This window comes from Hemitrygon akajei, chromosome 7 (assembly GCF_048418815.1).
Source record: "Hemitrygon akajei chromosome 7, sHemAka1.3, whole genome shotgun sequence".
Taxonomy (NCBI): Eukaryota; Metazoa; Chordata; class Chondrichthyes; order Myliobatiformes; family Dasyatidae; genus Hemitrygon; species Hemitrygon akajei.
The window spans coordinates 101,639,358-101,927,715 of NC_133130.1; the positions used below are offsets into that span (position 1 = coordinate 101,639,358).

General features: G+C 41.6%; 1 protein-coding gene across 3 annotated transcripts; it reads right to left on the reverse strand.

Moving 5' to 3' along the window:
- Window positions 1–8,452: 8,452 nt before the first annotated feature.
- map3k4 (mitogen-activated protein kinase kinase kinase 4) lies at window positions 8,453–220,794 on the reverse strand. 3 transcript variants are annotated; one of them, XM_073051584.1, is made up of 27 exons: window positions 220,544–220,794; window positions 186,057–186,235; window positions 140,062–141,434; window positions 111,564–111,809; window positions 105,371–105,526; window positions 93,286–93,443; window positions 87,037–87,153; window positions 73,031–73,130; window positions 72,818–72,901; window positions 61,565–61,831; window positions 60,533–60,682; window positions 51,695–51,856; window positions 51,309–51,442; window positions 51,134–51,212; window positions 50,092–50,158; window positions 48,540–48,636; window positions 47,067–47,186; window positions 35,574–35,674; window positions 32,033–32,113; window positions 28,831–29,022; window positions 27,246–27,316; window positions 21,979–22,095; window positions 19,983–20,142; window positions 15,278–15,400; window positions 13,539–13,645; window positions 9,401–9,580; window positions 8,453–9,010 (listed from the first exon to the last, which is right to left on the reverse strand). In XM_073051584.1, the coding sequence occupies exons 1-27, from the start codon at window positions 220,564–220,566 to the stop codon at window positions 8,990–8,992; spliced, it is 4,665 nt and encodes a 1,554-aa protein (XP_072907685.1). In that variant the 5' UTR covers window positions 220,567–220,794; the 3' UTR covers window positions 8,453–8,989. The 3 variants fall into 3 exon arrangements, with proteins under 3 accessions (XP_072907685.1, XP_072907686.1, XP_072907687.1); XM_073051585.1 differs by lacking the exon at window positions 220,544–220,794 and adding an exon at window positions 219,554–219,709; XM_073051586.1 differs by lacking the exon at window positions 186,057–186,235.
- Window positions 220,795–288,358: the final 67,564 nt, after the last annotated feature.

Here is a 288,358-nt window from a genome sequence, read left to right on the forward strand (position 1 = left end):
TCTTTGGAGTTTAGAAGAATGGGTGGGGTGGGGGGGGGGGAAATCTCATTGAAACCTATATCAAGTTTTGAAAGGCCTAGATAGACTAGGTGTGGAGAGGATGTTTCCAATACTTGGGGAGTCTAGAATCAGAGGGCATAGTCTCAAAATAGAAAGACGTCCCTTTAAAACAGAGACGTTGATGAATTTCTTTAGCCAGAGGGGGGTGAATCTGTGGAACTCATTGCCACAGGTGGCTGTGGAGGCCAAGTCATTGGGTATATTAAAAGCGGAGGTTGATAGGGTGTCGAAGGTTATGGGGAAAAAAGGGGGTTGAGAGGGATAGTAAATCACCCATGATAGAATGGTGGAATGACTCATTGAGCTGAATGGCCTAATTCTGCTCCTATGTCTTATGGTCTTATAACTGTGCAGGTCAAGAAAGAGCTAGGTAATCTAAACCCACTTCCAGCGCTGTGTCTGTAACTCCAGAGCTGTGTAGATAACAGCTCTTCATGCACACAGAGGGTCTCTGTGGTGAGTTCCAGGCTCCTACAACCTTATATCTCCACTATATTCTTCCTCCAATACTTCAATTCTCCTTGGTAGGGTGCAGGCCAATGTAACACATACTTTTGCACAATGGCACTTGGAGATAAAAGAAAACTGAAGGTACAGGTACAGCAATGTCTGTGGAGGTGAGTGAGTTACCTGAGTTATTTAAATCCAGAAGGCTATAACATAGGTGGAAGATGAGCTGCCATAGGAGGCTGACAGAAGTATGGTTAGACTGGGAGTGCCACAGACAACTTAAATGATAAGATCCTGTGGAGCTTTTTATCCAGAGGAATATATTTGGCTGCCTTGTCCTTTTTCTTTATAATTTATATTGTTGACCTGTATCTCATTATTCTCTCCATTTACCTTCAAGTCACTGTTTTCACTCCACTTTTGCTGTATTTTTGTTGAGTGTAATTTACCTTCCTTCTTCAAACCGCACCCCCCCCCCCAGTCCCAGTTTAGAACCTATTAATCTTGTTTTTCCCTATCTACGTCCAGATCACCATGACGTGTTTTCTTATTGTTGAGCTTCATTTCCTAGGACTCAGTCCAGAATTGCAACCTCCCTTTTTGTTTCTTTAATTCAAGACATGATGTGGATTCTAACATGTTATGCCTTGTGACAATTTTGTTAAACAGTATTGATACCCGCCCTCTCAACCCATTTATTCTCATCCCCTTATCTTTAGCCAGGAACTTTAGGAGTCCTGCCCCTCTTAATGCCATAGGTTTTAGTTCTAATTAATACATCTCCCAATGTCTTAAGTTCATATGCATTATTGAGTAAACTCCTTGAATTTAGGTACACTAGACTTTTTTTTTGCTTTGTTTGAGTCATAGAGCACTACAGCACAGAAATGGGCTCTTTGGCCCATCTAGTCTATGCTGATGTTATTCTGCCTAGTCCCATCAACCTACACCTGCACCACAGCCCTGCATATCCCTCCCATCCATGTACTTAGTTAAATTTCTCTTGAATGTCGCAATCAACCCCACATCTACCACTTGCACTGCAGTTCATTCCACACCCTAAGTGTGAACAAGTTCCTGTTAAATATCTCTCCTTTCATCCTTAACATATGACCGCTAGTTCTAGTCTCACCTAACCTCAGTGGGAAAAGCCTGCTTGCATTTACCCTATCTATACCCCTATTCATTTGATATACCATTATCAAATCTCCTCTCATTCACCTCTGTTCCAGGAAATAAAATCCAAACCTGTTCAACCTTTCCCTATAATTCAGGTCCTCAATTCCCAGCAACATCTGCATTCTTTCCTGTAGGCGGTTGACCAGAATTGTACATAATATTCAAAACTAGGCCTCGTATTAGTCTTGTACAACTTCAACATTACTCCCCAACTCCTGTATTCAGTACTTTGATTTATAAAGGGTAATGTGCCAAAAGCTTTCTTGATAACTGTCTTCCTGTGATGCCCCTTTAAGGAATGATGGATTTGTATTCCCAGAACCCTCTGTTTTATCTCACTCCTCAGTGCCCTACCGCTCACTGTTTAAGCCCTACCTGGAATTTTCAGCTAATTTTTCCGGCTGGTCCGGATCCCACTGCAAGCTATGATGCCCCCCACTCTTGGAGTCATCCACAAATTTGCTGATCCAGTTTCTAATCTTTTTTTTTAGATGTTTTGCCTTCTGTAGTCGCATCAAATTTCAATTTTTCTCCATTCCTATACCACCCACCTATCTAGAATCAATTGGCAGGAGCAAAAAAGCCCTGCATTTATGGAGTTTAGCCATTCAGCTGCACAGCTCTCCCATTTCTATACTTATTGGTGCATCTGAATTCTTGCCCCACAGAATCCTGCCTCGACTGTTGTCAGAGCTGAGGTGAGGCACTGCACCATGACATAGCAAGGCAACAAACTGTTGTGCCTCAGGTCTGTAATCCAGTACAGGACATGGTTGTAGCACCAGTCAAATTGAAGCAAGCTGCTGATCTGTCATCAAAGCCAGAGTACAAACTTCCCGTGCATTTTCAATTTCTATTACATTAATTTGAAATAAGCTATTTATTTTCACCTCGCAGCAATAAAACTTGTGTAGAATCCTGCACTTAACTGTCTGAGCATGAATTGCATCCCATTATTTATTGAGTGAAAGAAGTGCTATGGCCAATATAAGAACCAGTTAAGGAAAAATGAATGAAATTGCTGTGATTTCTTTAGTGAGGTGATTTTCTCCATTGTGCTGAATCTTTCAAGACCCAATTTCTGATAGTTTGAACAGTGAAAGCCATATCAATCTATATGCAGTGGTCACTTTATTAGGTAGACCTGCTTGTTAATTAAAATATCTAATCAACCAATCATGTGGCAGCAACTTAATGCATAAAAAACACACACAGACATGGTCAAGAGGTTCAGTTGTTGTTCAGACCAAACATCAGACTGGGGAAAAAATGTGATCTAAATGACTTTGACTGTGAAATGTTTGTTGGTGCCAGGCAGATGGTTTGAGTATCTCAGAAGCTGCTGATCTCCTGGGATTATCATGCACAACAGTCTCCAGTGTTTACAGAGAATGGTGTGAAAAACAAAAAAACATACAGTGAGTGGCAGTTCTGTGGGCAAAGAGAGCCTTGTTAACAAGAGAGGTCCGAGGAGAATGGTCAGACTGTTTCAAGCTGACAGTAACCCAAATACCCATGTGTTACAACAGTGGTGTGCAGAAGAGCATCTCTGAATGCACAATTTGCCAAACCTTGAAGAGGATGGGCTATAGCAGCAAATGACCACAAACCTACGCTCAGTGACCACTTTATTAAGAACAGGAGGTACATAATAAAATATTTATTGTTGAGAGCTAATTATTATTCTGCTGCCCGCTTTCTTTTATTTCAAGTTGATTTATCTAATGACTTGGGCAAGAATTAAATGCCTTACAATTCATTGTTTAAGATTTGGGATAGCTATAATATCATGCAGCAATTAGCCGATTAAATTGCTATTGTGCAGTAATTTCTGCCTTCTAAAAATATACTCATCCGCTCTGTTATTACACTGGTGGGAGCTGAATAACACCAGATTTCATTTAAAAGCTTACTACAACTGATTTACATTTAGTGAGCTTGCTGTCACAGTATACGTATACGTAGAGCTGATTCTACTGAAAAAAAAATCATGATTGATCAGACCAGTTTATATTGATGGTGATGAAACATTTCATATCACAATTCTAGGCAAGTCCAGTTATTTGCTGACTATTTCTGGAATTTTACATTTAAAAAGCAGTAACTACCAGCAGCTTTTCTGTTCATTACCTCAGCCTGATTATGGTAAATAAGCTATTGGTCTGAATATTGTAGTTGCATTGATGACAAATCTGATTATTTCACCATCTGGGAAAGGGATGTGAGGATTTCTACCGCAGCATGGATTAAAATGGAACTCGAAAATTTTGTGTTTTTCATAAGCCTTGTTTAGTTATTTTATCAAAGTGAATTCCTGAACTGTTTTCGTAAATCTACACAGTCTTTGGTGCTTGAGGCATAATTGGGTTATTGTACAAGCCATCATTATGGCTTACTGGTCTGCCTGTCCAGTACTGGCCTTGTCAGCCACCAGCGAGCCTGCAGCAGACATGGGCAGCCCCCTTCCTAAATCTCTATTCGCAAAGCCAAGCCACAACAACATTATGGTCAGAAACTATTCTGGTCCGAAATAGTGGAGCAGTTTTGGGCTTCTTATCTCAGAAAGAATGTATTGGCATTGGAGCGTGTCCGGAGGAGGTTCATGAGAATGATCCTGGAAATGAAGTGTTAATGTATCAGGAGCGTTTGGTGGCACTGGGCTTGTATCTGCTGGAGTCTAGACAAGTGGGGATGGGGCAGGGATTTCATTGAAACTTTCTGAATATTGAAAGGACTAGGTAGTGTGGATGTGGAGAGGATGTCTCCTATAGTGGGAGAGTCTAGGACCAGAGGGTAAAGTCTCACAATAGAGGAATGTCGCTTTAGAACAGATGAGGAGGAATCTCTTCAGCCCGAAGTTGATGAATCTGTAGAATTCTTTTCCACAAATAGTTGTGGAGGCCAAGACGGTGGGTATACTGAAAGTGAAGATTTATAGCTTCTTGATTAATAAGGGAGTCAAAGATTATGGGAGAATGAAGTTGAGAGGGATAATATATTAGAATAATAATGTGAATAATAAACAATGGATTGGCAAAGCAGACTCAATGGGCTGAATGGCCTAATTTTGCTCCTCTGCCTTCTAGTTTTGTCAAGTATTTCAAGGTACTGTGTAATCTATTTTAAAATTTAAAGTTTATGCTGAATAAGCTGCTGTCATACCTTCAATAAGTAGATAAATAAAAACTGTGCCTTTTTCCTTCCTGCTTTGCTGAAAACAATTTGGCTGTTGAACATTCTTAATGACATCACAGCCCCTGGACTTCAGCAACCTCTCTGAATTGACAGCAGATGTCACTGGGTTTTTGTGGCCAACTTTCTTTGAAATTTACAATTCTCCTTAATCCAAATTTTCAAGCAATCTTTAAGCAAGAATCAAATTGCACTTGCTGGACTTACTGTGGCTATTTAGCAGCATCCCTATTAATATTCTTGGTCCATTCAGAATGAATTTTGGGAATGCTGTTCAAATATAGAAACATAGAAAATAGGTGCAGGAGTAGGCCATTTGACCCTTAGAGCCATTCAGTATGATCATGGCTGATTATCCAACTCAGAATCCTGTACCTGCTTTCTGTCCATACCCCCGATCTCTTTAGCCACAAGGGCCATATCTAACTTCCTCTTAAATATAGCCAATGAACTGGCCTCAACTGTTTCCTGTGGCAGAGAATTCCACAGATTCATCACTCTCTGTGTGAAGTTTTTCCTCATCTCAGTCCTAAAAGGCTTCCCTTTTATCTTTAAACTGTGACCCCTCGTTCTGGACTTCCCCAACATCAGAAACAATCTTCCTGCATCTAGTCTGTCCAAACCCTTTAGAATTTTATACGTTTCAATAAGATCCCCCCTCAATCTTCTAAATTCTAGTGAGTATAAGCCTAGTCAATCCAGTCTTTCTTCATATCCTCGGCTTCCAATTAACAGTTTCAGGTCACTGCAAATTTTCTGTTGAAAAGCTTATGCTATAAGGGAATTCTGTAAATGGAATCATAAATTGAGCGTTATCTCTGATTTTGTTGCATTTTGAAGCTAGGTTAAGCAATATATTGATATTTGGAACTTAGTGAATTGAAATGTCAAACATCAAATTGAGCTCAAGTAGGAGGTGACTGCAGTAACTGGCAGTGAGTGATGGCTCCAAGTTCATGGGTGGCAGTGGTTTTAATGTACGATGACGCCCTCTAGTGCCAATTGGCAAACAATTAACAGCTAAGATCTATAGTTGTAGGGTTGTGCAGGAGCATTCATGGTTCTATCAGAAAGGTAGCAGTAATGGGATTGCTTGAATCAAATATTATGTTCTCCCAAGGGGTTTTCTATTGGTGTGTCCTCAGGTTGTGGATCGGGATCCACATATTCTGGTGCAGTGTGCGCAAGTTGTGCCTGTGGTTAGTTCAAACATAAAAATAGGGATTCAAATTGAGCTGAAGTAGCAGGCTTACAAAAAAAAAGTCACAGCTCTTTGTAATGTTGCCTATGCACTCCTGAGTAAGTTCTATTCATAGCCCAACAACATCCATGACTAGTTCCCCTTTAGGAATGTCAATGTGGGCAATTACTTCATCTGTCCTATTTCCTGTGTTTGTGGTAGCAAAAATCATTTATTATATCTAGGACTTGGTCGCATTTGGACTTGACTACTTCAGTGGCAGTCTTCATCATTCTTTCATAAATTAATCCAAAACTCTGCAATTTGAACCACATCCTGTTTTTGTTTATTGGCTTCCAGTTCACAACTGTAATTGTTATTCTTATCCTACAGTTTTGACAGGATCCTTGTGGTCATATTACTAAATTTTAGTGGAGTTCATGAACAAAAATGTAGCTACCAACCTTTGAAGTCAGTCATACCTGCATTTAATCCCGAGAGAGGAATCAAAGGCAAATAATAAAGGGACACAAGTAATTAAAGCTGTGGCTCCATTCAAGGTATTACAGGGGAAGAATTTAAAATGTTTCATACTGGGCTGTGCTCTTGGCAAAGAAGTAAACCTTGGAGTATGTGAACAGAGTCTAAGAGGCTAAGTTTTAAAGCAATAAGACCAGGTAATAAATAGGTAGCACTTCCAGACTGCTATGAAATTTAGCAACGTACTAGAACAGATCCTTTAGTTTAACAGAGAACTCATACTCTGAATGCTATTGTTGAGATCTCTTAAATTGACTGATTTCAGGTCCTAAGTTGAATGCTCTTTGTACTTATCAGCAGTCTTAACACTTACATGGGCAAGTAACTTTTGCTTCAAAAATAACTTATCTATACTGGACCTGTAATGAATCACTATCAGGGTACATGTGGCAAGTACTTTACAAAATTAAAAAAAGTGTAAGAGCTCAGCAAGTAGCATGAGGCAAAGGGTTCATTGCAAAATAATTACTGCACTTGCATTTTTGCTTAAAAAATTGAATGCAATGGAGTGTACATTTACTAAGGAATTTGGCAGGAAATGATTTAATAAACAGCACAGTATGTGTGTTGTGGATCAGTAGGTTCCTCTTGCTTTGGTCACTTAAGACAATAAAACTAAGGCTGGTCAATTGCTGACAGGGCTGCAGGAAAAATGTACAGCTTAACACATTTAGAGCACAGTACAGGTCATTTTGCCCATAATGTACCTTTAAGATAAAATACTTTTAAACCTACTTTAAGATCAATCTAACGCTTCTAATCTGACCATCTGTGCTCAAGTTTTATGCAACTTAAATGTTAATCAAAACCAGGCCAAAGAACTAGTGTGTACATTCTGTAATTTGTTATTAACATAAGTAGACTAATTTGACTTAGAGTTGTTTGCAAATGCTAGTCTGACAAAACATTTAAAGCCCCAGGAACTTACATTATTTATGCCACTTCATCGTTTCTTGGGACTTCTGTGATGTTTTATTTCTCTGAACTGAAATTTAAGTAGCCAAGCAGTACAGAAGAAACAGAAATAACTCATTCAGTTCCACCTTTGGCAAGGTGTAAAGCAGGAGTACGATAGGAGATTTGACACCATAGGACATTCCCACAGCTGCACTTTTGATTTAGTGCTCTGTACTTGAAGATTCCCTTCCAAACCTGCAAATGCAACAAACATATTGGATCCTCGCCACTTACGACCTCACCCAGCTGTACACCTGACATTTCAGTTACTGGTTCACTGCCTACTTCCAGCTGCACTGACTCAAGGTGTTCTAAAAAATAATTAGGAATGAGCACCAGAGCTTCCTTGGTCTTTTGAAAGATGGTGTATTTCTTGCAGGACTGTAGCTGCATTCCAGAAGAATTATCCTAAAACTAAGAATTTGAATATAAAACTGAAAATTTTTGTTGCTGTTGCCCTGCTGTTGTAGTGGAACTACAGTCTCATCCATGAGTCATCTTTGGCTTCTGAAGTTATTTAGCCTTTGAACAAATGTTAACAAGTAATTAAAACAAATGCTTTTCTTGTGGATTTACCAGCAATAGCTGAACACGTGCCAGCTGGAATAAACTTGTTCAAAACCCAGAAGCCTTAATTTTACACGTCTTCAAAGAATGCAGTCAACTGTATGAGGATGACTGTTCGAATATGGATTTAGTTGATTACATAACAGATTGATTTTTAACCTATAATGAAGTGTGATAATCACAGTACTTGTAAAAAATATCCAAGCAGTTACTCCAAACTGTTAAATTCCTTCAATGGTAAACCAATGGCATTTTTCTCCCACGAAACAAAACACCAAAATGTTATGCAAGGAAGGTCCATGTAGATTCATTCTCACTTCACCAGTATTCCTAAAATAAAGAATTTATTGGAAAACAATTGTATTTCATTAATCAGTCTACAGTTGCTGCAGAATAAACTCGAGTATGCAAACGTTCATGGGAGTCAGTGCATTCTTCTTCCACGATATAATAGGTTTGTAGTACAACAAACAGAATAAAAACATTTTACAAATTAGAATATTTGACAACACAAAACTTTGGAACCTATAGAAATTTGAAATACTATAGCTGGGTATTATGTTTTCCAAAAGCAAGGTATAGTAAGGGGATGGGTTATTGGGGGGCGGGGGGGGGGGGGAGAGAGAAACCACAACAGTCTGTACAGTAGTAATGGCACTTCCAATAGAGCATGCAGCTTATTTTAATTTGTTAGACAGTCAAATGCCCAACGTGTGCAGTTTGACTGTCAGCTTCACAGAAGCAGTGGTACAGTGACCCTGGTCAACTGTCCGTGCAGTCCACGGTGAAAGAGTGTTCTTGGCACTTGCAGTAGTGATTGCTTCTTGTGTGTCGGAGACCACTCGAGCTTTTGTTCAGGCAGCCTCATTCTTCATCACAGCAAACCTGGACAGACAAAGTATTTTAAGTTATAATCAAAATGGTAGCAGTTCAGACCAAATCACGGGAAAGTAACTGAGGGTCAATTCATCATTATAATAACTTGAAAGCAACTGAGTATGCTGCCCTAATTAAAGGAGTCAGGATGGGACAACATCTTCAGGTCTACACCAATGAAAAGAGAGTATCAAAAACACTGGCAGGCTATTTCAGAATGCCACAAACACACCCACCATGTCTAAGATATCTATGAGCAGTAGTAGTGTATGAAAGTACTCGGGAAGATAGATGAACACTGTTAAGCAGCTTATAATCTTACTATCTGCAAAAGCTGCGATCCAACTGAATCCTGAATTGAGAGAAATAATTGAGCTTTCATGATGTGTTACACAGTACCTTGACAAAAGGGTGATCCAGAAGTTGGCTAGCTGTCCACCGGTGCTTTGGATCGTTTTCCAGGCAATAGGACAGAAAGTGCTTGCCTTCTGGGCTTAACCGTTCTGGGATGGGAGGCTTGTGACCCATTCCCACCTTGTACATGATCTGGAAGTTGTGCTCATACTCGTGCCAAGGCCTCTGCAAAACAATTGAAAGAAGAACTTGAGTTTTCAGACAGTATCAAATAATGAAAACAAATTTCACACAGCAAAACAAATCATACACAAGGCTTTCTGGACTACAATCCTATCCATTGTAAAGGGTAATCAAAGGTCAAACAATGGGGAGAAGGTAGCTGAATGACATTTGCATTACAACACATGAAAGGTTCCTAGAAGCTGAAGTAAAGTGTCATCTGTGTCTTTAGAGTGAAAATGAAACTGGACTGAAAAAAGTATGTTCCAGGTAGTTGCACCAGATACTGTAATGTACCCACAAATGTTCCTGTAATAGGATTACTAAACAACTTAATCAACACAGGTTTGTGTATAGCTTATTAGATATTTAAAAATTATTGTATATTAAAAAATAGTGTAAAGTCAAATTTTGACATTCATCTGAAGTGTGAATGTTTTATTGCCATTAAAATATTTGCACCATTTCCTCCAATTTTCTCTACAGGCTGGTTTGCTCCCCTCCTGACTAGCTAATATCTGGATCTGTGCAAGAGCAGGATGGATCTATCTAGTCTACTAATACCACTTTGCTGTTGTATGTTAACTTCAAAGCTTAAAGTAAATTTAACGTACATATATGTCACTCTGAATAATTTTCTTGCAGGCTTTCACAGACCAAAGAAACAATAGATTCACTGAGACTGACTAACAACCTATATGCAAAAGACAGTGTAAATACAAAAAAAAAGTAAGTTCCTGAAAGTGAGTCCATGGGTTGTGTTGAGGTAAGTAAAGCTATCCATACTGGTCAAGAGCCTAATGGTTGAAGGGTAATAACGATTCCTGAACCTGGTGGCATAGAACTCTTAGCTGTTGGCAGCAGCGAGAAGAGAGCACAGCCATTGAAATGTGCAATGTTGACCGGAAGAGGCTCTCCTTTATGGTTAGTAAAATAATTTTTAAATGATACACAGAAACAAAATAGTTTTGCAAAACAAGCATGGTCTCCCTGTAGCAGACACTGCACTTCTGACCACACAGACCATTCGAGCATTCAGAGATTCTCAAGAAACAGATTAACAAATTTTCACAACACAGCAAAGGCCTCTGCAGTGACAGTGGACGCACCAGATATTTCAAGGTGATTAAAGCCTTGTCTTAAATGCTACTTTGGCCTCCTCAACACAATGATTTTCTCTGAGTCCAAAATACACTATTTTGGAATATCATATGGTAAAAGTGAAAGTGCAAGTAATTACTGAATTGAATGTACTTGGGTAAAAGATCATTTTAACCATCTAGGAAACAAGTTTGTTTTATGCCACTGTCACAAATGTCATTCAACCAACTACTTACGGTCTAGTACAGGAAAATGATGCTGAGGTGCCTTGATCTTATTGAACAGCACAGCAGGCACAAGGGGCCGAATGGCCTGCTCCTGGTTCTGTTGATGTATGTTGTGGTGAGATGATTTAATTCACATCAAAAGTAGTTCTTTAGAGAAACTTGTAGTAATTAAGTCACTATTCCAAAAATTCCTCTAAAGATGAAATTCATAAGATGTGGACATTTAAATGCACTTCATATTTATTTCAAATTACCATTTAAGACTTGGTCACCAGAAAATACATGGGCTATGAAAGTCAAACACTTTTGCTTGAGGGACTCATTTACAACTTTATGTTTCAGCAAAGAAAACAATTATGTGATTCACATAGAAAACAAACTCTTTTGTCCTGCTGTCAATAAGGCATTAGACTGGGCATGACTCACCATTTGACTAAACTGGACAACTGCCCAATGATGAGCTGTAGTCCAGCTGACTCATCTATTGGTCAATTTGAATCTGGAGGAAATGTTACAAAGCAAACCCAGTCCCTTGCAAGGATCAGAGGATTCTGATTCATATCCCAAGGCATTTGATTAAAGCTTTTGGTACTTAAATGAATCATACAAAGACACAAAGTAGTTTGGAGTCTTGTTGCTGAAAACTGAGTCTTCATTTTCTCTAAGCAGAGAGAAAATTTACAAAATCAGAAGTGCAAAGGGACTAGGGAGTCCTCATGCAGGAGTCCCTAAAGATTAACGCAGGTTGAGCCAGTGGTAAGGAAGGCAAATGCAATGTTAGCATTTATTTCAAGAGGTCCCTAGAATATAAAAAGCAAGGATATGATATTAAGGCTTTCTAAAGCATTGATCAGACCACATGAAATACTGTGAGCAGTTTTGGACCCCTTATCTTAAAAAAAAGATGTACTAGCATTTGAGAGAGTCCAGGAGGTTCACAAGAAGATTCTAGGAATGAAAGGGTTATGTATGAGGAGTGTTTGATGGTTCTGGGCCAAAACTCACTGGACTTTACAAGAATGGGGTGGGGAGGGGGTAGAATCTCATTGAAACCTATCGAATATTGAAAGATAGATAGATAGATACTTTATTCATCCCCATGGGGAAATTCAACATTTTTTCCAATGTCCCATACACTTGTTGTAGCAAAACTAATTACATACAATACTTAACTCAGTAAAAATATGATATGCATCTAAATCACTCTCTCCAGGCCTAGATAGTCTAGATGTAGAGATGCTTCCTAAGGTGGGGAAGTCTGGGACCAGAGGGTAAAGCCTCAGAATGGAGGGACATCCACTTAGAACAGAAATGAGGAGGAATTTCTTTAGCCAGACGGTGATGAATCCATGAAATTCATTGCCACAGATGGCGATAGAGGCCAAATCATTGGGTATATTTAAAGCAGAGGTTGATAGGTTCTTGATTAGTCAGGGCATCAAAGGTTACAAGGAGAAGGCAGTAGAAGTGGACCTGAGAGGGTTAATAAATCAGCCATGATGGAATGGCAGAACAGACTTGACAGACTGAATGGCCTAATTCTGCTCCTATGTCTTATGGTGTTGTTCAATTTTAAACTTGTGGGGGGAGGAGTGGGGAGAAGCAGCTGAAGGACATGAGTGTCAGATCTAGCAAGGACTCAGCAGCCTCTGTCTGACGCAACGTGGTACCAGTGCTCCAGTCCAGTATGCAAACGCCACTGTAGATGACACTGCTCCAACATATCAGTCGAAACTGCCACCAACCTCTACCCAGAGACCACAGACTTCACCCTAAGTTTGTGGAACACACCTTTAAAGCAAAGCTCCAGGTAAATGTTTCACAAACATCTTAGATGTACACACACGTACGTAGTGGCAACTTTATTAGGCACAACTGTCATTAATGCAAATATCTAATCAGCAAATTGTGGCAGCAACTCAATACATAAAAGCACACAGATATGGTCAAGAGGTTCAGTTGTTCAGACCAAACATTAGAATAGAGAAGAAATGTGATCTAAGTGACTTTGACATGGAATGATTGTTGGTGCCTGAAGATGTAGCCTGAGCATCAGAAACTTTTGATCTCCTGGGATTTTCACACATAAGTCTCTAGAGATTACAGAGAATGTTATGAATAACAAAAATCATCCAGTGAGTGGAAGTTCTGTGGCTGAAAATGCTTTCTTAATAAGAGGTCAGAGGAGAATGGCCAGACTCATTCAAGTTGACAGGAAGGCAACAGCAACTCAAATAATAGTGGTATGCAGAGCATATCTGAACGCACAACACTAAACTTTGAAGTGGATGGGTTACAGCCGCAGACCATGAACGTGCTCATAGTGACCACTTTATTAGGTATAGGAGGCACCTAATAAAGTGGCCACTAAGTGTATATACTAAAACAGGAGCTGTGGCCCCTTGGAGTTTATTCTGCCACTTGCTGACCTGATCTTGGCTTCCTGCCTGATTCCTATGTCCTTCAAATCTCTTTTAGTCCAAAATAAAACTGAAGGTTACAAAATCAACACAGAAACGCTGTTACCCCGAGTTGTGCTTGAGCACAAGTTACCATGCAGAGTCTCTGACAGTCATTACAGAATGCCACATACACCAAAATGAATATCCATGCACCATCATTCTACACCTCACCTTGCCCGTGACCATTTCCACAAGGACACACCCAAGGCTCCACACATCTGCAGCACGTCCATGTCCTTCTCCCTTTGCTCTGGTGATAACTTCAGGGGCCATGTAAGCTTTAACAGAACAAAAGAGACATCAAGTTAATTAAGTCCATATCTATCACTCAATCATCCTGCTGAACTACATTTTTGTTTGCTGCTGTCAATGCTGTCACAAGTGGCTGCTGCACTTCAAATTTAAAAGCTCACTGCACAGTGCGTTAAATCCTCAGGCAATGTTATATTCTGAAACCACCTTATCTCTGAAAAGGGACTGGTACCAGCCCAAACATATTGAGCAATCTAATATCCATTCCAAATCCCTTCAACCAAAGTTAATAAGAATTAACACTGTCGGTGGATATCTGCAGATTCCAACAGGAAGTACAACCCAAAGATTAAACATTCCCTGGTTTGATATCCACTGAACTATTCAACATCAGCCAGGTCAATGGCAGGGATTACTAGTTCCAGCACTCAGAGGCTGGAGAGAGAGGGGATGTAGTGGGGTAAGAAGTAGGAGAGAGAGAGAGCAGATGAAAAGGTTACGGGGATGAGAGAAATAATCAGCCAAGATGGAATGGTGATGTAGACTCAATGGGTTGAATGGCCTAATTCTGCTCCTATGTCTCATGGAAACCGCTTGTGAACAATAGCTCGGCACAAACACCTGAGCAATCCATTAACTTCACACAGAAATGGGACTTGATAACAGGACATATCCTGCGTACACAAACCCTACCCCAATGGGAATCAGTACGTGCAAGGAATGATCATAAAGGACTTCCATTTTTAAACAAAATATCCAAGTCCAAAAATCTATATTGTTTTATACACACACAACAGAAAAGGGCAATATCCATTTTAATCTTTCCAGAGGTTCTGTTAATAATGGTTTGAAATCAACCTGTGTCATGGAGATGGATGGAGAATAAAGAACCACTTGTTTAGCACACAAACAACAGGGCCTGGGCCACATATTCATTATATGCAGAAGCATTTCATGAAGAACAGGAGGTCAAGAAAACAAAGGCTTGTGGCACCATTCAACAAGATCACATCTGAACTACCTTAAATCCACTTCCTTGCACAAAGCGTATGCCCCTTGCTTTCCCCAGATTCCAAAATATTATCCATCCTTCTCAGATTTGAATATATCCAACAACCTGGCATCCACAACTGATAGGGAAGAGAACTCCACAACCAGTGTGAAGTCATCAATCCAATATGCCCATACCACAAAACTCTACAACCAGTGTGAAGTCATCAGACCAATACTTAATCAGAGCTTATTTTACCTGATCTTTCCTCAGTCAGTCCTACCATCTTACAAATCAACCTAATAAACCATTGATACATTGTGTCCGTGACATGTTCATTCATATGGCAGACCGGGGTGATTTCCCCTGAAGCCCTTTACTGTTGTAGTGAGACTGCACTCTTGATCAGAACACTTCTTTGACACTTGCTACACTGCTTCAACTCATTGAAAAACAGGTGCTGCCGTGTTACCTACAGGCAGAGAGATTCACTCTCCATCGTCCAAATGTTTCATCAAAACCTAGTGCTACTGGGGCATCAGTCTGGAGAAGGTAAGCATCATATTAAAATTGGAAAAGTCCAGCCTTTTGCATCACATACACACCATGTCCACAGACACAAATGAATGCCTAGTGGGAAAAGGAAAACTTCAAACAAGTATCTTACCAGCAGTCCCAAGGGTACTGTTCACTTCACCAGGCATGGTCTGTGCAATATTCTTCAGTTTAACCGAACAACCAAAGTCTCCCAGTTTGATCAGACCCGATGAGGTGAGGAAAATATTGGCACCTAAGAGTAATGAAAATTAAAGGTTTACTAAATTACAAAAAAGATCATTGCTATTAGACTCAGTGTGATGTCACAGCACAACACTGTTTCATCATCCAGCACCCCACCATTCCCTCTTCTCACTGCTGCTCACCACCAGGTTCAGGAACAGTCATCCATCAGGCTCCTGAACCTTCATTCACCTCAACTCTGAAATGATTCCTCAACCTATGGGCTCAGAAGGGCTCTACAAGTCATGTTCTCAATTTATTTTGATTTTATTTTGTTTGTTTCTTTGCACAGTTTGTCTTCTTTTGTACATTGATTGTCAATGTGTGTCTGTAGTTTTTCATTGACTCTTGCATTTCTTTAAATGTGAATGTCTGCAAGAAAATGAATCTCAGGTAGTATATGGTGACTTGTTAATAAATTTATTTTGAACCTTGAGCCAGGATAGCACAAGGACTAATGGAAATGCAGTGAGAATGCAGCTCTAAATGAGAGAAACACTTTTGCAGAAGCAAAACACTGCTGGAAATTTGAAACAAAAATGCTTGTAATACTCAAGCAGTACTTGGAAAGAGACATATGGTTAACAATCTTGGGTTGTTTCCATCATAGTTATCACGATCTGAAGTGTTAGCTTTCTTGCTCCATAAATAATACCTTACCAGTTGAATGTTGGCAGGATTCACTGTTACTGGGTGAAGGACCCAATCAGTTCTTCAATGCAACCAAAGACAAGTATGCCAGAAAAACTTTTAACTCAGTCACTGGAGCCACCAACATCTTCAGCAGATGTCCAGAAAGACCCAGTTATTGTACAAGTCAATGAAGGCCAAAGTGCAGGCACAACGTGGGAGGGCAAAGATTATGCTTTTATTACAACAGTATTCAAATAAAGGAGTACAGACATCTTACTGCAAATTATATCAAACCTCTTGAGACTGTGCCCAGGGTAGTGTATACGGTTTTCCTTTCACTACCTCCTCACCTCAGAGGGCATGGATTGAAGATTCATTGGGTGGCAGCAAGGGGAGATCAAGTAAACAGCCGAAATCCTTCAGAGCTCAGAAGAATGGGAGGAGATCTCAGTGAATCTAACAAAATTCTTTCAGGGGCAACAACCTGCTGAAGGATCTCAGCAAGTCGTGCAGCATCTATGTGAAGAAAGGAATTGTTGACATTTAGGGGTGTTGTAGCTCAAATTGTTGACAATTCTTCTCACAGCCAGTGCTTGGCCCAGAGTTCCTTCAGCAAATTCCTTGATGCTCCTGATTCCACCATTTGTATCTTGTGTGTAAACAGGGCTCAACAGGGACTAATGCTCTGTAAACAGGAGTCATGGTCTCAGGATACGAGGAAACACAACGAGGACTAAGGTGAGGAGAAACCTCTTCACTCAAAGTGTGACGGATCTTCAGAATTACGCACCCCAGAAGGAAGTTCGATCAGGAGATTAGGGATAGGGTGGAAAATGGAGCTGAGACGGATCAGCCATGATCTTGGTGAATGGCAAGGGGAGGGATAAATGATCCATCCCTATTCTTAGTTCTCGAGCTGCAGCTGTCACCCTGATAAGGGATAAACCCACTGCTCTGATGGAAACCTCTAAAGCCACCACAAATGTACTTGCTCTCTACCAATGACTCTGACGTGGATGTAAGGAGCAAACATGCCAAGTAAGTCACCACTTATTTTACTAAAGGATATTCAGCAAGGAGCATGTTGGTGATTGCTGGAAAGTTCCAGTCCTGAACTGCCTTCTAGAAAGTGATGGTGAGATTTCTTTTTTGAACAACTGGTGTTCCTTCTGGGGGAAGGCTTGGATGCTGCAGGATTTAAATGCAATCCACTTAAAAGCGCAAAATACTTTATGAATGGCTGTCTTGTACTCTTTCTGATGGCTGATTAACACTTGACCACAACACTTCTCCATTGTTCAAATCCCCAGTTTAAATTAGCATGCTTTGACCATTTAAAAGAATGAAAGCTTTGTATCTAGAACTCAGCAGGTCAGGCAGCATATCTGGAAGGGAATAAAGAGCTGATGTTTTGGGTTGGGCCGAGGACTGATGAAGGGCCTTGGACTGAAACTTCGGCTCTTTATTCCAATCCATAGATGCTGCCTGACCTGCTGAATTCCTCCAACATTTTGAATGTGTTACATCTGTTGAATCTCATGTTTATCAACCTTTATCTGATGTTACAAAAAATGACATCAGTGTCAGAGCAAACTGACCTGGCCTTCGACAGTCAGGTTTCAGTGAAATCTGCCCATTGCAGAAGTATTGGTTGGGTAAAGAGTGACAACATTGCCAACAATACATTACTACTAGTTCCATAGCTGAGTGAAGGGCACAAGTGTATTGGTTGGATGGATTATAGTTAATGACTTAGCACAGCAGTCAGAAACAATTGGTACTGCCTGCAGATATTTAACAACCACTATCAACACCTTTAATAATATTCTTCAAGATTGTGCTGGAACTGCACTCACAAATTACATGCTCAACAGTACTTGTGTTATACAAGGTTTCAACCAGCAGTTACAACTGCATTACAGTCATAATGATTATTATATAACTCAGAGTACAACTGAGTAATTGTTTGCCTTCCCTCAAAAGGAACACCAGTTGTTCAAAGAACCATCTTACCATCACTTTCTGGAGGGCAGTTCAGGACTGGAAACCAAATGAAGACAAGGAACGAATTCTGATCCATAAGACATTGGAGCAGAATTACACCATTTGGCCCATCGAGTCTGCTCTGCTTTTTCATCATGGCTGGTCCACTTTCCTCTCAACTCCATTCTCCTGCCTTATCCCCATAAGCTTTCACGCCCTGACTAATCAAGAACCTATCAACCTCCACCTTAAACACTTGGCCTCCAAAGCCACCTGTGACAATGAATTCCACAGTTTCATCATCCTCTGGTTAAAGGAATTAATTCTAATCTCTGTTTTAAATGGACATCCCTCTATTCGGAGGTCAGCCCTCCAGTCCGAGACTCCCTCATCATAGGAAACATCCTCTCCACATCCACTCTATCAAGGCCTTTCAACATTTAATAGGTTTCAATGAGATCCTTACCCCCCCCCCAACCATTCTTCTATATTCCACCAAGTATAGGCCATCGACCCTCATATGACAAGCCTTTCAATCCCAGAATCATTTTCATGAACCTCCTTTGAACCCTCTCCAATGTCAGCACATCCTTTCTTAGATAAGGGTCCAAAACTGCTCACAATACTCTAAGTGAGGCCTCACCAGTGCCTTAAAGTCTCAGCATTACATCCTTGTTTTTATATTGCAGTCCTCTCAAAATGAATTTGCCTTCCTCACCACTAACTGAACCTGCAAGTTAACCTTCAGGGAATCCCTTGCTCCTTTGTAAATTTGTGCTGACTGCAATACACCAAGTGAATTACTTGGCCAGGGCCAGACATGAACTTGGCAGATTTATAATTGTTTGGCAAAAAGAATCCAGTTGGTGGCTAGCCTGCTTTCAGCAATCTGACCATTACAGCTGGTAAACTCAGTGTTGCTGAAGGCTGCTATTTCATGAATTTTATGGCGTCTATCAATGAAAATACATGCACAGAACCTGAGAAATAGTGTCACTTCTAATTCTTGCAGGATGATCAGCCACAATCCCACAATGAGGCACAGATTTAGCATGTTTTTAAACCGAACAGGTGATGTAGAATTCCAGTGTTAGGTAAAATTCTTGACACTGTCTTTTCTCCACAGAATATAAATAACTCCTGACTGCTCCACTATCCATCACTCTGATACAAGATCTTTCTTGCCCGTGCCATGAACTTCAACTTCTTCTATATCCACTTCAGTTTAGATAACTAATCTTGGCATCTTACTTTGGCTATTGAAGTATTGAGTAGTCTTATTGACTGGTCTTATTCACCTGTCAATTTCTGTCTCTTAAGGTGAAGTATAAGCCCTATCCCTTTTACAGGATAGTTATTTGTTCTTTAACAAAAATATCTTAATCATATATTAAGACCCCATTTTAATTTAGTGCTTTCAAATTTACAAGGATGTATACAGGACATGAGGACCAGTGTTCTAAATAAAGGTTGAATAGATTGGGATTGTCTTCCATGGATTGTAGAGAACAAGGAGAAGTTTGATAATATACAAAATTATGAGGGGCATAGATAGGGGAAATGCATGCAGACTTTTTTCTACCAAGGTTGGGTGAGACTAGAATTAGATATCACTAGTTAAGGGTGAGAGGTGAAATGTTTAAGGGGTACACGAGGGGAGGGGAACTTCTTCACTCTGAGGGTGGTGAGAGTGTAGAACGAGCTGCCAGCAGAAGTGGTGGACCCTGGTTCACTATTTGAGAGATAATTGGATAGGTACATGGATGGGAGGGGTATTAATGGCTATGGTACAGGTACAGGTCAATGAGACCAGGCAGAATAAATGTTTAGAATGGCCTTGATGGGCCAAAGGGCCTGTTTCTAATAAATACGCTAATTATCACATTTGGAAGTGTGTTTAAACAATAAACAAAGAGCTTGTGGAAAAGCAGCAGTAGAGATGAACTTGTAATATTAGAAAGAAAAGTGTGCATTACCCTTGATATCTCGGTGCACAATTCCATGTTCATGTAGCACATTGATAGCTGTGGTGATCTGCTTGGTATACAATCGAATTACATGCTCCTGAAGACCAAGCCTAGCTACCTCTTCCAAGGTGCCTTCATCGCAGTACTCCATGAAGATGTACATTTCTTCCTGAGCGAAAGATAAACACCAAGTTTAATATGCAAAACAGCTACATGGCCCACAGAGAAACAACAAAATAAGCATGATATTTAATCACAAGAATTGCATCAAACAAAAGATTCACCTACGTGTCTTGGGATGAAGAACACTTTCTCCCTCTAAATTATATATTCCCATATATATGAAGGACAAATAAACGGGGAACAGTTTGAGTTATGTTGCACAACTGAAACTCCAATAATGCTTTGCCAAAGCTCACTGAGGCTCACAAACATGGCACAAATCCTTAGTTGTAAAGAATAATTGTGGAAGTTTGGAAGAATCAAAGTGGGAGGGAGAGGGAAATCTCACTGAAACCGATCGAGTATTGAAAGGCCTAGATAGAGGGGATACAGAGTGGTTGTTTTCTATAGTGGGGGAGTCTAGGACCAGAGGGCATGCCCTCAAAATAGCATGACATCCCTTTAGAACAGAGATGAGGAGCAACTTCTTTTGCCAGAAGATGGTGAATCTGTGGAATTCATTGCCACAGATGGCTGTGGAGGCTAAATTATGGGGTATATTTAAAGTGGACGTTGATAGGTTTTTGATTAGTCAGGGCATCAAAGGTTATGGGGAGAAGGCCAGAGAATGGGGTTGTGAGGGATAATAAATCAGCCATGATGGAATGGCAAAGCAGGCTTGATGGGCTGAGTGGCCTAATTCTGCTCCTGTCTTATAGTCTTACTTCCCAAAGGGGACAGCCCTATATGGGGCACTAAGGACACAACTCCTTGCTTGTCCAAGACTGTGAGAGAACAAAACAGTCATGAAGGGTGTAAACAGCAAGATCGTTAAGTGGGACCGGATTCTCTTTAATTATGTTCAAGTGGGAACCACACAGGTCCAAAAGGCCAGTTGGTATTAAAAGCCAAAGCAGCAAAGCTGTATGACTTGGGAATAAAAATTTTTTTTATTGAAGTGGCAAGAGAAAGGCACACATTATGTAGTTTGCACAATGTGATTCTAACATTATCACAAGAAACAAAGCTGTTGTTATTATTATGCCCAACTTGCCAACAACTCTGCTTTCTATGTCTAGGGGTGGGTCACTTTAACCTGGACACAACTCATCTGGCTCAGATGAGTCAATACAGAGGACACGACATGTAGGTGAGGCAGAATCAGAATAAAGCTAATATTCCAGTCCTTTCATTCGGATTGCCTGATTACTTAGTTTTTAGGCAGATGGGACAGAAGTCCTTTTAAGACAGTTTGCAATGTGGAAGGACTTTCAGTCTTTGGCTGGTCAAGGTCAACATTCAAATGGCATAGACTTCTAACTGCAGAGAAAATAAGACAATTCAGTGGAGAATCACAGTTTTCTGCTGATCTCTGCTCCCGACTGAGCTCTCGTTTGTACTCTAGAATCTCATCTTGTTTACACCTCCAGAAATAACATTCATGAAAGGACCCTCGGCCAGGACATATATCCCTCCCTCAGATTTCCTCTGACAAAAGTCTCAGATGATGTAAAGTTTTGGCACACTGTACTTTGCCCAGAGGTCAACCTACATTAAAGGATCTAGGGGGAAAAAAAATCAAGGGCTTGTTCATTTCTCTAGCTGAATTTCAATGCCATTAGCTAGTCTGGGACATTAATTTAAGCATCATATGACAAAATTTTCCATGCAGATTTTCTTCTTTCGAAACACTAGCTCAGTGACTTATAAAGGCCGACCTTCTACCATGCATATCTGGTTCAATACAGGTCAACAGGACAGGAAATCAAGGCAAAATACTCTTTTCTGTAAAACGGATAGGGTATTTGAATCAGTACATCTGATGGGTACTTGAATTACTTACTCTGTGAAGTTCTACACCAAAATATCTAACCAGGTTTGGGTGTTTGATACCTTCAAAAATTTTCAATTCATCTGCAGTCTCCTTGATTGTTTTGTGATCATTTGGCTGGAATCTGATCTATAGATAAAGGACATCAAACCATAAAGTCAGTACACAAGAAAGAAAAGGAGTTGCATATACAGTTGCAAGAAAAGGTTTGTCAACCCTTTGCAATTACGTGGTTTCCTGCATTAATTAGTTACTCATAAAATGTGGCCTGATCTTCATATAAGTCACAATAATAGACAAACACAATTTGCCTAAACTAGTAACACACAAACAATTGTACTTCTTGTCAAAAAAAGTATGTGAACTGCTGGGGCAATGCCTTCAACAAAACCTATTTGGAGGCAGGTGTTCCATCAATCAGTTGAGATTGGAGGTGTAGGTTGTAGAGGTGACCTGCCTTATGAAAAAAAGACACAATAAGCTAGGTTACTGTCAGAGCCTGTGCTTCTCAAGAAAAATGTTTATGTACACCATGTCTCGATCAAAACAATTTTCAGAGGACCCTAGAAGAATTGTCTTGCAAAGATCACACCAAGAATACAAAGTGCAATGCTGAAGGAGGTGAAAAAGAACCTAAGAAATCTCTAAAACTTGCTAAAGTCTCTGTACATATGTCCACAAGAATGGTGTTTGTTGAAGGACACCATGGAGGAAACCACTGCTCTCCAAAAAAACCATTGCTGCATGTCTGAGGTTTGCAAGACCACCTGGATTTTCCACAATGTTCTGTGGACAGATGAGACAAAAGTTGATCTTTTTGGCAGAAATGCACACCGCTATGTTTGGAGGAAACAGGGTACTGCACACCAACACCAAAACATCATCCCAACTGTGAAGCATGGTGGAAGGAACATCATGATTTGGGGCTGCTTTGCTGCCTCACGGCCTGGACAGCTTGCAACTGTTGAGGGAACACTGAATTCAAAATTGTACCAAACCATTTTACAGAAGAACGTCAGGGTAGAGGTCTGTCACCTGAAACTTAACAGAAGTTAAAAGATGCAACAAGACAATGATCTGAAACACAAGAGTAAGTCAACAACAGAATGGTTTAAAATGAAGAAAATTTGTGTTTTGGAATGGCTAAGTCCAGGTCCTAACCCAATAAAGATGCTGTGGCATGACCTGAAGAAGGCTGTTCATGCAAGGTATCCCAGAAATATTGATGGATCGAAACTGTTTTGTATGGTGGAATGGTCTAAAATTCCTTCTCGCTGTTGTGCAAGTCTGATCAGCAACTACAGGAAATGTTTAGTGAAGATTATTGCTGCTAAAAGAGGTTCTATCTGTTAATAAATACAAGGGTTCACATACTTTTTCCAGCCTGGATTGTGAATAATTTAAGAATGTGTTCAATAAAGACATGAAAATTACAATTGTTTGTGTTATTAGTTTAGGTAGATTGTGTTTTAGATGAAGATCAGACCACATTTTATGAGTAATTAATGCAGAAAACCAAGTAATTGCAAAAGGTTCACAAACTTTTTCTTGCAACTGAATGTAGTATCTTTCACAACCACAGGACACATTATAGCATTTCACAGACAATTAAATAATCTGCTTCAAAGCAACTTACATTTTCCAGTGTGTGGTGAGCAAGATCTTTAAAAAAACAAGAAATAATAACCACACCAGCTGGCTGTGGAAAAAATGTCAGCTAGGACATAAAGGAAACAACTTCCTTTTTGAAATACAAACACGAGGAAATTCAAACAACACACACAAAATGCTGGTGGAACACAGTAGGCCAGGCAGCATCTATAAGGAGAAGCACTGTCGACGTTTCCGGCCGAGACCCTTCGTCAGGACTAACTGAAAGGAAAGATAGTAAGAGATTTGAAAGTAGTGGGGGGAGGGGGAAATACGAAATGATAGGAGAAGACCAGAGGGGGTGGGATGAAGCTAAGAGCTGGAAAGGTGATTGGCGAAAGTGATACAGAGCTGGAGAAGGGAAAGGATCATGGGACAGGGAGGCCTCGGGAGAAAGTAAGTGGGGGGGAAGCACCAGAAGGAGATGGAGAACAGGCAAACAACTAAATATGTCAGGGATGGGGGCAAGAAGGGGAGGAGGGGCATTAACGGATGTTAGAGAAGTCAATGTTCATGCCATCAGGTTGGAGGCTACCCAGTCGGTATATAAGGTGTTGTTCCTCCAACCTGAGTTTGGATTCATTTTGATAGTAGAGGAGGCCATGGATAGACATATCAGAATGGGAATGGACGTGGAATGAAAATGTGTGGCCACTGGGAGATACTGCTTTCTCTGGCGGACCGAGCGTAGGTGTTCAGCGAAACGGTCTCCCAGTTTGCGTCGGGTCTCACCAATATATAAAAGGCCACACCGGGAGCACCGGATGCAGTATACCACACCAGCCGACTCACAGGTGAAGTGACGCCTCACCTGTAAGAACTGTCTGAGGCCCTGAATGGTGGTGAGGGAGGAGGTGTAAGGGCAGGTGTAGCATTTGTTCCGCTTACAAGGATAAGTGCCAGGAGGGAGATCGGTGGGAAGGGATGGGGGGACATTTCCTTTTGAAATGGTGACTGGGATCTTCCAATTAGGAACTGAAATTCCTAAAAATCTACCCTTTGAGTGGAAATATCGTTTCCCACCGAACTATATGATCTAAGAAGGAAAACAATAAATTTTCTGCAAGTGATTAAACAGCTGCAAACAAGAATAACATCCACAAATTCACAGCCAGACTCACAACAATAAGGATTAGGATCAAGAGAAAGTTGCATGGCCCCTATACCTGCCTCACCATTTCGTAACATCTGACTAATCTGAACGTAGAGAAAACCCTACATTCCCATTAATCCCTTCACTTATCAAGAAGCCATCTATCTCTGCCTAAGAACATCCAAAAACTACTCCCACCTCATTTTGTGCAACAGAATTCCAAAAACTCACAACTCTTCAGTAAGATACAAATTGCACCTTATGCCTGTTTTACATGAGTGACTCCACATTCTAGATTCTGCCAAAGAGGAACTCTCTCCCCACATCCATTCTGTCCCCCACAGGATTTTGCATGTTTTGAACAGGTCCTCTATATTCCAGTGGCTAAAAGCCTATCCTGCTTAGTTGTCTGCCATTAGACAATCTATCTAGTCCAGGCATTAGTCACATTAAGTACCCATTCCATCTTCTGTTATTGCATATAATTTGATCAACAAGATGTCCTTCGGTGTACCGTTGATTCCCAATTCCCCGGCGCCCTGTAATTAGTTTTTGAATCTCCATCAATAGACCACAAGACATGGGAGCAGAACAGGTAATTCAGTCCAATGAATCTGCTCCACTATTTGATCACGGCTGATCTATTTTCCCTCTCAATCCCATTCTCCTGCCTTCTCCCTATAACCTTTGGCACCCTTACTAATCAAGAACCTATCAATCTCTGCTTTAAATATACCCAATAACTCAGCCTCCACAGCCGTCAGCGGCAATGAATTCCACAGATTCACCACCCTCTGGCGAAAGAAATTCCTCATCTCTGTTCTAAAGAAATGTCCTTGTATTCTGAGACTCTGCCCTCTGGTGCTAGACTCTCCCACTATTGGACTCTCTATATGTCCACACTATCTAAGCCTTTTAATATTCAATAGGTTTCAATGAAATTCCACCACCTCCTCCCTCCTCCAACCCCCCATTCATGTTCTTCACAATTTAACCCCGTCATTCCTGGGATCATTCTTGTAAACCTCTTCTGGACCCTATGGAAAATGACATAGCACAAAACTTTTAAGAAGCAATGATATAAAATCTATTCGCTTGGACGGAGTATTGGAAATTTTGATTTTATTTCATTCCATGATTTTCTAATGCTTTAGGATGGAAAATGAAGAGCTTTCATAATTGAAAGAAGGGCAGGCAAGGATATACACAGCAGAATCTCTTAGCTACATAGACAACCACCGTGCGCCAACAAGGTCACTGATACACAGATCCAATAGGTTCCTGATAAATAATGAATTCATTACTGCCTGCATGCCTTAATGCTTTACAAGCAGAGACTGGACTGAGCATTATATCAAATCCTATTTTAGTTAACACATAGGGTGTTGTTGCTTTGATCATCTGAATGCTTCAGCTTGGATGTGCTGGCAAAAAACTGCAGTGCCAGGATCAGAGAAAAACTGAAGGGGCACAGAACACAGAACTGTACGGCATAGCACAGACCCTCCAACCCAGCATTAGCACTCAGGCATTTAAAAAAAGTAAAAGGCACAAAATGTTAGCTCAGGGTTTCAGACCAGAACTTGAAGTCCAGCATGAAAGAGGGCCAGTGCTGAGAAGTTCCAGGCCATACCTCTGGGCGAGCCAGGCTAAACAGACTGTGCCATGTTGAAACAACTATACATTGGAATATAACAACTAACACCAAAATGGTGCCTTTAACACTGCAAATCGTCACACCGTGTTCAACAGGTGATCAACAATAAAAAAAACAATCACCTCAAGGCAAATAAAATGCTAAGACAAGAACAAAGTAAGTGACAGGAGAAGTAAAGATATGAAATTCTGGAAGGTGACATAGGTTAGAGATGATGGTTGATGAGACTAGGCAGAATAATAGTTTAGCATGGAATAGATGGGCTAAAGTGTTATATGAGCATTTATGACTGCATGGTAGGACAATTCAGGGACATGCAAGAAGCCTGAATAAATATGATTATACAAGCAGCGGAGTTTAGGATAACTCAAGTTTAAAGAGAAACCAACTCGGGAGTCCAGCCAGGGTAGCAAACACAGGTGCAAGAGAACAGATGTGGACTAGAAACTGAGAACAACAGGACCACCCCCAAGGATTTGGAAAGATGACATAATTGCAAAAGCACATTTTATTCCCCAGCTGGAAACAAGATTATTCCTGCAATATTTCCAATTTTCATCTATCAAAATTTATTTAAGAAAATACTAATTTTAATGCAGTTACAGCAATGACTCATCAATGGATAAGAGAACCCATTTCTTCAAGGGCCAAGTGGGAGTAAATATTAGATTACCTGTGTCTGAATGCTGTTATTTTAATCTGTGAACAACTTGTTGAAACTGTACAGGTAGGTAGGGTTGTAGCATTTGGCGTTTGCTGATGGTCTATGTGTTGCATCCCACCCTACTCCAGGATACATGGCAGCTCTGTGTGTGACGTGCTATATTTACAGCCAACAAGTATTATGAAATGACTTACACAAATACAAAAGGCACTTACTTCCTTCATTGCCATTAGTTCTCCAGTATCTACATTTATACATGTGTACACTTTCCCATACTGTCCTTCACCTAGAGTAACAAAGAACATTGGATGAGCTTCTGGATGGGACTGAGTAGAGAGATCCTTCATTACAAGAGACTCAGATTCCACCAAGCAGGGAAAAATAATACTTCAGATATTCACTGATTCTGTTGGCATAAATGAAGTCACCAGTTTTATTCAAACCTAAACCAGAATAATATATTTTGTTTCCATGAACATTAAATTAAAACATTCATCAGAGAGTGTGCTCCAACTGTCAACCATCCATTTGCACTGATTTGACACTTACTCAAATCTAGTCAAAATTTATGGAAACTCAAAATTACCTGCCAAAATGTTGAAAATATGCGTTAATAAATGTGAACTATTGGCCAAAATAGTCTCCCAGAGCAAAGGAGTTAGAGCAAGAACAATGAATCATGTTAACATTGGTTCAGTGTGTTCCAACTCAGATGCTTCAAGTCATGACCGGAAAGCAATCATTCTCTTGTTACATAATATAAGCATAAAGAAATCTTGCCAGCAAAACCAAAAAATGTTTCATATAATACTCAAATTATACTGCAATTACAATCAAGACTCTTGTGTTTCTTGGCTCAGACAGCAGTTTGATGCATGCTAAATTCAGAGGGATAATACAGATTAAAGACCATCTTCACCCTGGTTGTCCTGCCTAAATTGTGACAGGTTTGGAGATCCAGACACACATCTGGAGCCCCATGTCCACCTGGCAAGTGCATTATAAATGCAGTAATGAACCTTTATCAAGCAGCACCATGGAACTTAGATTTTCTCATCGTTAAAATACAAAGAACATCAGGGAACAGTGTAAATCTTGTATTTGACAACCACCGTGCTGAAGATATTAACTGAGTTCCAGGAATTCAACAGAGAAAAGCAAAAACAACTGGATGGCCTTGTTAAATAGAAATAAAATGCTAAAAATGCACACTGAGTGAAAACATCAACAATTTGGCCAATTCTGATCATGGATTCCAGAAACTATCCAGATACAGCTCTTGCTCTTCCCAAAGATCATCTTTAATCTGTCAGAACAAGTCGTCTCATTTACTTGTATGCATTCTGGGGGCATTTGAGCCACAGTAATAAGGTTATATTTTATTATAATTGCAGATGCAATAAGGTTTACATTAAATATGTAATTACTACATTTGAGCCATGAATGTGTGTGAGAAGTTACTGCTTGTCAGTTGGTGTTGCCACAATACCCTTAAGCTGCATTTACACCGGAGACCATTCAGTGGCCCTTGTTTAAAATGGGAGTGCACAGTAAAATCTAAAGCCCAGGCAATGTACAACTGCCTTCTGCTATGAAACATCTTGGACTGTCTCCATTTCAAAATCTCTTGAGTTTTTGTCTACAGCAAAACCACAAAGACCTAGAAGCATCTGAGAGTTTGCATTATAACCACAGCATGCATCCAAAGCCCCAAGATAAACAATCTCTGTAACACAAGTTCTGCATGTGAAAGCTATGCAGATGTAAGCATATATTTTATGTCTTTAGCTCCAATATTACCTATTTTATTTCCTCTTTGCCATTTAAACGTCACTTTTCTTAAACCAACTTGCATGACATTGTCGTAAGATTTAGGAATGTCACAGATCTGACCGATGATATTTTTTTGCTTCATCTGACTGTCTTGTTGCTCTTCAAAGGACTTAATTGACTTGCGTACAATGTCAATTCGACTCTGCTTGGCAGTAATGTCTAGGGAAGTCAAACAAACAAACAAACCTTCAGTGGGAATGTAGAACAAATGACAAAATGCACTTACGAGCAAGATCTTCCCAGTCTCTGAAATGTGTAATGTACATTCAGTGGTCATTTTAACAGTAACACTCACTTAATAAAGCATCTATCTAATCAGCCAATCATGTGGCAGTAATTCAATGCATAAAATCACTCAAACACAGTCAAGAGTTCCAGTTGTTGTTCAAAGCAAACATCAGAATGGGGGAGAAATGTGATCCAAGTGACTTTGACCATGGAATGAAACAGCTGATCTACTGCGATTTTTGCGCACAGCAGTTTCTAGAGTTTATAAAGAATGATGTGATAACAAAAAAAAACATTGAGCAGCTTTCTGTGGGAGAAAATGCCTTGTTAATGAGAGGTCAGAAGAGGAGGATGGCCAGACTAGTTCAAGCTGACAGTAACTCAATAACCACGTTACAAGTGGTGTGCAGAAGAGCATCTCTGAATGCATGACATGTCGAACATTGAAGTGGACAGGCTAAAGCAGCTTAAGACTGCAAACATACACTCAGTGGCCACTTTATTAGATATAAGAGGCACTGTACCTAATGCATGGCCACTGGGTGGATTAGACAGAAATAGATTAAGCACCATCTTTGAAGTGAAATTTCAAATCTACTGTTTTTGTTTTGAAGGTTCAATAGAGGAATTTTATAGGAAGCATGTTTCCTCTCGGCTTGGAACTGCTTTTGGGTAAACTCTATGGAAAGGAGAAGAGAAAATGAACACTGCAAAACTAGAGGAATCAAAGCTCATTGAAAATACTGCAACACGCCACTGATAAACTGTTATTCAATCACACATGAACCTTGGTGATTCAGCATATTGATCACTGGTACCCTATTCCTGCACTCTGTTAGGCTCGTGAGTCTAAAAAAGGACTGTACAAACTAGACCCTAGCAAGTTTTGTTTCTAGCACTCCTCTTAAACGTGGACTTTGGGTTTGTGGACTTCTGGAAGGGTAAGATGAGGGAACATGTACCAATCCGCATAGAGGGATCAGAAGTGGAGAGAGCGAGCAACTTCAAGTTCAGGTGTCCTCCGCTTTACAAGTGTTTGCTTTACGCTACTTCAAAAGACCCACATGAGTAACCTATTTTCGTATTACAAAGAGGATTTTCGCTTTTACGAAAATTTTTCCCATATAAATTAATGGTTCTTTGCTTTACTCCATTTCGGCTTAAGAAAGGTTTCATAGGAACACTCTACCTTTGTAATGGGGGGGGGGGGGGGAAGAACACCTGTTCCTGGGTGTCAAGATCTCTGAGGATCTAACCTGATCCATACCGATGCAGCAAGGAGTAGCTCACATAAACAACTGCATTCTCCAGCCACTGAATGCCTTTTACTTAATACAGTTCACAACTATATCATTAAGTATCCCTCAAGTTCTGCACTGCCCTCCCACGTTGCAGCATTTCAGTTCAGTGAGATGTAATGTTTTTCTGTGAAGCCTACAAGCATGATTACAATTACATTTCTGCAAACTATGAGTGTAAATTCTACCAGCAGTGCACCTCACATGGATGAAAGATGTATCACCTTACATGGATGAAAGAAAAATGGAGGGTTATGAGGTAGTGTGGGTTTAGTACTTTTTTTTAAGGATTATATGGGTCGGCACAACATGGAGGGCTGAAGGGCCTGTACTGTGCTGTAGTGTTCTACGGTTCTATGGTTCTCACCAACATAATATTTTGTTATAGCAACTCATAAAATGCCCATACTTAGAAATTTAATCTGGTCTCTTTTATGCACTGAGACAATTAAATAGCATATAACTTTATTCATTATTATTCAAGCAACCACACATTGGTAACAAACGGTGGACAGAAAGGAAGTTCCAATGTGTAGGGCCTCACCAAACTATGGGCAACATGAGTCGATACGTATCAGTGGCAGAACTGAAATGTGTAAAGCACAATAGGGAACTAAACTTGGAGAGATCACTTACTGCTGCAGAGAAAGGTATTTCCCTCTATACAAATATTTTGACTTAAATCAACAAGCAGTCACGGAGCAAAGTAAAACAAACTCAAAACCATCTTTCCCACTGTGTGGGGTGTTTCATGATTAATTACTGTATCAAGGAGTCCCAGAACACAGGGCCCAGATTAATGCACTAAATGTGAAAGAGCAGCATGCTGTAATAGTCATTCAGCATTTTGCATGATATACATTCAGTGGCCATTTTATTAGGTACACCTACTCATTAAAGCAAACATCTCATCAGCCTATCATGTGCCAGCAACTCAATTCATAAAAGCATGCAGATGTGGGCAAAAGTCAAGAGTCTTGTTATTCAGACCAAGCATCAGAGTGGGGGGGGGGGGGGGGGGGAAATAATGTGATCTAAGTGACTTCGAGTGTGGAATGATTGTTGGTGCCAGACAGGTTCACTTGGGCATCCCAGAATCCACTGATCCCTGGGATATTCACGCACAACAGTCTCTAGAGTTTACAAAGAATGGTGCGAAAAATAAATCCATTGAGTGGCAGTTCTGTGGGTGAAAACACCTTGATAATGAGAGGTTAGAAGAAAATGTCTGAACTGGTTCAGCTGACTCCTGTCAACCATGCGTTACAACAGGGGAGTGTAGAAGAGCATCACTGAACGCACAACACGTTTAACTTTGAAGCGGATGGGCAACAGCAGCAGAAGACCACAAACATACACTTAGTGACCACCAATAAAGAGGTCATTGAGAGTAAATTATGGATCTTAGGGAAACAGACAGGCTTTAATTAAGCTTTATGATATTTTAAAAGGATATTTGTTGAGAGCATACAAGACCACAAGACACAGGAGCAGTATTAGGCCATTCAGTCCACTGCAACAGCACTATCATTCCATTTATGTTCCTTTCAAGAAAATATAGAAACAAAACTATAAAGTTTTTAAATAATAAAAATGTCTGAAAACTTCATGAAGAGTAATGATTAAGAGAATCGCACTAATACCTTTTGACTGACTTAACAGAGATCGAAGCTCCCAGCTTCTTCGCACACTCACACCTGGATCTCCTTTGGGGTATGTTGGCTCTGTGGACAAGAATGATTTTAAAACAGTCAGTTCTATAAATACAAAGTGAATGAAAATGAAGCATTGGTAATTTCAACCAGAATTATGTCCTATTACAGCTTTTAAGAGGTGACACCGTGCTTGAAGGCATACAAAAACAACTTGTGTGATATGGCACTTTTGCATCATACAGGTAACACACTCCTCCCCCCTCACTGGTCAACAAATTCATGAATCATTGCCAAATAATCTGTGATGCAGAATGAAAATGAACTCTCACAGAGTGAGTGAGTGAGTTAGTGAGTGAGTGTGTGTGTGTGTGTGTGTGTGTGTGTGAGAATCTGTTATTATAAATTCAGCTCACAGTTCTTGACACGTGTGCAGATGTACACAGTACAGCTCTAGACCTGTACTCACTGGAATTTAGGAGAATGGGGGGGGGGGGGGGATCTCACTGCAACCTATTGAATATAGATAGCGTGGACATGGAGAGGATACTTCCTATAGTGGGGGAGTCTAGGACCAGAGGGCACTGCCTCAAAATAGAAGGATTTCCCTTTAGAACAGAGATGAGAAAGAATTTCTTTCACCTGAAAGTGATGAATGTGTGGAATTCCTTGTCATCGACAGCAGTGAAGTCCAAGCCATGCAGTATATTTAAAGAGGAGGTTGATAGGGTCTTGATTAGCAATAATGTCACAGTTACAAGAGTTACAAGAAGGCAAGAGAATCGGGTTGAGGGGGAAAATAAATCAGCTGCTATGAAATAGTACAGCAGACAAAATAGGTTGAATTGCCTAATTCTGTCCCTGTCTTACAATGAGGGAAAATCATGATATAGACCATTCCCTCAGGAATGATGAAACCCCACCCAAACTACCGCCCAACCCTCCTCTCCATAACGCGGAGGTTGCCTGTAGTTCGGGACACCAGAAAGTTGAGAGAATGAGACACATTCTTGGGAATGTTATCAGCAGCATCATTATTTTCGGATGAGACTGCAAAGATGTCGCTGGCAGAGGACTAATGGGAGGGAATGCCCAATTGTGACAATGTGGGAAAGGTAGTCACTGCAGGTGATTCTTTGGTTGGTAGAAACTGGAGAGAGGGGAATGCATATAGAACCAGGAATGGGCCGTGCAGCCTGATAATGGAAGAGACTAATGCAGGTAATGATGTCACAGGCTGCAAGGATGACGATGGGCGTGCCTATCACAGACACGTCAGACTGTATGTGTCCTGCAGCAAAATAGAACCCCTTGGTGAAGTATAAACATGAGGTTGCTGGAAAGATGGCCACACCTTCAGACAAAAAGGTACAGCCATGGATTGGACAGCAATGCAAGGTTATGGGTGAGTAGCAGTTTTGAAGAATCAAGGCCAAGTGTGGACCATAAGCAAGAGGAGGATAATGGCAGATTTGCAGGTGAGATGGAGTAGGAAATGGTACTTGAGAGGAGAGATCCACCATTTGGAGGTAAAAACAAAGTGTTGGAAACATTCAGTGGATAAAGCAACGACTGTGAAGGGAGAAACAAGCCTAATGTTTAAGGCTACATACACACAATGCTCGAGGGACTCGGGCAGTAACTGTGGAAAAGAACAGAGTTGACATTTTGCATCAAGACCCTTCATCAGGATTGGAGAAAAAAGATGAGGAGTAAAAGAAGGTGGGGGAGAGGAGAGGAAGAAACACAAGGTGATTGGTGAAACTGGGAGGGGGAAGGGGTGAAGTAAAGAGTTGGAAAGTTGATTGGTAAAAGAGATTCAGGGCTAGAGAAGGGGGAAATCTAATAGGAGAGGGCAGAGGGCCATGGAAGAAAGAAAAGGGGAAGGAACATCAGAGGGTGGGCAAGGAGGTAAGGTGAGAGGGAAATGGGAATAGGAACCGGTGAAGGAGAAAGTGGGGGTGGGAGTGGGAGAAGGTACATTACTGTAAGTTTGAGAAACTGATGTTCATGCCATCAGGTTGGAGGCTACCCAGATGGAATACAAGGTGCTGCTCCTCCAACCTGAGTGTGGCCTCATCACGACAGTAGAGGAGACCATGGACTGACATGTCGGAATAGGAACAGGAAGTGGAGACCCTGCTTTTTCTGGTGGATGGAGCAGAGATGCTCAGCAAAGTGGTCTCCCAATCTACGTCAGGTCTCATCGACATACTGAAGGCAACACCAAGAGCACCAGATACAGTAGATAACTCCAGTCATCTCACCTGGAAGGACTGAGTCCCTGAATGGTAGTGAGGGAGGTGATGTAGGGTCAGGTATAGCACTTGTTCTGCTTGCAAAGCTAAGTGCCGGAAGGAAGACCAGTGGGGAAGGATGAGCGGACAAGGGAGTTGCCTACGGAGTGATCCCTACGGAAAGCAGAAATGGGGTGGAGGGGGTGGAGAGGGAAAGAAGTGGTTGGTGGTGGGATCCCGTTGGAGATGGCAGAAGTTACAGAGAATTATGTGCTGGACACGCAGGCTGGTGGGGTGGTACTTGAGGACAAGAGAAACACTATCCCTGGTGGGGGGGCTCCCAGTGTAACATATTGTATAACTGCGTGACCCAACGTAGACTGGGAGACCGCTTCATTGAGCACCTACAACCGTGTGCCAGAAAAAGAAGGATCTCCCAGTGGCCTATTTTAATTCCACTTCCCATTCCTTATTTCAACATGCCATTCCATTGCCTCCTTTACTGTTGTAATGAGGCCACACTCAGGTTAGAGAAGCAACACCTTATATTCCGTCTGGGTAGCCCCCAACCTGATGGCATGAACTTCAATTTCTCGAACTTCCGGTAAACCACCATCTCCCATTCTCCTTCACCATCCCCCATTCCCATCTCTCACCTTATCTGCCCATCACCTCCCTCTGGTGCTCCTCCCCCTTCCCTTTCTTCCATGGCTTTCTACACTCTCCTATCAGAGTCCCCCTTCTCTAGCCATGTACCTCTTTCACCAGTCAACTTCCCAGCTCTTTACTTCAGCCCACCCCACTGTCTGGTTTCAACCATCACCATGTGATTCTTCCTCCCCTCTCCCCACCTTCTTACTCTGACTCCTCATCTTGTTTTTCTCCAGTCCTGATGAAGGGTCCCGGCCTGAAACATCAACTGTACTCTTTTCCATAAATGCTGTCTGGATTTCCTGCATCTGCAGATTTTCTCTTGTTTGTAATGATTCAGGCTGAGCACTGTGCCCGACATTCTGAGTATCTCCAGATTTTCTCTTTTAATTCTGACCAAGCATTCATGGTTTTTGTTTCCCAGCTAAATTGAGAGTCAGGAAGAGATGCTAGGTAGTGTGACAATTGGTAAATTCAAGGTTAGAAAAAAGGATACAGTCTCACAGTTTAGCTAAAGAGAGCAGGGTGCAGGGCATTTTGTTCAGATGAGGACAGAAGAAAAGGAAAAGCCTGAGAAAGGTTCTGCAAGTCTGAGGTGAGGTTTATTATGGCCATTATGTAAGTGATCACTGCAACAGCCACACCTTCACGATCTTCTGTGGGACTGGAATGTCGGCTCAGTGACTTGAACTGAAGCTCAGCTGCAATGGACGCTAAACGGTCATTTTCAGGGACACTCGAGCACCTATTTTTGAAGAAACAAAATTTTGTAAGTAATCTTCCAACGTATTTCATAGCGTCTGCCTTATAATACATTGAAATCTTCAGTGGTGACATTGTTTGACTTAATCTTACACATCAAGACCATAAAAAATAGGAGCAAATTAGGCCATTGGGCTATCTAGTCTGCTCTGCCATTCCATCATGGCTGATTTATTGCCCCTCTCAAACCCATTCTCCTGCCTTTCCCTGTAATCTTTGACACTCTGACTAAGCAAGAACCGATCAATCTCTGCTTTAAATATACCCAAACACCTAGTCTCCACAGCCATCTGTGGTAATGAATTCATCACCCTCTGGCTCTACACATACCGCTATAGGAAACATCCCCTCGATCCAGGCTTTTCAATATCCAATAGGTTACAATGATACTTCTAAACTCATACTTCTCATACTCATACCACTCATACTTCTAAACTCTAGCAAGTACAGGCCCAGAGCCATCAAACATTAACCCTTTCATTGTGGAATTATTCTTGTGAACCCTCTCTAATTCCAGTATCTTGTGCATTTAAAGCAGGTTATCATCAGGTGGGCATTATTTTAGACATTCTGTGGCCAACAATAATAGAACAGCTCACTAAAAGGTACTGCCTATTGGTTGAGATGCAAACCAAGCACGGGGACATCTTTAGAAGCCACTCAACTTAGAGTGATTGCAAGGCACTTAAGAGCACAGCAGCACAAATTTTTCATACTCTGAACAACTGACACAATCTCTGATGAAGATCACTGACTTATTGGTGCTGCATTCTTGACTCAATCAATCATTTTGCAATGCTGGTAACTTTTTCTAAAATGTAGCCTCATTATATTATCTGCATCCTGACCACACAATTAAAAACAATCATCAGACTGCCCCAGGCCAGAATCAGGTTTATTAACACTGGCATTTGTCATGAAATTTGCTGTTTGTGACAGCAGTACTGTGAAATACATTTTAAAAAATTACTGCAAGTTACAATAAGAAATATATAAAAATATATCAATTATGCTAAATAGTGATATAGTGATGATGGTTCATGGATCATTTAGAAATCTAAAGGCAGAGGGGAAGAAGTTGTTGTAAAATGTTGAGTGTGCATTTTCAGGCTCCTGTACCTCCTCCCTGATGGTAGAATGGTGAGTGTACAGGCAGTCCCTGGATTACGTACGAGTTCCGTTCATGAGTCCGTCTTTAAGTCGGATTTGTACGTAAGTCAGAACAAGTACATTTGGTATTATTTAGCATCAGTTAGTCAAATGTTTGTCTTAGTATATAGTATATATTTTACCTTTCTATGCATATAAAACACTTAAGAAATGTATGTATTCCAATAATTAAACCACTGCATTGCTTAGTAGTAATTGTAGCTTTCATCGAGGCAGGGCCTTTCACATGCTCCATTATTCTCACTTTATCCGTTATCCTTTAAAATTGTTCTGATCGTTGACTGACTGTAGCCTAACGTTTTTCCAATGACTGATGGTGTTTCACCTCTTTCCAAATGCTTTATTATTTCCACTTTATTTTCAATCGCGATCGCTTCCTGTCAATGGAACAGAAACACTGCGGGTTGCGGGTCCCAACCTGCTCCCGAGGTCCGCTGGGTCCTAAGGACAACCGCACTGAATTCCCCAGGTCCTAAACTGCACCGCACTAAGACAGGTTAAATGGGACAAGTGGGGGCGGTGCTGGGTTTGGGTATTTGATCCTCCACGATATTCCGCGTGGGAATTTAAACTGGAGGTGGCAGTGTTTTTTTTACGAGGTCGAATTGCAAGCTTGACATCAACGGATGGTACAGGAGTCATTGGATCGACATCAACCCGGCACAGGAGCGGTCTGACACTAAATTGAACTCGGGAACTTCTGTTCTCTGACTGCGCCACCAGCCAACCAGAACCGGGGGGGGGGGGGGGCGGGGTCAAGGTGAATCTTACTAAGAAAATTTTAAGCCAAATACAAAGTTAAACACTCAACACAGTGTCAACGGCAACGACTTAAAATGGCGGACGGCGTTCTCCTTCCTTGGTATGTAAGTACGAGTTGTCCGTAGACGTTCGTAACTCAGGGACTACCTGTATTTAATGATGATGCACCCTTCTTGAGGCACCACCTTTTGAAGATTTCCTCGATGGGCAGGCTGTGTCAATGATGGAGCTGGCAGAGTCTATAACTCTCAGCAGGGGGTTTTCAATCTTGTGCAATGAAGCCTGCACAGCAGGCAGTGAAACAACCAGTCAGAATGCTCTCCATGGCACATCTGTAGAATTTTGCTAGTCTTTGGTGACATACCAAATCTCCTTAAAGTCCAAATGAAATATATCCCTGGCATGCCTTCTTTATGAATGCATTGGTATGTTGGACCCAGTAAAAATTCCATGTACAGATGTTGACACCCAGGAACTTGAAGTTGCTCATCCTTTCCACTGCTGACCCCTTGATGAAGACTAGTGCGTGATTTCCCATTCTCGGTAACTAATGGGTTTTACTGATGTCTATAAATTGATTTTACCCATTGAAAATACATAAAACTACTTTGTACTTCAACAGTATTGTAATAAGTGGCATCAAAAACATACAAGACTGATGTGAAAGAACAATTACTAAAAATGGAGAGGAGGAGGAAACTAGATCTGCCAGTTGTAGGAATGGACACATTGGACTTTCAAATTTAATAATATTATTGCTGTTGTACTTAGGTAGGGGTGCCTGCAAGTTGAGTGTCTGTAACCCAACAACACAATGCACTAATGGTATCAAATGCAACACCACACTAATGTGCAATTAATTTCAGCCTATTAAAAAAGACAAGCTTCACTAATGCTTTCATTTGCAGTCTACTCATAAAATGATAAAAAATAGATGACCCAATAAGCAATGCCATTAATGATTGGCACAAAACAGCCAATGCTGGAATTTCACCATACAGTGGTGACTTTCTGTGTGAAGCTCCCAAGAAACTCATCAAATATTCACATTGAAAACTACTACTGAAATCTGCTGCAGCAGACACTGCAGAAAGCAACAGTTTTTGTAAATGACCTGAACAATCTTCAAAATTGTCAGATTCTAGACTGCAGAGCACAGCAGAGAACATCTCCATTGTCTCAGGAAATGTGGCAGCCGGCCAGGGCTGCAGGTAAAGCTGAAACTCAGAGCTCTAAGGCTCCCACTCTACCAATGTACTGCCTAATATACAGTCTCTGAAAATAAAATTGAAGACCTCAAAGCAAGGTTGCAGAAACCGAGAGACATCAAATACTGCTGTGTACCCTGCTTACTGGAGACATGGCTCACCCCAGCATACCAGACACAGCACAACTGCCTGAGGGATTCACCTTCCACCACATGGACCAAATAGCAGCATCAAGGTAGAGTCAGCAGCATTTGGTTTATGATTAATTCATCGTGGTGCACAGACATGGTGGTTTTGTCTCAGTCCTGTTTCCCTGACCTGGAATATTTGGTGGTCAAGTGTCATTCATTCTATCTTCTGAGAGCATTCTCCGCCGTCATCCTGGTTACAGTGTACATTCCACACCTGGCCAATGTCAGGCTGGCAGTGGAGGTGCTGAGCACCATGATCAGCAGTCACGAGACAGCACACCCAAGATGCTTTACTGAACATTGTGGATGATTTCAACCAGGCTACTTTGAAAAAGTCTCTGTCAAACTACCAATGATGTATCACCTGCAGAAACAGAGGAGTCAACACAGATGATCACTGTAACAGCTAAATCAAGGATGCTTAGCATGCCAACCCATGGCCACTGTTTGCCAAGTCTGATCCAGTCAAAAACTGAGGACACACATCAGTGGTATGAAGGAATGGTCAAGGGAGGTAGAAGATCGTTTCTGTAACTGCTTTAAACTGCTGGACTGGACCATATTCAGAGAATCATCTTCAATGAATAAATATGCCACAGTTGACACCAACTTTATCAGGACCTGTGTGGATGATTCTGTACCATTGAGAACATACCAAACACACCTGAATTAGAAGCCATGGATGAACCAGATTTGCAGTCTGCTGAGGACAAGATCTCTGGCATTCAAGACTGGCAATTCAGAACCCTACAAGAGGTCCAGGAATGACTTATGGAAGGCCATTGTGAGAACAAAAAGGCAATTTGGTGTGAAGTTAGAGACACAAACAGATGCACGAGAGCTGTACAGAATTTGATGGCCATTACTTCCCATGAGGCAAAATTTAATAGCATACTAAATGCCTTTCACTCATGCTTTAAAAGGTAGAATAAAACTATATCCATGACCCTGTGATCTCTGTCTTACCAACGTCAGAACGTCAGAACATCCTTCAAAGGAGTGAGCCCTCACAAGACATCAGGCCCCAATGGTGTGCCTGGTAAGGTACTGAAAACTGGGCTGATCAACTGGCTGGAGTATTCTTTCATACCGCAGTCAGAGGTTCCGACCCGCTTCAAAAGGGCATCAATCATACCAGTGCCCAGGAAGAGCAGGGAGAGCTGTCTCATTAACTATCATGCAATACTACTCAAATCTACTGTAATGAAATTCTCTGCGAGGTTGCTCACTGGGAGAACAAACTCATTCCTGAGAAAGGACCTGGATCAGGTACAATTTGCCTACCACTATAACAGGTCTACAGCAGATGCAATCTCACTGGTTCTCCACTCAGCCTTGGACACAACAGCAATACTTACGTCAGGTCGCAGTTTATCAATTACAACTTGGCATTCAGCACCATCACCCCATGAGAAATATTCAACAAGTCTCAAAACGGGGGCTTCTGTATCTCCCTGTGCAAATGGAGTTTGGATATCCTAATCGGGAGACCACAGTCAGTGCGAATTAGAAATAACTTCTCATTGACATTCAACACCAGCACAGCTCAAAGTTATGTGCTTGGCCCACTGTTCTACTCACTCTACACTCGTAACTGTGTGGCTGAATTCAACTCTAACACCATTTGTAAGTTCGCCAATGACACCACTATTGCAGGCAGGCAGAATCTCAAATAGTGAAGAGAAGGCATACAGGAGTGAAACAGATCAGCTGGTTGAGTGCCAGCAAGACCAATGAAATGATTGTTGACTTCAGGAAGGGGAAGTCAGGAGTACACTCACCACTCTCAGTAAGGGATCAGAAATGGTGCAGTTTCAATTTCCCGAGCTACAACATCTCAGGATCTATTCTAGACCCAACATATTGATGCAATCACAAAGGCGGAATGCCAGAGGCTATACTTCACGAGGAGTTTGAGGAGATTTGCCACGTCACCAAAGGTTCTAGCAAATTTCTAGAGATGTGTCGTACAAAGCATTGACTGGTTGCATCACCACTTGATTTAACTCCAATGTACAGGATTGCAAGAAGCTGCAGAGATGGTAAACTCAGCTATTTCCATGACAGGCACGAGCTTCCTCATGTGGAACAAGCCTTCTTCTTACTAACACTGGAGAGACGGTACAGAAGCCTAAAGACACACATTTAACTTTTTAGGAATAGCATTGTCATGCACCTGGCCCTGACTCACTTAGAAAATAAGGACACATGTCAGAATGCTGCTTCTGGATTTCAGTTTAGCATTCAACATCATTGTCCCACAGACCATGGTGAACAAACTATTTTTCCTTGTTCTAAATACACCACTGTACAGATGGGTATTAGACTTCCTAACCAACAAGACCTCAGGTAGTCAAGGTGCACAGCCTTGATGGGGAGGAAGGAATCTTCCTCCCCATCATTCTCAACACAGGTGACCCCCCCCCCAGGGATGTGTGTTGAACCCAATGCTGTACACTCTGCTCATACATGACTTTATAGCCAGTCACCCGAGTAATCACATTGTCAAGCTCGCCAATGACATGACAGTGGTGGGGCTCATCACCAACAACGATGAGACGGCCTAACAGAGGAAGCGGAAGAGCTCGAGGCCTAGTGCCAGGCAAATAACCTCCTAATGGCAACACGGCTAAACAGATGGTTATCAACTTCAGGAGAACTCGCACCACTTACATCGGAAACTGTGAGCAGTTTCAAACTCCTGTGAGTGCACATCTCGCACACCCTTTCCTGGTCCCAGAACACATTCCACAAAGTCAAGAAAGCTCACCAATGCCTCTGCTTTCTGAGGAAGCTGAAGAGAGCTGGACTATGCACATCTATACTCACGCCATCCCACAGATGTGCAGTAGAGAGCATCCTAACAGGCTGCATCACTGCTTGGTACAGAAACTGCACTGCAGTGACAGGAGGGCTTTACAACAGATACTCAAAACTTCCCAATGCATAACCAGCACCACCCTACCTGCCATCAACAACATATACACAGAAAGGGCCTGAAAAAGGTCCAGTAATCATGAAGGATCCCACCTACTCTTCTTATAGACTGTTTGTCTCACTCCCATCAGGGAGGAGGTTACGTTACATCCACACCAGGATTACCAGACTCAAAAACAGTGACTTTTGCCAAGCAATAAGGCTGATCAATAACCCCATCCAGTAACTCAGCCTCCACAGCCACTACTTCATCATTTCCTGGTAGCCAGTTTACATACAGTGCCTAGCATTACTTTATGGACATACAATCAATATATATACAAGCTATCTTCTGTATTTATATTTATCTTATGTTTTTTTTCTGCACTGCATTAGATCTGGAGAAACAATTATTTTGTCAACCTTTAAATAGTGTACTGGAAATTACACTGAACAAGCTTGAATCTTCCACTCCACCATCAGATCTCTGAAAAGAACCACGAACACTACCACACTATTTTGCTTCTATCTGCACAATTTTTAACATATTTTTTATTGTAACTTTACAGTATTTTTTAATGTATTACACTGTTCTGCTGCCACAAAACATCAAATTTCATGATATTTCATGATCATAAGATACAGGAGCAGAATCAGGCCATTTGTCCCATCGAGTCTGCTTTGCCATTTCATCATGGCTGATCCAATTTTCCTCCCAGTACCAATCTCCTGCTTTTTCCCCATATCCCTTCACACCCTAATCAATCAAGAATCTATCAACCTCTGCCTTAAATATACATAAAGTCTTGGCCTCCACAGCAGTCTGTGGCAAAGAATTCCACAGTCTCACCAGTTTCTGGCTAAGGACACCCCTCTATTCTGAGGGTGTGTCCTCTGGGTTTAGACTCTCTAACCATAGGAAACATCCTTTCCATATCCACTCTATTAAGGCCGTTCAATATCCGACAGGTTTCAATGAGGTCACCCCTCATTCTTCTTAATTCTAGGGAATACAGGCCCAGAGCCATCAAACACTCTTCATATGATAAGCCCCATTCAATCCTGAAATCATTTTAATGAACTCCTTTGAAACCTCTCAGTAGAACCTTTCTAAGATATTGGGCCCATAACTACTCACAATACTCTAAGTGAGGCCTCACCAGTGCTTTATAAAGCCTCAGCATTACATCCTTGCTTCTCTATTCCATTCCTCTTGAAATGAATGCTAACATCGCATTTGCCTTCCTCACCAGAGACTCAACCAGCAAATTAACCTTTAAGGAATCCCGCACAAGGACCCAAGTCCCTTTGCACATCAGATTTTTGAATTTTCTCTCCATTTAGAATATAGCCTATACTTTTATTTCTTCTACAAAGTGTATGACCATACACTTCCCGACACTGCACTCCATCTGCCATTTGTTTGCCCATTCTCCTAATCTAAGACCTTCTGTAGCCTCTCTACTTCCTCAAAACTACCTGCCCCCTCCACCTATCTTCATACCATCCGCATAATTTGCAACAAAGCCATCAATTCCATCATCCATATCATTGACATATAACGTAAAAAGAATCGGTCCCAATACAGACCCCTGTGGAAAACCACTAGTAACCGGTAGCCAACCAGAAAAGGCTCCTTTTATTCCCATTCTGTGCCTCCTGCCAATCAGCCACTGCTTTAACCATGAACGATAATGCCATGGGCTCGCAGATTGTTAAGCAGCCTCGTGTGGCACCTTGTCAAAAGTATCCTAAAAATCCAACTACACATCAATTGATTCTCATTTGTCTATCCTGCTGTTATTTTTTTTCAAAGGATTCCAACAGATTTGTCAAACAAGATTTTCCCTTGAGGAAACCACACTGACTACAGCCCATTTTATCTTTCGCCTCCAAGTACTATGAGACCTCATTCTTAATAATCAACTCCAACATCTTTCTAACCACTGAGGTCAGGCTAACTGGCCTTTGGTTTCCTTTCTTCTGCATCTCTCCTATCTTGAAGAGTGGAGTGGCATTTGCAATTTTCCAGTCTCCCAGAACCATTCCAGAATCTAATCATTCTTGAAAGATTATTAATAATGCCTCCACAATCTCTTCAGCCATCTCTTTCAGAACCCTGGGGTGTACACCAGGAGACTTAACTACCTTCAGACCTTTCAGTTTCCCAAGAACCTTCTCTCTAGTTATCTAACTTCACACACATCATGCCACCTGACACGTGGAACTTCCATAATACATCTTCCACAGTGAAGAGTAATGCAAAATACTTCCAAGCAGCTTGCTCGCCATTTCCTTGTCCCCCAATACTACCTCTCCAACGTGGTTTTTCAGCAGTCCAATATCCACTCTTGCATCTCTCTTACACTTTATGCATCTGAAGAAACTTTTGGTATCCTCTTTAATATCACTGGCTATCTTACTTTCATATTCCATCTTTACCTTCTTAATGACTTTTTTAGTTTCCTTCCGTAGGTTTTTAAAAGCTTCCCACTGCTCTAACTTTCCACTAATTTTTGCTCTATTATATGTCCTCTCATTGGATTTTATGTTGGCTTTGACTTTTCTGGTTAGCCACAGTTGTGTCATCTTTCCTTTAGAATACTTCTTCCTCTTTGGGATATATATATCCTGCAGCTCACCTTCTAGATTGTTTCCAGAAAGTTCAGCCAATCCTGCCCTGCCATCATCCCTGCCAGTGTTCTTTTCCGATCAATTCTGGCTAGCTCCCCTCTCAGGCCTCTGTAATTCTCTTTACTGCATGGTAATACTGATACATCTGACTTTAGCATTTCCTTTACGAATTTCAGGGTGAATTCAATCACATTATGATCACTTATAGAGTTCTTTTACCTTGTTCTCTAATCAATTCTGGTTCATTGCACAACACCCAATCCAGAACAACTGATTCCCCAGTGGACTCAATCACGAGCTGCTCTAAAAAGCCATCTCGTAGGCACTCTAGAAATTTCCCCTCCTGGTACCCAACAGCAATCTGATTTTCCCAGTCTACCCGCATATTGAAATCCCCCATCACTATTGCAACTTTGCCCTTCTGGCATGCATTTACTATCTCCCATTGTAATTTGTAGATCACATCCTTACTACTGTTTGGGGTCTCTATACAACTCCCATCAGGGTCTTTTTACCCTAGCAGTTCTTTAGCTCTGTCCACAATGATTCAATGTCTTCTGACCCTACATCACCTCTTTCTAATGATTTGATTTCATTTTTTACCAATAGAGCAACGCTACCCCCTCTGTCTTCCTGCCTGCCCTTTCAATACAAAGTACATCCTTGGACATTAAGCTCCCAGCTATAATCTTCTTTCAGCCATGATTCAGTAATGCCTACAACATCATACCTGCCAACATGCAACTGTGCTACAAGTTCATCTACTTTATGCTGTATACTGCACAACACCTTCAGTCCTGTATTCATCTTTTTTGATTTTGTCCGCTTTTTACGCTGCATCTCATCCTGCTGACTGAAACTTTACCCAATCCCCTCAATACACATCGCCTGTTTGTAAACCAGCATGATTCATCTTCAGCATGATTATCCGCCTTTCCTATGATACTTCTTGCATTGAAATATTGCAGCTCACGACACTAGTCATGCCATGCTGAGCCTTTTTGATTCCTAACTTTGCCTGAGGTCTTACCAACATCTGTCTCCACAACCTCTCCACTAAGTGTTCTGGCACTCTGGTTCTCATCCCACTGCAACTCCAGTTTAAATCCCATTGTGCAGCATAGGCAAACCTTCCTGCTAGGATATTAGTCCCCCAGTTCAGGTGCAAACCGTCCCTACCTTCACTGGAAGAAATATCAATGATCCAAAAATCTTATGTTCCCCCACCTCCTAAGCTAGATATTAATCTGTATAATCTTCCTAGTTCTGGCCTTGCTAGCATGTGACAGAGATAGCAATCCTGAGATCATAATCCTGGAGTCTTGCCTGTTAACTTAGCACCTAACTCCCTGAACTCCTGATGCACAACCTCATCTCTCGTCCTACCCACGTCATTGATACTTACATGTACCACGACTTCTGGCTTTTCACCCTTCCACTTAAGAATGTCGAGGACTTGTTCCAAGCTATCCTGAGCCCTGGCACCCGGGAGGCGCTCCACTAAGTAACGAATCCCCTATCATCACAGCACACTTCTTCTCCCCCCTTCCCTTCTGAGTCACAAAGACAGACTCAGTGCCAGAGACCCAACCACTGATTTTCTCTGTCAGGTCAACCCCCTATCAACAGTACCCAAAGTAATAGACATTTTGTTGAGGGGGATGGCCACAGGGGTACTCTGCACTGACTCCTTAACTCTTTCCCCCTTCCTGGTTGTCGTCCTGTTTCCTGTGTCCTGCACCTTGGGTGTAACTACCTCTCTATATGTCCTGTCTATCACCCCTTCAGTCTCACAAATAATCCGGAGTTCATCCAGTTCCAGCTCCAACTCCTTAATGCAGTGTGTTAGAAGCTGCAGCTGCATGCACTTCTCACAGTTGTAGTCATCAGATACTGGAACTCTCACTGCCTTCCCACATGCCACAAGGGAAGCATTCAGGTATTTTGCCTGGTATCTCTACTATCCTAGCTGAACAGATATAAAGAAGGGAAGGAAAAAGAAAGCTTAACCTTTAGCTTTTCTATCCTTTGCCTTCTTTGACTGAAGCCTTGAAGAGCTAAAGCCTCAAGATCACCACTCTGACTATGCCCACTCAGACGACAGCCGCTGCACTTGCCCCTGCCTTCCTTTAATTTGCTCTTGCTAATCAATCCCAAACACTGATTGGTCGCTGGTGAATACTCTTTTTCACAGTAGCAACCTGCTGCTGCCTCTTCTACTCAGGCAATAGACCTGATAAAAATCCCCTGCTCTCCAGGTTGATCGCTGGTCAGTGATAATAAACCTTATTCTAATTCAAAACTGCTTTTGTAGGGTTCTAGTTTCTGTGGTAAACAAGTGAAGTAACATTGGTTTCAAGCAAACCTGAACTATATTTGACTATAATGTCCCTTTAACTGGCACAGTGCTAGATTCAACATTTCTCCTAACTAATACAGAAAGACACAGTTAATGTACGACTCATGACATTGTTCAGTCCACTGGTGAAGTTACCTTATTTCATTTGCTGGGCCTGCACATTTGGTGTGATTTAAATCACTCCCAGCTACTGGAGGAGAGCGTACCATACTGGCAACACCAAGGTTCCGCACTTCAGACCCAAGGCTCTTTGGACTGAGGCAAGAGAGAGAGAGAAAAAAGGTAAAAATAAAATACAAATGCACAAATAATGAATGTGTTTTTTAAAATATATTATTCACATCTGTAGCTGATGCTAATTTGAGATACTTTAGTAATCTGAACATATGCTTTAAGATGTGCACTAAATCTTTCATAACTACAATATTTACTAAAAACAGCCTGAAGTTGCCTTACACTGCAACTAACGGATACAACAGATAAAGTAACTGTCTCACAACTTCAGCGATCCAGGGATATTCCCAATGTCAGGTCTTGTTTGCGTGGAATGTTATGTTCTCTCTGTGAACGTGTGTGTTTACTCCAGGATGCTCCACTTCCCACCACATCCCATGGATGGGCTGGCTGTTCGGTTAACTGGCTACTGTAAATTATCCCATCTGCTGGTGAATGGGAGGAAAATGTGGGTAAGCTAAGAAATTTAGATCAACACCCATTAAAATGGTTCTCTTGTGTGTTTCAATTAGTCTTCACTCACACTTTTTTGTGATTCCGAAAACTAGGCACTCCAAAAAACATTTAAGGAAAGCACAAGGTTTTACAGAAGGTTGTAAAATTAACAGAAATATTCTTTCAGAGTGAAACCCTAGTAGCAACACTTCAAGAACTTTGTAGTACAGGATGGGATTGCTCTGACACCCAGCAGAGTGTTGATGGGCCTTCTATACCATGAGGGATATTCAATGTACAAAATGTGATAAGAGTTCAATTACAATAGTGATGTCAAACATAGTGCTATCCCACAGAGCACCAATTCACTAAGCAGTCACAGCCCTAGAGTCCTACATGCAGAGACAGGTGCATGCCTATTATATTATAAGACACCAGTTAAGGCTGCACTGTGTCAGGTACCTAGCATTCTGCCAATGCTCTAGTATTTATATTTATTTATATCTCTCTCTCTCTCTCTCTCTCTCTCTCTAGACATAAGGTACCTAAGACATTTGCACAGTACTGTGTGTTGACAGACCATCCAAATCTTACAGCTTCTCTCATCATCGCCATTAGATATAATGCAAGCAGTGGTCTCCCTCTCTTGTTGTGAGATAACAGTTGGGATAGAGAGTCTGAGTAAATAACCATTGTCAGAAAGTCTGAATGAGGAAACTGAAATTTTGGCTGTTGTTTGTATATTCTATATACAAATAGAGCACACTCAGAATCTTAGCTCAGACCTACTTTTAATAACACCAGGAACACAGATGTTACTGACTGCAGAAATCAGTCATCACCATTAGGCTTTCTTAACTGTGTGTAACAAAGTGTTTCAGTAAAGATTCAAAGAATGATAACACAAGTAAAGCTTTGAGACATTGTGGAGAACTTTACCTGAACCCTTCGGGTGTAGGGATGATGAGGTGTGGATTGGGTGGGTCACTGTGACATCGGGGTACTTTAATAGGACGAGGGCTATTTCGATGAATTCCTGCAAGGTACATGATAACTTAATGCAATTTCACAAACTTGTTGAATCTAAAATCCATCAGATCACAATACTAATTCCACAGAAATGTAATTACTACAATCACGAAGGTTAAATAATAAACTGAACAGGTAGCAATGGGGCAACAAACATTTTGTTGGTTTTCGTCAAATGCTACATAATACAGATTAGAATATGGGCAATAAATGAATATTCCATAAAACATGTCAACAACAGGTTTTGATGACTGCAAATTTACTGTCCAATAAGATGGTGGAAGGAAATTAAACAGTAATTTCTGAACAGGATATATACTTCAGCAAGAACCTATTTAATTATTTACTACATGGAGCAAACTGAACTTTAATCAGATATGTTTAAAACTAATATTATAAATATTCAACTCAAAGAACTTGCCAAATACTAAATTACAATGGTTCAAGTCCAACACTAATTTTATAATAACTGGACATTAAAAAAAACTGGTGCTGCAGCAAATCTGAAATAAACACAGAATGCTGGAAGCATGCTGCAGATCAAGCAGCACCTGTAGAGACAGAATGTCATTCATCTGCGCTGCAAACTTAGCCAGCTCCATCATGGGTACTAGTCTCCACAGCATCAAGGACACCTTTACAAGGTGATGCCCCAAAAAGGCAGCATTCTTCATCAAGGACCCCCATCATCCAGGACATGCCCTTCCTGTCACTGCTACAATCAAGGAGGTGGTACAGAAACCACTACAGGAGTCTAAAGACACACTTTTTAGGAGCAGGTTCTTCCCCACTGCTATGAGATTTCTGAACGGACAATGAACCAACCCATGAAATCTACCCCACTCTTTCTGCTCTCTATATACATTACTTATATATGTAATTTTGATTTTTTTTTTTTTGCATTCCTAGTTTGATGGATGGACCCAGAACTGAAACAAGAACTCTGTTCCTCTCTGCTCCAATGCTGTCTGAACTCCTGGGTGTTTCAGCATTTTCTGTTTTTATAATTAATTTTATGCCTTTTTAAAAAGATGTTTTAGTAAAAAGGTACGCACTGCCAAATTTTGCAGATTAAGTGAGATGGGGACCTCCATCAGTCTGCAAGAGTGGTTAGATGTGCTAAACTATCTTACTGGTATCGCTCATTATTATAGCTACAAGCAGGACAAGGAACTTCTACAATGAATGACTGAGTTTGAAGGGACAGCCAGAAAAGGAGTTTGTGCAATCAGGAGATCTTTGGACGAAGTCTCAGTAGGGTGGTTTGATCTCATTGCACAAACTTCAATGAAAATCAAAGCACAAACACAATCCCTGATAGATGGTCACATTGGGGAGATAAAGTTGTGCATTGCTGGTATACAGTGTCATTACTCATTGGTATTAACCAAAAGCATCAGTGTAGTACACTCAATATAATTGTTATCAATGCATTAACTGTACAATATTTAAGAGCACGAACCTGTCACAGGGCTGTGAGGCTTTCCTATAACATGACCGATGCACTCGTTCATTAGAGACTGAAGACTCTGCAAAATGTGAAACAGGACATTTTATTTTAATAAGTACACATGCTAAAACAATAATTCTGTGCACTTGTTTAAAATCTAATCTGGAAACAGAAATGCAATTAACATGCTGTTAAAAGAAAGATATTTGGGATTATTGATTGGTTGGAGGACTAGAGGAGTTTTCCTTCATCTGGTCCCTGGGGAAATTATTGTGTTTAAACTGACTCCACATTTCCTACAGCACAGCTATGACTGCTTCAGTATACTTCACAGGCTTGAAAGTACTGAGCTGTTCTGAGTGCAGCACTGTATAATACACACTGACCAGCAGGTGATCTTGTTCCACTTACACAAGGTGTAAGGTGAAAAAGGAAGGAGGACTAGAAGTCACTTTGATAACCAGTCCAAATCCAGGCCAAGAACAGCAGCAATCCAAGAATGATCACAAATGTAGTGACATCTGATAAACCAAAAAAACCTCAAATAGACAGTATTTATTGGGAAGACAGCAAAACACAAGGCCTGTGTTCCCAGCCTCTAAGAATGACCAGTTAGTTAATTCACTGACAAAACATTCAGCATAACCACCAGTTTCTGTGACATTCACACAGATCTTCATAGAGCCACAGAACAATACAGCACAGAAATAGGCTTTTTAGCCCACTTAGTCCACGCTGAACTATTATTCTGCCTAGTCCCGTCGACCTGCACCCGCACCATACCCCTCCCATGCACGTACCAATCCAACTGCCTTTAAAATGTTGAAATCTAACCCACATCCACAACTTCCGCTGGCATCTTGTTACACACTCTCACCACCTTGAGTGAAGTAGTTCCCTTAAACATTTCACCTTTCACCATTAACCTATGACCTCTCATTCTAGTCTCACCCAACCTGTTTGGAAAAGGCCTGCTTACATTTACCCTATCTGTAGCCATGATTTTATATATGAAAGCAGAGTGGTTTGCTTCCAAATAAAAACAACTACTTACCAAAAAGTCATCTTCTGGAAGAGCTGAGATAAATCCTGGTTCAATTGCTTGAAGGAAGTCAAATCCCTGGGTTGCCCATCTGCAAAAAGAACATAACATTACAACAGTGATAATCACTTGCCTGGTAGCAAGAGACTGCCAAAATCAGGATTGTATGAAAGGGAACATTTCTAACCTGGGTCTTGTTCCCCTCCCACTTTCACATTTTGTGAGCACAAAGGTCATCCATTTTCTAGCAAAACTGATAAATCTGTCTCCAATCTTTTGCCTGAATTCTCCAGACATCAGCCGCACAACCTCCTTGTGATACTGGAGACATGAAGGTAAAAATTATATCAGATTGATTAAATGCTCTGAGTATTAGAAACAAAGAACATCTAAGACAACAAACCTTATCTGTCAGTATGTAAAGATGCTACAGGATCTGAAAACAGTGATGAATACATTGCCAAAATTATCTATCCTCTGTATGCCTACAGATGAAATCTCTTAAGTATTTTGGAAAATAAATCTTCTGCAATTAACATTTTCTTTTTAAAAAAACAATTTCAGAAACCTTACCTCAAACCCAAAGTTATAGCTTTGAATCATAGCTTCTCTGTAGTATTGCTGTAAAGTTGCACATTCAGATTCGTCCATTTCAGCCTCAAACTCAGAATTAAACATCTTGTCAATTCTGTCAATAGCATTGCTAATCCGATTGCATAGCTGTAATGCTGCATGCTAAAATTCAAATGCAAATCGTTAGGTTTAAGATATTTTGTTCAAATAAATACTTCAAGGACAATGAAATATACAAACACTATGAAAGGATGTGCCCTTACACAGTTCAAACTTTGAGCACTTGAGGTTGTTAACCACTTGGAATACAAGGATTGAATGACTATTGAGAATTGAATTGATTATTATGTAACATTGGTGTTGAATAAACTATGAACTTTAGATCAACACTCATTAAAATGGTTCTCTCACATGTTTCAATCACAAACAACAGAAAATTTGCAAATGCTGGAAATCCAAGCAATGCACACAAAATGCTGGAGGAACTCTGCAGGCTGGGCAGCATCTATGGAACAGAGTACTGTCAATATTTCGGGCCAAGACCCTTCATCAGGACTGGAAAGAAAAAGATGCGGAGTCAGAGTTTGAAGGCAGAGGGAGCGGAGGAAGAAACACAAGGTGATAGGTGGAACTGGAAGGGAGTGGAGTGAAGTTGATAGGTGAAAGAGATACAAGGCTGGAGAAATGGGAGTCTGATAAGAGAGGTCAGAAAGTCATGGAAGAAAGAAAAGGGAAGAGCACCAGAGGGAGGTGAGAGCCAGGTAAGATGATAAGGAGAGTGAGGGGAAAGGGAATGGGGAATGGTGAAGGGGGGGCATTACCAGAAGTTCGAAAAGCGACGTTTATGCTGTTATGACCCCAGCCCCCTCCTTTGTGAGATTCGCAAGAGCCCTAGTCAAGGGGGGGTCAAATGACCCAAGAGAGAGAGGGAGACATGCTGAAGACCACGTTCCCCAGGGAAGCAGAATAAAGCAACTCTTTGACTATTGTCTCATGAAAACCACGTGTAAAGCCCTCGGGCAAAGTGGGCTGGTCGCTCAACAAGACAAAAGCCTCGGACATAGCCATTGTCTTGGGAGACACCTTTGTTGGGATAAGGAACTGGCCTACGTGCAAAATCTCAGGGCAATGTGAGATGGGTGATGGGGGAAGGATTGCCTCGCCCCCCTACCCTGATGGACATCTACAACCCTGCCAGTCCAGATAAAAGGTGGGCTGCCGAGGCGGGGCGCCAGACGCACCAGAAGATACGCGAGAATTCCTGCGACTGCGTTTTGAGAGCGACAGCCGGTGGTGGGGTTCGTGTGCGTCCTTTCCTTGCCTGGGATTGGCGACCTCACCACGGAAGAACGGCCTAGCTACAGGGGAAGCCACAGATGAGAGTCCATTCCCCAACGAGACTTCCGACTACCTCCTACAGGTTGGAAAACCTGTCGGGTAAATGTTTCATTCTCTCTCTCTCTTTCTAACATAAGTGCACCAACGCGACACCACGACAACGGCAGCGGGTGGAACTGCAGTGACCGCGAAAAGACTTTTAAATATCCAGTAAACAATATATATCTACATTACCCCTAGACAACGATAGAGCTTATTTCTGATTGATTATTACTATACCTATGCTTTAGATTGAGTTGTGATGACATATATGATCTGAATGTTTTGTATTAACCATACGTTTGTGCCCCTTTATAAATAAAAACATTTGAAAATAGTAGCATCAGGCTTCGGTGGATCCATCTATCTTTGCTGGAAAATTACCCGGTTACTGGGGAACGTAACAATGCCAACAGGCTGGAGGCCACCCAGGCAGAATATAGGTATTGCTCCTCCAACCTAAGTGTAGCCTCATCACGACAGTAAAGAAGGCCATGGACTGATATGTCAGAATGGGAGTGGAAAGTGGAATTAAAATGAGTGGCCACTGGGAGATCCCGCTTTTTCTGGTGGACAGAGTGTAGGTGCTCGGCGAAGCGGTCTCCCAATCTACGTCAGGTCTGACCAACATACAGGAGGCAACACCAGAAGTACAGGATACAGTAGATGACCTTAACAAACTCACAGGTGAAGTGTCACCTCACCCAGAAGGACAGATTGGGGCCGGGATTGGTAATGAGGGAGAAGATGTAGGCATAAGTGAAAGCACTTGTTCTCTTGCAAGGATAAGTGCCAGGAGGGAGACCTCACCTACCACTCCGCCAGCTTCCACATCCAGTACTTAATTCTCCATAACTTCCATCATCTTCAACGGGATCCCACCACCAAGCACACCTTTCCCTCCCATGCCCCAACTTTCTGCTTTCTGCAGGGATTTCTCCCTATGCAACTCCCTTGTCCATTCATCCCTCCCTACTGATCGCCCTCCTGGCACTTGTCTTTGCAAGCAGAATAAGTGCTACACCTGCCTCTATACCTCCTCCCTCACCATTCCGGGTCCCAAACAGACCTCCCAGGTGAGGCGACACCTCAACTGTGAGTCTGTTGGGGTCATCTACTGTATCTGGTGCAGCCGCCTGTACATTGATAAGACCCGACACAGATTGTGAGATCACTTTGCTAAGCACCTACACTCCGTCTGCCTGAAAAAGCAGGATCCACCAGTGGCCACTCATTTTAATTCCACTTCCCACTCCAACACACCAGTCCATGGTCTCTAATGTCTCTACTAAGCAACACCTTATATTCCGTATGGGTAGCCTCCAACCTGATGGCATGAACATCAATTTCTCAAACTTGCAGTAATGACCCCCTCCACTCCAACATTCCCCATCCCGTTTTCCCTCTCTCACCTTACTTCCTTACCTGCCTATCACTTCCCTCTGGTGCTCCTCTCTCTTTTCTTTCTTCCATGGGCTTGTCCTTTCCTATTAGTTTCCCCTTCTCCAGCCCTGTACCTTTCATCAACTTCCCAGCTCTTTACTGCACCCCTCCCGCTTCCTGGTTTCACCCATCACCTTGTGCTTCTTCCTCACCTGCCACCTCCCCCTCCAGTTACACTGACTCATCTGTTTTTCTCCAGTCCTGATGAAGGGTTTCAGCCGGAAACATTGACTGTACTCTTTTCCATAGTTGCTGCCTGGCCTGCTGAGTTCCTCCAACATTTTGTGTGTTGTTCTCATGTGACTTAATTATTTTCTAATCACATATTTTCTGGATTCTCGAAATGAGGCACTCCAAAAACATTTAAGGAAAACACATAGTTTTATAGAAAGTAGTAAAATTAACATAAATAAGTTTTCAGAGTGAAACCCTAGTGGCAACATTTCATTAACTTTGTAGTACCTTCTTGGAATGCAAGTACTCATAAAAATGATCACATGAAGGGCATGTAACAAAATAAAAGGATTGGGTCCATTTATAAACACACTCAAAATTATAACATGGCAAAGCTGCTAAAAATAGGAAATTGGTATTTAAAGTACTGTTTACTGAAGTATTTAATTTTGGAAACTAGGAAGCATGTTTCTTTGTTCCTTCAAAGTTCGTAATAAACACATCAAAGCAGCAACAGAACATTGGCAATGAAAATGATAGTGAAGAGGAAGATTTGGTTAGTTTTCTTTAGTGACAGGAACTGGCCTCATTCCATCAGCTTTTTGTTGATAATGAAGTGACATTCTCAATGATAGTTTCTGCTCTTTACTCTTTTCACAGTATGAGAAGAAAGTCACCTCTTAGGGCATTATTGTAAGGAGTTGACATTTACAGGATGAAGAACAGACAGCAATGTCAGGGAAAGTAAAATTATTACCGTAGATTCCGGATTTTAAGCCGCTACTTTTTTCCCACATTTTGAACAGCTTTGAACTCTGCGGCCTTTAAAATGGAGCAGCTAATGTATTATTTTTTTTCATGCCGCCGAAAACATTTTGCCTTGTAACAGTAGACCAATAAAATTGATGAGTAGTTCACAGAGGTCCAATGAAATTGTACGATAAATCAAGCGCACTTTCACAATTAAATTATTGTAAATCAGTCATTTGTACTCACCCTCATCAACATGGAAAACACTCGAAGAAAAGCATTGTGCTGCCTTTATGGCAGTTATTTAGTTTATAATATTTTCGCTTAGTAATTCATTTTCTAGTTAAAGTTAGAAGAGTTTTAACTATATTTGTTTTCTGTACTACATCGCGGGATGCTATGACGTCACACCCGGTTTCGCCGCGTCTTGTGGGATACCGGTTTGCGATAAACGGGACGGCGGGGGGGGGGGGGCGGCGGAGCGAAAACGCTGCTTTTAAGTTAAAGGCGATCAATAACTTTTCCTGGTAGGCTGCAGTATATATATTTTTTACCAGTCGTTAGGAGATATTAGAATGTTGTTCAGTAAAGAAGTATACGCAACGTATATTTAAAAGTAGCCGCGTTACGGGCACGGTTCGAAAAAAAGCATTTGCAATATGTATTTGTTTTTGTTACCATATGGATTTAATTAAAAGTTAAAAAATCCTCACGTGTAATATCTTTCTGTGTAAATATCTCATATTACAACGTGGGACACCTGCGGCCGACAATCCGGTGCGGCCTATACAAGTAAAAAATTGATTTTATTTCTAAAATTAGAGCCAGCGGCTTTTAATCAGGTGCGCTCTGTAGTCCGGAATCTACGGTAGTCAGAAATTAGATGTAAAACACTAGAAGATTAGTCAATTGGACGGTCACTACAATGGATGAGTAGGTTGGAATCAGCTGTTTCCTTGCATCATATCATGGGAATGACCCTAAGCCCTAAAGGGATGAAGGGGTGGGTGGAACACTAATTATGAATAATCAAAGTAGAGGAAGCTCCAAAAAGCAAGTAATTTACAGTGACCATAGAGGATTTGAACTTCACCGATTTAATTCTAAACCAGTCCACAAATAAATTCAACAGAAAGACTAGACTTGTCAGGGCCGGCCAAGCATCAATACGTACTCTATGGGAGTCACTGAAGCACAGATTATCAAGGCTTCTCTCATCCTTGCCTTTTCCATTCAAGCTCAAATTTACTGAGCAAAATCACAAGTTATACACAAACGAGTGAACCTGGATTGTGTCACACAATCGCAAAGGACAGGAAAGATAAAACGACAGATTCAAGGAAAGGCATTACTGTTAGACCCATGTGGCAGAGAAGGAGGAAAGACCAAGGAAGTCCCATTCAAAAGGCAAGATGCTCTCACTAACAGTATAGAAAATAATAGAACACTCAGCAGATCATGCAGCTCTTTGGGGAGAGAAACACTTAATTAATTCTGCTGCTTGACTTGCCAAGCTTTTCAACATTCCATTTTATTTCAGATTTCTACCATCTGCGGTATCTGTGAAGATGTGGCAAAAGTGGAGGATGGTCTCGTTACAGACAAAAGCAATGGTTCATGAGCTATGGATGGAGAAATTAAGAAAAGAGTAGAGAAACAATAGTAAGAAATCATGAATATTAAAGAAGGAAGCAGCATTGTTTACAGAGTGAGAGTCTCCCTCAAACCAGAACAAGGGACATGGGATAAGGCAATTTGAAAAGAGGTAAACAGTCCTGATGAAGGGTCTCAGCTCAAAAAGTCACCTCTTTATTCCCCTCTATAGATAACTGCCAGACCTGTTGAGTTCCTTCAGCATTTTGTGTGTTACTCTAGATTTCCAGCATCTGCAGAATCTCGTGTTTTTGGTGAGGGAATACCTGATGACATTGCCCATCATAACTCCTGGATACCTCCTGTACCAACGGCAGAGCAGCTGCACCCGAGGTAGAGGGACATTACTGTACATGGGAGATTGTCCAGTACAAAGATCACCACCAAAAAGCTTCAGCTTCTCACTGACTTGTCATCTCTTCTGCTGGTATCACCAATTAAAATTGAGAACGCCACTCTATGTAAGCAGTGCAAATTTGCAAAAGCTGCTGCTTGGGAAGGTGAAGGGAATTTTCAATTCCCACAAACAATAAAGGCTACTTTGCTCTTGTTATTCACCTTGTTCACAGAAATGAGGTGCATTTATTACTATCTAGTTTTTCTGCCAACAAGGTTGAAAGTGAACACTATTGAACAACCTCCACTGTTTGCTCACAGTAGGATGAAGTGTAAACAAATTGTTCAACTCTTGTTTGCAATCACCCAGCAAAAGTACCATTCAATAGGACCTGCATGACATTCAGGCATGGACTGATGAATAATAGGTAACATTACCGTCACACAAAAACATACCGACAATAACCACACTAACAGGAGAACTTGTCTGCCTACACTTGACATTCAATGCTCACTACCATCAATATCCTGGTCAACACTGATCAAAGACTCAGCTGGGTCCTCCATATACATACAGCAGTTATGAAGGAAAGTTAAGAAGTTGTGTATCCTGCAGTGACTGTCCCATCCACCGATCTACAAGTTAGGAGTATAACACCTCTCCTGCCTGGATGAAAGCACTCAAGAAGCTCAACACCATCCAGGACAAAGCAGCCTGCTTGATTGGCCCCCATCCACTACCTTAAACTTTCACTCTCCCTATCACTGGTCCTCAGTATATGCCATCTACAAAATATACAGAATACTGCACAGCCCCATAATGCCAATCCAGCCCAACTGCCAATCCAAACTAATCCCATCTACCTGCACCTGGTCTTTGTCTATCAATTCCCCGCCTGTTAGTGTGCCTCTCAAGAGGACTCAAAACACTGTCAGTGTAACAGCCACCACCATCCTCCCAGCAGCCTGTTCCAAGCATCTATCATTCTCCACGTTAAAAAAATAACTTGCCTTGTAAATCTCCTCTCATCTTAAAGCTCTGCCATACAGTTAAATAACAAGGGCCATTTTAACAACACCTCCCATTGCTGCAACCTCTCCCATGAAGGAGGACGAGGGTAACAAGTTCATGCGAGCTTCAGCATTGACTGATCCCCTCCAAGCAACACACACCATCTGCACTTGGAAACGTGCCACTTCATTTTTGTTGGGTCCAGTCCTAGACACCCTGCCCTATAGCACTGTGGGAAGGGCTACAGCTATTCAAGGTGATTTACCATCATGATGTCCTTTCCACCAACATACAAATGACCTAAAATTAAAATCTAATGCTTGAACATCTTACTTACTCAATACTAATTACCAATTTATGTACAGTGCCTATAGAAAGTATTCAGCCCCCCCCCAAAAGTTTTCATGTTTTATTGTTTTACAACATTGAATCAGTGGATTTAATTTGTTCTTTTCTGACAATGATCAACAGAAAGAGCTTCTTTTGTGTCAAAATGAAAACAGATCTCTACAAAGTGATCTAAAATAATTACAAATATAAAGCACAAAATTATTGATTGCAGAAGCATTCGCCTCCTTCAAGCCAGCATTTAGTAGATGCACCTTGGGCGGCAATTGTAGCCTTGAGTCTGTGAGGATAGGTCTCTATCAGCTTTCCACATTTGGGCACTGCAATTTTTCCCCATTCTTCTTTACAAAACTGCTCAAGCTCTGACAGATTGCATGGGGATCGTGAGGGAACAACCCTTCTCGAATCCAGCCACAAATTCTTAATTGGATTGAGGTCTGGACTATGACTTGTGGGTACTCAGTTCTAAGGTTTTATTTACAATAATATGATTAGTAAAGATTGTGTGCATGAGAATAATTCCCGTAAGGATACTGAGCTTTTCAAATTGCTGCGTCAAGGCCAGGTCTAAACATGGAAAACTAAAATGACTGTATTTTACCAAAATATCCACTGCTTAAGGACTTGATAAACAAGCTTGGGTGTCACATTGAAATGGTTTTACATCTGTAGTCCAATGTTAGATCATCTGTGCATCACAAGTAAATAACATCCTACTGAGGAAGACATCCTGAGTTATGAATTTGTGCAGAAAGAAACAGCTTTATCAAACATACACTCAGTGTCCACTTTATTAGATACAGGAGTATACATACCCAATAAAGTGGTTACAGGAGTGAAACAAGTATGGCCTCCTGCTGCTGCAGCCCACCCACTTTAAGATTTGACATGTTGTGTGTTCAGAAACACTCATCTGCACAGTGCATTTTTGGCCACAGTACTGCCACTCACAGGACTTTTTTTTTTGTTTTTTCAGACCATTCTTTGTAAACTCTAGACACTGGTGTGTGTGAAAATTTCAGATCAGCAATTTCTGAGATTCTCAAACCACTCTGTCTGGCACCAATAATCATTGCATGGTGAAAGTTACTTCGTTCACATTTTTTTCTTCATTCTGATGTTTGGTCCGAACAACAACTGAACCACTTGACCATATCTGTATGCTTTTACACATGGAGTTGCTGCCACATGATTAGCTAATTAGAAATTTGCATTAATGAGGTGTAGGGGTGTAGATTATAATCTGGCCTTTGAGTGTATATATTTAAAAAATCAGCAAAATTATGCACCAGAATTCAGGGACACAAGTGACAGTTTAACTTCACTACCTTAAAGAATTATTAAAATGTCAATGCATTTGGAAGGTCCAAGTGTTTCAGCTGCAAGGCACCTAAATTTTGTTCAGCTGGGATTTCAATACAACAGCACCACCCCTATTTCTGGCCCTGTAATCAATTTCTTACAGACTTGCTTCTAATGGGGACTATATTTGCTGCTGATCTCAAGAACAGAGTAAGGAGTAAAAAAAAACAACTTCACAAGACTTTGAACAAACTTGATAACCTGAAATAACAAGATGACTGATGTTCACTTCAGCCTTGTAAAAGTGGACAAGATTAAAAACCATGCTCCACTAAGCAGCACTGAATCATCTCAAATTATTGAACTCGCATTGTGAGATGTGTTCCTAATTACATAGTTTTAAAGCACAGCTATAAAAATAAACTGAACAAAACAGAATATACCTTCAGCTGCTCCAGAGCTTTGGCTATGACTGGTTGGCTGGACGTCTGCTCACGGTGCAGTGAGATTAGATTTTCTATGGACTGTTGAAAGGTCTTGCGTTGACTTACAAGATGAGAAGATTGCATCACAACCAGCAATAAATTCCGAATCTGAGGAAAAGCAAACTCATTTTTCAAAAGATAATTCTGTAGATTAGGTAGTGACAGTTTATTAAAATCCAAGATATGGCCACTAATGTGGCAAGCTATATTATACGATTGATAAAACGTTACCTAACCAACATATTAGGGTTATGTTAGCAGATTGTAAAGGCTAGTTATTCACCATCAGCTAAGAAGCCATTAGAAGACTACAACAGCAGTGTAAACATTTCACGGAGAATACTACACATAGTTTTGACCCCTTATCTAAAAAAGGATATAGTTACACTGAAGGCAGTTCAAAGGAAATTCACCAGGCTAATTCCTGAGAGGAGAGGGTTGTCCTATCAGGACAGATTGAACAACTTGGGTCTGCATTGCAGTGCAGAAGAATAAAGGATGCCCTTATTCAAACAAATAAAATCCTGTGGGGATTATCGAGATAAATGTAGAGGTGTTCTTCTTTTGGGAGGGTCACAGATAAGAAGTTACAAAATGTGAATCGAGTCATTTAATAAACTGAAGTACACAGAAATTTCTTCTCCAAGGGAATCGCTTGAATTCTCTGTTTCTGATAGCTCGATCACTAAGGTGGAAATCAACAAATATTTGCAAGATCATTGACTGAATTGAGGGTTATGAGGAACTTGTAGGGAAGAAGTCTCGAGGCCAACAAAAATTAGCCCAGAGGACATATTGAATGGCAGGGCAGTCCAGACAGTCCTGATGACCCACTCCTGTCCTACATTGCTTTCTCCATTTTTTCCCCCACTGATTAATGCCACTATACCCATGCAAAAGTTGCTATATAAATGTAAGCTGTTACTGCCTACTGTTATCAATTGCTTCTTGAGGTTAACTATTTATGAATGGTGCCCTATTGTTGCTTACCTGCATGCTTCTCAATGTATCCACAGTTTCTACCTGGGGCAGCACTTTGATGGACTGGCCCGTCCACGATTTCCAGGCACCTTCCTGCTCTCTGGTGTCCAGATCATCTTTGATGAGGAGCAGGTACGCTTCATCCACGGATTCATCGGATTCGTTTGAACATTCCTTGCCAGCTGTTGCGCTGAGCAGTTGGAGTATCTGAGACTTTCGCTCTGCAAGATCATAAGCAACAAAAATATGCAGGTCCTCCAGTCCTGGAATGAGAACCTGAGAGGGAAAGGTATGCCAAGTCAGTTGCTTAACCCAAGTCTTATCAGCACCTCATTGTTCAAATAAATATCAGACTCAGAGAGAGGTATTGGCTTAGTGCAAAAATAAAACGTCTTCATGCACAGAGGGGTGAATCTTTAGAATTCTCTACCCCAGAGTGAAGTTCAGCCACTGAGTTCACTACAGCATGGTAGTGTAGTGGTTAGTGGAATGCTTTACAGTGCCAGCGACTCAGGTTCAATTCCTGCTGATGTCTGTAAGGAGTTTGGACATTCCCTCCATGACCGCGTAGATTTAATCCGGGTGCTACAGTTTTCTCCTAAAAACAACAGACATAAGGGTTAATAAGTTATTGGCCACATGGCTCTAACAGGGTGGTATGGTTCATTAGGCTGGAAGGGCCTGTTACCATGCTGTATCTCTAAATAATAAAAAATAAAACAGGCTTTAATGGGTTTCTGGATTTTAAGGGAAACAATGGGGATAGTGGTTAAAAACAGCACAAATAGAATAGTGGCTTGGATCTTAATGAAGGGTGGAAAAAGCTCAATAGACTACTTCAAATTCAATTTCTTCTTAAACAGTTTCTATCTAATCTTCAATTTATTTCTTCAAGGTCTAGAGTTTATTATTTCGCATATTACTGTCACATATAACCATAACTTGTTAATCAAAAGACTCAAAAACACCAGTGGTATGGTAACTAATCCCAAAGGAGAATTTTTTTTGCCTAAAAATAAAATGACTTTCCCTGAATTATGCATGAGTTTATAGACTGAGGCTACTTCTATCCACTTTACCCTTAAAATCATGTTAATTAAAGCTTAAAAACTTTCCTATCAGAGCACATTTAAATACTTTATAACTGAGCATTTATGACCTTTGTTCTTTTTCTTATAAGAGAGCAATTTTCCGTAATTTACAGCCCACAATCTCTTTTCACGCTGTAGAGCTGTCACTGTAGATCAAGTTTTCAAATGGTGGAATTCCTTTGTTGGACTCGTTTCTTATTCTATCTTTTGTGTATGTGCCTTTGATTCTGCCTTCTCTCTACCAGATCACCCCTAGCAAATGAAGGCTTTCTTGCTGTCTTTGAACAATGCACAGATTAATCCCACTTTCCAAACAATCACTGTATGATTCTATAACTTGACAGTTCAAAAAATTCTGCTGATATTTACAAGTAAAACTTTCTAACTGTAAATTGACTCCACAATACCGAACACTGAGATGATGGCTCCCCCAATGAGGGGCAGAATCAGATTGTGAATTCTCAAAATGACCAAGAAGAAACACTTCTCCCAGAGAATGCAAATCTTCAGCACTCTTTAGACCCCACTAAAATAAAACTGGTTCAAGGCTGAGAAAGATGTATTTTTGGACTACAGAGAAATCAAGAATTAGTAGGTCCAGGATTGGTTGTGACTCTAAGGGAAGTGTTGGAAAGCAAGGGAATAAGGATATCAGCAAGTGGCCGGAGGGAATCTACAATAATGAATCCATGAATCATTTTTGGGGAGGAAATGGAGAAAAGGAAAAGATATACAAGACAGTGTCAGGATATTACCAGGACTAAAACTATTCACTATGGATTCATCACTAGCATTTCAAATCCAAAAAATAAAGGAGAAAATTGGCATGGAGTGGTGGGACCCAAGGTCACACATGTAAAGTTCCAAAAAAGTATTAATTCTGACTGACCCGTTTAAGCAATTAGTTCTGGTATTCGAGCATAATCCAGAACCATAAGAGGTCAGGCTCAAAGCAGTGCAACTATCATATCAGTGGGAACAAATATTTTCGGAAAAGATTATATATATCTTTCATATCTTTCTTATTATCAAAATTCTGGAATAACTGTGACACATAGAGCAAGTATTCATAAAATTTGATCAAACAAGATGATGCAAAAAGTGTGATTTACTTTGGTCATCTTGACTATTTTTAACTTTTTAGGGGCATGTGAATGTTTTTAATATTTTAATTTTCTTTTAATTGTCTGTAGGCATTCTTGATAAGTAATGGTCAGGAGGTTGGCTCTCACCAGCTGGGCAAATCTTGTTTCAGTGCAGCTAGCCAAGTGCATGGTGAGAAGCAATGTGCCAAACTACTATGTGCAGACAATGCCTGGCTATTAGAAGCCAGGCTCCTGCTGGCCGACAGCAGGTGGGACCATGCTGGAAGCACCTGCACTGGTTGAATCTGCTGCTTCAGTAATCTGGGTTCAATCCTGACCTCTGTTACTCTATGCTGAGTTTGCATTTCCTCCCGATCTAGAGATGCGACAATCTCAAAGTTAACTGTCCTCTGCAATTTGCCCCCATCAAAAACCTGGCAGTAGGTGAAGGGAAAGTGGAAAGAATAAAATGAAAACAGTTCAGGATTAGCACAAATGAGTATTTGATTGTCAGTGCAGGCTAGGTTGACAGAAAGGACGATTTCTGTGACATGGTGGAATTCAAACCATGGTGGAATTGCACTACCAATTCGAGCTTGATCAGTGATTTTGAAAGTGTAGCAAATTTCAGATGTGAGAAAGAATGTTTTGATAATTCATTATTGCAGGTACGTTGTCCAACTGAACTGTATTTAACCTTGCATTGGCTCAGTGAGCAGACTTCCTTGTGGGCTGCAACATCTGCAAAAGTTATACCACTTTGTTGGTCTCCTGGAGTTCACCAGTGACACACTGCTGACTCCCACTGGACTTCAGGACCATTAAACAGCAAAGATCTGCCACAATATTGTACATTTAGAGTTCAATGCACTAATGATGCTGCAAAACTTTTATTCAAAGTTATTTTTTCCAAACATAGCTGCTTAATTATGATGACAACTAAAGTACTTATCAAAATATGCTGTCAAACACCTGAAATGTGTTATACTGTGGCGACCCACTTCCTAGCGCACTCGAACCGGCTCACAAATAGCCAGCGCACAGGCACAAAGGCCAGGTCTGCAACAAAGAGAAAAAGCCTGCGGGGGTTTGTGAGTACGTGTCCCTTAGAGCATCCACACCCGGGGAGGGCGGGATGAGGGAGGCTTTAAAGCAAGGCTGTGAAGTTCCAATAAAATCATCTTTAATTGCAGTTTACTGACTCCGTGTCGTCATTTTAGCGCTGCGTGTAGCACACCGCTACAATTGGTGACCCCGACGGTCCAAACGATTTTTGGACCGGAGATGACCGACGCCGCATCTGTTCATGCGGTTTCGTTGAAACTGCCAAGCTTCTGGACGCTGCGACCTCACCTATGGTTCCAGCAAGCAGAAGCCCAATTCCACGTTCGGCAGATAACCTCAGAGGACACACGTTACTACTACGTGGTGAGCTCCCTCGACCAGGACACAGCGGCCCAGGTTGCAGAGTTCGTGCAGTCTCCCCCGGCGGACAGCAAGTACACGGAATTCAAAGCCCTGCTCCTAAGGACTCTCACGGCGCGAGCGGGCTGCCCGCTTACTGCACCTGGATGGCTTGGGAGACAGACCTCCATCGGCTTTAATGAATGAGATGTTGTCTTTGGCCGGCGGACACACACCCTGCCTCATGTTTGAGCAGGCATTCCTGGAGCAGCTGCCCGAGGACATACGCCTGCTGCTGTCTGACACGGATTTCAGTGACCCCCGGAAGGTGGCAACCCTGGCGGACTTGCTGTGGAACGCCAAGAAGGTGAGTGGGGCGTCCATCGCACAGATCAACAGGTCACGCTCCCAGCAGCAAACCAGTCCAGGCCCGGCCGCAGAGCCCGCTAGCCCCAGAGGCAGGGGTGGGGAGCCCAACGAACACTGGTGTTTCTACCACCAGCGGTGGGGCGCAGAAGCCTGCCGTTGTCGCCCGCCCTGCCAGCTCCCGGGAAACGCCAGGGCCAGCCGCCGCTGATGGCTACGGCGGCTGGCCGTCGGGATAGCCTCCTGTATGTGTGAGACAAGAGGTCGTGATGCCAATTTTTGGTCGACACTGGTGCCGAGATCAGCGTCTTACCTCCGACGAGTTACGACACCCGCAACAGGGCACCGGGTCCCACCCTGAGGGCCGCGAACGGCAGCACGGTAAGGACCTACGGCACCCATACGGTGCAGCTACAGTTCGGCTCCAGCCGGTTCACGTGGGACTTCACACTGGCCACCGTAGCCCAACTGCTTCTGGGCGCGGATTTTTTGCGGGCTCACAGCCTGCTGGTTGACCTGCCGAGGCAGAGGCTGGTCCACGCCGAGACCTTTCAGACGTTCTCCCTTGGAGAAGCCCAGTTGCCAGCCCCACACCTCGGCTCCATCACGCTGTCCGACAACGACTTCACCAGAGTCCTGGCGGATTTCCCATCGGTTCTGGCACCGCAGTTCACGGCAGCCATGCCCCGACACGGCGTACAGCACCACATCCCGGCCCAGGGACCACCCCTCCATGCCCGTGCTCGGCGGCTTCCCCCGGACAAGCTCCGACTGGCGAAGGAGGAGTTCAAGAGGATGGAGGAATTGGGGATCATCCGGCAGTCCGACAGCCCATGGGCCTCCCCCCTGCACATGGTGCCCAAAGTGACAGGGGGCTGGAGACCATGCGGCGACTACCGCAGGCTGAACGAGGCTACCACACCGGACCGCTACCCTGTGCCGCACATTCAGGACTTTGCAGCAAACCTGCACGGCACACGGATCTTCTCCAAGGTAGACCTCGTCCGAGGATACCATCAAATCCCGATGCATCCGGACAACGTCCCCAAAATGGCTCTCATCACCCCGTTCGGCCTTTTCGAGTTCCTCCGCATGCCGTTTGGCCTGAAGAATGCCGCACAGACGTTCCAGCGGTTAATGGACGCGGTGGGACGCGACCTGAACTTCGCATTCATCTATTTGGACGACATCCTCATAGCCAGCAGCAGTCGTCAGGAGCATCTGTCCCACCTCCGTCAACTCTACGCCCGACTGAGTGAATACAGTCTAACAATCAACCCGGCCAAATGCCAGTTCGGGCTCGACACCATTGACTTCCTGGACCACAGGATTACTAAAGACGGGGCAACCCCTCTGCCCGCTAAGGTAGATGCGGTCCGCCATTTCCCCCGACCCACCATGATCAAAGGCCTTCAGGAGTTCGTAGGTATGGTCAATTTCTACCACCGCTTCCTCCCTTCAGCTGCCCGAATCATGCGCCCCCTGTTCGCCCTGCTGTCGGGTCCGGGCAAGGACATTGCCTGGGACGAGGAGTCCGCCGCCGCTTTCATTCAAACGAAGGAAGCCTTGGCGAACGCCGCGATGCTAGTGCACCCCAGAATGGACGTCCCTACCGCCCTCACAGTGGACGCATCTAACACGGCAGTCGGTGGGGTGCTGGAACAACTCATCGAGGGGCGCTGGCAACCCCTGGCGTTTTTCAGCAAACACCTGCGGCCACCCGAGCTCAAATACAGTGCTTTCGACCGGGAACTGTTGGCGCTATACCTGGCAATCCGGCATTTCAGGTACTTCTTAGAAGGTAGGCGTTCACGGACCACAAGCCACTTACCTTTACGTTCACGAAGGTGTCCGATCCCTGGTCGTCCCGCCAGCAGCGCCATCTGTCCTACATCTCTGAATACACGACGGATGTCCGGCACGTCTCGGGTAAGGACAATGTCGTGGAAGACGCGCTCTCTCTCCCTAACATTCATGCCCTTTCCCAAGGGGTAGACTTTGAGGTGCTGGCAGAGGCGCAGCGTGCAGACGAGGAGATCCCGAGTTACAGAACCGCAGTCTCCGGCTTGCAGCTCCAGGACCTCCCCGTAGGCCCAGGTGAGAGGACCCTACTCTGTGACGTCGCCACCGGCCAGCCCCGTCCTGTCGTCGCGGCGAACTGGCGGCGCCGTGTTTTCGACTCCATTCATAACTTAGCGTACCCCTCCATCAGGACAACTGTCCGGCTGGTAGCCAACCGGTTCGTTTGGCACGGACTCCGCAAGCAGGTCAGTGAATGGGCCAGAACGTGCACGCACTGCCAGACAGCCAAGGTGCAGCGGCACACCAAAGCTCTGCCGCAGCAGTTCCACCCCACCCACCGGCGTTTCGACCACATTCACGTGGATATCGTGGGCCCCCTGCCAGTGTCGTGCAGAGTGCAGCACCTCCTGACTATTCTGGACCGGTTCACAAGATGGCCAGAGGCAATCCCGCTCACGGACACCACCTCCGAATCTTGCGCCCGGGCACTGATCGCCACCTGGGTGTCCCGCTTTGATGTACCAGCCCACATTACCTCCGACAGAGGCGCCCAGTTCACCTCCAGCCTGTGGTCAGCTATGGCCAGCCTTTTGAGGACACAGCTGCACCACACCACTGCCTACCACCCACAGTCGAACGGACTAGTGGAGCGTTTCCACCGTCACCTAAAGTCGGCTCTCATGGTCCGCCTGCGAGGAGCTAACTGGGCGGATGAGCTTCCCTGGGTCCTACTCGGCATCCGCACGGCGCCCAAAGACGATCTGCACGCCTCATCGGCCGAGTTAGTGTACGGCGCACCCCTGGTCGTCCCCGGGGAGTTCATACCAGCCCCCAGGGGGCAAGAGGAAGAACCCGCAGCAGTCCTGGGCAGACTATGCGAGAGGCTCGGTGACCTGGCCCTCATACCCACTTCGCAGCATGGGCAGAACCCGACCTGCGTACCCAAAGACCAGCAGAACTGTAAGTTTGTGTTTGTACGACGGGGCGGGCATCGGCCACCACTGCAACAGCCCTACGAGGGGCCATTCACGGTGCTCAGGAACAACGGGTCCACGTTCATGCTGGACGTTGAGGGGAGAGAGGAGGTTTTCACGGTGGACTGACTCAAACCGGCCCATGTGGACCTGGTGCAACCGGTCGAGTTTCCAGCACCGCGGCGCAGAGGCTGACCTCCCAAACAGGGTCCGGCCCAGACTGTGGACATTGGGGGGTGTATCGCTGGTTCTGGGGTGGGGGGGGGGGGTTATGTGGCGACCTACTTCCTAGCACACTCGAAACCGGCTCACAAATAGCCAGCGCGCAGGCACAAAGGCCAGGTCCGCAACAAAGGGAAAAAGCCTGCGGGGGTTTGTGAGTACGTGTCCCTTAGAGCATCCGCGCCCGGGGAGGGCGGGATGAAGGAGGCTTTAAAGCAAGGCCGTGAAGTTCGAAGAAAATCATCTTTAATTGCAGTTTACCGACTCCGTGTCGTTATTTTAGCGCTGCGTGTAGCACACCGCTACAATACTTTCAAAATTGCAAAGCAACAATATAGGACTTGGGAGTAGAATTAGGCCACTCAGCTCATTGAATTTGTTCTGCCATTCAATCGTGGCTGATTTATTATCCCTAACAACCCTATTCTCCTGCTTTCTCCCTCTAACCTTTGACACCCTTACTAATTAAGAACCTAACAACCTCTGCTTGGCTTGACCTCCACAGCTGTCCCATCCAATAAATTCCACAGATTCACCACACTCTGGCTGAAAATGCTTTTCCTCATCTCTGTTCTAAAGGGATGTTCTTCTATTCTCAGGCTGTGCCCTCTGGTCCTAGACCTCCCCCAGTATTCAAAATATCCTCTCAACACCTACATTATCGAGGCTTTTCAATATTTGACAGGTTTCACTGAGATATACGCCCCCCCCCCCACTATTCTTCTAAACTTCAACATGTTCACGCTCAGAGGCATCAAACACTCCTCATATATTAACCCTTTTGTTCCCAGGATCATTCTCATGAACTTTATTTGGACCCTCTTCAAAGCCAGCACATTAAAATTACTTTTTTCTGTGGTAAGAGGCTCAAAATGTCTCACAATACCCCAATGTGGTCGAACAATGCCTTATAAATCCTCGACATTACATGCTAGCTCTTACATTCTAGTCCTCTCAAAATGATTGCTAGCATTTCAGTTGCTTTCCTTATTACTGGCTCAAACTGCAAGTTAACCTTTAGGGAATCCTGCATTAGGACTCTATCCATAGCCTCCTCTACTGTCAAAATGAATCCAAACTCAGGTTGGAGGAACAACACCTTATATACCGGCTGGGTAGCCTCCAACCTGATGGCATGAACATTGACTTCTCTAACTTCCATTAATGCCCCTCCTCCCCTTCTTACCCCATCCCTGACATATTTAGTTGTCTGCCTGTTCTCCATCTCCCTCTGGTACTTCCCCCCACTTTCTTTCTCCCGAGGCCTCCCATCCCATGATCCTTTCCCTTCTCCAGCTCTGTATCACTTTTGCCAATCACCTTTCCAGCTCTTAGCTTCATCCCACCCCCTCTGGTCTTCTCCTATCATTTCGTATTTCCCCCTCCCCCCACTACTTTCAAATCTCTTACTATCTTTCCTTTCAGTTAGTCCTGACGAAGGGTCTCGGCCTGAAACGTCGATAGTGCTTCTCCTTATAGATGCTGCCTGGCCTGCTGTGTTCCACCAGCATTTTGTGTGTGTTGTTGGGACTCCTACGTCTCTTTGCACCTCCAATTTCTGAAATCACTCCCTGTTTAGAAAGGTCTCTACCTTTATTCCTTCAACCAAAGTGCATGACCATACTCTTCCCAATACTGTATTCCATCTGCTCATTCTCCCAAATCTGTCTGGGTCCTTCTGCAGACTCCCTGCTTCTTCAACACTACCTGCCCTTCCAACTATTTTTGTATCATTCACAAACCTGTTCAGAAAGTCATCAATTCTGTCATTGAAATCATTGACCTACTGTATAACACAAAAAGAAGCAGTCTCAAAACAGACCACTGCGGAACAACACTGGACATTGGCAGCCAGCCAGAGAAAGCCCCCTTTATTCCCATTCCTTGCCTCTGCCAGTCAGCCAATCTCCTGTCCATGTTACTATCTTTCCTGTAATACCATACGCTTTAACTTGTTCAGCAGTCACATGTGTACCACCTTGTCAAAGACCTTCTGAAAAGCCAAGTACACAACATCCACCGATTCTCCTTTGTCAATCCTGTTTATTTCCTCAAAGAATTCCAACAGATTTGTCGGGGAAGACTTTTCCTTAAGGAAACAAAGCTGACTTTTGCTTATTTTATCATATGCCTCCAAGTACCCCAAAACTTTATCCACAATAATTGGCTCCAACATTTTGCCAACCACTGAAATCAGGTTAACTATAATTTTCTGACCTTTGCCTCCCTTCCTTCTTAAAGAGTGGAGAGACATTTGCAGTTTTCCAGTCCTGCAGAACCATTCTGGAATCTAGTGATTCTTGAAAGGTCACTACTAATGCCTCCACTATCTCTTATAGTCCATTTGGTTCAGGACACTTAACTACCATTAGACCTTCCCAGCTTCCCAAGTACCTTCTTAGTAATAGTGACTGTACTCACATCTGCTTCGATGCTCTCCAATTAATGTTAGATAGCATAGTGGCATAGTGGTTAAGTTACTGCACTAGGATCACGTAGCTAAGATCCAGAGACACATGCTTGAAACCTGATTCAAATAATTAATCTGGAATAAAAATCTAGCTTCAGTAATACTGGTCTTGAGACAAACAGTTTTTTTTTGGAAACTTTTGTACACTTATGAGTTTTTTAAAATATCCTTCATAAGAACATAAGTAGAAGCTGGAGAAGTCCATTCCCCTAACTGTACCGTCTTTACATAAGATCATTGTTGCTCCTTCACCTCAATGGCATTTACATGCACTTCCACCAAATCCCTTAGGTCCCCATGATATCTAAAAATCTATTTCTGCCCTGAACAGAGTCAGTGTTTAAGCCTCCACAATTCCAAAGATCCACTTCCATCTGGACAAAGAAATTCCTTTTCATTGTAGTCAAATGCCAGTCTCTCATTTCAACATCTCAAGCTCTTGACAATTTAGCCAAAGAAAACATTACAAATAAAAATTTCTGGAATGCATGGCCAGCAGATTAGGGTGCATCCGTGGGAAGAAAAACAGTGTTAATGCTTCAGGTCAAAGACTTTTCGTCAGCTTGATGATCTGACGTCCATTCTGACGAAGAGCTTTGACCTGAAGCATTATTCTCTTTCTCTTCTCACAGAAGGAACCTGATCAACTCGGTATGTGCTGAATTTTCTGTTGTTATTTTAGGTTTCGGCACACGAGATGTGTATATATATGTACCCTGTCAAGCACTTTAAAATTGTGATGTGCAAAAGAGAGGAATCTGGTCTGCTTGTAATTCCTCATCTCAAGAATTAATTCAGTCAACCTCTGAGTATCCTTTCCTCAAACAGAGAAATTTGACAAGTACAAATTCCAGGACCCTGTATAAATGCTGATTTATACTCATTCTCAAATCCTCTTGCAGTCATCAATTTACACATACTTCTTCCTAATTATCTGCTGTACCTGCATGTCAACTTGTGTACAGTCATACGCTTCCCTCTGAATACCACCATCTGCATCACTCACTGTTCACAAAATACTTCACAGTTCGTTTTGTTTCTGCCTAGTAAGAGTGCTAGATGGAATAGAAGGAAAATTTTTATCTACGAGGTTGGCTGCAATCTGATGCACACTGCCCAAGGTGGTGTGGGAGGCACAATATCGGAAAAGTATCTGGACGAGCACATGAATTGCCAAAGTTTTAAGTGGGTACTTGATGTCCATGTGGATTGAAAGGCCTGTTCCTGAGCTGTTCTATGCAGGCATCCTACACCAAAGGGCCTGTTCTGTGTTATTGACTCAATGACTTTATATTGAATCAATCATTTTGAATTCATATTAAAGAACAATTACTGCATAAAACTAAGTATGTACATCTAAAATCTTGAAGTTGTAATGAATAATTTATCACCTTTGCATAAATGAATTCAATATTTAATGCAAATTAAACAAAGATTATTGAACAGATAATACCCAAATCAGACATTTTCCATGATTATGATTTTAAAGGTCTCAATTAAAATTAGGAAATAACCTTTCCCTTGCTTTCTGACTTCTTAGCAACACATCAAATGAATGCTCTAAGAAATAAATTCACATCAGGAGTTTCAGTATGGTAAATGATAAGACAATAAAATGGATTATCTACCTTAACATATTTTTTCACTTTAAGAGCTTCTAAAAAGTCCAGAACAGGAGCCGTCAAAGTAAATTCTGCTGCAATTTCTAGGTCCTAGATCAAAAGAAAAACTATTTTATTTTTGAAACAATATTTTCTTGCTGCCTGAAAGTAACACAGCATTTTACTACACAGCTTTATGTACAGTTACGTGATGCATGACATAGCCCTTGTATACATTACCTTTCTCAGCATCTTAGCAAAACCCAGAGCCTTGGACGCTCTCTCCCGAGCTTCATGAAAGAGCTCCTTAAGTGCACGACTGGTCTCTATAATGGACCTCCTGTGAAGACAGTTACACCACAAATTCAGCATTTTAGAAAGGTTCCCACACAAAACGTTAGTCAGGAAAAATGGGGAAACATCAATTAATTCCTTTCCTGTGGTTTATTGATAGGAATAAAGTGAAGGACAGGAAAGAACTTCCCAAAGGAATAAGTAATATAGATTAGAAAAACTTGGCTTAACTTTCCTTCAAACATTTTTTAAAAGAGGAACTTGCACACCCCAAATTAATAGTTCACTTTAACAATCCCATCAACAATTCTTCCCCTCCTCTCTTCCTAATGTACATTTTCGGAAGTTGTTCCTTTGGTTATCGCCAACATTGTTCATAATGAAGCAAGAGGAAGAGAGAGGTTCAGAGTAATAATTAACTAGCTGACAGAAGATCCCTGGTCTTCCAAAATACTCAAGAAAGAATAACAATGAATCAGTGTTTATCCATCAAGACTGCAAATCTGAAATGGTATTGTAGATTATCTGCCTGTACAAATAAATATACATGTAATAACAGGAAATGATTATAAAACAGTACTTACCGTAAGTATGGTTAAATTAGGAAATATTTAGCCTCCAAAATTGCAAACCAACACCCAAGCATAAATGGCTCAAAGCAGCTCAATGTTGTGTTGCACCAAAAAGTTCCGGCAACATTAGAAATGACAAGCTGATTAAGAAATTTAGATAACAGAAACAGAGGTCTGCTCTACCATTCAATATACCAGGGCCAATCCTCCACCTTAACAGCATACTCCTACAGTCATGCCAAAACTCTGATGCTTTTTGTACCTGGAATACGAATAACTCATGTTCATTGACTTTCCCTCTGCAGTAGAGAATTCTACATACAGACTTACAACCCTGTGACTGAAGGAATTTTTTATCTCACCTAAACACCTTACTCCACCAGACTCCATTCAAGTCTGTTCTGCAGTTCCCTTCTCAACCCCGTACTCCTGTGTCTCTCTGTATCTTTGACGCCTTTAATGATCATGAGCATCAATGTCCAGATACTGTGAAATGCTAGTTACAAAAAGATGTTTGTGTTGCCCTTAAGGCATTCGCTTAGTTTATTACATTTTTGCTTTAGTAATTCGTTTGTAATTATTTTCTAGTTAAAGTTAAGGTTGTTGAAAGTAAATTCGTTGTCTGTGATGTATCGCGGCATGCGATGACGTCACACCCGGTTTTGCCGCATCTTGAAAGAGAATACTGGTTTGGAGAAACGGGAAGGACAGGGCTTGCGTGTGCAGGATTAGCGCGAGAAAAGTTTTCATTCTACGCACTAAGAAACATCATAGAAGCAATGCCGTAAGTTCATAAGATAATCGATGTGTTGAAGTAAAAATGTTAACATTGATTGTTAAAAGTAATGACGGTTGATAAAGTTTATTTTCTTGTGCTATTGAAAGACTTGCTGGATAGCTTGTGTTGAAGTGTATTTAAAGTGCAGGTAGATTCTGACTGTATGTTGTACTTTAATCTGGAGCAGCAGCTGGATGACCTTCGACTCATAAAGGAGAATGAGGCAGTCATAGATGAGAGCTACAGGGAGGTAGTTACACCTAGGCTGCAGGAAGCAGGTCATTGGGTGACAGTCCGAGGGGGGAAAGCGAAGGAAAGTAGACAGGTAGTGCAGAGCACCCCTGTAGCCATTCCCCTGAATAATAAGTTTATCGTCCTGGATGCTGTTGGCGAGGATGACCAACCAAGTGTGAGCCATGGTGGCAGGGCCTCTGGCACTGAGTCTGACATTGGTGGTGCAGAAGAATGAGACGGTGAAGAGGAGAGCTGTCGTCATTGTAGACTCTATAGTCAGGGGAGCAGACAGGAGATTTTGTGGACGTGAGAAGGACACCTGCATGGTTTGTTGCCTCCCCGGTGCCAGGGTCCGGGATGTCTCTGACCGGGTGCATGACATACTGTTACGAGAAGGAAAGCAACCAGAAGTCGTGATACATGTTGGTACCAATGACATAGGCAGAAAGAGGAATGAGATCCTGAAGTGTGAGTTTCGGGAACTAGGCAGAAGGCTGAAGAACAGAACCTCAAGGGTGGCGTTCTCAGGATTGCTGCCAGTGCTATGTGATAGTGATGGTAAGAATTGGAGGAGATGGCAGATGAATGCATGGCTGAGGAGTTGGTGCAGGGCGCAGGGTTTTAGATTTTTGGATCATTGGGATCTCTTCTGGGGAAGGTGGGTGGGACCTGTACAGATTGGATGGGTTGCACCTGAACTCGAGGGGGAGCAATATCCTTGCAGGTAGGTATGCTAGCATGGTTCAGGAGGGCTTAAACTAATTTGCAAGGGGGATCAGACCCAGAGCGATAGAGCAGTGAAAGAAGTGCATGGAGTAAAGCCAGATCTAACATATAGAGAGGCTTTGATGAAAAAGAAGCAGAATAAAGGGTGTAAAGGTAGTAAGGTAGAAGGGCTAAAGTGTGTGTACTTCAATGCAAGAAGCATCAGGAACAAAGGTGATGAACTGAGAACTTGGATACATACATGGAATTATGATGTAGTGGCCATTACTGAGACTTGGCTGGCACCAAGGCAGGAATGGATTCTCAATATTCCTGGATTTCAGTGCTTTAAAAGGGATAGAGAGGGGGAAAAAGGGGAGGAGGGGTAGCATTACTAGTCAGGGATACTATTACAGCTGCAGAAAGAGTGGATAATGTAGCAGGATCCTCTTTTGAGTCAGTATGGGTAGAAGTCAGGAACAGGAATGGAGCAGTTACTCTACTGGGGGTATTCTATAGGCCCCCCCGGTAGCAACAGAGATACATGGCAAGAAAAGTTTTCATTCTGTGCACTAAGAAACATCATAGAAGCAACGTCATAAGTTCATAAGATAATTGATGTGTTGAAGTAAAAATGTTAATGCTGATTCTGTTAAAAGTAATGACGGTTGATAAAGTTTATTTTCTTGTGCTATTGAAAGAGTTGCTGGATAGTTTGTGTTGATGTGTATTTAAAGCGCAGGTAGATTCTGACTGTATGTTGTACTTTAATGTAATATAGTTTGTTGTAGTTTTACTTTTGCAAGTATTTATGATGTAAATGTGATGTCAAGAAGGAAACAAATACTGTATATATTTTATATTGTTTTATCAACAGTTTTCATCATACGTTAATGTGGAAGAGTGAACAGTAAACGGTTAATCTTACTGCGATCCTGTTTTCATTGACGACGGTTTACCTCGGTGTTTAGTTCAGAGTTCTTACACCTGAATGAGAACACTACAATGTTGGTAATTTTCTTTGTTGCAGCAATTTTATTCTTCTTGGTCTTTACAAATTTACTAAACTATACAAATTCATGCTTGGAGACAAAATGTGATTTCCCAGTCATTGGTCAATGTTTTGTTACCTGGTTTACCAGTTACCCAGTTTATAATAGTGTTAATGCCAAACAATTAACCAAAATCTTGTGAAAATAACATGAAATGATACTACTTAGATTTAAACTGATATACTTGGACAGCTACAAACGATACATCTGCTCAAGAAAATCTGATATCAAATTGACTTGGAAAATTGAGGCATGTACGAGGTAGTGCTAATCTATTATGTACTAATTACTCCTTGAACAAAAATGAAAACATACAAAGCACTCTTGCATTTCTACAACTTTCATTGCCTTATGTACCAATGCAATTCATGGTCATTTAAATACTTCTGAAATGTAGCCATTTCACAGAACTGACCTGAGAAAAGACTATTAACCAAAATAACAAGGGAACTCCCAGCTTTTCTTCTTGCAGTGCTGCTTGATATTTTACATCCTGTGGCCCGATATAAAGTGCCACACCCCTTGAGCGTTGCACTTCGAAGTGAGTGAAACAGCAAACATTTCATTCAAGAGAGCCACTTGACCTTGCCCTATTCTATCATCAATGACCCTCACTATCCACACCATGTTCTCCTCTCACTACTAACATCAAGGAGCTTGTACAGGCGCCTTAGGTTCCACACCACCAGGTTCAGGAACAGTTACAAGTGACACCCGTTTTCCAAACGTTCACTTTACGACACATCACTGTTACGAAAGACCTATACTAGTTACCTGTTTTTGCTAACCAAAGCGTTTTCGCTTTTACAAAAAAAGGGAAGCCGCCATTGCTTAAACACCTGCCTGTGAGCATCTGTGCTTTACCTCGATTTATTCTGTGCATCTGTTAGCAAGATGTGTCCTAAGGTATCAGAAAAGCCTAAGAGAGCTCATAAAGGTGTTACGCTTAGCGTAAAACTGGACGTAATTAAGCGTTTCAATCATGGTCAACGAAGTAAGGACATTGTCCGTGCATTGAACTTTCCTGCGTCCACCATTCGCACTACTGTACTTACACGCAGAGAAAGAATCTTGAAAGCTGCCGATGTTACTATTGGTTCTGCTCGTAGCAAAGTGGCCTCTTTTAGTCTGCTGGGATCTTTTTGGCAGCTTCTTAGTTTAACATTTACTGGAGAGAGTGCTTCGGCTGATACTGAAGCTGCCAAAAGGTGCCCAGCAGAACTGAAGAAAATAATTACAGAAGGTGATTATTATACAGAAGTATAAGTGTTTAACTGCAATTTATTGGAAAAAATTGCCGAACACCTCAATCTCCAACGACTCAGCCTAACACACCATTATCAGTGTGCTCGCTGTCTTCCTGATTCTGGTAAGTGAAACTACACTGTACATACATTATTTCTACTGTTACGAACCCTGTAACTGGGTCACTTACCAGCAAAGATGGAGACGTCCGTTGAAGTCTGATGATACTATTTTTAACAGTATTTATTAGTAAAAATACACAAAAATAATATCAATGCAAATATACAGATAATATACGTCGTCAATACTAAATCTAAAAGTGCGGGTATAATAATAATCAATAAGAAATAAGCTCTATCGTTGTCTAGGGGATAATGTATTGTCCGATGGAAATATAAAGTTCACTCAGTTCATGCACGCTGCAGCCTTTGGGGACCGCTGTGTTGCAATGGTTGGAGAGAGAGAGAGAGATTTGGAGAAAAACTTGCTGGCTTTCCATTTATGATTTCGATCCGTCAGGAGTCTCGTTGTCGTGGCCTTTCACTTGTGGCCTCTCCTTTAGCTAAACCGTTCTTCCATGAGGAGCCCGCCACCCTGGCAAGGGAGGACGCACATGAGCCCCCACCAGCTGTCGCTATTAAACGCTGTCACGGGATCTCTAGCATTTCTCCTGGTGCGTCTAAAGGGGTTGTTCCCCAGACCCTCTTTTATCCTTACTCACGGGGTCTCAGATCTCAATCAGGTTGGGATGATGCAATCCCTCAACCAGACCACTCTGGTTGTCCCCTGAGGATTTTCAATGAATAGTACAGTACTCAATACACAATTCCGTCTCCAAGAGACAATAGCTGTTATCAGTGGTTCCGTTTCGCTGAGGCCAGGACACATTCCAAACCTTGTGGATTCTGCGTGTCTCTCTCTCATTTCCTGGGTCCCAGACCCGAATTAACAGTGATCTTGCGATTCTCAAAAAGGAGGGGGCGACTTTGTACCCTTCGGCCCCTCAGAGTTGCTTCACATTCATAACACCCCCTTCCTTTTAAGATTTTTGCCACAGGTAAAAATTAATTAATACAGCGTCTTACAGGATTTCAGAATCTAACACAATACAAGTTTTTTTTTCACTACAGAGTAATACAGTGATGCATTTAATTCAGCATCTAAACAGTTAGCGATTACATTGTCACTTCCTTTAATATCTTAATATCTTGTACCTTAATAAATTCTTGTAGCATCAGACTCCAATTTAATAACCACCTATTTTTATTCCTTTTCTTCAGTAAACAAAAACTAAAGAGTTGTGATCTTAGCTTACGTGTATATTACAAAAGTTCATGCAAATACTAATCTTTATTTTACTTTCAAACTTAACAGTCAATCTTCCATGGGGTTGTCTTTATTATTCACAAGCTTTGTCGAAATCCCTTAAAACCGGATCCTGTTATTTAAAATGGCATCCCGTCAACCCTCGCCCCTTTTCCAGTTAACTCTCACGTGGTTAACTTGTATACTAGTGTGGAAGAGGCCTTTGCATGCTCCTTTCATAGGAGTTATTTTATCAACAATGTGTTCCAAACTTAGACCATCTTCCGAATTTCCACACAATTCTTTAATTTTAAGCAAGTTGCTAGTTTTCTCTTCAGGACCCTTCATTCTATTAGTTTTCAATTTAAGATCTGCAAGCGATCCCTCTTTGTCCAAACAGCATTTCAAATTCTGCCTCTTCACAGTACACTCTTGAATAACAATAGTGTGTGGGACACCTTTACATTCCAAATCAACCTGTAATTGATTCGCAGGCACCATGTTAACAAGCCATTGTCCTTTCAGCCTGGTTGCTGCTTCTGACATCAATCCAGACTTTAAATTTTCTTCATTCAATTTAGGAACTACACTTTTCCCTTCTCCTTCAATAATAAGATTCACATCACCACCTTTTATCTCCTCACTAACTTTTAACACACCTTCGAACACAAACAACTGGGAATTCTCACTTCCCACTAGTACCACGGTTAACCCTTTCTTCACTGAACCAAGTCCATCTGACCCACAAAGACTGCATTCCTTTTCAACTGAATCAAATACCTCAGACTTTTTCTGAGTTCCATTACTAGGTTCAGTACCACATGCATCCACATCTTGAACACACTCAAATGGGACATCTGCCTCTTCCAGGCTTTCAATACCAATCAAATTCTAAGTTCCCCTGATCCTCCCAGTTACTCTCTGGGCAACTCCCTTCCGGAGTAAACTCAACCCTGCGGGCTGAAACAACCTCATCTGCCAACCCAGCAGACTTCTTCAAGGTAATGGCATCCTTTTCATCTAGGACTGCCCTCATTTCATTATTGGGAACACCTTTAAAATTTTCAACTTCTTCAAACAGTTCTGTCAAACCAGACAGATCATCCATGTCCAACCCTGGACCTTCTAACAGCCTTATCTGTTTCTCATTTTTACTCCGTGCCTCTATAAATTTCCTCCTGGCTAAGGGTAGGTCTACCTCCTCTCCCTTACTCTCTTTCACCTCCCTATTCTCCGTTTTACCACCCACTAACCCCTCTTGGTACAGGGTCGGTAAAAACGTCTCGGCCAAATCGATACTGGCCTCTTTCTCAGCTGCCTTTCTCGACATGCTGCGAGTGGTTGCGCATGCGGGATAGATCTTGGAATCTAGGGGCGGGTCCTCAACACTTACAGGCTGGCTCGTCAGCTCCATGGCCGACCAAACGTCACCACCAGCTAAATCGTTACCCAGAAGGATGTCTACGTCAGTTCTCGGAAATTCTGATCGCACCCCTATTTCAACTGGTCCAGATACTAGCTCACAATTTATAACGATCCTATGCAAAGGCACCGCTTCTGTCCCTTTTCCTATGCCTCTCAAAGCTACCTCTCCAGTCTCGGGACCAAAATCTAGTACCATACTGTGAATCAATGACAGCTCAGCTCCCGTGTCTCTCCAGATCCGCACTGGAACTGGTGTGTCTCCCTCTTTCACAGACACGGTTCCTTCTGAAATAAACTTCTCAGGCCCCTCTCGTATTCTGTCTACCTGGGGCTTTCTCGTCAATTTACTGATCACCACAATACATCCTGTAAGGACTGCTGCTTTCCCTTTTCCTGTCTCCTTCCTTCACTTAGATACAATATGACCCACCTTTCCACAATTAAAACAGGTCAAGCCAGGACCTCTGCTGCCGTCTTGCCTTTCCTCCTCCTTAATTTTACCACTAGCTCCCGGCTGGATCTCTGCCTCAGCCGGCGGTCTTTCTCTACCGTTCCCACGGTCTTTCTGGTAACTTTTATTCGAGGAAAACTTTGTCTTGTGGGTTAGGGCATATTCATCTGCGAACCTAGCAAATTCGGATATGGACTTATTCGGCTTCTCGTTCAAATACATCCGGATATCATTCGAAACACAACCTTTAAATTCCTCAATCAGAATTAACTCCCTGAGACGCCAAAAATCCTCTTCCACCATTTCTGCTGCACACCAGCGATCCAAGAGCACACCCTTCTCATAGGCAAACTCTGCATACGTCTGATTCCACCCTTTCTTTAAATTTCTGAACTTTTGTCTATAGGCCTCAGGTACCAGTTCATAGGTCCGAAGAATGGCCTCCTTTACTTTCTCATAATTCTCAGACTCCTCCTCCATGGACAACGCCGCATATGCCCGTTGTGCCTTCCCTTTTAACACACTTTGCAACAACGCCACCCACTGATCTCTGGGCCACTTCTGACTCACTGCCACCTTTTCAAAATGCAAGAAATAACTATCAACATCCGTCTCCTCGAACGGAGGTACTAACCTAAACTCCCTACTAACATTAAATCTCTCCTCTCGGTCTGACCCTTGAGCTCTTCGCTCTTGCCTTAACTTCTTGTCCATCTCATGTTGCCTCTGTTTCTCCTTCTCCTCATACTCCCTCTCCTTTTCGGCCCTCTCCTTCTCCTTTTCGGCCCTTTCCTTCTCTTTTTCAGCTGCTTCCAGCTGTTTTAACTTAATTTCATGCTCCCTCTGCTTCTCAGCTCTTTCTTGCTCTTTTTCCTTTTCAGCTCTTTCTTTTTCCTTTTCGGCTGCTTCCAGCTGCTTTAACTTAATTTCATGTTCCAACCTTAATTTCTCCAACTCTAACTGAGCCGTCCCACCAGCTGGTACCTTTTCAAGGATATTTTCCAATACCTCAGCTGAAAACGCATTCTTCACAATATAATACTGAGTTATGGCCCTCTGCACCTCCCGCTTTTTCATCGACAACCTCACCTCTGCAAGATTTAGTCCTTCCGCAATATTTATCAAGTCCGACTTTGTGGCAGCCTCTAGCGCCTCCAGAGTCGGGTTTTCTATGAATTCGTCTACGTCCATCTTTGCTGGTTCCCCGTCTGGTTACTCGCGCAACCAGATCCAAGTTTGGACCGATTCACTGGCCCTCCAATTTGGTATCAAATCTCGAGACGAGGCCCCACATTGTTACGAACCCTGTAACTGGGTCACTTACCAGCAAAGATGGAGACGTCCGTTGAAGTCTGATGATACTATTTTTAACAGTATTTATTAGTAAAAATACACAAAAATAATATCAATGCAAATATACAGATAATATACGTCGTCAATACTAAATCTAAAAGTGCGGGTATAATAATAATCAATAAGAAATAAGCTCTATCGTTGTCTAGGGGATAATGTATTGTCCGATGGAAATATAAAGTTCACTCAGTTCATGCAGGCTGCAGCCTTTGGGGTTGTGTTGCAATGGTTGGAGAGAGAGAGAGATTTGGAGAAAAACTTGCCGGCTTTCCTTTTATGATTTCGATCCGTCAGGAGTCTCGTTGTCGTGGCCTTTCACTTGTGGCCTCTCCTTTAGCTAAACTGTTCTTCCGTGAGGAGCCCGCCACCCTGGCAAGGGAGGACGCACACGAGCCCCCACCGGCTGTCGCTATTAAACGCTGTCACGGGATCTCTAGCATTTCTCCTGGTGCGTCTAAAGGGGTTGTTCCCCAGACCCTCTTTTATCTTTACTCATGGGGTCTCAGATGTCAATCAGGTTGGGATGATGCAATCCCTCAACCAGACCACTCTGGTTGTCCTGAGGGTTTTCAATGAATAGTACATTACTCAATACACAATTCCGTCTCCAAGAGACAATAGCCGTTATCAGTGGTTCTGTTTCGCTGAGGCCAGGACACATTCCAAACCGTGTGGATTCTGCATGTCTCTCTCTCATTTCCTGGGTCCCAGACCCGAATTAATAGCGATCTTGCGATTCTCAAAAAGGAGGGGGCGACTTTGTACCCTTCGGCCCCTCAGAGTTGCTTCACATTCATAACACTACTTTATATAGGCTGTGTATTTTTATGTGTTATTTAGTATGATTTGGCAGCTTCATAGCTTAAAGGTTACTGGAGAGAGTGCTTCCGCTACACTAGTAGCACTACGTAGTGAGATTATACAGAGATGCCAGAGAATAGTAGTGGGTAACTGTTTGTCAGGTTGGAGGCCGGTGACTAGTGGTGTGCCTCAGGGATCTGTACTGGGTCCAATGTTGATGGTCAATTACATTAATGATCTGGATGACGGGGTGGTAAATTGGATTAGTAAGTATGCAGATGATACTAAGATAGGTGGCGTTGTGGATAATGAAGTAGGTTTTCAAAGCTTGCAGAGAGATTTAAGCCAGTTAGAAGAGTGGGCTGAAAGATGGCAGATGGAGTTTAATGCTGATAAGTGTGAGGTGCTACATTTTGGTAGGAATAATCCAAAAAGGACATACACGGTAAATGGTAGGGCACTGAGGAATGCAGTAGAACAGAGTGATCTAGGAATAATGGTGCATAGTTCCCTGAAGGTGGAATCTCATGTGGATAAGGTGGTGAAGAAAACTTTTGGTATGCTGGCCTTTATAAATCAGAGCATTGAGTATAAGAGTTGGGATGTAATGTTAAAATTGTACAAGGCATTGGTGAGGCCAAATTTGGAGTATTGTGTACAGTTCTGGTCACCGAATTATAGGAAAGATGTCAACAAAATAGAGAGAGTACAAAGGAGATTTACTAGAATGTTTCCTGGGTTACCTGCACCTAAGTTACAGGGAAAGGTTGAACAAGTTAGGTCTTTATTCTTTGGAGCGTAGAATGTTGAGGGGGGACTTGATAGAGGTATTTAAAATTATGATGGGGATAGATAGAGTTGACGCGGATAGGTTTTTTCCATTGAGAGTAGGGGAGATTCAAACAAGAGGACATAAGTTGAGAGTTAAGTGGCAAAAGTTTAGGGGTAACACGAGGGGGAACTTCTTTACTCAGAGAGTTGTAGCTGTGTGGAACGAGCTTCCGGTAGAAGTGGTACTGGCAGGTTCGATTTGGACATTTAAAAAATTTGGATAGGTATATGGACAGGAAAGGAATGGAGGGTTATGGGCTGAGTGCAGGTAGATGGGACTAGGTGGGAGTAAGTGTTTGGCACGGACTAGAAAGGCCGAGATGACCTGTTTCCATGCTGTAATTGTTATATGGTTATATGGTAGTGAGATATTCGCTACGTTAGAGTGCTGCAATGATTGCAGTAAAGTATTTCTACCTTACATAATGAGTTCAAGGATTCATTACTTTATATAGGCTGTGTATTTATCATAACATTCCTGCTTTTACTGTATGTTACTGTTATTTTAGGTTTTATGTGTTATTTGGCATGATTTTGTAAATTTTTTTTGGGTCTGGGAAAGCTCTCAAATTTTTCCTATATTAATAAATGGTAATTGCTTATTCACCTTACGACATTCCCGCTTACAAACTGTTTCATAGGAACGCTGTAACTTTCAGACAGCGGGGGAAAACTGTAATACCCTACAGCCATCAGGGTACTGAACCAACATGGATAACTTCACTCACCTCAACTCTGAACTGATTCCACAATCTATTGGCTCACTTTCAAGGATTCTGCAATTCATATTATCAGTATATATTTATTTTTGCAAAATTTGTCTTCTTTTGACCATTAGTTGTCAGTCTTCATGTATAATTTTTCATAAATTCTATTGTATTTCTCTATTTTCCAGTAAATGCTTGCAAGAAAATGCATCTCAGGGTAGTATATGGTGACATATAGGTACTTTGGTAATAAGTTTACTTTGACAACCTCCAAAGTATACTTCTAAATGATTACTGTACCGATTAATTTAACAAAGGTCTTAAGTCTTAGGTACTTGAATACAGCTAGGGTGCCCAAGACTTTTACACAATAAATAGCATACTCGTCAACGTAGAGCAGAAAGTGAGCTTGTATATCTGGCGGGAACAAAGGATGTTGGGAGTGGTGAGGGTGGAGCGCCACAGGAAGGGTGTGGGACAGGTGGCAGCAAAGCAGAGCCAGCATGGGTGCAGACACACCCAGCCCTGAGGCACCAGACAAGGTCATCTGATTCCCAACAACTGGTTTATTAAGACAATACAAGGGCTTAAAACACACACAGTGCCAGTATCAAGAACAGCTCCTATCCCACTGATCAACTCTTGACCTCAAAAGCTACCTGACCATGGCCAATGCACCCTATTGTCTACCTGGACTGCATTTTGTCCGAAACACTATATTCTGCATTATGTTATTGCTTTTGACTTGTCCTACCTTAATATATCTCTTGTTGTTGTGAAATGATCCGTATAGATGCAAAACATATATTTTCACTGTACCTCAGCACATATGACAATAATAAACCAATTTAATTAACCAATCAATGAGTACCTTGATAGAAAAGGAAAAATAAACTGCTACTGTAAGGATAAATAAATCACCTGGCCACTGAAGACTGAAAAGAGGAAATTCATTGCAAAATTATGAAGTGAGTAAGCAGAGTCAGTAACGCAGTGCACCTGTGTATTTGTACTCTATTTAAAATGGGAAACTGCCAGCCAATCTATTGTTTTCATGCAGCCTACATTCTGTAGTTTTAATTGAAATTCATCTTGTATCCTTCTCTTGTATTCCCCTCTCTCCTTCCCTCTCATCCCATCCCCACAAGTGATTGCTATTCTTAAAAGGGATCAACATCTTTTATACTTTTCTCAATGGTGTTCCGCCTTCAATATTAAAATTCCATGTAACCTCATCCCACATCTCCTAAACCTGGGGCTCAACATCTTCTGCAACTGACTAACAGGCCACAATCAGTAAGAATAAGCAGCAAAAGCTCTCCCACCATGTTTCTAAACACTGGTGCCCCACAAAGTTGCAACCTCAGCCCCCTACTCTATTTACTCATGCTGTATGGCCAGATTCTGCTCTGACTCCACAAGTTTATAGATGACACCACCATAGTATTGCACATCTCAGATAACGATGAAACGGAGTACAGGGAAGAGACAGAAAGCCCAGTGACTTGAGGTCATGACAACAACCTTTCCCTCAATGTCAGCAAACAAAAAAGTTGGTCACTGACTTCAGGAAGTGAGATAGTGCACATGCTTTTGTTTACATCAATAGTGCTGAGGTTGAGAGGGTTTAGAGCTTCAAGTTCCTATGAGTGAACATCACCATGTCTTGATCCAAACGCACAGACGCTGCAGCCAGGACAGCTCATCGGTACCTCTACTTCCTCAGGAGGCTAAAGAAATTTGGCATCACCCCTTTGACCTGCACCAATTTTTATCAATGCACCATACAAAGCATCCTATTCATCACAGCTTGGTATGTCAATTAATCTGTCTGTGACCGCAAGGAGCTAAGAGAGTTGTAGACACAGCTCAGCTCACCTCAGAAAACAGCCTCCCCCACCATGAACTTCCATCTACATTTGCTACCTCAAGTAAAGCAGCCAGCATGATCAAAGACCCCACATACTCTACTCTTATTCCCCATCCCCATCCTCAAGTGGACAATACAAAAGCTTAACAGCATGAATCACCAGATTCAAAGTAACTTCAATCCCACCACTATATGACTAGTCAACAGTTTCCTAGTACGATATGACAGACTCTTGGCTTTAATATCCCTCGTTATGAACTACACTTTGTCTACCTATATTGCACATTCTCTGTAACTGTAACACTTTATTCTGCATTCTGTTATTGATTTACCTTCTACTACCTCAATGCACAGTTGTAATGAATTGAACTGTATGAATGGTATGTGAGACAAATGTTTTAAACTTACCCTGATACATGTGAGGAAAGAAATCACCAACATAACAGCCAGCTTCTGCTGAAAGTAGCCATGAGTGAACACAGTATAAATACTTATCATTTGTACAGCAATGGAAGTTATGTTTGACGTCAATCCATATACACTCAAATATTTTTTGATCGACATAATAGAACATTAATAGGATATGATACTACTTTCAATGCTTCTGACAGCATTTACAGTACCTGATTTCATCTGATGCTGTACTATCATCAGCACTGGCCCAGAATTCATCACAACTTTGCTGGAGACCAGAATCTAAGAACTCTCCCGTTGACTTCAGCAGCATTCCAGCAATATCACTAAAGACAGAAATGCAAATTTATCATTTGTTTGTTAAAAGATGCAGTAATGTTAATTAGTCCTTGGTATACAGAGTAATTCTTGTACACAGCTGCAGGCCAACACTATCAGCAACATCTTAATAAGCATTAAGTAATAATGATTGCTTTTTTAAACATCCCTTTACTACATAATCAAATAATTCAAAATTTAGTAATGATAGATAGATAGATAGATAGATAGATAGATACTTTATTCATCCCCATGGGGAAATTCAACTTTTTTTTTCCAATGTCCCATACACTTGTTGTAGCAAAACTAATTACATACAATACTTAACTCAGTAAGAAAATATGATATGCATCTAAATCACTATCTCAAAAAGCATTAATAATAGCTTTTAAAAAGTTCTTAAGTCCTGGCGGTTGAATTGTAAAGCCTAATGGCATTGGGGAGTATTGACCTCTTCATCCTGTCTGAGGAGCATTGCATCGATAGTAACCTGTCGCTGAAACTGCTTCTCTGTCTCTGGATGGTGCTATGTAGAGGATGTTCAGAGTTTTCCATAATTGACCGTAGCCTACTCAGCGCCCTTCGCTCAGCTACCGATGTTAAACTCTCCAGTACTTTGCCCACGACAGAGCCCGCCTTCCTTACCAGCTTATTAAGACGTGAGGCGTCCCTCTTCTTAATGCTTCCTCCCCAACACGCCACCACAAAGAAGAGGGCGCTCTCCACAACTGACCTATAGAACATCTTCAGCATCTCACTACAGACATTGAATGACGCCAACCTTCTAAGGAAGTACAGTCGACTCTGTGCCTTCCTGCACAAGGCATCTGTGTTGGCAGTCCAGTCTAGCTTCTCGTCTAACTGTACTCCCAGATACTTGTAGGTCTTAACCTGCTCCACACATTCTCCATTAATGATCACTGGCTCCATATGAGGCCTAGATCTCCTAAAGTCCACCACCATCTCCTTGGTCTTGGTGATATTGAGACGCAGGTAGTTTGAGTTGCACCATATCACAAAGTCCTGTATCAGTTTCCTATACTCCTCCTCCTGTCCATTCCTGACACACCCCACTATGGCCGTGTCATCAGCGAACTTCTGCACATGGCAGGACTCCGATGGCATAAGTCAACAATATTGTTGAACGATAGATTTTTGTATGCCTGACTACATTAGTCAAAAATAATAAATATTCATAAGGAAATATCTTTAATACAAACATTAATGACAAGTACATTTCTAAAACAGAGGATTTTCCAACTATAAGGTTATTTTGGACTTGTCAAGCACTAAACTCAAATTTTAATGGCTGCATTGTAATAGTTAGGAAGAAATAATTAGAGCTTCATTTCTATACAGACCACAATGATGCCTTTCACATTAATCCTCTTCCCCATCTCTAAGTGCTTATCCAGATAATTCTTAAATACTGTGGGAGTTCTGCCTTTCACCATTCTTTCAGAAAGTGAAGCCCATAAATCAGCTTAATTACATGCTCCTTCATTATCAATCTCTCTACAAGTGAATCAGAATTAGGTTTATTAATACCAGCATGTGTTGTGAAATTTGTTAACTTAGCAGCAGCAGTTCAATGCAATACATAATAAAGAAGAAAATAATAATAATAAATAAGTAAATCAATTACAGTATACGTATATTGAATAGATTAAAATTTGTGCAAAAAGAAATAATATGTATTAAAAAAGTGAGGTAGTGTTCACGGGTTCAATGTTCATTTAGGAATCGGATGGCAGAGGGGAAGAAGCTGTTCCTGAATCGTTGAGTGTGTGCCTTCAGACTTCTGTACCTCCTACCTGATGGTCACAGTAAGAAAAGGACACGCTCTGGGTACTGAAGGTCTTGAATAATGGACACTGCCTTTCAGAAGATATACTGGGTACTTTGTAGGCTAGTACCCAAGTTGAAGTTGACTAAATTTACAACCCTCTGCAACTTCTTTCAGTCCTGTGCAGTAGCCCTCCCCATACCAGACAGTGATGCAGCCTGTCAGAATGCTCTCCATGGTTCATCCATAGAAGTTTTTGAGTGTATTTGTTGACATACCAAATCTCTTCAAACTCCTAGTGAAGTACAGTCACTGTCTCGCCTTTTTTATGACTGCATCGATATGTTGAGACCAGGTTAGATCCTCAGAGACCTTGACACCCAGGAACTTGAAACTGCTCACTCTCTCTACAAGGATTGGTATGTGCTCCTTCGTCTTACCCTTCATGAAATCCACAATCAGCTCTTTCGTCTTACTGATGCTGAGTGCAAGGTTACTGCTGTGATACCACTCCATTAGTTGGCATATTTTGCTCCTGTACACCCTCTCATCTCCATCTGAGATTCTACCAACAATGGTTGTATCATCAGCAAATTTATAGATGGTATTTGAGCTATGCCTAGCCACACGGTCACAGGTATATAGAGAGTAGAGCAGTGGGCTAAGCACACACCCCTGAGGTGCACCAGCGTTGATAGTCAGCGAGGAGGCGATATTATCACCAATCCACACAGATTGTGGTCTTCCGGCTAGGAAATCAAGGATCCAATTGCAGAGGGAGGTACAGAGGCCCAGGTTCTGTAACTTCTCAATCAGGATTGTGGGAATGATGATGTTAAATGCTGAGCTATAGTCGATGAACAGCATCCTGACATAGGTGTTTGCATTGTCCAGGTGGTTTAAGGCAGTGTGAAGAGCCATTGAGACTGCATCTGCTGTTGACCTATTGTAGCGATAGGCAAATTGCAATGGGTTCAGGTTCTTGCCGAGGCAGTTCAATCTAGTCATGAACAACCTCTCGAAGTATTTCATCATTGTAGATGTGAGTGTTACCAGGCGATAATCATTAAGGCAAACAAGGATCCTTACCTAGGCCTCTGCATTTTACAGAAAGTATGTCACTACATTGTTCCCATTGGTACTCCAGCCAAAATAATCCCATTCTGTTACTAAAATTCCCCAGACGCATTTACTCTACAACCCCTTTCACTCATACCGAATTCACGAGCTCCCACATACAAAGTGATGCATATATGGATTGAGCACACACACAAGACAGTAGTTGAGGCAGGTACTTCAAGACCACTTTGCAATCCATTATGATTGAATAAAGGTTGGGGGAGAAGGGTGTCATAGTATCAATCCCATACCTCGCAGGTCAGCCTCCAAACCCAAAACTTTATTCACTTTTCAGCCCATTAACCAATCCTGTATATTATCCCCAATCCTACCTGCTCTAATGTTGTTTAATAACTTCTAGCACGGTAGGATATTAAAGGCCTTTTTAAAGTCCAGATCCCATGATCACTGCCTCTTTTATTCCAGCGATTACAATTTCAACAAAAGCAAACTTCTCACACAATTTAACTTTTGTAAATTACACTGCTCTGCCCAACCCTATCAATGTTTTCCAAATGACCCTTATTACATCCTTAAAAATAGGTCCTACCAGTTTTCCCAACACTGATGCTAAGCCACTGGATTAATAATACCCCATTTTTCTCTTTCCTTCTTTTCTCAAATAATGGAGTTACACTTCCCATCTTCTGGAATTGTAAGTTTGGAAGGTGACAGTGAATGAATATACTATCTCTATTGCCACCTCTTCAGGTCATCAGTTCCTGGTGATTTATTGCTTTCAGTCCTTTAGTTACACCAATACTATTGTTCATTTCATCTGCCACAGTCTTCCAGCTACATGCTGCTCTCCTTCCCTATCCGGCACCCGCTGCTTGTTATCTTACACCCCTCCCCACTTCACTAATCACCTTGAAATCCTTTCTCACTGTTCCCCTTCTCCTCTCTCTGCTGGCCATCTCACCTCTCCAATCTCAGTCCTGAAGCAGTGTTTCAACCCAAAACATTAACAATATCTTCCCTCCCACAAATACTGCTCAGCCTTGTTGAGTTCCTCCAGCAGACTGTTGCTTTAAATTTGTTCATTTCCTCATTCACTCGACACCAACTGTGCTTCACTATTTCTGGAAGGTTTGTTGTGCCTTCTTTCATGAAGGTAGATGTAAAATATTTAACTTCTCCCTTGTTTCATAAAATCATTTTCTTGGCCTTCCTCAATCTGTGAGCCATTTTAATTTATGTTAATAATTTCCTTTGAACTATTATTTTAAAAAGTCTGTTTTCATGCACCTGTTTACACTCTTATAATTTCCTTTTCTTTATTGGCCTCTTGCAGCCTAAAAACTCTTTCAGTATCAATCACAATGCCATGATTGGTATCAATGTCCAACTACCTGAAGGGACCTGATTAAGGGCTGGCTATTTACATACATCATGAAAAGGGACTGAATACCAAGCTCTGAACAAACTCACTGCACACAGCCATGCAGTCATTAAAACTATCCGCTCTATTAGTGCTAGCAACCCAGGTTCAATTCCATCGCTGTCTGTAAGGAGGTTGGATGTTCACCTTGTTCACTGTGCGTTTCTGTGTGCACCAGTTTCCTCCCACATTCCAAGGAAGCTGGTTAATTGGTCACAAGTGTAACTGGGCAGCACGGGCTCACTGGGCTGGAAGGGCTTGTTATAGTACTGTATCTCTAAATGAAAAACCTGCAGTCATGGGTTAAACTTGCAGTCTTTCATTTACTAATGGGTGGGAAGTATAATGAAAGGATCATCCAATCCAGACGATTTTAATGCTAAACTGCTGCATTCCATCCATACAAAGGAACTTAGACTGTAGTATTTTCTGTCATAGACTGTTGTCAATTCAGGGGACCATAATTCTTTTCACAAACTTGAGCGAGATGGTGACACCATGAGAAATAATTTCCGTATTAGAAGTGATCAAGAGAGTATCACAGACCAAAAAGAAAACTTGATGGATCAAATAACTTGTAGGAGAAGTAAAAACAGAATGCTGGAAATATTCAGCAGTTCAAACAGTGACTCCGGAGAGAAAGAAACATACTTAAGGTTTCAGGTAGATGATCTCTCATCAGACCGCTAACATAAGCTAGCCTAAAACAGACCAGTAAAACACATGCAGCATCTTTAAGACTACAGTAAGTTCTAATTCCACCTTCAGAGAAATGAGAGACTAAGATTCGAAAGATCCTAAGCATGATAACCGGCATTGCAACCCTCTGTTGGTCCAGGTCAACCACACATGTTGTGTACTAGCTATCTCAGCCTGTTGCTGATGAAATCAATACAAGAGTGTCAGTGGCAATCTCGGTTGCAAAGGTCACACCTTTAAGTGTTCTGGGCTCTGCTGATGCTGCAGCATTCCTTTCTATGGACCTGTTTGTCCTCTGCCATTTTCAGGAAATTTTCTTCACCCGACTTAAAGTGTTGCTTCAGGATGCTTCTCCACTTGGTACAGTTGGCTGCAAGTTCCTCCCAGGACTCAACGTTAACTGGCTGACACAGGTTTTAATTACCTATGCTCCTTTGAGTTTGGATGACCACAAGATTAGTGTACGTATCCTTAACAGATGGTACGATAGGTGAAACAAGAAAGTGAGAGGTCCTGCTATCCAAAGACTCATCAAGCACACACACACACACTCTCATACACATGCATACTTGCGTACGCACGCACACACACGCGCGATTCGGGCATGGTTCTGTTTCCTCACATGGAACAATAAAATGACAATTCCCAGTGTAGAGCTTCACACGTGTGGGTAGCTAGTTGAAGATGACTGGAACCAAGAGCACAAATTATTCTTAACAGCATAACAAGGCCACAAAATTAGAATCAGAAGCAATAAACACAGCCTACTAGTACTAACTATAAGAATGCTGTTTGAGCTGGAATACAGATGTACTGCCTTCCTTGAACAGGGTCATCCTAGTCACTGGGTGTTAACAAGTTACAATGCTGTATGGGCTTTCTAAATCCCTTAGCACAAAACAGTGTGTTTATTCCTTCATCATAGTCTTAGGCTAGCAAAGGGTTTCTAGGGGATATAAGATTACATTTCATGAATATTGTGTGTTCTGAGCAGGGGAGAAATAATCCTTAATTTTGACAAAAATACTGACAATGTAACCTTTTCCACTAAACACAATCAAACATCAGGAATATTTCTGATTAAAAAAATGGAACTTGGTACATTACATTCCAAATATGGTTAACAACATTTACTTTTGATCACACAGATCCTACCAAAAGAGCTTTCCTGCTTGAGCTTCTCCTCCTCGTATACAAGGGGTTATTTCTTTGGTAAAATTCCATTCTATTTCTAGAAGATTCTTCAGACTGTGGGAGGCTTGAGGTAAATGCTGCAGCATCTGAATCCAGCTCCGCATGTAATCAAAATAAACCTGGAATTCACAAAAACCATTGATATAGCGTTGAAAAACAGCAATATTTTGCAAATCTCTTTCAACTTATGTATTGGCGATATATACAAGTGCTATTTGTATCTCAGACTCCTTCCCATAGAACTATGATAGCAACATCTTTGTTGTAATGAGCTGGCTAAAATTACACTTCAGTATTGCTTTGGTTACACAACCGATAGCAAAGTCATTGTACTCCTGGAGCTTTGTGTGATAATTATCAAGATACCAACACAGAAGAAAAAATTAGAAGGAAAATTGACTCAAGTCTTACAGAGATTGGCTCAAACCCAAGTTGTCAGGTTACGGGCAAATCACACAAAACAACAGTTGCCATTCATACAGTGACATAAGAGTATTTGAATAAGCTTAAAAAACACCTTGTTAACAAGTTTTAAAGCAGCAGAGGTTTGGGAAGAGAATTCTAAACCCTGAGATCCATATAAAAACGGGATAACAGCTTCTAGTGAGTGGATTAAAATTGGAATAAACACAGGGCCAGAGTTTCAGACAACCAAACATCTGAAGGCTTTGAGCACAGAACAGAAGCCTTGCAGTTACTATCAAGGACACAGAAAACTTTGAACTTAGAGAGTCCTGGATTAAGTCAAGTTAACGCAGAGTGAAAGGAGGATGGCGAACAGATTAGCTTTGTATTAGTCAAGAGGTTCAAAGGCACTCCTCCAAGAGGACCACAACCTCGTCATATAAATTGGAGGCTCGTGTGTCTCAATGACCCAGAGAGCTGCATTGACTGGAGTCAGACCTTTTATGTTTTGGCTCTTGGTAGGAACCCCCATGCCAAATAGGTCAAAGAGTAGATGGCAGACTAAGAGTGGTCCATCGGTCCTCCAGGTTCAGGGGTTCAACTCAAGGCTAACAACCCTGACTGGTCAAAAAAAAACATGGAAACAGCAATGAAGAATCTTATATCTATGTGATGGTATTCCTGAGTCTCCACCCAAAATTTGCATGAATGACAGAAGTGAAAACCAAGAGGAAGCTACTGGCATGATGAAGGAAGTCCTGAACACTCCTAAGATCAAGACCAAAATTGGTTTTTGGAATGTACTCTCTGAAGGACGGAGGAAATGCAGGAGACCAAAGACAACTTAGCACCATACCATAGAGGCAGAAATGAGGACTCTGAACCACACATGGGTCACAACAGAGAAGACTACCAAGGACCAATAGAGATGGAGGACCTTAATTGCTGCTCTAAATGCCAGCAGCGTAACAGTCAGTAACTAACTAACAAGGCATTGATGAGAAATATTAAGGCCAAGGTACAACTTGAGACAGAGATGGGTGATGTTATGTGGTGGGAAGCAAGCAGTTCTGGTCTTGGAGAATATGCAGGAATGGAACACCTTATCATTTGTAAGTTAAGTTAAGCCTATGACTGACTATTTGTCTTCCTAGCCACAGAAAGGAAAAACTATACTTATAGAATCAATGGGTCAAGGAGTATAATGCCATTTTTATTTCACAGATCATGAAAATTCTAGTTACCTATGCTACTAGATAATAGCAATAACAGAAGTGAATGTCCTGACTGCTGATGAATAACTATTCCTAAAGATAATGCATGTGGCTTAAAAGTGTGTGCAATGGAATCCACTGACTGGACTTACCCCTGTTTTGATGAAGTACAGAACCATTTTCTGTGCAAATGAAATGATACTTTAGCCACTGCCTTCAAATCAGGTAGATGATGAGACTAGAAGATTGGTTTTCAGCTTATCTGACTCAGATTTTGTTTTACAAACAGTGAATTTACATAATACATACTGTGTACATATCTTAATAGGAGTGGATCATTTGGAGTATGCTAGGAAAATGGAAGCAATGTGTACCTAACAGTAACATTATAGCCTGGAGTTCTCAATACAGAAAATGTTCAGAACACAGTATTTTGTTTACAGATAAACTGAATTTCACATTCCTTTTAGTTGTGACTGTGTTTTATTTTGTACAACTATATTTCACTGATCTTCTTCGGAAGGGTGCTAAGAGGTTCACCAGGATGCTGCCTGGATTAGAAAGTACGTGCTAAAGCAAGTGGTTGGACAAACTGGGGTTGTTTTCTCTAGAATGGTGGAGTCTGAGGGGAGATCTGATAGAGGTTTATAAGATTGTGAGAGACATAGATAGAGTTGACAGACAGCATCCTTTTCCCAACATTGAAATGTCTAATACCATGCACACACACAGTTCTGGGTGCCTGAAATGAGTTGCCTGGGGTGGTGGCAGAGGCAGATATATTCGGGACTTGTAGGAAACGTTTTGATTTACATGAATAAGAGAGAAATGGAACGATGTGGACATTGTGTAGGCAGGAGTAATGAGTCTAGATGGCCATCTGATTACTAATTTAATTGGTTTGGCACAACACTGTAGGCCGAAGAAGCTGTTCCTATGCTGTGCTGTTCTGTGTTCTATGCTCTAACATATTCTTCACACAAAAGTAATAACGATGAAACACTTTTATACTATTTATAACAATTTAGGCACTCTAAGTTCAAACTAGAAACTATAAGTGTATACATCTCCACTGTAAGATCAATCTTATTCAGTCACACTAGATAGCTAATTACATAAACCATTCAACAATGTGGCTTAAAATAAACAGAAAGCCATTAACAATTTCTTTATCAACTGACAGGAAGCAGCAATATGAAACCTTTGAGAAACAGCTCTATAAACTACACATTACTTATTTGCACTATTAACTCAAATTATGTAAAAGAATGAATCAAATCAGATTTCTCAATACTGCCATGAAATGCTCTTCCATGCGCAAGTGATGCGTTAAAAATATATATAGCATGTCAGCTTCAGATTCAGGAAGAAAAACTATAAATTGCAAATTTTAACCAATCATGGGTGAAATAAAAATATTAACAGAAATAGGAGTAGGCCATCCTGCCCTGCAGGTCTGCTGTACCAGTCAATGAGATCATGATCTTGGCCTGAACTCTGCTTCCTGACCCAGTCCTAAAAATGTACACCAGATGCAGTAGATATTTCACTGGTGAAATCCAAAGATCACAATCCACTAAGACAGGGAATTTCTTACTGTGCTTTTAAATAGGCTTATGCATGGTTTTCGAGGTTCTCACAGACTTCTTCCCACCTCCCCACAAATTCACACATAACAAAGGAGCATTCTTGCAGCATCTAACCAGTTCAAGGACTCATTTGAGGATCTGAACAAATACCATGGTTGTCACCGACCTTATAAAAACAGCTGTAGGCAAGTGTGCCCCCACAAAATACGTTGGCATCTTCCCTACCAGAAGCCCGGGATGAACCAGGAGATCTGCAATCTGCTGAGGGCCAGATCAGTGGCATTCAGGTCTGGCAATCAAGTTAAAAACAAAAGGTTCAGGTACAAAGGTTGGAAAGCTATCTCACAGGCAAAGTGGCAATTTCGGACCAAACTTGAATCACTGAAGAAATATAGCAAGAATGCTATCTCCCTCTACAAAGAGAAACCAGACAACACAGGTGACAAGGCTTTGCTCCAAGATAAACTCAATGCCTGTTTATGCTTGCTTTGACCATCAAAACATGGAGGCACCTTCACAAACTCCCACAAACCCTAATGACTGTGTTTTCAGTCTCTGAGGCTGACGTGAGAGCATCCTTTAAGAGGGTGAACCCATGGAAAGCACCTGAGCCAGCAGGGGTACCTGGCAGAGTACTAAACACGCATGCTGATCAACTGACTGGAGTGCTCACTGATATCTTTAACCTTTTGCTTTGATAGTCTGAGATACCCACATGCTTCAAAGCAGGCTTCTATTAATCCAGTGCTTAAGAAACATATGGTAACCTGCTTCAATGACCATCATCCAATAGCACTTAAATCCACTATAATGAAATACTTTGAGAGTTTAGTGATGAAACATATCAACTCCTGCTCAAGAAGCTACTTGGAGCCACTCTAATTTTGCTATTGTAACAACAGGTCCACAGTAGATGCCATTTCATTGACTCTTCACTCAATCCTGGAACATCTGGACAGCAAAGATGCATTTATCAGGATGCTCTTCATTGAATGAATACAGCTTGCCATTCAATACTATCACCCTTCAAAACTAATCAATAAGCTTCAAGTCCTTGGCCTCAATACCCACTTGTGCAACTGGACTGGATCCTTGATTTTCTCACTTGCAGACGTCAGTCAGTTCGGATTGGCAACAACATCTCCTCCACAATCTCCCTCAAGCACAGGTGCACCACAAGACAATGTGCTTAGACTCCCGCTCTATTCACTTTATATTTATGACCACGGAGCTAAGCACAGGTCCAATGCCATATTTAAGTTTCCCGACGACAGTACCGTCATTGGCTGAAACAAGGGTCTTGACAAATCAGCATTCAAGGAGGAGACTGAAAATTTGGCTGAATGGTGCCACAACAACCACCTCACATTAAGACTATGGAGATGATTACTGACTTCAGGAAGAGGAAACCAGAGATCCATGAGCCAGTCCTCATCAGGGGATGAGGTGAAGACAGACAGCAACTTTAAATCTTCAGTGTCATCTGTCCTGGATCTGTCCTGGGTCCAGCATGCAAGTGCCATAACAAAGAAAGCACGGCAGAAAACATGTCATCTAAGACTTTGACAAACTTCTACCGACATGTGGTGGAGAGTATACTCTCTTTTAATCTTTTTATTAGTATTAAAAATATTATGAACAAAATACAATTAAAATATTAATAATGGATTACAAACATATAAACTCCCATTACACATGAAGGAATACATAAACAATGAATACAGTATAAGTAAGCTTTCCCAAAACATAAACCATATAGTATATATATGAACAAGGTAAGTCTAGATATTCCATAATATATAATATAAAAAGAGAAAAAAAATATAAATCTATATATGAAAGTTAACTAATCTACTAATCTAATATCTAAGAAAAAAAACAAAAAAGGAAGAAAAAACTAAAAAAAAAACTAAAAAAAAGAGAAGAAAAAAAAAGGGCTGTTCATAATATCTCACAAGCATACATAAACATCAATGTCGTCAACTCCGATCCTCTCAACATACATACGATTAAAGCTGAAAAAACCAATAAGCCTGGCACAGGGCCATTACATCATATGAAAATATTGAATAAATGGTCTCCATATCTTTTCAAATTTAATAGAAGTATCAAATACAGCACTTCTAATTTTTTCTAAATTTAGACATAACATAGTTTGAGAAAGCCAATGAAATACCGTGGGAGGATTAATTTCCTTCCAATTCAACAAAATAGATCTTCTAGCCATCAAAGTGAGAAAAGCAATCATTCGACAGGCGGAAGGAGATAAGTGAAGTGAGCCCATCATCGGTAAACCAAAAATTGCGGTAATAGGATGGGGTTGTAAATCAATGTTCAGTACCGCCGAAATAATATCAAAAATATCTTTCCAATATTTTTCCAAAATCGGACATGACCAAAACATATGAGTTAAAGACGCGATTTCTGATTGACATCTATCACAAATAGGGTTTATATGAGAATAAAAATGAGCTAATTTATCCTTGGACATATGGGCCCTATGCACAACCTTAAATTGTATTAATGAATGTTTGGCACATATAGATGATGTATTAACTAATTGAAGAATTCTATCCCAATTCTCAATAGGAATAATAAGATTAAGCTCTCTTTCCCAATCATTTTTGGTCTTATCAAAGAGCACTGAACGTATCTTCATAATTATATTATAAAGTTTTGATATAAGCCCTTTTTGAAAAGGGTTTAATTCAAACAAACTCTCCAAAATATCTGAAGACACAAAATTTGGGAATGAAGGAAGTACCGTACTTAAAAAATGCCTAACCTGTAAGTATCTAAAAAAATGAAATCTAGGCAAATTATATTTATTTGCTAATTGCTCAAAAGACATAAAACAGTTGTCCAAAAATAAGTCAGAAAATCTTAATAATCCCTTAGTTTTCCAAGCCAAAAAAGCTTGATCTATAATTGAGGGGTGGAAAAAACAATTAGATACAATAGGACTATTTAACACGAATTGAGTCAACCCGAAAAATTTCCGAAATTGAAACCATATACGTAAGGTATATTTAACTATCCGGTTTTCGATTCGATTCGGCAATTTAGAAAGAGCAAAAGGGAGAGATGTCCCTAAAATAGAACCCAGAGCATAAGCAGATACCGATTTAGTTTCCAAACTCACCCAATGAGGGCCAAAAGGACCATCCCATTCTTTCAACCAACATATCAAATATCTAATATTAACTGCCCAATAGTAAAATCTGAAATTGGGTAATGCCAACCCACCATCCTTCCTTGTCTTCTGTAAGTATATTTTACCTAACCTGGGATTTTTATTCTGCCATATATATGAGGAAATTTTTGAATCAACATTAGTAAAAAAGGATTTCGGAATAAAAATTGGTACCGCTTGAAAAATATATAAAAATTTAGGTAAAATAACCATCTTAATAGCATTAATCCTACCTATCAGAGACAAAGATAATGGTGACCACTTAGTAAACAAGCCTTTAATCTGATCAATTAAGGGTAGAAAATTAAACCTAAATAATTCTTTATGGTTTTTTGTAATTTTAATCCCTAAGTAAGTAAAAGAGTCTTTAACTAATTTAAACGGTAAAATACCATAGTTTGGGACCTGTCTATTCAAAGGAAACAATTCACTCTTATTAAGATTTAACTTATACCCAGAAAACTCACTAAATTGAGCCAACAATGATAAGACTGCTGGAATAGATTTCTCAGGGTTAGAGATGAATAATAATAAATCATCTGCGTATAAAGATACCTTATGAATATCTGTTCCACGATTAATATCCAAAATATCCTGTGATTCTCTGATGGCAATTGCCAAAGGTTCTAAAGCGATGTTAAATAGTAATGGACTAAGAGGACAACCTTGTCTAGTGCCCCGAAATAAACGAAAAAATGGAGATCTTTGATTATTAGTAAACACCGAGGCTACTGGAGTTTGATATATCAGTTTAATCCAAGAAATAAAGGTCGGACTGAAATTAAACTTCTCCAGCACATAAAATAAGTAAGGCCATTCAACTCTATCAAATGCTTTCTCCGCATCTAATGAAATAACACATTCTGAAGTATTGTGTGAAGGAGTATAAACAATATTCAATAATCTCCTAACATTGAAAAAAGAATAGCGATTTTTAATAAAACCGGTTTGGTCTTCCGAAATAATTTGGGGTAGTACCTTCTCCAGCCTGGAAGCCAGTAACTTGGAAAAAATCTTAGAATCCACATTCAATAAAGATATTGGTCTATAAGATGCACAATCAGTAGGGTCTTTATCTTTCTTCAGTATTAAGGAAATGGAAGCTCTATAAAAAGATTGAGGCAAATTCCCCAATCTAATTGCTTCTTCAAAAACCTTGCATAGCCAAGGAGATAGAGTAGCAGAAAAACATTAAAAAAATTCTACTGTGTACCCGTCTGGACCTGGTGCTTTCCCAGAATTCATTGAGGAAATGACCCCTTTAATTTCCGCATCCGTAAACGGAGTATCTATTACTGAAAGATCATCAGATGATAGTTTTGGAAAATTCAATTTCCCGAGAAAATCACACATGGTATTATGATCCTGAGGGAATTCAGATTGATACAGGGAGGTATAAAAGTCTTGAAAAGACTTATTTATCTCATCATGGTTAACTGTCAAATCCCCGTTCTGCTGACGAACCATAGTGATTTGACGTTTAACTGAAACATTCTTCAGCTGACTAGCTAACAGTTTTCCCGATTTATCACTATGTATATAAAAATCAGATCTGGTTTTCATTAATTGATTTTCAATCGGAGATGTGAGTAATAAACTATGTTCCATTTGAAGTTCAACCCTTTGTTTGTAAAGCTCCTTGCTAGGAGTAGTCGAATATTTCTTGTCAATCTCTTTAATTTTATCAACCAATAAAAGAGTTTCCTTCTTAATGCGTTTTCTCAGACCAGCAGAATAAGAGATAATCTGTCCACGTATATACGCTTTAAAAGTGTCCCAAAGTATTCCGCAAGAGATATCCTCCGTGGAATTAGTTGAAAAGAAGAAATCGATCTGTTCCTTCATAAATTTAATAAAGTCCGGCTCTTGCAATAAGGTAGAGTCAAATCGCCATTGTCTAGCACTTAAAGCTGTATCCGTAAAATTAATAGAAAGTTTTAATGGAGCATGGTCGGAAATAGCTATAATATCATAATTACAACCAATTACCAATGGAATAAAACAAGAGTCAATAAAAAAATAATCAATTCTCGAATAGGAGTGATAAACATGTGAGAAAAAAGAAAACTCTTTGTCATTAGGATGACGAAATCTCCAAATATCAAAAACTCCATTATCAGTCAAAAAGGAGTTAATACAAGTGGCCGACTTATTGGGTAGAGTCTGAATAGGTGTAGATTTGTCCATCAAAGGAATTAGACAACAATTAAAGTCACCACCCATTATTAACTTATATTCATTTAAATTAGGTAAAGAAGTAAATAAGGACTTAAAGAAATCAGGACAATCCACATTTGGGGCATAAACATTAACCATAGCAACCTTTTTATTACCGAGTAAACCCGTAATTAACAAAAATCTACCATTCGGATCCGAAAGGATATCATGTTGAACAAATGCAATAGAGGAGTCAATAAAAATTGAAACTCCCTTAACTTTGGCATTCGAATTCGAATGATACTGTTGACCCCGCCAAGACCTAAAAAAGTGATATTTGTCCTCCTTCCTCACATGAGTTTCTTGTACAAAAATGATATGAGCATTAAGTCTTTGGAATACTTTGAAAATCTTCTTTCGTTTAATCAGATGGTTTAATCCATTAGTATTCCAAGACACAAAGTTAATGGTTTGAGCCATGTTTCTAAAGTCATCCCTTTGGTATATAAAGGGTTAACCATGTTATAAACTCATGCACCCGGAAGAGGAACAAAAATAAAGAGCGGACCCGGAAGTGACGACATCGTAGACATATTTGTAGTTCAAGAACAGCCCAAGTAAAAAAACTAAAACAAATTGATAAGAGAAAAATTAAAAAGGAAAACAGACCAACCCCCACCCCCACATGAAAAAGGAAAAAAGCCAAAATATGGCTAGAAAAAAGAAAAAATGAGACTAACTCTACCCCCATATCAGCGGCAGACCACTCCGTGTTTAAAGGATATATATAAAAAAAAACACCCGAACTTTAAGAATTATGATCGCAGTACTAAAAACTACGCTTCTTAATATGCTGAGTTGTAAAGAAAAAGGGAGTATAATCACTAAAAGTTTATAAATCGGGTTATAACCCAAACAAATCAAGAAGTATTTAAACTATGATAAGCGATGCATTATAGGAAGAAGACGAAAAAAAGAAACAATAACGCCATCTTAAACAAAACCAATACTTTGCAAAAAACCATTATCTTGATATTAAACAAAAAATTCACTTCGAAAGGTTAAAAATATACCTTCAAGGGAACAAAAATAATAGACAAAAATATAGTATAGTAGTTAAAGTGTATAAGACAAAGCGATTAATATAATGAAAACACACTTTAACTTAAATATGAAGTATAGGATAAACCTACACCAATAACCAGAGACTAACCCTGGTTTAAGGAATCGAAAACCATCTTTCACGATCAGAATCACTCATTTAATGGAGAGTAGTAACTGTATCAGTAGGGAAGTTCTCCTCCAAATACTTTTTCGCTTCAAAGGTAGACAGAAATACTTTACGCGGAGCATTCGGGGGGGAAATCCTGAGCTTCGCCGGGTATAAGAGCGCAGGTTTTAGATTTTTCTCATAACATTCAGACATCAGAGGTTTAAAAAGCAGCCTTTTCTTCATAACTTCTGGGCTAAAATCATCCACCAAACAAAAGCAATAATCACGAAATTTAATCATCCCAGCCCTTCGAGCTTCACGAATGAGTTGTTCTTTGTCGTGTACGTAATGAAATCGGACGATTACCACCGGGGGCTTATCTGAAACCGTCGGTGAACGACTCCAAATTCTATGTGCTCGGTCAAGTACCGGGGGGTTTTCTGGAAAAACCGACGGAAACGCATCGTTTAGAAATTGAGCAAAGTATTTCGAAGGATCGCCTTTTTCTATGCCGTCTGGGAGACCAAGTATGCATAGGTTCTGTCTTCTGAACCGATTCTCCAAATCGACACTCTTGGCTTTAAGTGTCTCCACCAGTTTAATGGTCGAAATTAAATCCTGTTGCAATTTTTCAATTGTCAAATCTCGTTTCCGCGCTTCATGTTGCAGAGACACGATAAGCGCTTGCTGCTGGTTAATTACTGAATCCGTCTTAAACATATAATCTTGAAAAGCCTTTATATCTCGTTGAAAAGCCTGATGTTGTTCCTCAAATTTTTTATCCAAAACCTCCATAAGCAGTTCATAAGTTAACTCAGTGCGTTGCGGTTGAGCTAGCTTCTTTCCATGACCGTTCGGGTTTCACCCCGGTTCTCGTCCTTTGGATCTAAGAGCCATTTCTGTTTGCATATCTTCCAAAATTCACAATAAAATCTTAACGATAAGCCCGAGAAAGTAGCAAAAATCTTTTGGTGTAGGTAACAATAAGTTGAATAAGGGTGATCAAAGGTTAAAAAAAGTAAAGGTTATGGAGCGGATCTGAAACAGTACTCACTCCATGAGCGTCTCCCGCTGACCCGGTGGAGAGTATACTGATCAGTTGCATCATGGCCTAGTATGGAAACACCAATGCCCTTGAATGGAAAAGCTGACAAAAAGTAGTAGACACGGCCCAATCCATCACATGTAAAGCCCTCCCCACCACTAAGCATATCTGCACAGAACACTATTGCAGAAAGGCAGCATCCATCACCAAGGGCCCCCACCACCCAGGCCATGCTCTCTCCTCTCTACTGCCATCAGGCAGGTGGTACAGGAGCCTCAGAATCCACACCACCAGGTTTAATAACAGTTATTACCCTTCAGCCATCAGGCTCTTAATCATAGAGGACAACTTCACTTGCCCCATAACTGAACTGTTCCTTCTGAACTGGACTCACGTTCTCATTATTATTTCTTTCTTTTCCCCATCTTTCTTGTTGCACTTGCATAGTTTTGGGTTTTTTTGCATATTGGTTGTTGTCCGCCCTGCTGGGTGTGATCTTTCATTGACCTGATTGTGTTTCTTGTACGTACTGCGATTGCCCACAAGAAAAGGGAGCTAGGGCTTTACTCTCTGGAGAGGAGGAGGATGAGAGGAGACATGATAGAGGTATACAAGATATTAAGAGGAATAGATAGAGTGGACAGCCAGCACCTCTTCCCCAGGACACCACAGCTCAATAGGACGTGGCTTTAAGGTAAGGGGTGGAAAGTTCAAGGGGGATATTAGAGGAAGGTTTTTTATTCAGAGAGTGGTTGGTGCATGGAATGCACTGCCTTAGTCAGTGGTGGAGGTAGACACACTAGTGAAATTTAAGAGACTACTAGACAGGTCTATGGAGGAATTTAAGGTGAGGGGTTATATGGGAGGCAGGGTTTAAGGGTCGGCACAACATTGTGGGCTGAAGGGCCTGTACTGTGCTGTATTGTTCTACGTTCTAAAAGGAATCTCAGGTTTGGATATGATGATTGATACACACACATACATATATATATATACACACACACACACACACACACACACAAACACATATACTTTGATAATAAATTTACTTTGAATTTGTCAAACTTATATATCTTAAATATTTCAGTAAGATCACCTTTAGTTCCTCCAAGTCCAGGGAATCTGCTTAATTTTTCCTCATAAAACAGCCCATGGATATCTAGAACCAATCTAGTGAACCTTCTCCAAGTATAACCTTCAAGGAAAACTTTATATCATTAAAATACTCACCATCAACATTTTATGCAAATCTTCCTCAAATCCATCAATATTACTGTCAACCTTCTGTTGTCTCTGGAATTCATCCATTATCCCATGCAACATGAACTGATAATACTGCTTCATGAGTAGGCCACCCTTCAGCACTTCTTTGCATTCTCTGACCAGCTGCAATATGAATAACCATTATATGAAGTATTTATAAGTTTGCAGTTCAGGCCAAACATTACATATTTTACTGGTAGAACTGGCAGCGGATATATCATTACTGGAACAGAATTTCCAAAGCAGCCAAGAAAACTAGTAGAAACAGTGCACTAAATTTAAAAAAAATTAACATTGGCACTAAATTAACATTCCCAACAGTCCAGCTATTCCGAATGAGTTAAATTCAGCCACGCTGGTAGTAAGACACAAGTCGTTGTGTCTAAACACAAAACATAAGAATACCAACATACCGACCTTTGATTAAAATGCGATTCGTAACAGCTGTCTTGAATGTCAAGTGAAGAGAGGGTCAAGGCTACATCATTAAGCTTGTTTCATAATTTAATATACTACTGGTATTAACACACAAATACTGACCTGAGCTAGTAATCAATGCACAAGAGGTGCCATATCGAAAACTGGATCAAAGATGCATAATATTCACAGCTTAAATGAATAATTAACATGATTTGGAATCCAACTGATGTGAGCAAAACCACAATCAGTCAACACCTTCAAGAAAGGATCAGAATTTGTAGAGATAAAAATTGAAGCTGAAATGAACATACACACAGTGGTCACTTTATTATATACACCTGTAGACCTGCTCATTAATGAGAACATCTAAATCAGTCAATCATGTGGCAGCAATTCAATGCATAAAAGCATGCAAACATGGTCAAGAGATTAATTGTTGTTCAGACCAAACATCAGAATGGGGAAGAAATGTGATCTAAGTGACTTTGACTGTGGAATGATTGTTGGTGCCAGATAGGGTGGTTTGAGTATCTCAGAAACCGCTGACCTCCTGGGATTTTCACACAGAGTCTCTAAAGTTTACAGAGAATCATGCGGAAAACCAAAAAATATTCCTGTGAGCAGCAGTTCTGTGGGAGAAAGCATCTTGTTAATGAGAGACATCAGAGGAGAATGATCAGACTGGTTCAGGCTGACAGGAAGGCAATGGCAACTATGTGTTACAACAGTACTATGCAAAATCGCATGCCCAAATGCACACATAGAACCTTGAGTGGAAGGGTACAGCGGCAGATCTCACTGGGTTCCATTCCTGTTTAGATGTACTTCTAGTAAAGTGGCCACTGAGTGTATGTGGGCTGTAGAGTACAGAAACACGACCTTCAGCCACTATGTCCATGCCGCATCTATAGAATCTCTTGTATTTAGGTTTACTTTCTAATGCCTCAAAAATTTTAATAGTTTAAACTTTTAAAATTTTGTATTTTGTTGTAAATTTGTAAAGCCCAAAAAATCTCAAATTGATGTGGTTAAATGACCGTTTATACTAACAGATAGGATTTCCTAATTGCTAGATGACAATAAATTTGAGAATTTGAGCCTCCTAAAGACTTGAACAAATTGAAGGGAAAAATACACAAGCTACATTAATTGCAGGGCGATGGGAACCAGAATGCTAGGGCAGCTAGTGGCATCTATTTCAAAGCAAGGAGTATTGCAGAAAAGGCAATAAGCTTATAGCATGGATCCGCATGTGGAATTATGACACTGTAGCCATTAGTCAGACTTGATTGCAGGAGCAGCAGAACAGGCAGCTTAATGCTCCAGGGTTCCATTGTTTTAGACATGATAGAGGGGAAGGTATTAAAGAGGGAAGAATACATTACTTGTTGGGGAAAACATCACAGCAGTGCTCAAATAGAACAGACTTGTGGTTTAGTCTACAGAGGCTACTTGAGTGGAACTGAGGATAAGAAAGGGATGATTACATTAATAGGATATTGTGGCGACCCACTTTCTGCGCAGGCGAACCGGCTCACAAATAGCCAGTGCACGGGGGGAGACTTTGGTAATGCACCTCCGATGTCATTTCCGCCCGGAGAGGGCGGGCACTAGGGATTTAAATGCCAGCACCGCGAAGTTTGAATAAACTAGTCTCGAAACGACTTACCGACTGCGTGTCGTTATTTCAGCGCTGTTTGTAGCACATCGCTACATTGGTGACCCCAAAGGTCCAAACAGGATTTGGACCAAAGATGACCGATTCTTCATCTGTTCACGCAGTTTCGCTAAAACTGCCGACTTTCTGGACGCTGCGACCACGCGTGTGGTTTAGCCAAGCAGAAGCCCAGTTCCAGATTCGGCAGATCTCTTCTGATTCCACGCATTACTACCACGTGGTGAGTGCCCTTGACCAGGAGACGGCCACCCAGGTTGCGGATTTCATACAGTCGCTCCCGGAAGAAGGCAAATATGAAGCATTCAAAGCGCTGCTCATTGGGACCCTTGGCCTCTCACGTCGTGAGCGGGATGCCCGCCTGCTTCACCTGGATGGTTTGGGAGACAGGCTGCCGTCAGCATTGATGAACGAGATGCTGTCCCTGGCCGACGGACACAAGCCCTGCCTCATGTTCGAGCAAGCGTTCCTGGAGCAACTGCCCGAGGACATACATCTGCTGCTGGCCGACGCAGATTTCAGCGACCCCCGGAAGGTGGCAGCCCGGGCAGACATGTCTCGGGGAAGGATAACGTCGTGGCGGACGCACTCTCCAGACCAGCTGTCCAGGCCCTACCCCTGGGGGTGGACTATGCAGCACTGGCGGAGGCGCAGCAGGCAGACGACAAGATGCCCAGCTACAGGACCTCAGTCTCAGGTTTGCAGCTGCAGGACTTCCTCGTAGGCCCAGGTGATAGGACCCTCCTGTGCGACATGGCTACTGGCCAACCTCGCCCCATCGTCCCGGCAGCCTGGAGGCGGCGGGTTTTCGACTCCATACACGGTTTGGCGCACCCATCTATCAGGACAACCGTCTGGCTGGTCTCCAGCAAGTTCGCGTGGCACAGACTTCGCAAGCAAGTCAGTGAATGGGCCAGAATGTGCACGCAGTGCCAAACAGCCAAGGTGCAGCGGCACACTAAAGCCCCGCCACAGCTGTTCAAACCCACCCACCAAAGGTTCGACCACATTCATGTGGATGTCGTGGGCCCCCTACCAGTGTCCCTAGGAGCGCGGTACCTCCTAATGATGGTAGAATGGTTCACGAGGTGGCCAGAGGCGGTCCCGCTCACCGACACATCTGCCGATTCCTGCGCCCAAGCACTGATCGCAATCTGGGTAGCACGCTTCGGGGTACCGGCCCACATTACCTCCGCCAGAGGCGCCCAGTTCACCTCCAGCCTGTGGTCGGCTGTGGCCAGCCTGCTGGGAACGCAGCTGCACCACATAACTACCTACCACCCACAGTTGAACGGACTGGTGGAACGCTTCCACCGTCACTTGAAGTCGGCTCTCATGGCCCGCCTGAGAGGACCTAACTGGGTGAACGAGCTTCCCTGGGTCTTGTTTGGAATTCGTACAGCGCCCAAAGAGGATCTGCATGCCTTGTCGGCTGAGCTGGTGTACGGTGCGCCCCTGGCCGTCCCGAGAGAGTTCATACCAGCCCCAAGGGGGCAAGAGGAAGAACCCACAGCAGTCCTGGACAGGCTACGCGAAAAGCTCGGCAACCTGGTCCCCGTACCAACTTCACAGCACAGACGGACCCCAACCCATGTACCCAAAGACCTGCAAAACTGTAAGTTTGTGTTTGTATGAAGGGGCGGATACCGGGCGCCGCTACAGCAGCCGTACGAGGGGCCGTTCAAGGTGATCAACAACAACGGGTCCACATACGTTCTGGACATTGGGGGGAAAGAGGAGATTTTCACGGAGGACCAACTCAAACCAGCCCATGTGGACTTGGCGCAGCCGGTCGAGGTTCAGGCACCGTGGCGCAGAGGCAGACCTCCCAAACAGAGGCTGATCCAGACTGTGGACATTGGGGGGTGTATCGCCGGTTCTGGGGGGGGGGGGTTATGTGATGACCCACTTTCTGCACAGGCAAACCAGCTCACAAATAGCCAGTGCACGGGGGGAGACTTTGGTAATGCACCTCCGACGTTATTTCCGCCCGGAGAAGGCGGGCACTAGGCGCAATGCCAGCACCACGAAGTTTGAATAAACTGTCTCGAAACGACTTACCGACTGTGTGTCGTTATTTCAGCGCTGTGTGTAGCACATCGCTACAATATTATAGATCTCCCAATAGACAGCAAGATTTTCAGGAGCAGATTTGTAGAGAGTCAGCTGATAGTTGCAAGAAAATACATGTGATAGTAGGAGAATTTAATTTTCCACATATTGACTGGGAGTTCCATACTGTAAAATGACTCGATGCGATAGTTTGTCAAATGTTTCCTTAATCAATATATAGGTCCCAATGAGGGAGAGGGAGAGAGAGGGGAAGAGGGAGTGGGGGAGAGAGAGAATGATACTAGATATCCTATTAGGAAACAAGATAAAGGAGGTGACAGAAGTGAGTTCAGGGAAATACTTTGAATCTAGTGATCATAATTACATTAGTTTCAACATAATTATAGGGGAAGATAGGACTGCTGTTTGAGTTGAGATTCTAAATTAGAGAAAGGCCAACTTTGATAGCATCTGAAAGGATATGACAGGTCTGGACCAAGAGAGGTTGATTCCTGACAAAGGGATGTTTGTTAAGTGGAGGCTTTCAAAAGTGACATATTTAAAGAACATTCCTGTAAGAATAAAGGCAAGGCTAACCAGTTTAGGAACCTTGGCTTTTGAGAGTAAAAGGTTAGCAAGGAGCAAAATTAGTCTTCGATGCATGGACCCAAAAGAGATGGGAGAGTTCTAATCATAAGAGAAAATCCGCAAATGCTGGCAATCCAAAGCAACACACACAAAATGCTGGAGGAACTCAGCAGGTCAGGCAGCATCTATGGAAAGAGCAGTCGTCATTTCAGGCCCAGACTCTTCTTCAGGACTGAAAAGGAAAGGGAAGACACCAGAATAAAAAAGGAGGGGGAGGAGGACAGCTAAAAGGTGATAGGTGAAGCCAAGTGGGCTAGAAAAATAAAGGGCTGAAGAGGAAGGAATCCGATAGGAGACGAGAGTGGACCGTAGAAGAAAAAGGAAGGAGGAGGGGACACAGGGTAACGTGATAGCACATAATACATAAAACTGAGTAAAGAGAAGTGCAAGGTAGTGTACTTTGCAAGAAGAAATAAGAAATAAGAGGCAATAAGAAATTAAATGATAAATGTTTTAAAAGGGTACAGAAGCAGGAAACTTGAGGTTTCCCAAGTATATAAGAGGGAATTTGTCTGGAATTTAATGCAGACAAGTATTAAGTGCCGCATTTTGGGAGGACAAATGAGGGTAGAAATTGCAGTGACAGTAGGTTACTAAGGAGTGTGGAAGAACAAAGGGATCTGGGAATGTAGATCCATAATTCTCTGAAAGTGGTGTCACAGGTAGATAGGGTTATAAAGAGAGCTTCTGGCATGTTGGCTTTCATAAATCAGAATATTGAGTACAGGAGTTGGAAAGTTGTACAAGACATTGGTGAGGCCAAATTTGGAGTATTGTGTGCAGTTCTGGTCACCAACCTACAGGAAAAATAACAATAAGATTGAAAGAGTGCAGAGAAAGTTTACAAATATACTACTAGAACTCAAGGACCTGAGTTACAGGGAAATATTAAACAGATTAGGACTTTATTTGCTGGAGCATATGAGAGGAGATTTGTTAGAGTATATAAAATTATGAAGGGTATAGATAGGGTTAATGCAAGAAGACTTAATCTACTTTATCTACTGAAGTTGGGGGAAGAACGGATCGAGAGGTTAAGGGAGAAAGATGAAATATTTAAGGAGAACCTGAAGGGGAACTTCTCCAATCAGAGGGTGTGGAACGAGCTGCCAGCAAAAGTGGTGGATAGAGGTTCAAATGCCACGTTAGACAGAAGTTTGGACAGGTATGTGGATGGGAGGGGTACAGAAGGCTGCGGTCCTGGTGCGGGTCAATGAAACTAGGCAGAATAACAGTTGGGCATGGACTAGATAGACCAAAAAGCCTGTTACTGCGCTGCAGTGCTCTATGACTAACTAATGTTTCAAGAAAAGTGAAAAATCAATGATTTCATCGTTTTCTGATTCAACAACAGTGGCAGCCTACCTGTTTAATACTCAGCAGTGATGGCTCCCCTGCAGGTCTCTGCTCCAGCCTTAGTTTCAAGCATTCATGAATTACATTGAGGAGCACTCGGCACAAGACCAAGTAGGCAGGCTGAAACGATGGGAGTTCCATGGCCTCCAACTGGTCCCATGACACCCTGCTATTCTTTTGTTCTGTGCAGGACGACGTGTGAGATAATTCAGGCAGGTAATCATGACAGCTTAAGGGCTCTGGAACAGCAAAGAACTGAAATACAAACAGAAAAAAAATGTTAACTCGTAAGTATAATTATGAATCACACCCAGAGAAATCTTTGGCTATTTTGATACAGCAATTAAAAATAAACAATTGACCAGTAATAAATGGCCATCACTGGTAATATCTAACAGTGACTGATCTTTAAGTACCCTCCCAGATGTAACCACTCTTGATTTTGAGAGAGGAATATGTAAATAAGAACCGCCTTTATAAAAATTCAAAAGTTGACCAACTACTTCAGGTAAAGACTAATGCAGGTGCCAAGATGCTAATTGAAGAACATTCTGCATGGAAATTTAAATAATTACTTCCATCAGAAGCCAAGCTGGAAACATGCCACATACCTTTTCACATCTATGGTTCAAAAATATATTAAAGTCCAAAAAAAGGAAATAATTGTAATACGAGTGAATCTGCATATGCTGGAAATACTGGGAGACCATTTTGCCGAACACCAGCGCTCAGTCCTCCAGCAGTGGCGGGATCTCCCTGTGGGCACACACTTCAATTCCATAGACCACTCCCACTCCGACATGTCTGTCCATGGCCTCCTCTACCGTCAAGATGAGGCCACACACAGGTCAATGGAGCAATACCTTATCTCCAGCCTAGGTAGCCTCCTGCCTGCCGGCATGAACATCCAACTCACAGACTTCCGTTGATACCCCTGCCCCCCCTTACCCCCCAACCCGATCTATTATTTTAGTCTGGTTCTCCTTCTCTCTCTTTTTTCCCCCTCACTATAATCTCCCCCCAGCCCTACCTTTCTTTCTCTTTATTTCCCATAATTCTCCACCTTCCCCCTAGCCCATTTCCCTCCAGCCTATCATTTCCCAGCTCTCTACTTCATCCCTCCCCCCCACTTCTTATCCCCTCTCCACCATCCCATGTTACTCCACTCCTGATGAAGGGTTTCGGCCCGAAACGTCGTCACTACCTCCTCCTCTGCAGTCTGGCCTGCAGAGTTCTGCCAGCATTTTGTGTTTTTAAATAGTTGTAATATTTTGATAGGGATCCTTAGCAAGTTTATGATCATTACATTGAAAATCATTACATTGAAAATGATGATTGATTAGTATATGCACTTTTACACTTCACACTTGATGGATTTTTGATTTAGATAATACAAAACACATCAACTACACTTTCATTGCCCAAATGGTTACTTCAATTGTCATTCCTCCACTTAATGTTCCAGTTTCATCTAATTTATCAGAGCCAAGCAAACCATCTCAGGAATCAGTATCTTGCTAACCACCCGCAACCCGCCCCCCCCCCCCCAACCTAAGTCCAGTTTTCTGCTTTCATACCCTTCTGCTATGTCTCTTACCAGTTTTCCAAACAGGGGGCACCAAAGTAGCATTGAGGTTAGTGTGACATTATTACAGCTGAGGTAATTCCAGAGTTCAATTCCAGCGCCTTCTGCAAGGAGCTTGTGTGTTCTCCCCATCATTGCCTGGGTTTCCTCCCACAGTCCAAAGGCGTTGCAGTTAGTAAGTTAATTGGTCATTGTAAATTGTCCAGTGACAAGGCAGGTGTTAAATAAGCAGGTAGCTGGGCGTGCGACTCATTGGACTGGATGAGCCTGTTCCCCACTCTATCTCTAAATAAATAAATTTGCCTCTCCATCCAACCCCCTTAATGCTAGTACACAGCTTGCTCATATCCTAGCTTCTTTCACCTCTCCTTGACCCTCCAAAGTGGCGGTCAGAGATTATATCCTTTGTCTACTTCCGTTCACTGCCTTTCTATTACCTTTTGCCGCCTGTCCAGCTCTTTGCCAGATATCCTCCAAAAGACAAAATTTCTCTTCTCTAGCTAACTTTCATAAACTTATATCTTATCTGAATTAAAGCACTTACTATTTTAGAAAGGCATATATCCCATTCAGTTACAGAATGTTCTAGTTTGGTACAAAAACAAGCTATGACGATGCACAAAATTATAAGTTTTTTCCGGACATATAATAAAAATGGCCAAAACAAAACTACCAAGAAAACAAAATAACCAGAAAATCAAGCACTTGGGCTGCTCAAAGTAGCAATGTATAGGCATCCTGAAAATTAAACTTCAGGATTTACTTTGCACCATCTTGTCAAATGACTGTTGTTTAATTTTTTAATTAAATCTGTTCAAGATTACTGCCCTCTGCTGCAATATGCATTAAGAAACACCACATTCAAATTGTACAACACAAACTCAATTTGGTTCAGTCGGTCCATCCTTTAAGAACCAAACAATAAAATAGCTAAATTCAAAGTTCAAAGTAAAATTTATTCTCAGAGTACATATATGTCACCACACACAACCCTGAGATTTTTTTCTTTTTCTGCGGGCATACTTAGCAAATCTATAGAACAGTAAACATCAGGAACTGCAAACTGTAAACAAACTGTGCAAATTCAGGTAACAAATAGCAATAAATAATGGGCATAAAATAAGAAGATAAAAGAGCCCTTAAGTGAGCCTTTTGTTCAAGACCCTGTTGGTTGAGGGGTAGTAGCTGTTCTTGATTGTGTGAAGAGCCAATGAGATAACATCTGCAGTAGACCTGTTGCTTCGGTAGGTGAAGGCAGTTTCAAGAGAGAAAAAATACCGATTTGCAACTCTGCTCTTTATAAATGCTTTCTGAATTGACTGTTACATTGAAGCAGAGTAAGGATAAAACCAGATAAGTCATCCGGCTTCAACAGTGGCACCAAGCTTAAGACATGGCAAATTCCAGACCAGCCCAGCCAACCTTATAAGCCTCTTCACAATGGTTGCATCACATTTCAAGTCGTCACTTTTTATTGTCATTTCGTCCATAACTGCTGGTACAGTATACAGTAAAAACAAGACAACTTTTTCAGGACCATGGTGTTACATGAAACAGTACAAAAACTACACTGAACTACATAAAAACAACACGGAAAAAAAAACTACACTAGACTACAGAGCTACCCAAGACTGCATAAAGTGCACAAAACAGTGCAGGCATTACAATAAATAATAAACAAGACAATAGGCACAGTAGAGGGCAGTAGGTTGGTGTCAGTCCAGGCCCTGGGTATTGAGGAGTCTGAGAGCTTGGGGGAAGAAACTTACACAGTCTGGTCGTGAGAGCCCGAATGCTCCTGTGCCTTTTCCCAGATGGCAGGAGGGAGAAGAGATTGTATGAGGAGTGCATGGGGTCCTTCATAATGCTGTTTGCTTGGCGGATGCAGCATGTAGTGTAAATGTCTGTAATGGCGGGAAGAGATGATCTTCTCAGCTGACCTCACTATCCGCTGCAGGGTCTTGCGATCCGAGATGGTGCAATTTCCAAACCAGGCAGTGATGCAGCTGCTCAGGATGCTCTCAATACAACCCCTGTAGAATGTGATGAGGATGGGGGGGTAGGAGATGGACTTTCCTCAGCCTTCGCAGAAAGTAGAGATGCTGTTGGGCTTTCTTTGCTATGGAGCTGGTGTTTAGGGACCAGGTGAGATTCTCAGCCAAGTGAAAACCAAGAAATTTGGTGCTCTTAACGATCTCAACAGAGGAGCCATTGATGTTCAGCGGAGAGTGGTCGCTCCGTGCCCTCCTGAAGTCAACAACCATCTCTTTTGTTTTGTTCACATTCAGAGACAGGTTGTTGGCTCTACACCAGTCTGTTAGCCGCTGCGCCTGTTTTGACTGAATGTTTTGATGAGATACATGGCATGGGGCAGGGGAGAGAGGTAGATATTCAATCTTTAAGTATCTGTATCAGGCACTGTAAGAAGGATGCAAAGATCCTCAACATTCCGGCCATGTCATTTTCTTGCAGATGGTACAGAAGCCTTGGACCGACTAACCTCCACAACCCTAATCACTGCCTCAGTATGGCAGCACTATGACCACTCTGCACCACAATGAATTTTTTTCTTATTCTAATTGTGTTCTTTCCTGTAAAAATTGTGCACAACTTAGTTTAATTTATGTTTTCCTTGTGAATGCTGTTTGTCTGTTGCTCTGTGCTTGTGATGCTGCTACAAATAAGTTTTTCCTTACACAAGTACTTCTGCAGATGACAAACTTTAACTTTGTTTAGAGACACAGGACCAATCCAGTCTGCAGGCACCCTGTGGGGCAGTACCACAAACTCAACAATCAGTTGCTGGTTCATCATAGCCTTCCTTCCCAGAAAGTCAATTTAAAGAGTTTGACCATTGTACAAAGTGCAATGAAACACACCGCACCTATACGCTATAAGACATAGATGAAGTTTATTAATAGCTTAATACACTCAACATCCACTTCATTAGGTACCTTCTATATCTAATAAAGAGGCCATTGAGTGTGTTCATGGTCTTCTGCTGCTGTAGCGTACCCACTTTGTTTCCATGTGTTGTGCGTTCAGAGATGCTCTTCTGCGCACCACGGTGTAACATGTGGTTTTTTTGAGTTACTGTCAGCTTGAACCAGTCTGGCCTCTCATTAACAATGCATTTTCACCCACAGAATTGCACCTCACCAGATGTCTTCTGTTTTCCCCCACCAGTCTCTGTAAACTCTAGAGACTGTTATGCATGAAAATCCCAGGAGATCGGCAGCTTCTGAGATACTCAAACAAGTCCTCCTGGCAACAACAATCATTCTATGGTCAAAGAAATGGTCACATTCTGATGTTCAGTTTGAGCAACAACTGAAACTCTTGGCCATGTCTGCATGCTTTTAAGCACTGAGTCGCAAGACGTGACTGGCAGAATAGATATAGCGGATTCCAGTTAATTAGGACAAGTACATTTTGGTCCAATTAAGTGGCTGCTGTAATTAGCTGCAATTTCATGGAAATAGTTAAAAGGTATAAAAAAAGACAAACTACCGTATAACTGAGCAACAAATTATGTATTTAAATTAAATGCAGAACAAATTAGAACACTATCAATGCTACCACAGTACTAGAAAATTGTGTATTAGTTCCTCGTAGCAATTGTTAAAGGAAATCATCTGGTGTACGCTGCCATGTATGGAGTGTCCAGGGAGGGCAGCACCTCTGGTGAAGAGGCTCGTTGTGTCCGTTCTGGGGCAGCTCACCCAACTTTGGTCCCCACTGGACACTCAGCTCTTACCTGTGCCTCCAAGTAGCTGCTGTGCACACGTGACAGTGGCCACACCCCAGTGCACAGCTTCGACAAGTGGGCTAAATTAGATAAAGGTACCTACAGAACTCATACCCCAGTGAGAAAGGGACATGCTGTCCTAGAATGTGAAGTCAGCCCTAGCAGACAGGGCAGATGAGGTCAACAGTGAGATCCAGTGGCCAAGAAAGGGGTTCTACAAAGCTTTGTAGAGAGCAAAAGGCACGATAATGCACAGAAGTAGTCATGGATATCCACTGCAACCAAGGAAGACCCCAGTTTGTGATGACTACTCATACCACTGGACCATGACTTCCAAGATCGACAGTAGCACGTTCCCAGTGCAATAGCTTTTCTACTTAAAAAACTCTCCTGCACAGATATGAAGGATAGCCAACATGCTGCCATGTTCTTTTGATTGACTGTAAATGAACAAAATTAGCCCAGACACCTAGTGCAGATAACGGACAGTCATCATACAATAGTTTTGATGATAACATATCCCAAACCTTCACCTTCATTGTAACATACATAGAAACATAGAAAATAGGTGCAGAAGTAGGCCATTCAGTATGATCATGGCTAATCATCCAACTCAGAACCCTGTACCTGCTTTCTCTCCATAAAAAGATCCTTTTAGCCACAAGAGCCATATCTAACTTCCTCTTAAATATAGCCAATCAACTGGCCTCAACTGTTCCTGTGGCAGAGAATTCCACAGATTCACCACTCTCTGTGTGAAGTTTCTCCTCAACTCGGTCCTAAAAGGCTTCCCCTTTATCCTTAAACTGTGACCCCTCATTCTGGACTTCCCCAACATTGGGAACAATCTTCCTGCATCTAGCCTGTCCAATCCCTTTAGAATTTTATATGTTTCAATAAGATCCCCCCTCCATCTTCTAAATTCCAGCGAGTATAAGCCTAGTTGATCCAGTCTTTCTTCATCTGAAAGTCCTGCCATCCCAGGAATCAATCTGGTGAACCTTCTTTGTACTCCCTCTATGGCAAGACTGTCTTTCGTCAGATTAGGGGACCAAACCTGCACACAATACTCCAACTGTGGTCTCACCAAAGCCTTGTACAACTGCAATAGAACCTCCCTGCTCCTGTTCTCGAAATCTCTTGCTATGAATGCCAAAATACCATTCGCCTTTTTCACCGCCTGCTGTACCTGCATGCTCACTTTCAATGACTGGTGTACAATGACACCCAGGTCTTGTTGCACCTCCCCTTTTCCTAATCGGCCACCATTCAGATAATAATCTGTTTTCCTGTTCTTGCCACCAAAGTGGATAACCTCACATTTATCCACATTAAATTGCATCTGCCATGAATTTGCCCACTCACCTAACCTATCCAAGTCAACCTGCATCCTCTTAGTATTCTCCTCACAGCTAACACTGCCACCCAGCTTCGTGTCATCCGCAAACTTGGAGATGCTGCATTTAATTCCCTCGTCTAAATCATTAATATATATTGTAAACAACTGGGGTCCCAGCACTGAGCCTTGTGGTACCCCACTAGTCATTGCCTGCCATTCTGAAAAGGTCCCGTTTATTCCCACTCTTTGCTTCCTGTTTGTCAACCAATTCTCTATCCACATCAATACCACACCCCCAATACTGTGTGCTTTAAGTTTGCACACTAATCTCCTGTGTGGGACCTTGGCAAAAGACTTTTGAAAATCCAAATATACCACATCCACTGGTTCTCCCCTATCCACTCTACTAGTTACATCCTCAAAACATTCTGTAAGATTCATCAGACATGATTTTCCTTTCACAAATCCATGCTGACTTTGTCCGATGATTTCACTGCTTTCCAAATGTGCTGTTATCACAACTTTGATAACTGACTCTTGCATTTTCCCCACCACCGATGTCAGGCTATCCGGTCTATAATTCCCTGGTTTCTCTCTCCCTCCTTTTTTTAAAAGTGGGGTTACATTAGCCACCCTCCACTCCTCAGGAACTAATCCAGAATCTAAAGAATTTTGAAAAATTATCACTAATGCATCCACTATTTCTTGGGCTACTTCCTTAAGCGCTCTGGGCTGCAGACCATCTGGCCCTGGGGATTTATCTGCCTTTAATCCCTTCAATTTACCCAACACCACTTCCCTACTAACATGTACTTCCCTCAGTTCCTCCATCTCACTAGACCCTCGGTCCCCTACTATTTCCGGAAGATTATTTATGTCCTCCTTAGTGAAGACAGAACCAAAGTAGTTATTCAGTTGGTCTGCCATGTCCTTGTTCCCCATGATCAATTCACCTGTTTCTGACTGTAAGGGACCTACATTTGTCTTAACCAATCTTTTTCTTTTCACATATCTATAAAAGCTTTTACAGTCAGTTTTTATGTTCTCTACCAGCTTTCTCTCATAATCTTTTTTCCTTTTCCTAATTAAGCCCTTTGTCCTCCTCTGCTGGACTCTGAATTTCTCCCAGTCCTCAGGTGTGCTGCTTTTTCTGGCTAATTTGTATGTTTCTTCTTTGGACTTGATACTATCCCTAATTTCCCTTGTCAGCCACGGGTGCACTACCTTCCCTAGTTTATTCTTTTGCCAAACTGGGATGAACACTTGTTGTAGTTCATCCATGCGATCTTTAAATGCTTGCCATTGCATATCCACCGTCAACCCTTTAAGTATCATTTGCCAGTCTATCTTAGCTGATTCACGTCTCATACCTTCAAAGTTACCATTCTTTAAGTTCAGAATCTTTGTTTCTGAATTAACTATGTCACTCTCCATCTTAATGAAGAATTCCACCATATTATGGTCACTATTACCCAAGGGGCCTCACACGACAAGATTGCTAACTAACCCTTCCTCATTGCTCAATACGCAGTCTAGAATGGCCTGCTCTCTAGTTGGTTCCTCTACATGTTGGTTCAGAAAACCATCCTGCATACATTCCAAGAAATCCTCTTCCTCAGCACCCTTACCAATTTAGTTCACCCAATCTATATGTAGATTGAAGTCACCCATTATAACTGCTGTTCCTTTATTGCACGCATTTCTAATTTCCTGTTTAATAGCATCCCCAACCTCACTACTACTGTTAGGTGGCCTGTACACAACTCCCACCAGCGTTTTCTGCCCCTTAGTGTTATGCAGCTCTACCTATATCGATTCCACATCCTCCAGGCTAATGTCCTTCCTTTCTATTGTGTTATTGTGCAGATGATACGAGGCGTTGGAGGCGTTGTGGATAATGAAGTAGGTTTTTAAAGTTTGCAGAGAGATTTAGGTCAGTTAGAAAAGTGGGCTGAATGATAGCAGATGGAGTTTTATGCTGATAAGTGTGAGGTGCTACATTTTAGTAGGAATAATCTAAATAGGACATACATGGTAAATGGTAGGGCATTGAAGAATGCAGTAAAACAGAGTGATCTAGGAATAATGGTGCATAGTTTCCTGAAGGTGGAATCTCATGTGGATAGGGTGGTGAAGAAAGCTTTTGGTATGCTGGCCTTTATAAATCAGAGCATTGAGTATAGGAGTTGGGATGTAATGTTAAAATTGTACAAGGCATTGGTAAGGCCGAATTTGGAGTATTGTGTACAGTTCTGGTCACCGAATTATAGGAAAGGTATCAACAAAATAGAGAGAGTACAGAGAAGATTTACTAGAATGTTACCTGGGTTTCAGCACCTAAGTTACAGGGAAAGGTTGAACAAGTTAGGTCTTTATTCTTTGGAGCGTAGAAGGTTGAGGGGGGACTTGATAGAGGTATTTAAAATAATGAGGGGGATAGATCGAGTTGACAGGGATAGGCTTTTTCCATTGAGAGTAGGGGAGATTCAAACAAGAGGACATGATTTGAGAGTTAGGGGGCAAAAGTTTAAGGGTAACACAAGGGGAATTTCTTTACTCAGAGAGTGGTAGCTGTGTGGAATGAGCTTCCAGTAGAAGTGGTAGAGACAGGTTCGGTACTGTCATTTAAAGTAAAATTGGATAGGTATATGGATAGGAAAGGAATGAAGGGTTTTGGACTGAGTGCAGGCCAGTGGGACTAGGTGAGTGTAAGCAGTGGCACGGACTAGAAGGGCCGAGGTGGCCTGTTTCCGTGCTGTAATCGTTATATGGTTCATCTCCTCTCTAACCAGCAATGCTACCCCACCTCCTTTTCATTCCTGTCTATCTCTCCTGAATATTGAATATCCCTGGATGTTGAACTCCCATCCTTGGTCACCCTGGAGCCATGTCTCTGTGATCCCAACTATATCATATTCATTAATAACTATCTGCACATTCAATTCATCCACCTTGTTACAAATGCTCCTTGCATTGACACACAAAGCCTTCAGGCTTGTTTTTACAACACTCTTAGCCCTTATACAATTATGTTGAAAAGTGGCCCTTTTTGATTTTTGCCCTGGATTTGCCTGCCTGCCACTTTTACTTTTCACCTTACTACTTTTTGCTTCTACCCTCATTTTACACCCCTGTCTCTCTGCATTTATTCCCATCCCCTGCCACATTAGTTTAAATCCTCCTGAACAGCAGTAGCAAACGCTCCCCCTAGGACATTGGTTCCAGTCCAGCCCAGGTGCAGACCATCCTGTTTGTACTGGTCCCACCTCCCCCAGAACTGGTTCCAATGCCCCAGAAATTTGAATCCCTCCCCCTTGCACCATTTTTCCAGCCATGCATTCATCTGAAATATCCTCCTATTTCTACTCTGACTAGCACGTGGCACTGGTAGTAATCCAGAGATTACTTTTGTGGTCCTACTTTTTAGTTTATCTCCTAACTCCCTAAGTTCACCTTGTAGGACCTCATCCTGTTTTTTTACCTATATCGTTGGTACCTATGTGCACCATGACCACTGGCTGTTCACCCTCCCATTCCAGAATGTCCTGCAGCCGCTCAGAGACATCGTTGACCCTTGCACCAGGGAGGCAACATACCCACCTGAAGTCTTGTTTGTGGCCACAGAAACACCTATCTATTCCCCTTACAATCAAATCCCCTATCACTATAGCTTTCCCACTCCTTTTCCTTCCTTCCTGTGCCGCAGAGTCACCCATGGTGTCATGAACTTGGCTGCTGCTGCCTTCCCCTGATGAGACATCTCCCCCAACAGTATCCAAAACAGTATATCTGTTTAGGAGGGAGATGACCTCAGGGGACTCCTGCACTACCTGCCTACTGCTCCGCTGTCTAGTGGCCACCCATTCCCTTTCTGCCTGTGTAGCATTTACCTGCGGTGTGGCCAACTCACTGAACGTGCAATTCACGACTTTCTCAGCATCGCGGATGCTCCAGTATGAATCCAATCGCAGCTCCAGACGCTCAATGCGGTCTGCCAGAAGCTGCAGCTGGACACATTTCCTGCACACATAGTCGTCAGGGACACTGGAAGTATCCCTGATTTCCCACATGCTGCAGGATGAACAAACCACAGGGTCGATCTCAGCTATCATGACCTACTCAATACGTTGCCTCAACTTTTGAAACGTTTTCCTTTTAAAGGAACTTACCCGGCCTTACCTCACTTGGAGTGAAGCTCGTCCTCAGCCTCTGCTCGCTGAAGCCTCTGGAGACAAAGCCTTCCTACTCTGTCTCTCTCTACTCCGTTGCTCGCTACAACGTCGCCCGCTCCGTCAAACTGCTCTCTTTTAAATACTCCCGCTGCTTCACGGTCCGACTAAAACGCACTTGCGCAGTCATGCCCCGTTAAACTGCCTAAGATGGTTGGTGATACCTTCAGGTTCTTCATAGTTCCTAACTAGTGCTGAAATAGTGAAATCATTTCATTTTCACTCCTGTCCATCTCTGGCATCTCCAAGCCTGAATGCTTGAAACCACAAAGAGCAAAACTGTTCTGAAATGTATTACTGCTTATTTCCCCACAACTATCAGTGTCAAAAATCACTACTTTTTGAACATAAACACATACAAATAACACCATTTAAAAACTGGTCGCTCTTAGCACAGTATAGCATGCCTAACGGCCACACAACTTCATGTGAGTGACGATAGAACCTGTTCGGCAACAGTCGCCTGTCCCAATTAAGCAGTACAGTGTCCAAATAGACAAAAGGAATCTGGCTATTTTCTCAATTAGTATTTGCTCTTTCAGAGCTGTCCCAAATAAGCAACTATTCGAATTAACTGATGGACCAATTAACCAGAATCCACTGTATTTGCATTAATGAGCAGGTACACTGAATAAAGTGGCCACTGAGAGTAAGTAACGTGTGCTACAGCAAGTGCCAGGCAATGACCAACTCCAACAAGACAGTCTAGCCATATGCCTTTGATAGTTCACAAACATCATCCCAGGGAAGAGGACAAAGGTTAAACCAGTTACATCAATACCGAGGGGAAGCTTAAACCAGGTAAATCAAGAGTTAACAGTGTTATGCATATATAGGTGTAAATACATAAATCCCCAAACTTCTTCAACTTAGGTGGTAAGTGATACAGTCTTACGATGGTATGTTAAAAAAAAAGTTCAGTTCACTTGCACCGGTTAATTAATGCAAGATGTTTGTAATCCAAAGGCTAATGTTGTGAGAAGACAATTACGTCGATAGTCCACAGATTCCACAACAGCAATACAAAATAACAATAGCAGTAGGTTTTATCTCTAAAGTTGTTCCACTCCACACACAAAGTATCACCAACAGTGATCTTCAACGAATATCCTTTCAACACAAGTGGTACAACATCCGAATTCAGCTACAAGACATCTCAAAGTGGTGGCCACAGGATACTCAAACAGAATCCACGTATGGTTTATCACCACCAGTAGCTTATCACAAAGGGGACCATCTTCAAGGGAACCACCACCCAGGCAAGGGTCGACACATCAGTAGATTCCACAAGGTTACCCCAATCACACACAACGTGATAGTCACTAATTCAGTTCCACAACATACAAAATAACTCCAACAGTGATTTGTAACAAGGGTGCCTTTCTTCAGTGAATTACCACACCCAGACAAAGAGTAAACGTGGTATTCATAAAGGTTTTCCCCTCACCAGAGAACCCACTCCTGTGGATTAACTATGTGACAATCACACTTTTGTAATCGAATGGAAACAAACTCACCCTCATGGGCTATTTAGAGACAGTCATTTATCAATACTCTAGATCGATCTCAACTTATTCCCTTGGTCTACTGAAAGTTTAAACCAGTGTCTTCCATTGACCGAATCCATCTTGACTCTGAGCCTGTGGCTTTCTGCGTGTGTCTCTGTGTCCTTGTATACTCAAAGCAAGCCGCAAGAAACCATGAACATTCATTGTCCATCAAATAACTCCACCTTACTCTCTCTCTCTCTGGAGCAGCTCAAACAATGTCCAAAAGTCAGTCTCATTCTTCCGGTGTTTTAAAGTGACAGTCCACAGAAAAAATGAACCCTAGGGGTATGTAACAGTGGTGCCTGACTTTATAGAAAGATAAAGTACAGATGCCGAAAATCTAAAAGGAAATCAGAGAAAGCTGGAAATATTCAGCAAAGCAGGCCATTGAGAGTGTTTGCTGTGGCACCTCACACCTGCACTTCAGCAAGTACAATTACCTGGCTATACTTCTATGCCCGGCATACAAACAGAGACCAGTGGTAAAAACCGTGAATAGAGGTGGAGGAATGTATACAGGACTGGGATGAATCGATAGACTGGACTTTATTCAGGGATTCATCTTTGGATCTGAATGTATTTGCCACAGTTGTCACTGACTGCAGCAAGACCTGTGAGGATGAGTGCCTGCTTTTGAGAACATACCACTCATACCCGAACCAGAATCCATGGATGAATCAGGAGATTTGCAATCAGCTGAGGGCTATATCTGTGACATTCAAGACTGGTGATCCAGAATTCTACAAGAAGTCCAGGTAGACCTGTGTTACGTACTCGTGACACGTGACAGTGGTACCCTTGTCACGTGACTGGGGTTGAAGTTATACTGGACTAGAGGTAATGGTCTTGTGATGGTGGAGTGACGTCATTTTCCCGCCAGTAGAGGTCATGTGACAGTTTTTTTTTTACAGGGTATAAAAGGAAGACCCCACCCTGTGAGGTGGGGCAGTTCGTGGCTGGATTTGCCATGTTGACTTCATGCCACTGCGTGATTTAATGTTATGATGCAGTTTAGTTGAAAGATGAAGTTTTATCTAATGCCTAAAGTTTAAAAGGTCATTGCCAGCAGTTTCTTTACAATACTGCTGGTGGAGAGTGAAGATTGGAGTTCGGAAGTTAAAGATCGAGGAGAATCGAATTTCGACGGTGGAATGGGTTCGACCTTGTGTGATCCTCATTCGGAAGGATTCGTTGACTGTTCTCGTGTTAATCTCTGCGGGATAGCAGAAGATTGAGGACAGTGTGATAAAGGAAAGGTCAGTGCCTTTAAGCCGTTACGTTTCATAAAATTCTTCGTGGGAAGAGTTTGACTTTGGAAACTGAAGGAAAACGACGTGAAAGAGAATTTAAATCGCCTTAAAAAGTCTCTCCTTTTAAATGGACTGAGCATTTTGAACTTTTGGCAATATCGCTTTAAACAACTGTTTTTGCAACATCGCTTTAAGAACTGTTAAGCTGCTGCACAGCAGCTGTTTTCCGGTTACGTTCGTGTTTGTTTACTTTTGGGGGGTTTGTTTTCAGTGTTTAATAAACGTGTTATTTGTTATTAAAACCCTTGCCTAACTCACATATATTTATTGTTGCCTGAATACGTAACACCTGCAGAAGGCTATATTAAGAAGTGCAAAAGCAATTCTGAGTGAAGTTAGAGATGGAATTGGATGCACATCTGCTATGGCAGGGTTTTCGCACTATTACTTCCTATAAGACAAAACCTAACATCGTAAATGGATGTGATGCTTCAATCTCCAATGAGCGGAACACTTTTTAAGTATATTTCAAAAGGGTGAATAAAACTATACCTGTGCAAATCCCTGATGCATCTGGTGAACTCTCGCAAGCAACAGCCCCAATAATGCATCTGGCAGGGCATGGATAATTTGTGCAAACCAACTGGTGAGAGTGTTTAAAGACATTTCCAATCTCTCACTGTTGCAGAGATTCCTACCTGCTTCAAAAGAGCATCAATGATGTTGGTGCCCAAGAGTAGGGTGAGTTGCCATGAAGATTATAGCCCGATAGCACTCACAAGTGCTTTGACAGGTTAGCCATGGCTAGTATTAGCTCCTGCCTGCCCTCTGAATTTGCCTACTGCCACAACATTTCTATGAAGGGCACAATCTTACTGGCTCTCTTCAACCATCTAGACAACAGCAATACCTATGTCAAGCTGCTGACTACTGATTACAATTCAGCATTCAACACCATCAGTACAAATGAACAAATTTAATAACTTGGGTCTCTGTATCTCCCAATGCAACTGGATCTTTGACTGGGAGACCACAGTCAGTGTGGATCAGAAACATTTCCTCATCCCGACAATCAACACAGACACATATCAAGGATGCACGTTTAACTACTGCTCTACTCTTTAAACTCATGACTGTTTGGCTAAGCACAGCACAAGTATGACAACTGCTGTTGGCAGAATCTCAGATGGTACAAGGTGTAAAAGAGTGAGACAGACTGGTTGGTTAAGTGGTGTCACAACAAACTTGAACTCAAAAGCAGTAAGACCAAGGAATTGATTGAGAGGGGAAGTCGGGAGAATACACACCAGTCCTCATCAAGGGGTCCACACTGGAAAGGGTGAGCAGCTTCAAGATCCTGGTTATCAACATCACTAATGATCTATACTGAACCAAAAATATTGATGCAATTATGAAGAATACATCCCAGTAGCTATATTTCATTAGATATTTGAGGAGACTTGATATGTCACCAAAGACTAGCAAATTTCTACAGGCATGTCATAATATTAAGAAGTTAGCATCTCATAGGCCGCTTGTGACCCTGGCTATTTTTTAAAGGTCATAGCAGCTATGAGCTTGAGAAAAAGAGTATAAATGCACAAATACTTGCTCATGAGACAAGCTGAGCTTGTGAAAAAAGTATAAATGCACAAATGCTTTCCCATAAGATAAGCTGAGCGGGTGACAGTAGCCTTGGTGTGAGAAATATATTGTGCCTTATGTTTCTTATGGCACTTGCAAAATAAGCAATTAGAGGGAGTGACTACTTACAAGGGCAGCAGACTTTGGGTGGTGGGCTTGTGCATGTCTGTATCCAGACATAGTAGCAATTAAAACTGTTATATGAACAATTTATGACTGATAATGTTAACAATACTCATCTGTAGAGAAACATGTGGGGGTGAACCCACACGTATCTGTGTATGTGACTGCATGATATAAAAAGAACTGTATTTGCTTCAGGAGGCGGAGACCCTCGAAGCAGCCTCCGAGAGAGAGTGCTTAAAGAGGGTTCTCTTGAGTAACTTGCTAATAAAAAGTTAAAGTTACTTTCACCGTAGTACGTGGTGTCTTTGCATCGGGTAGATCAAAAGAAGTTTATAACAATACCTTGGAGAAAATTCTGACAGGTTGCATCACCATCTGGTATGGAAGCGCTAACCTACAGAATTGGAAAAAAAAAACTGCAGAGTTGTAAACTCCACTAGCCTCCACACCATTGAGGACATCTTTAAAAGGCGATGCCTCAAGGCAGTGGCACCCATCATTAAGGAGCCTAACCGTCCAGGTCATATGCTCTTCTCATTACTATCATCAGGCAGAAGGTACACGAACCTGAAGGTACACATTCAGTGTGTTAGAAGTAAGTTCCTTTTCTCTGCCATATTCCTGAACCCATGAACACAACCTCATTATTTTGCTTTCTTTTCACACTGTTTATTTATTCACTCTTAGTGTAATCTATTATATTTTTTATGTACTGACTATACTGCTGCCTCAAAACAACAAGTTCCACAGTATATTCCAGTGATAATAAACCTGATCCTGATACATGAGGGAAGCAAAGGTGTAAACATTTCAGATGGGAGACCCCTCATCAAAGCAAACTATAGATGATTAGATGTTACTTCAATGAATATCCCCAAACACATTCTGAATTCACAACTTTTTAAAGAGATTTTATAGAGTAATATGATAACTTCTTCAGTGAACCCAATGAGTTCAAAGGGAGGGTGGTAAACAAAAGCCTGTGATTTTATACAGAGCATGGAAAATGGAGTTCTGGTGAACAGTACACTGAACCATTGGGATGTGTGAATGTTCAGATAGTGGATTATTGGAGATTTTCAACAAATAGCAAACAAAATCTCATTGCTCCCATTAAGTGTTCACTGGTGCTGAGGTTAGTAAAAGGTAACAATTTGCAAGAGGCCAGTGATAATTTTACTTTCAGGAAAGCGTTATTGCCAGACTGGAAGAGGAAACATTAACTGATGTCTTCCATTGAAAACACCGGCCAACAAAAGTGCTGTGGTAAGCAGTTCGGCGGGGGGGGGGGGGTGCAAGGCAGGAAAATTGAGAAGGGTGCACAGGATGACAAATTAAATAGTTGCCATTTTAGAGCTAAAGCAGGTAGATTCTTAAAAGGTATTTCAGTCCAAAGCTATACAGGGTTCAAATTCAGGCTAACAATGTCACTAGTTTTGAAATGGAAACACCATGAACTACGAAAAGTAAGTTGCATGGAGTTGCTCCATCCTGTTCATCATCAAAATGCAAAAACTGAACTGCTGGAGAAACTCAGTGGTTGAAGCAGCATCAATGGGCAGCATTGAAGGAATTGCTGACATTTCTGGCTGAGTTCCTGCATCAGTCCCGAGTCCAATTCCTTTGTGGCTTGACTGAGTTTTTAGCTCTAGATTTCAGCATCTACAGATTTATGTCAATATCATCAATATATTGCCTTTGGATTTTCATCATCAGCATGGTCGGCTGAAACCAAATTCAATCAAGTTATATTGGGCAATGCACATTAGTGCACTCTTCAGCAAGACAATTCCTTTGGATTCTTCAAGAAAAGCAAACAGACACTGACATTTCTTCCCAGAAATCTAAAGATGAAGACGTCAGTTTTGGAGACTGAAGCAATTTTAACAGCTGCTGCTACACATCAGGTACTCACATACAAAATGCAATACAGTTCTGAAACAAATAAGCAAGAGTTGTGCTTGCTTCTGTCATTTTTGACATCTATTTCTGAAGTGCAATCACAAGAGAAACAAATAAACCATGAAACAAATGTTAAAAAATGGGAAATAGTGGATCAGATTAAATTTAGAAAAACATACACCAGAGAAAACTGCCCTTCAGCCCATTCTCACTCTGACCATCAGGAACTGACTTACGCCAACCTCACACTAATCCAATTTATTCTCCCCATATAACCATCAACTCCAGCCCCCAGACTCTATCACTCACACTTTCACTGGGTCAAAGTACAATGGGCAATTAGCCAACCAAGTACGTGCAAACTGCACAGAAAGAACAAAGGTTGGGATTGAATCCGAGGTACTGAAGCTGATGGGCAGCACTCACCCTCTACAAATGCCAAAATCCTAACCTCAGAAAAGCACTGGTTAAGCAATCTTGCTTAAATGGAAGGAGTCTACCCCTCCTACACATCTTCAATGGCTATGTGATAGTATGTCTTATTTAAATTTAGAAAAGATCCGCTGCTCAGTCTTAAATTCGAAACAATCTTTTTATGATATTTGGGGACCTTTCCTAAATTACTTTTGCAATTTATAAAGTTTAACAGTGCACAGACTTTTATGTATATTTTTATCTTCTCTTCTTAAGTGAATATGTTTTTTTTCTAATTATCCATTGTCATCCATCAGCTTTTTTCTTTGGTAGTTGGTAGGGGGTTGACTTTTTTTTATATAAAAAATTTATTTTATGATGTATGACATCTTTAAATTTTTGATTACAGAGTGGTATACCTTTATGTGTTATGCTGTAACATTTTGATCAATTTTATTACAATATATGAATGTACACAAGTTATGTTGAGATGTATCTATGTGTTGCACTCTGTAAATCTTGTTTTTTTTCCTGAAATAAGAATATTGTAAAAAGAAAAGCACTGGTTGGCAAAAATTGTTTCAGTACTATGATAGAAAAAGAAAACACATCAATCAGAGTTTTTCAGTACTCTGTAACATCTTCCCAATGACAACTCACTGTGAATGCCTATTTACTACATTTGTACAAAGTGCAAAATGGCATCAATGAACAATGACCAGAGACAATTGTCACCTTCACTGATCTAGGCAAAAGATAGAAGATTATCACAATAAACTTTGAATATTAATTCAAAATCATTTGTCACTAATAGATTTTTCATCCATTCGTAATTAGTCGACTCCGCCTTTGGCCTGTCTGCTGCTAAAGCCTTAATTATCTCCAGACTTTTCCATTGACCACATGCTAGCCTCCCCTCTTCTTCAACAAAAATCTTTCCACATCTGCCTTCAGTCCGTATATCCATGTGTCATCCATGACTGTACACTGCCTTCTGGTCCAGCATAATTTAAAAACTCTCAAATTCCTGCAGTCTCCTCATTGCCTATCTCCAAATTCCACAAACCATCCTGGATCTCCGAGCTTCTCAAGCTTCCCAACTTCATCTTGAGCCACATAATACTCTAACCTAAACCTTCTCCTTCTTTAAGAAAATTCTTCAAACCAACTTTTCACCAAACTTTTGTTCATCTTCCTTATTACTTCCATTCCTGGTTTGGTCAAATTCCGTGAAAACACTCATCTGAAGGGCCTTCAAAAAGGGCAAAAACACTCTCCTAGAATTGGACTAAAAGCACAAATGAAGGTGAAGGAAGGAAAGGAGCTGGGTGGGAAAAAAAGTTAAGGTGTTTGTAGAGAATTCACATCAGGTTTTGTTGTGGCTGGTTTATATGCTGTAAATATCACACAGCAACAATGATGATACAACAAAATTGTAAGACACCCATCAGTCGACCCAAAATCACTTACTATAAACTCAAGATAATTGTTACTTGTACAACCTGGCCTCATATGATGCTGAAGTTTATGAAGTTACAGCATTTCATAGGCTTTTGCAGTTCTTTATACAGTGCCTATAAAAAGTATTCACCCTAAATTACAAATATAAAGCACAAAATAATTGATTGCCTCAGTATTCACCCCCTTTAATATGACACACCAAATCATCACTGGTGCAGCCAATCGATTTCAGTAGGTACATTAATTAGTTAAATAGAGATCACTTGTGGGCAGTCAAGATCTTTCAACTCATCATAGTAAAAATTGACCTGTATCTGGTAGGTCCAACTACAGGTGAGTCAGTATCCTGCAAAAACTACACCATGAAGGCAAAATAACACTGCAAGCAACTCTGCAAGAAGGTTATTGAGAAAGCACCAGTCAGGAGATGTTTACAAGAAAATTTCCAAGTCACTGAATATCCCTTGGAATACAGTTAAGTCAATTATCAAGAAATGGAAATAATGTGACACAGCTGTAAATCTGCCTAGAGTAGGCCATCCTCAAAAGCTGAGTGACCGTCCAAGAAGGGGACTAGTAAGGGAGGCCACCAAGAGACTTATGACAACTCTGGAGGGGTTACAAGCTTCAGTGGCTGAGATGGGAGAGACTGTGCATATAACACCTGTTGCCCAGATACTTCACCAGTCACAGCTTTTTGGGAAAGTGGCAAAGAGAAAGCCACTGCTGAAAAAAGCATTCATGTGAAATCTCACCTAGAGTTTGCCAGAAGGCATGTGGGAGACTCTGAAGTCAGCTGGAAGAAGGTTCTATGGTCTGATGAAACCAAAGTTAAGTTTTTTGGCCATCAGACTAAACACTATGTTTGTCATAAGCCAAACATCATGTATCATCAAAAACACACCATCTCTAAAATGAAGCATGCTGTGAGGATGCTTCACTGCAGCAGGCCCTGGAAGGCTTGAGAAGGTAGAGGGTAAAATTAATGCAGCAAAATACAGGGAAATCCTGGAGGAAAACCTGATGCAGTCACATGAGAACTGTGACTTGGAAGAAGATTGGTTTTCCAAGAAGACAATCACCCCAAGTGTAAAACCAAAGCTATACAGGAATGGCTTAAAAACAAAGTTAATATCCTTCAGTGGCCAAGTCAGAATCCAGACCTCAATCCAATTGAGAGTTTGTGGCTGAACTTGAAAAGGGCTGTTCACTCACAATCCCCATGTAATCTGACAAAGCTTGAGCAATTTTGTAAAGAAGAAAGGTGAAAAATTGCAGTGTCCAGATATGCAAAACTGATAGAGCCTTATCCACACAGACTCAAGGCTGTAATTGCTGCCCAAGGTGCATCTACTAAATACCAACTAAAGGGGGTGAATACTTATGCAATCAATTATTTTGTGTTTTATGTTTGTAATTATATCACTTGGTAAAGATCTGTTTTCACTTTGCCACAAGAGTCTTTTTCTGTTGATCAGTGTCAAAAAAACCCAAATTAAATCCACTGTGATTCAATATTGTAAAGCAATGAAACAGGAAAACTTCTGGGGGCAGGGGTGGTGAAGACTTTTTACAGGCATTGCATTTCTGAATGCACAAAATAAGAATGAACACCTCAAAGGATAAACAACACAAAAGGTGTGTGAAATTTTTAAAAATCATTGATGTACAGGCAGTCCCCAGGTTACAAACGAGTTCTGTTCCTGAGTCCGTCTTTAAGTCAGATTTGTACGTAAGTCGCAACAAGTACATCCGGTATAATTTAGCATCAGTTAGTCAAACGTTTGTCTTAGTATATAGTATATATTTTACCTTTCTATGCATATAAAACACTTAAGAAACATATGTATTCAAATAATTAAACCACTGCATTGCTTAATAATAATTGTAGCTTTCATTGGGGCAGGGCCTTTCACATGCTCCATTATTCTCACTTTAAAATTGTTCTGATCATTGACCGACTGTAGCCTAACGTTCTTCCAATGACCGATGACGTTTCACCTCTTTCCAAATGCTTTATTTCCACTTTATTTTCAATCGTGATCGCTTCCTGTCAACGGAACAGAAATACCACTGGGTCCTAAAGTCCACTGCACTGAGACAGGTTAAATGGGACAAGTGGGGGCTGTGCTGGGTTTGGGTATTTGATCCTCCACAATATTCCGCATGGGAATTTAAACTGGAGGTGGCAGTGTTTTTTTTTTACAAGGTCGAGTTGCAAGCCCAACATCAACCCAGCACGAATGGAGAGTGCGCTCATGAGTGGTCTGTCACTGGATCGAACTCGGGAACTTCTATTCTCGAGCCCAGCGCTGATCTCACTGCAGCACCAGCCGACCAGAAAATCTTGCTAAGAAAAATTTAAGCCAAATACAAAGTTACACACTCAACACAATGTCAACGGCAATGACCTAAAATGGTGGACAGCGTCGCAATCCGACTTAAAAAGGCGGACGGAGTTCTCCTTCCTCAGTTCATAAGTACGAGTTGTCCGTAAATTGGACATTCGTAACTTGGGGACTACCTGTATTGACACAGAATTTGAACATATCTGTAATTCTTTAAATTATTTTAAAATTACGAACTTCAAGAGCTAGTTTTTGGACATGGGCATTCACCTGCAACAGAAACATTTTGAGAAATGATGTAACATTTGTAAATATATATATTAGTTTCACATTCCAGTATAGCTTTCCTTAACAGCAACAGTACTGTTTAAAGTTACTTTCTTTTCTATACTGACTTGCAAATTAATTACTCAGTTCTTTTTCCTGCAGTGTTTGAAAAGAAGGGGACTGCAAAGATACCCATTCAACCTGAAGTGAACTTCACTTAAGAGATATATTATTTAGACTGTTCCCAAACAGTGAGTAAATATATAAAATAACCACTATTAAAATTTTTAACTGCATCAAAATGATGCTTCTATTCTGCAACTTTAGAATAAATCTTCCAGCTATAATTTATGACGTGTGAAAATCTGGGAGTGGAATGCAGCAATAATGGCTCACTGCCTCCAATCAGCAATTTTCTCATTTCAAAGTAAAAAATCTTGTGCGTTTGAGGACAAGGAAGAAAGATTCACTCTTTCAAGACAGCACATTTAGATATGTTCACATTGGGTACTGAACTCAACTACTTACTGTACCTACTATAAGAAACTGTTCTGAATGTGTACCTCCTAAATAAAACAACTTTGACTTTTATTCCAGGTCCAAAGCACAGAAGCCCCCCCCCCCCTTTAAACTGTTGTAATTAGTTTGCCAACATGTTTGAGTGACCAGACTTGAACAATGCCAAGTAGGTTCAGTGAAAGTTTGTTTCCAAAGGCATCAAAGAAATGCAGATGTCACCCTTGCACCAAGGTTTCCAATCATAAGTAATGCCACTCCCTGCCAAGATACACAAACATTTTATACACATTTTATCCCAGGCCCCCTGGTATGACCCAGCTGAAAAAAGACCAAATCCGAAATTTACAGGCATGCTTCTGACTTTCAAAAACTTCCAAAACTTAAAAAACTCTTTTAGCCCAGTTAATTTCAAAATTAACTCTTAAAATCTTCAAAAATTATTAAAAAGACTGAAGAAAACAAAAAACATAATTAAAATGTGTATGGAGGGATACGGTCCAGGTGCAGGTCAGTGGGACTAGACAGAAAAATGGTTTGGCACAGCCAAGAAGGGCCAAAAGGCCTGTTTCTGTGCTGTAATGTTCTATGATTCTAAAAGAGGACTACCTTTATTCCCACCATTATTCCTTGCAACTCCATTCAAATATTCTCTTATTGTTCAAATATAGAACAACATTCATATTCCACCTGGGTAGTCTACTATCTAATTGTATTTTCCTATTTCAGTAACCCTCCCTGTGCTTTTTCCTCTCCCCTTCTCAAGTCCCAACCCCGGTTTCAATTCCCTCTACCACTCACTGTACCTGCCCTCTTTGTTATTAGGTGGGGGGAGGGCAAGAGAAGATTCCACAGTTTCACCACCTTCTGGCTAAAGAAGTTCCTCCTCATTTCTGTTCTCTATGGCCGTCCCTCTATTCTGAGGGTGTGCTCTTTGGTCCTAGACTCTCCCACTTTAGGAAACATCCTCTCCATGCCCACTCTATCTATGCCTTTCAAATTTCGATAGGTTTTAATGAGATCATACCTCATTCTTCTGAATTCCAGTGAGTACAGGCCTTCAAAGTTTCATTTCCATAATCATTCTTGTGAAACTGCTCTGGACCATGTCCAATGCCAGTACATCCTTTCTTAGATAAAGGGCCAAAAACTGCTCACAATACTCAACTGCGCTCTAACCAGTGCCTTATAAAGCCTCAGCATTACATCCCTGCTTTTATATTCCAGTCTACTCAAAATGAATGCTAACATTACATTTGCTTTCCTTACCACCAACTCATCCTGACAGTTAGCTTTCAGCGAATCCTGCATGAGGCCTCTTAAGTACCTTTGCACCTCTGATCTTCAAATTTTCTCCCCATTTTAAAAAAAAGTCTGCATCTTTCTTCCTTCTACCAAAGTGCATGACCATACACTTCCTAAACTGTATTCCATCTGCCAATTCTTTGCCCGTTCTGCTAATCTGTGCAAATGCTTCTGAAGACTCCTTGCTTCAACACTATCTGTACCTTCTACCCATCTTGGATTGTCTGTAAATGTGGCTACAAAGCCATCAATTTGCATCATTTAAATCACTGACATATAATGTAAAAATCTTTCTGGTAATACCACGTGCTCTCATCCTGTTAAGCAGCTTCATGTGCGGCACATGAAGACCTTGTCAAAGGCCTACTGAAAATCCAAATCAACAACATCCACTGACTCTCCTTTGTCTGTCCTGTTTGTTATTTCCTCAAAGCACTCCAAAAAATAGTCAAACAAGATTTTCCCTTTGAGAAAACCATGCTGACTTTGGCTTATTTTATCATGTGCCTCCAAGAACCCTGAAATTTCATCCTTAATAATGGAATCTAGCACTGAAATCAGGCTAACTGGCCTATAATTTCCTGGCTTCTGCTTCCCAAATGACATTTGCAATAGTGCAAGATGAGGGAAAGAGGATGACGTCAGGGGTGCAGTTGGAGAGTGTGGGATTGGGTGGGTAGCATTTGTTTAGGATATCTGGGATGGTGTATGGGTGCGTGGGGCAACGCTTCTGATGGAGTAAAATCAGGGTGATTATGAGGATAAAGGTGTAAACAATAATATCTGGTCAATGTATGAATGCAAGCAGTTGGAGATCAAAAACATGAGACAAAAAACAGATTTGCAAAATGCAGTAAACACACAGGAAAGAATAAAAGCAACAGCTGGGGGACAAGATAGGTCTGTTTGCATGATACTAATGAACTTGTACACAACAGTCAATTCAAAAGCATCATCTGATATCTGAGTCAGAGAAAATGGAAGTCCCTTCTTTCAAATAAGCAGTAGCATTAGGTAAAGAAAAAAAAAATCAGGAAAATGGGGTTGTGTAAAGTTTAGGCTTAAGATACAACAAACTATATGATCCATGTAAATTCTCAGGATCCACCGTGGGAGGCTCGAATATCTTGCGCACACCATCTGCGGCCTCATTCATACTCTTATGATGAATGTTGCGTATATATGTAGCATTTTAATAGTATACACAAACACTACAGCCCAATCTCTTCATTTTAATGCTCCGAAGCTCAGGGAAATTTTAAATACAAGAGCAGAGGCTCTTTTGAATTACTGGGAATTTGAAAGTTAATGCTACGGAACACCCAACCACTCAATATCAAATGTCATTTCTACACACCTGCAACTATAATGCAGCTCACACACACACAAATGTTGCTGGCAGTTTGACACAAAACCTCTACTGATATCACATTAACAATTTCTCAGAAAACTGCACTCTTGTCTTTGGTAATTACTTCGATAGCTTCCCCCCCCCCCCCCCCCCCATGCACTATAACCCAATTTCTATTTCAGTTCCAATGTTCCAATGCAAGCAACAAACTGGCAAAGGAATTCAATGAGTCAGGCAGCATTCAGCTAAAGGGCCTCAAACTAAAATGTCAACAATCTACTTCCTTCCACAGATGCTGCTTGACCTGCTGAGTTCTTCCAGCAGTTTATATTTTCGCTCCAGATTCCAGTATCTGCATTCTCTTGTGTGTCCAGCAACAGTTGCTGTTGTTTTCATGATTGCTACAAAATACTTAAACCTTCTTGGACATCACTTCACTTAAATCTGCAATACTCTAAAATGAATCACATTCTGAACAGTTTTTAAGGAGATGAATGTTTCTAGTTCGAGAAACATTACACAGATTAAAATACTTACCGTAGATTCCGGACTACAGAGCGCACCTGATTAAAAGCCGCTGGCTCTAATTTTAGAAATAAAATCAATTTTTTACTTGTAAAGGCCGCACCAGATTTTAGGCCGCACCAGATTTTCGGCCGCAGGTGTCCCACGTTGTAATATGAGATATTTACACAGAAAGATATTACACGTGAGGATTTTTTAACTTTTAATTAAATCCATATGGTAACAAAAACAAATACATATTGCAAATGCTTTTTTTCGAACCGTGCCCGTAACGCGGCTACTTTTAAATATACGTTGCGTATACTTCTTTACTGAACAACATTCCAATATCTCCTAACGACTGGTAAAAAATATATATACTGCAGCCTACCAGGAAAAGTTATTGATCGCCTTTAACTTAAAAGCAGCGTTTTCACTCCGCCGCTCGACCCCCGCCGTCCCGTTTATCGCAAACTGGTATCCCACAAGACGCGGCGAAACCGGGTGTGACGTCATAGCATCCCGCGATGTAGTACAGAAAACAAATATAGTTAAAACTCTTCTAACTTTAACTAGAAAATGAATTACTAAGCGAAAATATTATAAACTAAATAACTGCCATAAAGGCAGCACAATGCTTTTCTTCGAGTGTTTTCCATGTTGATGAGGGTGAGTACAAATGACTGATTTACAATAATTTAATTGTGAAAGTGCGCTTGATTTATCGTACAATTTCATTGGACCTCTGTGAACTACTCATCAATTTTATTGGTCTACTGTTACGAGGCAAAATGTTTACGAGGCGGCATGAAAAAAAAACATGTATTAGCCGCTCTGTATTAAAGGCCGCAGAGTTCAAAGCTGTTCAAAATATGGGAAAAAAGTAGCGGCTTAAAATCCGGAATCTACGGTAATAGTTACTATAACATTAAATTTTCAGCTATTTTCAATCAAAACATTTGATTAACTTTCTTAATCCATAAAATGAAGAAAATGATGCTGTCTAAAAAAAAAGTCAATGTGCTTGCTTGCCCTTTTGACCTGATATGACTATGTTCAGAGCTTTACCAGATGCATCCTCACTTGCATCATTTTTGGGTAATATGTGCAAGCTACTGAGGTAGGAATGGCATCCTATGGCTATGTCCTCAGCAAGGGCCTCAAGAGCTACACTTGGTAGCAAGATGACCCCTCTCTCTACTCTGCTCTCTCAAAAAATAGAGGCTATTCTGATGACCATCTATTGGGAACTTGAAAGTCAAAACATTCTAAAGGAGCTTGAGGAGATCTCCAAAGACTCGTGCAAATTTCTATAGATGTACAATGGAGAGCTTTCTGGCTGGTTGTGTCACAGCCTGGTATGAAGGCTCCAAAGCACAGGATCACAAGAGGCTGTACAGCAGGGGTTTCCAATTTGGGGTCCACAAACCCCTCAGTTAATGGTAGCAGTCCAATGTATTTTAAAAAAAAGGTTGTGAACTCCTGCTATAGAAGGTTGTAGACTCAGCCTGCACCATTCACAGGCACAATTCTCCCTACCATTGAGCTCATCTTCAAAAGGCAGTGCCTCAAAAGGGCAGCATTTGTTACTAAGGGTCCTCACAATTCAGGACATGCCTCTTTTTGTTATTAGCATCAGGAAGGAGGTGCAGGAGACTGAGGAACCACACTCAATGATTTAGAAACAACTTTTTTCCCTCCGCCATCAGGTTTCTGAATTAAACACTATATTGTTTTTCCTTTTTTGCACTAGTTTATAATTTATAGTAATTTTATGTCTTTGCACTGTATTGTTGCCGCAATACAACAAACCTCACATTATAAGTCAGTGATAATAAACTTGATTCTGATGCTGAATGTGTTGCAGAGCTCCTTTTGGCCGAGAATTGGTAACCAGCAGTAGGTCACACAAAATCACCAACTCAAGCAAAGAACTAACTTCCTTTGTGTGAATCTCCCATTCCAAAGTTACCAGATCGTAGCCAGAACTGTTAAAATATGATGGTTCTAAAATGTTCTGACATTTAGAAACATTCAAAATCTTTTTAAAAAACTTTGAAAAGGCAACTGAGAAAAAAAATAACAATTGAACCATTCAAGAGTACATTGAATTTGGCAACTTTATTTACTACCATTGCTGCAGTTCCCTCCAAACTATCCCTCAAAGGGAATGCTGTTCTGCTGCCAGAACTTATTGCAGCTTGTTAGGAATTATCACAACACTGAACACACTTGCTCAGCTCCATAAGCAGCCCTGAATCAGAGAAGAGTCTGGAAAGTGACCAGGAACAGGTCTTGTGTATTTGAACGTGCATACAAAAAGGATAAAGATAGTTTTGGCATACAAGTAATGGCAGCTTCCATGAAACTTTCATATTGCCAGTAAAGAAAATCATTCACCCTCTACAGATCCAAGTCAGTGGTTACAAGTATTGAAAACTGGCTTATGCCTTTAAATCACACTGACAGAAGCACTGTGGGACAAGATTGTTGCACTATATGGAGGAAAGCTGCTGGTTCCATTATCCCAGATTTAAACAACATTGCCAGTAGCACTTAAAAGCAAAGTAAATTATACTTGCAATTAAATTACACTTGCTCAAAATACATTCTGTAGTTCAGAGACAGCTGATTCCTGAGAGTGAGGCCCTACATACATGTTTCAGTTTAACTTCTGAGAAAGGTGCTACCTCCAATCTTTCCTTTTGGTCTTCCCTCATCTCTCATTCTTTGCTGCTTTTCTTTCTTTCTTGGCCTCCACACTTGCACAAAACTCTTAAACTTAACTTTTTCTAGTTTTGTCAAAAACTACCTCAAATGTTAGCTCCATTTCCTCTTTTCCCTATTGCAATGCCAAGCGAAAGAACTTCATGGAAAGGTGAACACTTAAGGGCAAAACTCAATCAACAATGACCAAACAATGCCTTGTAAAGCTATGAGAAGACATAACAGCATTCAGAGTTCTTACCTCCAGTGTACTAACATCTTTTTCCAGTGCTACTCGTGCCCTTTGCAGAGATCCATCCATTAACTTATGAAGCCTCATTATTAGCTTCCGTAGTCCCATTTGTTTCAGTGCTTTATCAACAAAAGGTCTATAAATAGACATCTGACAATTCCTGTTGAAACCAGCATCAGGCAGGCAATCAGAAGACAGATTTCCCATTAAGGAGGTCTCGTCTTCAGATACAGACCTCTCAAACCTCTTTGGGAAAATATCCAAAGAATGAAAGTGAACGTGTACCCCTTCTTTATGCCTATGAGAACTCAGCTCCCTGTCATTTTCTGACCCAGTAACTTCATCTTCATGACCTCTCTGCTCTTCATTATCCAACGGGCAAAGCTGTAAGCAATTCTTGCCATCACCTCCTTCCTCATCTGCTCCAGAAGGACGAGGAGATGGGATTTCAAACACTGGCCAGCCAATGTTTGGCAATTTCTCAATGCCCAATACAGTTCTCATCAAGTTCAATTTCTGGTTCAGGTCCTTAGTTATATTTAACCATAAGCACAGTGCCTGCACTCTGCTCTGAAAGTCTTTTGCAGCATACCTCTCATAGTCCTTTTGGAGGGCCTGCAATGATGGGTAAAGTGCTTCCACAGACTCTAGCAGCTCCATAATACTTTTCACCTGCTCACATGCTATCCTCTGACACTGAAGATGTTCCTGATAATCACTATGACCAAAGATGTGCATTCCTGAAGTCCTAATACAGTCAGTCTTCTGTTCAAAAATGTCATCCACTCCAGCAGCATTAGCATAACCACCACCTTTACTTTGACCAAGGCTTCCATAATTTACTTTGAAGTTCAATATATCATTAATAATGTCAGGGACCGCCTGGCGTGCGGTATACAGGTAAACATCTTGGTCACTTATGCTACGACTTGCATGCCAAGCTTGCAGTTCCAGCCAGATGAGTTCATTTGTTCTGTTCCCCCACTCATATGAGGTATTTTCCTGTCCTCTCTGTTCTTTCTCCTTTCGCTTAGAAACTGAGGTAAGCTTAAGTAGTAATCGCAATGTTTCAAAGAATTTCAGACGGTCAGCCGGACAATCCGTTCTGGAGGTCTGCCGTGTGGGTCTACTAAGGGGCACTGAGACAGGAGGGTTGGGGTTGCTGCAGCCAAGGCAGAGGTAAGGCTTGTTGGGAATTGAAGTCTTTGTGGAGGACCCAGTAATAGGATCCAGCATGAATGCACATTGCACTGTTTTCTTGTGGTCTCTTTCTGTCGTTCGCATATTGGACCGCAGCTTCTTTTCTTGCTTGTCAGTGAATACTGCCACATTTTCAATCGTCTTGTCTTTCGGTGTTGGATGCTTTGGTATGGTTACCTTTTCTGAAATTTAAAAAAAAAAAGAAAAGTTACTGAGGAATCTCTTCAATCCCAAATTAAAACAGACATACTGTACATCCCATTGAAAAAAGTAAAGCTCCTTTCTCCTCAGGCTCAGGACAAACACTCCATTTTCCATGACAGGTCTATGAATAACAACAATAGACATGCTCAGACATGCACAATTCACACAATTATATGGAACAGCATTATTCAATCAAAAATTATGAATGGTATTAACAATCTTGCTGAAAAGCAATATATTCTCAAAATCTACACTATCAACTCATGTCCTCTTAATAATATGCTAAGAATTTTGATGTTAAAGCCAAAATCCTTCAAAGAATATATAAAACAAAAACATGCATTCCATAAATAGTGGAAATAAAAAGTTGAAAAGAAATCCAGCTCATGACTGAAAAATGAAGATCACTAAATTCTTGGCAGGTAATTGTTGACATCATTAACGAGATACAGCCTTTCAATTTTGAAATTTTCTCTTAAATTTCAACAGTTTTAAATCTGACTCAAATTTGAAATCTTCACTTGAAGCTAAATATTCCAACTGACAATCACTTTAAAAATAACAGATGGCTCCGCAGAGTTCTTAGACCCAGGGAGTTAACACAGCAAACTGGAATGATCTGCTATTCTTTATTTGAAACATTTATTGAAAAGTGTAATTATCAACCTGTTGCTCTCCTCCCCAAACCCCAGTTTGTGTAGATGCTGTGTAATTTGCAATCCTGTTACAACTTTGTGCCAAGAAACGACAGACAACACACTGTGTACGATTAAAGGAATTCAATTTATGAATCTTAAGTAAAGGGTTAGTAAAGCAAAGAAAAAACATTATAATTAAACAATCAAATGTACACCAGCTGGAGCTCAATTCACCGATCCTCAGTCAATCTCGCTCCCCAGCTCCACTGAATCATGATCTCCCCACCAGGTTGTATCCTACAACTGGTTCTCTCCAGCATCATCTCTCGCCGATAAAAACACCCAGCTCACATTCCAAAGCATCCATTATCTCTAACCATAACCCAAACACTGCTTCTACAGAAAGACCATTATGTTAGCAGTGAAACCTTTCCCAGGATGTTACATACACATAGAACGCTGCATAACTGCAACCTCAGAGTATGCAAAAATCATATGAAGAACAAGTAAACTTGAATCCATATAGCATAGATGCCATTGCAAAGCCCTCCTGATAGGATATTAGAAGGCATTTCGAACTACCATATCTTGCCTTCAGATGTGCTTTGAACTGATCTACAATCATCACAGAACTGTAATAAAATTCATAAGGATTTTGACCTTGAAAATGTTAAGTTTAAAAGCTGATGACATTTTTTGTGCATTCTACCAAGAAACAAAACAAAAAAAGCAGTGGTGGTTAGTCAAAATAATGAAACTCAGATGACAACACACAGCTTTTGTCAAATCAGACCTGTGAATGAATGCATGGATGCACACACACACATACAACACACTTTTAGGCCAGTGGGATTTTGTAACATGGTAACACCTTAACAGTTCTAGAATCCAATGTCATGCTGAGTACCAGGATTTATTGAAAATCTAATTACCCCTCTTTGGATTTAAATACAATCTACTGTATTCACATAGACTGTACTTAAATTGAGAGTAAGGTGATTCATAGTTCGATTCTCAGTGAGAGAGCACAAGCCCTTAAAAGATACACCTGCAAATTAATTATTTCACATTAACTGCTTAGTGCTCCAGTCTTAAAGCTTTTCTTTAGAAATTAAGCACTGCTTTTAGCTTAAAACTAAAAGCCTTTCAATATTTCAAGGGGCAAAAAAAATTGAGAATTTTCTGGCCGAAAGCACCTAGGAAGTTAAGGCACTTAAAATAAACTTTGTAGCAGCAGCAGTACTTATCTTAAGAAGGTTCCACCCTAATAAGGTGCAAAGCTTCATGCTAACCCTGTCAACATGAAATTTGTGCAGTGAGAAAATGGAGAGAGATCAAAACCTTGGAGGAAAAAGATTATAACAGAATTTAGTTATTAGGGCAAATTCCTGTCAGTGTCAAGATGTGCATTTATGGATAGGTCTATAAAATTCATGCCGAGCATAGCTTACAAGGGTTTCAATTACAAGTGGTGAGGTGACACTTGGCGGACATTGATTGCTTTTTGCAATTTCTTAGAAGGCGATTTATAAATGCTAGCCTTTCTCTGGTTACTCAAGAACTATAGATAAAACACTACTTAAACATGATCATTATTGGCAGCTATCTTACTTCAGCCATTTATATGGCCTGAAATCTAGTATAATGACATCATCAGCTTTAAACAGTATATATTTGACCACAGGACTCCACAGTCCCCTGAAGTTCAGCAAGGATACATTCAAAAATGGGGATTCTTGCTGATCACTGCACAGCGTTCACTACCATAGTGAACTCAAGCAGGAAACTAGGAAGGCCAAAAGGGGTATTGAAATGTTCTTGCAAGTAGGATTGAAGAAACTCTTAAGGCATTTTATAATTGCATTAAAAGCAAAAGAGTACCTCAAAGATTAAGGAGGGAATTTATGCTTGCAGTCAGAGGATTTGGGAAGGTACTAATGAGCACCAAGGGGAAAGAAGATAATGATCTTAATATGGAGGTCATGCTAATGGGCATTGTGAGATCAAAGAAGTGGTGGTACTAGGTCTTCTGAAGAGCATCAAAGAGGATAGTCCCCAGTAGCTGATTGGATATATCCCAGGTTATTAAACAAGGCGAGTGAGGAGACTGTTGGGGCCTCGACAAAGATCGTTGTATTCTCGGTGGCAATAGGCAAGGCCCTGAAGGATTGGAATTCAGCCAGTGTTTTTCCTTTGTTTATAAAAGGAAATAGGAATAATCTAAGAAATTAGATTGGTTAGCCTCACATTAGTGGTAGGGATGCTATTGGAGGTTATTCTTAGGCATAGGATTCATGAACGTTTGGAATAATATGGCCTGATTAGGGATAGTCGGCATGGGTTTGTGCAGGGAGGTTAGGTCTTACAAACATGATTCAGCTTTATTTGAGGTAATGACAAAAGTGCTTGATGAGAGTAGGGAAAAGGATGTTGTCTACATGGATTTTAGTACGGCATTTTCCAAGGTTTCTCATGGCAGGCAGATCCAGAAATTAGCTTCAATTATAAACTATAATTGGGTTGCCCAGAGAAGATAGAGGGCAATGGTGAAAGGGTGGAATGGCAATGGTGGAAGGGTGGAAGTCCAATGCCAGTGGCATTCACAGGCTGTGGAGCTAGTGTGGAGCTAGCTCTCCGTTGTTTGTAAGGGATACAAACGAATTGGATGAAAATGTAAACAGTGGGTTAGTCATAGTGATCGGAGTTGTTCACAATGTAGAGAGCTGCCAAAAGATACAGCAAAGTATAGAATAGTTACAAATATGGGAAAAGAAATGGCAAGGGGTTTAATCTGAACAAGTATTGAGATGGTGCACTTTGGGAGGTCAAGTGCGAGAGGAAATTATAATATATAGTTACTATAAAAAGTATTCACCACCATTGGTAGTTTTCATGTTTTATTGTTTTGCTATATTGAATCAGAGTGAATTTAATTTGACTTTTTTTTTTAAACACCGATCAACAGAAAAAGACTATTTTGTGTCAAAGTGAAAACAGATCTCTACAAAGTGATCAAAATTAATTATGAATATAAAACACAAAATAAATGATTCCATAAATATTCATCCCCTTCAATATGACACACCAAATCATCACTGGTACAGCCAACAAACATTAAATGCTGCCTGGCCTGCTGAGTTCCTCCAGCATTCCAGCATCTGCTGATTTTCTCTTATTTGTGACTGGTTTTAGAAGTCACAATTAGTTAAACTGAAATCACCATGTGCAGTCAAGGTGTTTCAATTAATTACAGTAAAAATACACCTGTATCTGGAAGGTCTAACAGCTGAGGTGTCAGTATCTCAGCAAAAACTACACCATGAAGACAAAAGAGCACTTCAAGCAACTCCACAAAAAGGTTATCGAAAAGTACAAGTCAGGAGATGGATACACAGGTCGTCCTCAAAAACTGAGTGACCATGCAAGAAGGAGACTAGTGAGGGAGGAATTATAAGCTTCAGTGGCTGAGATGGGAGAGACTGTGTCTACAACTGTTGCCCAGGTGCTTCACCAGTCACAGCTTTCTGGAAGAGTGGCAAAGAGAAAGCTACTGTTGAAAAAAAAACACACATGAAATTCTGGCTAGAGTTTGCCAGAAGGCATGTGAGAGACTCTCAACTCAGCTGGAAGAAGATTCTTTAATCTGATGAAACCAAAACTGAGCTTTTTGGCCATCAGACTGTTAGGGTTAATGTTAGGGTTAATTCGAGACTGCCATTACAGGTCAGGAGTGGCTCACGTAATGCGAGGGAGGGGGGAAGCGAAACTGGGGATTCCGCTACACCGAAACTACCAGTGTCACGCGATTCAGTAAACAAAAGAAACAGGTAACTCGTGAGTGTATGGCGTCGGGCCAATAAGATGGACACAAGTGCCCGATATTACCTAATATGTAGCGGGGGGTTGTGCTGGGGGGAAAAGGGATATAAATAAGAGCAGATTGTAAGGGGAGGTCGGAACGCGCCTTCTCCAGCGACTCCGTCGATTCGCTGTGCCAGTTACAAATTCTGCAATAAACCCAAGTTTTGTAATATTCCGGTGTTGGTTGTCTCTCTTCCTAAACGAACACAGGGCAGAATTTCAAGCCCAACAAGACTAAATGCTATGTCTGGCATAAGCCAAACACTGCACATCATCAGAAACATACCATCCCTACTGTGAAGCATGGTGGCAGCTGCATCATGCTGTGGGGATGCTTCACTGCAACAGGCTCTGGAAGGCTTGAGAAGGTAGGGGGTAAAATTAATGCAGCAAAATACAGGGAAATCCTGGAGGAAAATCTGATGCAGTCTGCAAAAGAACTGCAACTCAGGAGAAGATCTGTTTTCCAGCAGGATAATGACCTCAAACATTAAGTTAAAGCTACACAGGAATAGCTTAAAAACAACAAAGTTATTGTCCTGGAGTGGCCAAGTCAGAGTCCAGACCTCAATCCAATTGAGAATTTGTGGCTGGACTTGAGAAGGACGGTTCCCTCACAATCCCCATGCAATCTGTGAGAGCTTGAGCACTTTTGTAAAGAAGAATGGGGGAAAAAATTGCAGTGTCCAGATGTGCAAAGCTGATAGAGAATTATCCTCACAGACTCAAAGCTGTAATTGCTGCCAAAGGTACATCTACTAAATACTGACTTGAAGGGGGTGAATACTTATGCAATCAATTATTTTGTTCTTTATATTTGTAATTAATTTAGATCACTTTGTAGAGATTAGTTTTCACTTTAACACGAAAGAGTCTTTTTCTATTGACTACAGCCCTGGGTAGGTCTGTAGTCTAGTGTAGTTTTTTGTGTTGTTTTACATAGTTCAGTGTCATTTTTGTATTGTTTCATGTAGCACCATGGTCCTGAAAAACGTTGGCTCGTTTTTAGTGTGTGTTGTACCAGCAATTATGGTCGAAATGACAATAAAAAGTGACTTGACTTGACTTGATCAGTGTAATAAAAGAACTAATTAAGTCCACTGTGATTCAATGTTGTAAAACAATAAAACATGAAAACTTCTGGGGGGGGGGGGGGGGGAGAATACATTTTATATGCACTCTATGTAATGGCAGGACCCTTGATAGCATTGATGTACAGAGGGATTTTGGGGTCCAAGTGCATAGCTCAAGGAAAGTTTGTTTAGGCGTTAGGCAGCATATGTCATGTTTAACTTCAATAATTGGGGGTTATGAGCGTAAGAGAAAGGAAGTTATGTTGCAGCATTATGAACTTTAGTTAAGCTGTATTTGGAGTATTGTGTGTAATTTTGATCACTACATTACTGGAAAGATGTGGAAACTTTGCAAATGGTGTAGAAATAATATAGCAGTCTATGTATATTGAACTTGTTTTCATCTCTGTGCTCAATGATTGACTCTTTATTGAGACTATGATCCCTAGTTCTGGACACTTCTTCTCTGATATTAACAAGCCCCACAAGAATTTCTGTATATTTTAATGAGATAACCTCTCATTCTTCTAAGTACTGGGCAGGTTGCATAAATGTCCCCCATACAACATGCCCACTACACCAGGATCAATGTGGTGAACCTTAGCAGCAACGATATGCAGTATACGATATGCAGCCTCATCCAGGCTCCATATAATATTGTTGGTAGCACTCCTATGGAAAGATGAGTTAAGCAATTAAATTTTTTATCCATTTGGAAGTACTGCATTAGCCTGGGTTTAAGTAAAAGCAAATGGGGCCAAGATGCTGCAGTTGTTTAAGAGGTGTGGACTCAATCTTCATCATCACCAGCTTAAATACCATTTCCTCAATAAACTACCTATATGCTGTAAACAGATTTCTGGAGTGCTATCATGGCTGATTAAAACAAAAAATGGAAAAGGGAAATGCTTTTCAATTAGAGGGTTATGAATTTAAACAACTGATCAGATCATTTCATTACTCTTGAGTTGAGGACTAGGCCATTAAACACAGATAGTTCTGCCTACTTGAGTTCTTTTTTGAATTTTGGCTTTTATAAACTGCTTAAAATACCAGGAACTGATTTTATTCATGCCAGACCTACTGGGCTGGACAATAACTTACAAATCAAGTGTGAATTTGTCATTTGAAACAACTAATTCCATTATAGTGTTACCTGGTATATTTATAACTATCACCTCTACATGCAACTGTACCTAACAAAATAGTGCAATCTAACAACAAATGCATGACTAGTCTGTCTGTGAAAGCACTAGAGGCTGGAGTTTGTCGAAGCTGAGTATCTTCCCACACCCTCCCTTCACCAGCATCAGCTCACTAATTTCACCTGTACAAGTTATGAGCATAGGAAAGCGATTTAACAATCTAAAGAATAGCTTATTTGTCACATGTACATCAAAACAATTTTTACATATAGTAAAATGTGTCAATGACCAACACAGTCCGAGGATGTGCCAGGAGGAGCCTACAAGTGCTGTCACGTTTCCAGCAACAACATAGCATGCCCACAACTTACTAAGCCTATATACGTCCTTGGAATGTGGAACCAGGAGCACCCAGAGGAAACCCATGCAGTTATGGGGAAAATGTACAAACTTCTTACAGACAGCAAAAGAACTAAACACAGGTTGCTGGCACTGTAAAGTGTTATGCTGTCAGCTACACTGCACAGTAAAGGCAACAGTACATCTGAGATCCTGATGAACAGAAACTATGGTGTATTTTTAAAGTACAAAATAAATTTATTATCAAAGTACATGCATGTACTTCCTGTTAAGATAGCGCTACTGAACATATGCAACAGCTTTCTGGCAGTCAAAAAGCTAAGAAATTTGACTACAAGCATACTAAAAAAATACCTTTACTGAGGTAATTTGTGTTAAATTATCACCGCAAACAGTGAAGGGGTGAGCAATGGCGAGGTAAGTTCGGGGGATGAACTGAGATGGTGCATTGCAGAATCATTCCAGGTGGAGTTCCGATGGCCATACAACTGGCCCGGGTGCAAGGTTGGATCATTCTGGGTGCCAAAAGGAGATGCTTGAGAGCGGCTTCAGGCTAGGTGAGTCACTGGGTGGCTTGGTCTAGGCCCCGAGCCCTTCGCAGTAGCCGGGCCCCAGTGCAAGGTAAGATCCACTGTTTAGACAATTTAAACGCCAGCCCAGATCGAAGGTGAGAACCGACTTTGCTCGCTCTCTGCGATGGTCACTCTCTCTCTCGTGTGTGTGTGTGTGTGTGTGTGCGTGTGCATGTGTCTATATATATATGTGTATATATATATATATATATATACACACACACACACATATATGTATACATATATATACATATATACACACATACATATATACATACATATACACACACACATATATATATACGGTATATATCACTAAGGCCATGAAGTCTGCCCTGGCTGTTATGTTCCATGCCCACTAATATTATGAACTGACAAGCGAGGCTTTGGGCCTACACTGGGCTACAGACCTGAGGACTAGGCTAGGACTGTTGTTGTTTGCTTCAATTATTTACATGATTTGCATTGATTTTCCTCTTGCATATTGAGTATTAGTCTTTTATTTTTATTCTTTTCTTTCCAGTTCTTCATGGCTACCTGTGAACACACAAAACTCAAGGATGTATAATTTACACATTCTTTGAAAATAAATCCTTGGATTCTTTTGAATCCTTGAATGTCACCATATACAACCTTGAGATTAATTTTCTTGCAGGCATACTCCATAAATTCCATAATGTAATAATAACCATAACAGTATCAATGACAGACCATACCAACTTGGGCATTCAACCAGTGGGCAAAACATGACAAACTGTGCAAAGACAAAAAGAAATACTAATAATAAATAAATAAGCAGTAAATATTGAGAACATGAGATGAACAGTCCTTGAAAGTGAATCCATAGATTGTGGGAATATTTGGTTTCACAGCCTGATGGTTGAGGAGCAATAACCATTCCTGAACCTGGTAGTGGAAGTCCTGAAGCTCCTGTACCTTATTCCTGATGGCAGCAGCCAGAAGAGGGCATGCCCTAAGCGATGGGGGTCCCTGATGATGGATGTTATTTTCCTGTGACAATGGTGCGGAGGCCTTTACCCATGATGAACTGGGCTGTATCCACTATTTTTTGTAGGATTTTCTGTTCAAGGACATTGGTGTTTCCATATCAGACTGTGATGCGGCCAGTATTTACACACTACACTAACATTGATAGAAGTTTGTCAAAGTTCTTGTTAATAGGGTTCAAGGATTGAAAAACAAACATACGAAGGAGAGAGAAGGGTCTATGAATAAGGGAAGATAAATTCAACATAATAAAAGACAGAAAAAGGAATGGGAATGAATGAAATGGGGAAGATGTCGCGCTGACAGACTGGTGAGAGAGGTTATAAAGAAATGTTTAAAAACTGGTATCGCCTTTACTATATTACTTAAAGGGCTTGCCAATTTAAATCAGTTCAAAGGTGGTTTTATGGTCAATGGCAGTGAATATTCACTGCTAGTGAATAGCAGTCACAAATACCAAGGTACCAAACTGCTCCTAGGAAATTCTAGGTCACTAAGTTTTTTGTATAATTGCTTTGCTGGTGTCACAGCAAAACAAAAGTTCCAAAAATCCTGGGCATTTGCAGCATAATATACAGATGGAAAGTACTGCTATAACTTAAGACAATCTTTCAAGGTCAAGCATAACTTGATTCTATTCTGGTTCTATGGATTTGGGAAACATAGAAACATAGAAAATAGGTGCAGGAGTAGGCCACACAGCCCATCGAGCCTGCACCACCATTCAGTATGATCATGGCTGATCATCCAACTCAGAACCCTGTACCTGCTTTCTCTCCATACCCCCGATCCCTTTAGCCACAAGGGCCATATCTAACTCGCTCTTAAATATAGCCAATGAACTGGCCTCAACTGCTGTTTGGGAGGATATGTGTTGTGTCCGTGACTTTGCTGGGTTCCCTTCTACTTCCAATAAGACCAAAGCATGCTTTGTGCCTTTCTGTTCAATTTCAGCATTGACATAGACAGAAATTCCTAAGTAAATGGCATTTATTTTTTCCAAATGATGTTTTAAAAATATCCTTTGTGCTTTGTTTGTTCTGGAAACATCCGACGGTGATGAAACACTGTCTGGTATTAAAAGCACGCTTGTTAATCCAGAATCTTCTGCAAACATAATTTGACAGGTCTTGTTGGTAAAGAAATGCTATTTGTCAGTTGTCAAACTAAATGGTTCACGAACAAGGCATGAAACTTCTAACTCAGAAGATATAAAGGTTGAACTGAAATGAAAATAGTACTGTTTATAATTTATAATTCCAAGGTGACCAACCTTCTGCTCACAATACTTTAGGAAGGATGAGAGAGGAGATTAACATCTCATCTCCTACTCACTGATAATCAACACTGGTGCACCTCAAGGATGTGTGCTTAACCCTATGCTCTACTCTCTCTATACCTACGGCAGTTCAAAAGCCATTTATAAATTTGCCTAGAACACAATTATAGTTGGCAAAATTTCAGATGGTGATGAGGAGGCAAGATAGATCAGCTGGCTGAGTATAAACACCTTGTACTCAACATCAGTAAGACAAAGGAACTGATTGTGGACTTTAGGAAAGGGAAACAACGAAACACACACAAGTCCTCATCAAGGGATCTGCAGTGGAAAAGGTGAGCAGTTTCAAGTTCCTGGGTGTCAACTTCTCTAAAGATCTATCTGGGCTCAACATATTAATGCAATTACAAAGAAAGCACAACAGTGGCTATATTTCATTATAAGTTTGAGAACACCTGGTATGTCACCAAAGACACTCGCAAATTTCTACAAATGTACCATGGACAGCATTCTAACTGGTTGCCTCACTGTCTCGTATGGTAAAGCCATTGCACAGGATGGGAAAAAGCTACAGTAAGTTGTAAACACAGCCAGCTCCCTCATGAGCACTGGCCTCCCCAGCAGAGGACACCTTCAAAAGGCAATGCCTCAAAAAAGGCAGCATTCATCACTGGGGAACCTCGTCATGCACACTTATCATTGCTACCATCAAGGAGGTGGCACAGGAGCTTAAGACACATACTCAATGTTTCAGCAACACCCTCCTCCTATAGATTTCTGAATGGACAATGAATCCATAAACACTACTCCACTTTTTTTCCTCTCTTTCTGCACAACATCTGTAATTTATAGTTTATTATGTGTTGCTATGTACAGCTGCTGCAAAACAACAAATTTCTCAACATATGCCTGTGATATTAAACCTGATTTTGATTTGGATTCAGAACAATTCTGCAAATGAAAGATTATTGTTATAAAGATGTTTGGTGAAGGAGAGCTTGTTCTTCAAAGAGCAAAGATGACTAAGAGGAAACTTAATCAGATTAAAGATCATAAAAGGTGTTTTCATGGAACAAATAGATACATGCCTAAAGGATGAATAGCTAGAAGGCATAAATTTAATTGCTTTAATAAAAGAGCCAAAAATAATTTGAGAAAATTCGTAACGTGACAAGTGATTAACATTTGGAATGCAGGCTACCTATAGATAATGAGCTGGTTCCATTTTCACAGCCATCCTGAAAGGCAATTTTGTGCCCAAGTCAGAAAATACAATAAAATCAATCAATAGGGTTACTCCATAGTATTGTAATGGATAAATCAAAGTACACAAGACTGACAGGAGAGAATAACTACAAAAACAGGAGAGAGCAAACTAGTTCCTCTTCATAGCATCACACACACCAGACTTTTATATTTTGTGGGTGCTTGATTGTTAGAAGTTGAGCATTGGCAAGCTGGAGATGGCCTGTACTGTACTCTGAATGGTGAATGGAAAAACAGGTGGAACCAAGTCTTTTAATTTGTTGGGACAGACTCATTGAAGCAAAGGTCTCCACTTCTGTTCCTATAAACATTCAAATCTAGTTTAAAAAGCTGAAGGAAACATTGACTGGCTTGCTTCATTGTCACATCTGGAGTGAATTTAAGAGAAATGCCGAGAATTTGAAACTCGAATAATCAAGACTTGCAAAACATTTTTTTTTTTTAAAATCAACATTTATTTCCCATCCCCAACTGCCCTTAGAAAGGTGATAATGAGCCATCTCCAAGAATCACTGCAATCCTTTTACAGAAGATGCTCACACAGTACTGTAGAGAAGGGCCTTCCAGTGACAGAGAAGGACCAATGGTAAAGTTTCCATGCCGTGCGGTCAACAACTTGGAAATTACCTCCTGTGTTATACTCCATGTACTTGAACTCCTTGTTACTGATGCTAGAAAAGCTTGGCTTAGGAGATGCTGTTTTAAAAACCTAGGAGAATAACTACAATGCATTTTCAAGATGTTGCAGATTGAAACCAAGTCAGTCTAGTATTAGTACTTGATAGGACAAGATATTTAAGATGGTGCAAGCCAACTTAGGAACTGGATTATAAATATCTTGTATTTATAATACCTAGCTGCAAAATTTTGGTGAAATTTCTATTAAAATGTCAAGGTAAATTTAGTTCAGAACCACATACTTGGAAAAGTAGAATTCAGCCATTTTATCTACTCTGACTGCCTAATACACAGTTTCAATGAAGCACAGCCATAACTGTTTGCACCCATTCTATAGACTAGACCCATTTAACTGGAGCCAGGGAGAAATGAGAAGCAGTCTCCACACTGATTTCTGTCACATCCTTGACAGAGCAGTAACTATAGTTCAAGCATGAGCAATCACAATCAAGTTTGCAGAGAGCTGGATGACCACAATCTTCCAACATTAGGCAGTGTTATGCAAACTGAAGATTTTCTAGGTCACCAGAACTGGACTACACTTGGTTGCGTAACCTTTGTGTGGGGTGCGAGTGGAATTGCTATAAGGGCATACGTATCAGAGGGGCAGAGAGCATGTGCAAGTGCTAGGCGGAGGGAGAGTGCTTCATTAAGTGAAGCATGCCAAGGGAGATAGAAAGAGTAAGGAAACAGGAGACAGTGAGCACCTAATCCACTCTGACAATGTATATGTGCTAAACCTGTGCAGTAATCGAAGACTACCAAAACCTCACACTGCCAAGACTGTATGGTAATTGATGTGCAACAGCTACATCATGGTTTTTAAAAACAATCACACTCAAGCACATTTGCAGTGGAAGCAAGTCACCCTCGACCACACAGCTGCCTGAAATAGAGGTGGCTGAAGACAAGCTGGAGAGTCAGATGCCATATTCCCAGTCCCATACAGTTAAGAGGCAAAATTGCACACTTTGACAGCTTGGTTTTGACTTGGTGAGAATGGAAGGACAATGTAGTGAGGGTATGTGCAAATTTTGGGCAGCTTGGGTAACAGTCAATGTTATTTCCTGTACTATAAAAAGCTGTGAAAATAGAGTAAAATAAATGAATATGAATGAATGTGGGGGGTATATAAAGCATATAATAGTACAGCACATTACAGGCCCTTCGGCCCACAATGTAGTGCTGACCCTCAAACCCTGCCTCACATATAACCTCCCACCTTAAATTCCTCCATATACTTGTCCAGTAGTCTCTTAAACTTCACTAGTGTGTCTGCCTCCACCACTGATTCAGGCAGTGCATTCCACGCACCAACCATTCTCTGAGTGAAAAACCTTCCTCTAATATCCCCCTTGAACTTCTCTCCTCTTAACTTAAAGCCATGTCCTCTTGTACTGAGCAGTGGTGCCCTGTGGAAGAGGCGCTGGTTGTCCACTCTGTCTATTCCTCTTAATATCTTGTACACCTCTATCATGTCTCCTCTCATCCTCCTTCTCTCCAAAGAGTAAAGCCCTAGCTCCCTTAATCTCTGATCATAATCCATACTCTCTAAACCAGGCAGCATCCTGGTAAATCTCCTCTGTACCCTTTCCAATGCTTCCACATTCTTCCTATAGTGAGGTGACCAGAACTGGACACAGTACTCCAAGTGTGGCCTAACTAGAGTTTTATAGAGCTGCATCATTACATCGCGTCTCTTAAACTCTATCCCTCGACTTATGAAAGCTAAGCTTTCTTAACTACCCTATCTACCTGTGAGGCAACTTTCAGGGATCCGTGGACATGTACCCCCAGATCCCTCTGCTCCTCCACACTACCAAGTATCCTGCCATTTACCTTGTACTCTGCCTTGGAGTTTGTCCTTCCAAAGTGTACCACCTCACACTTCTCCGGGTTGAACTCCATCTGCCACTGCTCAGCCCGCTTCTGCATCCTATCAATGTCTCTCTGCAATCTTAAGCAATCCTCTACACTATCTACACCACCACCAATCTTTGTGTCGTCTGCAAACTTGCCAACCCACCCTGCTACCCCCACATCCAGGTCGTTAATAAAAATCACGAAAAGTAGAGGTCCCAGAATAGATCCTTGTGGGACACCACTAGTCACAACCCTCCAATCTGAATGTACTCCCTCCACCACAACCCTCTGCCTTCTGCAGGCAAGCCAATTCTGAATCCACCTGGCCAAACTTCCCTGGATCCCATGCCTTCTGACTTTCTGAATGCCTTGGAACCTTGTCAAATGCCTTACTAAAATCCATGTAGATCACATCCACTACCCTCATCTATATGCCTGGTCGCCTCCTCAAAGAACTCTATCAGGGTTGTTAGGCACATTCTGCCCTTCACAAAGCCATGCTGACTGTCCCTGATCAGACCATAATTCTCTAAATGCCCATAGATCCTATCTCTAAGAATCTTTTCCAACAGCTTTCCCACCACAGATGTAAGGCTCACTGGTCTATAATTACCCGGGCTATCCCTACTACCTTTTTTGAACAAGGGGACAACATTCGCCTCCCTCCAATCCTCCAGTACCATTCCTGTGGACAACGAGGACATAAAGATCCTAGCCAGAGGCTCAGCAATCTCTTCCCTCGCCTCGTGGAGCAGCCTGGGGAATATTCAGTCAAGCCCCGGGGACTTATCCGTCCTAATGTATTTTAACAACTCCAACACCTCCTCTCCCTTAACATCAACATGCTCCAGAACATCAACCTCACTCATATTGTCCTCACCATCATCAAGTTCCCTCTCATTGGTGAATACTGAAGAGAAGTATTCATTGAGGACCTCGCTCACTTCCACAGCCTCCAGGCACATCTTCCCACTTTTATCTCTAATCGGTCCTACCTTTACTCCTGTCATCCTTTTGTTCTTCACATAATTGAAGAATGCCTTGGGGTTTTCCTTTACCCTACTTGCCAAGGCCTTCTCATGACCCCTTCTTGCTCTTCTCAGCCCCTTCTTAAGCTCCTTTCTTGCTACCCTATATTCCTCAATAGATCCATCTGATCCTTGCTTTCTAAACCTCATGTATGCTGCCTTCTTCCACCTGACTAGATTTTCCACTTCACTTGTCACCCATGGTTCCTAAACCCTACCATTCTTTATCTTCTTCACCGGGACAAATTTATCCCTAACATCCTGCAAGATATCCCTAAACATCGACCACATGTCCATAGTACATTTTCCTGCAAAAACATCATCCCAATTCACACCCGCAAGTTCTAGCCTTATAGCCTCATAATTTGCCCTTACCCAATTATAAATTTTCCTGTCCTCTCTGGTTCTATCCTTTTCCATGATAATGCTAAAGGTCAGGGAGCGGTGATCACTGTCCCCCAGATGCTCACCCACTGACAGATCTGTGACCTGACCCGGTTCGTTACCTAATACTAGATCTAGTAAGGCATTCCCCCTAGTCAACATACTGTGACAGGAATCCATCCTGGACACACTTAACAAATTCTGCCCCATCTAAACCCTTGAAACTAATCAAGTGCCAATCAATATTAGGGAAGTTAAAGTCACCCATGATAACAACCCTGTTATTTTTGCACCTTTCCAAAATCTGCCTCCCAATCTGCTCCTCACCATCTCTGCTCCTACCAGGGGGCCTATAGAATACCCCCAGTAGAGTAACTGCTCCATTCCTGTTCCTGACTTCCACCCATACTGACTCAAAAGAAGATCCTGCTACATTACCCACTCTTTCTGCAGCTGTAATAGTATCCCTGACCAGTAATGCCACCCCTCCTCCCCTCCCCCCCCCCCCCATCCCTTTTAAAGCACTGAAATCCAGGAATATTGAGAATCCATTCCTGCCCTGGTGCCAGCCAAGTCTCCGTAATGGTCACTACATCATAATTCCATGTATGTATCCAAGCTCTCAGTTCATCACCTTTGTTCCTGATGCTTCTTGCATTGAAGTACACACACTTTAGCCCTTCTACCTTACTACCTTTACACCCTTTATTCTGCTTCTTTTTCATCAAAGCCTCTCTATATGTTAGATATGGCTTTACTCCATGCACTTCTTTCACTGCTCTATCACTCCGGGTCCCATCCCCCTTGCAAATTAGTTTAAACCCTCCCGAACCATGCTAGCAAACCTACCAGCAAGGATATTGCTCCCCCTTGAGTTCAGGTACAACCCATACAATCTGTACAGGTCCCACCTTCCCCAAAAGAGATCCCAATGGTCCAAAAATCTAAAACCCTGCCCCCTGCACCAACTCCTCAGCCACGCATTCAACTGCCATCTCCTCCAATTCTTACCATCACTATCACATAGTACTGGCAGCAATCCTGAGAACGCCACCCTTGAGGTCCTGTTCTTCAGCCTTCTGCCTAGTTCCCGAAACTCACACTTCAGGACCTCATCCCTCTTCCTGCCTATGTCATTGGTCCCAACACATATCACAACTTCTGGTTGCTTTCCCTCTCGCACCAGGATGTCATGCACTTGGTCAGAGACATCCTGGATCCTGGCACCCAGGAGGCAACAAACCATGCGGGTTTCCTACTCACGTCCACAAAATCTCCTGTCTGCTGCCCTGACTATAGAGTCTCCAATGACGACAGCTCTCCTCTTCTCCGTCCCATCCTTCTGCACCACAGAGTCAGACTCAGTGCCAGAGTATGAAGTACCCAGAAAGGGATACATTCTCTGAAGGGGTTTGTCGTGTCCATTCTGGCGCAGCTCACTCACCTATAGGTTCCACCAGACACTCAGCTCTCACTTGTGGCTCCAAATAGCTGTGTGCACGTGACAGCAGCCGCACCCCAGTACATCGCGTCGACAGATGGTTAAACCAGGTGAGGGTACCAGTGGGCCTCGTACACCGGAGACACAGGAAAATGCCTGTCCTAGCATGTAAACTCAGCTCCAATGGACTAGGTGCATGAGATCAACAGTGAGATCCAAAGGCCAGGAAGGTGGTTCTGCAGCGCTTTGTGGAGAGCGAAGAGCATGACAAGGCACAGGAAAAGTAATGGTCATCCATTGCAACCAAGGAAAGTCCCAGTTTGAGACAATGACTCATACCACTGAACCTGGACTTCCATGGTCAAGAGAGTGGAACTGCCCCAATGCAATGGCTCTTCCACTTTAAAAACTCTCCTCCACAGGTCTCCTGTCATTGTTGGATACGGCAGCCAACATATGAATGTGGGATTGTACAAATTATACAGAAAGACATGTTATTGTAACCGCCCAATTTGCCTGTTCCTCTGTGCACAATACCATACTGTAAAAGTCAACTCCAACTGTAAAAGGTACCAGAGGCTTTGTGGATGGGGAGAAAAAACACAATTTACAGAAGTGTTCCACCCAAATTTAGCAGATGGGTCAAAAGGCTACAACTTCACTGAAACTCCATTTGTATGTATGTTTAACTCAAACAACACAAAGAGCATGCTAATTTTGTTAACTCTCACCCAAAAGTAATGTGATTGACTTAGAAAACTGAACAGTAGTTCAGCAAAGAATGAAATGCATTTCTTTCATAAACCAGTCTCCTCACAAATCCAATTTCACTAAGGCTTCAAAAGCTAACAAATAGCTTATGGGTGTGTTCTATAACACCAATTTGCATGCTGTGCACTTTCCTGTAAAACTGGACCTCATTAGCCTTTGTAACAAGATTTTTTTAAAAATACGTTTCTGTGGCACCATTCAGAACTTCAGGATGCATTAGTGGAAAGTACGAGGGTTTGCCAACTGACCTAAGACATGAACACAAATAAATACCATGTCTTAATTGGCACTCAAGAATGGAATTACTATCACAGTGGTACAATAATCAACAGATCAACTCAACAGAGATCGCTTGGAAGAACCAGAGGACAAACCCCACTGCTCATTTTAAATGTTAAAGAGCCAAGTTTTGCAACTGAGCCCTTCTCCATTTACAGCCAATCCAAGTTTCCCAGACAACTAGCAGCAGGACAAAAACAGATTATGTTGAAACTTGATTTTTTAGTTATAATAGTTTTAAGTCAACAAAAAAATGCATGGAGTGCTCCTTTACAAAATTTTACAGAAACACCCTGACTGCAAGGATTGTGTGTTTATGCTTCTCTACACAAATGAATTAACATATAGGCCACCTTTGATCAGGAGAGAAAAATACAAATACAGCGACCAGTTCAAGCCCAATTCAGACAGCTTCTAGACCTACTGCCTCACAGTGCCAGAGAGCTAGTTCAATTTAAACCTCTGATTCCATCTGTATGGAGTTTGCATGTCCTCCTTGTGGCTGTGTAGGTTTCATTGAACATTACACCACAGTACAGGCCATTTGGCCCACAACATTGTGCCGACCTTTTAACCTACTCTAAGAATCTAAGCCAACATAGTCCTCCATTTTTCTATCATCCATATGCCGAAGTTTCTTAAATGTCCCTAAGCTTTCTGCCTGACAGGGCTTTCCACCACTCTCTTTAACTTACATCGGACACCCTCCCCCAATATTTTCTTCCGATCACCTTTAAAATTAGGCCCGCTCATATTAGCCATTTCCACCCTGTGAAAAGTTCTCTGGGTATCCACTCTATGTCTCTGATCACTCTGTACACTTCTATCAAGTCTCCTCTCATCCTCCTTTGCCCCAAAGAGAAAGGCCCTAACTCACTCAAGGTATGCTCATAAGACATGCTCTCTACTCCAGGAGGAATCCTGGTAAATCTCTGCACCGTTCTAAAGCATCCACATTCTTCTCACAATGAGGCAACCAGAAATGAACACTATATTCCAAGTGTGGTCTAACTAAGGTTTTATATAGCCTAACAGGGCATTCCACCCTGTCATTACCTTGTGGCTCTTGAACTCAACCCCCAACTAATGAAGGCCAACACAACATATGCCTAACAACCCTCTCGCACTCACCACTCTTTGCATAAAAAAACTCACCCCCTGACATCTCCTCTGTACCTACTTCCAAGCACCTTAAAACTGTTCACTCTTATGCTAGCCATTTCATCCCTGGGAAAACACCTCTGACTATCCACACGATCAATGCCTCTCATCATCTTATACATCTCTATCAGGTCACCTCTCATCCTCCACCTCTCCAAGGAGAAAAGACTGAATTCACTCAACCTATTCTCATAAGGCATGCTCCCCAATCCAGGCAACATCCTTGTAAATCTCCTCTGCACCCTTTCTATAGTTTCCACATCATTCCTGTAGTGAGGTGACCAGAACTGAGCACAGTACTCCAAGTGGGGTCTGACCAGGGTCCTATATAGCTGTAACATTACCTCTTGGCTCTTGAACTCAATCCCACAATTGATGAAGGTCAATACACTGTACGCATTCTTAACCACAGAGTCAAACTGCACAGCAGGTTTGAGTGTGCTATGGACTCAGACCCCAAGATCCCTCTGATCCTTCACACTGCCAAGAGTCTTACCATTAATGCTATATGAGGAAGATCTGTACTAGCAAGGCGGCTGGACCGGATGGAGTTTCCCCACGATTACTGAGGGCCTGTGCGACTGAGCTGGGAGAACCACTACAGCGCACCTTCAACATGAGCCTGGAGCAGAGAAGAGTACCCAGACAGTGGAAAACATCCTGTATTGTCCCGGTACCAAAGAAACCACAACCAAAGGAGTTGAATGACTTCAGACCTGTTGCCTTGACGTCGCACGTGATGAAGACCATGGAGCGGCTGATAATACAGAATCTGAGGCCACAAACCAGGCACGCCCAGGATCCTCTTCAGTTTGCATATAAGGAGAAGGTGGGAGTGGAGGATGCTATCACGTATTTGCTGCACAAATCACTCTCTCACCTAGAGGGGGTCAGTTGTGCTGTGAGGATTACATTCCTTGACTTCTCTAGTGCCTTTAACACCATCCAGCCCAAGATCTTAAGGCACAAACTAACGGAGATGGGAGTAGACTCTCACATGGTGGATTGGACAGTGGACTACTTGACAGATAGACCTCAGTATGTGCGGTTGGGAGACTGTAGGTCTGACACGGTGGTCAGCAGCACAGGGGCGCCGCAGGGAACCGTACTCTCTCCGGTCCTGTTCACCCTGTACACATCAGACTTCCAATATAACTCGGAGTCCTGCCATGTGCAGAAGTTCGCTGATGACACGGCCATAGTGGGGTGTGTCAGGAATGGACAGGAGGAGGAGTATAGGAAACTGATACAGGACTTTGTGATATGGTGCAACTCAAACTACCTGCGTCTCAATATCACCAAGACCAAGGAGATGGTGGTGGACTTTAGGAGATCTAGGCCTCATATGGAGCCAGTGATCATTAGTGGAGAATGTGTGGAGCAGGTTAAGACCTACAAGTATCTGGGAGTACAGTTAGATGAGAAGCTAGACTGGACTGCCAACACAGATGCCTTGTGCAGGAAGGCACAGAGTCGACTGTACTTCCTAAGAAGGTTGGCGTCATTCAATGTCTGTAGTGAGATGCTGAAGATGTTCTATAGGTCAGTTGTGGAGAGCGCCCTCTTCTTTGTGGTGGCGTGTTGGGGAGGAAGCATTAAGAAGAGGGACGCCTCACGTCTTAATAAGCTGGTAAGGAAGGCGGGCTCTGTCGTGGGCAAAGTACTGGAGAGTTTAACATCGGTAGCTGAGCGAAGGGCGCTGAGTAGGCTACGGTCAATTATGGATAACTCTGAACATCCTCTACATAGCACCATCCAGAGACAGAGAAGCAGTTTCAGCGACAGGTTACTATCGATGCAATGCTCCTCAGACAGGATGAAGAGGTCAATACTCCCCAATGCCATTAGGCTTTACAATTCTACCGCCAGGACTTAAGAACTTTTTAAAAGCTATTATTAATGCTTTTTGAGATAGTGATTTAGATGTATATCATATTTTTTACTGAGTTAAGTATTGTATGTAATTAGTTTTGCTACAACAAGTGCATGGGACATTGGAAAAAAGTTGAATTTCCCCATGGGGATGAATAAAGTATCTATCTATCTATCTATCTATTTGACCTACCAGAATGAACCACCTCACACTTATCTGGGTTGAGCTCCATCTGCCACTTCTCAGCCCAGTTTTGCATCCTATCAATGCCCTGCTATAACCTCTGACAGCCCTCCACACTATCCACAACACCCCCAACCTTTGTGTCATCAGCAAATTTACTAGCTCATTCATCCACTTCCTCATCCAGGTCATTTATAAAAATGACGAAGAGCAGTGGTCCCAGAACAGATCCCTGAGGCACACCACTGGTCACCGACCTCCATGCAGAATAAGACTCGTCTACAACCACTCTTTGTTTTCTGTGGGCAAGCCAATTCTGGATCCACAAAGCAATGTCCCCTTGGATCCCATGCCTCTTTACTTTCTCAATAAGCCTTGCATGGGGTATCTTATCAAATGCCTTTCTAAAATCCATATGCACTGCATCTACTGCTCTTCCTTCATCAATGTGTTTAGTCAGATCGTCAAAAAATTCAATCAGGCTCGTAAGGCACAACCTGCCTTTGACAAAGCCATGCTGACTATTCCTAATCATATTATGCCTCCAAATGTTCATAAATCCTGCCTCTCAGGATTTGCCAATTTCTAGGAACACATCCCCTCACTCCCCAAAATACCAATACAAATTTCTAGGAACACATTTAAGGGACATATAAGCCATACAAATGTATGCCTTATATTTTAATAAAATGAAAATCACCTTCCAAAGATAACATGTAAGCCTTACTTGTATAAAGGAACCCATGTCAAGCTGTGTGTACTTCATTAGTTTTGCTTGCCTCACCAATATGTGCCTGTATACTATTAAGTCACCTGAGGCTGTGCTTTGAAAATATGCAAGGCAGCTACAAGAACACTTCACAGAATCGTGCATCACTAAGGCCATTGTGTCTACTGCATGTGCAGCTTCTTGGCAAGGTCCTGTTTATATCAAAGGTGCTGAGATCAAGAGAGTTGAAAGCTTCAAGTTCCTGGAATATCTCTGATAGTGTCTCTGGACCCAATCATGGAGACGTAATGACCAAGTGCACTAGTAACTCTCTCCTCAGGAGGTTAAAGAAATATGTCCCTTTGGCCCTCACCAATTTTTATTCACATACCATAGAAAACATCCTATTCAGATGCATCAGAGCTTAGCATGGAAACTACTCTGCACGAACCCACAAGAGACAGCTACCAATTGTGAACACAGCTCAGCATATCATAGAAAACCAGCATGAGAAAATCTGCAGGTGCTGGAAATCCAAAGCAACACACACACACACACACAAAATACTGGAGGAACTCAGCAGGTCAGGCAGCATCTATGGAAAAGAGTAAACAGTTGACATTTTGAGCTGAGACCCTTCTTCAAGACTGTTTACTCTTTTCCATAGGTGCTGTCTGACCTAAGGATTTTCTCTGGCATCTTGTGCACTGCTACAGAAACCAGCCTCCTCTCCATGGACTCTGTTTACACTTCTCACTGCTTCTATAAACCAGCTAGCATAATCAATGACCACACTCACCCCGGACATTCTCTCTTCTCACCACCTGTTCCATTGGGCAGAAGATGCGACAGCCTGAAAGCACACACCACCAGGTTCAAGACAATTTCTATCCTGCTGTTTTAAGCCTATAGAACAGTCCTTTAGTACAATAAAATGAACTTAACCGCATTCTACCTTGTACTGACCTTATTGCCTGCCTGCATTTTCTTTCTAAGTCTAACTGTGAATTCTGAATTGTCCATTTTTCCTTTATACTACCTTGATGTACTGATTTGATGATCTGTAAGACTGGCAGGCAAAGCCAAGTTTTTCCACTGTACCTCATTACATGTGACAATAATAAATCAATCCATCAATTAATGCCATTTCCCTACTTGCTGTAGCCCTACTGCCATCAGATTCAGAGAAAAAAAATTAAATTATTTTTGAAAGATGTTATTTCATGACAAAGGCCATCAAGTTCCCAGAGAATTCCCATTCCCCCAAATATTGTCTGTACACAATAGTATCTCACAAGCCTATCAACTACTCCCCCACCCACATTCACCCTTTTAAACCACTACCCTTTCACATGATACATTTTAAAATCATAACTTGCTGACACTCCACTGGTTCAGGGGTGAAACACTTTTGTAATTTTGTTTATTATTGTCACATTTAGGGAAGAACAGTTTTACATACCATCATAGAACAGTACAGCACAGAAACAGGCCCTTCAGTCCACCTAGTCTGCGCCGAACTATTTAAACTGCCTATCAACCTGCATCTGGACCACAGCCCTCCATACCCATCTCATCCATGTAATTATTCAAACTTCTCTTAAACTTTGAAATTGAGCTCACATGCACCACATGCTGGCAGTTTGTTCCACACTCACAACCCTCTGATGAAGAAGCTTTCCCTCATATTCCACTTAAACTTTTCACTTTCACCCTTAACCCATGACATCTAGTTGTAGTCCCACCCAACCTCAGTGGAAATAGCCTGCTTGCATTTAACCTATCTATACCCTTCATAATTTTGAACATCTCTATCAAATTTTCTCTCAATTTTTCACATTCCAAGTAATAAATATTTAATCTTTCCATATAACTCAGCTTCTCCAGACACAGTAACATCCTTATAATTTTCTCTGTACTCTTTCAACCTTATTTACATCTTTCCTGTAGGTAGGTGACCAAAACTGCACACAATACTCCAAATTAGGCCTCATTAACGTCTTAACATCCCAGCTTATTTCATCAGTGTACGTGAGGTAATACAGTGAAAAAGCAGTAACACGTGTAGAATATAAAGTGTTACAGTTAGAGAGCAAGTGCAATGCTGGTAGACAATAAGTTTAATACAGTTACAAATGCAAGTCAGAGGCTAGGTGGCTGCAGTGAGTGATTCATCTACCTGACATCTGAAAGCCATTTCATCATCTATGAAGTAAGTGTCTGGGTGGCATGGCATATCCTATACAATATGCCTGGATGAGTGCAACTTCAGCAACATCTCAAGCTCAGATTTCAGATTGGATTGATTGGCAGGGCATCTACCATGCTAAACATTCATTTTTTAAGACAGTGTACAGTGGCTGATTGTGTGCCACCTACAGAATGGACTGCAGTTACACACCCACACTATCCTGACAGCATCTCATGCACCAATAACAACTAGAGGAGCAGGAACATAGGAATACAATCTCCCACAGGCTCCCCTCAAAATCACATATCATCCTAGTGTGGGAATATTACTTCTCCTGCAGCACTACAGAATCCAAATCCTAGAATTCTCATCTCCATAGCAATGGGCACAGATTCATCGGAGATTCACTGTCATCTTCTAAAAGGGAATTATAGATAGGCAATTGATACTAGCCTTGCCAACAACACACTCTTCTTGAAAGAGAAATTATAAAGACCTATTTTCTCACTGGCATAGCAGCCAATCTAGATACCACATCTGATGATCCTTACAACAGACTGCCAAGTCATTACCTTTCAATAAAGACAAGGAATCTGATGATAACAATTTATATAACAAGTTTTACACTATATGACAGAATGCCAGAAATCGTTCTAAATAATCAAAATATTAAAGAGTGGGAACAGATCTATCTCAAGGACACAGAAAGCATAATGGAGACAGAATCAATGCTGACATTTGTATCAAATGCAATTTACTCAAACATCTCTAAGGCAAAGTATGTTGGCAGATGAATGCAAGAGTGGCGGTACACAATTTTTTTAAAAGTTCATTCTCCAAGCACAGAGGATCTAAAATACTATGCAGATCTTTCCAGCTGGCACACAACTGACAAATTTCAGCTCCATCAATCTTGTGTTAGGTTTATTAGCAGCCACTGCCATAAGTATTTTGAATTTTTAGAAAATTAAACGTATCTCAAATTTAGTAGTTTTCCTAACTTATTTTCTTCGGCACTCTTAAGATCAAGACCAGTGCAGGTTTCCTGCTAACTAATGGCATAAATTCAACAATCACACCTTAAAAAGTTCTCAAGCTTACAAAGATATCATCTTATTTTTTAATATCTTTTTCTTTCAAATGAGTCTTGCTTCTTTTGTTGTCATACTGGATATAATCTACCAGGGTGGACTTCCATTGTCCTCTCTTGAGAAGAGGGTAGTAATGGTATAGAGTGTTTGGTACATGTGGCTATAGTGAGCATAGATACACATCTGTGGTTATGCAACTATTCAGCTTAAATTTGAGTTACAAAAATAATTTTTGAAAAACACTGGAAACATCAACCACTGTGGAAAGAGAAATGGGTATCTTTTTAGGTCAAATCCCCAGCACCGGGAGAAAAGAAGACTACTTAGTTCCTTGGTTCTCAAATTCAGTTTCCTCTGTGAGTACATATGTAAGAATTACAGTAGAGTATAATAATAGAAGTTTGACTTCCATAGCATTCCACATTGCAGAAATAATTAAGTATTGATAGAAAATAGCATTTTTTTTTACTGTTTACCTTTGCTTTTGGTCTCCATTGGTCCTCTCAGTTGGTGTGGTGCTGCTGAGCTCAAAGGTTGTGGGTGACACTTTGGTGGCTTAATCCCTCTCTGTAATCAAATGTTGCCTTCCTTTTCTCTTATATTGGTCCAATCTCTTTACTTTCCACCTACCATCCATTAACTTTCATTGTAGCTTCTAAAATGGCATTCTTTTCTCAGTTCAATTGAATTTTCTAACAGTCATTCATTCATTTTACCCTAGTACCTAACCAAATACACATGGCAGCTCCATCTTCCACAGCGGAAATACACAACCACAGGCTCTCCAAAATTAGCTTTCCCAAAGCCTCCACACCATTCTCAACAAGAAGCAGCTGATTCTGAAGTCAAGACCGTTTCTCCTACTGATTCAAGATTTTAAAAAACCTGCATGATCGTTATCCTGGTTTCACAGTGACTGAAAACAGTAACTTTTTTTTTGCAATCTGTAGTAACATCCCATTAAGATTCATTTTCTTTTACTATTTTTTTTTATAAACACATCCTCTCCCCAATACCATGATCATGTTACACATGCCCATGTCACATTTCAAAAGAAAAACATTTTGCATTTTCTAAAATGCAAAGCAGAATAATACATGAAGGAAAGCCACAGAAAGGGAAAAAGAGTGTAATAATTGAACTGTACTGGGAAAGCTGTACAATTTATCTACCCTGCCCTTTCTGATAACAGAACGAACATAATTTTTAAGTCATGGTGGATATATTTGAGAATACCCAGAATGTAAAAGTCAGGACTTAAGTAATTTTAAAGTGAGTTAACATGGACTCATTGGAGAATGACATACCAGTACTCAGAAACACAAGAAATCCTACAGATGCTGGTAGGTAATTTTGAGCAACACACAAAATGCTGGTGGAACTCAGGTCAGGAAACATTTATGGAAAAGAGTAAACAGTCGGTGTTTTGAGTTGAGACCTCCATCAGGAATGGAACGGAACGGGGCAGAAGCCAGGATCAGGTAGAGGGTGAGGAGTGGGGTGAAGTACGAACTGGCAGGTGATAGGTAAGACCAGGTGATTGGGGGGGGGGGGGGGGAAGAAGGTGGATGGGTGGGTAAAGGAGAATGAATTAAAAGGCTGGAGGTGATAGATGGAAGAGATAAAGGGCTGAAGAAGGATTCTAATTGGAGAGGGTAGTAAACCATGGAAGAAAGACAAGGAGGGAAACCAGATGGGCAGGTGAGAAAAGGTGAGAGGATAACCAGAAAGGGTAACAAAAAAAAGTGGATGTGGGGGGGGGGGGGGGAAGGAGACATTACCTAAGTTGGAGAAACCAACTTTTATGCCATCAGGCTAGAGGCTATACAGATGGAATTTAAGGTTTTGCTTCTCGAATCCAAGTGTGGCCTCACTGTAGCAGCAGAGGAGGCCATGCACAGGTACATCAGAATGGGAATGGGAAGTTGTATTGAAATGGGTAGCCACCAGAAAATCTTGCCATCTGCGGCAGACAGAGCAAAGGTGCATGCCAAAGCAGTCCCCAAATCTACATTGGGTCTCACTAATGTACAGAAGGCCATACTTGGAGCACCGAACACAGTAGATGACCCTGGCACACTCATAGCTAAAGTGTCACCTCACTGGGAAGTACAGTTTGTGGCCCTGAACAGTTGTGAGGGAGGTGTAGGGTCAGGTCCTAATTGCAGGGATAATTGGGATAAGTACCAGGAGGGAGATCAGTGAGGAGGGACAAGTAGATAAGGGAGTTACATAGAGACTGTGGCGGGGGCGAGGGCAAGATGTGTTCAATGGTAGGATCCCTTTATAGATAACGGAAGTTATGGAGAATGATGTGCTGGATAGCCTATCTCTGTTACCACGGTGGGAGGATGGGGTGAGGGTAGATATGCAGGGAATGGAAGAGATGCAGGTGAGGGCAGCCTCAATGGCAAAAAAACCTTTTAAGAAAAAAAGAGGTGGACATCTATGTTCTAAAACTGAAAGCCTCATCCTTAGAACACATGCAGCACAGGCAGAAGAACTGAGAAAAGGAAATTGCATTTTTTTTAAGTGACAAGGATGAAAGAGGTATAGTCAAGATAACTGTAAGTCAGCAAACTTGTAAAAGATGTCATGGATAGTCTCCAGAGATGGACACAAACAGATTGAAAAAGGGGAAATAAGAGTCAGAGATGGAAGTACTCAGATCTTACTTGAATGAACAAGCAAAAAGAATCCAAGTATTGACATACAGTATTCAGGTCCCAACCCTTTATTCACATAAATGAGTATTACAACTGGGTTTTTGATCAATTTAACTGAGAACTTTCATTTGTGAAGCACATGCTTCTTTTTTCACAGTAGAGTCCAAAAAAATAGGGAAAATTGTAAAGCATGAAAAATTATAAAAATCAAACACTGAAATGTCACAGTTCAAAAGTATTCATCCCTTTTGCTCAGTACTTAATTGAACCACCTCTTGCAGCTTTCACAGCCAGTAGTCTTTCTGGATAAATCTCTATTAGCTTCGCACAATGTGAAGGAGCAAGATTTGCGCATTCCACATTGTGAAGTTGCTCAAGCGGTGCCAGGTTAGTTGGGGCACAACAGTGGACACCAACCTTGAGGTCATGTCAGAGATGTTCAAGGTTAAGGTCTGGACTCCAACTGGGCCACTCAAGGACATCAGTTTTCTTCATCTGAAGCCACTCCATGGTTGCTCTGACAATGCACTTTCAGTCATTGGCCTGTTGAAAGATGAAACCTCCTCCTCCCCAGTTTAAGCTTTCTGGCAGAGGCTAGCAGGTTTTTTTAAAAAAAATCCAGGATATCCCTGTATTTAGCAGCATTCATCTTCCCATCAATTTTGACCAGATTTCCAGTATCTGTTGCTGAAAAGCATCCCTATAGCATGATGCTACTTCCACTCAACAGTAGAGATGATGTTACCTGGCTGTTGCGAAGTATTAGATTTACGCCACAAGTACTGCTTAGACTTGGGGTCAATAAGTTCCACTTTAGTCTCATCTGACCACAAGACCTTCTTCCACATCTTCAGAGTATCTTCTAAGTAACACTTTACAAGGACTTCTTTACAAGGACCTGCTTTTTATTTCATACTTTTAAAATTTCCCCTATTATTTTGGGCACTACTGTGGGGGGAAAAGGAGCATGTGATTCATAAATAAAAATTCTCAGTTAAATTGAACAAAATTACTGGTTGAACAAAATACTCATTAATGTGAGCAAAGGGTTGGGGGCTAGATACAAGCCAATGTAACTGACCGAAATTTGCCACAGTGGCAGGAACAAGGTCTTTGTTTAATATCAACCATCAGCATGGATGCAAAATAAATGCAAAGGCACTACATTTCAAGGAACATAGAACTTAAATAAAGTTCCATTTCCAGTTGATGAATAATATGAACAAAGACTCTATTTACTTCTTTTAGAAAATAGCCTGTTTAAATTAAAAATTTCCTCATGTCCTTAGAACATTGAAGTTTATTTCACTAAGCTATTTACTGGGGGCATCAACTTTATAATGCCAACTTAAACATTTTGAAACAACTCTCGAAAATAGCTCCGCTGCATCAATCCACACTAAGCTGGTTAACTTAGTGCTTAGTGGTTTCAAAGATACTTGCTCAAAATAACAGTTGATTCTTATCCATGTAGTGGTGATTTTTGTTGCTACAATCAATTTTTAATGCTGTTTAAATAGAAAGTCATAGAAACAAAGACGTCTTCACAAAAACGACAGTTAATGGAATGCAAATATCCTAACAATTTTCATTTCATAGGTTAAAAGCTTGCCAGGGTAACAAGTGGCGGCCAGTGGAAGTTTATTACTGCCTGAAGTACAGTAATCAACACAAGGAGTCAGTAAATTCTGGTTCAAAATTTGAAGAGAAAGAATTCAAACATATCCATTGAAGCAGTGCAGAAAGTGAGTTAGTGAAGAACTCTACTATAATGTGACAACAGAATGCCAATACCAAATTAAGAGAAAACTCTAATACTAAATGCAATAATTTGATATAGTTAACTAGCACTTACTGATGCAATTTGAATTTACAAAAGCCCAATGCAAGATTTAAAAACACTAATGATACATCCCAAGTTCATCCCACTTCACTCTCCTTTTTGATCTTTCCTCCTTGGATCCCAATGGTTCAGCCCTCAGTTTCATCCTCCTTTAAGGCCAAATTAATGAATTCCAGTCCCAACATAATGTTGAATTCTTCATCCATTCTCTACTCCTCCAGTCAGGAGTCTTCACTCTAACTGCAGAGCTATCTCTGAAATTCCTGATTTGCCTATTTTCTCACTAATAGGTTAGGGACTAAATTCCTTAGAGAGATCTTCCCTTCACAACTTCCAACCCCGCACTACCTTCTTCCGAAGATCCACAAGCAGTATTGAGTCAATAGACCAAATCTGCAGCCCGTTCTTGCTCCATCCAACATTTTCTTCCAATATTGGCTCCATCTATTCTTTCCTGGCCAAGTCCCTTCCCATCTACGTCTAATACTCTTCACAACTTTGACTGATCCCAAATGGCTTCTCTTCAAACAAGGATGTAAAATCCCTCCAAGCCAGCCTTCATCAAGGTGCTCAGCTTTTATTCCCCCCCCTCCCCCCAAATAGGCTCAAACAGTCCCCTCCACCACCACATATTCTCTCTGGCTTAAAATATACTCACATTTGAACAATTTCTTCCCAATGTCCACACACTTTCTCCATCACCTCCTCCCACCCAAAATCAAAGATATCATTCTGGAAACACTCATACAGCCAAGCTACAACCATCATTTGTGAAATACATGGAAGTCTGTCCAAGTCCTACTCAAGCCCCACTCCCTCCACTCCATCTAATATGTTAACAACTGTATTGATGCTGCTTCCCGCATTCCTACAAAACTCAAGTTTTGTAACATTTGCTGCCAATTTCCAGCCTGTTCCTACTTTTACACAGCCCATTTCCAATTTCCCCTTTCTCTTTCTGAACATTAGCCTCCTTTGCAAGAGAGGCAAGTAAACTTCCAGTGCAGGCCCACTGACGATCATAGTTAACTCAAATACACTTCCTCTCATCCTGCATAAATGATATTTTCTATTCCTCTTGATCTTTCCATGCAGGTATTCGAGATGTCTTCTTTCTTCCAGAACTATGGCTTTGCCTCTGTATTTGAGTGTCCCTGCTCATATCTTACTTTCTCCAGACTTCTGCCTCCAGCCCCCCCATCAGACATAGCAAAGACAAAGCATCCTCATTTTCCACTACACCAGTACCTGCATTCAACAGTGCAAGCCCTTCACAATTTCCATAGTCTTGAACAAGATTCCATAAACCAGATGCATATTTACATCCCCTTTCAGTATTCTGAAGGGACCATTATTTGTGCAGCCTTCTGGTCAATTTTTCAATGTCCACTACCCACCCCTCCCCTTAAAGCATTTTCTCAAGCAACTACACGAGGGGCAATATCTGCCTGTCCTTTCCACCGCTCAAGGAGCAAAAGTGCTTCCAAAACTAGACTACTGCCAGAGTGTACGAGTAACTCTCCTCCACAGAAGAGAAATTAAACATAGATTGGAACTGAACACAGATAGTATACAAAGTGGACACTCAGTTTAAAAAAGCCTGTCATTTGAATTCTGCCCCACTTAACCTTATCTATCTGTGACTCTGTACCATTGGCTGGGCATATTACAGCCATCCACTTAATATCAGATTCTACAGACTTGGGTAATTCACCCTGGATTAAAACTAGCCAATTCTGTTACAGGTCGTTCCACTCAAATACCGGCTCAGTTTTTCCTCTCCTGCCTTTCATTTGCTGCTTAATTTGTGGATGTACTAGCACGCCAAAAGCTACGATCCAGACAGATCATCAGGTCTTAAGAGATTTGTCTTTCAGTTCTGTTCATTTCTGAACACTTTTTTTTAAAGTTAATTTCATTCATTCCAGACTTAGTTTCCTCCACCACTTCCAAGTTTTCTGTCCTTTATCAAGAACAACTATTATTTCTCTGCCTTTTCCATACTGGACAAGGCCTGACCTGCTGAATATTTTCTGTTTTAGATTTCAAGTATCTGTAGGTTTTCTCCTGTACAAGAGTATAAGGCCCAGCCAATCTTAGTCCACACAAAATGCTGGGGGACCTCAGCAGATCAGGCAACATTTAAGGAGAGGAGTAAAGAGTCAATGTTTCAGAGAGAAATGCTACATAAATGTTACCAGGCTTGCCAAGTTCCTTCAGCATTTTGTGTGTTACTCTGGATTTTCAGCATCTTCAGAACCTCTTGTGTTTCTCATCAAGATAAGCTAATCTTTTCCTCTATCTACAGAAGCTATTTTCATTTTAATACTTCCATATTCTTTGTACTTACCAATGCCTTGATCAGCCTTTGCTAAATTCTGAAGCTTTACTAACCCTTGGGCTTACTGTTCCTTTTGGCAGTATAAGAACAGTTCCCTTTGATCTAACATCATCTTTAACTTGTCTAGTAGCCACATTTTTCCATTGTGGCTTTTCAGAGTCTTACTCTATAATGCTACAACCAATACTGCAGCATTACAAAAAGAAAGATTAAACATATTTAGCATCATGTTTCAGATTTAATCACACGAGATAGGAAATAGCTTACACAAGATTAAATTAAAAATGCAATTTTACTTCAGAATAATAAACCCAAAACAGTTATAAGTTCAGAAAGTGCCTCAAAACTACATTTTATTTGAGCTCCAGATTTTATTAATAATGGCTTTATTGAAAGTGGCACATGATCAAAATTTAAATAACCAAAATTAATGTTATAGGCACTGCAGGTGATTTTACCATTCAAAATACAGTGCTCTATGGGTCATATCCAGATTGATATGTTGAGTAACTTCTCTAAAATAAAAAGTACAAGAGATTCTGTAGATGCTGGAAATCCAGAGCAACACACAAACTGCTAGTGGAACTTAGCAGGTCAGGCAGCATCAATGGAGAGGAATAAAGAGCCAACATTTCATGCCAAGGCCCTTCATCAGAATCTGTCATCAGAACTGATCACAGTTGGTAAACTCAACCTAAGTTTGTTGCTCTAGACAAAAATTAGAACTTGTTAATTAACATACCGCACTGCAAGTCAAACATTTTTTTTAAAAATTGCTACTGGAAGAGGCACTGAACTGAAAGATATAATGGAAGGCCAAGCTAGAATGCCCAGAGCCAAAGAAATCAAACATTACTACAGCCCAGGGACTCAAATTAAGTACTAGAATTCATGATGTTACAGCTTAAATTACAATTATCGAAATTCTTTTGCAGATTTAGAATCAGAATCAGGTTTAATATCACTGGCATATGTCATGAACTTTGTTGATATGCAGCAGCAGTACTTTGCAATTCACAATAAAAATGTAAATTGCAGTATGTATTTACATACATACACATTTTAATACACACACACACACACACACACACACACACACACACACACACAGTTGCAAGAAAACATTTGTGAACCCTTTGCAATTACCTGGTTTTCTGCTTCAATTACACATAAAATGTGGTCTGATCTTCATCCAAATCACAATAGGCAAACACAATCTGTCTAAACTAATAACACACAACAATTGTGCTTTTCATGTCTTTATTAAGCACATTGTTCAATCATTCACAGTCCAGGCTGGTAAAAGTATGTGAACTCTTGTATTTAATAACTGGTGGAACCTCCTTTAGCAGCAATAACCTCCATCAAATGTTTCCTGTGGCTGCTGATCAAGACTAGCACAACAGTGAGGAGGAATTTTAGACCATTCCTCCATACAAAACTGCCTCAGTTCATCAATATTTCTGGGATACCTTGCATAAACAGCCCTCTTCAGGTCATGCCGCAGCATCTCAAATGGATTAAGGTCTGGATTCTGATTTGGCCAATTCAAAACATGAATTTTCTTCTTTTTAAACTATTCTGTTGTTGATTTACTCTTGGGTTTTGGATCACTGTCTTGTTGCGTTATACAACTTCTATAAGCTTCAGGTGATGGACTGCTACTCTGATGTCCTCCTGTAAAATGTCTTGATACAATTTTGAATTCATTGTTCCTTCAACGATTGCAAGCTGTCCAGGCCTGGAGGCAGCAAAGCAGCCTCAAGCCATGATGCTCCTTCCACCATGCTTCACATTTGGGAATGAGGCTTTGTTGCTGGTGTGCAGTGCCCTTTTAACTCCAAGCATAGCAATGTGCATTTCTACCAAAAAGTTCAACTTGTATCTCATCTGCCCAGAGAACATTGTCCCAGAAACATTGTGGTACATCCAGGTGGCCTTTTGCAAATTTGAGGTGTGCAGTTGTTTCTTCCATGGTGTCCTTCTTGTTCAGTTACCATTCTTGTTCAGTTTTTCTTATAGTAAACATAATCAGAGACTTCAGCAAGCTCTAGAAATTTCTGCAGGTCTTTTGCTGTTACCCTTGGGTTCTTTTTCTCCTCCTTCAGCATTGCAGATTGTGTTCTTGGTGTGATCTTTGCAGGACTCCCACTCCTAAGGAAGAGTAGCAACAGTACTGAGTTTTCTCCATTTGTAGACAATTTCTCTTGATGAACACTCAGATCTTTAAAAATGCTTTTGCAGCTTTTTCCAGCTTCATGTATCTCTACAATACTAAGGTCCTCTGAAAGTCATTTTGATCGAGGCATGGTGCATGTAAACAGATCTTTCTTGAGAAGAGCAGGTCTGTCAGTAACCTGACTTTGAGTCTTTTTTTATACGGCATGGCACCTCTACAACCCACACCTCCAATCTCAACTCATTGACTGGAACACCTGACCCCAAATACTTTAGTAGAAGGCATTACTCAAGAGGTTCACATACTTTTTTGAACCTAGACTATGATTGTTTAAATGGTGTACTCACTATTCACAAGAAGTAGTACAATTATTTGTGTGTTATTGTTTTAGGCATATTGTGTTTATCTATTATTGTGACTTCTTTGTCACAACAAACTTGGGACAGAATTTTAAAATAAAAAATAAATCAACATTACATTCTCATTCACTTAGTCAGTAACGTTTCAAGCAAAATGTTTCCAATAAGGTCCAATAAGGACTTGTAAGCTGAACAAATGCTACACCTGCCCTAACACTTCCTCCCTCACCACCATTCAGGGCCACAGACAGTCCTTCCAGGTGAGGCGACACTTCACCTGTGAGTCAGCTGGTGTGATATACTGCGTCTGGTGCAGGCTTCTGTATATTGGTGAGACCCGACGCTGACTGGGAGATCATTTCGCTGAACACCTATGCTCTGTCCCAGTGGCCACACATTTTAATTTCACGTCCCATTCCCATTCTGATACGTCAATCCACGGCCTCCTCTACTGTCAAGATGAAGCCACACTCAGGTTGGAGGAACACCTTATATTCCGTCTGGGTAGCCTCCAACCTGATGGTATGAACAATGATTTCTCTACCTTCCATTAATGCCCCCCTCCCCTTCTTACCCCATCTCTTATTTATTTATTATTTTCTCCCCTTTTTTCATTTATCCTCTCTCTGCCCCTCTCACTATCACTTCTTGCCTGCTCTCCATCTCCCCCTTTCTTTCTCCCTAGGTCTCCCGTCCCATCATCCTTTCCCTTCTCCAGCTGTGTATCCCTTTTGCGAATCAACTTTCCATCTCTCAGCTACATCCCTCCCCCTCCTGTCTTCTCCTATCATTTTGGATCTCTTACTATTTCTTCTTTCAGTTAGTCCTGACAAAGGGTCTCGGCCCAAAATGTCGACTGTACTTCTTCCTATAGATGCTGCCTGGCCTGCTGCGTTCCACCAGCATTTTGTGTGTGTTGCTTGAATTTCCAGCATCTGCAGATTTCCTCATGTTTGAGGTCTTTAAAACACACTAGTGTCAAAAATCAAACTGTTCATCCAATTTAGTCTTTGCATAACTTCACAATTTGGATGATTTAGCTTTCTTGTGATGGATATTCACTGTCCAGAGGCAAGGGATCTTTCTATTTTGCCAAGCTCAGTTTTCTAACATAGCAGCTGAAACTTCTAGAGATCAGAGGGTTGCTTTTGAGTGAGATAAATTTCCAACCAAAATTTTTTATTCAGCTGCTTGCAGTCTTCAGTTCTTAATGTAAATGGAAAGCAATAATCAGTCTAAAATTTAAAGGACAGCTTTGCAAACAAGCACTGTCTATAGAACACAGGATGCTGGTCCACAGCAGTTGGGCTGATTTCTCAGACAAAGAGGGTTATTTAATTCAGCTTGTTTCAAACCAGACAACGTGGCTAAATTATTTAGTTTGAGGAAGCTTGCAGACCAAATTGATACTGCCACTTAGCACATCAAATCTCATCTGTTAATAGTTAGAGAGCTTGTGTGCTCGAAGAATTCTGGGAATTCTGTTTCCAGAAGCTTTTAGACCACTTGTGTAAAGAGCTATCTGAAAAATTATATACACGTGAAGTCACCCGAGTGGCAGAAAACAGTATAAATGTAGAGTGTAGTCAAGGTTATTAGAAATGGCCCAGAAACATCAAGAAAAATTACAGAAAGACAGAAGACTAGAATCCATTCCTTTGCCTTTCATTTTGTCTGTCTGCAACTTGCTGTTATGTCATTTTAGCTAACAGGACTTGTATGTAAGTTTTGGAAATCCTTTGTTTTAGTAATTCTTTGTAATTTGGACATCTTAAAGATAGAACATTCCTGAGTTTTAAATGTGTTTTTAGAATTTTGTCTGAATTAAAAAGGTATCACAATAAATATTTGAACTGAATCTAAACTACTTTGATAGCTGGTTTTCACTTCATAGGAAAGGTATTGGCAGTGAAACTGACTGTGGAGGCTAAACAGGCAAGTGAACTAGTGTTTGAAGAGTAGGTAACTACAGTATAACCTCCCTTTAGTGAGGATACCCAAAATTATCTATATCAGATGGGTCTTAAGGTTTTTGAGTTTAGACCTTCATTGTCAACAAACCAAATACCATCCACACTCTACGGGAACACTGGGATCAACCAACCACAAAATGGATACTTTACATTTCTTCAACATTTTACAAGCTTCCAACTACTTTTCATACATGCAAGAACAGACTGACAGACCACTAGATGCTTGCTTGCAGACTTTTGAGAACTTACAGTGCATTATCACAGTTGATAATTCATCAACAAACTGCAACTGATAGGAAATAATTGAAGCTCCTCCTCAATGCCAAGTTTTAATTAATAATTAAAACTTTTAATTTAATCTCAATAATTAATCTTCCCCCTCTCTAGAGCAAGTCACCAGAGATTTTGAATTCTGGTAAAGTTTTACTAGATATGTGCAAAAAATCAAAATAAACAAAACCAGATATTTTAAAAACTTAATAAGCTCTTAAATAATAAGCTTTCACACATCATTATTCCTGATTTGAAATTTAAAGAATCATAGTACATAAAGTTACCAAACCTAATGTCAATGAAAATAGTTCATCCTTTCTCAATTTATCAAAACCTATTTCAGAATTTTCTGCAATTGCCTTAAAAGAATGATCTTGCTAGCCTCTAAAAAGCTTCTTTGTTGCACTTCTATTTCTGTACTATGCACTGTACTGAAACCCTTGACCAATTTTAATATTGTCTCCGCACATTCACACTGGACTGAGCACTTCCTTAAAATTGTCTTAAATGATGAAAGGCTGAACCTAAAGTATGAAACATGGGAAAGAAACAAAACAAAGGAAACAGCAACGATGCACTGTGCAGTTAAAATGATTAAACATTAAATTTATATTATATTTTTAAATAAGTACTTAAATGTAGACTAATTACTTGTTGAAATGTCGGATACACAAAATCAAAATTTGGTATAGTTATGCCTGATGTGTTATAAAATGGTACTTGCTTAGACTTTAGTACTAGCAAACAGCTTATTAACATGACTACCGTAGATTCCGGATTTTAAGCCGCTACTTTTTTCCCACATTTTGAACAGCTTTGAACTTTGCGGCCTTTAATACGGAGCGGCTAATGCATGATTTTTTTCATGCCGCCTCGTAAACATTTTGCCTCATAACAGTAGACCAATAAAATTGATGAGTAGTTCACAGAGGTCCAATGAAATTGTACGATAAATCAAGCGCACTTTCACAATTAAATTATTGTAAATCAGTCATTTGTACTCACCCTCATCAACATGGAAAACACTCGAAGCATTGTGCTGCCTTATGGCAGTTATTTAGTTTATAATATTTTCGCTTAGTAATTCATTTTCTAGTTAAAGTTAGAAGAGTTTTAACTATATTTGTTTTCTGTACTACATCGCGGGATGCTATGACGTCACACCCGGTTTCGCGGTGTCTTGTGGGAAAAATGCCGTTTGCGATAAACGGAAAGGGGGGGGAGCACATTACGCGAGCGGCTTTGGATCTGAGCGAACGCTGCTTTTAAGTTAAAGGCGATCAATAACTTTTCCTGGTAGGCTGCAGTATATATATTTTTTACCAGTCGTTAGGAGATATTGGAATGTTGTTCAGTAAAGAAGTATTCGCAACGTATATTTAAAAGTAGCCGCGTTACGGGCACGGTTCGAAAAAAAGCATTTGCAATATGTATTTGTTTTTGTTACCATATGGATTTAATTAAAAGTTAAAAAATCCTCACGTGTAATATCTTTCTGTGTAAATATCTCATATTACAACGTGGGACACCTGCGGCCGAAAATCCGGTGCGGCCTTTACAATTAAAAAATTGATTTTATTTCTAAAATTAGAGCCAGCGGCTTTTAATCAGGTGCGCTCTGTAGTCCGGAATCTACGGTAGTTAGAAGCCAAGGACAAAAATAGTATGATTTTCACAATAGACTGCATTGCTGCCTTCACTTCACTCTGATATTTTATGAAGTTTCTGCCCTTGCACATTTTCTACCTGCTTGCACAAAATATTGAATAGCATATGTGCCTTTTAACAATTTGATATATGAAAGCTGTCAAATAACTTCAAATACAAATAGTTAAAAGGAATTACTCTTCTAAGCACTGGGTTGTTAAAGAGTATACAAAGTATAAGCAGTGCAACAAATATCTAGAATTGTTCCTGGAATAAAAGGATTGCTTTCCATAAAACTGAGTAAGGTAGGTCTGGCAGCGTGACTACTCGGGTCGAGTATGAGGCTCTCTTAAGGATCCATCAATACCAACCACTCTGACCTTTGCACTTCCTCTCACCTACCTATTACTTCCCTTTCTCCTATTGTCTACTCTCCTCTCGTCAGATTCTTTCTTCACCAGACCTTGACCTTTTCCACCCACCTGGCTTCACCTATCGCCTTCTGGTAGGTCTCTCTTCCCTCCCCCCACCTTTTTATTCCAGCATCTTCCCTCTTCCTTCTCAGTCCTGAAGAAGGGTCTTGGCCAATGCTGACTGTTTACTCTTTTCCATAAATGCTGCCTGACCTGCCGAGTTCCTCCAGTGTTTTGTATGTGTTGCTTTGGATTTCCAGCAACTACAAATTTCTCATGTTTGTGATAGACAACCCCTTAGGTAGACAAGAGGTCAATCTGGAATCCACATATTCTAGTTCAGTGTAGACAAGAGTAAGTGGTGGTTATGGTTACTGGCTGGGTCTTTTGGTTGTTCAGTCTCTCCTTTCATAGCTGCTGCTTGTTCTCTGCAGTACAGCACAGGTTGCTCTCATGTAGCGCAGCTCCCACTTGAACAGATTTCCTCCAGGTGTATATACTGAGAGCAACATTTTCCCAGTTTTTAGATGCAATGTTGAATTTCTTCAGGCTGATTTTGATGTCATCTTTTTTGCCCATCAGGGATTCGATGACCTTCCTTCAACTGGGAATAATGGATCCGTGGCCAAGAAAGTTATAGAGGTCAAGGTATGATCTCCAGAAGGCCATCTCATGGGTGAAGTAGCAATTCCAAACTAAACTATTGTCAATGAAGGGTGACTGACAGTAGCAGGGCTTGAATGCCATCACCTCTTATGAAGTAAAATCAAGCAACACTGGCAATAAGGTTTCACTTCCAGATGAACACAATGACTTCTGTTTGCTTTGACTGTCAAAACATGAAGGAGCCATCACAAACTCCTGCAGCCTATGTTGATCCTGTGATTTCAGTCTCTGAGCCCGACATGTGAACAGACTTTAGGAGAGTGAACCCATGAAAAGCATGCCATCCAGACAAGATACCTGTGCCGATCAACTGGCTGGAGTGTTCACTGACATCTTTAGCCTCTTGCTTCAGCTTCAATTATACCAATGCCTTAGATGTATGCATTAACCTGCCTCAATGACTATCATCCAGTAGCACTTACATCCACAGTGCAGAAGTGTTTTGAAAGGCTGGTGATGAAACATATCATCTCCTGTCTGAGAAACTACTTGGATCCACTCCAATTTGCCTACCAGAGCAACAGGTCCACAACAGATGTCATTTCATTGGCTCTTCACCCAACCCTGTAATGTCTAAACAACAAAGATCATACATCAGGATGCTCTTCATCGACTATAGCTAGGCATTAAACTTCAAAACCCTTGGCCTCAATACCTCCTTGTGCAGACCCCAGGCAGTTCGGATTGGTTAACAACATCTCCTCCACAATCTCCATCAGCACAGGTACACCACAAGGCTGTGTGCTTAGCCCCCTGCTCAACTCGCTTTCTACTTATGACTGTGTGGCTAAGTATAGCTCCAATGTCATATTCAAGTTTGCTGATGACGCCACTTTCGAAGGCTGAATCAAGGTCGATGATGAATCAGCATATAGGAGGGAGATTTAAAATCTGGTTCAGTAGTGCCACAACAACCTCTTATTCAATGTCAGCAAGATCAAGGAACTGATTATTGACTTCAGGAGGAGGAACCAAAGATCTATGAGGTAGTTCTCATTGGGATCAGATGTTAACAACTTTAAATTCCTGTGTTATAATTTCAGAGGTCCTGTCCTGGGCCCAGCACGTAACTGCAATTAGAAGAAAGCATGACAGTACCTTAGGAGTTTGCAAAGATTAGGTATCTAAAACTTCAACAAACTTCTATGGATGTGTCGTGGAGAGTATATTGACTGGCTACATCACAGCCTGGTAGAGAAACACCAAAGCCCTTGAATGAAAAATTCTACAAAATGACTGGATATGGCCAAGACAATCATAAGTAAAGTCCTCCCCACCACAGAGTAGATCTACATGAAGTGTTCATTCATCCATCTAGCATCCATCTTCAGGGACCCCCACCATCCAGGACATGCTCTCTTCTCACTGTTGCCATCAAGAAGATTGTGCAGCAGCCTCAGGACTCACACCATCAGGTTCAGGAATAGTTATTACCCCTCAAACGTCAGGCTCTTTAACCAAAAGGAATAACTTCAATCACCCCATTATTAAAAAGTTCACACAACCCATGAACTTACTTTCAAGGGCTCTTCATGTTGTGTTCTAGACATTTATTGCATTTTTATCTACTATTATTACTTATTTATTTCTGTATTTGCTATAGTATACTCACTGGTGAATGTCCAAGTTGTGTGTTCTTTCATTAATTCATTACGGTTATTATTCTATTCTGTATTTCTTGAGTATGCCCACAAGAAAATGAATCTCAGGGTTGTATATGGTGCGATATACACATTTTGACACTAAATTTACTGTACTTTGAATTCTGATGTTCTTCCAGTTGATCCTCAAAATCTTCCTAAGGATCTTTGGTGGTATTGTCCAAGGGTTTTCAGGTGTACATGATTCAGCATCATACAGTAATAGAATGACTGCTTTATGAACCAAAAGTTCTGTTTGGACCTATAGATCAAGGTCTTCATAGACTTTTTTCCTTAATCCTGCATAGCTCCACTTGCACTACTCAGCGATTGTTGACCTTAAGAATTAATGCCTGCTTTTGAGCAGAGAATGCTGCAAGATAAGGAAAGTGGTCTATATTTTCAAGGGCGATATCATCAACTTTTATGGAGGGCTGGATAAATGGCTAGTGGTTGATATAGGGTCCCTGTCTTTTTTATATTGAAGACAAGACCCACAGTCCTATGTCTTGGTAAATGCTCTCAGGATACATTGGAGGTATTTTTCAGAGTGCACTGTAATGGCGTTGTCAACGGCATACTGAAGCTCCAGGGTAGTGGTGGTGCTGACCTTGTTCTTGGTCTTGAAGCATTTGAGATTGAAAGCCTGATCTCTGTTCTATACACAATTGGGATTCCCTATGGGAAGTCTTGGCCAATGTGATGAAGGATGGCAGCAATAATGATGGAAAATAGTTTGATGCACAATGAGTTTGACCTTGTTTGACTCCTGTCTTAACAGTGAAATTAATGGGGGAGAATCATGTACATTTCAGCAAGACATACAGAAGTTGTATAGTTGGATCCCCTGGATAAAGACCTTAAACAAAAGTGAATATAGTCTAAGAATAAGAAGTCAACTATCTAGAACTGACAAGGAGATAATTTTCCATGCAATTTGGAATTCCCTTCTCCAGCAAGCTCTGCAATCAATTGTGGTCAGAAAGTCCAAGATCAACAGATTTTCAGTCTCAAATGAATTAATGAACGTGTCATTGCAAAGAGTGGCTTGCAAATTAAGCCATTATCTAACAAGACAGAGTAGACTTGAGGGATCATATTACCCCCACCAGCTTCTACTTCTTGTGGCATTTTGCATCTAAATTCATAATTTTGAATTTAATTCACACTCTTTCAACATTCTATTTAATTCTCAGCCTTGTGATGGGCTCAAACTTTCACTTGTGAGCAAAACACAAATGGAACAACATAGAATGGGTTTAACAGGACAGCCTGTAAGAATTCCTGCCTCAGGAAATACTACACAATTATTTTAATATTCCCCCAACAGATAAAACTAAATGCTGGCCAGAGTGATGCGCATGGGAATGAGACAAGAGAATTAAACAATAAAAGAGTGAAGGTACAGAACCCAAAAAGACAATTCATATCACAACTTTACCATCCTTAGGACATCTCAAATTATAGTCAAAGTACTTTGGAAGTAGAACTATAAGTTGCCTTAGATTAGACACTTTCTTCCAGTGTTGCCATTAGCTCAAATCTTTTAATGGGAATCCATCTACTATGTGGTTAGTGATTCAGAATCAGGTTTAATATCACCAGCATGTGTTGTGAAATTTGTTAACTTTACAGCATCAGTACAATGGAATACATAATAAATATAAGAAAAAACTGAATTACAGTAAGTACATATGTCTATTAAATAATTAAAATAAGTGGTGCAAAGAAAAGTAATGAGGTACTGTTCATGCATTCTATGTTCATTTAGAAATTGGACGGCAGAGGGGAAGAAGCTGTTCCTGAATTGCTGAGTGGGTACCTTCAGGCCTCTGTACCACCTTCCTGACAATAAGCAGTGTGAAGAGGGCAGGTAGGCGTCCTTAATGTGGGACACCACCTTCCTGAGGCACCGCTCCTTGAAGACGTCTTGGATACTACACAGGCTGGTACCCATGATGGAGCTGACTTAATCTTACAGGTTTCTACAACTTACTTCGATCTTGTGCAGCAGCCAAACCTCCTCCCCCCCAATACCAGATGATGAGGCAGCCAGTCAGAATGCTGTCCACGGTATATTTGCAGAAATTTTCAAGTGTCTTAGTTGACAAACCAAATCTCCTCAAGCTCTTAATGAAATATAGCTGCTATAGTGAAGCACTGTGCTTTGATTTTACAATCAGCTCTACCACTGAATGGCCCCACTGACCAGCAAGATCCTGCCGTTCGCCTACTTGCACTCATTAGCCAGCAGCATTAGTCTACTGCCAAAATAGGCTGTGCAGCTATTGGGAATGGACTACAAAAGAGTGTAAACTCATCCTCAAAGCAGAACCCATGTCAGAGATTGAATGAAAAGCACAATGAGACAAGGTCATGATGAGGGGTCTCGACCGGAAACAGCAAGTGTTTTTGTTCTCAGCCTGTTCCTACAGCATTTGGTATGTGTTGCTCTGGATTTCTAGCATCCTGCATTTATGAAACAAGAATACCAAGAATGGGTCAACTTCAAGAGAATGGCAAAATGATGTAAGGCTATATCTACAATTGTGGAATGCATTTCACAAGATACTTCTAAAGAGGAAAAACGGCTTCTCCAGGAAGGTTCCTTCCTTGTCTCTTCCTTCTACCCGCCTGTCATAGGACTACTAAATGGCTCACTATTATGATTAGATGGTCTCTTGACCTCACCGATCTTCCTCGTTATGATTTTACACTTCAATGGTTACCTGCACTACACTTTCTTCATAGCTATTACATTTTCTTCTGCATTGTTTTACCTCAATGTATTGTGTAAAAATTTGATATATACAAACAGTATGCATGACAAGCTTGTCACCGTATTTTGGTACATGTGACTGAACCAATTCCAGGACTGAAGGGATGGAGATGGCTTTGAACATTGCAACACGATCATCAACTGCCAGAGTGCTCCATTTTACAGCATATACAAGCCCAGGATCAGCTTAGTCTTAATCCCAAGGAAGAGCACCAACTGATTAAACAAAACAAAACACAAAGGCAAACAATGCCTATAAAGATGCACAACTTCTAACATAGCTTTGGAAGATATGCTTTACAAATGAAAACAGCAGCCAATCTTCAAACATCATTATATGAAATGCCAGTGATAATGGTGAGGTAACCAGCTTCTGTGCGTTATGGTCAACGGACAAGTAGTTGCCAGCAGACAGGGAAGAAGCCTTGTGCTGTTTCTCAAGACAATGCCACCACACATTATCACCAGGACTTTGAGAGAAGCAAGTGGGAGAGAAATCTTACCTTAAATGGGCATGTATAAGAACAAAAATAAGAAATTAAAAGTTACAGATCTTACTGTAGGAACCAAGTAGCCTTGTATAAACCACATCAATTGCCATCATAAACAGGATGCAGAACTATTTGTAGGAGAATCCAAGAAGATATACAAATTGGCAGACTGGAGAATAACAAGATCTTTCCCAAAACGTTATGTTTCTGCAATCACAGTTCAAATGTAAAATAATTCACTGATTGACTGAAGAGCAAAAAAGCAAAAGCTTCAATGTCTACAGCTAATAAAATGTTTCCAATGCAACTTGTAAAGTGAAGTCAACATTAGAGTCCAGACCCACTCAGAACGGTCTCACCACCCTTGCCAATAACAGCTAGCATTATGCAAACCCAATACCACTCTGCCAACAACTCATCTACATTGTAGTTATTGAACTACTAAAAACCAAAGTAAGACTCTACAACTTACTAACCTTTACTGCCAGAACGACTAACTGTTTTCCCCAAATTATTCCTGTGATGTTTAGTTGACATGCGTTTCATCTGCCTTTGGGTACTAGGCGGTGAAGTTCCATAAAAACCTTCAATGCTGGATTCATCAGAATAGTTCTCCAGTTCAGAATCTTCAGAAGCTACATCAGCATCATCTGCCCTGAGAAAGGAATTAAAAAAAGGCTCAACATGCTTTGCAAACCATTCATATTAAAGAGAACCATGTTGCTTTGAGCAAGGGATAAACCACTACTCATGCATTTTAAAAGTACACAACTAACAAATCAAGCAACCGAACCACAATACATGGTTGGGTGGAGAACAACTTCAAAATAAGTCGTTCATTGCACAGTTGACAGCATTTCCTTTATAATGAGCAGAATCTGAATCTACACACTAACTTACAATTTATGTGAAATGTGATATTTACAAATGACAAAAATGCCGAAGAGGTACATAGAAAACATGTCCAGCTGATAAGAAATCCTGTTTGATACTGAAGCTTTTACATGAGCAGAAAAATGAAGAATTACTGTTAACTATAGTAAATATTACAATGAAACATGCTTTAAAAAAAACTGCACAAAGCTAAAAGCAGCCTCAAAATAAAATGAAAGGTGGTACATGCAGTCTGCTACACCCATCTATCTGAATTACCAAGAGACAATGATACCATAGAGACACAGCAAGCATAGCATTGCATAAAAGTTAACTGCAGTTGTGGGAGGAATTAACTGTTTAGTGGGGGTGGATGGGACAATGGAAACTGCACCACAATGAAGTATGAAAGAAGATGCAAGAAAAATTGCAATAGAAAAATGTAAAATAAAACGACATTAGACAAATACAATTTGAATATACATGCAGTAGCCAATGAGTGCATGTTTATGGTCTTCTGCTACTCTAGCCCATCCACTTCAAGATTCAAGGTGTTGTGCGTTCAGAGATGCTCTTCTGCACACCACTGTTGTAATGTGTGGTTATTTGAGTTACTGCCGCCTTCCAGTCAGCTTGAAGCAGTTTGACCATTCTCCCCTGGCCTCTCTCATTAAGAAGGTATTTTTGCCACAAATCTGCCGCTCATTAGATGTTATTTTGTTTCTCACAACATACTCTGTAAATTGTAGAAACAGTTGTGTGTGAAAATCCCAGAGGATCAGCAGTTTCTGAGATACTCAAACCACTCCGTCTGGCACCAACAATCATTCCATGGTCAAAGTCCCACATTCAGTCCCCATTCTGATGATGATGACCAGGCGTTCCCAACCTTCTTTATGCCATGGACTCCTACCATTAACCATGGACCCCAGGTTGGGAACCCCTACTCTTGACCATGTCTTTATGTTTTATGCATCAAGTTGCTGCCACATATTTGGTTCGGATCTTTGATCCTTCACAATATTCCACGTGGGAATTTAAACTGGAGGTGGCAGTGTTTTTTTTTTACGAGGTCGAGTTGCAAGCTCGACATCAACCCGGCACGGATGGACAGCGCGCTCGGGAGCAGTCTGTCACTGGATCGAACTCGGGAACCTCTGTTCTCGAGCCCAGCGCTGATCTCACTGTGCCACCAGCCAGCCTATTGGCTGATTAGATACTTATATTAACAAGCAGGTGTACAGGTGTGCCCAAAAAAAGTAGCCACTGAATGTACACCAGAATAGATACATTAGGCCAAATATATTATTGCATATTTGCATTGTGATTACAATTTTTGTACAGCAAATAACATCAATGACCAAGAATTTGAGGAAACAGTGGAAAACACTTTTGAGGTCAAATTTGTGAATACAAGGATAAGCCATATAATCAAATTAATCAACTGAGAAAATAGAAGATAAGCTGGACCCAGATATATTTAGGGCTTAGAAGGCTTGATCCTAAAACATGTCTTGTTGATGTAGAGCAAAGGGAACAATTTTATTTTTAACCTATAAAACCGTAATTGTGGAATCAAGATAGAGGATAGTGAATTAGCATTTACCACTGATCAGATACAATTTTGATAAGAAAGAAAATGAGAAATATTTAAGTATGCAAGGCGTGTAAAGGAGAGCAAAAGGGTAACCCTAGCACATCTTACGAGGATTAGCATTTATAATCGCCAAAACTCTGCAGAGCGCAGTCAAAATAACTAACATAATTGTTCCCTCCACGTGTGTAACGAATTAAGATTTCCCTGCAAAATATACTTCAAGACTGCTCAAACTAATTGCCTCATCAGTGACTACTTTCTGAAACACTGTCAGTAGCTGTTTTAGCACGATGTTAATGGCTGCTCAAAAACACACATATAACACACATTAAGTTGCAACAATCACTTCTAATAAAAAGCTGTTCGCACACATTGCAATTCAAAATCCATACCTTTTAATCACACTTCTTTTGATATTTCAAAAACTATCATCTTTAAACTACTTGGAATATTGTGAACAATTTTGGGCTCCTCATCTGAAAATGATGTATGCTGGCATTGCAGAGAAGTACGTTTGTAGTTTACGACAATAATCTCAGGAATGAAAGGGTTAACGTACAAGGAGAGTTTGAAAACTCTGGCTTGAACTCGGAGTTTATAAGAATGAAGGGGGGGGGGGGTTCTCATTTGTGGAGGGGAGATTGCAAATCTGGCTGAGTGGTGTCATAACAACAACCTCTTACTCAATGTCAGCAAGACCAAGCAGCTGATTATAGACTTCAGGAGAAGGAAACCATAGGCCCATGAGCCAGTCCTCATTGGAGTATTAGAGGTGGAGAGGGTTAGCAACTTTAAAGACCCAGGTGTTATTATTTCAGAAGACCTGTCCTGAGGCCAGCATGTAAGTGCAATTATGAAGAAAGCACAGCAGCTCCTCCACTTCCTCAAGAGTTTGTGGAGATTTGGCATAACGTCTAAAACTTTGATAAACTTCTAAAGTGCTTAGGGGAGAGAATACTGAATGACTGCATCATAGCCTGGTATGGAAATATCAATGCGCTTGAATGGAAAATCCTACAAAAAAGTAGTGGATAAGACCCAGCCCATCATGGGTTAAGCCCTCCCAACCAGTGAGCACATCTACACGAAACGTTGTCGCAGGAACCCCATCATCAGGGACCCCCACCACCCAAGACATGCTCTTTTCTCACTGCTGCTGTCAGGAAGAAAGTACAAGAGCCTTAGGACTCGCATCACCAGGTTCAGAAACAGTTACCATCCTTCAACCAACAGGCTCTTGACGCCAAAGGGGATAACTTCACCCGCCCCATCATTGTAATGTCCCCACAACCAATTTCAAGTCTTCATCTCATGTTCTCGATATTTATTTATTCCCTTAGTATTTAGAGTTTATTGTCTTCTGCACTCTGGTTGAACGCCCTAGTTGGGTGGTCTTTCATTGATTATGTTATAGTTACTCTATAGATTTATTAAGTATGTCCACAAGAAATCTCAGGGTGTGTGTGTGTGTGTACACATACACACACTCATTATTTTTATTTTTTTAATATATATTATATACACACACACACACACACACACATACACACTACACAACGGGGTGACCCGTTAGGGCACCCTTTGAGAGAATCAAAATAGAGCTGCCCTGCCCTGCCCTTTTGCTCCGCTTGGTGTCGCTGCTGAGGCTGGCTGTGCGCATGTGTCGTGGCGTCACATCCCTATTTCCATGATGGTGAAAACGAGACTGTTGATTTTGGTAAATGAGCAATTTTATACGAATATATAACCTTGAACTTTGCCTGCATTCTGTAAGTTAGCGCATTTTAAGTTGACTTAGCCAAAAAAAGTGCCACTGTAATGCGCTGTTTGTGCTAATTCGAGGTCACAGACAGAAGATGAGACTTTTAGTAGTATATAGATTGTTATATATATGTGCGCACGCACATGTATTTTATATATATATATATATATCTATATATATATATACACACACACACACTTTCTGAAAATAAAATTTACTTTGAACTTTAAACCTATTGAATATTGAAAAGCCTAGATGGAGTGAATGTGGAGAGGATGTTTATAGTGGGGGAATCTAGGACTACAGGGCACAGCGTCAGAGTAGAAGGACGTACCTTTAGAACAGAGATAATGAATTTCTTTAGCTAGAGGCTGCTAAATCTGTAGAATGCATTGCCATAGACAGCTGTAGAGGCCAAGTCACTGGGTATATTTAAAGCAGAGGTTAATAGGTTCTTGATTAGTAAGGGTGTCAAGGGTTACAGGGAGAAGGTGGGAGAATGGGATTGAGAGTGATAATAAATCAGCCATGATGGAATGGCAGAGCAGTCTCAATGAACTGAATGGCCTAATTCTGCTCCTATGTCTTATGTTCTGAATTATGTCACTGTAAACAATATTGTCTGCAGGTAAAACATCACAAACATTTGTCCTGCTATTGTGACATGTTGCTGGCAGTCTCCCAGGAACTCTCCTAATGTGTGCAGCTTCAAACACAAGCCTAAAATAAGAACAGCTATCTAACCACACAACATACCAATGGAATACCTATCTCGGTCACTCACTAGATCAGCAACATATTCATTAGTCCATGCAGGGAGTGAACAATGGCAGAGGGTAGCCAGTTTAAAGACCTCTATTGGATCACTGCCAAACATGCTTTTCCACCTATCCAAGTGCACACGACAATTTCTCGATTCAAATCTCAAGAATGAAATTGATTGGAAATATATTTAAGATTGCTGAAGGGTTGCTGGTGAGAGGTCACCAATCCTGTAGTTTTATACCTCTGAACCACATTGTAAAATTGCATTCCCAAAATATAACAGTCCCCAGCAATAGATTAGTTTAATTAACTCAAAATGTCAAAGTCAAGAATTTTGCCTCTTGCCTTGAAGATGTACACATAATAATGACAACATGGATAATAGTTTAAACACATTTTAAGCACTGCCCAAAAACGCTAATTGTTTATTCCTCTCCATTAATGCTGCCTGACATGCTGAGTTCCTCCAGTGTTGTGTGTGTGTTAATCTGGATTTCTAGCATCTGCAGAATCTCATGTTTTTTTTAAATGGCGGTCAGCAAAGTGAAGTGTTCCATTGTATGTGTTTCAGTCTTCTCAGGAAGACAAAAGTGTATGTTTTTCTGACTTTTTCCAGACATGTTAGTTGACAATAACAGGTTGACTGCAATGAAGTTATTTCTGACATTAAATCAAAAGTCAAAACAAACTAAATATGTGCAAACAAGCCCAAGATGATTACACTCCATAACCATGTTGAGTTTTACATATTTCAATTACAAAGATAAATGCAGAGCTACTAACCCAAGGCATAACAAGAATTATGACTCAGAGTTAGCTGGCATATTTTTTTAAAATAAACTTTTAGACAACAGTCATTTTCATCTTGATTCTTTTATTTTCTTAAAATTTCTGAAGTACAGAGTCTAAAGTAACTGACTAATTTACTTTCTACCACTGGAAGCTTTAGAGTAACCACAAATGGCCAGCATCATACTAGACAGAGGGGGCCATTTATTATTCACAAGAGGACGTATAAAAGTTACTTCATATATACTATATGAGGTTAAGAATATTTTCAATATCAGAAATTAAACTGGTGCTAAGCCAGCATATGCCATATGTAGACCACTCATTCAATAAAATCAATGGCTACTCGGATTTTCGGTCTGAATATTCTTAATAAAGTGGCATCCACAGCACAAAATTAAATGTCTCAGACTGCTCCTTACTTGGAAAACCCGATAAATGAGACCACCTCCATATCACTTTCCAGTTCTAGACTTTCTGCCAGGAAAACCCTGGCTATATTTCTCTTGTCAAGGCCTCTCAGAATCCCTTTCTTTCACCAAGACCACCTCTCATCGGAACAAGTTGTGACCAATCTATCAATCTTTCCACTAAACACAACTCACTCACCCTAGGAAAGAACTTGGGAAACCTTCTCTGCAATAACAAAATGTTGGAAACTCTCAGCTGCTCAAGCAGCATCTATGGAAAGAGAAATGGTTAATGTTTCGAGTGAAAAAGATCTTCTTCAGAACATTTTCAGGAGTTGCTTAAATGAAACCACCACTGTTTGCACCATTTCAGGTATGATCTTGCAACCTTAGCAAGAATTCCCTTTGCTTACTTAACACAAAGCCATTTCACTCTTCAACCACTTTATCCTTATGGGACAATCCCTTCAATCCAAGGAATCAATATTAGTGACACCTGGATGTTTTTCTTTGGAAAGACAGCAAAATGGCACACGATACCTCAAGCAACTTACTTACTGCCCGTTACACCGCTGGTATGTAGGGCAGCACTGAAAGTTCTCCATCTTCATTGCTGTTTCCGTAACAACTTTTTTGACCAGTTAGGGTCGTAGCCCTCAGCTGAACCCTTGAATCTGGAGAATCGATGGACCACTCTTGCTCTAGCCTCTACCCTTTGACCTGTTTGGCATGGGTGGCCCTATCAAGAATTAAAACATGAGGCCCTGACTCCAGCCAACATAGCTCTCCGGGTCATTGAGGCAAGCAAGCCTCCAAGCCCTACGACAAGGCTGTGGTCCTCTTGGAGGACTTCAAGTGAGGACTCGGCAAAATCCAATACAACTTCAGCAAGGGTTTCCTTTTGTACTATAATCACTTTTGCAACAAAGACCAGTAAACTACATACCTTCTTAACAGCTTGCTGTATCCATTTTTATCGACATATCATGAGACAGCTCACCAAGATCACCATGCACCAATATTTTAGTTCAAAAGACATTCTATTTTTGAATTCTTCCTACAGAAATAGGAAATACATGAACAAACATCTGCCCAAATTATGTACTATTGTTCAGGGGAAAACACAACTTTAGCCTTGTTCACAAGGATGAAATTGGAACTGTGAATTGGAGCAATTTCCATTTAATGCAGTATTGCAAGACACCTTATATTAAGTTTAGATTACCCATTTCAACAATGTAGGCAACTCCTGAATTATAGCTGTTGGGGTAATGAAAATTCAATAAAGGATTCACCAATCACTACACAAACATCTGACCCATAGAACAAAATGGTTAGCGCGATGCTATTACTGTTTGGCACAGCAGAGTTCGGAGTTCAACTTTGGTGCCATTTGTAAAGAGTTAGAACATACTCCCTGTGTGACCGCCTAGGTTTCCTGCGGGTGCTCCGCTTTCCTTCCACAGTCCAAGTAACAAATTCCAGGTGGTCATAGTAAATTGTCCTCTGATTAGGATAGTATTTTAGGTGGGTTGCTGGGCAGTGTGGCTCATTGTGCCCAGTTCCGTGTCCTATCTAAATAAATAAAATTAAATAAATAAAGTTGCTCTCACCAAATCTATGTGGAAGTAAACTCATAAACAAAATCTATTATGTTCAATTCATGTTTCTTGCTACATATGCAGACAATGCGGTTGCACATTATGGATTTCATCAAATACCATTATTTGGGGTGGCAGGGTGGAGATACGTCTTTTACCAAAGGAGATGTAGAGTTCTCCTTCCCTGCGTTAGCCTGCGGGTCACCGTTGGGCAAGGTGTAGCAACAGCTTAGCCCTCCCCCCATCGGGGTCACGTGAAGACAGAGGAGCAGGTGATGGATGGCTGCATAAGCAGCTGGTGTGCATCACAATTCCTGGTTATGTGACCACTGATGCCAAGCAATCTCTGAAGAGTATTGATAATGGCTGGGGTCACCTATCTTGTAAAGACACTGCCTAGAAGGCAATGGTGTACCACTTCCGCAGAAAAATTTGCCAAGAAAAATCATGATCACGGAAGGAATGTCTTCGTCATTCGACACACCACCTAATGAACAAACCATTATCTAAGAAATCAATGGTAGCAGTCTAGGCAGGGTCCCTGCACAACACTTTATGAATCAACGTCCTCATTCCAAACCAATATATTGTGAAGACTTTCAGCCATCACAGAATTTAAAAGAATGTTGCTAAATATGATGGTTGCTGAGGCTGAACTTCCACTTCAAAAGGAAAATGTTTTTGAATACCCAGCATTAAGCAATTAACTGGCCGCATCCAGGACTCCTAAAGCAGAAGGTGAAATACAATCTTCCACTCCACCTGAGAAACAGCCCCCAAAACACCCACACCAGGCTGATGGATTCCAGTGAAGCTACAAAGATTTTAGCTCTGAGGCTTAGAAATCTGCACACTGAACCTACACTAAGATAGCTCTAGTGTATCTATCTATGGGAGAAAATGAATGACCAAAAAGTAGATGACATTCAACTCAGTTAATTTAAATATATATTAACTGTTCTAATGTAAAACTGCTGTGCATTTGCCATGTTACTATGAAAAATAATAGAGGCATCTTCCATCCTTGACTGCACTGGTAAACAAGTCATCTTCCTTCCCTCCTGCTAGTTTACCTACAAAGATGATCAGAAAATAAACTAAGCCGGAATCATACAGAACAAACTTTATATACAAGTACACCGATATATGGAGATCAAACTTGACCTTCAAATCCAGATTTAAATCTAGATGGAAGATTTTACTTGGATTGGAAATTACAAAAGCATAAAAATTTAATTTGACAGTTACCAGCAAGTGGGTGCACACGCTACATCAGTCAGCATGGAGTTCTGTTCTTCCAACTGCAAAGGCATTCTTTTAATGCACTCATACTAAATCACCAGTTGCCTGACTATACATTTTCAGGGTTTGAGGAAATCATAACTGTTTGCATAATCCCATACAGCAAAGAGACCACATCATCAGTTGTCAGTTACAATTTTGAAGTATAACTTGAAGCACTTCAAAACAATTTAGATATGAGAAAAGACACTCAGCTATCCAAGTAAGTCTTGAATCACAAGAGGCGCTGAGACATTAAGAGTTGTAAAACCTGTAAGAGGACATATCATCCCACCTTCCTTCATGGAAGCAAAATGATCCATTGAGTGTAGAGTTATAGGATTGTTTTATGAACCAATATGACATGGACCAGAATTTTGTCTATAGGTTTGAACATGTACTGTATATCAGCTGCAGGTTGGATACCAGGAAAAAATGAGTTCCAGTCAGATTGGGCTGGTTCTTTATAAATAAGAGAACCAGATGTTCAACACAGTTATGTGTAAATGGGCTGATTGCTCCCAGTCCTATTAACACAGAGGGAATCATAAGAATGAAAACAAATCTTTGGGAAAGATGCGGAGTCTTTCTGCAAATCCAAATGCATTACAGAGTAATCCTTTAATTACTAAGTATCAAAGGATTATGGAGCAAGAAGCCAGAGACAGAATATATTCTGGGTGAGAGCATTCACCTATTTTTGACTAATCCAACCCCAAACTATTTTTCTCTAAATTCCCATTAACTCCTGTGAGATTTTACCATTCACCTGATTACATGGGGAAATTTACAAAATCAATTTAACCATCCTAAACCTTACATTTTGTGAATATGGGAGGACACTTAAGCACCCAGAGAAAACCCACACAGGCATGAGGAGACACACACAAAGAATGCTGGTGGAACGTAGCAGGCCAGGCAGCATCTATGGGGAGAAGCGCTGTTGATGTTTCAGGCTGAGACCCTTTGACAGGACTAGTCCTGACGAAGGGTTGCGGCCCGAAACGTCAACAGCGCTTCTCCCTATAGATGCTGCCTGGACTGCTGCATTCCACCAGCATTTTTTGAGTGTGTTGCTTGAATTTCCAGCATCTGCAGATTTCCTCGTGTTTGCAGGCATGAGGAGAGTTTGCAAACTCCAGAGAGACTGCATTTAATAGAATCTGGGTCACTGGAGCTGTAAGACAGCAGTTCTACTTCATCCTCCATTCGGGAAAGGTTACACTTTTCCAGAAGACTGCAAATCTAACTCTTTATTCAAAGCAGATTGGAGACCAAAATTATAGATGTCAGCCTGACATCTGCCATTAGTTATTCCCCCAAGTTACAGCAATATGTGAAGAAAAATCATAATTTAAGCAGTCAATCTGGCTCTGTGAAGTGGGGACTGCACTTTTTATATTAATGTTTGTCAAGAACATAACAGGAAGGTAGATAAAAAGGAACATGCATCTGTAATGCATTTGGATTTGCAGAAGATAAACAAAAAGGTTACTCCACAAAGAATTCATGAAGAAATATTAGCATGCAAGATTGGCTAACCAACAGAGAAATGTTGGGATGAATAGATCATTTTCACAGTAACTTGTGGAGAGCCACAGAGTCAGTGCCAGGCCTTTGACCATTTACATAAATAACTTAGTTGGAAGGACCAAATGAATTGCAGCCAACTTTATGCATGATTTTAAGATGGGCTGGAAAGCAACTTGCAAAGGAACATAAGATGGGTGAAGCAAGCAGACAAACACTTAGAAACTGGAGTGCAGGCAGTGCCCAAGTTACAACAGGGTTCTGTTCCTGAGAACTGCTCACGTCAGAAAAAAAGTACGTGGGCGAAGATCACAGGAACTCAGTGATGGAAGAATGAGCAGGCACAGGAAGAACACCCACCAGCCACCCTTACTAACTCAGTAAGGGAGAGAATCTGCTTACTGCCCCCACTGCTGCTCGGGCAAGACCCAGCTCCCAATTATTATTGCTCAGTGAGCGGCTGGGTGGGGAGGGGGCGTGGAAGTTCACAACCAGCAAGAAATGCTTACAAAGTCAAACCAATCCATCCCAACAGTTTCCCACATATTATTTCATAAAAAGAGTACACCACGTGCATACGTAAAAGATCCCATCCCAAACACGCCGATATTAGATGATAGTGCTGTGTACCCCCTCCTCCATTTTCATTTGATATTTACTGTAAAAACTGTTGGTTGTGATGCTCACTGCTTTTTACAGTACTTACAGAACAACTAGAGAGGAAAGCAATGCACCCAGATTCACATTTCTAACTTCATATTTACCAAATCACAAAGCTGAAGGAATAAATGTTATAAAAGTAGGAATGAACAGGTTTTCAAGCTTTTAAAATGAAGGCTTATTTTCTGTTGCAAAGAACCTACTGCACCCAAAGTCTCAGCTGATATTCATGTTCCATACATGTGTCTTCTCAGATGCATCAGATCCCTCTACTCTTTTCACTTCATTTACTCAGCTTCTTAAAATCAGTTATACTATTTGTCACGACCACCACAATTGACAACAAGTATAAAACTATTGTTTAGGTAAACAAAACAAATGCTTTCTCTTTCCCCGAGAAAGGCATGAGACTCCTCCAAATGGAATTTACCCCGAAAGCATAAGTCTTCCTAAATCGATCTTCTACCTCTTCCAGCACTTCCCCCAAAACCTCACATCACAAATCATCACTGGCTACTCCCATCCTGTTAGCCACTAAATGTACCTTTTAGTCATCATCATCTACAGTTGCAAGAAAAAGTTAATGCAGAAAACCAGGTAATTGTAAAGGGCTCACAAACTTTTTTTTGCAACTGTATGGATGTTGCCTCAGGCATGAAGACTTTTGGAAACTTTAACAATGTTTCGAACTATTTGAATAGCTAGCCTTACTACAGGCAAATTATAATACTCTATTCACAACAGATAGAATTCAACAACTTCACCATGATTTAAGGTTCTATTATAATATTAACCAGATTGGCAACAGAAAGATTGCAATCTTCTGTACTGCCACCACTGTACTTTCTAATAGATTAATTTGTATTTACAAACAGGTGGTAACATATCTAGTAGGAAACTTTCAAAGTCCCTACTTCGAACTTTTTTTTAATAGGCAAGTTCCAGTATTTATTTTTAGCCGATTTCCATTCTAGATCAACATAATTCTCAGTTTTAAAAGCTGTTTCTTTCCACTAGATCATATAGCTAATTGGACTAGAGGCTCTTTCCCACTGACTACACACTACTATTCTTCTTACAATATCCAATAAAGTGACTGTCCTTCTCATGTGGTATCACAAGCACTTGGCAAACATCTTCTCTTTCAATAACCCACTGCTACTGCTCTCCCCAGTATGCAAAACCATTTTCGAAATCAGACGTTTTCAAAACTTTTGGCTTTGAATACAAATAGGTAAACATACATTGCCTTGCCTCAAGTGCTATTTTTAATATCACAGCCATAATTTCCCAGACTGAATTTGTGCTTACCTCAATACATCCTTATGCCAAAATACAAAGATCAAATATACAAACACAGAGCACAAATCTTCCAGGTGCAGCAAGATTCTCCGGAAATTTTTACTTGCACAATACAGTGCAACAGCATGTTGTAACGTAAAATGTTTGAATAGTCAGCCAAAGTAAGAACAGATGACAATAATAGAGAACAGATCATTTAGAAATCGCACTGCAATTATTTGAGGCATTTCAAAGTGTAAATAAATGCCATTTTGTTTAAACCAGAAACAAGTTTCAATGCACATCTTTCTTTGTATTCTGGACAGTAAAGTAACAAGTGCAGAGAGAAAACAATGAAACAAAGATGTAGCTTCCCTTATATATCAAGATAAGGAACTCAGGATACATCAAGTGGGGAAAGTATATTTAAATTTCTATTGCTAAAATAAAGGATTATTACAGATGTATCGACAGGGAGAAAAATCGTGCACAAAGTGTATAGATTGAAAACTGAATGAATAAAGCATTTTGTAAATTGCCAAAATTTTTAAAAAGTACTTTCGGCTTTTATGTTTGAGGGATGCAAATGTTTGTAAATAATCTGACAAAATTCCAAAGATTATTAGTTGTGAATTTGCAGCAATTATACAGCTGGCTCTGCGCCAAGTAGAAAGTGAAAACTAGTTTCAGCATTGAGAAATCAACAGTGGAGACACATAAAGCTGTGGGTGCCTGAATCCAGGAATCCAGAAACACTGTGGGTAAAGCAGCATACGTGGAGGGAAAGAAACTGTATTGGAATAACCAATCTCAAGAAGGATTTGAGAATATTCCCACATATTCTCTCCAACTTTTTTTACAGCGGAACTCAGAATAGAGTCTATTTTGGCATTTTGTTGGTATGTAGATGAACATAAAACTGTATAGCACAGAAACAGGCCCTTCTGCCCATGATGTTGGGCCAGACTAACTAAATGAATGATTAAGCACCCTATTAAACTAATCTCCTCTGCCAACACCATGTCCATACCCTCACACTTACTGCATGTTTATGTGCCTCTTGAGTGCCTCTATCAGCAGACGACATTCCAAACAAAAACAAACTTGCTCTGCACATCTTTTTTTCATTTACCCCCCTCGTCTTCAATATATGCCCTCTGATCTTAGACACTTCAATCCTGGGAAAAAAGTTATTGGCCGTCTATCTAACCCTCTCATAAACTTATCAGATCTCCTCTCAGCCTCCACCACTCCAAAGCAAACAATCTAAGTTTGTCTGACCCCTCCTTTAACACATTCCCTCTAATCCAAGCAGCATCCTGGTGATTCTCTTTTGCACCCTCTCCAAACTCTCAATGCGACATCCTTCCTATAATGGGGCGACCAGAACTGAATGCAATATTTCATATGAGGCCTGAGAGGCTGCATCACTGCCTGGTATGGAGGGACTACTGCACAGGACCGAAAGAAGCTGCAGAAGGTTGTAAATCTAGTCAGCTCCATCTTGGGCATTTGCCTACAAAGTACCCAGGACATCTTCAGGAAGCAGTGTCTCAGAAAGGTAGCTTCCATTATTAAGGACCTCCAGCACCTAGGGCATGACCTTTTCTCACTGTGACCATCAGGTAGGAGGTACATAAGCCTGAAGGCACACACTCAGCGATTCAGGAACAGCTTCTTCCCCTCTGCCATCTGATTCCTAAATGGACACTGAAGCTCTGGACACTACCCCATTTTTTTTTATACAGTATTTCTGTTTTCGCACGGTTTTTTATAAATCTATTCAATATACATATACTGTAATTGATGCACTTATTTTTTTTTTTATTTATTAATTTTTTTTCTCTGCTAGGTAATGTATTACATTGAACTGCTGCTGCTAAGTTAACAAATTTCACGTCACATGCCAGTGATAATAAACCTGATTCTGATTCTAATTAAGAGTTTAATAAAGCTGAAACATAATTTACCAACTCTTCAACACGATGCCTCGGCTAATGAAAAGTATGCTGTCTGCCTTCTTTACTGCTCCATCAACCTGTCCAGCCACTTACAGGAAGCTATGGACGTAGTCCCCAAGAACCCCCCACACATCAATACTGTTAAGGGTCTTACCCTTAATAATGTACTTATTGCCAAACCAAATCTGATGGCGTAGGGCAAGAAGCTGTTCCTGAAGCACTGACTGCGTGTCTTCAGGCTCTTGTACCTTCTCCTTGATGATAGCAATGAGAAAAGGTCACATCCAGGGTGATAGGGATACTTAATGATGGATGCGGCCTTTTTGAGGCACCATCTTTCAAATCTGTCCTCTACACTGGGGAGGCAAGTGCCCATGATGGAGCTGGCTGAATTTACAACTTTCTGCAACTTTTTCCAGCCCTTCCATACCAGACAGTGATGCAACCAGTTAGAAAGTTCTCCACAGTACATCTGTAGAAATTTGTGAGTGTCTTTGGTGAAAAAGCAAGGCTTTTCAAACTCCTAATGAAATATTGCGGCTGTCATGCCTTCTTTGTCATTGCATCAATATGTTGGACCCAGGTTAGATCTTCAAAGATGTTAACACCCACCCAGAAACTCTAAACTGCTCACCCTTTCCGCTGCTGATCCCTTGATGAGGACTGGTGTGCGTTCCTTCCACTTCCCCTTCCTGAAGTCCACAGTAAATTCCTTGGTTTTACTGACGTTGAGTGCAAGGTTGTTGCTGCAACATCACTCAACCAGCTTATCTATCTTGCTCCTGTACAACTCCTCATCACCATCTAAAATTCTGCCAACAGCAGTGTTGTCAGCAAATTTATAGATGGCGTTTGAGCTGTGCTCAGCCACACAGTCGTGAGTGTGGAAAGAGTACAGCAATGAAGTCAGCACGCATCCTTGAGTGTTCATTATCAGCAAGAGAAAATGGTGTTTCTGATCTGCATAGACTGTGGTCTCCTGGTGGGGAAATCGAGGATCCAGTTGCAGAGGGAGGTACAGAGGACAACAGCTTTTGAATCTGTTGATTAAAATAGAAGGTATGATTGCAATGAAGGTATGATTAGCACATTCCACACTGATCTCTCTATCTTCCATGTCCTTCTCCTTCACAAATATTGATGCAAAGTACTAATTTAGGACCTTACCACACTCTCTGCGTCAAACCATATGCTCCCTCAAGTAGTCTCAGCCACGCTGGTTATCCTCTAGCTCTTGACATATGTATAGAATTCCTTGGGATTCTCTTTAATCCTATTTGGCAAGAACTTTTCATTCCCCCTCCTGGCTTTCCTAATTCCCTTCTGGAGTTATTTTCTGACTTCTTTTAATCAAGGGCTCCATTCAAATTTAGCTTTCTAAATCTTAAATATGCTTCCTCTTTTCTTCTTCCTTTTTGAATTAAAATTTCTATTTCATTAGGTTTCCGCAATAATATTGTTTGACCCAGTTTATCTCTTAAATAAGCCCTTAATTGAAAATAACAAAAAAGAGTGCTGTTTGATATTTTGTATTTATTCTTTAATTGATCAAATGACATTAATATACCTCCTTCAAAACAGTCTCCTATATATCTAATCCCTTTTTGAAACCAGTTGTATAAAAGTTGGTTATCCATTGTAAAAGGAATAAGTTTATTTTGATTTAAAGGTCTTTTTGCTAATAAAGATTTCCTTATCTCATCGTCAACATTTATCTTATTCCATAAATCAATCAAATGTTTTAATATAGGAGATTCTTTCTTTTCCTGTATCCATTTAGATTCCCACTTATATATAAAATCTTCTGGTATATTTTCTCCTATTTTATCTAGTTCTATTCTAATCCATGCTGGTTTATCTTCATCAAAAAAAAGATGTAATAAATCTAAGTTGATTTGCTTTATAGTAATTCTTAAAGTTTGGAAGTTGTAACCCTCCTAGATCAAATTTCTATGTCAATTTTTCCAACGATATTCTTGACATCTTTCTTTTCCAAAGGAACTTCCTCACACATTTATTTAACTCTTGAAAAAACTTCTGGGGTAGTTGTATTGATCCTCTTTTCTTCTTGACTAAATTCACTACCTCTCTAAATTTGCAAGGTTCCCTTAGCTTGCTATCCTTGCCCTCCTTACTGGAATATACTTGTCCTGAAATCTGTGCAGTTGGGTCTTTAAACATTCTCCACAGTAGTGGTCGCCAACCCGTTGATCGCAATCGACTAGTCGATCTTTGAGACTTTCCCAGTAGATCCCAAAACAAAAAGAAAAATAAATACACAAACACTGTTGAAGGATTGTTTCCGGGTTGCAGGGTTTTAGTTCCATTCTTTCTGCCCAGTGCGCATGCATGTAGCTCCCCCGCATTACACAGTGTACCTCAGTGGTCCCCAACCACCAGGCCGTGAGGAAATGATATGAATCAGCTGCACCTTTCCTTATTCCCTGTTACACCCACTGTTGAACTTGAACCCACACGAGGTCATCAGTCGCCTAAACGCAGTGATACCCTCGCGCCAGGGATCACTGGTTGGCCTCGCACGGCTGGCAGGAAGTGCCGTTGGTACTGGTCTAGAGCGCAGACAGATGGATGCTACTCCTAAACCTGTTTAGCACACTGAATGTTCATGGTGAACCTGGTGCTAAAATATTCGCAGACGATCTAATTCTGGCTCACGGTTTCGTAAGCAGCAGAGCAGCTACTTCACTGCGATCCACTGAAAATCAAACTTTCAGCCAAACTTTTGTCGGTCGATAGATCCTACAAGGGGGGGCGGGCACGCATCCCATCGCACCCCTCCCCCGGTGGGTCATTCTCTCCAACTGCGATCACCGTGGCCCTGGCACGGGGTCCTCCAGCCCTGACCTTGTCCTCTCTCCCCACCCATGACCAACCGCACCTGGCCAAGGTGGCTGGCGGCGGGCGGGTGGGAGGCTGGAGTTCGGGCCCAGAGGCAATGAAGCCCTCAAAACTGCTTCGGCACCTTGAGTCCAAGCACCCTGCATTTAAAGACAAACCCACTGAGTTATTTTCCAGCCGAAAAAACGTGAGCAAGCGGGACAGAAGCTAAGTGCTGAGAGCCACAAAAACAAAACTGCGGAACAGACTAGACATAAGGAACCTGCTTCGAGTATCGCTGCATTCCCGTCATGTTTAACACCCAACCCTCACCACCTTCCCCCCCCCCCCCCCCCGTCAGCCAGTCCACAAGAATATTGTCAATATTAAACCAGTCTGCGGTGCAAAAAAGGGTGGGTACCCCTGGTGTTTATACATTATTTCTACTTCCGGGTTGTGGGGTTTTACTTCCGGTCTTTTCTGCCCTGCTGCGCATGCGTGTAACTAATCGATCTGGGGTCGATCTTGCCTTTCACTAAGGCCGAGGTAGGGGATCATGGGCTTAAAAAGGTTGGTGACCACTACTCCACAGGATATGACCTGCTGATAGGGGCCACCAAAGAACAATCAGAGCTACTGATAGAAGGTTGGTAAATGACGCCAACATTAGCTTCATGTGGTTTTGAGAATTTTGCAGAGAAAGCATTGGTAATACTGTACATCTCCCATGAAATAATGGAATAGCTTCCAATTTTAAAACAATATCATCATGAACTTTCTTAACTGCTGTACAGCATGGGCCTGATATGCAATGCCAATCCTCCAGTGTTGGCTGCATATTATGGTGGATCTCCTTAATGGAGAAAGCCTGTGCGTGAGCAGGCTGACTGCCCCAAGGTTCTTGACAGATCAGGGTCAGGGTCCAGGTCCAGGTTCAGTGGCGTGGAGTGCAAGACAACTGAGGACCCTAACTGCTGCAGCCTTCCTCGGCCTTCACTGCTATCATAACATGTCGTCATCTTCCACCAGCTCCACCGTTGAGGCCTTGGTTGCATCTCTGGTCTAGAACCTTCCCCCTTGACCTTACCGCCAGTGGTAACCCACCACCAGCTAAACTCCAGAAGCCATCGTTCGAGATGTCAGGAATTCACAAGTCTCTCCTCGACATCAAGATGATGATTCTCAAAGCCTACATATTATAGCTCAAAGAGAAAAGGCCGAATGCCGAATCTATCTAATAGATTTGCTTAAATTGGCAGGACATTTCTCAGAAGTGAGCAGCACTGAAAAAATGTGCATCAAGTAATGGTGGTGAATAATACTGCCTGGCTTATCACCAATCTGCACAAAGATTGGACCTGGTGGCCACGATCACAACTTCAAAGGTTTATTATCAAAGTATGTACACAGAATACAATTCTGAGATCGGTCTTCTCCAGATAGCCATGAAATACAGAAAAACCATGGAAGTCATTGAAAGAAAAAACGTCAACCACCCCACATGAAAAGAATATTCACAAATCCAGACACGCCTGCTAAAATATCACACCCCAAACCTCCAAGCCCCTCCCATGCAAAAAAAAGCGACAATAATATCAAACCCCCAACCCCTCTCCCGCACACAATAATCTGACAGATCACTCACACGGAAAAACATCAACAAGATCAGACCAAAAATCCCCAGCCCCTCCCTCGGCCAAAACAAAGTAACCTATCGCCCACCCGTCAACAGACGAGAGAGAAAACAGAAAACTGAAGACCAATATAAATGTTGCGGACACAGAATGGACACTGATTTTTTTTTTGTAAGCAGCCGGTTTTGAGAAGGATGCACAATCGTCCTCCTTTGGCCATCCTTGCCTTAGCAAAACTGGGAAAGATTAGGCAGGCTTAATGTAAACTTTGCTACTTAGCTTCACTTCTCTTGGAGTTTCTCACTATTATTATGCAATTAAGTCTGCACAAAGCATACTCTAATACAGTTAAACTGTGGAACTGACAGCCTGAAGGATAGAAAACCACAATATCATCCACTTACAGAAGTCCATTCCAGAAATGCTTCTTTCAGCAGGCCATGAGGTCAGAGCTTCCTGGACACAGATTATCAAATACTGCCTTGTCAGTCTTTTGATTTTGCACAAGGATATTGAAAAAACAGAATCATTGACCATTAAATGGCCCTGTGCCTCCAGTCTACTAAATTTACAACCCATCCAGAAATTTATACACAATTCACCTTTCAAATCATTAGATTTTTAAAATCTGGCCAAAACAACGTTTATATTTTCAGTTCTAACTCCACCCATTCCTTATTTTTAAATCTTTACTTAGAGATGCAGTATTTGTAACAGGCCTATCCTGCTCAATTTCATTCACGTGACCAACTAACCTTCTAACCCATATGTCTTTGGAACATGGGAGGAAACCAGACCATCCGGAAGGAACCCACATGATCATGGGGAGAACGTACAAATTTCATTACTGGAAGCGGTGGAAATGACTGGCCCTGTGTTAGCATTAAGCTAACCGCTAGGCTACCGCACTCCTCCAGACATTCAAGTCCTTTGCCCATTCTAAGGAAAATTTATCTGGCTCTAGTTCCACCTGGAAGATATTGCCCACCTAGTCCCACAACCAAGTGCAAATTCTATGCTCAGATCAATCTGAGGTTGATAGTTAAAGAAACAAGAGGCTGCAGATGCTGGAAATCTGAACGAACAACATGTTGAAAATACTCAGGTCGGGCAGAACTTTCTGATGAAAGGTTATTGACCTCATATGTTAGTTCTAGTTCCTCTTTCCAATTATGCTGCCTGAATGGCTGAGAAACCCATTCAAAGCCTAGTGCTACAGCTCAGCCACTAAATTCTGACTCCACTCACAGTGCCGAACTGCAGGCTAGGGCTTCTAGCTCATCTTTACTATACAGCCACAGTGGAAAGTATCCTAACCAGTTGCACCATGGCCTGGTATGGAAACACCAATGCCCAGGAATGGGAAAAGTCTACAGGGAGAGGTTGATACAGCCCAGTACAAAGGTAAAGCCTTCCCCACAATTTACATGCAGTTCTGCCACAAGAAAGCAGCATCAACCATCATGAACCCCCATCAGAGGCCATGCTCCTTTCTCGCTACTACCATTGGGCAGGAGGTACATACGACCAGGTTCAAGAAGAGATGTTACCTATCAACAACCAGACTCCTGAACCAGCATGGATAACTTCATTCACCAAAACTCTGAACTGATTCTGCAATCTACAGACCCATTTTCAAGGGCTCTACAACTCATGCCCTCAGCATTATTTATTTGCACAATTTGTCTTTTGCACATTGGTTGTTTGCTAGTCTTTGTTTTCTTTCAAATATTCTATTGTATTTCTTTTTCCCTCCTTGTAAATGCCTGCAATAAGTCTTGACGAAGGGTCTCTGCCCGAAACGTCGACAGTGCTTCTCCTTATAGATGCTGCCTGGCCTGCTGTGTTCCACCAGCATTTTGTGTGTGTTTGTTTGAATTTCCAGCATCTGCAGATTTCCTCGTGTTTACATTTTACTGGCTTTGCTTTTATCTATTGCTCCCACCAAGCAACCAAATATATAGTCTGTTCTCACCACTGTATCTCCACTCTGGAATTTACCCCTCAACTGCAAAATAATACACAAGTTAAGTGGTTGCTTTTAGGTGATATTGTCTTTTGCCAGTCATTCACTTGTTTCCTCTGTTTTCCACCCCAAAGAAAACCCAATTGTCAACAAAATATCCCACTCAACCCATTAAGTCTTTAAAATAGCTCCCAATTCAGTTTCCTACTGACCACATTACTTTCTTCCAGCTACAGTACTGAATGCCATTAACATTCTTTGCAACAATCATTCCTTTAATGCACAAGATGGTTTGTTAGAAGCTAAGCATTCATAATTTTTAAATTTTAATAACTTTTTTTTCTCTCTTTCCCTCTCACAATAACTCCTTGCCTGCTCTCCATCTTCCTCTGGTGCTCCCCTCCCCTCCCCCTTTCTTTCTTCCAAGGCCTTCCGTCCAATGATACTCCCCCTTCTCCAGCCTTGTATCCCTTTTGCCAATTAACCCCAGCTCTAGGCTTCATCCCTCCTCCTCTTCCTGTCTTCTCCTATCATTTCGGGTCTCCCCCTCCCCCTTTCAAATCTCTTTTTTCAGTTAGTCCTGATGAAGGGTCTCGGCCCAAAACATCGACTGTACTTCTTCCTATAGATGCTGCCTGGCCTGCTGCATTCCACCAGCACTTTGTGTGTTTTGCTTGAATTTCCAGCATCTGCAGATTTTCTCGTGTTCAAGTCATTTTTGTTGCTGCTTGTCTAACCATACAATGGAAACTTCTATTTTAAATAAAGTGACAGGAATGCAGGTATTTTAATGGAAGAAAATCAAAATAATACAAATTGATTCAAAGATATTCATATAGCTTGAATGGAGTTAATTATTCTGATCTTTCATTTTAAAAATCAAGCTATAATGACCACAGCAAAAAACATGCTCCTGAAGGAACTCAATGGGTTAGGCAGCATCCTTGGAAGCAAAGGGATAGTTAACATTTTGTGCCAAGATCTTGCAACAGGACTAGCGCAAAAGGGAAGATATAAAGAAGTGAAGGGGAGACAGGAGTTGGCAAATGATAGGTATATCCGGTTGAAAAGAGATTGTTAGGTTTGGGCAGATGGAGTCAGGTTGGGGGTCAGGGGGGAATGGAGGCTTGGAATGATTGGTGGAGGCAAATTCCAATTATGGAAGCCTTGTGGAATATCACTAGTCATGGGTCTAAAATTTCCACCATCACCCTCTGCTTTCTATCATTGCATTTCTGATGAGCTAGCTCACTCTGGATCCCATGTGATTTAACTTAACAGTTCCAGATTTGTCCAGAAGGGGAAACATTCTTGGGATCTATGCTATCCAAAACCCCCTCAGAATATTGGGCTTCAAGTAAAATCACCTAGTATTCTGAATTCCAATTAACAAACTCACAACTATATTGCACCCATGAATCAACCTAATCTATCTTAGCCAAATAGTCTCTAATGCATTTATTTCCCTTCCTAAATAAGGAAACCAAAATATTATGCAGTCTGGTATGTAGTAGGGAGCTTCCCTACTTTTGCAATCAAGGCCAGCATTCAAATAATACTGCTAAATTGTACTTAAATACTCACTTTGTTTTATAAGGATAACAGAATCTCACTTTGCTATCACATCTCTCACTGTAACCAATATTCTGCTTTTTTTAAAATTCTTCCTACCAAAGTAGGTAACATCTGTTTCCTCACACAATGCACCTATCTGGCAAATGTTGTATATTCTTAACCTATACCCTTCTGTAGATTTTGGATTGTTCTTGAAACAAACAGGTCTGCCTTCAGCCTTCAGCCAAGTCACTTGTATAGATTGCAAACTATTCAAACTAGCAGAGATACAGAAACCTGAATACATGCACCACCAGACTCACCACCTCCAGCTTCCACTACACTTTTGAATGGACCTCTCTGACACGAAAGATGAATTTTTGATCTCCCAAACTACATCATCACAGCCCTTTCCCTTTGGTTCCCAGAACTGCAGTTTCTCTGCTGCTGCTACACTATATTCTGCATTGTTTCTTTTTTACTACCTTGATGTACTTGTGTATTACATCATGTGTCTGGATAGCACAAAGTCTTTCTACTGTAACTCAGTAAATGTAATAATAAACTAATAATAACTACCAATAACTCCACTAATTCCGGCAGCATTCCAACAAAAGAAAACTGCCTACCTCTTTACTAGTTAACCAACCCTTCTCTCCTCCCACCTCACAGCAGAAAACTCTTACAGTGTGCAAAGATCTTTTCAGAACTCAAGAAATGAAGAAACCATTCAGCACATTAGCTCCCTCTGCCATCCATTAATCTCAATGCTGACTGGGTACCTCAGCATCCTGATCTATACATCCTTTGAGTTTACCTCAGCAGCAATTCTGTACTGATTTTTTAAATATGCCTGGCATACTTTATGACAAAGCCATGAGACAATAAGACAAAGGAGCAGAATTAGGCCATTCAGCCCATCGAGTCTGTTCCGCCAGTCCATGACTGATATATTATCCCTCTTAACTGCATTCTCCTGTTTCTCCTCATAACCTTTGATGCCCTGACTAATCAAGACCCAGTCAAACACTGCTTTAAATATACCCAATGCTTTGGCCTCCACAATCATCTGTGGTAATGAATTCCATTACCCTCTGGCTAAGGAAATCCCGCATCTGTTACAAAAGAATGTCACTCTTTTCTGAGGCTGTGCCTCTGATCCAGACTGCCCCCCACCATAGGAAACACCCTTTCCACATCAACTCTGTCTAGGCCTTTCAATATCTGATAGGCTTCAATGAGATTTCCCTCTCCTCACTCTTCTAAACTCAAGTGAGTACAGGTCCAGAGCCATCAAACTCATACATTAATCATTAATCTTTACATTAATTAATCTTTCATTCCCAAAATCACTCTCATGAATCTCCTCTGGATCCTCTCCAATGCCGCACCTTTTCTTGGATAAGGAGTCCAAAAGTGTTTACAATACTCCAAATTTCAGTACCTAAAGCTGACACTTGGGCTGCCTTCAGGAGGGTGAATCCACGGAAAGCATCCAGACCGGATGGGGTACCTGGTCATTACTAAAGACCTGTGCTGACCAACTGGCTGGTGTGTTCACTGAGATCTTTAACCTCTCGCTTCGGCAGTATGTGACATCCACCTGCTTCAAGCAGACTTCAATTATAGCAGCGCCCAAGAAGAGCCAGGTGACCCACCTCAATGACTATTGCCCAGTTGCACTTACATCCAGAGTGAAGTGTTTTGAGAGGCTGGTGATGTAATACATCAGCTCCTACCTGAAAGGTGACTCCAATTTGCCTACCAGAGCAAAAGCTCCACAGCAGATACCATCTTTTTACTCAATCCAGAAACATATGCACAGCAAAGATGCAAACATCAGGATGTTCTTTATCGACTACAGCTCAGCATTCAATACCATCATCCCTCAAAACTAATCAATAAGCTGCAAGACCTTGACCACAATACCTCCTTGTGCAATTGTATCCTGGGTTTTCTCACTTGTAAAACCCAGTCAGGTTCAATTGTCAACAACATCTCCTCCACGATCTCCATCAACACAGGTGCACCATAGGCCTGTGTACTTAGCCCTCTGCTCTACTCACTTCACATCTATGACTGTGTGACTAAGCACAACTCAATTCAAGTCTGCTGATGAAACCATTGTTGTGGGCTGAATCAAAGGTGATAATGAATCAGCATAGAAGAGGGAGACTGAAAATTTGGCTGAGTAGTGTCATAACAGCAATCTCTCATTCAATGTCAGCAAGACCAAGGAAATGATTGTAGACTTCAGCAGAGGGAAACCAGAGGTCCATGAGCCTGTCCTCATCAGAGAATCAGCAGTGGAGAGAGTTAGCGACTTCAAATACCTGGGTGTTACTATTTCAGAAGTTCAGTCCTGGACCCAAATTGCAAGTGCAATTGGGAAGAAAGCACAGCAGTGCTTCTACTTCCTTAGGAGTCTGCAGAGTTCCAGCATAACATCTAAAACTCTGACAAAACTTTAATAGATGTGCAGTGGGGAGTGTAGTGACTAGCTGCATTGTGGCCTGGTACGGAAACACCAATGCCTTTGATGGGAAATCTAACAAAATTTTGTGCAATCGGCCCAGTACATCACAGGTAAAGCCCTCCCAACCATTGAGAACATCCACACGAAATGCTGCTATAGGAAAGTATCATCCCCCTCTACAGAGGACATGCTCTTTTTTTTGCTGCTGCCATCAGATAGAAGGCACATAAGCTTCAGGACTCACACCACCAGGTTCAAGAACAGTTACTACCCCTGAGCCATCAGGCTCTTGAACATAAGGGGATAACCAAACTCACTTGCCCATCCATTGAGATGTTCCCACAACTGATTACCTCACTTTAAGGACTCTTTATCTCATGTCTTCATTATTTATTGATATTTATTTATATTTGCATTTGCAGTTTATTGTCTTCTGCACTTTGGTTGATCTTTCATTGATCCTGTTATAGTACTACACTATAGATTTGGGGAGTATACCCACAGGAAAATTAATCTCAAGCTTGTATATAAAATTTATTTGAACTTTGAAATGTGGTCTGACCAATCTCTTATAAAGCCTCACCAATACAACCTTGCTTTTGGATTCTAGTCCTCTCAAAATGAATGCATACATTCCTGATCGCTTGCTGTAGCTGCATATTAACTTTCAGTGATTCTATGTACAAGGCAAAAGACACCTGAAGCATTTGTCAGAATCTTCAACCAGAAGGGTCCGATGGACCTTTTACCTTTCTTCAGTGGTACCCAATATGTTTTATGCTAGTGTTCAGCTAACTTGATTCATTCCACCTGACACCCAGAAATAGCCAACTGAATTGGATACAGCAAAGACCTTGGGCCTTGACGTAATATCAGCAGGTTTCTAAGACTCATGCTCCAGAACTTGCCACACCCTTAGCCAAGATGCTTGGAAAATTATCCAGGTTATGTCTGTTCAGAAGCAGAATAAATTCAAACTGGCCATTTACCAGCCTACTCTCTGTCAAACTGATGAAAGGGATAACCAGTGCTGCTATCACAACCACCTGCTCGCATTAGATTTGATGAAAGTCACTCAGCTCCTGACCTCATTATCGTCTTAGTTCAAACTAGGATTGAAGAGCTGAACAGAGGTGAAGAGTAACTGCCCTTGACATTTAATCATGCATAGTATCAAGGACTCAGGTTAAACATAACAGAAGGGCGGGGGAAAACCCTCCTCTAGTTGAAATCATACGTAGCACCAAAGCACAACACTTTACAATGCCAGTGACACAGGTTCAATTTCCACCACTGTGTGTAAAGAGTTTGGACATTCTCTACATGGGTTTCTTCCGAGTGTTCTGGTTTCCTCCCACATTCCAAAGACACAAGGGTCAGTAGGTTAATGGGTCACTTGGATGTACCTGGACAGTGTGGGCTCATTGGGCCGGAAGGGACTATAACCCTCCTGTAAATGTAAATAAAAACTTAAATTCTCTGCCTTCCTCCCCAGAAAAATAGGCAAGTTTCATCTGCTTTATGAACTTTATTCTCTGTGTTTGTATCCCATGAAGCCTCTGCACACCTTCCTCACAATCTACACTGCCACCTGGCTACATATCATCACACTTGTGTATACCATTGTTCATTGCCAACCAAATAATTGAATTTGATCATGAAAACGCAGGGCCTACACAGATCTCTGGAGCTCTCCTCTCTCAGACAATACACTTTATGCCTGCGATTTTCTTCTGTTAACCAATCCTCAATCCATGGCAGTATAATATCCTCAGTTCCACTTTCATCTCCCAACTCATACGTGATACCTTAGTAAAGTCCCACATACCATGTCCATTAATTTCCCCTCATCTATTCCACCAGTTACAACCCCAAATTACCAAGATTTATCAAAGAGTACGCCTTTTCATTTTTTTTGCATATTGACTCTGCCCAATTTTATTATAGGTAATTAGTTTATTATTGTCATGCGCAGTGAAAAACTTTTTTCTTGCATGCTACCCATACAGATCATTACCATTAGAAGTACATGAAGTACAAAGGGAAAAGCAATAAGAGAGTACAGAATATAGTTGCAGCTTCAGTGCAGATAGAACAGTACAGTTCATTTCTCGTGCTGATGTTGGTCTGTGGTCCCTCATTTTCTCTCCCTACTTTCTTAAACAGCATGGGGGGGGGGGGTGGGGGCGGCAAATAGGTACATTAGCTACCCTCCAGAATGACTGAACTTTTCCAGAATCCATAGACTACCACCTCAATTACCCAGTCAGTTGTCTCTTTCAAAATCTTAGAGCACGAGTTCTTTAATCATATATAGTAGAGTATATAATTAAAAGGACTTTGGCCTCACCAAGTAACCCTTACCTCGCTACCTTTTAACTTACTGAGGCCTCAGCTCCTGCGTGTCCTTTAAGCTGCTAAGGGCCCAAGTTTCTGCACACCCTACAAATTCACTGAGTCATTTATTACACTCACATGAAAAAGTGAACCAAAACTATAATGTGGTATTGATGTCCGAATAACATCTGACAGTCCAGAAAATCTGCTAATCCAAGGTTGCCAGCATGATCATCAGAGTTTTACTGTACTCACTTCAGTTATTCTTGTTAGCCCAAGTTTTCCTGTTGGGCATCCTGTCAAAAGGCCAATGTCAATCCTGCCACAGCAGGACAATGCCAGAAATCTGAACATGTGAAATAGGGACAGTGGAGATCTGTCAGTCATTTGAAACTGCTCAACTACAGATCAAAGCTGATCTTCACACTCCAAAACACTACTTCCGTGCTCTCACTACCTTGGGGCCTATGATTCATTGGAGGCAGTTTAATTTATTTCTTTAGAGACTCGGCACAGAACAGGACTTTCTGTCCAACAAGCCGCATCACCCAGCAAGCCAGCCATTTAACCCCAGACTAATCACAGGACATTTTACCTGACCAATTAACCTACTAATCCGTACATCTCTGGAACATGGGAGGAAATCAGAGCACTCAGAGAAAACCCACACGTTCACTTAAAAATTACTTAAAAATAGTGTCAGAATTAAACTCCAAACTCCGATGCCCAAGCTGTAATAGCATCATACTAACTGCTACACTACCATGATGCCCTAATACGAATGCAAACTAGTCTTCGCACTTTGAAAATAAATAGCAATTAAATAACAGTCCCATTCTGCCACATTCACAATGTGGTTTCACACAGTTATAATATAATCTTAATAAAAATGCAATATGGTTCATAAGGAATTGACGAACAAATCACATCCACAAGCTTCACTGGTTCATGAAGGTTGCAAGTGATCTGCTCCCTTAGCTCCACTTATTCTGCATTGTCTCCAATCCTTTATATGCTCAATATCCACAAACTTATCAATATGTTTTGAATAAACTCCCACTCCCTCAGGGATAGAAAATTCCAAAAATCCAACAATTTCTCCATGAAGAAATTTATTCTCGCCTCCCAAAAACTCTAGAGAACATATTTCAGAGTTTAGAGCAATGCCTTGCTTTGAAAGTAGCCAGGTGATTCCTCCATCAGTTAGAGTCACAGAATCGTAGAAAAATACAGCACAGAAACAGGCCCTTCTGCCTATCTAGTTTATGCCGAACCATTTAAACTGCCTACTCCCATCGATATGCACTCGGACCATAGCCCTCCATATCCCAACTATCCGTGTACCTATCAAAACTTCTCTCAAACGTTAAAATCAAGCTTGCGTGCATCATTTGAGCAGCAGCTCGTTCCACACTCTCACAACCAACAGAGTGAAGCTTCCCCTCATGTTCCTCTTAAACTTTTCACCTTTTATGCTTAACCCATGACCTCTGGTTGTAGTCCCACCCAACCTCAGTGGAAAAAGCCTGCTTGCATTTACCCCATCATTTACCCTCATAATTTTGTTTACCTCTATCAAACCTCCTCCCAATCTCCTACATTCCAAGGAATAAAGTCAATCTTTCTCCATATTTAAGGTCAACAGTCCTGGCAACACCCTTGTAAATTTTCTGTGTACTCTTTCAACTTTATTTACATCTTTCCTGTAGGTAGGTGATCAAAACTGTACCCAATACTCCAAATTAGGCCACACCAACATCCCATACTACTTCAACATAACATCCCACCTCCTATATGCAATACTTTGACTTACGGAGGCCAATGTGCCAAAAGCTTTCTTTACAACCCTATCTATCTGTGCTACCACTTTCAATGAGATATGGACCTGAATTCCCAAATTCCCTTGTTCTACTACACACCCCAGTTCCCTACCATTCAGTTTGTAAGACCTACCCTGGTTGATCATACTGAACTGCAACACCTTGCACTTGTCTGCTTTAAATTCCATCTGCTATTTTAAAATGGGCTAAAAAATCTGCTATTTTTTAGCCCATTTTTCAAGCTGACCCAGATCCCACTGCAAGCTCCGATAGCCTTCCTTACTGTTCACTATATCCCCAATCTTGGTGTCATCCACAAATCTCCAGATCCAGTTAACTACATTATCATCCAGATCATTGATAAAGATGACAAATAACAACAGACCCAGCACCGATCTCTGCAGCACTCCACTAGCCACAGGCCTCCAGTCAGAGAGGCAACCATCTGCTACCACTCTCTGGTTTCTCCCGCAAAGCCAATGTCTAATCCAATTTACTACCTCACCTTCAATGCCGAGCGACTGAACCTTCTGACCAACATCCCATGCAAGACCTTGTCAAATGCCGTGCTAATGTCCATATAGCCTTCAGCAACTTTTCTGGTAACTTACTCGAAAACTCCGTAAGATTGGTTAGACACGACCTATGCTGACTATCCCTAATCAGTCCGTGTCTATTGAAATACTTGTATATCCAATCCATTAGAATACTTTTCAATAACTTTCCCACTACTGATGTCACACTCAGTTGTGGGATAAGTTACTGGTTTATTTTTAGATTCTTTTTTTTGGAATTCAAATTTTATTATTATTTATTCTTATTTTACCAAGCAGCACAGCATATCATAGAGCAAATACAGTACAGCATATTTACACAGCCATCCCATGACAGGAAAACAAATAAGACTTAGAAACAGAAAAAAGTTCTAATATAAGTTTAAATGAACATACAACCAAAATTGATCCCATGCGTCTTGCACTTTTCCTCCAATCCTCTGGTACCTCACCTGTCACTAAGGATGATTTAAATATCTCTGCCAGGGCCCCTGCAATTTCTGCACTTGCCTCCCACAGGGTCTGAGGGAATACCTTGTCAGGCCCTTTTAGCCCTCCTGATTTCTTTCTTTAGTGTCCTCTTGTATTTTACACTTCAAAAGTACCTTATTTTTTCTTACCTGCCTATTCCTGCTATGCACCTCCTTTTTATTTTATTAACCAGGGCCTCAATATCTCTTGAAAACCAAAGTTCCCCAAACCCATTATCTTCACCTTTTATTCTGACAGGCACATACAAACTTTGTACTCCCAAAATTTCATTTTTGAAGATCTCCCACTTACCAAGTACATCTTTGCCAGGAAACAGTTTGTCCCAATCCACACTTGCCAGATCCTTTCTGATACCATCAAAATTGGCCTTTCTCCAACTGAGAATATCAACCCCAGGCCAGACCTGTCGTTTTCCATATTTACTTTGAAATTAATGGCAGTATGATCACTATATGCAAAGTGTTCCCCTACATAAACTTCCATCAACTGCCCTGTCTCATTCCCTCAAAGATCAAGTATTGCGCACTCTCTTGTTGGGACTTCTATGTACCAATTAAGGAAACTTCCCTGAACACATTAAACAAACTCTATCCCATCTAGGCCTTTCACAGTACGGGAGTCTCAGTCAATATGCGGAAAGTTAAAATCACCTACTAGAACATTATGTTTCTTGCAACAGTCTGCAATCTCTTTAAAAATTTGTTCCTCTAAGTTCCATGCACTGTTGGATGGTCTGTAATACAGCTGCAATAACATGGTCATACCTTTCTTATTCCTCAGTTCCACCCACAAGGCGAGTTCCCCAGTCTGTCCTGACTGACTACTTGCATGAAATTTCCGACTAGTAACACCACCCTTACCCCTTTAAACTCTCATGCTCTGTTGCGTCTGAAACAGCGGAACCCTGGAATATTGAGCTGCCAGTCCTGCCCCTCCTGCTTCCAAGTCTAATGGCTCCAATTTCACAATTCTATACACATGTACCTTTCCTACAATACTCTTTGCATTGGAATATATGCAGTTCAGGACATTAGTCATACATTTGATTCCTGACTTTGTCTGGAGTCTTAACATTTGTTTCCACAATCTCTCCACTAACTGTTCTAGCACTCTGGCTCCCATCCACCTGCAACTCAGGTTTAACCGCAACCCCCCTCCCCAATGCAGCACCAGACCTTCACACTAAGATGTTAGTTCCCTCCTATGCAAGTGCAAACCGTCTCTCTTGTGCAGGTCCCAGCTTCCCTGGAAGAGAGCTCAATAATCCAAAAATCTTAAGCCCTCCCTCCTCACACCCTTAGTCATGTGTTAAACTATATGATCTTCGTATTTCTGGCCTCATTAGCACGAGGCATGGGTACTGAAGTCCATGCCCTTCAACTTAGCACACAACTCTGAACTTTCTTTGCAGAACCTCATCACTCTTCCTACCTTTGTCATTGGTACCTACATTGACCACGACCTCTGGCTGCTCACCCTCCCACTTAAGAATGCTGAGGACTTGATCCATAATGTCCCAAACCCTGGTCTTGGGAGGCAACATACCATCCAAGAATCTCATTCTCATCCACAGAACCTTCTTTTTATCTCCCTAGCTGACAAATCACCTATCACCACAACTTGCCTCTTTTCTCCCCTTCCCTTTTGAGTCACAGAGACAGACTCAGTGCCAGAGACCTAATCGGTGTGACTTTTCTCTGCTAGGTCAACCCCACCCCCCCCCCCCCCCAACAGAATCCAAAGTTGTTGAGGGCGAGTGGCCACAGGAATTATCTGTACTGGCTGTTTAACCCCTTTCCTCTTCCTGTCACCCAGTCTCCTTGGGCGTAACTACCATTCTGTATGTCCTATCTATCACCCCTTCAGCCTCCCAAATGATCCAGAGTTCATCCAGTTCCAGCTCCAACTCCTTAACGTGGAGTGTTAGAAACAGCAACTGAATGCGCCTCCTGCAGGTCAAGTAGTTAGGGAGACCTCCTGGAGGTCTCCTTACCTTCTCACGTGCCACAAGGGAAGCAACCTTACTGTTCTAACTGTACAAACATATAAAGAAGCAAAACAATAGACTGTGGGAAAGAAAAAAAGCCTACCTGTAGCTTTTTTGACTTCTCTCACTCAAGCCTCTCCTCATTGAAGCCTCTAAGAGCTAAAGCCTTGAATTCTCCACTCTAATACTGTCCACTCCAACAAAAGCCACTTCGCTTGTCCCTGCTATGCTTTAATTTCTCCTTGCTGATCAATCCCGATCGCTGATTGTCTGCTACTAAAAACACCAAACTGCCACAAATCAATGTCTTTATTTATTCAATTGACAAACCTGAGTGAGCTATATCTTCTCATGCTTCCAATCGCTGATTGCCACTGCTCAAGTTTGAGAAGTTGTAAATCTTTTTTTGACCTGTCTCGAAATACAAAACTACACTCCATGTCAGCTTGAATCAGCCCAGAGATGCTAATTGTTTAATTTTCTAAGGTTGGTTACAGAAATATTTTTGCTCATCCACTTTTAGATGTAGACAACTGCTCTAAGAACATTGTGGAAATTCACCAGTGGATGACAATATCTGTTCATGATAATCTAAAAAAACTCAGGTTACATTATAAAATGATTTCCCAATCAAATAATGAAGATAGGTATTGTCAGGCTATAATTTAATGAATGATAAGCATCATAATCTAGGGCAGGGGCTAGACCACAAGATACAAGAACAGCATTAGCCCATTTGGCCCGTTGAGTCTGCTCAATTTTCCTCTCAGCCCCAATCTCTCCATATCCCTTCATGGCCTGACCAACCAAAAATCTATCAACCTCTGCCTTAAACATACATAAAGACTTGGCCTCCACAGCTGCCTGTGGCAAAGAATTCCACAGATTCACCACTCTTTGGCTAAAGAAATTCCTTATCTCCGTCCTAAAAGGGTCTCTATTCTGAGACTGTCCTCTCAGACTGAGACTGAGACTGAGACTCTCCCACCTCAGGAAACCTCCCAAGTTTTTGTTTAAATGCCATGCACTCCTACCATTAACCGAGGGGTCAGTGGACCCCAAGTTGGGAACCCCTGTTCTGGGGAATAAGACAAGATAAAATTCTTCGATAATTTATTTTAAATAAATTTCACAAACACTAACAAGACTATCCCTCAGTGAAAGCCAAATGCGATTTAAGAATTAATTGTAAAGTATTTAAAGCAAAGTGACAGTAAAGGCTCGCCTACATGCAAACATCTTTCTGTCATCCTTAATTCCAGGATGAAATGTACAGTAATCTTACTTGCGCGCAGTAAATGGAACCTACCTGGCCACACCCTAGAAAATATGAAAATAATCATGGAAATTCAAGGCTTTGAAAATGAATGATAACAACTTGAAAACTCCACATCCTGTGACACTTTCTCTCTCTGGTGTAGCTTTTCAGTGTAGAAGCAGAAAATATATCAATAGCTAAAGACACCAGCGGGGAAAAAATGCTTAAATTTTCTGCAAGAAAAAATAATCCTCATATTCCGGTCTAAATCTGCATCAATGCTACACTGTCACAAACTCCCACGCTTAAGTCTCTAACAAACTTTCCTCCAAACTTCTGTTTGGTCAGTGTCCCAATGAAAAAGCAACTCACAGGTCCTCCGCCGATTACTCAACAATTAGCATTTATTTTCAAATTCATCATTTCCTCACAAGCATACAAATTCTCGACAAAAAAAAACTATGTAAAGTGTATCGAAATGCCTCTCAAATTAGCTGTTTCCTTCAAATCTTGATGATAAATGAAGATTTAAATGTCCAATACTTACTCGGAAGGCGTCCAGCAGGGCGAATGACTTAGGTGTTTGCTGTACAGAGCAATTCTGGAAGGGGAAAAAAAGAACCCAACGCAGGCTTGGGAAAGGATCTATGTCAGCTTTAAGCAATAAATGAAACGATTCCAAGTCACAAGGTTACCAGCCTGGACTAGAGAGTGTGGAAAGCACCTGGTCTTGCATGAACCAGTTGGGAAAAGACAAGCGTCGTGGTTAAGAAGGCGTTTGGATTTTACATGGCTTCGCATTTCAACAGTTGGTGGTAGGGAGGGGATGGTAGAGAAGTTGGATTTCCTCCAGTATGAACAAACTGCGACAGTGCAGTTCAAAAAAAAACAAGTCACAATTCTCCAAAGTGTTCGCTGGGGGGGGGGGGGGGGGGGGGGGAAAGGAGACTTCAAACGCTAATATTTGAATGCAGATGCACCCTAAATACTCGCTATTTTAATAATGCTTTGCTGCAGCTTTGAGGGCCGAGGTCTTTTCGCTAAAACTCCCATTGTATCAACTGGCCGCGACAGATGTTTGTTTCAGTATCACCCCCACCCAGTTCAAAGCACACACAGAGATTTACTGCAGCTTCAGCACGGCGGCATTCATTTTGTACACTTTCTTTGCTGTTGCAGAAGTTATTGCCGAATGAAATTCGGTCACTACCTACTGAACAGTGCGGAAAATGATAGTGCATGTAGGTTTTCGCTTCCTTTCGTGCAGGGTGCAAAATAAAATATACATGAAAGTAAATTGTGCACGGGTTTTCTTTATTACTTTGTTTTGGCGGTGCAAGCTTAAAGCTGGAGCAGACAGTACCCACTTAGCGCCAGGAAGCAGCCGGCACCCTGTGCATGCGCGGCGGTCACACAGCTCAAGGCCAAGCAGGGCGACCGGGAGTGGGGATCGGAGCGGCCCGGTCTGCTTCCGCAATGTTTCGACATGCAGCCGGCTATGCAAACGTTCGCCCTCCCTCTCTGCGTCCCCGTTTACCTTTGCAGCTCGGACGGTTCCATGTCGGGAGAGCTTCCTACCGGTGCAAAGAGCGCAGCATAACTGCTGCTGCTCGGCGGCCGCCGTTCGGAGAGACAGGAAGGGCAGAGGGTACCTCGGTTCGCAGTAAACGAAGCGATCAGACGATGCTGCGAGGACAGGGGAGTGCCGGCGCCGGCTTCCCCTCAGCCTGCGCTCAGGCTTCGCTCGGCTGCTGCGGCGGCCATCTTGCGACCGGTCTGCCTGCGGTAACTACGGCAACCCACGGCGACCAGCCCGCCCGTCCGCCCGCGGCCGACAGGGGGCGAGCCAAGGCCCGAGGGGCGCAGCGTCCGGATCCTGTCGCTCAATCAGCTTTGCTGCCCAAGCCAAATCCTATCTTTAACTTAAAAAGAAAAAACAAATCAAGCGGTTTATATTGCCACGCATCAGAATGGATGATAAATGCAGGCAAGTAAATTGAAGAGGATTGCTTGATTTTCGCTGTCTTGCATCATTTATGTGTGTTGTGTGCATGCCGGTGATGCTGCTGCAAACACCATTCGCATTATACCTGTGTACCTCAACGCACATGTGCACATGACAATGAACTTGAGAGTGGACACAAGTTCAGACCAGAAGAGACCTTGTACATAAAGGCTACCATCGAAGAGGCGGGGGAAGGGTGAATGATTTCCAAGGGAGGTATAAATGAATTCATTCACATTGATGTGGTTTTCAGATTAATGGGGGTAATTTGTAGATCAATTGTTTGTTTGTATTAGGGAGGGGAGAATGGAGAACTATCTGAGGCCGTTGCTGGTGTGGTTGACATGAAGATGGCAACTTCACCAGCAACAGTCTCGAAGGCAAGCATTTAAAACGCAAATCAGATGTGCATACAGTATTCTCTTGCACAACGTGATGTCCCACTTTCGCTATTTGGCAAAGCAAAGGTTTGCATAGGCACTTTGTTTTGAAGTAGGTGGCTGAATAAGGTCTTGTAAGAGGAGTGAGACCGTTCAAGGAATTTGTGAGGAGATTCACCTAGAAAGCTGATGTCCAACAATAGTTGGACTGCTTAGAAATTGCTAACCTTAGTGAGCAGGTGAAGGATTTTACATCCATCAGAGGTCTGTATCTCCAGGAACAGAAGCTCTATTCGGCCAGTTCTAGAGAAGCAAAACACACATAGCAATTGCCACTGCAGATCAAATTTGCGGACACTGTAGGCTTTGGTTTTAATGTAGCTGGAAATACATTTTTCCTTAAGTTTTGAGGTAATGGCATGCAGGGTACATTTCATAACAAGCGGTGAAGTATCGCAGAAAACCCAGGGCTGAGAAAGGCATATAATGTGTTATAGAAACAGAAAATACAGGAAACACTCCGCAGATCCCACAGCATCTGTGAAAAAATAAACAGAATTAGAGTTCAGAATCAGATTTAATATCACTGGCATATGTTGTAAAATTCACTCACTTTACAGCAGCAGTGCACTGCAATAGTAATAATAGGAAAGAAACTGAATTACAGTAATTGTGTGTGTGCTTGTGTGTGTACATATACAAGGGGTGAATGATATGTTCATGGCCTAAGGTAGGAGTCAATTTTAGAAAACCTAGCATATTTATTTTTCTATATAGTCCCCTCCTACATTTACATACTTAGTCAGGCGGTCGTGGAGCATACGGATCTTGAACCTCCAGAAAGTGTCCACAGATTGGTGATTGATAAGTTCGTGGCCTATGGTAGAAGGAGGTGAGTTATACAGCTCTCGTTACATGCACATGCAGGTCAGCTCTTTGAGTGATTATTCAGAAAGTTTGAAGTTAATAACTCATCTCTTTCTATCTTAGGCCACGAACTTATTAATCACCCCTGCTGTGGACACTTTCTGGAGGTCCAAGATCCGTATGCTCCACGACCGCTGGACTAAGTGTATAACTATAGGAGGGAACTATGTTGAAAAATAAATGTGCTAGGTTTTCTAAAATTGACTCCTTCTACCTTAGGCCACAAACTTGTCAATCACTCCACGTATATAAAGATTAAGTAAATAGTGCAAAAACAGAAATAAAGAAGTAGTGAGGTAGTGTTCATGGGTTCAATTTTCATTCAGAAATCAGATGGCAGAGGGGAAGAAGCTGTTCCTGAATCGTTGAGTGTGTGCCTTCAGGGTCCTGTACATAGAACATAGAACAGTACAGCACATTACAGGCCCTTCAGCCCACAATGTTGTGCCGACCCTCAAACCCTGCCTCCCATATAACCCCCCACCTTAAATTCCTCCATATACCTGTCTAATAGTCTCTTAAATTTCACTAGTGTATCGGCCTCCACCACTGACTCAGGCAGTGCATTCCACGCACCAACCACTCTCTGAGTGAAAAACCTTCCTCTAATATTCCCCTTGAATTTCCCTCCCCTTACCTTAAAGCCATGTCCTCTTGTACTGAGCAGTGGTGCCCTGGGGAAGAGGCGCTGGCTGTCCTCCTGGATGGTAGCAGTGAGAAGAGGGCCAGCCTCTGAGTGATGGGGATCCTTAATGATGGACACTGCCTTTCTGAGGCATAGCTCCTTGCAGTTATCTTGGATACTATGGAGACTCGTATCTATAATCCAGCTGACTAAGTTTACTTCAATCCTATGCAGTAGCCCCCTCCCCCCCACCCATTCTGCCACTGTCCATAATTTGTACGTTCTCCCCATGACTGCACGGGTTTCCTCTGGGTGCTCTGGATTCCTCCCACAGTCCAAAGACCTACCGGTTGGTCAGTTAATTCTTCCTCTTAGCCCATCACACCTACTGGGGCATAGGCTGCCAACTGCAGCTCGCCAGAATCCTCTATCCTGGGCCAGACTTTCAAATTGTCCCCAGGTGTAGCCCATCGTCGGAGATCCTTCTCCCAGGGATGAGCTCTTAGGAGCTTCGGCTGGCATTTTTGTAGCACTGGGTTTTTACATGATGGGGTTGCTAGCCCATGCCCAACCCTCCTACTTCTGCAGGCGGTCTGTCCATAGTGCAGTCAGTAGGTTAATTAGCCGTTGTAATTTGTTCTGTGATTAAGCTGGTGTTAAATATATGAGTTACTTGGCAATGGGGCTCGTTTGGCCAGAAGGGCCCATTCTGCACTGTATCTCTAAATAAAATAATTAAAAGAAAAAATAATGTTTCAGGTCAAAACTGCTGCCAAACTGACTTTGCAGTGAATTATTAGCTTTGTTTCTCCCTCAGCCGGTGCTGCCTGACCTGTGGGGTGTTTTCCAGCATTTACAGTTTTTATTTCAGATCTACAGCATTTACAGTTTTTGATTTTCATTTACTGTGTGTACAGTAACATGTTTTGTTTTAAATGCAGAAATCTCCGGAAATGGAGCTAAATGTGAATGGAAGCACAATCAATCCATGAGTTTAAATTTTGAAATGAATATCCATCTGATGCTTCTTTGGCTGTTGAAGTATCCTTATTAAGTAAAGGGTTAATTTTAAGTCCTCAGCATAGCCCAACAATTAATCAAATTGGTAGGGCCATTTTTTAACCCCACTAGCTCAATGGAAATTTCTCAGTATATTAAGCACAGACCTGCAAGATTCTGACAACAAACATGAGCTCAATCGTCAGGCTTCCTACTGCTGCTTTTCCCAAAGAAATCAATTCACTTCAACTCACTTTCTCTCCATATGCCCCTGTGCATTAAAACCTGAACGGAGAATCTTCTTAAAAAGCGCACAGAGCATGTCAAAAAAGGAGATTGAGTAATCAGCTCTTTCCACCAGTTCTCAAATGAGTCCTGTAGGGACTCTGTTCCCCATTTGGTTTGTATTCTGTGCTGCGGGGTTTATTATGGTAGATAGTCACACGAGTGGGGGCGTGGTAAAAGCAAAGGAAATAAGTTGCACATTCTTGCTTACTTCATGGCAGTCTGCGGCTTGGGACCAGTGGAGGCCGTATCTTTGCTGACCACTTGATATTGCTTCAAGATTGTATATTTGCTAAATACTAATAAAGGTTTGAAATAAGGATTTCAACTCTTTGGAGCAATCATTTCATTGAAGTTGAGGGTGCGTCATGCAAGTATAACAACCCCATGGCAGTCGCAGGTGAGTGGCAATTGTTTTAAGTTTCGATTAGTTTATGACATCTCAAATCCTGATGCAGGGTTTCGACGTGCAATGTCAACTATCCCTTTCCTTCCTCCCACAGATACTGCTTTGTAAAATGTTTTTGTTTCCTAACCTCTGCCCATTTTCATGAAAGGTCATTAGCCTGAATTATGTCCTGCTGCGTGTCTTCGACATTTCACAAACAAGAGAAAATCTGCAGATACTGGAAATCCAAGCAACACACACAAAATGCTGGAGGGTCTCAGCAGGCCAGGCAGCATCTGTACAAAAGAAGTACAGTCGATGTCCTGCCAAAGGGTCTCAGCCGAAAACGTCGACTGTACTTTTTTTCCATAGAAGCTGCTTGGCCTGCTGAGTTCCTCCAGTATTTTGTGTGTGTTGCATCTTCTGACATTTTCTGTTTAGATTTCAGTTTGTGAAGTTCACTGCTTTGTTTGCTGCAACCCATGGGGTGGGAAAAGGGCAAAGGGCAAATTGAGTTAGAATACAGAACAGTACAACATAGGAACTGGTCCCTTGGCTCAAGATGTCTGTGCTGAATATGACATAGAAATTAAACTAAACTTGGTGTACCACATACAAAATGCTGGAGGAACTCAGAAGGTCAGGCAGCAACCATTGAAAAGAATAAACAGTAGGTGTTTTTGGGCTGAGACCCTTCATCAGGTATCAGCCTGAAATGTCAACTGTTCATTCCTTTGCATAGATGCTACCTGACCTGCTGAGTTCCTCCAGCATTTTGTGTGGGTTGCACTGGATTTCCAGCATCTGCAGAATCTCCTGTTTATGATTTACTGAACTCATCTGCCTGCACCTCATCCATAGCCCTCTGCAACCCACAGGCTCACGAGCCTGTCTAAATGGTCTTAAAACACCACTATTGGCTTCCACCACTATCTCTAGCACCAGTCTCCGTCTAAAGAGAAATCTGTCCCACCCATCTCCCCCCTCTCATCCTAAAGCTATGCCCTCTACTATTTGACATTTTCCACCTTGGGAATAAAACTCTGACTCTCTATGCCTCTCATAATTTTATAAGCTGACAGTCTCCCCTCAGCCTATGATGCTTTAGGAAAAACAGTCCAAACCTGTCTAATCTCTCCTCATAGTGAGTACCATTCAGTTCAGGCAGCACTCCAGTGAACCTTCTGAACCCCTTCCAAATCCTCCACATCGTTCCTGTAATGAGGCAACCAGAACTGCACACAATACTCACTTGTAGATTTATGGAGCTTTCTCACTCAAGAAGACCTTAGATACTGTTCCAAGTTCAGGTTTATGTCGTGGATATTCACGCACATGGTATAAATGCCATGAAAATTAATTTTCTGCAGCAACAGCAGCAGCACAGTACGTTACAAACAGCACAAAATAAATTAGAATAAGCTTAAATTAACATAAAATTTACATAAATCACACAACTTTTTACACAACAGAAAAAACAGATTGACAATGGTGCAAGTTGAGAGAGTGAAAAAGAAATGTAGTCCAAACTAACGTTAAAGTTTTTCAGTTTGGTTCAGGAACCTGATGGCAGTGTGGAAGACACTGTTGCTGAGCCCTGTGATGTGAGCCTTTGGGCTCCTGCTCAATGGCAGCATTGTGAAGAGGGCATGGCCCACATGGTGGGCGTTCCTGGTAAAGTATGTCACGTTCCAGAGACATTGCCCATTATAGATGTCCTTGACGGTGGGAAGAGTTGTACCTCTGATAAAAATAACCTAGTCATATACTCTCTCTAGCCGCTTGCATTCCTGTGCATTTGAAGTTCCCCCACCAGGCCATAATGTAAACAGTCAGAATGCTTTCATCTCTATTCTAAATGGACGTCTCTCTATTCTGAGGCTGTGCCATCTGGTCCTAGACTCCCCCATCATAGGAGCATCCTCTCCATGTCCACTCTATTGAGGCCTTTCAAAATTCAATAGGCTTCAATACGATCCCCCCTCATTTTTCTAAATTCCAGGGAGTGCAGGCCCAGAGCCATCAATCCATCCTCATGGGAACCCTTTCATTCCTGGAATCATTCTCGTGAAGCTCCTTTGAACCCTCTCCAATGTCAGCACATTGCTTTGTAAATAAGGGGCCCAAAATTGCCCTCAATTCTCCACATGAGGCCTTACCAGTGCTTTACAAAGCCTCGAGGCACTGGTGGTTTTCTATTAAGCTGGCTGTGTGTTGTATTAAAACACTTAGCGCTGGATCAGGTTGCTCACTTTATTGACACCAGGACAATTTGCTTGATATTACTGCACATGACTTCTGCACTTGATTAATACTTGGTGTGCCAAGTTGGGCGGCGTGGCTAGCACAATACAAGCTTTTGGGGCTCCATTCCCACCACTGTCCATAAGGAGTTTGTACATTCTCCCCATGACCTGGGTTTCTTCTGGGTGCTCCGGTTTCCTCCCACATCCCAAAGACATACAAATTAGTAAGGTATGGACATGCTACACTGGGGACAAGAGCTTGGCAACACCCACGGACTGCCCCCAGTACCTCCTCGGACTGTGTTGGCATTGATACAAATGATGCATTCCACTGTTTTTTGTCGAGGTACATGTAGCAAATAAACCTAATTTATCTTTGGATTTTCATCCTCAGCTGAATAACATTTCTGAAATTGACATATTTGTGGCAATGGTAGCACAGACTGGCTGAGGTAGGGTGGAGTTTAGGTTTCACATCCAGATCTCTAATCTGTTTAAGGCAATGGGGAACGATGTACAATGAGACACTGGTCAGGGTAACTTATGGTTTACTGTTGGAATTAACAGAACATTCATTGCAATGAGAAAAAAAATTGCGGAGGGGCATGTGTTTATCTTGGCACATGAAGAATTGGAAAGGAAATGAATATAACTCACAAATTCATGGTTTGTCACTGCCTGCTGGGGTGCGTATTGTCAGGCATTTATTTGCATGTGTCATCAAAAATTCTGGAGACACCAGGGAGTAAGCATCTGACTTGGAGGCAGAGTAATGCTTGTGAAATTAATTTGAAACATTTAAAAGAGGAGTACGCTTCAAACATACTGTCAGTGGCCACTTTATTGGGTACACCTGTGCACCTGCTTGTTAACTCAAATATCTAATCAACCAATCATGAGGCAGCAACTCAATGCATGAAAACATGCAGGCATGGTCAAGAGGTTCAATTGTTGTTCAGACCAAACATCAGAACGGGGAAGAAATGTGTTCTCAGTGACTTTGACCTTGGAATGATTGTTGGTGCCAGACTGGGAGGTTTGAGTATCTCAGAAACTGCTGATTTTTATGCACTATAGTCTCCAGAGTTTACAGAGAGGGGTGTGAAAAACAGAAAACATCTAGCGAGTGGCAGTTCTGCGGGTTAAAATGCCTTGTTAATGAGAGAGGTCAGAGGAGAATGGCCAGCCAACAGGAAGGCAACAGTAACTCAAATAAACACAAGTTACAACAATGGTGTGCAGAAGTGCATCTCTGAATGCACAACATGTCAAACCTGGAAGTGGATGGGCTGTGGCAGCAGCAGACTGCACATGTACACCCAGTAGCCACATTATTAGGTACAGATGGTAATAAAGTGGCCACTGAGTGTGTTTTGCCATTCATGCGTTCTTTTGACTATTGATTCAACCCCACAATCCTGCCTGACATCCTTTACTGGTGATATTCCAGCAGTTTAAAAAGTCCATTTCTGTCTTATACTAACTTAATAATGCAGGAAGAGGAAGTAAGGCAAATATGTGCTAGTCCTCATTGAAGGGTCTGCAGTGGATCTGGACCCAGTACATTGATGCAACAATGATGAAGGTAAGTCAGCTTCTCTACTTTCTCAGTTTAAGAAAAAGCAGGCTAGCTCTCCAATCAGTGCTGCTCTCCAATGTTCACTCCCTGGAAGACCAGCTGGATCACCTTTGTCTGTGTCTGACCCAGTGTGAGACCAGCTGGATTGCCTGCGTCTGTGTCTGACCCAGTGTGAGACCAGCTGGATCGCCTGCATCTGTGTCTGACCCAGTGTGAGACCAGATGGATCACCTTCGTCTGTGTCTGACCCAGTGTGAGACCAGCTGGATCGCCTTCGTCTGTGTCTGACCCAGTGTGAGACCAGCTGGATCGCCTGTGTCTGTGTCTGACCCAGTGTGAGACCAGCTGGATCGCCTTCGTCTGTGTCTGACCCAGTGTGAGACCAGCTGGATCACCTTCGTCCGTGTCTGACCCAGTGTGAGACCAGCTGGATCGCCTTCGTCTGTGTCTGACCCAGTGTGAGACCAGCTGGATCGCCTTTTGTCTTTTTCTGACCCAGTGTGAGACCAGCTGGATCGCCTTCGTCTGTGTCTGACCAAGTGTGAGACCAGCTGGATCGCCTTTTGTCTTTTTCTGACCCAGTGTGAGACCAGCTGGATTGGATTTGTCTGTGTCTGTCCCAGTGTGAGACCAGCTGGATCGCCTTCGTCTGTGTCTGACCCAGTGTGAGACCAGCTGGATCGCCTGCGTCTGTGTCTGACCCAGTGTGAGACCAGCTGGATTGCCTTCGTCTGTGTCTGAACCAGTGTGAGACCAGCTGGATCGCCTTTTGTCTTTTTCTGACCCAGTGTGAGACCAGCTGGATTGGATTTGTCTGTGTCTGTCCCAGTGTGAGACCAGCTGGATCGCCTTCGTCTCTGTCTGACCCAGTGTGAGACCAGCTGGATCGCCTTTTGTCTTTTTCTGACCCAGTGTGAGACCTGCTGGATCGCCTTCGTCTGTGTCTGACCCAGTGTGAGACCAGCTGGATCGCCTTCGTCTGTGTCTGACCCAGTGTGAGACCAGCTGGATCGCCTGCGTCTGTGTCTGACCCAGTGTGAGACCAGCTGGATCGCCTGCGTCTGTGTCTGACCAGTGTGAGACCAGCTGGATCGCCTGCGTCTGTGTCTGACCCAGTGTGAGACCAGCTGGATCACCTTCGTCCGTGTCTGACCCAGTGTGAGACCAGCTGGATCGCCTTCGTCTGTGTCTGACCCAGTGTGAGACCAGCTGGATCGCCTGCGTCTGTGTCTGACCCAGTGTGAGACCAGCTGGATCGCCTGCGTCTGTGTCTGACCCAGTGTGAGACCAGCTGGATCGCCTTTTGTCTTTTTCTGACCCAGTGTGAGACCAGCTGGATCGCCTTCGTCTGTGTCTGACCCAGTGTGAGACCAGCTGGATCGCCTTTTGTCTTTTTCTGACCCAGTGTGAGACCAGCTGGATCGCCTTCGTCTGTGTCTGACCCAGTGTGAGACCAGCTGGATCGCCTTCGTCTGTGTCTGACCCAGTGTGAGACCAGCTGGATCGCCTTTTGTCTTTTTCTGACCCAGTGTGAGACCAGCTGGATCGCCTTCGTCTGTGTCTGACCCAGTGTGAGACCAGCTGGATCGCCTGCGTCTGTGTCTGACCCAGTGTGAGACCAGCTGGATCGCCTGCGTCTGTGTCTGACCCAGTGTGAGACCAGCTGGATCGCCTGCGTCTGTGTCTGACCCAGTGTGAGACCAGCTGGATCGCCTTCGTCTGTGTCTGACCCAGTGTGAGACCAGCTGGATCGCCTTCGTCTGTGTCTGACCCAGTGTGAGACCAGCTGGATCGCCTGCGTCTGTGTCTGACCCAGTGTGAGACCAGCTGGATCGCCTTCGTCTGTGTCTGACCCAGTGTGAGACCAGCTGGATCGCCTTTTGTCTTTTTCTGACCCAGTGTGAGACCAGCTGGATTGGATTTGTCTGTGTCTGTCCCAGTGTGAGACCAGCTGGATCGCCTTCGTCTGTGTCTGACCCAGTGTGAGACCAGCTGGATTGGATTTGCCTGTGTCTGTCCCAGTGTGAGACCAGCTGGATCACCTTCGTCCGTGTCTGACCCAGTGTGAGACCAGCTGGATCGCCTTCGTCTGTGTCTGACCCAGTGTGAGACCAGCTGGATCGCCTTCGTCTTTTTCTGACCCAGTGTGAGACCAGCTGGTTCGCCTGCGTCTGTGTCTGACCCAGTGTGAGACCAGCTGGATCGCCTTCGTCTGTGTCTGACCCAGTGTGAGACCAGCTGGATCGCCTTTGTCTGTGTCTGATCCAGTGTCTGACTCATATGAAACAAGCTGGATTGTCTTTGTCTGCAGCTGACCCAGTGCAAGATGAGGAACTGCTACATTCTTGTTCTTACGGAAACGTGGCTCCAGGACATCAATCTTCACCATCAGTTTTCAAGCCACGCTATTCAGGGATTTGTACCGATCTTTATTTTTGTGATTGTATGTGCTATCGTAACTATAGTGCTGTGTGTGATTCTATTTATTGCATTTTGCACCTTTTTGGTTCAACCAACGTATGTGTATGGTTGAATGACAATTAAATTTGAACTTGAATTTAAAGAGATTCCGCACGTCATCAAAGACTTTTGACAGCCTTGTAGAGATGTATGTTTCTTTAGCCAGAGAGTGATGAATTTGTGGCCAGGGTAGCAGTGGAGACCAAGACATTGTGTATTTTTAAGGCAGAAGTTGATAAATTCTTGATTAGCCAGGGCATGAAGGGTTACAGGAAGAAAGCAGGAAATTGGGGCTGAAGGGGAAGATGGATCAGCCATGATGAAATAGCCTAATTTTGCTCTTATATTTTTAGATAGATAGATACTTTATTCATCCCCATGGGGAAATTCAACATTTTTTCCAATGTCCCATACACTTGTTGTAGCAAAACTACTAAGATTGCCATAGTCAGGGGCGGTAGTGGGGATAAGCTCCCACTACCAATGAAGTGCTCCAAATGTCTCTAACAGCCTCTGACAACGAATTCCAACTCTTGGCCCGCACGTGTGGCTGAGCTACTAGACCCAGCAGAACTGTTTCTACTGACCAGTGAAGGGGCAAAGGTGGACCACTGGCACCTCAAAACCAGTTGCTTCGGGCAGGTGGGGCTCGTCAGCCTTGGACAGCAGCCCACCTAGAAGAAGGAAAACTCTGATTTTAAACCTCCGCTGCCTTGCGGCCATACCCACCCATGGGAAAGGCTTCGGGAGTAAACCCTGAGGAAGAAATTCAGAGCCAGGGTCCCTAAGGCAGTCTGATGTTGTTTACAAATTCACTCTGGCAACCTTTGCAACGACACTGGTACCAAGCTGTACCAGCGCTTGCCCTTCCCTTGGACTACATCAATGACATGGAGAGGGGGATCCCACTGTGGGGGGCAACAGCCAGTTCTTCAAATCTTCCCACACAGGCTTACACCCTGGAGAGGACACAGTCCAACAGAGGCGCAAACCCATGATGTCCTGGGATCGACGACTGCCGGCTGCCTATTATCCTATGGTGTTATGGTCTGATGGACTTAAGGCACATATTAACCACGACCTAGCTGAATGATGGTCAAGGCTGGACAGTTCAGTGAATTACTCCAGATCATATGTTGCAGTTGACTTTCACTTGACTTTCACTCAGTCCTCTGATTCTGGTTTGTAGACTTAGACCATCCTGCTGCTCAAACTCACTTCATCACCTCCAGCCAGATTCAATTATTTAAATATTGCTACTTTTGAAATGTGTGTTCAAATATGGTTTGATTTGAAAGATTGTCAAAGAGATATTACAAAATGTACTTATCTAATGACTTTTAAGTTGATGGCTGCCCTTTCCAAGCTAATCGGAACCAGAATCAGGTTCAATATCATTGGCCTGTGTCTTGCAGTCAGGCACCAGACCCACGTCAACAGCGTGATGGGACACTCTCCATGGCCCAGGATGAATATAGCTCCAACAGTGCAGCTCAACATCAAACCATCCATTTGATCGGCTCCCTGCCCTCCACCTTCAGTCAGCATTCACTCCTGCCATCATCAATCCAGTCACTGCATTGTGTGCACCACCTGCAACGTGCATTACACTTACTTGCTCAGGCTATTCCAACAACATTTCCTAAACCTGTGATATCTACTGCCAAGAAGGATAAGGCAGCAGGCACGGGGAGCACCACCCCCACCTGGTTCCCATTCTATAAGACCATAAGAGATAGGATCAGAATTAGGCCATTTGGTCCATCAAGTCTGCTCTGCCATTCCAAGATGGCTGATTTATTATCCCTCAACCTTATTTTCCTGTCTTCTCCCCATATCTTTTGATGTGCTGACTAATCAAGAACCTATCAACCTCCACTTTAAATACACTCAATGACTTGGCCTCCACAGCCATTCATGACAGTGAATTCCGCAGGTACTTTATGCCTCTGTTCCTCCTCATCTCTATTGTGAGGATGTGCCCTCTAGTCCAAGATGCACCCACTATAGGAAAATTCCTCTGCACATCCACTCTATCTAGGCCTTTCTATATTCAATAGGTTTAGATGAGATCACCACTCATTCTAACCACCAGTGAGTACAAGCCCAGAGCCAAACGCTCCACATACATTAACCCTTTCATTCCCAGAATCATGCTTGTAAACCTCCTCTCGACCCTCTCCAATGCCGTCACATCTTTTCCTAGATGAGGGCCCAAACTGCTTACAATACTCCAAATGTGGTCTGACCAATCTCTTATAAAGCCTCAACATTATGACCTTGCTCATATATTGTAGTCCCCTCGAAATGAGTGCTACATCACATTTGCCCTCCTTAACCACTGACTCAACCTGAAAATTAACCTTTAGGGAATCCTTCACATGGACTTCCAAGTCCCTTTTCACCTGTGATTTTTCCGTTTTCTTCCCATTTGGAAAATAGTTTACATCTTTATTCCTTCTGCCAAACTGCAAGACTGCACTTCCCTACACTATATTCCACCTGTCCCTTCTTTGCCCATTCTCCCAATCTGTCTAAATTCTTTTGCAGACTCCCTGCTTCCTCAACACTACCTGCCCCTCCCTCTATCTTTCTACCATCTGCTAACTTGGCCACAAAACCATCAATTTCATCATTCAAATCATTGTCATATAACATGAAAAGAAATGGTCCCAATAATGACCCCTGCGGAACACCGCCAGTCACTGCCAGCCAACCATAAAAGGCTCCGTTTATTCCCTCTCTTTGTCTCCTGTCAATCAGCCGATCTTCTCCCCATGCTGGTATATTTCCTGTAAAACTATGGGCTCTTATATTGTTAAGCAGCCTGATACTTTCAATATTCGAAAGGTTTAAATGAAGACCTCCCCCACCACCATTCTTCTTAACTCCAGCGAGTGCAGGCCCAGAGCCATCAAACGCTCCTTATCCCTTCCATTCCTGGAACCGTTCTCATGAACCTCCTCTGGACTCTGTCCAAAGCTAGCACTCTTTTCTTAAATGAGGTTCCCAAAATTGCTCATGATGTTCTAAGTGTAGTCACTTACTCCAAAGTGCAGCACCTTGTCAAATCCAAGTAAACAACATCCACTGACTCTACTTGTCTATCCTGCCTGTTATTTCCTCAAAGATTTGCATAGATTTGCCAGGCAAGATTTCCCCTTAAGAAAACCATGCTGACTTTGGTCTGTTTTATCAAGTGTCTCCAAATACCCCAGAACCTCATTCTTAATAACAGGCTCCAACATTTTCCCAATCACTGAAGTCAGGCTCACTGGCCTATAATTTCCTTACTTCTGCTCCCTGCCTTCTTTAAAAGTGAAGTGATATTTGTCATTTTCCAGTTCTCCAGAACTATTCCAGAGTCTGATTAGGAACAGTCAGCATGGATTTGTGTGTGGAAGGTCATGTTTGACAAATCTTAATGAATTTTTTGAAGAGGTTATGAGTAAAGTTGACAAGGGTAAAGCAGTGGATGTTGTCTATATGGACTTCAGTAAGGCCTTTGACAAGGTTCCGTATGGAAGGTTAGTTAGGAAGGTTCAATCCTTGGGTATTAGTATTGAAATTGTAAAATGGATTCAACGGTGGCTGGATGGGAGATGCCAGAGAGAAGTGGTGGATAACAGTTTGTCAGGTTGGAGGCCGGTGACCAGTGATGTGCCTCAGGGATCTATACTGGGTCCAATGTTGTTTGTCATCTACATTAATGATCTGGATGATGCGGTGGTAAATTGGATTAGTAAGTATGCAGATGATACGAAGGTAGGTGGCATTGTGGATAATGAAGTAGGTTTTCAAAACTTGCAGAGAGATTTAGGCCAGTTAGAAGAGTGGGCTGAACAATGGCAGATGGAGTTTAATGCTGATAAGTGTGAGGTGCTATGTTTTGGTAGGAATAATCCAAATAGGACATACATGGTAAATGGTAGGGCATTGAAGAATGCAGTAGAACAGAGTGATCTAGGAATAATGGTGCATAGTTCCCTGAAGGTGGAATCTCATGTGGATAGGGTGGTGAAGAAAGCTTTTGGTCTGCTGGCCTTTATAAATCAGAGCATTGAGTATAGGAGTTGGGCTGTAATGTTAAAATTGTACAAGGCATTGATAAGGCCGAATTTGGAGTATTGTGTACAGTTCTGGTCACCAAATTATAGGAAAGATGTCAACAAAATAGAGAGAGTACAGAGAAGATTTACTAGAATGTTACCTGGATTTCAGCACCTAAGTTACAGGGAAAGGTTGAACAAGTTAGGTCTTTATTTGGAGCGTAGAAGGTTGAGGGGTGACTTGATAGAGGTATTTAAATTTATGAGGGGGATAGATAGAGTTGATGTGGATAGGCTTTTTCTATTGAGAGTAGGGGAGATTCAAACAAGAGGACATGAGATGAGATGAGATTGGATGAAAGTTTAAGGGTAACACGAGGGGGAATTTCTTTACTCAGAGAGTGGTAGCTGTGTGGAACGAGCTTCCAGTAGAAGTGGTAGAGGCAGGTTCGGTATTGTCATTTAAAGTAAAATTGGATAGGAAAGGAATGGAGGGTTATGGGCTGAGTGTGGGCCAGTGGGACTAGGTGAAAGTAAGCGTTTGGCACGGACTAGATGGGACGAGATGGCCTGTTTCCGTGCTGTAATTGTTATATGGTTATAATCTAGTGATTCTAGAAAGATCATTACTAATGCCTCCACAATCGCTTCAGCTACCTCATTCATAACCCTCGAGTGTAGTCCATCTGGTCCTGGTGACTTGTCTGCCTTCAGATCCTTCAGTTTCCCAAGCATCTTCTCTTGATAATATCAATTATACTTACTTCTGCCCCCGACTGTATATGGCTAGTGCCTTCCATAGTGAAAACTGACACAAAATATTTATTAAGTTTGTCTGCCATTTCTCTGTTCCCCCATTACTACCTCTCCAGCGATTTTCATGTGGTCAATACCCACTCTCGCCTCTCTTTTACTCTTTATATATCTGAAAAATATCCTCTTTTATATTATTGGTTAGCTTACTGCCATATTTCATCTTTTCTCTTGTTATGGCAATTTACTTGCCTTATGTTGGTTTTTAAAAGTTTCCAAGCCTCTAACTTCCCACTAATTTTTGCTATGTTATATACCCTCTCTCTAGCATTTATGCCGTCTTTGACCTCTTTTGTCGCCACAGCTGTCTCATCCTCCATTGAGAATACTACTTCATATTTGGGATGTATCTATCATACCTCTTGGGATCCAGCACCAACCTGATTTTCCCAATCTACCTGAATATTGAAATCCACCCCACATGACTATCGTAATAGTGCCCATTTACATACCTTTTCTATCTCCTGTTGTAGTTTATATCCTACATCCCGGCTACTGTATGTAATTCCCATCAGAGTTTCTTTACCTTTGCATCTTCCCACTAGGTTCCTACATTTTCCGATCCTGTGTTAACTCTTTCTGAGGATTTGATTTCACTTTTTACCAACAGAGCCACCCCACCCCCTCTGCCGACATGCCTGCCTTTTCAATACAATGTTTTTCCTTGGATGTTAAGCTCCCAATTATGTTCTTCTTTCAGCCACAATTCAGTGATGTCCACAATGTCATACCAGCCAATCTCTAACTGCACTACAAGATCATTGACCTTATTTGGTATACTTCGTGCATTCAACTATAACACCTTCAGTCCTGTATTCATCACCCTTTTTGATTTTTCCCCCATATTACACTTCAACTCATCCCATTGACTGCAATTTTGCCCTATCGTCTGTCTGAACCATTCAGTATTCCAGTTATAAGCTGGTTTGAGTAAAAGGACCAAAAGTAATATATGAGAGCATGGTAGGATCATTTTTCACAAAGCCACTTGTATCAGTTATCAGTTGTTCATGCTTTTAAAATTGTAGGTAAAAGAAGCAGCTTTATTTCCAGGAATGTGGCCATCAGTAAAGTGTGCAGCATTATTTCAACTAGATTTGCTGACAAGCTCTGAGAAGAGGACCTATTTTCCATTCAAATGCAGACTGTTCCAATAGGTCTAGCAATCACATTTCATTCAGCATTTTCTTTTAAAATTACTCCGTCATAGAGTTTCTCATTACATGTTAATAATTTAGCCAGTAACAGTATCAGATAGAATGCTGATAGTTTCTTGGATGATTGCCTGTATTTGTAGGATTATTTTCTAGGAAGCTAAGAAATAGGCCATTCAACCTTTTAAGCTATTCTAGCATTCAGTCAGATCAAGGAACAACCGGCCTGGTTTTTTACCAAAATAAATGATAATAAAATAATACTTCCAAGAATAAACCTTGCAAGAATAAACATTTTCACCCTTACGTTTATAGACAATGTATTACATCATGTTTAGTAACATTTCTTACAATCAGTAGTACTTTTGCCACTCATGTGGCTGGGGTGGTACACTACATTTATAATTGTGGGGCTTTGTCATCCATCTTGGCCCCTCCCTGACCATTCACTTTTTATCACAATTAACTTTATTCATTATTTAAAAATTACATGAGTAAACCATGCAATGCTTTTTCATTCTTTACATTCATGGTCAATGCTTTCAGTCCTGTTTTATTCTATTCCTACATATCAATAGCTCTGCTGCTGCACACGTAGCCCTCCTGGGTGGTACACCAACTACTACAATAACTGATGAGCTTTCTCACCCATCCCGGCCCCACCCTCTTCAGTAGCAGAAAGACCCCACCGAGCCCTTGTGGTGGCTGCACTGGATGCATTCCAGATGCTCGTATCCTTACACAGCTAAAACCCATCAACATCAGTCCCAATCATTTCAACTGACTCAACACCCACCAGCTTTTAGTGAGGAGTTCCAGTTTGCCGTGTGACAATTATGGTTTCCAATTTCATATATGAATGACCTTGGACTACTCAAGATTGTATCATGATTAGAAGAAATACTTGCTCTGTGTCTACCCTTCTAACAGCTTAAAATTTCTTGTAAATATTGTCTCGACAGGGAGATAGAACATAGAACAGTACAACAAAGGAACAGGTCCGTCAGCCTATAATATTGTGTCAAAACAATTAAATTAATAATCAAATGGCCAACTAATCATTTCTGCCGACACAATAGAAACATAGAAACATAGAAAATAGGTGCAGGAGTAGGCCATTCGACCCTTCAAGCCTGCACCGCCATTCAGTATGATCTTGGCTGATCATCCAACTCAGAACCCTGTACCTGCTTTCTCTCCATGCCCCCGATCCCTTTAGCCACAAGGGCCATATCTAACTTCCTCTTAAATATAGCCAATGAACCGGCCTCAACTGTTTCCTGTGGCAGAGAATTCCACAGATTCACCACTCTCTGTGTGAAGAAGTTTTTCCTTATCTAAAAGGCTTCCCCTTTATCCTTAAACTGTGACCCCTTGTTCTGGACTTCCCCAACATGGGAAACAATCTTCCTGCATCTAGCCTGTCCAATCCCTTTAGAATTTTATACATTTCAATAAGATCCCCCCCTCAATCTTCTAAATTCCAGTGAGTATAAGCCTAGTCGATCCAGTCTTCCTTCATATGAAAGTCCTGCCATCCCAAGAAACAATCTGGTGAACCTTCTTTGTACTCCCTCTATGGCAAGAATGTCTTTCCTCAGATTAGGGGACCAAAACTGCACACAATACTCCAGCTGTGGTCTCACCAAAGCCTTGTACAACTGCAATAGAACCTCCCTGCTCCTGTACTCGAAACCTCTTGCTATGAATGCCAACATACCATTCGCCTTTTTCACAGCCTGCTGTACCTGCATGCCCACCTTCAATGACTGGTGTACAATCACACCCAGGTCTCATTGCACCTCCCCTTTTCCTAATCGGCCACCGTTCAGATAATAATCTGTTTTCCTGTTCTTGCAACCAAAGTGGATAACTTCACATTTATCCACATTAAATTGCATCTGCTATGAATTTGCCCACTCACCTAACCTATCCAAGTCAACCTGCATCCTCTTAGCATCCTCCTCACAGCTAATACTGCCGCCCAGCTTCGTGTTATCTGCAAACTTGGAGATGCTGCATTTAATTCCCTCATCTAAATCATTAATATATATTGTAAACAACTGGGGTCCCAGCATTGAGCCTTGCGGTACCCCACTAGTCACTGCCTGCCATTCTGAAAAGGTCCCGTTTACTCCCACTCTTTGCTTCCTGTCTGCCAACCAATTCTCTATCCACATCAATACCATACCCCCAATACCGTGTGCTTTAAGTTTGTACACTAATCTCCTGTGTGGGACCTTGTCAAAAGCCTTTTGAAAATCTAAATATACCACATCCACTGGCTCTCCCCATCCACTCTACTAGTTACATCCTCAAAAAATTCTATAAGATTCGTCAGACATGATTTTCCTTTCACAAATCCATGCTGACTTTGTCCGATGATTTCACCTCTTTCCAAATGTGCTGTTATCGCATCTTTGATAACCGACTCTAGCATTATCCCCACCACCAATGTCAGACTAACATTCCCTGGTTTTTCTCTCCCTCCTTTTTTAAAAAGTGGGGTTACATTAGCCACCCTCCAATCCTCAGGAACTAATCCAGAATCTAAGGAGTTTTGAAAAATTATCACTAATGCACCCACTATTTCTTGGGCTACTTCCTTAAGCACTCTGGGATGCAGACCATCTGGCCCTGGGGATTTATCTGCCTTTAATCCCTTCAATTTACCTAACACCACTCCCCTACTAACATGTATTTCCCTCAGTTCCTCCATCTCACTAGACCCTCGGTCCCCTACTATTTCCCGAAGAGTATTTATGTCCTCCTTAGTGAAGACAGAACCAAAGTAGTTATCCAATTGGTCTGCCATGTCCTTGTTCCCTATGATCAATTCACCTGTTTCTGACTGTAAGGGACCTACATTTGTCTTGACCAATCTTTTTCTTTTCAATGTACATATCCTTTCATTTTCCTCTCATTCATGTGCCTATCTAAATATCTCTTAAAGTCCCAAATTTATACCGCTCAACCATCGCATTCCTGACACCCACCATTCTCTGTAAAAAAAAAAAACTTGCCCTCTGTTACCTTAAATGCATACTCTCTGGTATTAAGACATTTCAACCCTGAGAAAAAGATACTGCCTGTCTACTCTTTTTATGCCTCTCATTGTCTTGTAAGCCTCCATCAGATAGACAATAGACAGTAGGTGCAGGAGTAGGCCATTCGGCCCTTCTAGCCAGCACCACCATTCACTGTGATCATGGCTGATCATACACAATCAGTACCTCGTTCCTGCCCTCTCCCCATAGCCCTTGACCCCGCTATCTATAAGAGCTCTATCTAACTCTCTCTTGAATGCATCCAGAGACTTGGCCTCCACTGCCTTCTGGGGCAGAACATTCCACATATCCACCACTCTCTGGGTGAAAAAGTTTTTCCGCATCTCTGTTCTAAATGGCCTACCCCTTATTCTTAATCTGTGGCCTCTAGTTCTGGACTCACCCATCAGCGGGAACATGCTTCCTGCCTCCAGCCTGTCCAATCCCTTAATAATCTTATATGTTTCAATCAGATCCCCTCTCATCCTTCTAAATTCCAGTGTATACAAGCCCAGTTGCTCCAATCTTTCAACATATGACAGTCCCGCCATTCTGGGAATTAACCTTGTGAACCTACGCTGCACTCCCTCAATAGCAAGAATGTCCTTCCTCAAATTTGGAGACCAAAACTGCACACAATACGCCAGGTGGGGTCTCACCAGGGCCCTGTACAGCTGCAGAAGGACCTCTTTATTTCTATACTCAATTCCTCTTGTTATAAAGGCCAGCATGCCATTAGCTTTCTTCACTGCCTGCTGTACCTGCATGCTTGCTTTCATTGACTGATGTACAAGAACACCTAGATCTCGTTTTACTTCCCCTTTTCCTAACTTGACTCCATTTAGATAGTAATCTGCCTTCCTGTTCTTGCCACCAAAGTGGATAACCTCACATTTAACCACATTAAACTGCATCTGCCATACATTTGCCCACTCACCCAACCTATCCAAGTCACCCTGCATTCTCATAACATCCTCCTCATATTTCACACTGCCACCCAGCTTTGTGTCATCGGCAAATTTGCTAATGTTACTTTTAATCCCTTCATCTAAATCATTAATGTATATTGTAAACAGCTGTGGTCACAGCACCGAACCTTGCGGTACCCCACTGGTCACAGCCTGCCATTCCGAAAGGGACCTGTTAATTGCTACTCTTTGTTTCCTGTCAGCCAGCCAATTTTCAATCCATGTCAGTACTCTGCCCCCAATACCATGTGCCCTAATTTTGCCCACTAATCTCCTATGTGGGACTTTATCAAAAGCTTTCTGGAAGTCCAGGTACACTACATCTCCCCTCAGCTTCAGCCACTCCCAAGGAATCAGCCCAACTCTTGTTACAGCAACCCCATTATAGGAAGGCTGTCAAGGTTTTGGAGAGGGTGCAAACCTCTTCTGCATCCTATCCAAAGCCTCAGCATTCTCCCTATAATGGGGCAACCAGAACTGTATGCAATACTCCAGAAGCAACCTAACTAGAGTTTTATAAAGCAGCAACATAACTTCCTGATTTTTGAACTCAATGCCTCAACTAATAAATGCAAGCTTGACATATGCCTTCTTCACCACCCTATCAACCTGTGTAGCCATTTTCAGGAAGCAGTGAACTTGGACTCCAAGAACCCTCTGATCATCAACACTGTTAAAGGTCTTGTCCTTAACAGTGTACTGTCTCTTTACATTTGACTTACCAAGGTGCACTCTTCACATTTGGCTGGGTTAAGCTTTATCTTCATTTCTCCAATGATATCTGCAGCTGATCTATATTCTGTTGAATTCTTTTCCAGTCTTCTATGCTATCCACAACAGCACCAATCTTCATATCATCTGCATACTTATTAGCCCACTCATCTACATTTTCATCTAGGTTGTTTAGATGTAGCTCATTACAAACAGCCGAGGTCCCAGTACAGATCCCTGAAGAACACCACTAATCACAGATTCCAGCTAGAATAAGTCCCATTGACCACAATCTTCAGTCTTCTATGGGCAAGCCAGTACTGAATCCAAATGGCAAATTCACTATGGATCCCATGCATCTTAATCTTCTGGATGAGCCTCCCATGATGTACCTTACTAAAATCCATGTAGACCAGATCCACAACTCTATGTTCATTAACCACCCTAGTCACCTCATGAAGAAAACTCAATCAAGTTGGTAAAACAAGACTTGCTCTGCACAAAGGCATGCTGGCTCTCCCTAATTAAGCCATGGTTTCCAAATTCTCACCAGACCTAACCCTAAGAATTCTCTACAGTAACTTCCCTACCACTGACGTGCGAGTCAGTGCTCTATGGTTTCCAGCATTATCCCTGGTTCCCTTCTTGGGTGATTAGCTACATTAGCTACTTGCCAGTCCTCCAGGACCTTGCCTGTGGAAAGAGAGGACATGAAGATATTGGTCAAGTCCCCATTTGTCTCATCTCTTGTCTTCCCCAATAACGAGTATATCCCATCAGGCTCTGGAGACTTGCTCCTCCTTTACCTTGAAATGCCAAAGCATAGAAACATAGAAGACCTACAGCACAATCCAGGCCCTTCGGCCCACAACACTGTGCTGAACATGTACCTGCTTTAGAAATTACCTAGTGTTAACCATAGCCCTCTTTTTCTAAGTGCCATTTGCCTATCCAGGAGTCTCTTAAAAGACTTTATCGATCTGTCTCCACCACCATCGCCGGCAGCCCTTTCCACGCACTCACCATTCTCTGCATAAAAAACTTACCCTGACATCTCCTCTGTACCTACTTCCAAGCACCTTAAAACTGTGCCCTCTCAGGATAGCCATTTCAGCCCTGGGAAAAAGCCTCTGACTATCCACACAATTAATGCCTCTCATCATCTTATATATCTCTATCAGGTCACCTCTCATTCTCCGCCGCTCCAAGGAGAAAAGGCTGAGTTCACACAATTTATTCTCATAAGGCATGCTTCCCAATCCAGGCAACATTCTTGCAAATCTCTTCTGCACCTTTCTATAGTTTCCACATGCTTCCTGTAGTGAGGTGACCAGAACTGAGCACAGTACTCCAAGTGGAGTCTGACCAGGGTCCTATATAGCTGCAACATTACCTCTCAACTTTTAAACTCAATCCCATGATTGATGAAGGCCAATACACTGTATGCCTTCTTAACCACAGAGTCAGCCTGCACAGCAGCTTTGAGTGTCCTATGGACTCGGACCCCAAGATCCCTCTGATCCTCCACACTGCCAGGAGTCGTACCATTAATACTATATTCTGTCATCATATCTGACCTACCAAAATAAGCCACCTCACACTTATCTGGGTTGAACTCCATCTACCACTTCTCAGCCCAGTTTTACATTCTATCGATATCCCATTGTAACCTCTGACAGCTCTCCACACCATCCAGAACACCCCCAACCTTTGTGTCATCAGCAAATTTACTAACCCATCCTTCCACTTCTTCATCCAGGTCATTTATAAAAATCACGAAGAGAAAGGGTCCCAGAACAGATCCCTGGTCACCAACCTCCATGCAGAATATGACCCATCTACGACCACTCTTTGCCTTCTGTGGCCAAGCCAATTCTGGATCTACAAAGCAAGGTCCCCTTGCATCCCATGCCTTCTTACTTTCTCAATAAGCTTTGCATGGGGTACCTTATCAAATGCCTTGCTGAAATCCATATACACTACATCTACTGCTCTACCTTCATCAATGTGGTTAGTCACATCTTCAAAAACTTCAATCAGGCTCGTAAGGCACGACCTTCCCTTGACAAAGCCATGCTGACTATTCCTAATCATATTATGCCTCTCCAGATGTTCATAAATCCTGCCTCTCAGGATCTTTTCCATCAACTTACCAACCACTGAAGTAAGACTCACTTGTCTATAATTTCCTGGGCTACCTCTACTCCCTTTCTTGAATAAGGGAACAACATCCACAACCCTCCAATTCTCCGGAACCTCCCCTGTCCTCACTGATGATGCAAAGATCATTGCCATGGGCTCAGCAATCTCCTCCCTCACTTCCCACAGTAGCCTGGGGTATATCTCATCCAGTCCCGGAGACCTATCCAACTTGATGCTTTACAAAACTTCCAGTGCATCCTCTTTCTTAATGTCTATATGCCCAAGCTTTTCAACCCACTGTAAGTCATCCCTACAATCGCCAAGATCCTTTTCCGTAGTGAATACTGAAGCAAAGTACTCAATAAGTACCTCTGCTATCTCCTCTGGTTCCATACGCACTTTTCCACTGTCACACTTGATTGGTCCTATTCTCTCACGTCTTATCCTCTTGCTCCTCACGTACTTGTGAAATGCTGTGGGGTTTTCTTTAATCCTGCTCACCAAGACCTTCTCATGGCCCCTTCTGGCTCTCCTAATTTCATTCTTAAACTCCTTCCTGTTAGCCTTATAATCCTCTAGATCTCTGTCATTACCTTGTTTTTTTGAACCTTTCATAAGCTCTTCTTTTCTTTTTCACTAGATTTTCAACAGCATTTGTACACCACGGTTTCTGTCTCATTGGAACGTACTATGCAGAACACCACGCAACTATCCCCTGAACATTTGCCACATTTCTGCCATACGTTTCCCTGAGAACATCTGTTTCCAATTTATGCTTCCAAGTTCCTGCCTGATAGCTTCATATTTCCCCTTACTCCAATTAAACGCTTTCCTAACATGTCTATTTCTATCCCTCTCCAAAGCTATGGTAAAAGAGATAGAACTGTGATCACTATCTCCAAAATGCTGTCCTACTGTGAGACCTGACACCTGTCCAGGTTCATTTCCCAATACCAGATCAAGTACAGCCTCTCCTTGCTTATCTACGTATTGTTAGTGGAAACCTACCCGAACACACCTAACAAACTCCGCCCCATCTAATCCCCTCGCTCTAGGGAGTTGTCAATTAATACTTGGGAAATTAAAATCTCCCACCACGACAACCCTGTTATTATTACACCTTTCTAAAATCTGTCTCCCTATCTGCTCCTCGATGTCCCTATTACTATTGGATGGTCTATAAAAAACATCCAGTGGAGTTATTGTCCCCTTCCTGTTTCTAACTTCCACCCACAGAGAGTCAGTAGACAATCCCTCCACAACTTCCTCCCTTTTTGCAGCTGTGACGCTATTTCTAATCAGCAGTGCCACATCCCCATCTCTTTTGCCTCCCTCCCTGTCCTTTCTGAAACATCTAAAGCCTGGTACTCTAAGTAATCATTCCTGCCCCTGGAGTACTCTCTAGTATCAGACTCCTGCCCTTCTCTCTCCTGACTGTTACCCACTTATCTGTCTCCCGAGGCCCCGGTGTGACTACTTGCCCATAGCTCCTCTCTATCACCTTCTCACTCTCCCTGACTAGACGAAGGTCATCGAGCTGCATCTCCAGTCCCCTAACACGGTCCCTAAGGAGCTGCAGCTCAACGCACCTGGTGCAGATGTGGCCGTCTGGGAGGCTGGGAGTCTCCCGGACTTCCCACATCTGACACCCAGTACAAAACACCACCCTCACAAACATACTTCCTGTTTCTATTCTTCACAGGTAACTTACCTCACCTCAACCCATTATCGCCAAAGCCCTACCACTCTGCCTCAGATCACTCTGTCAATGACCACTCCTCTGATGACCGCTCTGCTAGGCAGTGTCTCCCTTTTATGCCTGAACCTTCCCTGGTATCTAACTCACCAACAGTGCTCCAGTTATAGCCCCTGATAGGCCACGTACAATGGACTAAAGCTCTCAAAGCTCCCTTTTTAAATAACCGCTGCTGACCTGCGAGAAATCCCTCTTGGTAAAGCTCTCTTGTTGCCGCTGATAGGCTACGAACAATGGATTAACTCTCTCGAAGCTCCCTTAAAATGCATGGCACTGATCTCCCTATCCTCAACACTCTTCTTCTTGGTGAATACTGAAATAAAGTACACATTAAGGATCTCACCCACATTCTCCACAAATCCTTGAGTGGTCCTACCTTCTCCTGAGTTATCCTCTTGCTTCTGATGTTTGTAAGTATAGAATGCTTTGGGATTCAAAGTAAATTTATTATTTATTATGTCACTGTATAGAACGTGGAGATCCATTTTTTGCATGCATACTCAATAAATCCATAGAATAATAACCATAATAGGATCAATGAAAGACCTCACCAACTTGGGCATTCAACCAGTGTGCAAAAGACAGCACACTTTGCAGATACAAAAAAGAAAGAAAAATTACTAATAAATAAATAAACAATAAATATCAAGAACGTGAGTCAAAAGGTTATGGGAACATTTCAATGATGAGACAATTGAAGCTGAGTGAAGTTTTCCCCTTTGGTCCAAGAGCTTGATGGTTGAGGGGTATAGACAATAGACAATAGGTGCAGAAGTAGACCATTCAGCCCTTCGAGCCTGCACCACCATTCTGAGATCATGGCTGATCATCTACTATCAATACCCGGTTCCTGCCTTGTCCCCATATCCCTTGATTCCCCTATCCATAAGATACCTATCTAGCTCCTTCTTGAAAGCATCCAGAGAATTGGCCTCCACTGCCTTCCGAGGCAGTGCATTCCAGACCCCCACAGCTCTCTGGGAGAAGAAGTTTTTCCTTAACTCTGTCCTAAATGACCTACCCCTTATTCTCAAACCATGCCCTCTGGTACTGGCCTCTCCCAGCATCTGGAACATATTTCCTGCCTCTATCTTGTCCAATCCCTTAATAATCTTATAAGTTGCAATCAGATCCCCTCTCAATCTCCTTAATTCCAGCGTGTACAATCCCAGTCTCTCTAACCTCTCTGCGTAAGACAGTCTGGACATCCCAGGAATTAACCTCGTGAATCTACGCTGCACTTCCTCTATAGCCAGGATGTCCTTCCTTAACCCTGGAGACCAAAACTGTACACAATACTCCAGGTGTGGTCTCACCAGGGCTCTGTACAAATGCAAAAGGATTTCCTTGCTCTTGTACTCAATTCCCTTTGTAATAAAGGCCAACATTCCATTAGCCTTCTTCACTGCCTGCTGCACTTGCTCATTCACCTTCAGTGACTGATGAACAAGGACTCCTAGATCTCTTTGTATTTCTCCCTTACCTAACTCTACACCGCTGTTCCTGAACAACTGTTCCTGAATCTGGTGGTGCGAGCCTTGAGGCTCCTGTACCTTCCTGATAGCAGCGGCGAGAAGAGAGCATGTCCTGGGTGGTGGTGGTCCCTGATGATGGATGCTGCTTTCCTGTGACAGCGTTTCATGTAGATGTGCTTGATGATGGGATTGGACTGGGCCGTGTCCACTGCTTTTTGTAGGATTTTCTGTTCAAGTAGGATTCTCTTCAATCCTACTTTCCATGGGCCCCCCTGGTTTTCCTAACTCCCTTTTTGAGTTCTTTTCTGGCTTCTTTATAATCCTCAAGGGCCCTGTTTGATTCTTGCTTCCTAATATTTACATACTTTCCCTTCTTTGAATTACATTTATTTCGAGAACGTAAATTTTAGAGAAGCTAACTTGTATCAGTGCTGTTACATTTATTCTGTTCTGTAAGTCATGCATAATCTATGTTAATTTAAGTTTATGTTAACTTATATTTATCACGTTTGTAATATACCTTGCTGCTGCTGCAAAGTGCTCATTTTCATGGGAGTTATACCCTGTGTGTGACAATAAACTTGGATCTGAAGCTACAGTGCACGTTACCACTAGTCCTGACACAGATACACATACAGAACCCTGGCTCGTCCTACACCTCTGTTCTGGACACTACACGGTATGTAAGATGATTCAATGCAGTACTTTTTGAAATACTTGAGATGAATTAACTTTGAAATACTTGAAGGCAAGACTATAACACAAAAGGTGCTATGGATTTTAAGCTAAAGGCAACCTTTGCATTACAGAGGGTTGCACACACAAAAGGTGCTGGAAGAACTCAGCAGGTTAGGTAGCAGCTATGAAGAAGAAGAAACTGTTGCCGATTCAGGCTGAAACCCTTCATCGGGACAAACAATCCATATTACCATTTTCCATAACAATAAGCCACATCATCTGTGCGCATGTCAAGAAAAGCAAGTTGAAAAAAAAACTTGCATTGGTTCATTTACATTGTTTTCTGCACAAGTTCCATGAGAGTAAATTTTATTCCATATCTTAGATTTACGGGCAAGGGTTTGTAAACTTTCAAAGGTAAGTGTCCATAACTCAAATGGAGATAATACAGTGGTGGTCTACTGGACAGTCTGATCCATTCAGGCAATGGATGCTGCCTTATGTCTCAACACAAAATGAAGAGGCAGCCTGAATGATAGTATGGAATTTAAAATAGTACTTGAGTTCCATTACCATCACAGGCACAATGACAGCAAATACTGCCATTGTCACCAGAAGGATGAAAGTTTTCTCACTTTCCTGTTTAAAATTCAAATCATTAAGCTGCAGTGATAGCCTCATTGACTAGCATCTAACACCAATGATAAATTCCTTCACTTATCTTGACATGGCAATGGAAATTCTTTGACGTTGAACATTGCTGTGCAGTGTGCAGTAACCAGTGCCTAATGAAGCATAGATAAAAGACTGGGTGATGTTATTACCATATGAAATTTTGACTGATGTTCGTTGACGTTTCATGAACCCAGACACAAGAACACACATTTCTTGCCAGTCTGCTCTTGCTGTGTAATTCTCTCTATATTTGTGTTAAAATTATTACAGCCACCAGATACTGAACAGAAGCCAAACTTCTAATGCATACACTCTGTGTCCAATTTACTAGGTACCTTCTGTACCTAATAAAGTGGCCACTCAGTGTTTATCTGTATGTTCGTGGTCTTCTGCTGCTGTAGCCCATCCACTTTAAGGTTTGATGTGTTGTGCGTTCAGAGATGCTCTTCTGCACACCACTGTTGGAACACATGGTTATTTGAGTTGCTGTCTCCTTCTTGTCTGCATGATCCTGTCTGGCCATTCTCCCCTGACCTCTCTCACTAGCAAAGGATATCCACCCTCTGAACTGCTGCTCACTGGATGTTTTGTTTCTTGCTCCATTTTCTGTAAATTCTAGGGACTGTTGTGCATGAAAATCCCAGATCAGCAGTTGCTGGGATATTTGAAACAACCAGGCCTGGCACTAGCAACCATTCCATGATCAAAGTCACGAAGATCATGATTCCTCCCCTTTCCGATGTTTGGCATGAGCAGCTGAACCTCTTGACCATGCCTGTATGCTTTTAAACATCGAGTTGCTGCTGCATGATTGGCTGATAAAGTGGCCACTGAGGATAAATCTACAAATGCAAGTCAGCCCATAAATATTCCACTTGAACGTTTTTTAAAAAATCAGAATATACCCATTCTTTCACAGATTATTGGCAATGTAAACCATTTGGAAACACAAACCAGTTTCCAAATGGGCTCATGATAGGCACTGGCTACGTCCCATTCCTGGAAGTGATGCAGTTTCATGTGATAAGGATTAAAGAACTCTGTTTCCACAGACTATAGAGAGCGAGCAAAATAGATCAATTTGAATGGTTTTGTTTGAATGAGTATGAATCGAGTTGAGTCGTGATATATTTCCATCACTAGGAGTTACTTTATGGAGCATGTTTTGCTTCTCAATTCAGTTTCCAATTTCTGCAGGTTTTTGTTTTTCAGTGAATATTTTAAATGTAGAAAAAATAGGAGTAGCTGTAACCTTCATCTCTTTGATCCTGCTACATCACCCAATACGATCTCGGCTGATCCTGGCTCTCACAAACTTATTCCCCCACCTCTCTCCTTATCTCGCTGTGTCCTGCACCATCAAGGACTCCTACCCCTGTCCCCACCATCCTCTCCAGACTGATGCCATCTAGTTCCTACACCACCAGGTTCAGGAATAGTTATTATCCTTCAACCATCAGACTCCTGAATCAACGTGGATAACTTCACTCACCTCAACATTTAGGTGGCAGTGATAATAATGTGATTGAATTCATGCTGCAATTTGAGAGGGACAAGCATAACTCACATGTATCAGTATCGCAATGGAATAAAGGGAATTACAGAGGCATGAGAGAGGAGCTTGCCCAGGTGGATTGGAGGAGGATACTGGCAGGGATGACAGCAGAGCAGAGATGGTTGAAATTTCTGGGAATAGTTTACAAGACGCAGGATATATATGTCCAACAGAGGAAGGAGTACTCAAATGGCAGGGGTAGACAATTGTGGCTGACAAAGGAAGTTAAGGACTACATAAAAGCCAAGGCAAGGGCATATAAGGTGGAAAAAAGTGAATGGGAAGTTGGATGATTGGGAAGCTTTTAAAATCCAACACAAGGCAACTAAAAAAGCTATAACAAGGGAAAAGATTAAAGATGAGCGCAGATTAACTAATAATATAAAGCAGGATACCGAAAGTTTTTTCAGTTATATAAAGAGTGAAAGGGAGGTGAGAGTTGATATTGGACCACTGGAAAATGATGCTGGTGAGGTAGTAATGGGGTCAAGAAAATGACAGATGAACTGATCACTGAACACAACCTATGGGCTCACTTTCAAAGACTTCTCAGTATAATTTATTTAGCTATTTTCGTATTTGCACAGTTTGTCTTCTTTGTTGCACATTGGCTGTTTGCCAGTTAATGTTTGTGTGTAGTTTTTCATTGATTCTATTGTATTTCTTTGTTTTACTGTGAATGCCTGCAAGAAAATGAATCTCAGGGTTGTAAATGGTGACATATACATACTTCAATAGTAAATTTACGTTTGTCTGGAAATCTCCCTTTCCTCATTTTAAGCATATTTACTCATTTCACATCTGTCCGCTCTGCGGAGATTTCCTCAGACTCACCGCCCTCTGGGTGAAATTTCTCCTCATTTCAGCCCCAAGTGTCTCAACCCCACTCTGGACAATGAGGTCTCTGTTTGCAAACCCTGAGCCCCAAATAGCCTGTTGAACCCTGTCAGAACTGTGCATATTTCAATGAGATCTCCTTTCAGTGTTTCAAACTCCAATGATCTCACTTTTTCAGGCAGATGGAGTGTAGGTGCTCAGCAAAGAGTTCTCCCAATCTGCGCCAGGTCTCACCGATATACAGGAAGGAAAGATGTGCTTGGTGGTGGGATCCCATTGGAGATGGCAGAATTTAGAGAGGATTATGTGCTGGATGTGGAGGTTGGTGGGGTGGAAGGTGAGGAAAAGAGGAACCCTATCCCTGGTGGGGTGGCTGGAGGATGGGGTGAGGGCAGACTTGCACGAAATGTAAGAGATGCAGGTGAGGGCAGCGTTGATGGTGGAGGAAGGGAAGCCCCTTACTTTGAAGAAGGAGGATATCTCCTTTGTTCTGGAATGAAAAGCCTTATCCTAAGAGCAGATGCAGTGGAGATAGATACATAATTCTCCGTAACTTCTGCCGTCTCCAATGGGATGCCACCACCAAGCACTTCTTTCCCTCCCCCACCCCACCAGTTTCTGCTTTTCACAGGAATCACTCCTTGCATGTCTCCTTTGTCCATTCATCCTTCCCCTCTGATCTCCCTCTTGGCATTTGTCCTTGTAAGCAGAACAAATGCTACACCTGCCCCTACATCTCCTCCCTCACTACCATTCAGGGACCTAAACAGTCTTTTCAGATGAGTTGACGCTTCACCTGTGAGTCTGTTGGGGTCATCTATTGAATCCGGTGCTCCCAGTGTGGTCTCCTGTATATCGGTGAGACCCAACATAGATTGGGAGACCGCTTCACCAAGCACCTATGCTTTGTCCGTCAGAAAACGTGGGATCTCCCAGTGGCCACCTACTTCAATTCTACTTCCCATTCTGGCATGTCAGTCCATGGCCTCCTCTACTGTCGCAACGAGGCCTCACTCCGGTTGGAGGAGCAACACCTTATATTCCATCTGGGTAGCCTCCAGGTTGATGGCATGAACATCAATTTCTCAAACTGCCAGTAATGTCCCCCACCCCCACTTCAGCAACTCCCATTTCCTTGTTCTTCTCTCACCTTATCTGTTTACCTGCCCATCACCTCCCTCTGGTACTCCTTCCTCTTTTCTTTCTTCCATGGTCTTCTGTCCTCTCCTCACAGATTCCCCCTTCTCCGTCCCTGTATCTCTTTCATCAATCATCTTCCCAGTTCTTTCACCTATCATCTTGCGTTTCTTCCTCTCCTCCCCCCATCTTCTAACTCTGACTCCTCGTCTTTTTTTCTCCAGTCCTGATGAAGGGTCTCAGCCCGAAATATCAACTGTGGTCCTTTCCATTGATTCTGCTCAGCTTGCTGAATTCCTCTAGCATCTTGTATGCATGGTATAGTTACATTCCCCAGTTACACAATTCATTGAGCTAGAAATGTGGGTCATTCTTTGCAAAGAACCCAATTTTGGAATGGAAATGATGTTAATAGTGTAATCTGGAACTCATTTTTGACTGAATTTTATGTTTACTTTGATTTTCCAAAATAATCCTAAATTTTGAGTTGGGGATGACATGAGCTTGTGATTGCTGTGATATACAGGCCACAGCTTTACCTTCTTATTCATGCTGAGGCAATTTAATTTTCTGACTCCAACAAGGTCCAAATGTCAGCCAGTTCCAAATTCAAGTACACCTCTGGGTTAAAAATCGCTTTGGAGTTAACAGAAGTGTAGACATTCCTAAGGTCCAAGAACACAAGTTAGAACAACCAGTCAGAACAAAATCCATTTCCGGGGGAAAAAATGTCTTTATACTTTTAATACCCATGAGCCTAATGCAGCTGGATTGGCTGTAATGATATAATGACTTACATATGGCAGCTGCAGTGCACACCCCCCACACTCTGAGAACATGTTGGTGCAAGCTCCATTCACTTGTTTCAGGTGCCAAATGATCATATCTGGGCTCTGTCTTACTTATGCAGGAATGGTGAATGTCTTAAAGAAGAAAGACCTTGTGAGAGGATCATAGAATTACACAGCGCTGAAACACATTCCTCAGTCCACGCCAACTAAAGATCCCATTTGAACTAGTACCTGATAAGTATGCACAGAACAAGAATCACGACAGCATAGTATGATTCAAGTTTTTTACTGAGTCATGTTAGTAATGGTAACAAATGGGCAACTTACATTTTGTGCAATTTACACTGGACCTCCTGCACCTGCAGAAGCTCTTGTGTTTCAGTATTTCCCCCTGCCAAGAGGACCATGGCTTTGCTGGGCTTGGAGGCCTGCTTGTCTCAGTGACCCAGAGAGCTATACTGGCAGGCGTCAGAGACTTCTGCTTTGGCTCTTAGCAGGGTCACCAGTGCCAAACAGGTCAAAGGTTAGAGGCCAGACCAAGAGTGGTCCACCAGTCCTCCAGGTTCTGGGGTTCAGCTCAGGGCTAACAATCCTGTTTCCAAAACAAAGCTGTTTTGGAAACAGCAATGAAGAATCCTTCTACATCTGTGTGTGATGTATTCCTGGGTTTCCACCCGGGACTTGTATGACTGACGGCGGTGAAAACCGAGAGGAAACTACTGACGTGATGAAGGAAGCCCTGAACACCACCAGAGATGGATGGCCTTCTTTGCTGCCCTACATGACTGTGGCGTAATAAGCAGTGGACAGTTGGCATTGCATGATTGTAGTTTTGCTCCTTGTATCCAAAAGTAAGTTGGGGTTTTCAGAAGAATTTTGGTAAACATTGCTACTTGATCTAAGGACTCTTGTGGTCAGGGCTAACAGAGGAGACTGGTGAAGTATAGGCAGGTTACGAACACCTACTTCATGTACCGTCTGTACATATGAACAAGCATTTGGGAGATGGGTGGGATGGCTGGGGTCAGATTTAGCGGCTGCTGTGGGACTGTAGGCATTGTCTACCCAACGGGAATGGGCTACTTCCATGTGCCTCCCCTCACCCAGCCCCATCCGTCGGAGTCTGGGTTTTGCTGGGCAGAGCTGGAAGCATGGAGACTCTTTCACCCACTGAGGCTGACGGGCTCACTCACCACTGCTTTTTCTGTCATCCTCTCTCACACAATGTTCATTCTCGACTTACAAACCTTTTTCTTTCAGTTATAAAGAGCTCTTAGGAACGGAGCCAATGCTGAACACCAAATAGGAACAAATTGGTTCACTTCTAGTTCTTGCCTCGGGGGGGGGGGGGGGGCAGGCTCAAGCATTCTGACGCTCACTACTTAATACTAATGATTTAGGTAAAGTGACTGTGTAATCAGGTTGCCCGATTTTACAAGAAGTTGGGCCAATTTAGATTATTTTCCCTGGAGCAATGTCCACTGAGGGGAGATCTGATAAGAGTTTTATAATGTTATGAGAGGCGTAGACAGGACAGTATCTTTTCCCCAATGTTGAAATGTCTAATACCAGAGGGCATGCATTTAAAGTGAGAGGGGTAAGTTCAAAGGAGATGTGAATGGCAAGTTTTTTTTAACAGGAGAGTGGTGGGTGCCCGTAATGTGCTGCCTGGGGTGGAGGTGGTAGAGGCAGATATATTAGAGACTTTTAGATAGGGACATGAATGTGAGGGAAATTGTGAAGACAGAAGGGATGTGTTTAGTTGGCCATTTGATACTGATTTAATTGGCTCATTGCGGGCTGAAGGGCCTGTTCCTGTGCTGTACTGTTCTATGTTCTATATTCTACATAGCTAGACGGGAAAGTGAAAGTGAGTCTGCAAAGGGGCGTGGATGAGCTTTGCAAATGGTCAGGAGGTCGACAGATGTAATACAGTGTGTGAATTTGCGAGGTTATTCACTTCAGTCACAAGCACAGAGAAAAGTGTATTTTTTTTAAGCAATGATAAACAAGTAGAACTGGCTGGTGTGTAGAGACCAAGTGTTTCTGAGGTGGAAAAGGTAAACATGTGGGTAGAGCAAGCAATTTAGAAGGCAAGTGGTATGTTGGTCTTTATTGTTGAGTACAAACATAAGGAATTCAGCTGTTTCTAAGCAGCCCTTTGGTGAAAGATCACACCCAGGCCTAGAGATGCAAAAGGCTGGATAATGAGTGAGGAAGTGGTCCAGCGAGGAGAGACTGAGAGAAAAGACCTCAAAGGTTTAAAAGGTATATTTAATGTCAGAGAAATGTATACAATATACATCCTGAAATGTTTTTTTCTTCTCAACCATCCACAAAACAGAGGAGTTCCCCAAAGAATGAATGACAGTTAAATGTTAGAACCCCAAACTCTCCCCCCAGCTCTCCTCCCTCCTGGGTGTAAGCGGCAGCAAACACGATTCCCCCTTCCCCCACCAGCAAAAAAAGCGTCGGCTCCCGTCACCGAGCACTCAAACCTGCAGCAAAAGCAACAGCAAAGACACAGACTTGCAGTACTCCAAAGACTACACATTCACCTGGTATTTGACATACCACAGGTTCTGTCTGTCTGTAATAAGGGAGAAAGAGATGTCTCCGTTTCACAGCGAGAAGGGAGACACAAACAGCTCGCTGGTTTACGATGTAGAAGTCTGTTGCGTCGGTTTTTCCGAGCTCTGTGCCCAAAGATCTCAGGTCTCTGGACACACAGCCAAAGGTCTTCCAGCTTCCATGACACACTGGTCTGTCAGGACACCAACCTTTGATCCGCACGTTTCCAGAACCCCGAGATCATAGGCCTCCAAAGGTGAGCTGAACTCTTAGGCCGCATCCCTGGCATATCGAAACCCCAAGAGCGGGTCCCACTCCCACAAAGAACTGATGTTGGCATGTAACTCCTGGTCAAGGTCTTCAAAGGAACCCTGAAAGGGAAAAATAGAGATATTAAAGATGGAAATAGAGCTGTTTCCAAAGATGTAAGCAAAGGAGTTGCCATTTAGCACCATCTTGACTGAGCTCCACCCTCATTGAGAAGAATGGGGTGTCATCGAGACAATAATGATCCTGAGGATTGCGAGAGTGGACACTGATAGGCTGATACTTCAGTGAAAGCTGTGAAAACAGTGGTGGGGTCTCAGAGTGATAAACATTCAGCACTGAAATGAGAAGAGATTTCAGTGCATTGATCTAATCACGAAGAAGACACACCAATACATCTACTGGAGCTGGAGGAGATTTGGCATGTCACTAAGTGCTCTAAGAAACTTCTACAAATGCACCGTGGACTGGTTCTATCATAGCCTGTGCAAATCCAACGCACAGGAACACAGAGAGAAATGAACACTGACAGCATCTACAGGAGGTACTGCCCCTAGAGGGCAGCATCGATCATCAAGGATCCCTATCTCTAAGGGTCACGTCCTCTTCTCACAACTACTGGCAGGCAGGAGGTACCGACACATGGTCCCACACCACCAGACTCAGCGATGGCTACTTCAATCATCAGGTTCCTGAACCAACCCTACCTCAGCAATGAAACAATGTATGGACTCTGACTGTGTTTCTTTTTAAATTTGGCACTGACATTTTGTTTGGCATCACCTTTTTCTTTTCTTCACTGTCTTAAATAAACTATGTGACAGGTTAATGTATAAGGAGAGTTTGATGTGTCACATACCCCATGACCGGGTTAAAGAACCAGCAGAAATGGAAGACACATTGGAGTCTGGTATTGCTATAAACTGATAGTGTTTGTTAGTAACTAAGCAATACAGTAATATAAATGCAAATATATTGAACAGGTTAGCAATGATATATATATATATACATATATATATATATATATATACATATATATATATGTGTGTGTGTGTGTGTGTGTGTGTGTGTGTGTGTGGAAATAGGATCAAAACTAGGCTCTTTCAAACCTAGGGGTAAATGGGTACAGTCTTCTGATGATGAAGAGAGTTCATTTCAGTTCGAGGTAGGTATTTGACTAACGTTGGAGAGAGAGAGAGAGAGGTGAGAGGTGAGCTGATGCCGTCGATCTTCCCATTGTCTTCCGAAATTCTGCTGTGGGCGGGGAGAGGATGTTTTCTATAAACATTCATAACACTCTTTGGGGGAGTCTAGGTCCAAGAGGACACAGCCTCAGAACAGAGGTTCCTTTATAGCAGAGGTGAGGAGGAATTTCTTCAGCCAGAGGGTGGCGAATCTGTGGAATTCATTGCCAAAGACGGCAGTGGAGGCCAATTCATTGGGTATACTTAAAGTGGAGATTGATTAGTATGGACATCAAAGGTTACGGGGAGAAGGCAGGAGAACGGGGTTGAGAGGGATAGTTAAATCAGTCATGATGGAATGGCAGAGCAGACTCGATGGGCTGAATGGCTTAATTCTTCTCCTATGTCTTACAGTCTTATAATTTATATTCTGTGTGTGGTCCCTACCATGTGCTTGTGATGCTGTTACAAGCCAACATTGTATTGTCTTGTAGCTCAATGCACTTGTGCACACTTTTTTATGCCACGTTGTAAATATTAAGGACTACAGACAGTCAGTTAGCAAATTCAAAGTGAAACTCAAAGATCAAAGAGGAAAATGAGGCACAAGATCAGCCATGATCTGACAGCATGGTAAAGAAGGGCTGGAGGGGCTATGTGTCCAACCTCTTGCTCCTGTTTGTTGCACTCTGAGGAAAGCTGTTAGTGATCATATTGAGACATCTAGTGGCAGTGCTCAATACTGCACCCCTGCACCTCTGAGTAGGTCCAAAGCTCTCTGCCACAGAGAGCTTTGACATCATGCATTTCATTTAATTCCTTTAAAACCCCTTTCAAAACTCAACGAGTGGCTGCAAGGAATTGGATGAATCATCAATCCAATTTCAGAGATTTAGTTCAATTTTATTATCATACTTGGTATAAGTACTGTGAAAATTAGCTTTTTTTGCAGCAGCAGCACAGTGCAAAGGTGAAAAACATCAATGACATGTGCATAAATTAACATACATAACATATAACTTGCAAGACACAAACATAACTGCCAAAGGAGGAGGGTTTGCATGGGGCCAGCAACCCCATCACATTAAAAATCCAGCGCTACAGACTTGTCAATGGAAGCTCCAAAGAACTCAACCCTGGGGGAGAAAGGATACACCATGAAGACGGCTGCTTCCAGGACAACTTGAAGGACTGATCCAGGACAGAGGAGCTTAAGAGTTTGAGAAGATTCAGCATTTCATCAAAAGCTTTGACAAAGTTCTATAGTGGGCAGTGGAGAATATATTGACTGGTTGCATCATGGCCTATTATGGAAACACCTTGAACGGAAAATCCTACAAAAAGTAGCAGGTACAACCTAGTACGTCACATGTAAAGCATTCCCCACCATTGAGAAATGCGTCACAGGACAACAGCATGCATGTTCCGGGTCCCCCACCATCCAGGCCATGCTCTCTTCTCGCTGATGCCATTGGGAATAAAGTAGAGGAGTCTCAAACCTACACCACCTTCAGGAACATCAGACATCAGACTCTTGAACCAGAGGGGATAACTCGGCTAACTTCACTTACATATAGAAACATAGAAAACCTACAGCACAATACAGGCCCTTCGGCCCACAAATTTTGTGCCGAACATGTCCCTACCTTGGAAATTACTAGGCTTTACCCATAGCCTTCTATTTTTCTAAGATCCATGTACCTATCCACAAGTCTCTTAAAAGACCCTATCGTATCCAGCTCCACCACCATTGCCAGCAGCCCATTCCATGCACTCACCACTCTCTACATAAAAAAATTACCCCTGACATCTGCTCTGTACCTACTCCCCAGCATCTTAAACTTGTGTCCTCATTTGGCAACCATTTCAGCCCTGGGAAAAGCCTCTGACTATCCACATGATCAATGCCTCTCATCATCTTATACATCACTATCAGGTCACCTCTCATCCTCCTTTGCTCCAAGGAGAAACTCAACCTATTTTCATAAGGCGTGCTCCCCAATCCAGGCAACATCCTTATAAATCTCCTCTGCACCCTTTCTATGGCTTCACTCTTCCTGTAGTGAGGTGACCAGAACTGAGCACAGTACTCCAAGTGGGGTCTGACCAGGGTCCTATGTAGCTGCAACATTAGCTCTTGGCTCCTAAATTCAATTCCACAATTGATGAAGGCCTTCTTAACCACAGAGTGTCCTATGGACTCGGACCCCAAGATCCCTCTGATCCTCCACATTGCCAAGAGTCTTACCATTAATACTTACTCTGTCATCATATTTGACCTACCAAAATGAACCACTTCACACTTATCTGGGTTGAACTCCATCTGCCACTTCTCAGCCCAGTTTTGCATCCTATCAATGTCCCGCTGTAACCTCTGACAGCCCTCTACACTATCCACAACACCTCCAACCTTTGTGTCATCAGCAAAATTGCTAAGCCATCCCTCCACTTCCTCATCTAAGTCATTTATAAAAATCATGAAGAGTAAGGGTCCCAGAACAGATCCTTGAGGCACACCACAGGACACCGACCTCCATGCAGAATATGACCCGTCTACAACCACTCTTTGCCTTCTGTGGGCAAGCCAGTTCTGGATCCACAAATCAATGCCCCCTTGGATCCCATGTCTCCTTATTTTCTCAATAAGCCTTGCATGGGGTACCTTATCAAATGCCTTGCTGAAATCCATATGCACTACATCTACTGCTCTACCTTCATCAATGTGTTTAGTCACATCCTCAAAGGATTCAATCAGGCTTGGAAGGCACGACCTGCCCTTGACAAAGCCATGCTGACTATTCCTAATCATATTATTCCTCTCCAAATGTTCATAAATCCTGCTTTTCAGGATCTTCTCCATCAGCTTACCAACCACTGAAGTAAGACCCACTGCTCTATAATTTCCTGGGCTGTCTCTACTCCCTTTCTTGAAAATAAGGAACAACATCCGTAACCCTCCAATCCTCCGGAACCTCTCCTGTCCCCATTGATGATGCAAAGATCATCGCCAGAGGCTCAGCAATTTCCTCCCTTGCCCCCCACAGTAGGCTGGGGTACATCTCATCCGATGTGGGGACTTATCCAACTTGATGCTTTCCAAAAGCTCCAGCACATCCTCTTTCTTAATATCTACATGCTCAAGCTTTTCAGTCTGCTGCAAGTCATCACTACAATCACCAAGATCCTTTTCGATAGTGAATACTGAAGTAAAGTATTCATTAAGTACCACTGCTATTTCCTTCAGTTCCATACACACTTTCCCACTGTCACACTTGATAGGTCCAATTCTTTCACGTCTTATCCTCTTGCTCCTCACATACTTGTAGAATGCCTTGGGGTTTTCCTTAATTCTGCCTGCTAAGGCCTTCTCATGGCCCCTTCTGGCTCTCCTAATTTCCTTTTTAAGCTCCTTCCTGTTAGCCTTATAATCTTCTACATCTCTAACAATACCCAGCTCTCTGAACCTTTTGTATGCTTTTCTTTTCTTCTTGACTAGATTTATTACAGCCTTTATACACCACTGTTCCTGTACCCTACCATAACTTCTCTGTCTCATTGGAATGTACCTATGCAGAACTCCACACAAATATCCTCTGAACATTTGCCACATTTCTTATGTACTTTTCCCTAAGAATATCTGACAGACAGACAGACAGACAGACAGACATACTTTATTGATCACAAGGGAAATTGGGTTTCGTTACAGCTGCACCAACCAAGAATAGTGTAGAAATACAGAAATATAAAACCATAAATAATTAAATAATAATAAGTTAATCGTGCCAAGTAGAAATAAGTCCAGGACCAGCCTATTGGCTCACGGTGTCTGACACTCCGAGGGAGGAGTTGTAAAAGTTTGATGGCCACAGAGGCAGGAATGACTTCCTGTGTCGCTCAGTGTTACATCTCGGTGGAATGAGTCTCTGGCTGAATGTACTCCTGTGCTTAACCAGTACATTATGGAGTGGATGGGACTCATTGTCCAAAATGACATGCAACTTGGACAGCATCCTCTTTTCAGACACCATCGTCAGAGAGTTCAGTTCCACCCCAACAACATCACTGGTCTTATGAATGAGTTTGTTGATTCTGTTGGTGTCTGCTACCCTCTGCTACCTTCGCAAATCCAATTTGTTCCCAATTTAAGCTTCCAGTTTCCTGCCTGATAGCCTCATAATCCCCTTTACTCCAATTAAACGCTTTTCTAACTTGTCTGTTCCTATCTCTCTCCAATGCTATTGTGAAGGGGATAGAATTATGATCACTATCTCCAAAATGCTCTCCCACTGAGAGATCTGACACCTGACCAGGTTCATTTCCCAATACCAAATCAGGCTACTGTTTCTCCTCTTGTAGGTTTATCTACATATTGTGTCAAGAAACCTTCCTGAACACATCTAACAAACTCCACCCCCTCTAAACCCCTTGCTCTAGGGAGATGCCAATCGATATTTGGAAAATAAAAATCTCCCATCACAACAACTCTGTTATTATTACACCTTTCCAGGATCTGTTTCCCTACTTGCTTCTCGATATCCCTGTTACTATTGGGTGGCCTATAAAAAACATCCAGTAGAGTTACTGACCCCTTCCTGCTCCTAACCTCCATCCACAGAGACTCCGTAGACAAACCCTCCATGACATCCACCTTTTCAGCAACCATGACACTATCTCTGATCAACAGTGCCACGGCCCTATTCTTTTTCCTCCCTCCCCATCCTTTCTGAAACAACTAAAACCCAGCACGAAGTACCATTCCCGCCCCTGAGCCATCCAAATCTCTGTAATGGCCACCACATCATAGCTCCAATTATTGATCCACACTCTAAGCTCATCCACTTTGTTCACAATACTCCTTGCGTTAAAATAGACACATGTCAAACTGTCCATCTGAGCTCATCCCTTCTCTATCACCTGCCTATCCTCCCTCACACACTTGCCCCATCATTGTACTGTTCCCATAATCTATGAACTCTCTTTCAAGGACTCTTCATCCCATGTTCTTGGTATTTAATGTTTCTTTTTATTAACAATTTGAGTATCCCTTATCCAAAACCCAAATTTTTTTTGTGTATTGACATGACGTCACAGATGCAAGATTCCACAAGGCGCAGGAAGATGCACACCACAGACAGTTCTGGAAATGACCTCACATATATAACGAACAGAAGTTAATGAAAAATTTTTTTTGAACTGCCTAAAGAGCAAAGTAAAAGAATCGATCATGTATTGAAAGAGCAGATTCATCTGCATCAGACTGAATATGGCACTTAATGGTATGCTGATCATGAAACAAGCAAAGATCTGTAATGACAAATTTAAAATTGAAGGTAATTGTGAATATTCAGCAGGGTGGTTGCAGAAATCAAGAAAAGACATGGCGTTTGCTAATCTCAAAGTAGCTGAAAAATTGATACGTGCAAGATCGTTGCTGATGAAAGTCTATTTACACCTAATTGGCACTTTGAACTTTGATCTTTGTCAGCCTGGGAAAGGTTTCACTAACATAATGATCTTTCTGTAGAAGCAGTGTTTGGGTTATGGTTAGAGATAATGTGTGCCGTGGGATGTCAGCTGGGTCTTTTGTTCAGCGGGAGATGAGGAGAGAGGATGCTGGAGAGAACCAGTCGTAGGATTCGGCCCCGTGGGGAGTCATGATTCAATGGAGATGGATTGAGGATTGGTGAATATGAATTTTGGGAAGAGTTGAGCTCCAACTTGTCCACATTTGACTGTTTAATTATAATGGGCCATTTTCGTTTTTTTCCTTCACTAATCCTTATGTTAAGATTCATAAATATAATTCCTTTAATCATACACAGTGTGCTGTCTCTTGTTTCTTGGCACTGAGTTGTGACAGTGTAGCAAATTACACAGCATCCACACAAACTGTGGTTTGGGGTGGGAGAGCTGTCTCAATTTCACAAGTGAGATGGGGCCAGAGTGTGTATCCCCTAGACATGCACAGCCAAGGAAGCTGGAGGTGGGTTTCATCAGCTTGATGAGGCAGCTGAGAAAAGTGTATGGGATGCTTTTATTTTTGGTGGCACTGAATACAAAATAAAGAAATCACATTTGTAAGTAACTATTTGCCTGCTGTGCACAACTACTGCCTCTTGCCTCTTGCCCTAGGCTCAATGCTGAGCTCAGGTGTGGATTGGAGTTTGACAATTTCCCCTATGATTTCATGTGCTTATTGTGGATACTCAATTTTCCACCCTGGTCCCAAAGGTTCATTGTTAGTAGGTTCATTGGCCATGGTAAATCCCCATCATGTGCAGGTGATTGGTATAGCATATTGGAAATGGGGAGAATAAAAATGAAATTAGTATGGGATGATTGTGAATTGGAGTGGAGCAGGGGCTTGATAGGGCGAAGAACTGTTCCATTATTTCCTGATTTTGACGTTGAAAAGATCTGAGTTTTAATAGGACATTGGAAAGATTACGGAATAAATTTATCAGGGATGATTATGAGTGGAGGTGGAAGAAATGGCGAGATTATTTTCCTGGAGGCAGGAAAGGTTGAGGAGAAAGAAGCCACTCAGATTTGAGGATTGATCTCTGGTTTTGCTCTTTCATCATTATTGGATATTTCTTTACCTTTAATCTTCCTGGTAAGGGTGGCAGAAGAACAAAAGGGAAAATGAAGGAACTATTCCATGAATGAAGAATTGTTCAGATCTGAAAAGTAGAACTTGAATTATTCCTTGTTGGTCCGCAGTCTCCTACAGACAAGATGAAGTTAAACACAGTTTGGAGGAGCAAGACTTTATATTCCATTTGGGTTCTCTCCACCCTGATGGCATGAAATCAATTTCTCTCACTATTCTTTCCTCCTCACCTCTCTCCATCACTGTTTGTTGTCCCTAATGCTAGTTACCACCTCACCTCTTCCCATCCCTTATGCTTCATGGCTTACCCATTCCATTCACATTGTTCTACACCTCTTTCACTGTATTCCATAGTGCACAGCCATCTCCTAACAAATATCTTCTTCAGTCCTTTATTTTTTCCATCTATCACCTCAAAGATCCTCACATAATTTATTTCGTCCACACACCCACCTTCCCACTCACTTAGTCTCACCTATCACCAGCCAGCTGGGACTCCTCCCCCTTTTGCTGATTCTGGCTTCTAATGTTCCCCCCCTTCTCATCCTGATGAAGGACCTCACTGCAAAACATCCACTATTTATTCACTTCCACAGATGTTGCCTGGCTTGTTGAGGTACTCCATTCCAATATGTATGCTGCTCAGAATTTCCACCTGCAGAATCTCTTGTGTCTGTGTTACTGTAGGATTATCAGTTTGCCAGAAGCTACTGGTATTCTTCAACCATTTTGGTGTAATTAAATTTCTTCTGTTTGTTTACTTTACCAAATTTTCTCTGACACATTTCAGGAGTTTGTTGTGTTGATGAATCAGATGAATGTTGTAGAAAATGGGAAACCGGTATCAGGCCTTACTGGAAGCCACGGAGTAACAAAGTATGAGTTCAAAGTTCAAAGTAAATGCAAATGTCAAAGTACACATACATCACCACGTACAACCCTGAGATTCAATTTCTTGTGAGCATACTCAAGACCGCTTTGCCGAGCACTTTTGCTTTATCAGCGAGAAAATGTGGGGTCTCCCAGTGGCCACCCTTTATAATTCCACTTCCCATTCCCATTCCGATATGTCCATTCATGGCCTCCTCCACTCTCGTGATAAGGCCACATTAAGGGTAAAGGAACAAGTCTTTATATTTTGTTTCCGTTGCCTCCTACCTGATGGCATGAACATTGATTTCTCAAAGTTTCAGTGATATACGCCACTCCACTCCTTCAACATTTCCCATCCCCTTTTCCTTCCCTCACCTTATCTCCTTGCCTGCCCATCACCACCCTCTGGTGTCCCTCCACCCTATTTTTTCTTCCACGGCATTCTGTTTCTTTCACCAATCAACTTCCCAGCTCTTGACTTCATCCCTTCCCCTCCTGGTTTCACCTACCACCTTGTGTTTCTCTCTACCCTTCCCCTTTTAAATCTACTCCTCAGCTTTTTGTCTCCAGTCCTACTGAAAGATTTCAGCCCAAAATGGTGACTGTACTCTTCCTAGGTCCTGCCTGGCCTGCTGAGTTTCTCCAGCATTTTGTGTGTGTTGCTCGGTTTCCAGCCTCTGCAGATTTTCTCTTGTTTATCATTTGTTCTGGGGTTTTTTCAATGATGGGTCAAGTGAAATTGAGTGTAGTTATCCCCTTGTGTTCAAGAGACTGATGGTTGAGGGGTATGGACTGTTCTTGAACTTGGTGAGGCTCTTGTACCTTCTACCTGATGGTAGAGTTGAGAAGAGAGCATGACCAGGGTGGTGGGGATCTCTGATGACAGAGATGAGATTTCTGATGAAACCTCTGATCACCTCTGATCCTCCACTAAGGACCAACAGTCAATGCTCAGCCAGATTTTCAATCTCCCCCCAAAATGCTGATTTGTCACCATCTTTGATTTGGTCCATGGCACTTCAATGTGGGATTGGAACTGTGCTTAGTCGCACAGTCATAAGTGTAATGTGCATAGAGCAAGGGGCTAAGCACGTGGCCCTGTGATGCACCTGTGTTGATGGATATTGTGAAGGAGATGTTCTTGACAATCCAAACTCACTGTGGTCTACAACTGTGCAATTTGCCAGCCAGACCTTCAATCCTTGCAGCTGTGAATTCAGTCAGAGGTAACTGCACTAAAGCTAAAACAGTGTCTGTGAATTCTAAGTAAATTCTGCTTGTGTTTCACGGAGCTCTTCTATCAATCCATATTATATAATATATGTATCATATAGTAGTTGTATTTTCCCTTGTAATCTCCTTATAACTTCCCCTTAAGTCTTCTTAATTAGCCACAGGCAACTAAATTATTTTTGTGAAGCACTTTACCATCTAACAATGTTAAAATTGATAGAAATAGCACAGTGGGTGGGTGAGCTTGAAATGTCAGTAGGATTGTTTTATTTTAATCTGTGATGGGAGAAGATGATTTGGTCTCAGTGAGAAAGGGAGGAACTGGTTTTCCATTGGGTAGTAAAATATTGGTGTCTATGTTTTGTTTCAGTGAACCTAGATGTAAGAATTTTCACAAGCCAACTTTGTCCTGAATGTCATTATTTAAAATTTGATCAACTACAGAGAATTTTTTCACAATTAGTACATTTGTACTTTTCACCAGGTGTGAGGATAAGATATCGGAGATTCACAATGGAGCTTCATGATGTGTTTTGGAGACTGGTGTTTAGGTTGACAACAAAGAAGTATGCTCTAAGCTATATGCCATGAAGGCAGTAATATTCCATTAGTTCTGGACAAACTTCACGTAGTAAGAAACGGGAGATAATGCGGATTTAGTAATTAGAGATATAGGTAATTGAATACTGGCCCATAAAACTAGCATTGTATACAAATTCAATTTTTGTGGCTTTTATCATTGTCAAAGCTCCATTGAAGTATTATTCTGTATTTGAAACAAGTATCAAAGATTTTTTTGGAGAATTTAGTACACATTTTAGTAAATAAATTAATTTCCTGTCAGCAGCAATAATGTGCAATAGTGTAGCATTAGTGCACTTCACTGTGGTACCAGAACTGAATTTTAGAAACTGATTAATCCTCTGAACCCACTTGTACATTTACATCCAGTTGCCACTTTTATGTTCACCTATACACTTACTTTTAATGCAAATATCCAATCAGCCAATCATGTGGCAGTAGCTCAATACATAAAAGCATGCAAAGATGTTGAAGAGGTTCAGTAGTTGTTCAGACCAAACATCAGAATGGGAACAAAATGTGATCAAAGAAACTTTTTCTGTGGAATGATTGTTGGTGCCAGATGGGGTCATTTGAATATCTCAGGAACTGCTCATCTCACAACAGTCCCAAGAGTTCACAGAGAATGAGGTGAAAAACAAAATAAAACTTCCAGTGAGTGGCAGTCCTGTGAGTAAAACACCTTGTTAATGAGAGAATTCAGAGGGGAATGGCCAGACTGGTTCAAGCTGACAGGAAAATGACAGTAACTCAAGTAACCACATGATATAATGTGGTGTGCAGAAGAGCCTCTCTTGAAAGCAAAACACATTGAATCCTGTGTAAACACAGTGGTTACTTTATTTGGTACAGGCCAATGGCTAGGGGTGTCTTTTTCTAATTGACTAAACATCTAATGTCTGTTAGCTTCACAGTATAACTTTCTGATCTAAACTGTTTGTGCTTGAGAGGATTCAGTTGGGGAAAATTTTGATCCCATACCTCCCTCATCAGCTACTAAGGATATGCACATTGTTATATTTGTCCAAAGTTATCTGCACAAACAACTCAAGAACAGCAAGAGTCTTACCCAGATTAGAGAAGACAAAATCAAGGTCCAGCTAGCACTCCAATTACCACAAGTGGAGTCTCATGTAAGGCTCACTGAGGTAAATATGCATGTATTTCCAAAAGCTAGAACAGGCTTTGGTGCCTGGAAAGATGTTAAGTAGGAAGGTTTCAATGGGCCCACAGATTTATTTCCATTAAGAGAGCCGGAAAGTACAAAATTCATTTGTGTATGTGTACAACTTCAAATTGTTTCCAATGAACAAAACCATACACTCTTTGCTTTGAGAGATAGGACTGTGAGGAAGGTGAGGTGGGTGTAGGAGCTAAGTGTCTGTTCTCTATCTGCTTTGTATTCTGTGTTGGGTATTTATTATGGTAACTGGTCACATGACAGGGGACATGGTAAATGCAAAGGAAGTAAGTTACGTATTCTTGCTTATTTTGTGGAGTTTGCATCTTGGGACCAGCGGAGGTCATATCTTTTGCTGTCCACTGAAATAACGCAAAATAATGCTTAGCTTACACTTGGATACACTTAAGTCACCATTTCAAGATTCCATGTTTGGTGATAAAGGATTGATTACAGAATTTGACTTTTGGAGCAATAATTGAATGGGGGGGGGAGTCTTGCAAATATATCAATTCAGCAGTGGTCACTGGCTAGCAGCAATTTTTTTTGTTTTTAGTTTTTACTCCGACAGATTCTGTTTTTAGTTCTGACAAAGCTGGTCTCTCATGTCCATTCTTGGCTTTTCTATGTTCAATAGGATTCAATGAGATCCATCCCTCATTCTTTTAAACTACAGTGAGTCCAGACCCAGAACCAAACAAATGCCCCTCATATGCTAAACCTTTCATTCTATCATAGATAAGGAGCCCAAAACTGCTCACAATACTCCAAATTGATGTGTCATAAAGAAAGTCTCATCATTACATTCTTGCTCTGGTATGCTAATCCTAACACTATATTTGCTTTCCTTCCCACGAACTCAACCTGCAAGTTAACCTTTAGAGAATCCTGTATGAGGACTTCCAAGTCCATTTGCACCACTGATTTCTGAATTTGCTCCCCATTTATCAAATAATCTATGCCTTTATTCCTTCAACAAATGTGGATGACCAAACTCTTCCCTGCACTGTATTCCTTCCGCCACTTTGGCCATTCTCCTCATTTTAGTCCTTCTGCACACTCCATGCTTCCTCAAGCAATACCTGCATTTCAACTTACCTTTTATCATCCAGACACTTGGCCACAAATCCATCATCCTTTCCCAATCCTTTCCCAATCCAATTCCTGCAGAAAACCATCAGTCAGCAGCTTCCAACAAGGCAAGTCCCCATATTCCCACTCTTTGCCTCCCAGTCAACAAATAATGGACTTCCACATCTTCCCAACTGTAAATCTTGTAGCACCTCATGCTTTTGATTTGAGTCTTATTAAAGTATAAAGTTATGACCTATATGAGTAAACTCTGCTCTTCTTTCACTTTGAACCTGTAGAATTTGTGTTGAAAATTGATTTTCTCAGAATTGCCACAGAACTTACCTGCAAGATTTCTTTAACTATGAGACCATATTTAACAAGATTCATGTCTTTTGGGTTGGAGGTTTGCCTCAAGAGGTCATTAAAATCAGTCGGTGTAGGTTGAGAAAGGGGGAATCATGAGGAGGGGGGATCAGATTTTGGACACGCTTCCCAATGTTTGGGTGCGGTCTGAGTCACCAACTGGGATCAAAATGGGAAATTAGATGGGAACCGAACTGAAGAAACAGAGGAAGAGGCGGTTGGCTCACAAATAGAGAAAGCTTGGAGAAGGTGCGAGAGGGAGGACAGGCAGATGATAGAGAAGGGACGCACTCAGAACAAAGAGGATGAGCTTAGAGCGTGGATCAGTACGGAGCTATGATGTTGTGGCCATTACAGAGACTTGGATGGCTCGGGGGCTGGAATGGTTACTTCAAATGCCAGGCTTTAGATGTTTTGAAAGGACAGGGAGGGAGGCAAGAGAGGTGGGGATGTGGTACTGTTGATCAGGGATAGAGTCACAGCTGCAGAAAAGGAGGAAGTCATGGAGGGATTGTCTACGGAGTCTCTGTGGGTGAAAATTAGGAACAGGAAGGGGTCAATAACTCTTGTTACGTTCCCCAGTAACCAGGTGACTTATCAGCAAAGATAGGTGGGTCCGCTGAAGCCTGATACTACTATTTTCAAACGTTTTTATTTATAAAGGGGCACAAACACATGGTTAATACAAAACATTCAGATCATGTATGTCGTCACAACTCAATCTAAAGCACAGGTATAGTAATAATCAATCAGAAATAAGCTCTATCGTTGTCTAGGGGTAATGTAGATATATATTGTTTGCTGGATATTTAAAAGTCTTTGCGGTCACTGCAGTTCCACCAGCTGCCGTTGTCGTGGTGTCGCGTTGGTGCACTTTTGTTAGAAAGAGAGAGAGAGAATGAAACATTTACCCGACAGGTTTTCCAACCTGTAGGAGGTAGTCAGAAGTCTCATTGGGGAATGGACTCTCATCTGTGGCTTCCCCTGTAGCTAGGCCGTTCTTCCGTGGTGAGGTCGCCAATCCCAGGCAAGGAAAAGACGCACACGAACCCCACCACCGGCTGTCGATATCAAAACGCTGAATTCTCGCGTATCTTCTGGTGCGTCTGAAGGGGTCCTCCCCCCCAGACCCTCCTTTATACTTCCTCACGGGACCGCCGGTGTCAATCTCTCTCAACCAGCCCACTTTGCCTGAGGGCTTTACACGTGGTCTTCATGAGACAATAGTCAAAGAGTCACTTTATTCTGCTTCCCGGGGGAACGTGGTCTTCAGCACGTCTCCCTCTCTCTCTTGGGTCATTTGACCCCCCTTTGACTAGGGCTCTTGCGAATCTCACAAAGGAGGGGGCTGGGGTCATAACACTCTACTGGGTGTTTCTATAGTCCACTCAATAGTAACAGGGTCATCAAGAAGCAGATAGGGAGACAGATTCTGGAAATGTATCACATAGGAAATGCTCACTTGGGTTTGCCTTCCCCTTCCCCGGGGCTCCTGACTTTGTCCAGCGATCTTTCAATTTCCTCCAGATCAGGGTCTTAGGAGGTGCTGGCATTTGTTTCATCCATGTGGTCTTGAATCGGATGATTTCACCTGGGAATGTGGCTGCTTTTCTTTGATTGAAAAGGCAAGGTGAATCATATAAACTGACCAGGATTAAAGTGCCTCCAAACTACTAAAACACTACCTGTTGGAAGATGGAAACAGAGACTGGTGAGATTTCACTCTAATCTCTGCTCAGAAACACAACTCAAAGCTGTGATGTATTTGTTCACCTCTGCATAGGACCACTCACCTGGAATGCAAGCGAGGGGGAAATGGTTTTTCCAAGACACTTGCCTTAAACTCATTGGGTTACTATTGGAGAGGATACTACTGGAAATGATTCTTAGAGACAGCATTTACCAGTCTTTGAATTAAAGAGAACTATGACTTAGACTTGAAGTCAACACTCTTATGAGCTGAATGCATTAGTTTCTATTCTGTCCATTTTGTGTTATGGATGCCTGCATAACTATTCAGGATCAGCTGTAACAGCAGAGAAATGGCATGCATACTCCTCAGAACCATGAAGTTCACAAAATAAATTTGACTTCAGTAACCTAGCACATAGCATTTACATTGGAACTGCATTTAGCTTACTTTTTCTTCAAACCACTAAAGTCCCATTCAGTACAAGTGAAGATATTACTTAAAGTACCTTCTCAAACTTTAGTTGCACACTCTTAAAATTGGTTGTAGACAACTCTAAATCATAATGTAAGTAAAATTCAAAGGTTTATTTTAAATTAGCACATATTACTTTTGGGCAAAATTGAAGTCAACACTTATGAGGTGAATGCATTAGTTTCTATTCTGTACATTTTGTGTTATGGATGCCTACATAACTCTTCAGGATCAGCTGTAACAACAGAGAAATGGCATGCATACTCCTCAGAACCATGGAGTTCACAAAATAAAGCTGCGTTCAGTAACATAGCGCATAGCATTTACATTGGAACTGCAATTAGCTTACTTTTTCTTTGAACCACTAAAGTCCCATTCAGTACAAGTGGAGATATTAGTTAAAGTACCTTCTCAAATTTTAGTAGCACACTCTTAAAATTGGTAGTAGACAACTCTAAATCATAAGGTAAGTAAAATTCAGAGGTATATATCAAGTTAGCACCTTGTGCTTTTAAGCAAATTTGAAGTGTACACTGGTAAAAGCTGAATACATAGACAACTCTACATCATAAGGTAGTGTTACGTATCCCATAACTGGATCACTTACCAGCAAAGATAGAGAGGTCCGCTGAAGTCTGATGGTATCATTTTCAAACGTTTTTATTTATAAAGGGGCACAAAAGTAAGGTTAATACAAACATTCAGATACCATAAGTCATCAATACTCAATCTAAAGTGCAGGTATAGTAATAACCAATAAGGAATAAACTCTATAGTTGTCTAGGGGTAATGTATATATTGTCTGCTGTATATCTGAAAGTCTCTTGCGGTCACTGCAGTTCCACCAGCTGCCGGCTTTTGGTGGTGTCGCGTTGGTGCACTTTGTTAAAGAGAGAGAGATAGAGATTAAATGAAACAGTTACCCGGCAGGTTTTTCCAACCTTTAGGAGTTCAATTCGTCGAAGCCTCGTTGGGGAATGGACGCTCACTTGTGGCCTCCCCTGTAGCTAAGCCGTTCTTTCGTGGTGAGGTCGCCAATCCCAGGCAAGGAAAAGACGCACATGAACCCCACCACCGGCTGTCGCTATTCAACTCTGTCACAGGATTTCTAGCGTGTCTTCCGGTGCATCTGGGGGGCCGTCTTTACAACCCCTCTTTCATCTGAACTCATGGGGTCTCAGATGTCAATCAGGTTGGGATGATGCAATCTCTCTCCATCTCTCCACCCACGTTGACCTGAGGGTATACACGTAGTACAGTTCCCAATTCACAAAGGTGTCTCCATGAGACAATGACCACAGTCGCCAGCTTTGCCTCGCCGTGAAACGTGGGACACCGCATGTATCTCTCTCTTCTCTTGGGTCATTGACCTCCCCCTTCATTAGGGCTCTGGCGATTCTCACAAAGGAGGGGGCTGGGATCATAACAGTAGGTAAAAATCAGAGGTATATATCAATTTAGCACCTTGTACTTTTAAGCAAATTTGAAGTGTACACTGGTAAAAGCTGAGTACATTGCTTTCTGTTCTGTGTATAATGCATTATGTATGTCTACATAACTATTCTGATTGAGGTGTAACTGCAGAGAAACGGCACAGATACTACTCACAACCATGGAATACTCAATATAAAGCTGAATTCCGGTGTCTACCACATAGCATATACATTGGAACTGTCATTAGCTTACTTTGTCTTTGAAACACTGAAGTTCCATTCAGTGCAAATGGAGATATTAGTTAAAGTACCTTCTCAAACATTAGTAGCACACCCTTAATAGTGGTTGTACACAACTCTAAATCATAAGGTAAGTAAAATTTGGAGGAAAATATCAATTTAGCACATTGTACTTTTAAGTAAATTTGAAGTGTACTCGGGTAAAAGCTGAATACATTGCTCTCTGTTCTATGTATAATGTGTTATCTATGTCTACATAACTATGCTGATTGAGGTGAAACTGCAGAAAATGGCATAGATACTACTCACAACCATGGAATACTCAACATAAAGCTGAATTCCAGAACTACCACATAGCATATACATTGGAACTGTCATTAGCTTACTTTTTCTTTTAAACACTAAAGTTCCATTCAGTGCAAATGTAGATATTCGTTAAAGTACCTTCTCAAACTTCAGTAGCACACTCTTAAAATTAGTTGTAGACAACTCTATATCATAAGGTAAGTAAAATACTAAGGTTTATTTCAAGTTAGCACATAGTACTTTCGGGCAAAATTGAAGTCAACACTCTTATGAGCTGAATGCATTTCTTTCTATTCTGTCCATTTTGTGTTATGGATGCCTACATAAGTATTCAGGTTCTGCTGTAGCAGCAGAGAAACGGCATGCATACTCCTCAGAACCATGGAGTTCACAAAGTGAAGCTGAGTTCAGTAACCTAGCACATAGCATTGTTACGCCTGTGCCCCAACTCTGAGGGGCCGAAGGGTACAAAGTAGCCCCCTCCTTTTTGAGAATCGCAAGATCGCTACTAATTCAGGTCAGGAGACCCAGGAAATGAGAGAGAGATGCAGAATCCACAGGGGGTTTGGAATGTCCTGGCCCCTCAACGATACAAAGCCACAGGAAACGGCCATTGTCTCTTGGAGACGGAATTGTGTATTGAGCACTGTGCTATTCATCGACGCCCTCAAGGAATGAGCAACGTGGGCTGGTTGGGGGGATGGCATCATCCCAACCTGATTGACATCTGAGACCCCGTGAGTAAGGATAAAAGAAGGTCTGGGGAACAACCCCTTTAGACGCACCAGGAGAAACGCTAGAAATCCCGTGACAGCGTAATAGCGACAGCCGGTGGAAAGCCCACGTGTGTCCTTTTCCATTTGCCTTGGAATTGGTGGGACTGACCACGGAAGACAGCTTAGCTAAAAGGAAAAGGACACCGATGACATTTTGAAGGATCAACATCATAAAAAGGAAAACGGGCAAGTTCTAAACTCCGTCTCTCTCTCCAACCAAAAGCTGCAGCCTGAATGAACTTGAGTGACTTTTATATTTCCACCGGACAATACATTATCCCCTAGACAACGATAGAGCTATTTCTTATTGATTGTTATTATACCCGTGCTTTTAGATTTAGTATTGACGACGTATATTATCTGTATGTTTGCATTGATATTATGTTTGTGTATTTTTATCAATAAATACTGTTAAAAATAGTACCATCAGACTTCAACGGACCTCTCTATCTTTGCTGGTAAGTGACCCAGTTACGGGGTACGTAACAATTGGGGTTCTGGTCTCGGGATTTGACACCAAATTGGGAGGCCAGTGAATCGGGCTTGTAAGTCCAAACTTGGATCCGGTTATGCGAGTAGCCAGACGGGAAACTAGCAAAGATGGACGTGGGTGAATTTATAGAAAACCCGCTAGAGGCGGCCACCAAATCGGACTTGATAAATGTGGCAAAGGGACTAAACCTCACAGAGGTGAGGTTGTCAATGAAAAAGTGGGAGGTGCGAAGGGCCATAACTCAGTATTATATTGGGAAGGATGTGTTTGCAGCTGAGGTATTGGAAAATATCCTTGAAAAGGTACCAGCTAGTGGGACGGCTCAATTAGAGTTGGTGAAATTAAGGTTGGAACATGAAATTAAGTTAAAGCAGCTGGAAGCAGCTGAGAAGGAGAAAGAAAGGGCTGAGAAAGAAAAGGAAAGGACCAACAAACAAAGGGAGCATGCGCTCCAGCTAAAGGAGTTAGAGGTGAAACGGGAGCATAAGCTCCAGCTAAAGGGGTTAGAGGTGAAAAAAGAGCAGGACAGAGCTGAGAAGCAAAGAGAGCATGAAATTCAGTTAAAACAGCTGGAGGCAGCTGAAAAGGAAAAGGAGCGAGCCGAGAGAGAAAAGGAAAGAGCCGAGAAGGAGAGAGAGTATGAGGAGGCAAAGAAACAGAGGCGACATGACTTGGATATGGAGAAGTTAAGGCAAGAGCCAAGAGCTCAAGGGTCAGACCGAGAGGAGCAGTTTAATGTTAGTCAGGAGTTGAGGGTAGTACCTCCATTCGAGGAGACGGATGTTGATAGTTATTTCTTGCTTTTTGAAAAGGTGGCAGTGAATCAGAAGTGGCCCAAAGAGCAGTGGGTGGTGCTGTTACAAAGTGTGTTAAAAGGGAAGGCACAACGGGCATATGCGGTGTTGTCCATGGAGGAGGGAGAGGCGGAGAATTATGCCAAAGTAAAGGAGGCCATTCTCCGGACTTACGAATTGGTACCTGAAGCGTATAGACAAAAGTTCAGAAATTGAAAGAAAGGGTGGAATCAGACGTATACCGAGTTTGCCTATGAGAAGGGTGTGCTCTTGGATCGTTGGTGTACAGTAGAAATAGTGGAAGAGGATTTTGGGCGTCTCAGGGAGTTAATTCTGATTGAGGAATTTAAAAATGGTGTTTTGGAGGATATCCGGATGTATTTGAATGAGAAGCCGAATAAGTCCATATCCGAATTTGCTAGGTTCGCAGATGAATATGCCCTAACCCACAAAACAAAGTTTTCCTCGAATAAAAGTTACCAGAGAGACCGTGGGAACGATAGAGAAAGCCCGCCAGCTGAGGCAGAGGTCCCGCTGGGAGCTAGTGGTAAGATTGGGGAGGAGAGGCAAGACAGCCAGAGATTTCCGGGCTTGACCTGTTTTAATTGTGGAAAGGGGGGACATATTGCATCTAGGTGCTTTGCTCCGAGGAAGGAGACAGGAAAAGGGAAAGCAGCAGTCCCTATAGGATGTGCCGTGGTAATCAGTAAATCGACAAGAGAGCCCCGGGTAGACAGGGTACGAGAAGGGTCTGAGACTTGTATGTCAAACGGAACCGTGTCTGTGTGAGAGGGAGACCCACCAGTTCCCCTGCGAATCTGGAGAGACACGGGAGCTGAACTGTCATTGATTAGCAGTAAGTTACTGGATTTTGGTCGCAAGACGGGAATGGTAGCTGTGAAAGGAATAGGAAAAGGGACGGAAACGGTGCCTTTGCATAGGATCATTATGAATTGTGAGCTAGTCTCTGATCCAGTTGAAATGGGGGTGCGATCAGAATTCCCGAGAACTGACGCGGACATCCTTCTGGGTAATGATTTAGCCGGTGGTAAGGTTTGGTCAGCAATGAAGCTGACGAGACAGCCGGTGGAGGTCCCGCCCCTAGATTCCAAGATCTATCCCGCATGCGCGATCACTTGCAGCATGTCGAGAAAGGCAGCTGAGAACGAGAGCAGTTTAAATCCGGCCAGTATCGATTTGGCGGAGACGTTTTTACTGACCCTGTACCATGAGGGTTTAGAGGGTGGTAAAACTAAGAGTAGTAAAGTAAAAGGAGTATGGGAGAGGAGGTAGATCTTCCCTTAGAAAGGAGAAAAGTTCTAGAGGCACGAAATAAAGAGGAGAAACAGATAAAGCTGTTAAAAGGTCCAGGGTTGGACATGGATGATCTGTCTGGTTTGGCAGACCTGTTTGAAGAAGTTGAAAATTCTAAAGGTGTTCCCGATAATGAAATGAGGGCAGTCCTAGATGAAAAGGGTGCCCTTACCTTGAAGAAGTCTGCTGGGTTGGCAGATGAGGTTGTTTCAGCCCGCGGGGTTGAGTTTACTCCGGAAGGGAGTTGCCCAGAGAGTAGCTGGGAGGATCAGGGGAATTTAGAATTTGAACCGGGTATGGGTATTGAAAGCCTGGAAGAGGCAAATGTCCCGTTTGAGTGTGTCCAAGATGTGGATGCACGTGGTACTGAACCTAGTAACGGAGCTCAGAAAAAGTCTGAGGTATTTGATTCAGTTGAAAAGGAATGCAGTCCTTGTGGGTCAGATGGACTTAGTTCAGTGAAGAAAGGGTTAACCTTGGTAATAGTGGGAAGTGAGAGTTCCCAGGTGTGTTAAAAGTTAGTGAGGAGATCAAAGGTGGTGAGGTGAATATTATTATTGAAGGAAAAGGGAAATGTGTAGTTCCCAAATTGAATGAAGAAAATTTAAAGGCTGGACTGATATCAAAAGCAGCAACCAGGCTACAGAGACAATGGCTTGGTACCACAAAGCCTGTGAATCAATTACAGGTTGAGTTGGAAGGTAAAGGGGCCCCACACGCTATTGTTATTCCAGAGTGTGGTGTGAAAAGGCAGAATTTGAAATGCTGTTTGAACAAAGAGTTTAAACTGAAAACTAATAGCCTGAAGGGTCCTGAAGAGAAAACTAGCAACTTGCATAAAATTAAAGAATTGTGTGGAGATTCGGAAGATGGTCTAAGTTTGGAACACATTGTTGATAAAATAACTCCTATGAAAGGAGCGGGCGAAAGCCTATTTCGCCAGGGTAAAAGAGATGAGGGTTAATGGGACACCATTTTTAAATAGCAGAAGCCGGTTTTAAGGGATTTCGACAACACATGTGAATAATAAAGACAACCCCCCCATGGAAGCTTGGCTGTTAAGTTTGAAAGTAACATAAAGACAAGTATTTTGCATGAATTTTTGTAGTATACACGTAAGCTAAGATCACAACTCTTTAGTTTTTGTTTGCTGAAGGAAAGAAAATAAAGAAATAAAAAAAATAGGTGGTTATTAAATTGAAGTCTGATGCTAAAAGACTTTAGTAAGGTACAAGATGTTAAGATATTAAAGGAAGTGACAACGTAATCGTTAACTGTTTAGATGGTGAATTGAATGTATAACTGTATTACTCTGTAGTGGAAAAAAAACTTTTGTATTGTGTTAGATTCTAAAATCCTGTAAGTCTCTGTATTACTTCATTTTTTACCAATGGTAAAAAACGCGTTAAAGAAAGGGGGTGTTACGCCTGTGCCCCAACTCTGAGGGGCCGAAGGGTACAAAGTAGCCCCCTCCTTTTTGAGAATCGCAAGATCGCTATTAATTCAGGTCAGGAGACCCAGGAAATGAGAGAGAGACGCAGAATCCACAGGGGGTTTGGAATGTCCTGGCCCCACAACGATACAAAGCCACGGGAAACAGCCATTGTCTCTTGGAGACGGAATTGTGTATTGAGCACTGTGCTATTCATCGACGCCTTCAAGGAATGAGCAACGTGGGCTGGTTGGGGGGATGGCATCATCCCAACCTGATTGACATCTGAGACCCCGTGAGTAAGGATAAGAGAAGGTCTGGGGAACAACCACTTTAGACGCACCAGGAGAAACGCTAGAAATCCCATGACAGCGTAATAGCGACAGCCGGTGGAAAGCCCACGTGCGTCCTTTTCCATTTGCCTCGGAATTAGTGGGACTGACCACAGAAGACGGCTTAGCTAAAAGGAAAAGTACTCCGATGACTTTTTGAAGGATCCACATCATAAAAAGGAAAACGGGCATGTTCTAAACTCCGTCTCTCTCTCCAACCAAAAGCTGCAGCCTGAATGAACTTGAGTGACTTTTATATTTCCATCGGACAATACATTATACCCTAGACAACGATAGAGCTATTTCTTATTGATTATTATTATACCTGCACTTTTAGATCTAGTATTGACGACGTATATTATCTGTATGTTTGCATTGATATTATTTTTGTGTATTTTTATCAATAAATACTGTTAAAAATAGTACCATCAGACTTCAACGGACCTCTCTATCTTTGCTGGTAAGTGACCCAGTTACAGGGTACGTAACAGCATTTACATTGGAACTGCATTTAGCTTACTTTGTCTTTGAAATACTAAAGGCCCATTCAGTACGTGGAGATATTAGTTAAAGTACCTTCTCAACCATTAGTAGCACAGTCTTAATATTTGTTGTAAACAACCATAAATCATAAGGTAAGTAAAATTCAGAGGTATATATCGTTAGCACCTTGTACTTTTAAGCAAATTTGAAGTGTACACTGGTAAATGCTGAATACATTGCTTTCTGTTCTGTGTATAATGCGTTATGTATGTCTACATAACTATTCTGGTTGACGTGTAACAGCAGAGAAACGGCACAGATACTACTCACAACCATGGAATACACAATATAAAGCAGAATTCCGGAAACTACCACATAGCATATACATTGGAACTGTCATTAGCTTCCTTTTTCTTTGAAACACTAATGTTCCATTCAGTGCAAATGCAGATATTAGTAAAAGTACGTTCTCAAACTTTAGCAGCACGCTCTTAATATTTGTTGTAGACAACTCTAAATCATAAGGTAAGTAAAATTCAGAGGTATATATCAAGTTGGCACCTTGTACTTTTAAGCAAATTTCAAGTGTACACTGGTAAATGCTGAATACATTGCATTCTGTTCTGTGTAGAATATGTTATGTATCTCTACATAACTATTCTGGTTGACTTGTAACTGCAGACAAACGGCATAGATATTACTCACAACCATGGAATACTCAATATATAGCTGAGTTCCGGAAACTACCACATAGCATATACATTGGAACTGTCATTAGCTTAATTTTTCTTTGAAACACTAAAGTTCCATTCAGTGCAAATGTAGATATTCGTTAAAGTACCTTCTCAAACTTTAGTAGCAGACACTTAAAATTGGTTGTAAACAACACTAAATCATAAGGTAAGTAAAATTCAGAGGTACATATCAAGTTAGCACCTTGTACTTTTAAGCAAATTTGAAGTGTACACTGGTAAATGCTGAATACATTGCATTCTCTTCTGTGTATAATGTGTTATGTATGTCTACATAACTATTCTGGTTGACATGCAACTGCAGAGAAACGGCATAGATACTACTCACAACCATGGAAGACTCAATATAAAGCTGAATTCCGGAAACTAACACATAGCATATACATTGGAACTGTCATTAGCTTCATTTTTCTTTGAATCACTAATGTTCCATTCAGTGCAAATGTAGATATTAGTTAAAGTACCTTATCAAACTTAAGTAGCGCACTCTTAAAATTGGTTTTAGACAACTCAAAATCATAAGGTAAGTAAAATTCAAAGGTTTATTTCAAGTTAGCACATAGTACCTTTGGGCAAAATTGAAGTCAACACTCTGATGAGCTGAATGCATTACTATCTATTCTGTACATTTTGTGTTATGGATGCCTACATAAGTATTCAGGTTCTGCTTTAGCTGCAGAGAAACGGCATGCATACTCTTCAGAGCCATGGAGTTCACAAAATGAAGCTGAGTTCAGTAAACTGGCACATTGCATTTATATTGGAACTACATTTAGCTTACTTTGTCTTCGAAATACTAAAGGCCCATTCAGTACAAGTGGAGATATTAGTTAAAGTACCTTCTCAAACTTTAGTAGCACACTCTTAATATTTGTAATAGACAACTCTTAATCTTAAGGTGTAAAATTCCGAGGTATATAATCAAGTTACCACCTTGTACATTTAAGCAAATTTGAAGTGTACACTGGTAAAAGCTGAATTCATTGCATTCTGTTCTGTGTATAATGTGTTATGTATGTCAACATAACTATTCTGGTTATGATCCCAGCCCCCTCCTTTGTGAGAATTGCCAGAGCCCTAGTGAAGGGGGGGTCAATGACCCAAGAGAAGAGAGAGATACGTGCGGTGTCCCTCGTTTCACGGCGAGGCAAAAGCTGGCGACTGTGGTCATTGTCTCGTGGAGACACCTTTGTGAATTGGGAACTGTACTACGTGTATACCCTCAGGGCAATGTGGGTGGAGAGATGGAGAGAGATTGCATCATCCCAACCTGATTGACATCTGAGACCCCGTGAGTTCAGATAAAAGAGGGGTTGTAAAGACGCACCAGAAGACATGCTAGAAATCCTGTGACAGCGTTTAATAGCGACAGCCGGTGCAGGGGTTCGTGTGCGTCTTTTCCTTGCCTGGGATTGGCGACCTCACCACGAAAGAAAGGTTTTAGCTACAGGAGAGACCAAAAGTGAACGGCCACCCCCCAACCAGACTCCGACGGATCGAACTCCTAAAGGTTGGAAAAAACCCGCCGGGTAACTGTTTCATTCAATCTCTATCTCTCTCTCTCTAACAAAAGTGCACCACCGCGACATCCCAAAAGACGGCAGCTGGTGGAACTGCAGTGAACGCAAGAGACTTTTAGATATACAGTGGACAATATATACCTTACCTCTAGACAACGATAGAGCTTATTTCTTATTGATTAGTACTATCCCTGTGCTTTAGGTTGAGTATTGACGACGTATGTTATCTGAATGTTTGTATTAACCTTATTTTTGTGCCCCTTTATAAATAAAAACGTTTAAAAATGGTACCATCAGACTGGTAAGTGATCCAGTTACGGGATACGTAACAGGTGTAACTGCAGACAAACGGCATAGATACTACTCAGAACCATGGAATACTCAATATAAAGCTGAATTCCGGAAACTACAACATAGCATATACATTGGAACTGTCATTAGCTTACTTTTACTTTGAAACACTAAAGTTCCATTCAGTGCAAGTGTAGATATTAGTTAAAGTACATTCTCAAACTTTAGTAGCACGCTCTTAAAATTGGTTGTAGACAACTCTATATCATAAGTTAAGTAAAATACTAAGGTTTATTTCAAGTTAGCACATAGAACATTCGGGCAAAATTGAAGTCAACACTCTTATGAGCTGAATGCATTTCTTTCTATTCTGTCCATTTTGTGTTATGGATGCCTACATAAGTATTCAGGTTCTGCTTTAGCAGCAGAGAAACGGCATGCATACTCCTCAGAATCATGGAGTTCACAAAGTGAAGCTGAGTTCAGTAACCTAGCACATAGCATTTACTTTGTCTTGTAAAGGTACTTGTAAGCATTTAGCTTACTTTGTCTTCGAAATACTAAAGGTCCATTCAGTACATGGAGATATTAGTTAAAGTACCTTCTCAAACTTTAGTAGCACACTCTTAAGATTGGTTGTAGACAACTCTAAATCATGAGGTAAGTAAAATTCAGAGGTATATATCAAGTTAGCATCTTGTACTTTTAAGCAAATTTGAAGTGTACACTGGTAAAAGCTGTATTCTTTTCTGTGTATAATGTGTTATGTATGTCTACATAACTATTCTGGTTGAGGTGTCACTGCAGACAAACGGCATAAATACTACTCACAACCATGGAATACTCAATATAAAGATGAATTCCGGAAACTACCACGTAGGATATACATTGGAACGTTAATTAGCTTAATTTTTCTTACAAACACTAATGTTCCATTCAGAGCAATTGTAGATACTTGTTAAAGAACTTCTCAATCTTTAGTAGCACACTCTTAAAGTTGGTTGTAGACAACGCTAAATCATATGCTAAGTAAAATTCAATGGTTTATTTCAAGTTAGCACATTGTACTATTGGGCAAAATTGAAGTCAACACTCTGATGAGCTGAATGCATTACTATCTATTCTGTACATTTTGTGTTATGGATGCCTACATAAGTATTCAGGTTCTGCTTTAGCTGCAGAGAAGCGGCATGCATACTCTTCAGAACCATGGAGTTCACAAAATGAAGCTGAGTTCAGTAACCTGGCACATAGCATTTATATTGGAACTACATTTAGCTTACTTTGTCTTCAAAATACTAAAGGCCCATTCAGTACGTGGAGATATTAGTTAAAGTAGCTTCTGAAACTTTAGTAGCACACTCTAAAAATTGGTTGTAGAAAACTCTTAATCATAATGTAAGTAAAATTCAAAGGTGTTTTCAAGTTTGCACATAATACTTTTGGGCAAAATTGAAGTCAACACTCTTATGAGCTGAATGCATTACTATCCATTCTGTCCATTTTGTATTATGGATGCCTACATAAGTATTCAGGCCTCTGCTTTAGCAGCAGAGAAACGGCACGCATACTCCTCAGAATCATGGAGTTCACAAAGTGAAGCTGAGTTCAGTAACCTGGCACATAGCATATACATTGGAACTGTCATTAGCTTCCTTTTCCTTTGAAACACTAATGTTCCATTCAGTACAAATGTAGATATTAGTTAAAGTACATTCTCAAACTTTAGTAGCACTCTCTGAAAATTGGTTGTAGACAACTCTATATCATAAGGTAAGTAAAATACTAAGGTTTATTTCAGGTTAGCACATAGTACATTCGGGCAAAATTGAAGTCAACACTCTTATGAGCTGAATGCATTTCTTTCTATTCTGTCGATTTTGTGTTATGGATGCCTACATTCAGGTTCTACTTTACCAGCAGAGAAACGGCACGCATACTCCTCAGAATCATGGAGTTCACAAAGTGAAGCTGAGTTCAGTAACCTAGCACATAGCATTTACTTTGTCTTGAAAAGGTACTTGTAAGCATTTAGCTTATTTTGTCTTCGAAATTCTAAAGGCCCATTCAGTACAAGTGGAGATATTACTTAAAGTACCTTCTCAAACTTCAGTAGCACACTCTTAATATTGGATGTAGACAACTCTAAATCATAAGGTAAGTAAAATTCAGAGGCATATATCAAGGTAGCACCTTGTAATTTTAAGCAAATTTGAAGTGTACACTGGTAAATGCAGAATACATTGCATTCTGTTCTGTGTATAATGTGTTATGTATGTGTACATAACTATTCTGGTTGAGGTGTCACTGCAGACAAACGGCATAGATACTAATCACAACCATGGAATACTCAATATATAGCTGAGTTCCGGAAACTACCACATAGCATATACATTGGAACTGTCATTAGCTTTCTTTTTCTTTGAAACACTAATGTTCCATTCAGAGCAAATGCAGATACTTGTTAAAGGACCTTCTCAAACTTTAGTAGCACATTCTTAAAATTGGTTGTAAACAACTCTAAATCATAAGGTAAGTAAAATTTCGGAGGTTTATTTCAAGTTAGCACATAGTACTTTTGTGCAAAATTGAAGTCAACACACATGAGCTGAATGCATTACTTTCTATTCTGTCCATTTGCTGTTATGGATGCCTACATAACTACTCAGGTTGTCCTGTAGCAACAGAGAAACGGAATGCATACTCCTCACAACTATGGAGTTCACAAAATGAAGCTGAGTTCAGTAACCTAGCACATAGCATTTACATTGGAACTGCTTTTAGCTTACTTTGTCTTTGAAACACTAAAGTCCCATTCAGTACAAATGGAGATATTAGTTAAAGTACCTTCTCAAGCTTTAGTAGCACACTCTTAATTTTGGTTGCAGACAAGTATAAATCACAAGGTAAGTAAAATTCAGAGGTATATATCAAGAAGGCACCTTGTACTTTTAAGCACATTTGAAGTGTACACTGGTTAAAGCTGATTAAATTGCATTCTGTTTTGTGTATAATGTCTTATGGATGTCTACATAACTATTCTGGTTGAGGTGTCACAGCAGAGAAACGGCATAAATAATACTCACAACCATGGAATACTCAATAAAAAGCTGAATTCCGGAAACTACCACATAGCATATACATTGGACTGTCATTAGCTTTCTTTTTCTTTGAAACACTATTGTTCCATTCAGTGTAAATGTAGATATTCCTTAAAGTACCTTCTCAACCGTTAGTAGCCTAAAATTGGTTGTAGACAACGCTAAATCAATAGGTAAGAAAAATTCAAAGGTTTATTTCAATTTAGCACATAGTACTTTTGGGCCAAATTGTGGTCAACACTCTCATGAGCTCAATGTATTATTTTCTATTCTGTCCATTTTGTGTTATGGATGCCTACAGAACTACTCAGGTTGTCCTGTAGCAACAGAGAAACGGAATGCATACTCCTCACAACTATGGAGTTCACAAAATGAAGCTGAGTTCAGTAACCTAGCACATAGCATTTACATTGGAACTGCAATTAGCTTACTTTGTCTTTGAAACACTAAAGTCCTATTGTACAAGTGGAGATATTACTGAAAGTACCTTCTCAAACTTTAGTAGCACACTCTTAAAATTGGTTGTAGACAACTCTAAATCATAAGGTAAGTAAAATTCAGAAGTATATATCAAGTTAGCACCTTGTACTTTTAAGCAGATTTGAAGTGTACACTGGTAAAAGCTGAATAAATTGCATTATCTTTTCTGTATAATGTCTTATGTATGTCTACATAACTATTCTGGTTGAGGTGTGACTGCAGAGAAACGGCGTAGATACTACTCACAACCATGGAATACTCAATATAAAAATGAATTCTGGAAAGTACCACATAGCATATACATTGGAACTGTCATTAGCTTACCTTTTCTTTCAATCACTAATGTTCCATTCAGAGCAAATGCAGATACTTGTTAATGGACCTTCTCAAACTTTAGTAGCACACTCTTAAAGCTGGTTGGAGACAACTATAAATCATAAGGTAAGTAAAATTTCGGAGGTTTATTTCAAGTTAGCACATAGTACTTTTGTGCAAAATTGAAGTCAACACACTTATGAGCTGAATGCATTACTTTCTATTCTGTCCATTTTGTGTTATGGATGCCTACATAACTACTCAGGTTGTCCTGTAGCAACAGAGAAACGGAATGCATACTCCTCACAAATATGGAGTTCACAAAATGAAGCTGAGTTCAGTAACCTCGCACATAACATTTACATTGGAACTGCTTTTAGCTTACTTTGTCTTTGAAACACTAAAGTCCCATTCAGTACAAATGGAGATATTAGTTAAAGTACCTTCTCAAGCTTTAGTAGCACACTTTTAATTTTGGTTGCAGACAACTATAAATCACAAGGTAAGTAAAATTCAGAGGTATATATCAAGAAGGCACCTTGTACTTTTAAGCTACTTTGAAGAGTTATACTGGTAAAAGCTGAATACATTGCATTCTGTTCTGTGTAAAATGCGTTCTGTATGTCTACATGCCTAATGTGGTTGACAAGTAACTTCAGACAAAAGGCAGAGATACTACTCACAACCAAGGAATACTCAATATAAAAATGAATTCTGGAAACTACCACATAGCATATACATTGGAACTGTCATTAGCTTACCTTTTCTTTCAATCACTAATGTTCCATTCAGAGCAAATGCAGATACTTGTTAAAGGACCTTCTCAAACTTTAGTAGCACATTCTTAAAATTGGTTGTAAACAACTCTAAATCATAAGGTAAGTAAAATCTCGGAGGTTTATTTCAAGTTAGCACATAGTACTTTTGTGCAAAATTGAAGTCAACACACATGAGCTGAATGCATTACTTTCTATTCTGTCCATTTGCTGTTATGGATGCCTACATAACTACTCAGGTTGTCCTGTAGCAACAGAGAAACGGAATGCATACTCCTCACAACTATGGAGTTCACAAAATGAAGCTGAGTTCAGTAACCTAGCACATAGCATTTACATTGGAACTGCAATTAGCTTACTTTGTCTTCGATACACTAAAGTTCCATTCAGTACAAGTGGAGATATTAGTTAAAGTACCTTCTCAAGCTTTAGTAGCACACTCTTAATTTTGGTTGCAGACAACTGTAAATCATAAGGTAAGTAAAATTCAGAGGTATATATCAAGAAGGCACCTTGTACTTTTAAGCTAATTTGAAGAGTTATACTGGTAAAAGCTGAATACATTGCATTCTGTTCTGTGTAAAATGCGTTCTGTATGTCTACATGCCTAATGTGGTTGACAAGTAACTTCAGACAAAAGGCAGAGATACTACTCACAACCAAGGAATACTCAATATAAAAATGAATTCTGGAAACTTCCACATAGCATATACATTGGAACTGTCATTAGCTTACCTTTTCTTTCAATCACTAATGTTCCATTCAGAGCAAATGCAGATACTTGTTAATGGTCCTTCTCAAACCTTAGTAGCACACTCTTAAAATTGGTTGGAGACAACTCTAAATCATAAGGTAAGTAAAATCTCGGAGGTTTATTTCAAGTTAGCACATAGTACTTTTGTGCAAAATTGAAGTCAACACACATGAGCTGAATGCATTACTTTCTATTCTGTCCATTTGCTGTTATGGATGCCTACATAACTACTCAGGTTGTCCTGTAGCAACAGAGAAACGGAATGCATACTCCTCACAACTATGGAGTTCACAAAATGAAGCTGAGTTCAGTAACCTAGCACATAACATTTACATTGGAACTGCTTTTAGCTTACTTTGTCTTTGAAACACTAAAGTCCCATTCAGTACAAATGGAGATATTAGTTAAAGTACCTTCTCAAGCTTTAGTAGCACACTTTTAATTTTGGTTGCAGACAACTATAAATCACAAGGTAAGTAAAATTCAGAGGTATATATCAAGAAGGCACCTTGTACTTTTAAGCTACTTTGAAGAGTTATACTGGTAAAAGCTGAATACATTGCATTCTGTTCTGTGTAAAATGCGTTCAGTATGTCTACATGACAAATCTGGTTGACAAGTAACTGCAGACAAAAGGCACAGATACTACTCACAACCATGGAATACCCAATATAAAAATGAATTCTGAAAACTACCACATAGCATATACATTGGATCTGTCATTAGTTTACCTTTTCTTTCAATCACTAATGTTCCATTCAGAGCAAATGCAGATACTTGTTAATGGACCTTCTCAAACTTTAGTAGCACTCTCTTAAAATTGGTTGTAGACAACTCTAAATCATAAGGTAAGTAAAATTTCGGTTTATTTCAAGTTAGCACATAGTACTTTTGTGCAAAATTGAAGTCAACACACATGAGCTGAATGCATTACTTTCTATTCTGTCCATTTGCTGTTATGGATGCCTACAGAGCTACTCAGGTTGTCCTGTAGCAACAGAGAAACGGAATGCATACTCCTCACAACTATGGAGTTCACAAAATGAAGCTGAGTTCAGTAACCTAGCACATAGCATTTACATTGGAACTGCAATTAGGTTACTTTGTCTTTGAATCACTAAAGTCCTATTCAGTACAAGTGGAGATATTACTGAAAGTACCTTCTCAAACTTTAGTAGCACACTCTTAAAATTGGTTGTAGACAACTCTAAATCATAAGGTAAGTAAAATTCAGAAGTATATATCAAGTTAGCACCTTGTACTTTTAAGCAGATTTGGTGTACACTGGTAAAAGCTGAATAAATTGCATTATCTTTTCTGTATAATGTCTTATGTATGTCTACATAACTATTCTGGTTGAGGTGTGACTGCAGAGAAACGGCATAGATACTACTCACAACCAATATAAAAATGAATTCTGGAAAGTACCACATCGCATATACATTGGATCTGTCATTAGCTTACCTTTTCTTTCAATCACTAATGTTCCATTCAGAGCAAATGCAGATACTTGTTAATGGACCTTCTCAAACTTTAGTAGCACACTCTTAAACCTGGTTGGAGACAACTATAAATCATAAGGTAAGTAAAATTTCGGAGGTTTATTTCAAGTTAGCACATAGTATTTTGTGCAAAATTGAAGTCAACACACTTATGAGCTGAATGCATTACTTTCTATTCTGTCCATTTTGTGTTATGGATGCCTACATAACTACTCAGGTTGTCCTGTAGCAACAGAGAAACGGAATGCATACTCCTCACAAATATGGAGTTCACAAAATGAAGCTGAGTTCAGTAACCTAGCACATAGCATTTACATTGGAACTGCAATTAGGTTACTTTGTCTTTGAAACACTAAAGTCCCATTCAGTACAAGTGGAGATATTAGTTAAAGAACCTTCTCAAGCTTTAGTAGCACACTCTTAATTTTAGTTGCAGACAACTCTAAATCATAAGGTAAATAAAATTCAGAGG

Bases quoted from the DNA above. Each gene is read 5' to 3' on its own strand.
- map3k4 (XM_073051584.1), bottom strand. From the start codon at position 220,566: ATGGAACCGTCCGAGCTGCAAAG. The intron at 47,187-48,539 runs GTAAAGTTCTCC...CTCTTGCCTCAG, and splicing joins CCTACACCCGAAGGGTTCAG to TCCAAAGAGCCTTGGGTCTG. The intron at 9,011-9,400 runs GTACTGTGTAAC...TTGTCTGTCCAG, and splicing joins TGGATCACCCTTTTGTCAAG to GTTTGCTGTGATGAAGAATG.